Below are 287,266 nucleotides of genomic sequence, written 5' to 3'. Positions count from 1 at the left end.
AGCCACACCATCGTGCCCTCACAGCTCCCCAGGGCTGACTCTCCAGCCACCTTAGCCTTCAGAGTGGACACAGAGGATCACAGAGGGGAAGGCACTTGCTCAAGGTCACACAGCAGAAAGGGCCAGAACAGGCTTCCAGCCCAGGCCAGCCAGGGAGTGTCCTTGGGGCCTTACAGTGGCCATGTGACCCCACCCTCACACTCTTCTGCTTGGGCAGGCCATTGCCTGGAACACTGGTGAGGAAAGAGTCTGCTATGACAGACCAGGGGGCACGTGTCCAAAGCATGAGATCGGCATGTTCACTGAGAGGTGTTCCCCCAGCTCCCAGGAGACAGAGAACTGCACGACCCTCCAGCCTGCATGGCTGTGAGCTCAGCACCTGCCCACCTGGCTGCTCCCATCTCCCCCGCCCCCCACCTTGCTAGGTCAGGATTTCCGTAGGGCCACTGCACATCATCGCCACACTCCACACAGTCTCACCCCGAATCCTACCATCTCCCCCCACTGTCACAATCCTTCCCCCACTACCCTGCCCCGGGCCCAGGACAAAGGCCAGTGACAGAGCTGTGGTGGTGGACATGATTGATGGTGCATAGCTGTCGTGACCACAGCAGCCTCCCTCCCTCATGGGGCCAACAGCACAAATGCTCAGAAAGTCCTTCTGCTGAAGCTGCCAAGAAGGGACACACAGGACCTCGCTGCTGCTGCCTTCCGGCTCCGTGCCCCCCAGCTCATCACGCCGCGTGCCCTGGATTGTCCTCTTAGAGTTAGATGAATGCTAAAACCACACAGGAGACACCCCCAAAGGACAGAGGAAGGGGAACTGGGGTCTACAATGAGTTATGGGGCGATGCCACCTGCTCACCTGTCAGCTGGATCCCTGGTCCTGCTGAGCTGCCCCACCCACCTGGGGTTGGTGTGACGAAGCTGCCTGTGGCCCCTACTGCCCTGCCACCAGAGAAAGCTCCCCCTGTGGCCTTCCCTGGGGCCACCATGGTGCTACCAGGGCTGCTAGCCCCGGTTCCGGGAATGCTGGCCCTCATGTAAGTGCTGACCCGGGGCCTGTGCCCACTCCCCCACCATTCCCCCTTCCCCCAGTTTCTCCTTTATTCTGTCCTTCCTACTTTCTCCACCCTCCCCCACCCTGCTGAGTTGGAGTTCCTGAGGATAGCAGACACCAGGGTTTCTGATGACCCCGGCCTACAGTGACCTACCAAGGCCAAGTGCATAGGGTGTGCCTTTGCCACAGGACACGTCCATGCTGACCCCAGCAGCAGCTCTGAAGCCAAGGCAGCAGGCTGGGAGAGGCTGTGGTCCGAGCTCGGGACCTCATCTCCTCATCCCCTGGAGTCCCCCACCAGGTGCTCCAGCACCACATGTCCCCGCCCTGCATGGTTAGCATGGTGCCAAGAGATGCTCTGAAACCTGTGCGTGACATGTCCATCCTGCAACCCAAGCAGGCAGCTGAGGAGCTAAGGAGACAGGACCCAGGTGCCAATAACCCCTCTGCCCCCGGCACCTGAGCAAAGTGGGGGGGCTGCGCTGGACATCTCAAACACACAATTCCTCCAGCGACCACAGTGGCTTCCACGGCAGCTGAGGAATGCCTATCTGTGTGTGTGTGCATGCAGGCATGTGTGTAAATTGTGTGTGCACACGCATATGTGTGTGTGAAGACAGCGAATTGCTTGATGCAATTTTAAAGCACAGTGGGCTAATGGCTAAAATCCTCGCCTTGCATGTGCCAGGATCCCATATGGGCAATGGTTTGTGTCCTGGTGGCCCCGCTTCCCATCCAGCTCCCTACCTGTGGCCTGGGAAAGCAGCTGAGGATGCCCCAAATGCTTGAGACCCTGCACCCACATCTGAGGCCCGGAGGAGGCTCCTGGCTTCGGATCGGCTCTCAGCTCTGGTCATTGTGGTAACTTAGGGAGTGAATCAGCAGATGGAAAGCTCTTCCTCTCTGTTTCTCCTCCTGTCTGTATATCTGACTTTCCAGTTAAAAAAATAATAAATCTTTAAAATAAATAAATAAAGCATAAAAATTACGGGATTATCACAAGAGTGTGGCTCACACAGTGTCCCTTAGGGGAGGACTGGAAGTGAGAAGTGACAGCCTGGAAAGGAGGCTGGGTCATAGGGAGCCCCATGGGGAGAGGACAGAAGGGGAGAGAGAGGAGAAGCCCTGCCCACAGCAGAGACCCCAGAGAGAGAGGGGAGCTGGCTTATCTACTGAATGACTGAATCCCAATGCCATCCTTGCTTTATGAGCCAAAGCCAAGAGGCATACGAGGACCCCTGACCCTATGTGCCACAGCTAGGCAGGCAGAGGGCATGGCACACCTGCTCTCCACGGCACCGTTCTCTTCCTTAGCAGTGGTGGCCAAGCTCCTCCAGACTCGGTCTGACCAGGAAACACCCCCCCCCCCCCCAGCTCCTACCCAGCCTGTGGCCCAGCGCCAGCTGCTGCTCCACTGATGCCTCCTCTGTGGGACCTGGACCCTCCTCTGGGCACTGGCACCCTGTCTGCAGGGTGTGGCCTGGGATGCACACGGCACCAGGCTGGGTTTTGCTCAGTCCTCTCCCTGTGCCACCGTGGGTACTGTTTCACAGACACTGAATGGCATGTGGTCTGGCCACCAAGGCTGCCAATCAGCTTCCTGGGAGGCCCCATGAGGTAGGCACTACAGTTCCCTGTAGGGTTCAGAGCATGGATGGGGTACCCTCCAACAAAGAGGTGAGTCATTGGCCACCCCCTGCTCTTCCCAGATGAGCTACTGGCATGGGCATGGTCCAGGAGAAGTTGCCTGGAATCCCGGATTCATGGGGGATGGGGGCACTGCCCAGTGTCAGTCACGGGCACCAATTTAAGGTGCGCTGTCTGCCCCCCACCCTGTCAGCTATTAGAGCCCTGCCTCTTGGCCTTCCAACATGGCCCAAGACCTAGACAGAGGCCTCACTGACCCTGCCCTCAGCCCCACCCCCAGGGATCACCAGCTCTCCAGTGTGTGGGTGGTTCCCTTCCTTCCCCCAGCCAGAAGCAGTGGCTTGGGTGCCCAGCTTACCCCACATCCCCAGCTGCGAGGCCATCAACCCACCCCTGAGCTAGCCTGGGCTGTGTTCCACCTCCAGGGTACCTGGTAGGCCTCTTCCCAACACTGAGCTAGACCCACTGCCCCCAGTCCCTGGCTGCTGGTGCCAGCTCCACCCAGAGAACTTGAAGCAGAACAGGGCAGGTGGAAACTTCCCTGCCACTTTACAGACGGGTAAGTAGAGGTTCAGCTGATTGACCAAAGGTAACTGGCCAGGGACTGCTGGAGTGAGGAGGGCTCAGGGAACCCTGCTGGGCCCGCCCAACAGCTCCCTCTCCCCTGCGCTACCTTCCTTGGGCGCGTCCGCGTCCCAGACGCTCCACATCTGCACGAAGAAGAAGGGCGTCCAGCACACAATGAAGGCAAGTACGATGATGAAGGTCATCTTGACCGTGCGGATCTTGGCCTTGGAGATGAGCTTGACGCTGCTGACCCGCGCCAGAGCCGCGCGCCCTGCGCCCGCCACCGCCCCCTCGGGCTCCTGGGCCGCCGCAGCCGCCAGCGTCTTAAGGCGCAGGTTCTGCCAGATCTTGAAGCTGATGAGGCCGTAGCAGGCCGCCAGCACAATGACCGGCACGATGTACACGGCCAGCGTGATCCATGTGACGTAGGCCTTGGGACCCCAGGGCTGGATGAAGACGGCCCAGCAGTCGAAGACGCCCTCCGCCACCTCGCGCAGTGAGAAGATGTGCACCTGCGGGGCGCTGGCCACCAGGCAGCCGAGCCACGTGGCGAGCACAGCTAGGCGGTCGGTGCGGCGGCGCAGCGCGCGCAGTGGCCGGCAGATGGCCAGGCAGCGGTCCAGCGACATCAGCAGCAGCATATAGGTGGAGGCGAACATGCCGACCACCTGCAGGTACTTGACCAGGCGGCACAGCAAGTCAGGCCCGTAGAAACGGAAGGTGATGTCCCACAGCAGCTGCGGCAGCACCTGGAACACCGCCACCACCAGGTCTGCAATGCTTAGGTGCTTCATGAAGAAAAAGAGGCGTGAGTGTTTGTGGCGCGTGGTGCGCAGCGCCAGCAGCACACACGCGTTGCCACTTAGTGCCAGGAAGAGGATGAGGCACAGCACGGCCACCTCCACGCGCGCCAAGGCCTCGTTGCGCCGCGGTGGACCCGCCGTGCGGTTGCCCTCGGTCCCCGGTGGTCCCGTGCTTGCCGCCTCGGCTGCGCTCCAGTTGGCTGCCAGAATGCCCTCCATACCCGCAGCAGCCGCCTTGCACCCCCCCTCGGGCAAATCCCGGCCCTTTAAGGTGCGGTGCTGTGGGGCGGGGCCCGCCACGCAGCCCCCCACGTGCCTGGGTCGCTCAGGGCGCACTCTTGGAGACCTGGTGGCTGCCCTGTTGGATCTTGCCCTGCAACAAACCAGGAGGACTGTGAGAGGGCGGTGCGTGCATGGGCCTACCTGTCCCCCATTATCGGGCAGTCAGGGAGCAGTTGCTGTCCCCAAAGCCCACTGGGGAAGCTTCAGAGACCCGCGCCCCTTCCTTGGAGGAGTCCAGCAGCTTCCACGGGGGAGGGGATGTCTTAATCAGCTCTGGCCCCAGGGACTGGGACCCCCACTGCGACCACCTCCCCCTGCAGTCCCCAGCCCACCTCGGCTACCGCCTTTGGGACCCTCAAACCAACCGCCCTTCTGGCACACGACCTTTCCTAGCTCGAGACCTCTGGTTCCAAGACGCCCGGCCCCCATGCCCTGAACTTCCCCCAGGAGCCACCACGCTGGACCTGAAAGACCCTGGGACCCTGGCCCGCTTCCGGAAGCCCACGGAGTCCGCACAGTGGATCCGGACGCCCCGGGTGCGGTTCCTGCCTCAGAGGCAGGCAGTGGGCATACCTCTGCTGCCCGACAGCGAGGGCTCCACGTCTCGGTCCCAGAAGGTCCTCTTGAGGCACCCCGCGCACCACCACCCGCACTCCAGTCCCTGTGTGCAGGACCCAGCTACCTGCTCCGAGTCCACGGGGCTGCCCACGAGTTGGCAATGCGGGAAGTGGATGCCAAAAAGACGTGTGTGCTCCCGGCTGGGAAGGGCTGCGGGTGGTGTCGTTGCCGGTGGGCGCCGGGCACGGGGCTCCGGACCCCGCGGACTGGGCGGGAAACCCCTGGTGGTAGCCTCGCCGGCTGCCGGCTGCGGACTGTGCGCTTCTGGAGGCGCAGCACGGGGGCCAGTGGTGGTTTTAACCGGACACGGCTGCGGTGCCTCGCGGGCCCGCTAGAGGGCAGGGCCCGGCCGCGCCGACCGCACTTTCCCCGGGGCAAGCGTTTAGGGTGCCCAAGCCCCTCACCATGCCTGCGGGTACAGTAGGGGAACCGCTGGCTTCCCTGCCTGGTTCTAGCTGCAGGCGCAGTCAGGCAACCGGGGAGGCTGGGCCTGAGGAAACGTGCAGAATTCGCTCCAGCTCTTAGCCAAGGTACCCTAAATCCCAAGGGTACCGGCAGCCCTGTTTGCCCCGCGCCCTCACCAGGGTCCCGCCTGCTCCGAGACGTCCCGCCGAGGGCTCCGGGCAGCACCTGCCTGCGATCCGGAGCCGGCTCCACCAGCCTGCCATGCTCACAGATTAAAACCCTGGAGGAAGCTGTGTTCCTTTGCTGTTCTCACATCAGCTTCTTCTCCCCACTACTTGGCACTGGCTATGAAAGCAGAAAAAATAAGACAAAAATCTACCCAGGATGAAAGACTGAACAGAGCTCTTGAATGTGTATGAAGCGCCCATTTCCGCCTGCCATTTCACGTCTCCCTCTTTTGACTGTGTAGAGAGGACTGGGTGGCCCCGGCGAGCTGTGCACACAAGTGAACCTCAAGGGACAGAGCCCTGGGGTGACTGACAACAAGGGGTCCTTCCCTCTGCGCCTCAGTGTCCTGCAGGTGAAATGGGGGGGGGGGGGAATGGGCCAGCTCTGGCAACCACGCCTCTGGAAAGTCCGGGCCATTGGGAGCTTCATTCCTGTGGTAACTCACCCCTACCCCAGGAAGGAGAAACTGGCACATCCAAAACCCTGTTTGGGAAGTCAGAGAGGCTCGCAGAGGCCTGCCCACACCTCCTGCTGGCACAGCTGCCCTTGGGAGCCAGCCACCCAGGCCCCTTCTCCAGGGTCTCATCTGTGTGCAGATGCGGCTGCCTCATTCTACATCACTTGATGCAACCCTGTTGGGCTCTGACAAAAGTCCCTGGAAAAGTGCTTTCATCCGGCTGCTTCTCACTGTGTGCTGAGTCCAGGCAGGGATGAGAGGGGCTGAGTGATGGGGGCTCCCACGGGAAGGCCAGCAGTGAGTGAGACCAGCCCCTACCTGGCAGCACTCACACATCCACAGGGTGACAATGACATGCACTAGTAGGGGCGCGAGGAGTGGAGGGTGGGGCGCAAGGACAGGCTCTCCGGAAGTGAGTGTGCGCGGCACTGCAGGGCTGACACTGTGCATGGCCAGGGGCACTACGGGCGCCTGGACCTCCCCTGTCTTTTGTCTGCATTCCCCAAGTGCAGGAAGAAGTGGATACTGTCCCTGGCACCCCTCAACACTTAACGCCAGGATAGAAACAGAGTAAGAAGGGGAGGGGATCACGTTCTTTCCCATTCCACGTTGTTTTTTATTTCAGCAAGGAAAAAACATCTGATGGGACAAAGGTGACAAGGGCGGTGGTAACACAGTAGGTAAAGCCATGGTTTGCAGTGCTCACAGGCGTGGGTTTAAGCCCTGGCTATTCCACTTCCAATCCAGCTTCCTGCTGACGCATCTGGTGACACAAGAGCTTGGGTCCCCACCCCTGTGGGAGACCCAGCAGAAGCCCCTGCTTCTACCCAGCCCAGCCCCAGCCATTGGGGTCATTTGGGAAGCGTGACAGCACAACAATGGCCGAAGTTTGGGGGGACAGTAGAAGGCCCCACACTGCCCACATCGGTGCTCTCCCTAGAGCAGCCTGAGGGCCGTGGGCAGGACAGTGCTGTGGTCTACATCTGTCCCTCAAAGTCCAGAGGTTAGAAGCTTCATCCTCACACACACACACCTGTGAATCCTACCTGTGAGGGTGGTGCCCAAGGCGGCAGCAGTGGTCACTGTGCCCAACCTGCCCTGGGGCTCCTCCTTCGGAGGCTCCTGCCAGAGGTGAGCCCCCCTACCAGGCTCTTCGCCTCTGGCTCCATGGCCCAGTGAAGGGGATTTCTCAAATGCACCCTCCCTGGGGCAAGGGGTGGTGGGGGCATCTCTGAGCCAGGGCTTTGCGTATCTCCCTTTCTTAAGCAATGACATCTGGAAGGGCAGCTGTCTCTGCCAACCAGCCTGAGCTGGCCTGAACTAGGTGCCAACATCCACGGGGCAAGGACAGGGCCTGCCCCAGGTCCCACGCCCTCAGGAAACGCTGCCAATGCCCTGCCAATGAGCACTGCAAGGAGTCCTGCGGGAAGGGAGCAGAGACTTCCAGCTGTGAGCTGAGCTGGTTGCAGGGCATCGCTGGCAGCCCCGTGAGCAGCAGCCCTACATACCACAGGCAAACAAAGTTTTCCTCCCAGCCAGCCCCTTCCTATCAGGCCATCTCAGGCAACCTAAGGCAAATTCCAGCGACCTGACCGCACCAAACACAGACATGGACTCAGGCCGCAGGCAACCCCGGCTCTCCTCCCCCACCAAAGCCTTCGGCCTACACATTTTTCATTTAAAAAAAATAAAACAGCAAGTCACTTCTTCCCAGAAAGGCAGCCAGCGGAAGTCTGCCCTTCTTCCGGGACACTAGGCACATGTGACAGTGTGTGCTGTTTCATCTGTCATGTATGGCCCGTATCCAACAATACACTTAAAGCACCTACTGTGTGCACACAGGGTCCTCCCCGCCAATCACAGCACCAAGGGACAGGACCATCAGCTGAGGGTCAGTGGCGCATGGGGCCAGCCCGCACTCCCAAGGAGCTGTGAACAGCCAGGCAGAAAGCCTGTGACCATGTGACCATGCTGCAAGAGCTCCCCGCCTGTCCTGGACTCTGATTCCCCACCCCAGGCGGAGGCCGCACTAGGTCCCTGGCAGCTCTGAGTCCTGTGGTTCTCAACAGCAGCAAGCATGAGAGTTCGGGGTAGGGTTACCCCCAGGGCTGGCCATGGCAGACACGCCTTCCTTATCCCATAGGGACTCCCAAAGCGCTCTGCTGGGACGTGAGTGGAGCCAGCAGAACAGGTCATTCCCGTTGGCCTGGTGAAACTAAAAGCAGGAGTGAGCTGGGGGCCGGGTGCTCCCACACTCCACAAAGTTTTAGAAGCAGGAAAAGTGACAGCTGTAAATCCAGGCAAGCCTTTCAACACAGCAGGGGTCCCCTCTGAGGATGCAATTTACAGAAATCACTGTGCTGACTAAGCAGGGCTACAACACCTGTGCGCCTCATGTGGACTAGATCAGGGAAAAGCCAGGCTGGGCTGGCTGTTCCGACTGGTGCACCCAAAAATTACAATGGGTGAGGGTTGGTTGGGCTTTGCCGCAGCATCAGATGACAGGGGCTGGCACTGGGGGCTAAATCTGTCAAATTAAATTCCAGAACCACCTGGAGAGTGCATAATCTGGGAGTGAGACCTGGGAGGGAAATAGCGGGCTCCTCCCTCATGGGTTACCACTCCCATGGGAGGGCACGAAAACTAGGACGGGGCCGGGGTGGCTAGACAGAGAGGCACTCAACAACATCCGTGAGGGCTGGATAGTTGAGCTGGTTAGACGGAGCTAAGCTTCAATACCCATCGACATGTACGAGAGCCGAATGGGATGTGGGACAGACTGGATTAGTCAGCTACACATACTGGCAAACCAGGGTAGGGGGCGGGCTTGGTGGGGGTTATTGTGGGTCGCTCTGACTGGGCTGCAGCTCCCACTGGTTTATGTGAGGGCCTAGTATGTGCTGGGCAGAACCAGGCTGGACTGCAACACTCACTGGTTCCAGTGGAATTCGGGGCTGAAAAACAGAACCAACCCAGCAATTGCAACCACCAGCTGATCAGGGTGATGGACTGTGCCGGGCCCTGTGCTTGCTAGAACATACAAGAATCTGGTCTGGGAATACCTCAAAGTTTCTTTGGGGATCTCCCCGATCGAAATGCCGGACTCAGAACCCTAACTAAGAAAAGACAGAAGACAAAACAAGTCAATCAACCACCTCAGCTATATGTTGGCAGCAAAATACTGGGCAAACGGAGACTCTATGACGGACTATGTCAATCAGTTGATTCTTCTGCGACCTCATCATGCTTGTAGTGGCAATATTGGCAGTGATTCATAACTGGTGAACTATCAAAACCACTTGAGCAAGTATCTCAGAGCATGCCCCACATCCGGGACCTTGGGTGGGTGGGAAACTGGGTGGAGCTTCTCCCTCAATATCCCCCTTTACCTCAGATATATGAAGGGCACAATATGGAAATAATAGTCTTACCCACTTTCCTATAGCCCTTGTACCTTTTTACCCTAATTAACTATGTGAAGATTGTCAAAAATATAATAAAAAAGAAAAAAAAGAAATCACTGTGCTGTGTGATATGGGAAATCATGTATGTGCATGCACATGTTATCTGTGTGTCTGACACGGGGGAGGGAGAGGGCAAGAGAAAACCAGGAGGAAAGGGCAGAGGAGGACAGCGTGTTTAGGAAGCGCAGGCCGGAGGGCGGTCTTCAGAGGGACGGTGCTGAGCCCAGCAGCCTCGGAGGAGTCCTGTGTGCGGGGCCGCTGGGGTCTCACCTGTGATTGCGGCCGCAGCAGCAGCACTGCTCTCACACAGCAAGAAGACAAAAAGCATTTTCTGAAAGTCTCCTCGCCTCTCCAGGCTCCGTGCCCTCCCCACCTGAGCTGGGGCAGTGCCGGCCCCCAGCAGGCAGGAGAGGAGAGGGGGCTGTCACTTCGAACCTTCCCCTGTGGAGTTGACCATTGAGGCTCTGAGCCCTGGGGATGGCCGGGCAGGCAGGAGGCGCTTCTCAGCTGGGAGGGCCGAGCACAGGACATGGGCCCTGGAGCAGGCTTGATCGGAAAGACCCCAGGATTCTAGACCATCATCAGGACACAGTCACAGGTGCTCATGCGTTATGGCCTGAATCAGTTACAGCCCTCACCTCAACACTGTAAGTTAACGACACACGGGGGCGGACACTTTCTCTGAGTGAGCTGCGTAGGGAGTGGGCCTCGGGGGACCCCTGGACCACGGGGGAGACTCTCCCAGGAGGGTGGCTGACAGGAGCCTGAGTGGGCCCAGCCAATCTGTCTCCTCTGCTACTGCCACTGCCAGCCTCACCAGAGAGCAGGACCAGCGGAGTTGCCCAGTCATTGGCGCTGAACCCTGAGCCCCAGTGGGCATCCTGCTTTCAGAAGCGGCTCATTCAGTGCAAGGAGGCTAATGCAATGTCTGTTAGCCCCTCCTAGCCCGGGTCAAGGGCATGCTCTGGCTGCTGACACTGCAAGCTACCTCCAGCCAAACCTGAATACCAGCACTTGGTTGGCTCCGACTCCTCCAATTCTACTGCAGCAACCCTTCTGCGCCCCAGCCCCGTGTGTGTCCCAACCCAGGCTTGGCTCTGTGAGCGGGTCTCCCAACATGGCTGGATGTGGCCCAGCTCAGCCCACTGACCCCACTGGGAACCCTCCCTTTTCCGTCTTGCCCATTTCACAGATGGGGGACTTGAGGTCTTAGCAGTCAAGCCGCAGGGATAAGGCGGCAGTGCACTGGCTCACAAGGCTGCCCTGGGTTGGTGTCACAGTCCCTGGCTTGGACTTCACTCCTGATGCTGCCTCCTTCTCACAACCTGACCCCAAGTGACAGTACCAGGGGCCTTGCATCTCCAATAACTCAACCAACCAGCAGTGCCATGCGTTTCAGCAGCCCCAGGATGCAACACAAGTCAAGTAGCAGCACACACTGCCTCCAGGAGCTGTGGCTACAAGCTGAGACTGAGGCTGGACCCACTCCATGCCAGCCCCGGCAGCCAGGCAGCCCAGGCAGCCCCGGCCTGGGGCCGACTTGTTCTCTAGCTCTGGCTCAGTCCTGCCAGCAGACAGCATTCAAGTCTAGCTGTGCGTGGATCTCAAATGGGGCTATATGTCACAGTGTGCCTGTATCGGGGGTCCTCGGCTGCTGTAGGTGAGGGCAGCTGGACCCCTGAGGCCAGCATCCAGAGAGGCAGACAGTGTTGGAGAGACAGAGATGTGCAGAGAAGCTATGCCAGCCTTGGAGGAATGGCACGTGTGTGGCAGGGCAAGGAGCTGGAGGCGCAAGAGACTGGAAGTGGGCTGTCTTGGGAGAACACACAACCTGGCCATGTGACCAAGCTGTTCAGGGTCACCCGAGGGAAAGGGGCTAGCCCAGTGCCTGGCCCCCGTGTGCATCTGAGAAACTGTCAGTGGTCTGAGCCACATGGGCCATTAACGGTGTTGGTCTTAAAGAAAAACACAGTGTCCTCAACAAGATGTCAAGTCCTGAGCCATCAGCTCCAATGGGAACAGAAACCTCTGTGCGTGGCAGGGTCGGGGGAACACGAGGCAGCTTCCAGAAAGGGAGCCTCAGATGTGCTCTCAGGGTCAAGGCCTTGGCCTATTCTGGAGAGAGGTCTGTCGTTGCCAGTGGAGCTCCATGTTGCCTCTGCCACCTTCCAGTGTGGCCTCTGAGGCAGCCCACCCTCCGTTCCAGCCCTGCCCGACGGTATAGTCTAGGAGTCGTTCCTGAACGCCCCATGTGGCCCATGGAGAGCCACACCTGTCCAGGCAGTGCAAAGCAGCTCAGCAGTGCAGGATCCAACATGGACCCAGAACAGACCCTGGTCTAGTCCCAGCCCTACTGATCCAGGCCCTCGAGGTGGCCCCCCGACAGCAGTCACCTCCTAGAACAAGCCCAGACGCCACAGGCCACTCAGCCACAGCTTCAGCCACTGGTGGCATCTGAGGGTGCGCCTCGCAGGGAAGGCCTGAAAACACCGAAAGAAAGGTTTGCCTCGTCAGGTGCCCGGACGCCAATGCAAGGCTCCAGGGATCACAGAGATCCAGCTCAACAGCGCAGCACCAGGGGAAACTTCAGGAGTCCGTCCCACACATTCAGGACACGCAGACCCACGCACTAGCTCAGTAAGAATTCCAGCATGGCAACAATGCTTAGCAAAGAAACAAAACACAGAAGAGAATCAGACGTTTCCACTATCATACAACACTCCAGCTGCTCCAGCTCTGATGGAGCTCACTGCCGGTGCGCCTGACAGCACAGCAGGGGCTGGCCCGGCCCCGGGGAGGGGGCCAGGAGGAAGCGCCTGACTCCTGCTGCCGACCAGTCTGGCTGTGGCCACTGCAGGCGTTCAGGGAGCGAATCAGCAGAGGGAAGATCTTTCTCTGTCTCTCCTTTCTGTAACTCAGCCTTTCAAACAAAAGAAATACATCTGATTTTTAAAAAATGACTTATTTTTTATTGGAAAGGCAGATTTACAGAGAGGAGAGACCCAAAGATCTTCTGTCTGGGGATTCACTCCCCAAGTGGCTGCAACAGCTGCAGCTGAGCTGATCCAGAGCCAGGAGCCAGGAGCCTCTTCCAGGTCTCCCACGCAGGCACAGGGTCCCAAGGCTTTGGGCCGTCCTTGACTGCTTTCTCAGGCCACAGGCAGGGAGCTGGATGGGAGTGGAGCTGCTGGGATACGAATCGATATCCATGTAGGATCCCGGGGTGTGCAAGGCGAGGACTTCAGCCACTAGCCTACTGCGCCAGGTACAAAAGATAATTTTTAAAAACCAGAGCTATGAGGGTTTTTTTTAAACAAACAAAGCTAAGAAACTTTTAACTAGATTAGCAGAGAAAAATGAATGAGGACTCAAATGAAAAACAAAACAGGTAAGACAATATACCTAACAGCCCAAAATAAAGAGGTCAGAAGAGATTACTACGAATAAGTTACCATCCCAACATACTGAGTAACCTGGAAAAAATGGATAAATCCCTAAAAACAGGCAACTTACTAGGACTGAATGGCTAATAAATAGAAAATGTGAACAGAATATTCAACAAGTACCGAGAAGAAAGTGGTTACCCAACACCTCCCGGCCAAGAGAAGAGCAGCCCTCGAGGGTGTGGCAGATGAGGTCCGCCCAACCCAAGAACGAAGGCCACTCCCCCAACTCCCCCCAAAACCGTAGATGGCCACGGTTTCCTTCCTACCATAGCCAGGTAAGAACATTTCAAGAAAGGAAAGTGAGAGGCCATATTTTTAAGAAACACAGACACACAAAAAAATCATCAACAAAATCACAGCAAATGCAATTCATGACTGCATGAAGTGACTCGGATGCCACCAGGCCATGCGATTTGTCCCAGGGATACAAGTCAGTTTGTTACCTGCAAATCCATACACATGGTATAACACGTGTGTTTGTATATAGCAAAAACTACAGCATGTGAAAAACAAAGTAAGAAAATGACTCCATTCATAACGGCACCAGAAAGAATACACACTCAAGGAATGAAAGTGACCAAGGGGGCCTGGCGGCGTGGCCTAGCGGCTAAAGTCCTCGCCTTGAAAGCCCCGGATCCCATATGGGCGCCGGTTCTAATCCCGGCAGCTCCACTTCCCATCCAGCTCCCTGCTTGTGGCCTGGGAAAGCAGTCGAGGACCGCCCAAAGCTTTGGGACCCTGCACCCGCGTGGGAGACCCGGAGGAGGTTCCAGGTTCCCGGCATTGGATCGGGGCTCATCGGCCCGTTGTGGCTCACTTGGGGAGTGAATCATTGGACGGAAGATCTTTCTCTCTGTCTCTCCTCCTCTGTGTATGTCTGGCTGTAATAAAATGAATAAATCTTTAAAAAAAAAAGTGACCAAGGAGGAAAGACATCGGAATTATGCTGCTAAAAACACCCATACAACTGAAAAATAGCCTCACTGATAGATGCAAAGCAATTCTTATCAAAATTCACTGCCATTTTTTACATAAATAGAAAATCAATGTTAAAATTCAGATGCAGCAACAACAAAAAGCCAAAGCAGTTTTGAGTACAAACAAGCCTGAGGGCATCACGCCTTCTGATTTCACACTATATTACCAACCTATAATAATCAAACACACACCAGTGGACAGACATGGGGCAGAGGCCAGTGCTGTGGCAAGGGCACCACCTGAGGCGCCCACATCTTAGGCTGGAACCGTGGGCTTCCAGTCCCGGCTCCACTTCCAACCTAGCTTCCTGCTAACACACAACCTGGGAGGCAACAAAAGGTGGCTTGAGTCCTGGGGACTGTGTTATCTGTTTGGGAACTCTGAACTGAGCTGCAAGAGCTTGGCTTTCGTCCAGTCCTGGATGTTGCAGGCATTTGGGGAGTGAATCAGGGGATGAAAGATCTCTTTCTCTCTCTCTGTCTTTCAAATGTTTTAAGTTAAAAATTACAGACATAGGGCCCAGCATAGTAGCCTAGTGGCTAAAGTCCTCACCTTGAACGCACCGGAATCCCATATAGGTGCCAATTCTAATCCCGGCAGTTCTGCTTCCCATCCAGCTCCCTGCTTGTGGCCTGGGAAAGCAGTTGAGGACGGCCCAATGCATTGGGACACTGCACCCGCGTGCGAGACCCGGAAGAGGTTCCTGGTTCCCGGCATCGGATCGGTGCAGCACCGGCCAGTTGCGGCTCACTTGGGGAGTGAATCATTGGACGGAAGATCTTCCTCTCTGTCTCTCCTCCTCTCTGTATATCTGGCTCTAAAAAAACAAAACAAAACAAAAAAGAAACTGTGGCATGCATACATAAAATAAAACACTATTCAGCCATGAAAAAGACATCTTGCCAATGACATGGCTTGGACAAGCATGGAAGTGTTACACTAAGTGAAATAAGCTGAACATAGAAAGACAAATACTATGTGAAGTCACACCAAACTCACAGACGCAGAGAGTGAAGGGTAGCTCCCAGCGCCTGGTGGGGGAGTAAGGATGATGGGGAGATGCCAGGCAAAGGGTAGAGCTGTCAGTTACAAGGCAGGGCAGCTGTGGGGATCCAACAGCCAGTGCAGTGACCACAGTGAAGTACCAAGGAGCTTCCTTCACCCGCCTACTCCATCCCCGGAGCTGTCCACTTTGCTCCCTAAAAGTCATCTGTCTCCAGGTCATAGCTTCAGAGCAAAACTCTAGCTACCCACACACTTTGGCCAGCCCTGGCCACAAACACAGTGACATCCTTTCTGTTGGAAATAGTTCAGTGTCCTGCCCTGGCCCCTAAGAGGCCAATGCGTCACATCACCCACAGTACCCACAGGGTCCTTCCTATGCTGACCTGGCCAGCCTTGGTTTATACCACACTTCTCAAACTCTCAGAGCTGTGCTAATGTCCACAGCCCTGGACAGGCGACCTCCTCTGCCATTCTCACATCCCAGAAAATCCGCTACATCCTCCCAACTCCATCAGGAACTTCCGTGACAGCATGAGCAGCTCCTGGCACTCCCCACAGGAATGATTTTATCGCGCTTGCATTGGGTTTTGTTTGGTGTTCAACACCAGGGGCAGAATCCAGGTCTACCTGTCCTCACCATCCTCTCGCCATCCCTAACACAATGTGTGTGCCCAATTCATGTTTAATGAGCTGCCTGATGCACCGATGCCTGCCACCTTAACAAAAATCCCCAGACTGGCACTGCGCCTGGCTGGTCATCGGGGGAGCAGAAAAATCCTCTCCATTCTGACAAGATGAGGAAAGCTTCCTTGAATGGATGTCATGTGAATGACACAGGGCTGTGTATAAGAGAGCTATTCAAATGTGCACCCATGTTGGCAATGCCTCTCTGAAGCCTGTGGCAGGGGTCTTTCCTGGGGGGCACTTCCATCTCCCATTTCTGTTCCTAGGCATCCAGGGTTCTAGGAAACAAGTCTTCGGCTGACTTACATCTGCCATCACATAGAGGGTCCATGCAAGCTCCCTTCCTGGGGGATATGCGTTCATGGAGGGGCTTTTCCACCGGGGTGTCCCATGACAGGGGCAGGGGCCTAGCAACTCCATCCGGTCTCCCATGTCAGGGGCAGGGGCCCAGCAACTCCATCCGGTCTCCCATGTCAGGGGCAGGGGCCCAGCAACTCCATCCGGTCTCCCATGTCAAAGGCAGGGGCCCAGGAAGTTGAACCATCATCAGCTACTTCCACGGTGTGGATCAGCAGGATGTTGCAATGGGGAGTAAAACCAGAACATGGAACCACGCACTCTAATACAGGATGTGGACAGCCCACCCAGTGGCTTAATCCTGTGCCAAACATCACCACCAACAGGGTGACAATCAGTTGACAAACCTCCAGACTGTTTTCCAAAGGGGCCACACCATGTGACGTGTGTGAAGGTTCCTGCTTCTCTACGTCCTCACTGACAATTCCCTATTCCGGAAGGCCACATTGGTGATACGAAGCAGAATCTCACATATTTCTGATTTCACCAGCCCAATGGCTAATGACACCAGGCTTGACATGTGCTTGCCAGCCACTTGTGTACTTCTTTGGGGAAACAAGTGTTCAGGCTTTGCTCACATTTTAATGGGGTGATTCCATTATCAGAATGGCAAGGTTTACATTCATGACACAAGTCCTTCAGCAGGTCCATGACCTGTGAAGTGCTTTTGCTATTTTGTGAACTATCATTTCCCTTGCTTGATGGTATTCTTTGAAGCATGCGATCTTTTTCATTTTGACCAGATCCAATTCATCTGTTTCCTTTGGTTGCTTGTGCTGTTGATATTCTAGCTAAGAAATTACTGCCAAGTTCAATGTCACGAAGATATACACCTGTGCTTTCTTTCTCTTTCTTCAGTTGCTACAACTAGGTCTTCACTGGGTTAGTTTCTATACGTGGTATGAGGTAAGGGTTTGAATTCTTTCCTGTATCATTTGTTGAAAATGCTCTTCTTCAATCGACTGCTCTTGAGCCTGAACTCTCGTAGAAAACAGACTGCACTTAGGAGAGAAGGCTCGTCCCTAGGAGAGGGCCACGCTGCCTCGCCCACCGCAGCACTGCAATGAGCTGTGAACAAACAGAAGTGCTCTCCTAGGCACTTTATGTCTTATAAATTTTATAATCATCTTGCCAATTTCAGAAAAATGACTAATGGGATTTTGACAGGGTGTACATTGAACTTGTGAATCGATTTAGGAAATGTCACCATCTTATCAATCGCAAATATCCTAAGTCTTTCTATTAAGATAATCATGTTTTCTTTTCCTGTTATCCTGTTGATACAGCTACTGTAGTATTTAATTTTCTGATGTTAAATTAACAGTGAATTCCTGGGCTACGTCTCAGTCCTAATACATAATCAATTTTTATATATTTCTAAATTCACTTTACTAGTATTTTTGATCCTTTAAGAATACTGCTCAGGCCCCGTGCAGTAGCCTAGTGGCTAAAGAACTCGCCTTGCATGCAGTGGGATCCCATATAGGCGCCGGTTCATGTCCCAGCTGCACCACTTCCCTTCCAGCTCCCTGCTTATGGCCTGGGAAAGCAGTCAAGGGCGGTCCAATGCCTTGGGACCCTGTACCCATGTGGGAGACCTGAAGGAGGTTCCTGGCTCCTGGCTTCAAATTGGCCCAACTCTGGTTGTTGTGGCCACTTGGGGAGTGAACCAACAGATGGAAGATCTTTTTGTATCTTTTCACTATAAATCTTTCCAATAAAAACAAATCTTTAAAAACAGTACTATTCTACATATTTATTATGTCCTTGTTGATTTTGATATTAAAATAATGTTGGCATCATGTAGTCAATAAAAGCTCTTTTAAAAAAAATCTGTGGAAAGTTGACTTCATTCTTCTTTCAGTGTCTGGTATAATGTTTGGTTAAGGCTTCCGTATCAGCTCTCCTGTGATTTTGAAGTAGGGTTGGGCGGGAGTTGATCTGCTTTGTTTCGTTGGGCCATAGTTCAATGTCTTCACTTGCAGGTATATTCAGATGCTCTAACTTGCCTCCAGCCAATTTCAGCGGCTTTTATCTTTGTAGGAATTTCTGTAACTTAATATAGCTGTCCAGCACATTCCCTAGTCCTCAGGTCACTGTTGTTTAAGGTCACTGGTCTGAGAAGTCTTTCTGGTCTTTGGACTTTTGAGTCTCCTTTCTTCACTTGGTCAGTCCAGCCGAAGGCGTGTCACGTTTGAGGAGCTCTTCCGCTAGTTAACATTTAATTAGCATTTGCTTCCACAGATTTTCTCTGTTGTTTTTCTGTGTCCTCTATTTTGATCATCTTTATGATAACCTTTACCATTTCCTCTGCTTTGTTTTGGATCTATTCTCCTTTTTCCAGCATCGTAAGTAGAATTTCGTGCTGCTGATTTGAGACTTCCTCTGCACCTCACGCAGGCATTTGCCGCTATTTCTTTGTAGAAACTGTGTTAGTTGCATCCTCTGATTTCTGCTACATTTTGCCTTAATTTATCTCGAAGTACTTTATATTTGCCCTTGTGGTTTATTTTTGAAATGGTAGGATTTTTGAGAATAAATATTTGTGAATTTTCCAAATTTTTTTCTGCTAGTGAGTTCTAATCTCACTCTGCCGGGGGCAGAATACGCTTTGTATCATTTCCGGGCTTTTAAGTGTACTGAGACTTAGTCTAGGGACTAGCATAGTCTATCTCGGGCAATATCCCATGTGCCCTGGAGAAAAACATACATTCAAGCCAGGGGATCAAATTTCTAGATATGTCACATTGTTTTGTTTTGTTTGTTTTTACAATGGTGTGCAATTATTTCAACTCCTTATCTACTTGGCTGATCTATCATCAAGATACTTAAATCGGGCCCGGCGGCGTGGCCTAGCGGCTAAAGTCCTCACCTTGAACGTACCGGGATCCCATATGGGCGCCGGTTCTAATCCCGGCAGCTCCACTTCCCATCCAGCTCCCTGCTTGTGGCCTGGGAAAGCAGTCGAGGACGGCCCAAAGCCTTGGGACCCTGCACCCGTGTGGGAGACCTGGAAGAGATTCCTGGTTCCCGGCTTCGGATCGGCACAGCACCGGCCATTGCAGCTCACTTGGGGAGTGAATCATCGGATGGAAGATCTTCCTGTCTCTCCTCCTCTCTGTATATCCGGATTTCCAATAAAAATGAGTAAATCTTAAAAAAAAAAGATACTTAAATCACCAGCTAGTATTGTTGAATTGTTTATTTCCTCAACACTATTCACTTCGCTTCATTTATTAGGTGCACAGGTAATTGTTTTAGTTTCCTAATACCATCACTCTTTTAAAAAATGTTATTATTTCTAATGATTACATGGTTGATCAAGATGGGAATGATCAAGTTTAGGGAAAATTGAGTGAACTTCTTGTTTCCGAATTTGCAATTTCTTCTTGTTGTTCCTGGGGGAAGGGGAGAGACAAAGGGGGAAACCACTCTTGACTTTCCACACGTCCCAGTACCTGGGGATGAGGAACCACCCCTCACATCAGCCCAGGGTCTCCACGTGTACATATTCCTGGGTTCTGCCCAAGTGGCTTGGAAAGTTCTGAAATGCTGCCAATTTCACTGATTCAAGGATGAAGTCACCCTTTCAATGTCCATTGGCTGACACATTAATCCTCGAGTTCCTTTCACGGAGATTTTTTGCTGTCATTGTTTGACTGGGGTATGCAACTGTTCACTATGTCTTGACAATAGGATGCTGGACTCTCTGCCATTGTCCATACTCGCAATGACGGACATATGACTGTGTATGAAGAATTATACTATAGTAATAATATAGGGGAACTCAGTGAGGGGGAGGGAGTTGGGGAGGGGGCAAAGGAAATTATATTGAACTGTATCATAAAATAATAATAATAATAATAATAATATGTAAAATTAAAAAAAAAACAGGAGCCCTTTACACCGTTCTTAGGGACTTAAGCTGGGGTAGCATTACGGCAATCAGCAGGGAGCTCCTCAAATAATGAAAAATAGAACTGCCACATAAGCCAACAAGCCCACATCTGGGCATATATCAATGGAAATGGAACCCACGTGACACTCCAAATGTTTAACGTAGCACAATTCACAACAGTCAACATGCAGAACAAACCCAAGTGTCCCTCAACAGGAGGATGGATATGGAAAACGTGGGGTTTATGTCCGACAGAATGTCATTCGGCCATTAACACAGAAGAACAAAATTCTGCTACCTGCAACAGCAGGTGAACCAGGAGGACACAGGAAGTGAAACAATGGAGTCCAGAAAGACAACAGCTGTGTACTGCCTCATCTAAAGATGCTGGTGACTGTGGGGGAGGCCATCCGAAGCTGGGGCAGCCTAGGGCAGAGAAGATAGAGGCATGCTGGCCACAGCACACACAGATCAGGAGGCATCAGCTTTAAGAGATGTCCAGCTAGGTGGCCACAGTTACTGATAGGTGAAATCCTTGAAAGGACACAAAAGTAGTGAATGACATGTTCTCAGCAGGAAAGTGGCTGTCACATCACACACCTGTTAATTAGCTAAATCTCATCATTCCACTAGGTATACATACATGATAAAAAATACAAATATATTTATAAAACACTGGCGACGGTATGGTTCTGGGAACAATGACACAATCTACACACAGACCAAGATTGGAAGTACAAGCCCTGCTCAGGGCTGTTGCAGGCAGGGAGGGAGGGGACAGTGTGGCCCGAGGCACTGCTACAGAGGGAGTGGAAAGCAGGAGGCCCTGGCTATGCACTTGCACAAGACAGGATTGCCCACCAGGACCCATTTCCTCGTCTGTAAGATATGGTCGCTATGATCACAAAAGGGGTAAGGCCTGGAGTGCCAGCCTCATGGACAGCTGGCCTGCGGGGTGATGAACTGCAAAGTGTGGCTAATTCAGACCATCCCGATCCCACCAGGGCCGAAGCACCAGGGCAGGGCCTGGCACCGAGACACTCCGACTACCCATGACTTAGCTCCTGTCGGCTTCCTAAAAGGTTTTGAGAAGATTTATAGTAAGCGGCTCGGTTTCCTTAATGCTATTTTTTAAAAGGGTAAGAGAATAAGGGGAAGAACTTGTCTGTCTGGCTCAGTCCTTGCGTGGATGAGGCTGCTTACAGTAAACCACGTTCACCATTTGTGCTCAGACTGAATTTTCTGGAAAGTGCTCTGGTACTTGAGATGGCGCTGGCCACGCTTCCCAGAGGCCATTCTTGCTTTGCGACGGCTGGCGGGATCTGGACACCGGGGGCCGGGCAGATGGTGGGAAGAGCCCTCGGGGTTCAGCTGCTGTTGATGCTACTGCACGAGCATGTCACGTGTTTTTCCCCGCAGCATTTCACCTGCAGAAAGACAATCCTGCCAGGCGGTCTTGGGCACATTCTTCATCTCTCTGCATTTCTTCCTCACTAAACGGTTCTAGTAACTTCTCTTCGGAGGATGTGTTCACATACGTCATTGCACATCAAGCAGAGCTTAGCCCAATTAGTGCTTCAACAGTCTTTGGTATCACTGCTATTCTTAATAAATAATAATAACATGATTTTGCCCAACAGAGTGGAACACAACCTGGAGACATAATCTCATTCAGGAAAACTCAGGTCTCCAGGGTTCCAGGAGTCCAGGTGGCCCTTCCACGGCAGGGGGCAGAGCTCTCTCTCAGCTGCTCCCCGACCTGAAGAACACAGGCCATCAAGAAAACCCCAAGTCCCACTGGCATGGACGCCGCCCTGCCCTCCCTCAGGATGGCTGGTGTGGCCAAGTCCCACTGGCACTCACTGCAGACTGGCGTGGACACTGTCCTGCCTTCTCCCCCAGGGTGGTCAGGGTGGCCAAGGTCACAGGCAGCTAGAACGGTCACCAGGAGCTGACCAACGCAGAATCAAGTTGCAGCCACAAGGCTCCAGCAAGTGAAGCTGCAGAACCGCACCATAAAGTCCTTTCGTTGAAAGCTGGACAGGATTAGGAACTTGTCCAGGCTGGCATGTTCCTGACCCCTGGCCAGTGTACCTGACCACAGTTCCTTCTTGACAGACTCCAGTTGGCTACCCACCTGGTCTGCACGTCCTAGGGTGTTCTGGCCCTGCTCCTGGCACAGAGCTCCCCATTTGGTTCTGCCTCATTGCAGAGGGCCAGACTCCTCGGATAGTGGGGGTTCCAGGTGATCCAGGCCCCTCCCCTGTCGGGGTCTGCCCCACACAGAGCCTGGAGGGTCAGGCCTGACCCTCATTCTTGCAGGCTGGGCTGCCATCCATGCGGGCTTCCTGGGACTCACACCCTTGCTGTTGTCCACTGAAACCCTCAGGGTGGGCTCTGCAGATGCTGTTGCTAAGCGATGGCTCCCTGCATGCCAGGCTCCAGCGTCCCTGATACGTGTCCTTCATCGGGCTGTCTGGCTGCCATGACTGTTGAGAGTAAAGGATCCGGGCATGGCAGTTCTAGAGGAGACCAGGCGAGCTGACAAGTGGCATTTAACAGGCAGAGCCTCAGTGGCATCCATGCTGAGCAGGTGTCCTTCAGGCAGATGGAAACTGGGTTTGCTGACCTCAGCCTGGGCCCCTTGATGTTTTCCCATCTGCCCAGGGGGTTCTCAAACAGCCTAGTCCTGCTCATCCTCTTAGGTTTCCATGCCTTAGCATGGCAAGGAACTGGGTGACAGGGAGAACTGACTGATGGAAGCAGGTGGAAGAAAGAGGCAGAGTGTGGCTTGTTTCTGCAGAACCAAAGGCTTTGGGAATCATGTCTTTGTCCAAAAGAAGACAGTGAGTTGCTAACAGTGGCTGGACAGTTAAAACTTGAATGCTTAGGGGAAGTAGAGGGGGGGAGGGAGATGGGGATGGAGAGTTTGCCTCATCTAGCAAAGCAGGAAGGCCAGGCCCAAAGAAACATCTAGATCTTCACCCACACCCTGGTCCTGGTTCCTCGGGCTCCACTCTCCCTGGGTCTCCTGCATCTGCCTCTCAGCCTCCGTCCAAGGCTTTGAGTGAGTGAGCCCAGAGTCCCGAGCCTTACAGGCTGTGGTGCCAAGTCTGCAGTCTGCAGGAGCTCCTACACAGTCCATGGCGAGCGATGGGTGAGACGACCCAGTGTGTTCAGGGTGGAGCTGGCTCTCGCCAGAAACTCCACGGGGGCAGTGCTGCTGCACTCCTCCAGCCTGAAGTGTGGGCTGGTCCCATGCCCAGCACTGCCCCTTCCGGCCTTACTGTGGGGGACAGGTAACGTGGGAGCAACGCCCATACCTTCCACGGTGACCAGGGCCACCTGTCACCGGTTCAGAGGGAGATGCTACCAATGTCATACCTCTGTGCAATTGCAGGTGAGCAGGACACTCAGTACAGGAACTGCTGGTCCTGCGTAAACAGCTTAGCCTGGTGGGGGAGGGGGAGGGAGGAAGGTGGGTTTGGGAAGAAAGCAGGGTTGGCCAGTGTGTCACAGCCCTTGCCCCTGACTCTGCTGCCCTGCCCCGTCCAACCTCTTGCCATTAACTCCAGGCCCTGAGCAGGCCAGGGCTTGGAGCAGAATTTCCTCCCCATCGTCAGCCCTCCAGGACTTGCCACACTCAAAGTAATAGTAGCTTTGCAAACAGCAGGGGTTGGAACCACCACCCGGTGGTCTCTGCCTGGCTGCTCACTGTCTGCAGGGCTCAGACAAGCACCTGCCTGCCCAGAAGCTGCTGGGAGGAGCTTAGGAACAGGCAGGCAGATGCCCAGTTCAGGCACCCCCCCAGAGGATGTTCAGGAAGCATCCCAGCATAACAAGGCCAGCTCCACCTCCCAGCCAGCTGCCCTCCTGTTGTGCCTCGATTCCTGAGGCCTCTGCTCTAACAGCACTCATGGGTCCCAGGACAAAAGCAGGAGAGAGATGGGGAGGGTGCCCATAGCCAAGGCCGCACAGCGCAGCCCAACTCAGGAGGCAAAGGCAGCTGCAGTGCCTGGAGACAGAGATAGTGCTGGGCCCCAGGAGGGTGATGGGCACCAGCCGGACGCCAGGCGACAATGCTGCCCAAGCATGCTCGCGGACCCCGTGGCCTGTGAGTCACCGGGGGCTGGTGACACAGAGTCACAGAAACACTAGTTAATTGCCAAAGCAACTGCAGGCGATCAGAGACCAGGTTCATCCCAGCCAGGCCGACACAGCGCCTGGACACCGGTCAGGGCTCCCATGAGCCCTGCCCCTTCCCTGTACCACAGCAAGCTGGGGGCTGCTCACGGCCAGCAGCTGCCACCCTGCAGGCAAGGAGGGCAGGTGGTGTCGGTATTCTGAGTGGATGACGAAGACACGGCACACTGGGACAGCAAGACACCCAAAGGCAGCCCTGGACCCGGGCAGTCACCCATGTCCACTGGCACAAAGCAAGAGACAGGGCTCCATGTGCCGAGCTTCTGTGTGCGCCGGAACAAACAGCGCACAGGTGGACAGGAGCAAACACTGCTGCTCCAAGCAGGCTCCCGGGGCCAGGCCGCAGTCTCACTCACACACACACCCAGCATTGCCGAGTCCACATTTCCACCAAACCCCCAGGCAAGCCCAGGCTGAGCGTCACTGTGTTCAGACACCTCCTCACTCGTCTGTTCCAAGGTATGAAGGTTATCAACAAAAAGTACTCAGCAGGGCTAATGTCATGGTGTAAAGGTTAAGCTGCTATCTGGAGCCAGCAACCCGTATGGGCGACAATTCTGGCCTGCCATGTTCCACTTCTCATCCAGCTTCCTGCTAAGGGGCCGGGAGAGCAGCGGAAGATGACCCAAGTGCCTGGGCTCCTGTACCCAGGAGCTCCTGGCTCCTGGCTTTGGCCAGTTCCAACCACCATGCCCGTTTTGGAGTAACCAACAGATAAAAGATCTCTTTCTCTTCCCCTCTCTAACTCTACCTTTCAAATACTTATTTAAAAAAAAAAAAAACCCACATTTATCTCTTAGTCTTTGCTCAGGCTTTCCAACACAGCAGCATACTGAATCCCAGGGACGCATCTGGGAACACAAGGGACACACCAGACTCTCAGAGAATGGCCACTGCCCTGGGGAGAGGCAACAACGTTCGACATGGGTGAGGGCTGTGAAAGACCCAGTCATGCCAAGGAGTACAGGAGGCCAGGGGTAGGTGTGGGGCTGCAGAGTGAGCATGAAGGCTGAGACAGGCACATGGTGCACAAAGGGCATGGCCTGTGGGCATGCCAGGAGTGTGCCCTTTATGGTAGCTGCACAGGAAGTCGCGCATGTGGGCTCACGGGCAGGAGGGCTCCCACTGTCAGTGGTTGCCCACAATGTTTCAGTTTCATAGGGCCAGCCCACTTCTGCAGCACAGGGTGCCCATCAAGGAAGCTGACCCTAGTGGAGGAGCCAAGGCAGGTCTGGACTTCAGAGTCACTTACCGGGGATTAGCCTGTGTGTGTCCCCACTGCACACTCCCCAGCAGCATTTTAACAGGTCTCCCTGGTTGCTGGAAGGAAGAGCATGGGAAGCAGCAGGTCTCAGAGGAGAAGGTTCAGTCTGGGCCCTGGCCCTAGGCAAGGGTGCACCTGCAAGGTGAGGCAAGGGCATGGCCTGCAAGAGGCTTCTCTTGGCATCCTTTCCCAAGAAGGAGGATTGCAGGGCGCATGTGCACACTCTTGGTTTGTCTTTATCACTTTACAGAAGACCTAAGAGGCACAGTTGCCCCATAAAGGGCAAGGCAAAGTACTCATCACGCGCATTTGTAATAATCTAAGATCTGACGCAGCCTGGAAACCCAAGTCCAAGGAGGTTGGGGGCTGACTGCTGTCATGCAGCCAGGACAGTGCCTGCAGGGTCTGAGACACCTGTGACACGGCTAGAGGACAAGCCAGAGTTCCCACGGGACTGCTCAGGACACTTGGGCGCTTTCAAGACAGCCAGCCCCCCATTGCCTGCACGTCCTCACACACGCGTGGCTGTTCGTGCCTGACTTCGTGTCCACTGCGGCTGTCGGTGGCACCTGTCTTGGTCCCATGGGTACCTCCTTGGAGTGGCCCAGGCCTTGCCAGTTCTGATGGGTTCCTTGCTGACTGGGATGCATTCCAGAGCAGCTGTCTGCACATGGAGTTCTTTGGAGGACACTGTTTTTGTTTTTCAGCCTCCTGACTGGATGCTGACATGAGAGCCTTACAGGCCTGAATGACGTCATCCTGGCCTAACCGTCGCCTCAGGCCTGGCTCTGTATCACACTTTACTTCTGGTTCTGCAGGTCAGCCGTGATCACACAGATCACAAGGAGCCCTTGTGTTCTTTCACAGGCTGCCACATTTGCCCTGGTGCCACTTCGCCCCTCAGCTTTCCAGGGGACCCCCCTCCCACTCCAGAGTCAGGGAGTCATGGGTTGGTGACCTCACCTGGACTCTGTTCCCTGCAATATAAACACAGAGCACCCTGGGCTAAAGGTGCGGCCTGTGCAGGTGCACAGAGCCCTCTCTGCCCTACACAGTGTGTGCCACCCACCCCCGGGTGTCACACCTGAGGGACAATGTGACTTTCAAGACAGTCTTGGCAAGCCTGGCCCCCTCCCCCACAACCAGTCCCCACACTGCTAGATGGCAGAGCACACAGGGCCCTGTGGTAGAGGAGAAAGTGGAGTAGTTTGCTGGACACTTCTTGTCAACTGCCTGCAAACTCGCATTTTTTCCCACTTTCACACTCAAACCCAAACACTGTGTCTCAGTCCACCGGCTGCGCAACGGACTGCGCTGTGGCTTGTCTCAGGTTTCAGGCCCTCAGACATGGCCAGAAACCACTTCACTGGTTCCCTAAGCCTCCAGCCGGCCGGCTGCCCCTGCAGACATAGGGACCTGCTCAACTCCAGAGTTGTGTGCCCATTTTATACAGCCAGTACACATGTGCAGATCTTACTTGATCTGCACCTCAGGAGTACAGAATTAAGTCACCTTCTGGCAGGAAGGATCAGCTGACCCCCTCGCTCTGCCACACTCAGCAACCACCCCCACGATTGGACAAACCACCCGGCTGAGCCCAGTCTACCTGCTGCAGGGTGAGGGATGACACCTGGGTGCTGCTGTTCCCTGGGATGCGGGCGGCATGCAAGGGGGATGGCTCTTGGAGTGTTGGAGTAAAGGAGGCCGAGGTAGCTGGAGCGGACAGCACCAGGACAGGCAGGCAGAGCAGCAGAGGCAGTGGCTGGAGAGCCGGGCAGTGCACACCCTGGGCTCTGTGGGCAGCCATGCTTTAGCTGAGAGTGGAAAAGTTTTATTTGCCTCTTTTCGTCTTCTTGCTCCTACTTTGTCTTCTTGTGCGTATCTTCAAGTTTACTGGGTAAATACTGTTCGGAATTAGCGGCAAGAATTTTCCAGATAATTTGCATTGATTGTATAAGTGCAAACTGAGGTGTGTAAAAATGCAAGTTCAACCCATCATTTCCAGGTCAGAGTATCTGTACTCTTTCAGATACTCTTTTTGTGTAGGAAGCATTCTACATTTAAAGTCTCAGGCAGGAGTGGAGTACAGCAAAGCCTGGCAGCGTCATCCTACTGCAGCTTTCTCTGCCACTTGTTCAGATGCTGGGGAGGCCCAGAGGGCAGACGGCACACAGTACCTCACCCCGCCATGCCCTCATGCCGTCACAGGGCACCGAGACTACCCATCAACATCTGCCTCGTGTGTTAACTGTGTCTCAGCACAAGACAAAGGGCTGAGAAGGGGGGAGAGGTGACAAGGGTGGCTCCCTGGCAGGGAGGGGACCTTGGGAGCCAGGTGCATCTGGGGATGGATGGGGACGAGCTTGACAGGTGCGTGACTGCACTGATCACTGAGCCGCACATTTCGCTGACCACACTCTCCTGCAGCTCAACTACTGCTGGTCCCAGCTCATTCACAGCAAGGCCAGCACGGTCAGGGGCAGCCCCTGACCAAGGCCACTGTGAGGCTGTGTGCCCACAGCATCTCCCCACTGGTGACCAAAGCATGGCCGCCCAGGGTTGACTCCCGTTGCAGTCCATCACCCGTGGTACACATATACACACGTGGTGTAGGCCCAGAACACAGGCATGAGGCTATGTCACACTCCACAGAGACACGGAGGGCATGGGGAAGCAGGCTGTCAAGGAGGGTATCAGTCACTCTTAGGGGGCCCACCAAGTTCCACCTCAACTCTGGCAGGAACATGCCACGCCCACCCCAGAGGGACGCCCTAACTTCACACCCAAGGAGCTGAGGGTTCTGTTTTCCGAAGCACCACAGCAGATGGGATGTTTGCAAATCAGGTAGCTGGATGTGGAACCTGCTCCTGTAGTGCCCTTGTCATGGGCCAGCATCTGGGGGCTCCAGAGATCACCTGGACTCCAAGGATGGACATACAGGCAGGTCAGGAAGGGAGGAAAGGGACAGAGCATGATGAGCGACAGAGACCATGCGGCTGTGGACCTGTGACAGCTCTCCAGGGACCCGGGGTGGGGGTGAGGGCTCCTGGGACCCAAGCTGACACCTTGCTGCACCCCAGAAAGCAGAAGCTGGGGCGCTGACTCTGCTCAGACCCAGTCTCTGTCTTGTGACCTTTTGCACGTGGACAAACTCACCGAGTCAGTTTTCTTATTTTCAAAGTGACACCCAGCTGTGGAGTGGGAACCCAGTGTGGCGGTCACTCTCACCCCTCCTTGGAGCCCCGGGGCTCAACTCCAGCAATGAGCCCTGACTGGTACCCAGGGCTTCCCCCAACCCCTGGGTGGTCAACTCCACAGAAGCACAGGGCAAGGGAGTCAGAACATACCCCAGCCCAAGAACCCTTGTCTCCCTGGGGCCAGTGAGGCCCTCACAACCATGGCCATGGCCTCACCTGCCACCCGCATGGAGACCTCTTTCCCATTCTACATCACCGACACTCTCCTGAGTATCCTCCTCAGCCACCTGCTCCACCGATGGCCCAGCACGGCCATCACACGCATGCACGTATAACTAACTGATTCTTCCTCCCCCTGCCTCGCCCAGCTGCTCCCCCCAGGGCCTCTCCCACTGCCTTGCCTCTTCCCCAGTCCCACCGCCATCACATGCTCCACCTTCTCCAAATTCACCTGCTCTGTTCAGGCCATTCTCCACCTAGCTGTACCACACAGCACCCCCGGAAGTGGGCGCTCGGTCTCTGCTGTGGCTCACTGGGACCGAAGGCTCCACAGCGGAAGGCAGCTTGGATGCACTGCTGCCCCCATTCCATGAAGGCTTCCCATCACCAGCAGACATTAGCCCCCTTCCTCCCCCCGAGCCTAGCACCCAACCTGAGCTGTGGGCCCCAGATCATACATGCACCTGTAGGTGCCAGGCTCCGGGCACTGGCCTCCAAGCCTGGTTTCTCTTTTTGCTGCACCTCTCTGTGTTGCACTGCCCAATTCCTTCTCCCAGTTACTTCATGCTAGGACTCTCCTCTCTGCCAACCTCCACATCAGGCTTAGTAACAGCCGCCCTATGCAGCACCCTAGCATCTAACGATGCCCCCTCTCCGAAAGGGGGTGGCTTCATGGGAGGGCAGGGAGGTTAACCTACAGAACCCAGGCAGGCCCTCAACACCAGCATGGGTGGGCACAGAGAGGGGTAGAGCGAGAGCTGTCCGGGCAGACCAGGGATCAAGGGATCATGGAGGATGAGACCGTGGGGCTTTGGCAATGGCCGTGGTGGGCCAGCAGCCACGGAGGGCAGGAGGAAGCCAGAACGGATTCCCCCTTCTGCAGGGAGCTCAGCTCGGATTCTGCCCTCCAGAGGTCTAAGAAAACTCATTTCCGTTCTACTTGGTCAGATTGGCGGGACCCTACACAGGTAAACTCCACAGGTCAGAGCCCTTCCGTATGCTTCCCCAGCCCCCAGGTCTCGCTCCACCCTGTACCATGCAAAGCCGAGGTTGCACAACTGTGTGCCTAGAGTTCCCCAGCACAAGCCTGAGAGTCCGGGGTGTATCACACACGGAGCGTGAGCCAAATGGCGAGAGGCCATGGGCAGGCAACTTCACCCAGGAGCTCTCAGCAGAGCCAGAACTGACTCCTTTGCCTTAGAGCCCAGACACCAACCAAGAGCTGATTCCTGCATGCTGCAGGGAGACTAGATTCCAGAGCAAGCTCACTACCTATGCAGGGGTAAAGGTCTGAGCTCGGAGCAAAGTCAGCCCAGATGCCATGGCACCACCTGTGTGGATCGCAGACCCCAGGCCCACTCACAACTTCCTCCCTCTCCACAGGTGGGGCTGTGCAGAACTCACCTGCACGACCCCCATCTCAGGTCTCAGGACAAGCCGCTGTCGGCCCAGAGCCACTCAGTGAGTGAGTCCCCCTTCAGGTCCATGTGCAGGGCCTGGTATGGGTTCTGATACTGAACTGTGGGCCCTCTGTGAGTGCCCCGCTATCCTCTGTGAGCTCCCACCCTCCTGGGCTCCCCCTTGGGAAACTACATGGGTCCCAATCCAAGCACCATGGGCTCCTGGTCTGCTCTGGTGCCTGTGAGGTTCTGGGAAAGCGAGGACTATCCCCACAGGACCCAGCCTTGCTGCCCCTTGGCAGTCATACTTCCACCCCGAAGCGATGGCCAGTCACATCTCAGAGGCCCTGGGCACCCACACCTAGGGGTCGATAGAACAGGACAGGGGCACATAGACTGTCGCCTCAGTCATGTACCCACCAGTGAGGCCTGCAGTCACGTTCCCGGCCAAGCGTCTGGCACAACCACAGCTCAGTGCTACTTCATGCCTTCTGTCCCTCACTGCCCACCTGGGCCTTGGTCAAGGCCATGAGAGGATACAGCAGGACAGTTATCTGGGGGGTGCAATGGAAGGGACCCTCGTGGGATGATGGATCTGTCACCAGGCAGGGAGATGTGTCTTCCTCTGGGACTTGGGCTTCACACGGGCATGCAGAGCTGTGGCAGGTCTAGCTGTGTCACCCCGAGGAGGGTCCCCCGAGAGCAGCCACTCCTGTGCGGGGGGAGGCTGGACAGGGGAAGAGTCGGAGTGACAACTCCTGGGCAAGGTGCTGGCCACTGTGTGAGGCGTAGGGTGGTCACGTGGTTCTAGCCTCACAGTTCACACCCCATAACCCAGGGGCCCAGAAAGGAGCAGGAACTCAGACGCCCACAGGGAGCTGGGAGCCACACTGGCAGGAGAACCTGCTCCTGCTGCCCAAGTCCACGGCTGGGGGGGGATCATGACTCAGCGTGCTGAGTTCACTCTGACAGATCATACTTCCCCGGATTTATTTGTTTACTGGAACCAACATGTCTTTGCTGCAATCATGACAAAGCCCAGGAAGCCAGCTTGTGCCCAGCCTCCCCCATCGCTGCCCCGCCTCGGCTCTCCCCAGCCGCCAGGATTCCGGGCTGCCTGAGCTGACCCCTCGTCCAGGAGTGCTGATCACTAACTCAGTTACCTCCTCCTTTTCCCTCGGCCTCCTTCCCGTCAGACTGCAGGTGCACTGAGGACACAAACTCTGCTAGGGGCCTTGTCTAGAACAGTGCCCACCACAGAGGGCGTGGTTCCAGAAAGTGCCCACTGACAAAGCCACACCCACTCTTGGGGTGGTATACAATCACAAGGGTCACCTTGAGAAGACTTGGAGGGAGGAAGCAAAGCCTGTCGACCTTCACTAAGATCCAGACCCTGAGCGAGGTACTTAACATACATGACGTGGCCATGTAGATCTATAACAAGTTACTGCTCTTCCAAAAGCCATCAGTGAATACAGAAGGAACTTCAGGTATGGGACAGGCAGACTTTTTTTTTTTTTAAGCCAGAATCTTCCTGGTACCTCTCCTAGCCGATTTTGTGGGCAGTACTTGCACTGCCCGTCCACCAGAGGGAGCTACTGAGACACACCATTCCTAAGTCCCAATTCTGAGCCAGGGGGCAGCTCCGTACAATTTTCCCTGCAGATGTGGCTGGAAGACCCCATTATGGCCTCCCACAGATTTATGTTACTGCCTACGCAATAAGGCTTTGGGGGAATTTTAGGGACAAACCCATGTGGCTGCGTAAGGACTATAAAGAAAGAAATAAGATCCACTGAATAGCAGAGGAGAAAAAAAATGAATTTTGACCCCTTACTTCACACCATATGTGAAACCACCAGTTCCCAAGAGGGAGAGATTTTGTTACCCTTTTCCCAAGATGGCTTTTGGAAGAGCAACCGGCACCTGCTGGGTGGAAGCTAAGAGTGCTGCTAAATACCCGCCAATGTACAAGGCACGCATTTCACAGTTCAGCCAGGAAACAGGAAAAGAAGAAACTCTTCCCAACCTCACTTATGAGACCAACATCATTTTGATTCCAAGCCTGACAAAAATGTTCGAAAGTATAAGGGAGAGGCCAATGTTGGTCTTTGATAAAGATATTAAAATTGCACCCAATGTATCTGTAAAACCAACTTGGCACTATTGCGAGCACTCAGAACGGTGAAACACAGCCAAGCGCTACACCCCTGGGATGCAAGGTTGGCTCACTGCCAGAAAATCATTACGTGATAACGAACTTCGACTGTGAGATAAAAATGCCTGCTCTGCTACAGCTACTATCACTCAACACTCCCGGAGGTTCTTGCCAGAACAGAAACAGGAAGGCGAAAGATGATGGAAGAAATAGCGACGTTATCTACAGATGATGTTTTCATGGCTGAAGAATTCATATGAACCTGCAGACAAACTCGTGTAACTAACATGTGGTTAGGCACAGCTATGGCACAGCCACTGTACAAAAATCACATACATGGAAACAATGGCACGCCAACCACACATGATCAGAGAATAAGTTACAACATAACACTTACAGCAGTAACACCGAGAAACATTTATGACTGAGCGGAAATCCAAGAGCCTTTGGAACTGTATCATAAAATAAGCTAATTTAAAAAAAGAAAAAAATATATTTACTACTGACGAATTCACTGGAAAAATCAACCACAACAACATCAGAAATTCCTGGCACCAAAAACCCAAATATTGACAGAAATGAAATAAAATCTAAATAAATGGAGAGCCACACTAGGAATCTGAATTTAGAAAGCTTAATCCTGTAGACATGTCTGTTTTCCCAAGTTTGATCTACAAAAACCAGGGCATCCCAGTAAGAATTCGTAGTGTATTTAAGTTGACAAACTGATATCAACATTTACGTGTAAATGAAAACAGCCAAAGAACTCTAAAACATTCTTGATGAAGAAGGAACAAAGAATAGCTGGATAATGAAATCCATCAGACGTCCAGTCTTCACCACTGAACCTCAGTGTTTAGGGCCAAGAATGCCGGGGCACGAATAGGTGACGAGGACGCACTGGTACTGAGACATGGCAAAGGTGGCAGCTCCGGGCTGTGGGAAGACAGATGGTATTGGGTAAGCTGGCTGGTCACCTCCCCCTGCCCACCACCAGACACAAAGACCAATCCCAAGTGGGCTGTAGATGCAGAGCGGAGACAAAACAGGAAACCTCCTCCTGAGCAGTCACTGGTCACGTGCAGGTCTTAAGTTTAACTAAAGCTGAAGAAAACAGAACATTGAGCTTCTCAGCTGCAGTAGCCACACATTTCAAGTGCCCAGTAACCACAGATAGCTCCTGCTGACCAGCAAGGACAGCCCACGGAATGGACTCATGGTCACACAGAGCCATACTGTGTGGCATCGTCTTCAAGCAGGCCTCAGCAAGGTGATGCATGGGACAGATGCAACCTCAGTCATGTTTTCGTAAAAACAGACACAGCAGCTCGTTGATACACTTCAATGGCTGTTTAAGTCTGTCTCTATGGCTACCCTGACGCTTCAAGGGCAGAGTTCAGTGTGACAACATTACCTGACCCACACAATGTACAATATTTACTACCTGACCCTTTTCAGGGAGAGCTTGCATAATTCTGGTTTAGGAGATAACACAGGAGGGTTTGTTTATAGCTATTGCTTATATTAGTTTATAGCTATTGTCTATCAAGCAATTCAGAATATGAACTCATGAGACACTGAATATAGTTAGAAATGATCGGGAGATACATCAACAGAAAGGACTGGCCACAGAGTGAGAGAAAATACGTGCAACACACCAGGTACTTCAGAAAATTCATTAGGGCCGGCACGACGGTCCAACTGTCCAATCCCCCACCTCCTAGCATGGCCGGCACGACGGCCCAACTGTCCAATCCCCCACCTCCAAGCCCGGCCGGCACGACGGCCTAACTCTCCAATCCCCCACCTCCTAGCATGGCCGGCACAACGGCCCAACTGTCCATTCCCCACCTCCAAGCCCGGCAGCCCATATGTGTGTCCCAGCTACCCCAGTTCCCATCCAGATCCCTGCTTATCATCTTAGAAAGCATCGGAAACACTCGCATGGGAGAGCCGAGAGAACCTCCTGACTCCTGGCTTCAGATCGGCTCAGCTCCAGCCGTTGCGGCCACTTGGGGAGTGAACTCTGTGTCTCCTTTTCTCTGTAAATCTGCCTTTCCAATAAAAATAAACAAATCTCCAAAACAAGAAGTTCATGTAAAATAGAATTAAAGACCAGTTCGTTTTCATGCAGAAAAAGGCTGAAGCCCACATATGTGAGTTCTCTTCGGCAAGGTCACAGAAAAAATGTACATCATGAAAAAGCTACACATGGATTTCAAAACACATGTTGCACCAAAATAAACTTACCTTTACATGACACTTTTCATGAACTATTTGGAAACATTCTCATATAAGCAATAACGTTTATACCAGGAATAAAAGTGGTCAAGAGATTAGGACAAGTATCTCTCCCTCCCTAAGGCATACACACATCCAAATGACAGGCAAATCAAAAGGTGCTCACAATTGTCAAGTTCCTTCCAAATTATTTCCTAGACTCAAAGTAATCCCTGCCCCCCCAAATAAAACCATTCTGTGGTTACTTGAAAAACACTGTAAGCACGGACAAGCTAAAGATGGAGAACAGCCGATACCACACTGAAGGAAAGAACAACGGCCTGGTGTGATGGCTCTGTGGCTAAATCCTCACCTTGCAAGCATCAGGATCCCAAACGGGCTGCTCATTGTCCATCGAGCTCCTGCTTATGCCCTGGGAAAGCCATAGGCCCAAAGCCATAGGCACTTGCACCTGTGTGGGATACCTGGAGGAGACTCCTGGCTCCTGGTTTTGGATTGTCTGTTTCAGCCATTGCAGCCACTTGGGGAGTGAACCAGCAGACGGAGGATCTTTCTGTCTCTCCTCTCCATAAATCTAATTTTGCTTTTCAACAAAAACGAATCTCTTGAGAACAAAGCTGAATGATGAACACAACTTGACTTCAAACCTCACTGTAAAGATATAATAATCAAGACAATGTGACAAATCAGTGGAGCGGAATCCAGAGGCCTAGAACAGACCTCTGCAAGTGAGCCAAGAGGCACAGGTCATCCAACGGGCAAAGGACCATTTTTCAACAAAGGCCAGTGCAACCACTGAATACCCACAGGCAAACAAAGATCAGATCTAGGGACAGCCCTGAGAGCTTAAAAGACTGACCTCAACAGGGATCATAGGCCTCCATAGAAAACCTAGCAGGGAGAAGAGGAGGAAGGGAATGCCATTATCATGTTAGAACTGCATCTGTGAACTACACTGAATCTGCTACAAGCTAACAGCAAAAATTCTGCTTGATAACAACAGAAAATCTATGCTTGGAGAGTAACAACAACAAGAGCAAACACAATCCATGAGGGAAAAAAGGTCACTAAAATTGTTTTACAGATGCTATTAAGAGAATGACAAGACAGTCACAGCATGAAGAAACTCTGCAACATCCAAAGTATACAAGAACTCCAGGGTTCAACAGTAAGGAAACAACTGAATTTCACACTGGGCAAAGATCAGAACCAACCACCCATCAGTGAGGCAAGGCAGGTGGCAAGGAAGCATCTGGAGGCCATTTCACGTTGATTCACCATCAGAGAACTATAAATTCAAATGAGATCCGCTACCCACAAACCAGCATGGCTCAAGTCCAAGGGCCGAGGGTACCAAATGCTAACTAGGCTCGAAGCCACAGGCTGTCCCATTCACTGCTGTTGGCAATGCAGAATGCTCCCAGCAGGTGGGTGGATTGTAACACTGCGCCTGCTCTGCACACAGGACCCCGCAATCCCACCTCTCAGGATTTTCTCCAATGAGGTGAGCACTTCAGTCCACACAAAGCACCTGCAATGAAGGGTTACTGCAACCTTCTCCCTCATGGCTGACAAGTGGGAAAACACCCAGACGTCCTTCGGCAGGTGAGAGGATAAACAAACTACGGACAATTAATCCAAACAATGGACTGTCTGTCATTCAAGGGTAACAATAAATGTGCAATCACCCCACAGGAAGACAGGGAGGGAACCTGGTGAGAACTGGCAGGGCCAAGAGCCTCTAATCACTCCTGAGCACTCAGCCTGCCCTCCACACCTGCAAGAACTATTCGTCATGTGGCTGCTGTCTCTGTACGACCCCAGGACTTGAAATTCCAGGTGGGGGCACCTGAGTGGCCAAGCATGGGCCACAAGAGACACCTCAAGGGCCAGCGCTGGCCCTGCTATGCTGTGGCCAGAATTCCTGAAAAACTGCTGCTCCTTGCATGCTGGCAGCCCAACGCCAAGCAGGCCTGTCACCAGGGTCCGGCACAACACAGTCCATCTTGGTGCTTGGTGCTGCGTCCTGCTTTGACTCCCTCAGTTCCGTGGGAGGGTACAGAGTGACAAACAACATTTGGTTATTAGGGGACTGGGACCTGCCCTTGAGGGCACTCTGGCATATTCACAGATAGACTCTGACACTGTCCACCTCCCTGCACCTTGTGGTGGACCTGGGTGGAGGGGACCCAGGCTGCTGGCTGAGCTCCCAGGAGACAGGCCAGCACAGCTACTGCTCCCGGAGCCTCAAACAAATCCTGACCCGTGAGGGTGCAGCATCAGGGTCACAAACAGGCTGTGCTACCACGCCCTCCCAGGGGTTGGCTCCAGACCAAGCAGGCCCTGCCTGCCTGCCTGCCTCGAGCTTTTTTAACACAGCAAACACTGATATGAAACTGTCCTCCAGCAAGTCCCCAACTCATTCTAGATTCCCTCTGGGTGAGACAGGCCAGAGAGCAGGGCGGTTTCAAGCAGCGGTGCCGAATCACCAGCCCAGGCCTGTTCTGCAAGGAGCATGAGGGAGTGGGTGGAGGTCTCTGAGCTTGGAGCCAGGACCCTCTGGGACCCTGTATGCACGGCTCTACCCCACCCTAGGGCACCTGTCCATCGTTCCTACTGGCTGGTGCTGCTCGAGGTCACACAGGGACAGAGTTCTTGGCCTGCAGGCTGCATGGTCTTGGAGACAAGCCACTATCACGGCAGGAGAACCACAAGACCCAGTGGGCAAAGAGGTGTCGTGGCCCAAGAGACTTCCTGTCTGGGGCTCCCAGGGCCTGAGAGTGGCAGGATACGCAGGACTCAGAAGCACCAGCACGACAAGGTCAGGAGCTGGCTGGACGATGAAGGGGTAAGACGCATTGGATAGCGTGCTCGCAAGGCGCTTTCTTAACCCTCTCGGTAACTTCCCCCAGCTGGGCATGGTGGGCGGGGATTGAAGCCTGCAATGTCTGGTTGCAGAGCTCCAGGTGGAAGGCACTGGGTCTGGCCCTGCCCAGCATCAGCAGTGAGTTCAGGTCTGTGACAGGGAAGCCCCCAGCTACCGCCAGCAGTCCCAGCCCACAGTCCATGCCAGGGAGCCCCGCGGAAGGCAGGCTCTTCGCCGTCCTGGCTTTGATGTGCATTTCCTGACAGCCATGACCCTGAGCATCTCATGTGTTTCCTGGCCATTTGTATCTTTCTAGAGAGCTATCTGAAACTGTCTGCCCGGATCTGAACTAGACCGGCATGTGTTGGGGTTTGAGTTCCTCGTTGGCCGTCTCCTTGGCAGCACAGAAGCTTGGTCTAACGCGACTGCATTTGCTCCGTTTGGCTTCTGTGGACAGCTGTGCTTTTCAGGTCTCACTCAGTAAGTCACTGCCTTGACCCACGAACTGAAAAAGCCAGCTTCTCCTGCCCACTTTCACAATTCTCACATTCAGCTCTTTCATCTGTTGTTTTAGACTGATTTTGGTAAACAGGAAGCTGTCCAGTAACCCTAGAGGCTTCCAAATGTTGTGGATTCATGGTGTCCCCAATATCTTGGGGGTTTCCGCAGTGCCCCTAGGCCGAAAGGAGCACCTATCACTTCCATCCATTAAACAGTAATATACTAACCACTTAACAAGTATGCCTTAGCAACAAGACATAGTGAGCCGTAAAATAAGTTTTCTCATGTCATTTCGGTTTTAATTAACTGATTTATTTGGAAGGCACAGGGGAGAGATCTTTCATCTGTTGGTTCACTCCCCAAATGACCCAAATGGCCAGACTTGGGCCAGGCTGCAGCTAGGAGCCAGGAGCTTCTGGGTCTCCCACGTGGGTGCAGGGGCCCGGATACTTCGGCCATCCTCCACTGCTTTCCAGGTGCATTAGCAGGGAGCTGGATCAAAAGCAGAGCAGCAGGACTCCAACCTGGGCCCATACAGGATGCTGGCCCCTAGGCGGCAGCACTGGCCCAATACATCATTCCTAAAGAGCCACGTTAGGAGAGCCAGGCACAGATGCATGCAGCTGTTACACTGCCGCTCCACTCCAGCACACGGCCCCCACAATACCAGGCGGCAGATCTGGAAGCTGCTCCAAGGCCAGGCGACCGGCTTCGCCTTAGGCAGGTCTCTGCTGCCTGCTTTGTCTGACGCCAGGCGAGGGCAAGTGCCTGCACTCAGCGCACGCAGGCCCCTCCATCACTCTGCAACTCTCAGCACCTCCACCAGCCTCCATGCTGCCCTCAGCTTCCCATCAAGCATGAATTAACAGGCGGTACTGCAGAATTGCTCAGGGCAGAGGGCAGCTAGCTGCTGGTGCTCGGAGGGATGGCAACTGCTTCTGCATATGTGCTCCTGAAGGCAATTTCATGCCTGTCACGGACTGGGAACGAAGGGTCTGCCTTTGGTATTTCTATGTCTAGGTACACAATACAGCCGTGCTTTGCTGCACACAGCACAGGTTCTGGAAAGCGGAGTGCCTACAGCCTGAGCAGGCTTTCCCTGGGCCTGTGCTGAACCCAGAAGGGAAGGTACATCTTTAAAAGAACCTTCTCCTAGTCCGCCCAGGGCTGACAGGCTCAGATGTCTCACTGGGTGACGCGCAATGACATCTCATAATCTGTAGTATGAAACAAACAATACTTTTAATACTAAAATCAATTTCTCTTTTCATTCTATTTTCCATGGATCTTTGGAATCCCCTGGTGTGTTTCTGCATTGACATATAAGAAGTCTGCTTATGCCCTAGTCAGCTAGGCTTGTTCAGGCTTCCACGTGGAAGGAGCGCGGCTGGGAGGACAGGAGCCCATAGTTTCAGCCTGCAGCCACTTCCAAGCTCTGAGTTGGGAAGGAGCACCAGTGGCTGGCACACGGATCAGCGGGGGGGGGCTGAGGTTGAAGCCCCCATGTGACCCCAGGCAAGTGGCTGCCTATCCGTAGAAGGAGGTACCTGGGTCATGGCTGGAGGGTGGAAGGCAAAGGGGACGGGGCTTCTCTATGGCAACACCCACAGCAGTTCTTCTCTCTCCTGTTGGCCGTGGGTCCAGGAGCTGCCCCGGCCTGCCTGCACCCCCACTCCCTGCCCTTGGCAGTTCTTGTACCCACATGGACATTCCAAAGTCCTGCAGGACCCACAAGGAATGCAGGAGGGAGAGGCATGGCTTCAACAGAGGTTCCTGAGGTGAGCATGGCAGCGGGCACAGGTGGGTGAGGCGGCATGAATGCACTCACAGCTCAGAGGCTCTGGGCAAGGGAAAATTATTGACAGAACTGGTATACAAGTCAGTCCTGTGGGCCTTACACTTGGCTGCTGCTGGACCCCACGGGGGACGTGACCCTGCAGGCCCACAGCTGCATCTGCAAGCTGCATTAGAGCCCAGGGAGCGGCTCAGATGCAGCAGTGGCGGGCGGCGAGGGGAGCGGGGGATTCTTTGTTCCATTATTCCTTTTCCTTCTTGGTCTCTTGGTCCCAAGGTGCCCCTGAGTGCCCCCCTCAACCCCCACCAACAGACCCCGCCAACCTCAAGGCAACAGCATTCACACCAGTGGACTTTGGTGCCACAGGACCAGACTCAGTACAAGAGCTGGTTCCAGCAGTGTGGATGCCCCATTGCCCCCTTAGTCCCGGGGGCCCAGCCATTGGCTGTCTGCCTCTCTGTGCTGTGTAGGGAGTGGAGGGGAGGCTGAACCCTTCTATTTTACAAGTGGTTCAATAAGGATCAGCTGGAAGACGAATGAAGGAGTGAATGAACATGAATGGAAACTGGTCCGAAGTGTATGTTTGGTTCCCTTCCCAGAAATGTTGATGTCTCTGTGAGAACATTCTGGAAACCCAAAGCCCCCAAGACATGGAACTTCAGGTACCCTCCATGCTGGGCCCACACGTGGCAGACCTGGTCTCAGTATACAGCCCGGTGCTGTGTTCTGCAGAGCCTTGTCTTAGGCGACGTCATGCCATGGCCACAGCTTTCACATATTACAGATCCCAGTTAGTTTCTATCTAAAGAAAGGACTTTGCCCATGCAGCCCTGCAGGCAAGGTTCCAGCCCCCCCATTAGGGGGGATGGGTGACTAATGTAGGCTGAGGTCCCCACATCCCGTGCAGCAGTAACAACAACCAGCACTTTACAAACCAGTGTGAGCTTGGGAAGGACAAGAACGAATTGTCATTTACCTTTCTGTTTGCAGAGCCAGACAGCGCCAGGCAGCCCACAGACTGTTGCGGCTATTCTACTGAACACTCAACAGCCCTACTGTCCAAAGGCAGTAAACGCTTGAGCCGTGTCCACCGGGAAGGACAGGGTCCTCCAGGGAGTGCCCTCTTTTGAGAACATTTGTCCCCACGAGCTCCCAGCCCGGAGGACAAAATGCCCCTCAATATCTTTAGCAGCCCAGCACCTCTTGCCACCCACTCCCTGTGCCTGGCTCAGTTACACTTGTTAGCTGGTCCCCACATCCTGGCTTCCTAGGCTGCTTGTTCATCTCCAACAGGCGTGGCCCGAGGAGTTCCACAGTGACACCAGAGGCTTCCAACAGCCAGGGAGTTATCTGTGCTCAGGCCCTGCCCTGTGGCCGAGGAAACCTCAGGCAGCGCAGGGAAACCTGCAGGGTACCTAGGGGAATGAGCTTCTGTCCCAGGGTCACTGCAAGGGCCCAGTGTCAGCCTTTGCCTGCCCACAGCTGGCATCCTGGGACGTGAGGGGGCTCAGCATGGGAGTGCGGTGCCCCTCGTGACTCAGTCATCAAGTCTGTGAGCCACACCAAGGCCTCTTGGGCCTTCGCCGTGATTGATAACTGCACATAAATCTGTCCTGGTTCAGCCCGACTCATTGTAGGCACTGCCTGGGCCCCAGCACGGGCTGGCAGAATGGTCAACCCAGGCCACTGGCTGCGGCTGCCCAGGCGGGGTGTCTCAGTATGCCCTGCTTGGCAGGAGACCTGTGATGGAATCCTCTAAGACCCCACACTTTAACCTGTGAACTCCTCGCCTGTGTCACTGGCTCCTGCGGCTGGCCTGTACCCCAGGCACTGCCAACAATCCTATGTTCTGGCCACAGCGCTGCCCCAGGCCCAGCTCAGCCCTCTGCTCCGGACCCCAGCGGTGCTCCCTGGCTGAGCCCTCAGCCCTCGGCCTTCAGTTCCTGCATTTTCTGGGTCAGCTGAGAGGTCAGATGGTGATCCGAACAACAGACCCCCACTGCAGTCCCTACCCAATGCTGCTGTTGTTATAATTTGAGTACCAGCAGTAGCAAGACATGCACACTGAGCCAACATGTTTCCCTGGCATTTCCACCTGTTGGCCCACACAGGAAGAAAATGGATGCCCGGATGCAGTGGTTATCTTGAGGCAGCACCTCTGACAGACCGGGGTTCAGATGCTGGCCATTCCCATCCCAACCATGGGACTTGGATCTTTGCCCATCCACTTCGGCACTCACCTGTAGGAATCTGCACCTTGGTACGGCCAAGGTGACTTTTGCTGTCCTTGCTTTCATGTTTGTAAAATGAAAATTGTGAGAATGCAAAATGCCCTCTGCTCTGTGCCTGGCACACACTGGAATGCTGCTTCCATCACTCATGCAGCCACACGAGGAGAGCTCGCTCACTTTGCCTAGCACCAGGTCCCCAAGTTTCATCGAGCACCATGCATGGCCTCACAGCCTCTACTCAAACACCCATTCCACTGGGGTGCAGCAAGCCTGAGCTTGGGCTCTAATAGAGCTTTCCATGCTAAGCCGAGCCCGCAGTTTTGTAGCTTCTACCCACTGGTCCACTGGCTCCAGTTACAGGGTCCTAACTGCTCAGAGTACCTTCCACATGGCAAGGTACAAAGACCCAGCATGGGACCTCTATCTTCCCACCTGTGGCTCTGATTTACCTATATGCCAGAGACAACCCAAGTCTTTCCCAAATGGCAGTCATCATCAGCAAGCACCCATTTCCTCCCAAACGGGGTGGTGGGACCAAGTTTGATGGTTCCCAAACTAGATGTCACAGACAAGCCAGTCACGGTCTACTGAACAGTGGGCCCAGAAGGTCTCCAAGGGTTCTTCCAGCCCTGATATTTCCAGTCTAGGATGACAGACCTCCAACAGCATGTTTGTTTGCCCAGCTCTAGCAGTGATGAATGGAAGCCTTCTATGGATGGCTGACTTGCTGCCCAGGGAGCAGGCACCCAGCAGGCAGGGTGTGCACTGTCCATGCCTCCACATCGACAGACTTCCAAGCACTTTCACCCCATGACGCTGAGTAGAGCTTTCCAGGATAGGGGAGGACAGCTCTGGCTCACAGTTGTTATGCAGACCCATAGTCCTCTCTGTTTTCCTTTTCTCTCACCCTAAACCTCTGATTCAAAGGCACAGAGCTGGCACAATGACCTTCTGCAAGAAAAGCTTGAGGGCAGTATTTAACTTCAACACATCCAAGAGGCACTGCTGACAGCTCTGGCCTCCTAAGCTCACTTAACAGATTCACCCTGCAGATGCACACATGGTGCACATGTGTAGACACACAATATCTTTTATACATGATATTATTTCAGCCATGTTTGTAACAGATACTGGAAGTCTAAGATCCTCTTCATGGAGAACAGGTTCTTATATCACTGTTTAGTCCTACACGGCAATGCTAAACAGGCTTATGAAAGGAAACTACCACCAGACACTGGGAGAATGTGCCTGTTCCCAAGGATGGTGGCACGGTGGCAGACACTGGTGGCAGGTAGCCTTCTTCCCTTAGCTACTTGGTGGTTTAAAACTTAAATTACATAGTCAGGATATCGCTATCCCACCCATGTGCCACCAGACACTGAATACAACCCAGCTGAGGGTAACCCTAATGCCCATCTAGACTCTGTCCTGGAGAGCAGGGAGGCAGGAATTGGGCCTGTTGTTCAGGTAAGAAACAGACCTGGGCCGCTGTTCCCTGGGCCCAGATGTTAGAGATGGGTGGAGGAGGTTCTTGTCTTCATGCAGGAAAAGATTCAGACATGGCACAGGCAGACTGGTCAGCTTGGTAGAAAGGTTTTCATGGGGCAGGGCATCTGTTGTAACGGACGGTTACCTCTCTAGACAGACTCTGAGACGGTGCCCAATCATTCACACTGTAGACAGCAAGGTGGTTTAACAGACAGAGCACATCTGGCAGGCCAGGCGGCCCAGGAATAAGCTCAGCCTGTATTCAGACTGGGGATTACAACAGAATGGGATCCAGTTCTTCCACCCGTTTCTCCTTCCCCAGGACACAAGGCATGCTGGGCTTCAGTGCTCAGTGCCATCACACTGGGGGGCCCACAGAGCACGGGGCAGAGGCTGGGACCCCCTGGGCAGTGTACAGTCCTGGCCTCTTCCCAGATGAGCATCCAAGCTTCCCCAGATGCCCTGTTGTCCTTAGGCCCCTCCCACCCACAAAGGCTCATTTCCAACTTCCAACCTAACACAGATGTAGTGTCAGCTTTGCCTCTGTGTATCTCAACTGTGGCCCCGAGACTCACGCCTTCCTCTGAATTCTCAGCCATAAAATAACTGAGCCTTTAGGGCTGATTCCACCTCCAGCAGCATTTTATGACAGCTTGAATAAGATCAAGAAAGCCCAAACAGGGCCACAGGCCTCCCTCTCTCAGGATCACAGTTTGTCCTAATCCCTCAGACAGTCCCCTGGTGGGAGGGAAGCAACAGCCTCCCCAGGACAAACAAAAGCTTCCATTCTGAGAGAGGGCACCAGGGCCCAGCATTTTAATATGAAAGGATAATTAATCTCCTCAGCAAAAAGGAAAAGCTATTAACGAGGCCCTGGAAGGCCAAAGCAAGCAATGGCACGCAGCAACAGGAGCTTCTTAGTAAGTTCAGGTTCAAAGTAGGACCACAGGTGACACATCACAAATAAGAACTACTCCCCTCCCCCAGGCCCTTGTAGACCACATTCCTAACACCTTCCAATTCATTGATATGGAAACACACGCAATGCTGTGACCTGGTCAGCCTGCAGGGACGATTACCACACACCCGAGGGGGAAGGCACACTGTCCCTGAGGCTGTGGAATCCAGTAGGAAGGTCACACCAGGGAGGTAACTGGTGGAATACCAGTGGAACCAAGCATTTCCCGTCAGTGGAAGAGTACACAGAAATTGAGGCAAGGAGGAAACAGCTCTGGTTACCAACTGCCCCTACACAACTTGCAACAGAAGGACCTAAGCCTGGGGGGGGGGGGGTCCTGGCTGGCACCTGCTGCTCACTCCCACCGTCCACTGCCCACCAGGTCAGTCTGACTCTGGGGAGGGTCAGTGAGGGTCTGCAGCAGCCCTGAGCAGCCCCCCATCTCTGTATGTACACCCTCTTTCTATCCCCAGACATGCCGCTCTCCCTCACAGTGACCCACAACCTGCGTTTCAGCAGGGCCAGTCTGAAGACATCTGCATGCTGTCACATTCCCTACATGGTAACTAATGTGCGCTTGCTGTGTCATGACGCATGAACATTTTGCTGTCATGGCATAATAAATCCCAACTAGACTTTGACCACACTGGACTCCCTGCAGACTCTGTGCAAGTGCTCTGTCTCCCTGGTCCCAGGCAACCACCCTATTCACCTTTTCACAGAGCCCCTTTATTCCTGTCCACAGCACCAGCACCCCTCTGAGCCGTGATGTGTCTTCGTACTCACCAAGCACTCATCCCACTTGGACCGAAAGCTCCTGCCCTAAGCTCAGGGGCTGTGCAGAGCATGGAGCACATAAGCGGGGCCCTCTCCATCCTCCCACCCTACCCCTCCACACTGAGTCACATCAGTGGATAAAGGATCAAATTTGCAGGCTACGATGCTATGGGGAGAGGCAAGATCAAAGATGAGTTTGGAAACAGCAACCAGAAAATCAATTTAAAATTGGCAAAGGACTAGGTAAGATACTACTTTGAGGAAAACATACAAATGGCCAACAAGCATCAAAGCACTAGATGGTTGGTGCTCCTACTCTCAGAAATAGGCAAATTAAACCACACGAAGATATCATCTCCTACCTGTTACCAGAAAAGCCTGGTGGGTTCTTTCCTCAGCTTATTATAGAAATAAAAAGCCAGGAATCTGTTGAAGCCAGAAAAGTTTATTTGCAAAGGGACCAGATGAGCAGGGAAGGGGAAACCACCTCCCCAGAGAAGGCCAGGAGATGGGGTGCCTCTGGAAAGGGGAGAGAGAGACACCGAAAGGGTCTTTGGAAGGATCTTGGGGTTTTAAACCTTCCCTGACTCCTCCTCGTTGGGCAGGAGCCCACAGGTAAGATGTTCCCCATTGGTGGTCTCTTAATCAGTTAGGAAATGGGTGGGCAATGCTTGTGCCACCCACCTGAAGGTGTGGCCAAGACCTCAACAGGCCTGGTTGGTCTCACTACCCATCAGGATGGTCCAAAAAAACCCCTCAGGGAACAGGAAAAAATGTAAGACGACCAAATGACCCGCACATGCCACATCTGGGTACATGGTCAGAATCACTGAAAGAAGGATCTTAAATGCTCATACACCCATCTCACTGCAACATAAGAGCCTAGAGGTCGAGTCAGGCCAAGGATCTGTAGATGGACAGATGGCTCAAGAAAATACTGTCTTAGACATAAATCGGAACATTCCTCAGTGTTAAAAAGGGCAGTGTGCCACCTGCTGCAGTGTGGAGGGACCCTGAGGCCACTATACTAAAGGAAATCAGGAAGACACCTCAGCCTTGTCTTGTATGAGGTGTCCAAAGGGGTCAAATCCACAGATGCAAATATATGCAAATGTTCTGGCTGAAGAAGGTCAGCAAATATCCAGCTTGTGAAATAGTTCTCAAGTAGAACTTTCAGAAATTACGTTGCTCAAAATTGGTCACATAATAAATGCTTCTGACACTAGGAGGGGGCTCTTTTGGAACGAAGTTTATCAAGCGTCCCGTCGGGTCCTCCGTTTTCGGAACAGGGAGTAGGGAGCCTGCCCCTCCACTCCACTCAGCAGGAGCACGCAGCAGCTCAGCACCCATTTGCCACAGCGAGGGACACTACGCACACTGTTCAGCTCACGGGCATGGAACCCAGGGCTGCTCCATGATGCCCAGATCCTGTGTGGCCGCCAGGCTGCATGGGCACTTATGCAGGACTGGGAATGCAGGCTCAGTTCCTTAGGGGCACCAGTACTCCAGCGTTCAACGTGCAGCAGGTGGCTGGCTGCCCTGCAGATGGCTCGGATGGGGGAACAGTTCCACCTGCAGAGAAAATCCCTGGACCCTGCTGGCCTAGAAGGACAAGCCGGCTGGGTGCTTCAGCACCACAGTAAATGACAGCTGCTGTGTGGGCGGGCCTGTGATCCATTGTCCTCGGGGAGAAGAATGGATGAGGGACTCATGTCCCTCATGGGATATCAATGGATGTGTCCCTCGTGGTGAGAGCTCTTCAGGAAAGTGGTGGATGGGATCCCCGAGACCACAAAAAACCAAAGAAGTTGGCAGACAGCTGCCATGGGGAGGAAATGCCTGTGCCTTAGCTTGCCTGGGGATCTTCATGCTTCCGTGAGACACACCTTCATCAGCCAGGTCTAATGGTGCCCGTCTTGGGGCAGTGCACCCACAACCTCCAACCTGCAAATGCTCCAAACCTGACATTTCTGAGTGCAGATACGATGCCGCAGATGGACAGTTTCACACCATCACATGTTCAAGGGCAGGACTACAACAAATATTGTATAAAATCACTACCAGGCTGTGGTGTGGGGCAGCGATGAAACATAAATGTATCCTCCTCAGATACTTCCTTATAGAGATGCCAGGACTGCAAAATCTGAAATCTAAAACCCGTGTGGCCCTGACCATTTTGGGCAAGTGCTACCCAGTCTGCAACCCTGGGTGGGATGGGGTGCCCCGAGCCCTGCCTGCTGCCACCTCTCCCCACATCTTGGATAGCAAGACAGGGACAGTGGTTCACAGAGACTGTGCCTTCCTCCACGTCCACTGTGGGAAGCCAAAGACAGCAACCCCAGCCGGTGCGGGGAAAATACTTAACTGTATGTCAAGTTCAAGGGGTTTAACTTTGAATTATATGCATTTTATTTTTCTTAATGATGATTACAAAAGTCACAGACCCACAGGAATTTTTACCCATAGATAGGGGACCCACTGAATACATTTTCAAGAGATATGAGTAGATAAAACAGTTACTAATTAAACTCAAGTGTTTGCTCAGCAGCACATGACTTGGGATTTGGGCCCAAATGTGTGAATGGGTGAACCAGGGCACAATGGATGCTAACTGCGCCCCCTTGTCCACACTCTGGACAGCACATCCACCTGCTCTGTCATACTCACGCTACACTTAATTAGCTCTGGCAGCTTTCCCTAGCTCTTTCTGCAGCTTCCATGGTGCTGTTTCTTGTGATCTCCCCAAACTAGCCTGCTCACTTCCTAAAAACGGATGTGGCCCTGTCTCCCACACTGAGGTGGGTTAGCAGGGTGTTGCGGGCCTCTCTTAACTTCTGTCCTGGTCTCCTTATCTGTTCTACACAAGGCTGCTCTGATCAATCAGTGAGTCAACACGGACAGAGCCCACAGCCTGCCAGGTGCCACAGCCTGAACAAATGTTAGCCAGTGCAGGGCTGAATGCAATCAGCTGTACATTAAGGTCAGTATTGACATACTTGGGCTTATCTTGTTCTGCGCCTTCTCTGCTTCCACACTTCTCTTTAGTTGATTTTCTAACCTCTTCTGCCTCACAGTGGCCTCATCAAGTTTTTTTCAATCCCATTTTCTGGCCTGGGGAACACCACGTTGTGTGTCCCGGTTAGCAGGGACTCCCTGACGCAGGGTGTAGGGAGGCCAGTGCCCCAGAACAGCAGCAGGGCCTTCCTTTCCCACTCCCCTCCCCAACAGTTCCATTTCCGTCTCGACTCCACCACCATGATCTATGCAGATGTACAACCTGCCGGTGATCAAGAGCCTAGAATCATTTCCTTTGCTCACGACCACCTCTTGTGTCTCACTGCTCTCTCTTGGTGTTTCTGACAAGCACCCTAATGGGAAGGTCTAGATTTCTCGGCCTATTTTCCTGACGAAAGGACCAGTTCCAACACACCCGTTCCACAGTCCGGCACCACCAGATTCTACTTTGCTAGAAAAATAAAAACAGAAAAGCGCTTCCTTCTGGATGAAATTAACAGTTCCAAACGTGTGATCCTGATACGCAGCTGGACACACGGGTCAACTCTGCATTTTTGTACCCCTTTATATGGGATGCCAGCCTTGGGTTATACTATCAGAGGATCGAATCAGCCCGACTCCCCCTTCTTAAAGGTTTCAACCCGAGTAACTTAGTACCACATGCTGAAAATGAAACAAAATATGTGTCCTACGTAAAGGCCATACTTTCAGAAACATCAACAGATGGTTTGGGCAGATGGTCTTTCAGATTGAAACACCTCGTATCTGAGATTACCTGTTGAGGCTGCAACATGAGGCATGGAAAGTCATGGGAGGCAGAGGATTGAGAAAAAAAGAGAACGCGCCAATCCTGTGGTCACACCCCCAACACCTGTGACGGCAGAGATGGAGGCAGAACCTCCCGAGACCCCCTGGTAGCACTGCATATTGAACCCAAGCACATATGGGAGGTGGGCATCTTAACCACCTCACCAAAGACTGGCCCCTCAAGACTCATGGAATAAGATTCCCTCTAAAATTCAACACTTACGTGTCTACTGTTCTTTAAATCTGACCATATGTCATATTAAAAGTTGATATGTGACAGTAATTCCATTTCTGGGAACCTAATCTAAGAAAGTAGTCACACATTGGGCCCAGTGCGATAGTGGCTAAAAGTCCTCACCTTGAACACACCTGGATCCCATATGGACGCCGGTTCTAATCCTGGAGGCTCCACTTCCCATCCAGCTCCCTGCTTGTGGCCTGGGAAAGCAGTCAAGGACGGCCCAAAGCTTTGGGACCCTGCACCCGTGTGGGAGACCTGGAAGAGGCTCCTGGCTTCAGATCGGCGCAGCTCTGGCAGTTGTGGCCGCTTGTGGAATGAACCACTGGATGGAAGATCTTCCTCTGTCTCTCCTCCTCTCTGCCTTTCCAATAAAAATAAATAAAAATAAATATTTTTTAAAAAAGTAATCACAAATATGGGAAAACTTCTATGTACTGCAATGCCACTACTTCAAAATGACTTATATTAAAAAAAAAAAAAATAACTGTCCAAGAGGAAAAAACTGCACAGCGTGGCAGGTAGTCACAGCTAGGACACAGGTTACGACACCAGGGGCCCAGCTTCCGCCTTCAGACCCGCTTAGTCTCAGGTAGGCCTTTGGGAAGCAACCCAGGAGCTGAGAGGCTCCTCTTTCTGTCTCAAGCATATAACATGTGCATCTTGGACAACAAAAGCAAAACGCATCAAACGAACAGTCAATGACAGACACTTCACTCTGAGCCCAGGCACAGGCATGCCCAGGGTGGCTGCAGGCTGCTCTCAGCTCCCAGGCCGGCGCCTCACTGCTGCAGGTCACCTGATGGGAAGCAGGAAGGGAGGGCTCTGCTTCTCCCCCATGCCTTTGGGAAGGCCCTGACTGCAGCAGGGAGCCAGTCTGTGGACTCTGTGTACTGTCCCGGTGGCCGGCAGGCACCAACACTTGAACAGCCTGTGAATTGTGGGGGAGGTCATTGGATCACACACTGAGACGGGGTTGTACTGGACTCGGAGACAGCACGGTAAGTGACATCTGATGCTGGCACTACTCCACACCTCCCTCAGCTACAGCTGATGGCAAAAGCCCAACCCTGCTGGCGTGCACCTCTCCTTTGCTGCCTGTCCCAGGAAGACTCCAGGGCACCTCTGATCACTGGCTGTCTCCCCTCTGATCTACAAGTGCCACCAGGGCAGGATCTCCGTGTTGAAGGAGGGAGAGAGGAAGGGAGAAGAGGCACACTGCTGAGGGAGGCCTGGGCCCAGGTGTCCAAACACTGCCAGGCGCCGTCCCCAATTCCACCTGGAACACACATGGACTCGAGACGGCACACAGGTCAGCAGGCCCCTGGAGCAGGGCTAACATGGCCTGACAGAGAGAGGGGAGGGAGACGGCAGGCAGGAGGCTGTCGGGAGAGTAGCAAAGCGTACAGATTTGTCTCTTTTGTGAATGGCCTGAGGGCTAACAAGAGCTGGAAACATTGGGGAAGGAAGCGGAAATGGCCTGTGACATGCATGCTACCACACGTGGCCTCAGATGCTTGCTTACAGATGTGAAACATGCTGAGACCACAAGAGACGGCTGACGGAAACAGCCAGAACTTACTAGCTGTGTTTCCTCCTCCAGGGCCTGGGACTGCTCTGTCTCTGCTGGATGCTAAGCGTGGGAAGAGCTAGCCATCTGCCTTCTGCCCAGTTCTTAGGGGTGTGGGGCCCAGCTCGGCTCCACCACAGGGACTGCTGGACTGCAGTGCGACTCAAGCTGCCTTCTCATCCTGCAGGGCTGAGGGCCACATAAACAAGGGACCCTCCCCCAGCCTATCCACTGCCTCTGACACGCGGGTTGATCCCACATGACGCTTCTGCACCACCTCCAGTCACAGAGGGGCCGACTGTCTGGAGATGGGAGAGGGAAGAAGGGAGCAAACAGGCAGGAACAGTTGCAAGCTGGGTGAAGATTGCATGGTCACGGACAGCTGACTCAGACTTCAAAGCTTAGCGGCTTCAATTCAATTCTGGATCAACACACCTTAAGTTCCTTTGACAGATATAAAAATATGTTTCCTACAGCGTGAGCATTAGGGAAGGCTGAGGGCTAAGGCGGAGGGCTCAAGGTCACAATGCAGAATTGCTCAGGTGGACGACCCTGTAATCTGGCCTTCCGTCACAGCATCACTGACACCTCAGACTGGATGATTTGTTACGGGAGGGAGCTGACAGGTGCCTCTCATGGTTTTAAAGCCTCCAGCATCTCAGGATGTAGCTGTGTTTAGCAGTAGGGTTTTGAAGAGGTAATTGATGCACAGTGAGGTCACATGGGCAGATCCTGATCCAACACGAGGCTAGGCCATGGCCACGGCTGCACAGTGGCAGGGCAGCGCCTGGAGGCCATGGCCACAGCTGCACAGTGGCAGGGCAGCGCCTGGAGGCCATGGCCACGGCTGCACAGTGGCAAGGCAGCGCCTGGAGGTCAGTGACAGGCCTGCAGACCCATGAGAAAGTGCGCTTCCGCTGCGGTGAGGTCTGGGGACTGACCTGTGCACTGGGAGGGGGTCAGCAGCTCCCACCTTCTCCTGGTCCAGGTGGCACCGTCCACACTTGACCTCTGCTTAGGACGCAGCTGCTGCCTCACCCTGCCACACGACCCTGAGAGGATCAGCTTCCTTCCTGCCCATAAGAGCCACTGTGGTTGCCCGTGTGCTTGCAGGTGGCTAAGGAGATACCTGCAGAGGCCTGAGCTTAGTCCCTCCCGGATCTCACTGCCCCACAAACTCCCCGCCGGCACTTAAAGCACCCATGACTCCCTGTTTAATTTATGCCAGGCTGTACGGTGTGGATGGAACAAAGCCCCTCTTACTTTGATGTAACTTCCGGCAATGCAGGGACATTAACCTCTCTTGGTCTGACCTTGTTGGGGACACCTCCTGGCAGATCCCTTGGCTCAGCTGCCCAAGAGCTTGCCTGGAGCTTCCGTAGTGCGCTGCTCATGACTTGAAGCCTGTGACATTGGGATGACAAACACTCCTACAGCTCCTCAGCGGGGTACCCAGCCAGTGCATATCCACACATCCGAGCACCCTAGGAATGTGTGGGGTGTAGCACTCTCACTCCTAGCAAGGCCACGGACAAGCAGCTGCAGGATGCTCTTCCGGCAACCCTTCCCCTACTGCCAGGTTTAAAACAGCATCCCTGAGTGAAGAGAAGAGGGGCGGGGCGAACACACCTGCTGCTTCCACCAAAGTCTGCCTCCCATAGGCATTTCAACCAACTTCTACCCTGCCTTGTTCTCAGTAACATGCAGCCATCACCCTCTGCCCTGCCTGGGGTGCCACCCATGACACTGCAACCCCTGGCTACCCCGCCAACGGAGAAGGCAGGGACCTGCACTCCTGAATGTGTGGCGGCTACCCACCTTGCAGGGCTGTTAGAAAGCCTGGCTTTCGCTCACTTCTTGCCTCACAGTCCAGTCTCTCACGGACAGGTGGTCTCTGGTGGGCTAATTTCCCACATCAGGAAACTGATGAAGAAAACAGAAGGCTGTGATTCAGATTCAAAGGGCCAAACTTGAGTCATGGTCAGACTCCACGCACTATCAGGTACCCCAAGCACACCAAGAAGCCAGCACCAAGGGAGACACCTAAAACACTGGACCAGAACATCTGTGAGCTGGCTGTGCTAACACTGGTGTTTGGGTTGAGCACCTGACCAACCCATCCCGGCGATGTGCAGTCAGGACTTGATGACTCACTGGACACTGGTTTCAGGATGTTATCTTGTATGTCAGTACCCATGCATGCACAGAAGCGTACGGCATGAAGCAGAGAAACAGAGCTCCTACCTGCTGGTCTGTGCCTCCAAACTCCTGTTGCAGCCACAGTCAAGGTGGAAGCCAGAACGGGGAACGCAGTCCAGGACCCCTACATGGAACTCAGCCGCTGTCTCCCGCTGGCCGGAGCCAGGACCTGAGTCCGGTGCTGCACTCAGGTCCTCTGACGTGGGCATCTCAACCACTGGCCTAAACTCCTGCCACAAGGAATTATTTTCGACTGATAAAGAGACTGTTCATTTCTAAAATTCATTTATTGTATACTTCTTGTTTAGTAGCTCACATTCCACCCAAGTGAGAAAATACCAACAGCAATCTTTTTAAAGTGCCATTTCAGGACAGCCCCAATGTTTCGAAGTTTGACTTCGTGACTCTGACTTCAAACATTAATAGTAGTTTTACCAACAACCACATGAGCAGCCAAACTGTGCCAGCTGCATGGGCAGGCTGGCCACCGGCAGTGCCCACTGGACAAATGATCCCAGGTAACAGTGTTCTGTGCCAACTGCACGGGCAGACTGATCACCGGCAGTGCCCGCTGCACAAATGACCTCAGGCAACAGTGTCCTGTGTTAGCTGCATGGGCAGGCTGGCCACCGGCAGTGCCCGCTGCACAGATGACCCCGTCCTGCCTGCCCCACCACATGGGACTCATCACTCAACTATTGGGAGAGGTCAGAGAGGATCCTTTCCTGAAGCTGCACCCTCCACGGCAGAGAACAGTGCTAGAACATTCTGGAAACTGGCAACCAAACAAGCTCCTTGGCAGAGAGCTTACCACCCCTCCCCCTAACCTGTGAGGGTGAGGAGGCCAGCACGAGGAGAGGAGGAGTTCTAGAGGAAGGAAGAGACAGACCCTGGAAGATAACTGTGCAACTCATTCCAGAATGGCAGAAAAGAATGAAAAACAGTCGGCTGCAGTATTTACAATTCAGCATCTTCTCTCAGGAGTTTATAAACGTGACATCTGAGTAGGACAACAAACAGCAGCATGTTCTGCCTGGGAAGGTGTGAAAGCCACGCTAATTCCTATTACGCTTGTTCCTTGGTTCGACTTCGGCGTTCCCTGCTCCTCGTGCACGGCGACTCTGTCTGGGACTAAAGTCCATGTCTTGAAGATGGTTTCTGAAGAAATGCAGGGGGAGAAAAAAAAGACATCTTAGAAGGTGCTCACTATTCCACAGCAGCTTCCATCTGTAAGAGCTCATTGAGGATTATTCCATTAAAACGCCCCAACAGCCCCTTGTCGACTGGGGAAACAGCATTCACTCGTGGAGAAGATACCACGTCACTCCCGGATGTACACCTGGCAGCTGTGACTTCTGCTCACCTGAAGAGAGCTGGGGCCAGGCAGAGGTGGGGACCTCCCTACAGTAACAAAAAGGGAAAGGTAGCATCTACCCAAACCCAACCTTAAGAAAACACAACTCCCAGGGAAGACGGCCCTGTGAGGAGGACACGGGCGTTCTCTCTCTGGTGGAGCCTTGGTGGCACAGATGGCCGTGGCACAAGTGGGTCAGAAGCAACTGTTGAGCCTTGGTAGTTCTGAAGCTGGGCTCACCCTCAGGGCCCGACCCCACGAGGGGCTGCAGGTCCTCGTGCTCTTGCCCAGTTGCCTCCACCGGGTGCCCAAGCCTGAAGCAAAAGCTTGAAACTTCTGAGCAAAGGACCGGAGACTCCCTGGGCCAGGGCGCTGGGAGCAGAGGTCAAACGGGTCACCAGCAGCAGCACTGGCAAAGGGCAGCCCGGAAGAGCTCTGCCTGGGGGAGGGGCTGAGGACCCCAACCCCACAGCAGGCAGAGTTCTGGCAGCTCATTTGTTCACTGTGAGGGAGAAGGATAATCCGGTCAAGGGAAGAGGAGGAGGAGGAAGAGGAAGGCTGAGAGCTCCGCCTGGAAGTCCTGGGTGTCCAGGGTCTCCCTAAGACTGAAGCTGAGACGCTGAGGGCACCCAGCTGCCCCACCATGAGCCAGGCAGCCACTAACAAGCAGGAGTAGAAATGGCCAGGGACCAGCCCGGGCTGAGCAGGTGTCCCTACAGGGCAGGGCTGCAGAGACGCTGGAAGGCAGGCAGTGGCACCAGTGGGCAGAGCCCTCACTCAGAACGGGTAGAGGCAGTGGCACCAGTGGGCAGAGCCCTCACTCAGAACGGGTAGAGGCAGCGGCACCAGTGGGCAGAGCCCTCACTCAGAACGGGTAGAGGCAGCGGCACCAGTGGGCAGAGCCCTCACTCAGAACGGGTAGAGGCAGCGGCACCAGTGGGCAGAGCCCTCACTCAGAACGGGTAGAGGCAGCGGCACCAGTGGGCAGAGCCCTCACTCAGAACGGGTAGAGGCAGCGGCATCAGTGGGCAGAGCCCTCACTCAGAACGGGTAGAGGCAGCGGCACCAGTGGGCAGAGCCCTCACTCAGAACGGGTAGAGGCAGTGGCACCAGTGGGCAGAGCCCTCACTCAGAACGGGTAGAGGCAGTGCCCTGCAGAGGACGAGGGGCCACTGAGGCAGCGAGGGTCACCTCTGGAACTGCCCGGCTCAGCCGCCACACAAGTCACCTGGCTCTAAGAAGTCGGCCTGTTCACAGAGACAAACACCCCCCACCTCAGTCCCTGGGGTTCTTCACAGCATGTCCAGCATGCCACCAAAACATTCAAGAAACAAAGAGGCAAAACAAAGCAGTCAAGAGAAAAGGCAGCCGGCTGCCCTCGCACCAGGGCTGGCACCCAACAGTGATGAATACTCTCAATGCTCTCAGGGGAAGCTGCTCAATAGGCAGGAAGAGATGGAAACAAGTGACAACACCTGGCACTAACACACAGTATCAAGGATGAAAAGTGCCTGCAGGGGTCTCCCAAGTGTGATGTGCGAGGATGCTGCAAACTGCTGAACACCAAAGACAGAGGGAACAGAGACAGTGCCCAGTGCCCAGGACCAGAGCAGACCCAGCGGGCTTCTCTGCACAGCACACGAGGCTCCTCCCAGCACGGCTGGTTTCTTACCAAACAAAGAAACTATACCCCAGGAATCCCCAGGAATCCCACACCTACCGACAATGCCTCTCAAAGGTGAAAGCTAGGTCGCTCAAACCAAAGCTAGCAGAATTCAACACTAACACAAAGGGTCTTCAGAAAATTCATGGAAAATGCATTAAAAATTACACACAGCCAGCATCCATATCCTCACAAGCTCACCTCCTCCATCTGTGCCGTGCGGCTGCTGGACAGTTTCCCCAGGTGCACACCACTCCACTGGCCGATCTGGTTAGTCGGCAAAGTACACGTGTGAATCTGGTACCTGCTTGTGGAGGGACTTCCTGCGGGCAGTCACTGTAACCTATCTCACCTGTTCCCAGTAGCTGCTTGGTGGCACCTGTCCATGGCAATGGCTACAGGAATGAGGACAGGGAAGCACCTGGAGGTCATGACACCTGTTCCCACAGCAGACGCCAGGGGCTGCTGTCCCAGCAGGCTTCGTGGTTAAGGCGATGGGGAGCTGATGATGCCTAAAGAAAGCTGGAGGTGGACACTGGGCCCCACCAGCGGTCAGCGTCTCCCTCCTGCAGGCTCGCTCTGAAGGTCAGAGGTCACAGCCGCCCCTGCCTGTGCCTCCCACAATCTGAAAAATCAGTGCCTTCTCTTTAGCTGTAAAGGACCTTTTCCAGCCATTCCCTACTCTCATCTTGGCCCTGTGCCCAGAGGGGAAGGCGCCAGGGACAGGAGAGGCTCTCAACAGAAGTAAGAGAAAAAGGCAGAGACATCCTAGTTAGGACCAAGAAAGGAAAAAATGATACACTACATTTCATTCTAATTATAAATTGCTCTTTGAAAAACACGATTGAGAAAATGAAAAGGCAAATAAACCTTTCATCAAGATCAGAGTGAAAACTCGGTGAGTTCCGCACTGGGGCTTGCGTGGACACGGCCCCCGGTGAGCTCCGCACTGGCATCCACGTGGACACGGCTCCCGGTGAGCTCCGCACTGGGGCCCGCGTGGACACGGCCCCGGTGAGTTCCGCACTGGCATCCACGTGGACACGGCCCCCCGGTGAGTTCCGCACTGGGGCCCGCGTGGACACGGCCCCCCGGTGAGCTCCGCATTGGAGCCCGCGTGGACACGGCCCCCGGTGAGCTCCGCACTGGGGCCCGCGTGGACACGGCCCCGGTGAGTTCCGCACTGGCATCCACGTGGACACGGCCCCCGGTGAGTTCCGCACTGGCATCCACGTGGACACGGCCCCCGGTGAGCTCCGCACTGCGGCCCGCGTGGACACGGCCCCCGGTGAGCTCCGCACTGGGGCCCGCGTGGACACGGCCCCCGGTGAGCTCCGCACTGGGGCCCGCGTGGACACGGCCCCCGGTGGGCTCCGCACTGGCATCCACGTGGACACGGCCCCGGTGAGCTCCGCACTGGCATCCACGTGGACACGGCCCCCCGTGAGTTCCGCACTGGCATCCACGTGGACACGGCCCCCGGTGAGCTCCACACTGGGGCCCGCGTGGACACGGCCCCCGGTGAGCTCCGCACTGGGGCCCGCGTGGACATGGCCCCCGGTGAGTTCCGCACTGGGGCCCGCGTGGACACGGCCCCGGTGAGTTCCGCACTGGCATCCACGTGGACACGGCCCCCGGTGAGCTCCGCACTTGGGCCCGCGTGGACACGGCCCCCGGTGAGCTCCGCACTGGGGCCCGCGTGGACACGGCCCCCGGTGGGCTCCGCACTGGCATCCACGTGGACACGGCCCCGGTGAGCTCCGCACTGGCATCCACGTGGACACGGCCCCCGGTGAGTTCCGCACTGGCATCCACGTGGACACGGCCCCCAGTGAGCTCCACACTGGGGCCCGCGTGGACACGGCCCCCGGTGAGCTCCGCACTGGGGCCCGCGTGGACATGGCCCCCGGTGAGTTCCGCACTGGGGCCCGCGTGGACACGGCCCCGGTGAGTTCCGCACTGGCATCCACGTGGACACGGCCCCCCGGTGAGTTCCTCACTGGGGCCCGCGTGGACACAGCTCCAGCACACACCGTAACTGAAACTGGACAGACACAAGACGGCCTGCAGGGCTGTGCCAGGGCTGAGGCGGGGCCGTGCCAAGCCCCCGCCCTGCTCCAGTGGCCTCGCTGTCCATCCTGGGAACTCTGAGTCAGGCCCACGCGCCTCAGCCTCCAGGGGGATGCTACTCCTCACGATGCTTTTCATCTTTGTCTGATTTCTAAGTTCTGTTTCATTGGAACTCTGTGTATTTGGGGGATTTTACAGGTTTACAGATGTTTAAATCATTACATTGCTGCCTTCATGAAGCAGGACTGTCTTAAAATTTATTGTGCCAATATTAACAGAGCTGTCCACCAGCTCTGCCGGTTACTGTTCACCGGAGATCTCCACTCCTCTGCTTTCATCTTGTGTGAGTCTAGCTGTGTCTCTTGCAGGCAGAATACAGTCATCCTTTTTAAAAAACGATTTATTTATTTTTATTGCAAAGTCAGATACACAGAGAGGAGGAGAGACAGAGGAAGATCTTCCATCCCATGACTCACTCCCCTAGTGCCTGTAACGGCCAGAGCTGCGCCGATCTGAAGCCAGGAGCCAGGAACTTCCTCCAGGTCTCCCACATAGGTGCGGGTTCCCAAGGCTTTGGACCGTCCACGACCGCTTTGCCAGGCCACAAGCAGGGAGCTGGATGGAAGTGGGGTTGCTGAGACATGAACTGGTACCCATACGGGATCCCGGTATGTGCGAGAATTTTAGCCACCTTCTTCTCTGAAGGACAGATTTGCTGGGCACAGCATCACTGGTGAATGGGCGCTCTCTTCAAGCACTTTCAAGATGCCATTCTACCACTTTTGGCTGTCAAGATTTCTGCTGAGAAATCATCAGATTTCTTACAAAAAACTCTGTCTCCCCCCCACCTTTTAAAAAGATTTATTCATTTTTCTTGGAAAGAAAGATTTACAGAGAGAAGCAGAGACAGAGAGAAAGCTCTTCTACCCACTGGCCCACTTCCCAAGTGGCTACAACGACTAGAGCCAAGCTTCATCTGCAGGGAAGCGGAACAGCTGGGACACAGATCAGCAGCCTGTATGGGATCCTGGAGCATGCAACGCAAGGACTTTAGCCACTAGGCTACTGCGCTGGGCCCTGTCCTTTGCTTCTTTGAAGATTTCTGTTGGTTCATTACCTAAATGGCCGCAGTGGCCAGAGTTGAGCTGATCTGAAGCCAGGAACTCTTTCAGGTCTCCCACATGGGTGCAGGGCCCCAAGAACTTGAGCCATCCTCCTGCACTTTCCTAGGCCGTGAGCAGGGAGCTGGATGGAACGGCGCTGGCAGGGACATCAGCATCACAGGGGAGGGGGTGAGCGTGTGGCACTGCGCCAGCGCATTCTTCACTACTGCAAGTTTACTCATGATATGTCAAGACACAGGTATCTGCGTTTACATCATGTAGAGTATGCTAACATTCCTGATCATGCAGCTCAATACTCTTCACTAAGTAAGCTTTCATTCACTGTTTGTATCATCTTTCTGCTCTCCTTTTAGGATTCCCACCACACATACACTGCTATGCCCAACAGTGGCCCATGAGTCTCAATTCTTTTTGCTCCTGTCTGTCACACTGGCCTAGCCTCAACTCCGCCCATTCTGTGCTTCACTTGCTCAGATCTGTTGTGGAGTCCTTAGTGAACTTCTCCTTTCATTTACTTTACCTTTCAATTCCAGAAACTCTTCTAAAATGGTTTCTATTCTTACTGGTCTTCTGTACTTGGGGAGACACTGCTCACTCGTCTCTTAAATTCTCTGAATGTATATAAAATGGTTGACTTCGGATCCATTCCACTGCTTGGTAGGACCACAGCAAGCACTTCCTGCTGTGTGGCTGCCTCGCCTGCCTCACAGTGAGGATGGAGAAGATGCTCCAAACCAGGACCAGTGAACAGGGCTGCCCCATTGTTCTTTAGATAAGAAAACAAAAGAACAAAGCCCAGGGACAGCATCTCTCCTCAGTCGTGTTTCAGGTGGAGCAAGGGTCTGCTCTGAGTAAGGGCTGAAATGTGGCAAGGAAAACCAACCACACAGCACAGTGACAAAAACATCTTCACCCACATACAAGGAGCAACATCACCACACAGAAAAAAGTCCAACATCACACCGAGTCAGGCTTATTTCACAAAAGCAATCTGGATATAACATTTGTAAACTTAATTGATGCAATTCACGTTGGCAAAATAAAGAAACATCCCCTGGGCATCTCAAAAACATTGGATAAAATGTAACATCTTTTCCTGTTGAAATCAGGAACTGAAGGTCAAGAAATGAATGTTTTCTTGCCAAGATGGGCTATAAGAAAAGCCCTTCTCGGACCCGGCGGCGTGGCCTAGCGGCTAAAGTCCTTGCCTTGAACATGCCTGGATCCCATATGGGCACCAGTTCTAATCCCAGCAGCTTCACTTCCCATCCAGCTCCCTGCCTGTGGCCTGGGAAAACAGTCGAGGACGGCCCAAAGCCTTGGGATCCTGCACCCACGTGGGAGACCTGGAGGAAGTTCCTGGCTCCTGGCTCCAGATTGGCGCAGCACCGGCCCGTTGCGGCTCACTTGGGGAGTGAATCATCGGATGGAAGATCTTCCTCTCTGTCTCTCCTCCTCTCTGTATCTGACTTTGCAATAAAATTAAATAAATCTTCAAAAAAATATTTTAAAAATGATTCTAAGCATCAGAAAGTGACAGATACACAGAACTACATCCAACCAAAGATGCATATAACTTGTATGTGGCAGTAGACCACACAGTAGTAAGAAGAGTTTGCAATCCTTAACGTACCCCATTCAGAGATGTGAAGCATCTATACAAAAGAGCCCCCAGAGAACAACATGGGGACACATCCTCATGCCCCAGGAAGAAAAGTGAGACATACCAACCACAAATGACAAGAATGCTGAACCGGGTATTATAACTAACAATTCTTGCTCAAAACCATGGAGAGAGTGAAGAGCTGGCCCAGGGGCAAATGATGATGCAATAGGAACTCCTGGGACGGCACTCACCAACGACTTCTACACACAACAAGGGGTGAGGAAAGACAGCTCAAGACGGGGTACAAAGGTCTGAATGAAACAATTACCCCAAACGTGAATATGAAACTGTCATCCAGCCACACAAAAGAAAACTGCAATTGAAACCAAAATGAGATGCCATTAGACACCCACCAGAACAACTTACAAATGCCAAAAAAACCCCAAGTGCTGATACAAACCTGGAACAGTTGACTCCCACCTTTGACAAAACTTAAGTTTGCACAACAATTTTGGGCAAATGTTTGGCAGTAACTTCCAAAACTGGATGGATACATACACTCTGACAGCAACGTCATTCCTGGGAATGCGGTCAACACAAATGATCACACACGTACCAAAGGACACTTACAATTCGGTTCCTGTCAGCCTCACTCTTCAGGCCCAAAACTCTAAACCACTCACGCAGGCTTCTACCAACAGTGACTTACATAATGGAATTCTACAGACCAGTCTCAGGGGTCCCTCTCAGGGGGACTGGGACTCAAGCTGTGATGTCTGTGCTGAGAACTGCGACACGGAAAGCAAAGGCGAGATGAACCAATACACACTTTATACTAAGATTTTTGCAGGGCAAGCAGGCAGGAAAAAGTTACGAGTTAACTAAACAATAGCTTACAAGCTACTCTACTGATAGATCACAAGGGATTTGGAAAACCACCACCAGGACTCAGGCAACAGGGTAAGTCAACAGGAGTTACAGGAACTAACACCGGTAAACAAACAGATCCAACCAGAAGAGGAATCTAACAGAACTTTGTCCTTAGGTATGTTTAGGCCACCGTCACTAAACGAAGAGGAAGATGGTGAGGACGCCTCACACCTTCCCAGGCTCGCCCGCCAGCAAGGCCGCCGCAATCCCAGCAAGAAGTTTGCTTTCTGCAGCATTCTCAGTCTGCCGAGAATGTCTGAGATTCGGGGTCTTCGGGCATTTGGTGGTCTGGTGTTTTAGGGGGCAGACCTTCAACAGACTAGCATCTCTCAAACTTCAGCCAACAGCTGAATCACCTAGAGATTTAGAACAACACACTTCAGACCACACCCCTGTTTCTAACTTAGAAGGCTGAAAAGAGGTAGTTAGGAATCTGCTTTTCTAACATTTCATGTTGACATAAAAGCTGCTGATCTGGGGATGGCACTATAAGAAGCTATGAAAATAATAAACTACTGTTACAACCAGCAATGCAAAATCCTTAAACTGGTAACTGTTGCACCAAAGAATGTCAGAGAACGCACTTCTTGACTGCAGTTATCTGAAGCCCAAACGAGCCAAAATAACGCATGGTGACATGAGTCAGCACTGAGCTTAACTGCACTATCGTATGTTTTTGTTTAACTTACAAAGATTCCAGTAAGAAACAAAAAAGAAATCCCCCTTTGCAACGCAAAACTTCCTAATCAGTACAAGTTTTGATACATATAAGCAGGAATAGGATGCCTGACAACTAAAAGCAATGAGTATTTAATGATGAGTACAAGCAAAAAGACTGAAGATGTTAGTGTTCCAGTTTGCATTTTGAGATGCTGCTGGAGTACCTCACAGATGTTTCACTTCTGAGTGATGGCTTAGGAAGAAATACAACTCTTTCATGTATGTGAGGGTGCCAGAAATTTAGAATCAGGCAAATCCATCAATTCTTAAAATTTCTGAGAGTCAATTGCTAGAAATTGTTTGCCAGACATTCTAGGTGAGGTTTTGAAGCAGACATTTTTCAAGTGAAGATTAACAAAGACCAGTATGGGCTAATGATAGGACAACTGTGGATTAAGCATCGGTTTGTTCAAAACAGCTTGATGGTAGGAACTAGGTAGATGGGCCCGCCCTCATCCTGCATGTGCTGGGATCCCATATGGGCCAGCTCTAATCCCGGCAGTCCTGCTTCCCATCCAGCTTCCTGCTTGTGGCCTGGGAAAACAGTTGAGGACAGCCAAAAGCCTTGGGACCCTGCACCTGTGTGGGAGACTTGGAAGAGGCTCCTGGCTTCGTATCAGCTCGGCTCTGGCTACTGCAGCCACTTGAGGAGTGAACCAGTGGAAGGAAGATCTTCCTTTCTGTCTCTCCTTCTCTCTGTAAATCTGCCTTTCCAATAAAAACAGGTGAATCTACAAGATTTACTAACCACAGCAGGGACAGCAGTAACAAGGGAATAACGAGTAAAAAGCAGATATACCAAGAGCAAACAGGAGGAGCACATGGCAACAGTGAACAACATACAAGTCGTTTCCTGGATGGCCATACCACACTGCCCCTCTCAGAACCCAAGACTAGTTTGTAGAAAGTTTGTCTATTGCTCAGGAAAATACTTCCTCTGGAGCCACACATTGCTAATAAAACAGCTAAATCGCTCATGGATTTAGGATGAGGTGTTGGGACTGAAACAGCAGCTGCTAGGACCAACATCTGAAATATGCTACCTGTGGTGCCAGCAAAGAGCCCAGCAGTTTTCAGCTGGACACCTGCAGGAAGGGAAGGCCAAAGCCATGGAGGCGTTTCCTCATTCTGTTGAGAAAGTGACATTCAGCCCAAGGGTGTCCCAGACAGAAACCATGGTTGTCTAAGCTAACTCAGAAGCCTGGACTCTGTCCACTAACCAGCTCAGGCCTCTGGCTTGTTGGCTTCCTCTCCAGAGGCTCCCACATTTCGGGTCTGTGAGCACTGAGCAGCAGGGCTTTCTGACAGGGCTCTGACAGGTCATCCTTATCAAGGACTCAGGCTTGGGAATTCTGCGCTTCAGCTTCTCACAGCCAGGAGAGCCAGGGTTTAGTTCAGCATGAGCAGATTCAGAAGGAAGCAGCCACGGGATGGCTTCCTCTTCCAAACGTCAAAGTTAAGGAACACTTAGCCAAAACAGAAACCTTCATAAAATGCTACTGAGGCCTTCCACGCGGACACAGGCAGTCAAGCACTCGGACTACCTTCTGCTGCTTTCACAAGCACATCAGAAGCAGAGCAGATGGACTTCAGTAGATGCTCAAATGGATGCCAGCCACGCAGGTGGCGATCTAACCCCTTATAGCACAAGGCTGGCCCTAATAAAGTTTCTGTCAAGAGGATAGGAATGAGGGGGGAGAAAGAAGGCTTCAGCCTGAAGGAGGGACATCACGCTGTAGGAAGGTGACAGCATGAGGACAACAGGGCACATGCAGGCAGACTTACATGTACGGCACTGGAGCGATGGGGACCCCCACTGGACATGCACCTTCTCCAGGGTGAGCCAATGCTTAAAGGAAAACTATTATGTGCCCACAGCAACAATTTGTCCTTAGAGATAAAACAACTTCTGATAAGGAACTAGAATGATTACAGCAGGATTCCACTTCAAGCAGAAATACCTAGAACTCGGCAGTGAGTTGGAAGTCATTACTGCGAGTATGGATCACCACTTTCTTAATTCAATCAGAAACTGCCAACACTGTTTTGTAGGAAAAGCAGCTGCACAGAATCACAGTTTCTCAAAGCCCAAGTCCATCCCCGTGTGCGAGAACTCACTTATGGGCGGCTTCCCAGGCTGCTTCTTCCTCCAGCACATCTCTGATGATGTCTGAACTGGAACTGAAAGGACAGGGGCATCAGTATCGCCACCCGGGCACGGGGGTCAGTGCCACCACCCAGCAGAGACTGGTACAGGGACAGTACAGCGTGTGGGGACAGGACAGTGGGGGCGGGCCGGGAAGGGGCACCAGGAAGACACGGGTCATTGCCACCACCCAGCAGAGACTAGCACAGGGACAGTACAGCGTGTGGGGACAGGACAGTGGGGGCGGGCCGGGAAGGAGCACCAGGAAGACACGGGTCATTGCCACCACCCAGCAGAGACTAGTACAGGGACAGTACAGAGTGTGGGGACAGGAAACGGATCAGAGGACCAGTATGTGGGGACAGGGACAGAACTTCAGGGGTATACACACTTGTCAGAACTCATTAAGACACTTAACTTGGCAAAAAAAAAAAAAAAATTCCCACGACCATATATAATCAGAATAGTCTTAAGACTTCAATTTCCCACATAAAGCAAAGATCAAATCATATTTCTATTATATCAACTCTGTTTTGCTACTACGAGTCACAGGAAATAACAAATTCCTAGGAGCCCTTATACCCATAGGGAAGTAAATTTGATTATTTCAATTGTGCCAATGATGAAATTTGACACAATGCAATACAGTATAGAGCAGCTTATCTTTGGTCTATCTGGACAGGGGTGAGGGTAGAAGGTTATAGAAGACATGCATTATTTTTTTTTTAGATTTATTATTATTGGAAAGCCGGATATACAGAGAGGAGAAGAGACAGAGAGGAAGATCTTCCATCCGATGATTCACTCCCCAAGTGAGCCGCAACGGGCCGGTACGTGCTGATCCGAAGCCGGGAACCAGGAACTCTTCCAGGTCTCCCACGCGGGTGCAGGGTCCCAAAGCTTTGGGCCATCCTCGACTGTTTTCCCAGGCCACAGCAGGGAGCTGGATGGGAAGTGGAGCTGCCGGGATTAGAACCGGCGCCCATATGGGATCCCGGGCGTTCAAGGCGAGGACTTTAGCCGCTAGGCCACACCGCCAGGCCCAAGACATGCATTATTAAAGAGAAAGCTATGTTAAGGTTATCCTACTTTCCTCTTATTCAAATAAAGATGCAAACGCTTTAGAAAGGACAGGCGTACTGCAGTATGAAAACCAGCATGCCCTTGCACACCCAAGAACGTGGACTCCACGGGCACTGAAGGGCAGCTCCAGACAGATGTCACTAATGCAGGTCGACACAAAGGAACACAACCCGTCGGAAATGCTAAGAAACAACAGGTTTGCAAATGATAATTCCAGTCATATTTCTAATGACAATCTATAAATAAAAGTGCAAAGATCATGAAGATCTTAAGTGCACATGAGCCATTCTCAAATTGCACTGGAGCAATGCTGGCCTCTGACACCTACTGGTCACCAACCACCATTCCGTACCAAATGCTCAGCCAAGGACTAAAGGCCCCCCTTGCCGGGACTCAGCGTGGCACACGGTGCTCACTGCGCTGGGACTCTCAGTGTGGCACAGGGTGCTCACCGGGCCGGGACTCTCAGCGTGGCACACGGCGCTCACTGCGCTGGGACTCTCAGTGTGGCACACGGTGCTCACCGGGCCGGGACTCTCAGCATGGCACACGGCGCTCACTGCGCTGGGACTCTCAGTGTGGCACACGGCGCTCACCAAGCCGGGACTCAGCATGGCACACGGCGCTCACCAAGCCGGGACTCTCAGTGTGGCACACAGCACTCACTGCACCTGGGGCTCCCACAGAGGAATGGCCCTTCCTGTAAGCACACTGCCCACTAGCACACCCCACTCAACGGTTCCAGTGCATCTCAGAACACCGGGCCTACAAGGGACTAGAGATGTGTAAGGAAACAACATCAATAGCCGAACGCCTTCAGGTCCCTGCTCAGCCATTCCAGCGCATGTGCACACAGAGAGTAACACGTGGATTTAACAAGTCATCGTCACTCTAAGCTGGCTTCCTCCTTCCACAGCTCCCTAAAGGAAAGAAGGAAGGAGAAGCACTAGTTTCCAAAGGCATTAAAGTGATCTTGGCAAACTCTTCTGACCCAAGAGACCCACTGCAGCCCATCCCCTCTGACACCACTCTGACCCTCCCGGCCATAAGACCCCAATCCTTATGAATCTTTCCTTTGGAGATAAATAGTCCATGTACAAAAATTATCCAAAGCTGTTCTCCTATGCCAAAACCATCCATTCCTGTCCCCTTGGAAACAGCACCAAAGGCAGGGTTCTCGAGCTCTGCCCATTCTTTCAGTTTTCCTGACCCACCGTCATGAACTTTCAATAGCACAAATGCAAGGTCTGTTTATGTATCATGAAAGGAGCCAAATTTTTGTTTCCTCCTCCCAGGATGCCACTTTTGCTAGCAAGCCATGAGCTAATAAGGGCACACGCGCACTTCTCTCTCAAAGTTTTCAAACAGGAAGGATATAGAGCATCCCCACTGTTCCAGCAAAGAGAACAGGCTAGGCTGGCCAAGCCTGCCAACCAGTCCAGGAGAGTCTGCGATCAATGTACCAGAGGCTTTCAAACCAATGGCACAAATCAATGCTTTGTTAAAGGAAAATATTTGCAGTGCATTAACAACAGAAGCCTAAGAGGTTTTTGCTGTGCTGCTCACGGAGAGCAGATGGTAGAGGGGCTTTACCAAACACACATCTCACAAGCCAGCCCTCCTCCCACCCCCGCCCAGTCCACCTGAGGCCAGATGACACCACCAAATGGACCCAAGTTTAGAGTTCATCTGAAATGGATTCTCAGAAAATCAGTTAAATCCACTGTGCAACTCCAGTCACCAATAATCCTGAGAGTTAATACAAACATAACTAACACAGCAGAAAGACCTGTTAATTCCCTTTTAAAACAATGCACTTACTATAGTCTACCCTGAATCACATTTTTAAACTTAAACATACAATTTCACATATGGTATTTTACAAAGAGAATTAAACACAACAGGCAAGAGTTACTAAAATTACCTCTTAGATCTCTCCCTTGTGGATAGAAACAATATTTTTTGAAGTATTAGTCATCTACTATGCCCTGAAGATCGAAATTCCTTTACTATGCTTCCATGACATTTAAAAAAATCCTCCACAGAAGAAAATAAATTACTGACTGGTATACCTGGGTTAAGAGCATATACAAGCCTACAACTCTAGTTTTAAAGTCCAAAATAAGGAAACTACTCAGAGTAAAAATTTTAGCTTTTCTACTACTGGGGTCAGGAACATTCTGGAAGACCAAGGTTCAGAACCTGGAGAACATGAGGCCTAACGCATGGAAGTCGCAGCTCCTCTGCGGCAGAGTTCCCAGTGCCTCTGGGCTGGAGTGAAGAGCACACAGATCACATGATGCCAAGCCCTGCAGCATGCCTGTTCCGCTTCAGATACAACCAAGGCACAGTCCTGCTTCCCTCCCCTCGGTGAACTCTAAGATTCATCCTCGGTTCATCCTCGGTGAACTCTAAGATTAGGCCGTAGAACATGCAAAATGTTCAGCACGGGGCACAGCACACTGTAAGTCTTAAATCCATCCCATCTTCATACAACAGGTTCAGGTTGGAACTATCCAAGTAATTACTTCAGCACTAACCCTCAGTCTGCCTAGGAAACCAACTACCACTGGTTCTATTTTAATTCTGGATGCCCGCCGTCTCTATGACACCAGGGCACAAATTCATCCCAACTTGTTAGTTACTCAGCACAGCAGGTACACATGTGCTGTGGGGTGGAGAAGTTGAAGACATCTGCTACAAAGGTCCTGGGGACCCACAGGCACTTCTAGGTGGAATTTTCCTATCTCTTCTCCACAACCTCAGTTTTGGGCATCTTCAACTTAGCAGTATAAATAAGTGGTGCAGGACACAGCTGGGACGAGGAGGGGACGCAGAGCTCCAGACCATGGGGTCTGAATGAATGCTGCTGGCCACCACAGATCCTTGCTCCAACCCTGGCTGCGAGACTGCACTCTACAGGACCAGCCACGGCTCACGTGGCAAACACTTCAGCAGCTGACATAAGACAGCGTCAGAAAATAAACACCCTAGGAACAAAACAATTATCACTGATGACAGTGACACATGGCTATTCCTCGGAGCAACCCCCTGCACGCGCCACGGTGATGATCATTTCACACACACCTGTAACTGACAGGCAGCCAGGTTTCTCCCCATTTGTCAAAGGAATCAAACAACAGGTACAGCAGGGACTAAGCTCGTTGTCTTCCTCACCACCACTGCAGGAGAAGAACCGAATCCTACCAGCTCAATGCTATTCCCCGACACAGGTGAAATGCCCTATTACCAATGAGGGTTTGACCAGCGTAACCACCACCGAGGCTGGGATAAAGCAAGGCCAAGCATCCTTGCTCTCCACTGGATCCAGAGAGAGACGAAAAAAGCTTCAGACAAGAGGAAAATATTTAAAAATGATTTGTCAAAGAACACAAAGCAAAATCTTCAATAAGAAATGAGATGAAGCAGCAGTAACTCCGTTTATATTCAACTCATAAAGCAGTCACACGTGTCGTCACCTCATTTGCTTCGATCCCACAGGCAGGGGAGCAGGGCAGAGAGCTGAGGCAGGCCCAGCTCAGGGAGACAGCAGCACCCTCCCCGCCATCACCCCGTCAGCGATGTGAACAGGGACCTGCCAGGGACCTGTCAGGGACACGGAGCTGAGCTCCAGCAGTTTCAAGGAGGGATCTCACAGAATCTTGAGCAAAGCTGCAGTCCCCAAAACAAACGTCCAGTTAGTCCCAAACCATCCCACACAACCCCCTAGTCCTTTCAAAAACGCAAACAAACAAAACAAAAACCACAACTATCCCAAGCTTTAATATTCTTTTCTAGTAACTTGTAACAAAGTTGAAAAACACTCCAGCAGAAAAAGAATGTGATTAAAGTATAAAACTGTAACACGTATTGGCAGAAAAAGATTTTGTGGCAACATTAAATGTCATATTCTTAAGTTTTTCTTTCAAAATAATATCAGACTTTCTAATTATCAAGCCTTAAAAAAATACAGTCAGCACGTGGCCTCGCAGGTAAGCTGCCAGGTCCCCGACCAGGTTGCCTGGGTTCCACAGAGGCTCTGCTGCTGACCGTGTCTTCCTCCAACACCCCGGGCGGTAAGGAGAGCCCACGCGGCCAGGTTCTGACTCCACACGGAGTCTGCATCTCCTCGCTGCTGTGGGCAGGTGGGGTGTGGACCAACAGAGGAGTCCACGTCTCTCAACAACACACACTAGTAACAGCTCAAAAGGAGTAAGTGCTCCTTAACTTCTAGCAAGACACAGCTTCATGCCTGTAAGCTACTTTGAAATGTTTCTTTAGACAGTGCTTTCTCCTATTCTGATCAGAAACAAATACGTCCCTAGCACCTAAATTTTATTTAATATTTCCTTACATTTATGTCATGAAACCACTGATTTAAGATAAAACTGAGATAATGACTTTGCAAATTTTAACAAACTTGTACTTTAATGTTTTACATAGTTCAAAATCAAAGACATCCTATGTACACTGACGAATTTTCTGCCCCTCCCTTCCTAAAACTTCGTCCTGTCTCCAAATACAATCTTCTTCATTAGGTTATTTATTTATGAGCCTGATGTAAAAGACAAACAATGTAAGTGCATACTGCTTCCCCACTTAGAAATAGCCTGCTAAAAATGCCACAGCGAGTGCCAACCTTTTCGATTCTGAACGTCCCCTGGAAATGTCCCTGTACCAACCTGAGAGGTCTCCCCTTTGCAGTAATCACAGCCACTTTAGAGCGCTCTAGGTTAGCCAGAGCCGGTCTGCACGAGTGAATGGGAGTGGCTGGCAGTCTCATTTTATTATAAAGAAAATGGATGTTTTGTGTATGTGCGGAGTGAGGATAAAACGCCTCAGCACCTTCTCCCTCCAGGGACTCCATCAGAAGCCAGCACCCCTGCAGCGCCAGCGGTGAGGACACTGGCCAGCCTCAACATGCCAAAGACTTCAACGTGCATTTCTTTGTGGGTCAACTATGATGTCGGTCCAACTTCCCCACTGGGTATGTGGGATCCATTCAATCTCTAGATGCTCAAAAAGAATATCTATTCTTTTTTTAAAAAAAATTATTTTTATTGGAAAGGCACATATACAGAGAGGAGGAAAGACAGAAATGGAAGATCTTCCTTACGCTGGTTCACTCCCCAAGCGGCTGCAACTGCCAGAGCTGAGGTGATACAAAGCCAGGAGCCTGGAGCTGCTTCCAGGTCTCCCACGCGGGTGCGCGGTCCCAAGGCTCTGGCCTGTCCTCAACTGTTTTCCCAGGCCACAAGCAGGGAGCTGGATGGGAAGCAGGGCCATCGGGATTAGAACTGGCGACCTCATGGGACCCCAGCATGTTCAAGACAAGGACTTTACCCACTACACTATTGCGCTGGGCCCAAGAATACATATTCTTGAATATCTTTTTTTTTTTTTTAAAGATTTATTTATTTTTATTATTGGAAAGTCAGATACACAGAGAGGAGGAGAGACAGAAAGGAAGATCTTCCGTCCAATGATTTACTCCCCAAGTGACCACAACAGCCGGTGCTGCGCCAATTCAGAGCCAGGAGTCAGAAATCTCCTCCAGGTCTCCCACGTGGGTGCAGGGTTCCAAGGCTTTGGGCCGTCCTCGACTGCTTTCCCAGGCCACAGGCAGGGAGCTGGATGGGAAGTGGGGCTGCTGGATTAGAACTGGTGCCCACATGGGGTCCTGGTGCATTCAGGGCGAGGTCTTCAGCCCCTAGGCCACTGCGCCAGGCCTTATTCTTAATTATTTTTTAAAGATTTGATTCAATCTCTACAAATGCCTTGGAAAAAAAAAAAAGCCTTTACATCCCACCCTTTTTAAAAATATGTATTTATTTATTTTCTTGGAAAGGCAAATACTCAGAGAAGGAGAGACAGAAAGATCTTCCATCTGCTGGTTCATTCCCCAAGTGACTGCAACAGCCAGGGCTGAGCTGATCTGAAGCCAGGAGCCTCCTCTGGGTCTCCCACGTATAGGGTCCCAAGGCTTTGGGCCATCCTTGACTGCTTTCCCAGGTCACAATCAGGGAGCTAGAAAGTGGAGCAGCTGGGACAAGAACCAGCACCCACATGGGAGCCCAGTGGGCGCAAGCAGGAGGAGTTCACCACTGATCTGGTGTGCCAGGCCCTTACATTTCTTCTTCCACTTCTAGCGCAAGAGCTGTTTTGAGGTTTGGCAGCCCAGCTGAAACACTGACTTGAAAACTGTCAAAATCCATTCCTAAAGACCGATCTGAGAAAGTCCTCTCCCGCCACAGACCTGCCCATCCTCTTACCTGACTACCCCACAGTGTTGCTGTTCCCTGGGACTGCTTCAGGACACTGCAACCCCAACTGGGCAGCTTTGTTTCAGAGCTCAAAATTCCGCAGGGCTAAGCTGCCTACCTAGGGGCTACACAGCACTCTTACTTTGGGAAGAAAAGATTTTATATACATACATACACATATATATACTGAAAGTCTGATATTAAAAATACATCATTTTCACTTTAAAAACACGAAAACGTTCTAAAATACAGTACTGAGCTGCATTGTTGTTTCATTATGTGCCTGATCATCTAAAATTCTAACGCTGCATGAAAATAATCAACTGGGGAACTGCATAAACTTGTTGTTATGTACTTCATCTGCTTATCAATTCTACCTTGCCAAAGAAAAAACTATTACTATGGACTGAATGCCTCTGCAAGAACTAGGGAACAGAAAAACCAAGCTTGAACTCAGAAGATCCTGACAGCAGACCCTTCACCCAGTGTCTCGCCCGTCCAGGACACAGCTGCTGCCCTTCCTGCCCCAGCAGCAGTCGGAGCCTGCTGTGCACATGTCCCACCAGCTCAGCGGCCCACTGATGTGTCACCCAGCACAGACAAGTACACTAGGCCACGTAATAATGAAATCTTGGATGCTTCTATAATTGGCTTTTGCAGAATTAGCTAAAAAAATTTTTTTGAAAACAAGCCTGTACCACTTAGGCCAACCTATTTCCCCTGAACGCTTGAGTTCCTCTAAGCTACTGGAACAATCTGCACCACTTAGGTGGCAAAATCAATAAGAGAACGCTAGATCAGCAATTTATTATGTACCCATGCCCAGAACGTCTTTGTCTGGGAGAGCAGAGGTGTGCATGTTAACACCGCCTGCCCGACAGCCTGCATCGTGTGCCAGTCATCGGGACACGACGTGCAAGCAGCCTGCCTCAGCAAAGCCAGAGCACGCCTGATCCTTTCACATCTAATTAAACTCCCCTAGCCAAGGATCCAACTGCATCGCAAACGAAGCACTGACATGGGAAGACGCTGGGCTGGAAATGACTGGGTTCAGCTGCCCCTGAACTTTAGGTAACTTTAGGACTCTCTTTAGGTGGGTAAGCCACCTTCGGCACCTTTGTTTTCTTCTCTATGAAGAAAATATCTGTGACTTAAGAAAATATTTTTGCCACATTAGTGACTTGTCAGCATGCCTTCCTGCGTAGGCCCCAAAGCCCCTCTTTCCTAGATTCTGAGGGTCTCCATGGAGACTCACAACATGGTTCCTTTGATGTAAAAAAAGAGTCAAAGAAGAGAGGAAAAAACACATTCAAGATGGCTGGAACAAATTAAAACTTGACCAAGGGACTCAAAACACAAAGTTCCAGGGGGCATAATTGTGAATTACATATTAATTCACCAAATTTCAATCATTAGAACAAGGTCCAGTTCTGACTTTAAGGTTAAAGCTAGTGAAAGCTATTTGAGGGTCTGAGAATACTGAAAACAATAATTCTTGATGTGTGTTCAACATCTATAAGGGACTAGCAATTCCTTCAAGGCCTAAGGGTCAGTCTTCCCAAAGAACGCTGAAAGTACACTCTCAGCTGTTCTTTTATTTTTATTTGTTTACCAGTCCATTTATCACCATTATCAAGCCAAACATAAGCAAGAAGCACACGAAATAAAGATTCCTATAAAGTCAACTTGATGTCTGAAAAATTAAAGAGAAACACTTTTAAAAAGCCAACCTTGGGGCTGGCATGGCACAGCGTGTAAAGCTGCCACCTGCAGCGCTGGCACCCCATGCGTACCAGTTCATGTCCTGGTTGCTCCACTTCCGATCCAGCTTCCTGCTAGTGGCCTGGGAAAGCAGAAGACGACGGCCCAAGTCTTGGCCCTGCCACCCGGGCTCCTGGCTTTGATATAGCTGACCCTGGTCACTGTGACCACACGGGGAGTGAACTAGCACATGGAAGGTTTTTCCTTTTTTCTCCCTCTCTTTTTGTTACTCTGATTTTCAATGTTTTTTTCTAATAAACAATCTTACGCAAGTATCAACACATCTTATGCAAGCCAACCAAACCTTCCAACATCACAGCCACCCATGTGGTTGACGGCTTGGCACTTCCACATGGCAAAACACCGAAGGCATCATTTGGTAAGTGCAGGACCTGGAAAGAACTGCCAATTTCTAAGAACATTTGAAGATTAGTTTATTCATCTGAAAGAGTTACAGTGAAAGAGACACAGAGATCATCTCTCCACTATTTTACTGCTTAGATGGACACAACCCTGGGTTGCCGAGCCAGGGTGAAGCCAGGAGCAAGGAGCCTCATTTGGGGCTCCCACATTGGCAGCAAGGGGTCAAAACCTTAGGTCATCTTCAGCTGCTTTCCCAGGCCCATGAGTATGGAGGTAGGTTGGAAGGGACATAAACCAGTACCCCGACGCGATGCCAACATTGCAGGTACTGGCTGGACTCACTATGTCACAATGCTGGCCCCTTCTATAAACACTTAGGTGTACAAGTAACAGCTTTCTACAGCATCTCAAATCTCCAGATGGGTCGCTGTGTCAAGGCTGTTGGTGAATATGCTAAAAGCAAAAACGAGTGCTACCCGGGACTGACTTGGAAAGCTGATGAATTAAGAATTACAAAATATTCGCAAAGGCTATTATAAAGGAGCCCATCAGATTATTCAGTGAAATGCATAATTAAAAAAAGAAACACAAAAGGTACCGACATGAACTGCTTGAGATGAGAAAACAAAATGAAATGGCTTAACCACAACTATCCTTCAGCAACGGATCCTGAAAAAAAAAAAAAACACCCGCTATTGTTCCTATAGAACTACTATTCAATTCTCCCTCACAAGTACAGATTCACCAATAAAAACCTGGTAACAGAAGAGGGCACAGGACTGGTGCTGTGGCTCAGCGTGTTACGTTGCCGCCCGCACACAGGGATCACATGCATCCCAGCTCCACCACGCCATGAGTCCCGGTTCCCTCCTAATGCGCCTGGGAAAGGATCATAAGATGGCCAAGTACTTCGGCTCCTGCAACCACATGGGGGACCCAGACAGAGCTCCCGGCTGTACCCCAGCCAAGCCCTGGCCATTCCACTTGCTTGAGGAGTGAGCCAGTGGACTGAAGATCTCTCTCTGCCTCTCCCTTTCTGTAACTCTGCCTTTCAAATAAGCAAAGAAGGAAGAAAACGAGCAGCAGGAAGAGGGTGAACCAAGGGAGGCAGGTGATAGCCAGTAAACCGTGCCACCTCCTCTCGGACGCAGAGGTCATGAGGAAGGTGACAGCCAGTAAACCGTGCCACCTCCTCTCGGACGCAGAGGTCATGAGGCTCACCCTGGGAAGGGAGACTACACTGTCAAAGCAGCAGTGCAAGAAAACAAGAGTCAAAATGAGCAAGAAAATGATGTTATTCTCTATGCTGCATTTATAAATTAAACTTTACAAGGAACACTAAAGGAGGGTTTGGTAATGAATAATTGTGGCAAAATGTAATGTGTAATACTAAATGGAAAGGAAGAATAGTTTAATAATCATGAAACTTCATAGTTAAACTTGCTATAATTCAGCAGTGTCTGATTTTCTGCTAAAGAACAGATTTGGTAACTTTGGTTTTGAAATGCATTCAATACATTCTCAATATTTTCATACCAATACCGTTTGACTTATTTATTAATGCTTGTATTTGCGACAGAAAGAGAAAGAGAGAGAGAGAGAGAGCCACCCCCCAACTGCTGGTTTACTCTCCCAGCGCCCATAAGAGCTGGGGCTCAGCCAAGCACAGGCCGGCAGCTGGGACCCCAATGCAGGGGTCCCCCAAGAGTGGAGCAGCAGAAGCCCCAGTGGAGAGCGAGGACTCAGACAGGGGCACGCTGGTACGCGACGCAGGAGTCCCAAGTCACGTCTCAAAGAACACACACAATGCTACCCCAATTTAACATTTACGGAAAACTTCAAAGGCACTTCAGAAAGTTTTGCACGCTACACTCCATCCTCTCCATGACTAACATTCTGTTACTGTGAGAGATTAATTACCGCTAACAAAGCGATACAAACACATTTTCAGCACTCAAGTCTACACTGCACCCCACTTCCTCATCCCTGCTGTCCCCTCTCCCTCCCAGGTCCCCACTCGGGGTGCTCCATGCCACCAGGCCTTCAGGCTTCTCGACTCCCTCCCTTCTGAAGACGCTGGCAGCTCTGAGGAGTACTCACTGAAGTGCCGGGAGTCTGAGACCCTGAGCTGTGGGGAGGGAGACCGCAGGGGTGCAGTGTGACGCTCAGGGTCCTCGCCCAGGGCCCACACTGTGTGAGCTGGCCTTGCTGCCGACCTTGGCCAGCACCCTGTCCTTCTCAGAAATCACCTCACGGGATAGGGGTCTATGTCGTACCTCCGTGAAGGGAAAGAATTAACATGAATTACTTGAAATTCCTCTGCTCAGAAGCACTCACCCCACCCCAGGATTTAACTCTATGTATCTGAAAGGTACAGTTACAGAAAGAGACGAGACAGACACAGAATCTTCCATCTCCTAGAGTTCATTCTACAAATGGCCACACAAGCAGGACTAGGCCAGACCAAATCAATGAACTAGGAGCCTCTTTCGGGTCTTGCATGTGGGTACTTTGGGCCATCTTTGAAAGCTTTCCTGGGCACATTAATAGGGAGTTGGATGGGAAGTGAAGCAGCTGAGACGTGAACTGAGCCCTGGGGATGTCGGCACTGCAGGGGCCGGTTTTACGTGCTATGCCACAACATCAGCCCCAGAACTGTCTATTCCCCATTACATTTTTATCAGTACAAACTTAGGATTTTTTTTCCCACTTTTAAGTCAATCCAATTCAACTTCTTTTTTTTCAAAGATTTATTTATTTTTATTACAAAGTCAGATATACAGAGAGGAGGAGAGACAGAGAGGAAGATCTTCCATCCGATGATTCACTCCCCAAGTGAATGGCCAGTACTGTGCCAATCCGAAGCCGGGAACCAGGAACCTCTTCCGGGTCTCCCACGTGGGTGCAGGGTCCCAAGGCCGTGGGTCGTCCTCGACTGCTTTCCCAGGCCACAAGCAGGGAGCTGGATGGGAAGTGGAGCTGCCGGGATTAGAACCAGCGCCCATATGGGATCCCAGCGCGTTCAAGGCGGAGACTTTTAGCCGCTAGGCCATTGAGCCAGGCCCAATCCAACTTTATTTATACTATTGCTGAAATCCTTCTAGCATGAGGCACCAGGAACTCATCCTCCCTTTGATAAGTTCCAATTATTGTCCATGTGTTCCCTCCCTTTGTATTTCTTCTCCCCTCTCCCTTCCCCTATCTGCTCTTTCCTTTCTCTCCTGTTTACTTTCTGGTACTGAAAATGCTTCAGGGTCATGTTTCATGCTCCCGTGCTAGCTCCAGAATGAAAACATTTCGAAAAGGTGTGTTCACTGCTACCCTATACCCTGCTCCCTGGTCCTCCTCCAGCCGACAGGATAAGGCACAGGCATGCATATTAACTCACTGAACACCCACATGAACACACAGTTTAGACGACCACTCCAAGCCAGCTCAAGCAAAACATGAGTTCGTATTAACGTTTCCAATTCAAACCCAGTCTTAGCCTTGCTGGTGTGTAGCCTCCACCTTGAGAAACACAGCTCCCAATAAATCCCACCCACTTAAAGACACAAACATAAAACAACACAGCAGGAAAGACAGCGAGCTACAAAACAGCAACTCAAGGAAAATGCAATACTCTTCAGTGTACAGAAATAGTACAACAAGCATACTTCAAAAATACTATGTTCACATTAAGCAGAAAGTAATCATACTTAAAAAACATTAAAAATGGCTATAAAATGTGCAAAACAGAAGGCTGGCTTCCAAAAGACATCCAACAGGGTTCAAGACCTCACAACACACCTCTTGGGGTGCATTTAAAGCCTTTTCAAAGGACAAGGGCCAGCAGGCTTTGAGCCACAGCCCGCAGAGCCGATCAAAAGAGCCCTGTGCGCCCTCCTGGGGGCTGATGAACACCCCGTGCGAGGCAGGCGCAGAGCAGGAAGGGAAGGGAGGTGCCCAGACACGGGGGCTCTGGCTGCAGCACGGACGGCCCAGGTTTTATTCAGTGTGTCAATGAACTTCAGCTTGGTGACAGATGACTTTCCGCTGGAGTTTATTATCACTTAAGATGAAACCATAAACCTTTGCTCACAGCAAACACCGCGTCCCCCTTAGTTCGGGGCACATTCAGCCTGGAATTTTCGAGATTATTTGCGCTTCTGCAACACTCGCTATTATCTTACTTCTCCTGGCAGCAAAGGGCAGGTGTGCTGGGCAGACACATGCTATGTGCGGCCCATGGGCATTCCTGCATTATCCTGGGCTAGACATAGCACCCTGTAAGCAGACACAACCTGCATTTGAAACCATGCCACAGCAGATGCCCTTGGTGTCCTGCCTTCTAAGTGTCCCAGGCTGGACTTCCGGCATCAGCACCTTGGCCTAAGGGTGACCCTCACGGTAAGGCCTGTAATGTACACAGCATGGAAGGTGGGACGCACATGCACAGCCCCCAGGAATGGCTCACACAAGTAACCTTGCCCCTTGAGCGGGGGTGGGGGGAGGGGCGCTGGGTGAGTTCTAACCCAGTTCCCAGGATCCCTGGAAGATCCCACGTCAGCTGCATCCAGGGGCCCTTACCTGGACACCTGGCCCTGAAATGCTGTCTCCCCTTCACCTTCCAAATGAAGCAGCACGCCTCCCTCTCTGTGGTGGCACCACGCCACTTCAGCCATTTCAAACTGCCTGCTTCCACTCGTGCATGCTCTTGGCCACAGCAGCCTGCCAGTCAGAACATGGCCTCACCACACACGACCTGAACACCCCTAAGCCAGCCGGACTCCTCCGGCTTCCACTGCCACACCTCTACGCTGGATCTGTGCCAGGAGAAGCCACACGGCTCACTGTCTGCATGAACAGTGTTTCACTGTGTCTATCAATACAAACTCCAGGAGTCTATCAAAGTTACTGATAACCACGGCTGAGTCCAAAAGCTTCCCGGTCAACAGAAAGCATCAAGCACACGTGCTCAGGACTCGGAGCTCCTCACTCCAGCATCTGCCCCGCCATACCCACCTGGAACAAAACACCCAATGCTAACCATGATCTGCAAGAAAAAGTCGGCCTGAAATCAAACTTGAAATTCTCGGTCTCTCTTGCAACTATGCCCTCCCTGCCACGAGAGGCTTCTCTGACCAGTGCCAGTGCCAGTGCCTGCCCAGCCCGTCGCCTAGATCTCATCAAACACCTGAGGGTGCCAGTGCCCGATCCACAGTCCTTAGAGGAATGTCACCGAAGCATGTGAGCACCTCTACCACTTCCGGGGACTCAGACTTCAGGGTGCTGCACTTTAACTATCTGGCCTAGGGACTGAAATGTACCCACCTACACCGGGGTGCCCGCCCAAGGCCTGGCTCTAACACCTGGCTCCAGCTGCTCCCCCGTGAAGCCCCTGCGCTCAGTGGCAATGGCTAAGTCACTGTGTCCCTGGCGCCCACAGGATAGCTCTGGACTGCCCCCAGCCTTGACCCCAGCCCAGGCCTGGCCACTGTGGCCACATGGGTAGAACACCAGCGACGGGGCTGCTCTTCCTGCCTCTCAGTTAAAGCTGAGATGCCAAAAACGGACTTCTGCACATGCTTTGTTCTTGCTTTTCCTCTCGGTTCCTTAATAATTCTGGACAGATCTCTTAGAAATGATGGAAAGGTGAAGGAGGTCGCAGTAAACTCTATCAGCCCCATTGCCAACAGCTGCTTGGCCTGAGTGCTTCGTGTTTGTGAGCGACTTTCCACAGAGGCAGCCATCAGCTCAGTATCTGAGACGAGATGACCGCTTTTTCTAGGAACTAGGGGAAGTTCAAATATACTTGTTACACCTGAGCAGATTCGGGTTGTGTGTAACCAGCCCTGCCAGAAGCCCAGCCAGGTCAGCACTAACAAACCTGCTCACAAAGCCCTAGCTGAGCTGCTCTCAGTGCATGCTGGGCCGGCACGCTGGGCCGGCTGGGACAAGTGAGGGCTCCACTCGGCAGGCCAAGGGCAGCTCCGGCTGCTGCTTTCCGCCATTGTCACACTCTATAATAAATGGCGAGCGTAAATCTTTCCTTTCAGAAAATCTCTTAAGATGCAGGAAGTCAGCTAGCCATTCCTCTAGCTTATAAGATAAGCCAGGAGTTTCCATGATGAATGCTTCTTCAGAAATTTTTAAACTTTCAACTTCAAAACTATAGAAAATGGCCCCTTCACCCAGATTTTCCCATGGCCAACATTTTCGTATTTGCTTTCTCTCACTCTCTTGGTAATTTCTCACAGGCTGAACGTAAAACACATCACTTCTTGACGGCCCACAGGAGAGGGCGGCCAGCATCTCCTGCCCACCTGCCAGGGGGCCCTTGTTGGGAACAATCACATTCACTCACATACAATTCCCCAAAACAGGAAACTGAATATGCTGCAGTATCATCTAACCCAGAGAGCAGTGTCCTATCCCAGTCAAGCCAGGAGACAGCCTCTTTATAACTTCTTTGTCTAGACCTACAAGGCACGCCCAGGGGGAGCATGGCTGCCGTGCCTGCCCGCCAAGCTCATAAACAGAAGCACTCCTTCTTCCCGGACACCCTCAGCAAAAATGCAGGGTCTTCAGCTTGCCAAGGCACGGGAAACAAAAGCTCTCTCTTCTGGACTAAGAAAAACAATAAGCTAATTTACAGAAACTTGGACAAGGCTCTTGAACTATCGGGAACCATCTAGCGAAGAAGTCACACAAAAATTTCAAATTTTCATCAATGTGTTTGTCATTGGTCTTCAGGTTAGCTTAGAAAAAAAAAAAAAAAAAACCCACAATCCTAACACTTCAAATGCTACAGAAGGGACTTAGCTAATAGAATTAAGTCAGCAACAAAAATGGTCCACCAATATACCAGAACTGCACAGATCTACTGAATCTTAAAACAAGAGTATTATTAGTTTTCCATCTGCCGAGTCTTGTGTTTGAACATTAGTCTGAGGCGAAAGCCCTTATCCAATAGCATAAGAGCCAGTTCCATATTCTGCATTATGGCATAACTATGGGTGCCAATCCAAACTGCTACACATGTGAACATGTGCTAGATCTAAACAGCATGGCTGTTCTCTTACAGAGAAAAGGATCTGGGAGCTTGTTGTGGCAGAGCCGGTAAAGCAACCACTTGTGATACTCCATCCCATCTGGACGCAGGTTTAAATCCCAGCTGCTGCATTTCCCACGTGAAACCCTGCTCAGGGCCTGGGAAAAGCAGACTAGTGGATGACAGCTCACGTCCTTGGTCCCTGCCACCCACGCGGAAGACCTGGACAAGCTCGTGGCCCCTGGATTCAGCCTGGCCTAGTCCTGGCTGTTGCGGCAATGTGGGAAAGAAACTATCAGCTGGAAGATTTTTCTCTTTATCTCTCCCTCTCTCTTACCTGAATTTCAGATAAACGAATCACTCAAAAAACCCAAATAAAAGCATGTTTTAAATTATGTAATTATGTTCCTCTATCTGACCATCCACATATCTATCTTTGGAAGGATAAATGTATTAAAGTGTTAGCATGAAGATATTTCTGGCTGATAAAACCATGAAATTTCATTCTTTTTACTCAAATTTTCCATTTTTCACAAGAAAAGCATCTAACTATAAAAGTATCTTAGTGGCTGGCTGTGGCACAGTGAACTAAGGCTCTGCCTGTGGTGCCAGCATCCTCTGAGAGTACCAGTTCAAGGCCTGGCAGCTCCACTTCTGACCCAGCTTCCTGCTGATGCTCCTGGGCAAGCAGCAGAAGACAGTTCCAATCTCTGGGTCAAGGCACTCACAGGGGAGACCTAGCTGGAGTTCTAGGCTCTCACCTCCAGCCTGGCCCAGTCTAGCTGGTGCAGCCATGTGGGGAGTTAAGCAGCAGATGGAAGATGTCTGTTTTCCTCTGTCTCTTCCTGTATAACTCTGCCTTTTAAATACATAAATAAGCCCTTTTTGCTTGTTTGTTTTAAAGTTCTTTAGGGGTCAGCATGATGGCTCAACATGCTAATCCTCCACCTGCAAGTGCCAGCATTCCATCTGGGAACCAGTCCATGTCCTGGCTGTCCACTTCCCATTCAACTCCTTGCCTGTGGCCTGGGAAAGCAGTGGACGTGCAGTCATATAGGAGACGCACAAGAAGCCCCAGACTCCTGGCTTCGGATCGGCATAGCTCCAGCCACTGCGGCCACATGGGGAGTGAGCCAGTGGATGGAAGATCTTTGTCTCTCCTCCTCTCTGCTTTTCAAATAAAAGCAAATAAATCTTTCTCTTTTAAAGTTCTTTAAAAAAAATCAAAAGCTTTATAACAAAAACAAGAAAATTATCACACAAAAACCAAAAAACTAATGATAAAAATGAAAGGAAAAAAGACAGCCACATTTGACCATATAAGGAAGAAGATTCTACAAGGCTGATTTACAACCTGCAACAGACAAATGGTAAAGGAACAACTATTTAAAAAACAGGATTTGAGAAACCGGTTGCTGGACAAAGCTCAGCAAACTCTCTCAGCATCGTGTCCCACTCGTCTCCCTCCCCTGCCTGGGTACCACAGAAAGCAGATAAGGATCAAAGTCTCTGAGGATTTAAAGGCACTTGGCTTGGGCTGGTACCTTCCTTGATTTCTTTCCCTGAAAGCTCTGATAATAATCAGCTGGGCAGCTCTTTTCTAATTTGAGATGTATTTATTTATTTGAAAGTCAGAGAGAGCTCATCCACTCACTGGTTCACCTCCCGAGGCTGCGATGGCCGGCGCTGGGCCAGGCCGAAGCCAGGAACCTGGACTCTCACCAGGTCCCACACAGATCCAAAGGCCCAAGAACGGGGACCATCTTTTGCTGCCTTTTCAGGTGCATTAACAGGCAGCTAGCTCAGAAGTCGGGCAGCCTGGACTTGACCCAGGGCCCATATGGGCTGCCAGCACCACAGACCAAGGTTTCCACCACTGTGCCACTCACCAGCTTTTTTGCTTTGTTTCTTTTTTTTTTTTTTAAGATTTATTCATTTTATTACAGCCAGAAATACAGAGAGGAGGAGAGACAGAGAGGAAGATCTTCCGTCCAATGATTCACTCCCCAAGTGAGCCGCAACGGGCCGGTGCGCGCCGATCCGAAGCTGGGAACCTGGAACCTCTTCCGGGTCTCCCACGCGGGTGCAGTGTCCCAATGCATTGGGCCGTCCTCAACTGCTTTCCCAGGCCACAAGCAGGGAGCTGGATGGGAAGTGGAGCTGCCGGGATTAGAAGTGGCGCCCATATGGGATCCCGGGGCGTTCAAGGCGAGGACTTTTAGCCGCTAGGCCACGCCGCCGGGCCCTTTTGCTTTGTTTCTAAGACTTATTTTTATTTCAAAGGTAGATTTTACAGAGAGGAGAGACAGGGAAAGAAGGTCTTCCATCCGCTGGTTCATTCCCAGAGATTAGTTGATTTCAAGTTGAGAGCCAGAAGTTTCCTCCAGGTCTCCAATGTAGGTGCAAGGGTCCCAGGGGCAACAGCAATTCACCCTGGCTTCCCCAGGCCACAAGTAGAGAGCTAGACTGGAAGTGGAATAGCCAGGACACAAAATGACAACATCAATGGACAGACGATAAGCCCACTTAGCCACTATGCCAGCCCTGAGGGGTTTTTTTTTCTTCTTTTTCAAGATTTACTGATTTTCATTGGAGAGACAGATCTATAGAAAAAGAAGAAGTGACAGAGAGTGAGACATCTTCCATCCAGGGTTCAGTCCTCAAACAGCTGCAATACCTAGAGCTGGGCTGATCCGAAGCTGGGGGTTGGGAGCCAGGAGCTTCATGCAGGTCTCCCACACGGCTGCAGGGGTCCACGTACTTGGGCTGCTGCTTTCCCAGGTGCATCGGCAGTGAGCTGGACCAGAAATGGGGCAGCCAGGACTTGATCCAGTGCCCACATGGGATGCCAGCAGCACAGGCTATTAACCTGCTAAGCCACTACACTGGCCACCCACCAGTGTTATAACAGCCTGTGTCAAGCTACTGTTAACTAGTAAAAAGCTACAAACAAGTTTCTAACTAGATGATGAGCATCATGTTCACCATGTGAGCTATATTCTGAAAATATAAGGAATCATTTTAAAAAAATCTAAGACAACATGGACAGCAAGATGAAACATTATTTTGTGCTGAGAGAAAAAGTTGAAAACTGAGCTGCAATACACTGCCTTCCTCTTCACTGAGAATGTTGAACTTAAACATAACCAGTGTCTTCAAACTTGCTCACACATACTCTCCTCCTCTGGCATTGCTGTGTATAACTATAAAATGACAGCCCTTCGTGACTGCACTCAGCTAGCGGGCTGGTCCTCACAGCGCCCAGCCATGTGGGACGCACACGGTCCATCCAGGAGCCGCCCACTGCTGCTTCTTACCTATTGCAGGAACTAGACTCTGACGAAAGCAGAGTTGCTTCTGGGGCATCGGTGTAATGGGCAGAATCAACAGAGCCCTGCTTCCCTGGGGAGCTCAGCTTTGATGGAGAGCAACGGGCTGTCTCCAGCATTATCCCCGAGAATTTCATGTCATCAACTTCTTCTCCTAAAAAGGGGAAAAAAAAGAGGTAAGTCAGAGTGCCTTACAATCTACGCCCTCCATTCGCCCAGTGCCCTGCAAGCATTCACTGCTGCCAGCTGAATTCTACACGACACCAGCACAGCAAACAGCCTTGGCACGCCAGGCACTAGTTACACTGTCTACCCGCTGCTTTTCCCCAAGATTCATGATCTTAAAAACAAAACTTACTTTCAAAGCAGAAATGGGAAAACCCTATAATTCTACTGGGTTTTCACTTACAGAATACTAAAGAATCTTTTCCTATTTCACATATCAGAAGAAACCAACAAACATCAAGTAGGACCTCAAGACTAGGTCGGGTACAACTAACAGAATCCCAATATTAGTTATCATTATGTGTCAGTGAACTTACCTGAACATTTTTTTTTGAAAGATTTATTTATTTAAAAGGCAAAGCGACAAAAAGAAGTAGAAGGAACTGAGAATCTCCCATCCATTGCTTCTCTGCCCAAGCAGTCACACCAGCAGCACCTCGGCCAGGCCAAAATCAGAGCCAGAAACACAGGCAGGTGACCACCTTCCACCTGCCCACACACATCGGAGGGAAGCCACATTGACGCGGAGCAGCTGTGACTCCAGCCGCACGCCACTGCAGATGCCAGCACCACAAGCAGCAGCTTAACCTGCGGGGTCCCAAGGTCAGCCCCCCAACATCCTTTATCTAAACCTGCTGAGTATTACCTAGTTATTCACTACGGAGCAGGACAACTATCAGACGTGACCAATGCTTCCATCTGATCCCACGTCTCTGCACGCTGCTTGTCAGCATCTCGGCTTTTGAGGGCTAACGCTGCAAATGAGGACGAAGTGCACAGCCACAGGGGTGCGGGCAGGGTGCGCAAAGCGATGCGCAGTCAGGGCCCTGCGATCATGAGTGTGAAGAACTCCACCCGAGGGAGCCCCTCTCACAGGGCACCAGGGCTCTGGCCTAGAACCAGGAGCTGAGCAGATACTGCACCTGCTGCATTGCTGGAGAGAAACAGACAAGCGTGCCTGTCCAGCCAAGCCATCTTTCGCACAGGACACAAAAAAGGACTGGTAAGGTCTTGTTACACAGAGAAAATTCATGAAAATATCCGACAGCTTCTTCAAAAAGCCTTTCCAGAAGCCCGGTGGCCTAGCGGCTAAAGTCCTCGCCTTGCACACACCAGGATCCCATACGGGCGCCAGTTCCAATCCCATGGCCCCGCTTCCCATCCAGCTCCCTGCTTGTGGCCTGGGAAAGCAGTCGAGGACGGCCCAACGCCTTGGAACCCTGCACCCATGTGGGAGACCTGGAAGAAGTTCCTGGTTCCCGGCTTCACATCAGCGCAGTACTGGCCATTGCGCTCACTTGGGGAGTGAATCATCGGATGGAAGATCTTCCTCTCTATCTCTCCTCCTCTCTGTATATCTGACTTTGTAATAAAAATAAACAAACAAATAACAAAAGAAAGCCTTTCCAAGATCAGACAGTGCCGAAAGAGTTCTAAACTTTGGTTACAACATGAACAGAATGTCCATCCAGTGGGTGCAATTTCCCAAATAAATGTCTAATTCTGTCTGATGGGCAATAAGCTATGGTTGTCAACAGAAAAGCCCTGTGGGGTGTGCATCTGGCAAGGAGGAGGAGCAGCTACAAAGGCGACCACCAGAACCTGTGGGTCTCCTGTGCAGACACCAGCCTCAGGATTAAGTGCCAGTCACCCTGGAATCTCAGGGTTCCCGGGCTTGGAGAAAGCAATAAAGCTTGCCAGGCAGGGAACAAGGTTAAGCAAACACAAGCTTTCATTTCTGCAAATCGGCACTCTTCTTCCTGTAAGCTTCTAGAAGATAGTTCTCCTCTCTGGGACAACCCCATTCCTAGAATCCACAGGCACTGCAAGTCAGTTACCTGTCCCAGCTGTGCGTGGGCCTCAACCACAGCCCCCAGAGTGGGGCTTGGACAAGCAACAAAGCAGGTTAAGCTTTCACTCGAGAGAACACACATCTCAGCCACCTAAACACCACTCTAATGTTGATTCTAAAAAACAGCAGTCATGCAGGTTTATGGTGCACCAGAAAACCCATCTTTGCACCAGCCTGCACCTGCGTGCCCATCTTCCCCACCACCCCGCCTTCCTACGCAGAAACCTCACAGACACAATCCCCCTTAAACCCACAGAGGGCATCACTGAGGCGCCAACATACAGAAAACCACCCAGGAGCCCTCAGTCACAGAGACCCAACTAAGGAAAAACATTTTTTTTTCTGGTGGGAAATGTGAAGACAGATTTTCTCAAAAGCTAGGCAAGTTTTCAGCAATTTTGTTCAATAATTGTATGAAAACCTTCCACTTGTTCAAAGAGCAAGACGTATACACCAAGGATCCAACTACTAAAAGGCACCAATAGAGGCCAGTCAACGGCTCAACAGGCTCACTCCCCACCTGCAGGCACTGACATGCCATATGGGCACCATGTCCCAGCAGCCCTGCTTCCCATCCAGTCCCTGCTTATGGCCTGTGAAAGCAGTGGGGACGGCCCAAAGCCCTGGGATCCTGCACTCACATCTTTAAAAAATAAATAAATAAATAAAATTAAAATAAATAAAGAAAGAAGCTCCCGGCTCCAGATTAGCTCTGGCCATTGTGGTCATCTGGCGAGTGAATCAACAGTTGACTCTCATTGTCTTGTTAAATCTCCCTTTCCAATAAAAATAAATCAATCTTAAAAAAAAAAAAAAAGGACCACAATAGCATCTAAAAGAACAAATACTTATCAATAAATCTAGACAAGAAAGAGAAAAACTTACATACTGAAAACTACAAAATTTCTAAAATTGTCACGAAAAATAACATCAATAAAAACCCATATAGGACAGGCTTATGACATGGTGGGTAGGACATTTCTTGGGATTTGTGCCTCTCCCATCAGAATAACTGATTCTAATCCCACCTTCCTCCTACAAGGTAGACCCCAGCAAACCAGGAGGTCACGGCCCAAGTACTTGGTCCCTGTAACCCACATGGGAGGCCCAGAATAGCCCTAGATACAGACTTTGCCCTGGCCCAGCCGAGGACGCTGCAGGCGTATGACAGCAGACCAGACAGGTCTCTTTCTGCCTCTCTGCTTCTCAGATAAGTAAAAAGTAAAAACAAAAATTTCTTGTAGTGGCCGGCTGATGGCTCAACAGGCTAATCATCCATCTTCAAGCACTAGCATCCCATATGGGTGCCAATTCTTGTCCCAGATGCTCCACTTTTGATCCAACTCCCTGCTTGTGGCCTGGGAAAGCAGTGGAAGACGGCCTAAGTCCTTGGGCCCCTTCATCCACGTGGGAGACTCGGAAGAAGCTCCTGGCTCCTGGCTCTGGATCAGCTCAGCTCCGGCCACTGCAGCCACACGGGGAATGAACCAGCAGATGGAAGGCCTTTCCCTGTCTCTCTTTCTCTGCAAATCCGCCTTTCAAGTAATAACAAATAAATTTTTAAAAAACAAATTTTTTGAATTTAATAAAACTCTTGTAGAATGTTTTTTGAATACATAGTATATGCAAGGGGAGAAGGCAGAGAGGAAAAACATAACCACCAACATTGAAGCAATGTGCCACGGACTGCAGGCAAGAGAGCAGCTTCTGATGGCTGCAGGATGTTTCTTTCAAACACCTCTGTTCTGCAACAAAAATTATTTATTCTTTCTGCAGGATATCTCAGGAATCTCAGCAATAACTCCTAGACCCAGAAAATATCCTTAAGCCTAAACCACGAAGCTCATGTGATTTAGCATTAGCTGAAAGGACAGCTGCAGAGACAATTTCTTCAGGCTGTTCTTCCAACCCTTCTCCCAGAGCAACACAAGCCAATTTACATGCAACAGCCACAACACGAAGTTTGTATAGAAGAACTTTTTCTGGTATCAAATACCTCATAATGCCAAAACAAATGACTTTGGCTTTTTCTTTCCATAATAAAAATCCTGAGAGTCACCATTTTTCCTGCTTGTCTTCGGTCTCTTACCCACGCACGGGGACGGCGACTTTCGGGGGGACTCATCTTCTTTACTTGGTCCTTTGATTTCGGCCATCCCCACAGCCTTCTTGTATCCCTTTTTGGCCTGGTCCACCAGACGCTGGAATTCACTGTGATGTTTCTTTCCTGAAATTCAAAAGGCCTTCTCAGTAGAGCCAGGACCAGGAGTGGTCAGGTGGGCAGCGAGGGGAGCGTGCAGCGTCAGCCTCAGCCACCATTTCCAAGATGCAAGAGGGCCTGTGAAGAGCAGTGTGGTGAGAGAACACAGAAGCAGAGTCCCTGGGGAGGCCGGGCTGCAGCGGGGCACCCAGGCAGCCAGCCTCCCTGCCTCACTCCACACCTGTCAGGTTGGCAGCAGGATTCTGTACAGCCAATGGCCTTGCCCCAGGCCTACTGTACTTCTTCAATATCTCTGGACATGATTCCATTAAAACTGAGGTCACTGCCACTAATGCACACTGATTAAAAATATCCAGAACCCATGAATCAAAAATACCCAGTCATCATCTGAGTATATACTTCAGGAAATCAATCTGTGATTTTGAACCATTGTCAAATATTTCATGTATTGAGCAACCTTAAATGCTTCGGCCTTGGTTCGAAGAAGTATCACAAATTCTTTAAAACTGTTTTAGGAAGAATCATACTAGAAGCGGCTTTAAAAAAGTTCTCAGATTTTTTTTATTCAACAATCAGTAGTCTTCAAGTAAATAAAAAATGAAAAAACAGATGTAGACCACTGATAGCAATAAAAAGTAACTGTACAAGGATACTTCCAACATTTCACAGAAAATGGAATAAAAAACATTTATTTATGCAAAAACCCTTGACATCCTTACTCCATGAGGCCTTTAAAAAGCTCAGGGAAAATGTACATTATAAAAAGACTACAAAGGATTTCAAAAACTATTTACCCTTTCATTCCATCTTTCCTGGACCGTCTGAAGGGTCCTCACAGACAGACAAACCTGTCAGGGGCAGAAGGGTCACTGCCGTCCCTCCCAGACTGCCGGAGGAGCCAGTTCTGACCCTACTGGCACATTCACGTCAGTGTTCGGGACATACACCTGTTGTCAGTCTTGAGTCTCCAGTTGTCTTTGAACACCTGGGATCTAGCAGTGCCTTCCCTAAGACTGAGTTCTACAAAGCCTTTAACAAAACACATGTTGGTTTTCTGCCCAAATGAGTGCAATGATTTTGTTCAGGAAAATTATCCTTAACATAACGGAAGCAAGCACTCAATGAGGAAACGCTACAACAAGGACAGAAATTGATTTCCTGTTTAGGGAGAGTGACAGTGAGACACAGACATGGGGAGACCACACAGGTGCATGTCATGAATATGCAAACTTCCACTGAAAGAAATGGGCTGCACTGTAAAATAGAAGACTAAAGTTTCAGCTAATATAAGCTGGTCAGAAAGATTATCAGATAAAGCAGCTCATAAGAAATAGGGAGATACAAACTAGAAGACCACAGCTAGGTGCTGTGCCTCAAGCATTGTTTGTGCGCTTGAGGTTAACTGTCTTTCACTTTTTCCACTCCCTGGAACACCCACCACCATCATTAGGTAATTTCTGCCAGGCAGGGGAACCACTCTGGACCACGAAATCTATGTAAGATGTTTCCTAGTGAAGCTCCAAGCAACACCTAGTGGATTGTGGATTTAAGATACCTGACTAGGAACAGGCATTGCGGCGTAGCACGTAAAGCTGGCAGCTTATGCTGGCATCTCCAATTCTGGCTGTTCCACTTCCTATCCAGCTCCCTACTAACGTGCCTGGGAAAGCAGCAGAAGCCAGTCCCAGCGCGTGGGCCTCTGAGATCCTGAAGCCTTCCCTTCCTGCTTCTGGACAAGCCCACCTCTGGCCGCTGTGGCCATCTGGGGAGTGAACCAACACATGGAATACCTCTCTGCTGCTTCCTCTCCAATAACTCTTTCAAATAAATCAATCTTTTTTTAAAGATAATCAAATAAACTTGTTAATCATATTAATGTTAAGTCAAGACGGCTTAATGAGTTTATCATCCAGAGTAGCACAATTTTAGATTTAAGAGATTCTCTTTTTCTTTTTATAATCTACCCCACAACTAGGTTAGAATTCTAAAAAGCCCAATAATGCTGCTCAGAAAATACAGCATGTCAACTAATTATGACCAATAAAATTGTCCCCACTCATCTGTGTACGGTGCTTTGGGTCTTCCATTTGACAAGGAGTGCTCTAGCATGGTGAATCTCAATTCTGCATGTTCTATGTCCTGAACTGACCTCGTGTGAGGTTTCAGTCGCCCCGCTGGCTGTGGGCTGTAGGCTCTGGGAGCTGAGGACCAACTCCACAGTCAACCAGCTAACAATCTTCCAGAGTTTAATCCTGAATCCACCCACCCTTTCTGCCTTGTTGCATGCCAAGCAAATCCCTTCCCTCCCTGGCCAGCTTCCTCAGCTCTTCAGAACTGGTGTCTCAAGCTGGCTATGTCCCAGTGAGGCATAAGATCGAACCTAACTTCTCCCCACTCCCATGTGGCACCTGACAAATCCCAAACACACACTCAACACTTGGAACTCAACGAACCAATATACTTCCAATAAGCTGCAAATAATGTTACAAAATCACACAGGTAAAAGAGTCACTGAGGGGCTGGTGATACCAGAATCCCATGTGGGCTCCAGTTTGAGCCCCAGCTGCTTCACTCCTAATCCATTTCCCTGCAATCACCTGAGAAAACAAAGGAAGACAGTCCAAGTGCTTGGACCCCTGCCACTCATGAGACTCAGGCGGAGCTCCTGGCTTTGGTCTGGCCCAGCTGCGGCCTTTGCAGCCATCTGGGGAAAGAACCAGTGGGATGGAAGAATTCTTTCTCTGTCACTTATTCTATTTAACTTGCCTTTCAAATAAATATTTTTTCTTCAAAAAGATTTATTGAAAATACAAAACAGACCAGTGAATTTTAATGTAACAGAATACAAAACTTTATCAATGTGATGTCGAACTCAACTGTAACACATTTTCATAAAATAATACTTACCAAGTTTCACTGCAATATCAAAAAAAAAAAAAAAAGCTGATTCCTTTCCCTATACGCTAAGAGGGACAGCACATCAGTACCATGCTTAAATGCAGCAGACAACGAGACTCAACAGACACTTCAAAAAACATTCTTCCTCATTCAACTTTTAAATCAGACTTACTGAGAAATAATTTACAAATGATACAAATGATAAAATTCATAAATTTTAAGTGAGCAATTTAATTAGCTTTTAACAGCGTTCATGGTTGCATAGCTACTAGGAGAAGCACACGAGCGCCTGCCCAGCCTCGGCCGCAGTCCTGCCTAGACCCCGCCCTGGCCCCACCGCGCTGCTCCACGTCAGCACACTGCGCCTCTTACAGGTCCCGCTTCACGTTTTGTTCTGGTTCTCTTCTGAAATTCACCCATGCAGCGTCAGATGACAAACGTTCATTCTTTGTTGCTGTCAATGGTCCCACTGTGTGTGGATTCAACACACAACGACCTGTCAACATTTGGGCTAACATCACTTATTTTTTTTATTTTATTGGAAAGTTAGATACACAGAGAGGAGAGACAGAGAAAGATCACCTGTCTGCTGATCCACTCTGCAAGTGGCTGCAATGGCTGCAGCTGAGCTGACCTGAAGCTTGGAGCTTCTTTGGGGTCTCCCACACGGGTGCAGGGTCCCAAGGCTTTGGACCGTCCTCAACTGCTTTCCCAGGCCACAGGCAGCTGGATGGGAAGTGGAGCAGCAGGGACACAAACCAGCACCCACACAGGATCCCAGCATGTTCAAGAGGACTTTAGCAGTACACTAAGCTGCTGCGCCAGGCGCCACACCTAACTTTTTTTCTGCCTGCACATCTATAGAAATCCAAGCTACATAAACAAAACAAACATGTGAATTCATTTTTATGAAACAGGGTTGTCGTAAGGCTAAGAGTCTGGTCTGGCTCCAGTGTCAGGTGTGCCCTGCTGCTCTGGGGGATGCCCCAGTGTTGAGTGTGCCCTGCCCTTTGTGATGGAGCCCCAGAGGACACCCCAGAGTTGGGGATGCTAGGGGACACCCCAGGTGTGCCCGGCCGCTATGTGGCAGACCCCTGGGTAATGGAGCCCACAGCCCTCTTCCCGAGGCCCAGCAGAGTAACTACATAATCAGACTTCCAGCCTCCCAAATCATAAGCTAAACAAGCTTCTGTTTTCAATGAAGCACCCAGGCTCTGACCTATCGTGCTGGCAACAGAAAATAAGACCAGAGGACTAGTCTTCCCCTACATTAAATCCACTAGCAAGCACTACTGGCGCCACTTGAGAAGTTGGCCACAAACTGCTCCGTTTACTTCTATTTTACTATCACCTAGCTGAGGTTCTTCTCAAGAGACGCGTCACACCACCGGCTCTCCGGGGCCCTCCCTGTCCCCAAGCCTCAGGCAGCAGCTCTGTCACCTACCCTGCCTTCTGTTTCTCCAGGAGTGCACTCACTCGCTGCTCCGTTCACTCTGGGGCTCACCGTCTCATCGCCCAGTGAGAGCACTGTTTAATGAGAACCCTGCTGGACCTGCGGGCACTGAGATCAAGCACTTCCTGAGCCAAGACCCTCCGCTCCGCTTTTCTTCCAGCCTCTTGACCCTTATTCTCTGCTCAAAAGGTAAGACTTTCTAGAACGCAGTGAAGAATCTTATTATTTGTCTTCCTTATCCTTCTAGTGGCTTCTCACTACACGACCAATCCCAAAATAAAGTCTTCCCGTTACAATGACCTGGCCTCCACCTCTCGACTCGCCTTCCTCGGGCATCTTCTCTCGCCACCTTGGCCACACCTGCCCCAGGTCCCAGATTTCGGGCTCAGTCTATCTACAACACACTTCCTCTGACTCCTGGAGTAGCTGCTGCCTCTCCATTTTTACTTTCATTTTACTCAAGACTCAAACATTAACCGCTCCAAGAAAATAGTTCTGTCAATTTTGTCTAACGCTCCCTGTAAGTTCTATCAAATTATCCTGCTTATTTTCTTCATAGCATTTGTTATCGTCGTCTGCCTGGTGTTTATCTATCTGCTACTAGAATGTTCAGCAAGCTCCCTGAGCAGCAAGACGTGGACCATCTCACTCACTGCCGTACACTTGGCACACAGACCACCAGCCAGCACAATGCAGGTGCTGCATAAATGAACTAATGAATGACCTACTAAAAACAAAGGAACAAATGAAATTACAGTAAAAGGACTTGATAAGATAAAAGCTAGAGAGCTTAGGGAATGCACAGATGACTGGAGCGCCCCCTGGAGGCCTTTTCCGGCTGAACCCAAAGCCCTGTTTCACTGCGGGCAGGGGGACTTCCACTCCACTGGTCACCGCAGCAGACAGCAGTCTAGACAGGCAGGTAGAGCAACTTTCCACAAGGCTAAGATTCTGCCTCTTGCTGGAGCAATTCAGTGTGAATCAACAAGACTTACCTATAGCAACTGAAGCCAAGAGGTAACACAATGAACTTCCTGCGTCCAACCTCAGGATCAAGTACGCACCTTCGGCACGTAAAGCTCCAAATAACTGGTATCACCGCTTCCCTGCCTTACTAAAAGCAGAATTCATGAGCACACATCTACCCAAAAAAGAGCTAGAAACACCTGTTATGTCATTACAAAGCTACATACTACCAGCCTATTACAAGATTTAGTTTAGAGCACTATTAACTGGAAACCAAAGCTTACTGCCCCCTGGAAAGAGGTTCTTGACACACAAGCCACGCCCTCAGACTCAAAGCTGGGACAGGGCGGAGCTTCCAGAAAACTGCTTCTTATCTTATCTGTGTCAGCAAGTCACCAAACATTTCCAAGTCTTATATTCTTCTTCCATGAAACAGAATAATGTTCACTTTATAGAACTGCTGGGTGCTTTATTAAAATAACATGTGGGAGCGTGAGTGTTGCGGCACAGTGTGCTAAACCACTACTTGGAAAGCTCGCATCCACATCAGAGTGCCCAGCATCCAGCTTACCCCACCCACGAGCAAGCTTCCGGCTAAGGCGCATCCTGGATTTGGCCCGGGGGACTCCCACCCTGGCTGCTATGGGTATTAGATGAAAGGGCTTTCTCTTTCTTTTCTATCCGTTCTTCCAACAGGGTCACCCTGTCAGGAAATGCAGCCTCTACGGTGGTCCTAAAGTTAAAACACTATCTCTGCATGAGCTCTAGCACAATGCAACGGATACAGCTGTAAAAAGGGAAGCGAGGACACAGACACCCAGAGGACAGCACCAACAAGCCAGAAGACAGGCTGGCAGATCCTTCTCCCTGGCCCTCAGAGGGGTCAGCCGGCCGACACCGTGAGCGTGGCTTCCAGTCTCTTCAGTGACGTCAGCCACTGGTCTACAGGACGTGGCAACGGGCAGCCCAGGCCATCATGGGCAGCAGACACATAACAGGAAAGAAGAGCTTCACTGCAGGCTTAGTGACAAGCAGGGCCATCCTAACAAACTTGTCAACTTTCCTTGCCATTCCTTCCTTTTTCACTTTCCCAGGGGTACTTGAATTGCAGGAGAGTGGCGTTTTGTGTGTCTGGCAATTAACTAAGCATTCAAAACATTTGCCCCAAGGGACTGAGGCAACAGTGCACACCGAAAGATGAGACGGCCACCCTGTGCGCCCGCATGCTCCACTTCTGTGCATCCAACCAGACAGGAAGCACTGGGGGACAGCACACCTGTGCCTCTCACCATGGCATTCCCCACCACACAGGAGAAAGCCAGGTGGGCGCTCTCCTACTGGGTAAAGTGTCACAGCAACCTACAGGTGACTTAGAGGGAAGACTTACAGGTGCCCAGACTCAGGCACCATGCCACTCTATCTCAGGCAGCTGGGCATCACAGATTTGCCTGCAAACCCTGTGGGGTCCTGAGGGTCAGCTGCCTTGTTGGGGAGCTCAGAGGGGCTCCCCCAGGAGACGACGATCGAAGTTGACGCAGAGCAGGCAGCAGATGGGGCTCAGAGGCAGTGAGGAAAGGGGGCACTGAGGGAAAAGAAAGCAATGGGAAACGTGACCAAAGAGGAAAGAGATCACCAGAGGCAGGGAGGAAGAGGAAGAGGAGAGCAAGCCACAGAAGTGGGCAGGCCGGGCAGAGGGAATGGCAGAACACAGGAGCAAAGCGTCTTCAAGAATTTCCACAACCAACCAACTACATGCTGAGGCTGCACACAGGGTCTCAGAACGTACCCCTTCCACCCTCGAGGGGTTCCCAGGAAACGCATTCCAGCAGCACAGGGAAAGGCCAGAGGCAGATGGGGTCCTGGAACCGTGGGCAGCACAGGACAAGGGTGGCAGCACCCCCGGGACAGCGGCCGGGGCGGCCCACGGCAGCAGGCCTGAGAACACAGTGGGCCAGCAGACAGCGAAGGGTTACGAGGGATGGGGCACGGACAGACGCTGCTTGGGGACACTGCAGAGACACAGTAGTAAAAGGGAAAGAGAAAATTACAAAGATAAACAGAGCAATTTTCCTGAAGGAGTTAGCACCGTGGTGCGTGCTTTGCCCACCGCACGTAAGCACTGACGGGACACGCACAAGGACACTGAGGGACGCAGGAGGGCGGTGAGAAAACAGCAGGCCAGCTGTTAGCTGCAGGCAATGGGAGTGGAGGCCCAAGAGGGATGATTACATTACACACCTTGCAGAGAAGTGATCCTAAAAAAACTACGCACACAGAAAACATGAATGAAAGTGGTACTTATACTCAGTCAAAATGTACAACTACACCAGGAGGCTGAGCAGTCACGCTTTCTGAAGAACCTAAAGGGCTCTTTCATCCCAGGAAGAACACACTGATTTCTATTATAGGGCAACAAATTAATTCATCATGACCCTGTCATAAAGTGAAACTTTTCTTTGCTATCTACATGGTGGGATAAACACACACACACACACACACACACACACACACGTGTTTTCTTTACTGCATCCAATCCAAACTTATTTTTCTTTCTATGGCATAGTTACTTAGATACCTCCCTGCCAGTTATTTAAATTACTTTCTCTCAGTGAAACTTTTTTATTTTCCTCACTTTACAGGCTTAACTTTTGAAAATTCAGTGATCATTTGACATCTTCTTTTCTGTCTTTTCTCCTAAAACGTCAGGTGCCACGCTTGGCACAGCATGTAAGAGGTCACCTGACCCACCTCCATCCCGTAAGAGGTCACCTGAGTTTTGAGTCCCAGACCCTCGATTTCTTTTAAGATTGATCTGTTTATTTGAAATTTGGAGAGAGAGAAGAGGGCAGAGAGCAAGACAGGCCTGCCCACTGGCTCACTCCCCAGATGGCGGCAACAGGAAGCAGTGGGCAGGGTGAAGCAGGGGCCAGGAGCTTCGTCTGGGTCGCCCACATGGGGAGCAGGTCCAAGCACTTGTGTGGTCTTCTGCGGCTTTTCCCAGGCCATGAACAAGGAGCTGGATCAAAAGTAGAGCAGCTCGGACTCACACCGGCACCCAGAAAAGCTTATTAACCGGCTGTGCCACAACACCAGCTCCTGAAGCCCCTACTTTGTACCCAACTTCCTGCGGATGTGCGCTCTCAGAGCACTGCGTCCCTGCCTCACACGTGGGAGACTCCAACTGGCTTCTGCACGGTCTAACCCTGTCTGCGGCAGACACCTGGGGAGTCGACCACCAGATATCTCATCTCTGTCTCATTTTTCTCCCCCTCTCTCTTCCCCTGCCTTTCAAATACAAAATGAAATAATTACGTAAAAAATATAAATATCAAAAGGAAAATCACTCTGACCCCTAACAGCCAGCCGGCCATCATCCACGTCTTCGCAGCAGCAGCTGCTCAGTCCACTGTCCACGCACACGCCCGCTGGCTGCTCTGTACCACCGAAGCACAGGCCCTCCCACCTGCATCACCGTCCCTCCCTCAAACACCACTACTGCACCTGCCCCCTTTAAAATACAAACATGGGAAAAGACGAAATTCCGTTATACATCACAGGAGTATCAGGACTGGGAACAGCCACTCAACGAGCATTTATTGTTTATCAAGTTTAAACTGAAAACCAATCAAGCAACAGCCTTAAGCCAGCCCTGCAGAAGAAACAGGCGCAGGTCATTCAAAGAAAAGGAAATGATCAAACTGGGAATCTGCAAGACACCGAAGCGTTCAAAGCTGGATCAGACGTACTGGTCCTGAGCGGCCCAGACAGGGCGGCGAAGACACGCTTCCACCTTCATCTTCGCACAGCAGTGCTTTCTGAACAACTAATTAACATTCGCAAAGTGCTCAGTGCTAAGCTCAGAGCAGAGCGTCAGAAACCAAAAGCAGGCACGTAACCACCTCTCACTCTATCAGTAATATTAACAAAGGTTGCTATCAAACATTTATAAAAAAATTACTTAAAAAATTACTTATGACCAAAGAAAAAGCAACCCAAGTTCTTCACAAAAAAGTAAATGTTACAAACTTACGATATTTACTGTGGATTTCATCTATTTCCTCTTCTGTCTGGTCCTTCGTAAAAACCATTACCTAAAATATTAAAGAAAAATCTTAATAAGAATCCTCTCCCTCTGAAATAACCAAAATGGAAATTCATACTACAAATTTCAAAATCTCAAATACAAGCATTTATAACAGAGAAAAAGGATTCCTTAAGACTACTGCAGAGACCTAGAAAAGCAACTTCCGCATAATTCCCCCAAATACCATGAACAACACTTTATTCACTACTTCCATTTTTCTGAGAGATTGATTTATTTCAAAGACAGTTATAGAGAAATAAAAAGAAGAGAGAGAGAGAATTTCCATCCGCTGGTTCACCCCCCCAGACAGGAAGGCTGGGCCAGGCTGAAGCCAGGCGCTCCCCCAGTTCTGCCGTGTGGACGGCAGGGGCCTGAGCACACAGGCCATTTTTCACTGCTTTCCCAGGCACATCAAGCATGGAGTTGGATCAAAAAGGAGCAGCCGGCACTGTATGAACCAGCCCTACAGTGCTGGCCCCACTTCTGCAAACAGAAAATGGCCTCTACGCTATAAACTATGTGTAGATTGTGTGTGTGTATAGTATAAACACTGCCTCTATAATAACAGATGAACCATTACCAAAAGGATCAATGAATTCCTCTGTTTTCTGTGTTTGATTCCCCACGTTCATTAAAGCCGAAGGGACTAGTGGAAATGCGGGAATGAAGGCCCTGAGCTGATCCTCATCAGCCCTGCTTGCCTTCTCCTGTCGGCCCTGACTGTGAGGGAAACAATGCAGGACCGCAAGACTAGGTGTGCTGGGTTTCTAGTCCCACTGAATCTCAGGCTGCAAAGACCAGAAAGCAGCACTGGCATGCTGGCCTAGTGAGCTGAGCATTCCGTATTGCAGTGTCAGCTCTGCTTCTGATCCAGCTCTCTGCTGCTGCACCTCACAAGGCACAGATGATGGCCCGAGCAGCTGGGCCCTGCCATTCCTATGGGAGACCAGAATGGAGTTCTTGGCTTTTGGTTTTGTCCTGGCCCAGCCCCAGCTCTTGTAGCCATATGGGGAATAAACTGGCAGATGAAAGATCTCTCTCACTTTCTCTGTCTTCCCTCTCTCTGCCACTCTCTTTCAAATCAACAAATCTTTCAAAAAATAAAAATCCTGCTCACAGAACTTCTTACAGTTCACACAAGGCTAACAAGTCAACATAAACCTCATGTTTTACTGCTCTCTGGTTCTAAACTTACTTCCCTAAGATTGTTGTTTTTCTCATAAACACCAATGGTCTAGGGAAAAAAAAGTCTACTTGGGAGAGCCCCAAACACCTGCTCCAATGTCATGGGACACCTCTCCTGGCATTCCTTCCTCAAGCACTGAGCCATGGAGTCAGAGGAAGGCAGCAGCGAGAGCTGTCTCATCTGCACTGCCTCCCACAGCCCATCAGAACCCCCCACCCTCACAAACTTCCGACACTTAACACCTCTGCAAGGAAAATCACAGGGATATAGAATGCCAGGGCTGGAAAAGGAGGCCTCAGCGTTCAGTTCCTGGTCTTATAGACCCTCAGTGCCACAGAACTACACCAGCAGCTTACCCGCCACAGCCACCAGACAAAGGGGCTCCCTGGGAGTCTGACCCAGGCGGGCAGAAGCATTTTCTACCAGCCTCCAGCTCACAAGCAAATGCCATTCTGGGCTGTATTTGGTGCCAGGAGAGCATTTAATACGATCAGATACTGTGCCGAAGATGAGCCACAAGCAAGCCATAATCTACTAAGCGAAAATGTGTTCTGGCACACTTCCCAGGGAGCAGGCACAATCACAGTTTGCTTTAGTGTCACTAGGCTATTTAGTGCTTTTCCCCTTTCATTTCTACCCAGACACTGAAACAACCTATCAACGTACGCTTTCGTTGAGTTTACTAGCTTCCAAGCGCATCCTGGTCTTCTCCATATTTTCGAGTTCTTGAACTATTTCTGCAGCTGTTAAAATAAGAACATATAATCACTATTAATTACACCATCTGATCACTGTACAGTGACATTGGAAGACAGGGGATGCTGCATGTGAATTTTCTGTCCTACTTTTACAGCTTTTCTGCAAGTCTAATATAATTTTAAAACATAAAAATTACAAAAAAACATAAGAACATGGAGGTACAGCATGCAACTCGTGCGCATACAGCACAGGCTGTAACTAGAAAAGTCAAATCATTCGGTTCTGTCCTTTGGACAGCTAAACGCTGTCTCAATGGAACGTGAGAAGCAGTTTGCTAGTGAGCTCAGTTCTCGGAGATGTCTGCCCCGAATGTGGTGTACAAGGAAGGACACCAGCTGCTCCTCCAGAACAGAGGCCTAAGCTGCAGGGATGTGCCCTTGCCGGCAGGACTCTGCCTGCCTCTGAATGCAGACAGCACAGAAAGCCACTCCACCAAACCTACGGAACATATGACGCCAACCAAGAATGCATGATGCCTCACACACATGTGGCACATTCATTAAACAGTCCACGGAACAAGAGGTCTAAATGGTGACACAGCATGAAGACAGGGTCCCAACTGCTTCAGTTAGATAGCATGCATGTGTGGGAGGGGAATCATATATACTCTTTTCTCTACTCCTACGTATGTCTGAAACAATCACCATTTGTTTAAAATTCCACAGAACTTAAGAATGCAAATGCCTCAACCTGAAGTTTCTGTTTTCCAAGCATTCAGAGGGGCTTTGATCTCCCGAATATTGTAAAGCTGGCAGAAATAAAATAAGCAATCTCTGCGTGAGCCTGAAGAGCTGGCAGCACAGCCTTTCCACACTGACTCACAACCCTGCAACAGGAAACGGACCCTGTGTACTGCTCTCCACAAGGGCCGGAAAGGAGAGTGCAGGCAGAAGGACCAAAGGCTCAGGGACAAGACGGAACAGGGCAGACAGGGCTGAACAGGGCAGGCAGGGCTGAACAGGGCTGAGATGGAACAGGGCAGACAGGGCGGAACAGGGCCGAGATGGAACAGGGCCCTGACTGAACAACGCCAAACAAGATGGAACAGGGCTGAGCAGAACCAAACAGGGCCCTGGCTGAACAGGGCCAAGCAGCACTGAATAGAACCGAACAGGACGGAAAAAAAACAAGGCTCTGCCAAGATACAGAGAAGTCACGAAGAGTCCACAGAGCCAACTCACAGGTTTCTCTTTCGTGGCAAGGGGGACACGTACTACGTGAACAACAGAGGCTCACCAGGGGATCAGGCCTGGGCAAAGCAAGATGCACAGAGGTCAACTGCCCGCATGGGCCAGGACGCTCCGAGAGCAAAGCGGGGGTTACACGGAGGCGTCAACACTCTGCTTCTATACATGTACACACACACAGACTCACACATCACACACGCACAAACATGATGTACATGAATGCCACATACGCACTGTGTGTGACACACACATAATGATGATCTAACTAAACTGCAGGTTTGATCCGAAACTAGATCAAGGACCGAAAGGGCCACTAATGAGTCCCTAACAAAACCAGTACACAGATGAGAAGGCGGAAGCATTCAACAAGGTTGGATCGGGGCTCAGCCGGGACACCCACGACTGTCTCCACCTGCCGGCAGTGGCACAGCGCGACAGCAAGGAGCACCGCACTGTCTCCTGCCATGGCACAGCAGCGAAAGCTGAAATCTTTTCTCTCAGCCTCTCCGCCAGCTACCCTGACCATTTCCATGCTAATTAGACGTTCACATGCGTCTGTAACCCCATGACCTTTGTAATAAATATTAGAATAAAATCAAATAATTTTTTGAAAGACACAGTCCCTGTTCCACGATGACAAGATCATCACTGTCCCCACACAGCTGTGGGAGCGACAGCACATTTACGGACACAAACACTCGGAGAAGGAGTGGGGAAAGGGACTCTTCCGGCAGGTGTGAGGCCATGGGCCTGTGTGAAGTGTGTACTCACACTCCTGGGATAGTTTTTCCATCTTCTCGGAAGTATGAAATTATCTCTAGAAGTATCTTTTAAAAAGAATGCAAAACCAAGACTGTGTTCAGACCCACGATTTCTCAGGGCGCATCTATCCTGCAAGAAGCACTGGACGAGGCCATCCCGGCCCAAGAGGGGAATCCGCTCCTCCAGAAAGCAGCGAGAAGTGATCAATATGCAGGCCAACAGCCATTTTTCCCCAATTTTTCATTTTCCTTAAAAGAAAACTGACAGCCTTCAGCAGAAATACTGCATCAGATTAGCTTGAGGCTTGTGTATCAAGCACACGTGACACGCGCATCCTGTGTTCAGCCCTGAATCCCATCTCTAAGACACTGAGCAAGTGTACCAGCAAATACTCCCAAAGCTCAGAAATTCACAGTACAAAACACTTCTGGCCTGAAGCACTGCAGGTAAGAGAAAATGAAGTAACACTTCCATGCAGCCCATGATCAACAAATAAATACAACGAAAAACACACCAGTATCTGTGAATGCAGGTAAAATGATGCCTAGAGGAAAACTCAGTTTTAAATGCTGACATTGGAAGAATCTGAAATTCATTATCTCAAATGTGTCACAGTAAGTCAGAAAAAGAAGACCAAATTAAATGTGCAATAAACAGAAGAAGGGAGTAACAGAAGACTGAGATTCAATAAAACAAACAAAAAACATAAACCATGTGCTGCCAAAAAAACCCAAAACCTTCATGAGATGCTACTCTCAATTAAAACCACCCGGAGGTACTATTTCACCATCCAGAAGAGCTAAAATTCAAAAAAGATTGACAAGAATGTGGACAAGTGAATTCTCACACAACACAACATAGTTCTTTGGAAACAGTTTCTTAAGAATTTTTTCTATAGACCTAGTAACTCCACTCCTGGGTACTTATCCAAGAGAAATGAAAACACTTCCAACACACTTGTAAAGCTAATGTGCCGGGGGGAAAATAAAGAAAGAAACCAACAGCCAACGTGACAGTGTGAGGTGGTGGAGGATCCACTCTCATGGGTTAATGTCATTACCACAGGACCTAGTAATTATCAAGAATGGATCTGTTGCAGAAACAAAGCAAGGTCCATCCTGTTCCCTCACCCCTCTCTGTTACTCTTCAGCTCACTGCCAGCAGGTGGCGCAGCATAAGGATCTGGGCCAGAGGCCAGCATCTCCACCTTGCACTTGACAGCCTCCAGAACCGGATCCATGAACCAAACACCTGATTATGAACTAGCCAATCAAGGGAATTGCTGCAGCAACATAAAACACCAAGAAACCACATTCATAACTGTTTTAACTGAGACACAGTGTGGCCATCCACCAGCAGGTGACGGCAAGGCAGAGAAAAATGGCAGCCACAACAAGCCTCCTTCACAAGAGCAGAGCAGGAGGTGAGAGGCCACAGAGCCTGCGAGCACAACAGGCAGAACAGCAGCGTGGTGAAGGCCGGAGGGGAGAGCTGCCGTGCCCACGGACACAGCTCCACACCCGGTACCCTGCACAGTGCCAGGAAAAAAGCAGCTCAAGCACCTTGCTCCCAATTTATTTCTGCTTCCTCTCAAAATCATGATGAAGCAGCCTATCAGAGACACCAAGCAACTTGTGCAAGGCCACCCACCCATGACAGGACACTGGAACGTTGCACAGACTCCCTGGATTCACGCTTCACAACCACTGGCTACAACAATCCCTAAGAAAGAGGCAACAGCCACTGAGTGTCTCTGAGCAGCCTCTGGGACCGGGAGCCAGGCCGAGGAGAGGTGGCTCACTCTCCAGCCACCCTGAGAAGAAACGCTTTTACATGTCTTGTCCATTTCTAAAATGTGTCAGAACTGGTTTTGTATGATTCTATAACCTCTGAGGTACACAACACTGTACACCCCATCTTTTCTTATTTTACCTGATTTAGGGTGCAGAGCATCACACTGGGCATTGTACATATGCACAAATTCTTGGTGTCTTTTAATAAGCTGTTGTTTACTTCCTTGAATAGATAATCCATGCTGTTTCAGCTTTTTCTTCAAATCACGATCAGACAGCAAGTTGTACACAGTTTTAGGCAGCGGCTTCCTTTTGTGAACAGAACTGAAAGGGAGAAAATACATCTCTGAGTATTACTGAGAATAATCAAACGTTTTTCACATAAAACAGTGACTTCTCTTCTGACTCAGTGTCTCGGTGGCTGGAGGAACAGAAGAGCCATCAGGCGAAAAGCGGGAGGAGGAGGAGCGTGGTGCAGGTGAGGTGGGCAGCGCCTCCCAGAAGACATGTCACAGGGCACGTCAGGCAGAAGGGTCTAGGGACAGCCAGAGTGAGACACTAACTCCAGACAGGGTACAGGCCTGCAGCATGGAAGGCTTGTGGGGAAGGCATGTGGCCGCACGCGCACACACAGATCCACTCCACTCTCCACACTGCTAACGCAGAAACAAGAGTTTTTCCTTGAAGCTGCCTACGGTTCAGGCACAAAACCCCGTAGAACTCATTTGTTTCACAAGATATACTACAAATGCTGCTGAAAGCAAGGTTAAGGGCTTTCAGAGCGTCATCACAGATGGCCTCTGTAGAAAAACTCTAACCACAGGGAGAAATATCCCCCCAAATCCAGCACAGGAAGTCTGCAGAGAAGCCCTGCTGGGACGCTGGTGTTGCCTAACTCCTCACCCCAAGCAGCAGCATTTCGGGAAGCTGATGAGTAGAGAATGTGGCAGCATCCTCAAAGAACACAGCGAAATCACTGCCGAGCTCTGTTATCTCCAACTGTGACTGTTCCCGTTGGTGAATACGGTAGGGCACTTCAAGAACTGCACCAGCAAAATCACCGCCTGGCCTTTCATTTTATTTACACACTTACTGCTATGATAAAGGCTAACCCATAATTTTAAACAAAAAGCTACATGAAATTTCTTCTATCCCCCAATAAAAAGCCTTAATAAATACTGGTTCTTAAAATGAACTAGAATTCAAACTACCTAAAAGTTTCAATGACTTCAGTCAATGTTTGTCTGATGACAGCAGGATGCCCTAGTACACAGCCCAGCCCCACTTGTGGTCACAAGCAGCAGGTCTGTTTGGAAACCTAGACGTTACAAAGGCTCTGGATATCACCAGTTCATACAGGGCTGCTCCTGGGCCCCAGGACCCTCTGGTAGAGCTGGTTTGAAATGCAGATGGTTAGGCTCATGTTCACTCCACCCACCAAGCAGGATCTAAAATTGGTATTCTCCACAGGTTCCCTGGAGTTAACCGGAAGCCACTGGCTCCCAGGTGGCACTTACAGACACGTCACAGCTGAGCACCAACCATTTCCCTCCCAACCAGCAGTGCCAAGCCGTCTCAGTTCTTTTCTGCTCAACAAAGTCTAAAAGCCAGAAATAACTGCTCGACTATTAAAAGACCCGTAAGCTCTCCACAGATTACATTTTTCTGAAAAATGCTCGCCCTATAATGACAGTCCAATGAATTCTTTTTTTTTTTTTAAAGATTTATTCACTTTATTACAGTCAGATATACAGAGAGGAGGAGAGACAGAGAGAAAGATCTTCTGTCTGATGTTTCACTCCCCAAGTGAGCCGCAACGGCTGGTACGCGCCGATCCGAAGCCGGGAACCTGGAACCTCCTCCAGGTCTCCCACGCGGGTGCAGGGTCCCAAAGCTTTGGGCTGTCCTCGACTGCTTTCCCAGGCCACAAGCAGGGAGCTGGATGGGAAGTGGAGCTGCCGGGATTAGAACCGGCGCCCATATGGGATCCCGGGGCGCTCAAGGCGAGGACTTTAGCCGCTAGGCCACACCGCCGGGCCCAGTCCAATGAATTCTAAAGAGACTGATAAAATGATTGCAAAATAAACCCACGGTACACAGCAACAGCTGAACAACTCTGTAGGTATTTACGCAAACACATGGAAGAACAATTTATCAATTCTGTATCTAACTCATTTATTTCCTAAAGGAGACAAGATTAAACTTACAACCGTGAAATTCTAAAGGACTATACTATTTCCCAAAATTTACAATGAGAAATTTCCCCGAGATGAAATGTGGAGCTGTGCAAAGTGCATAGGAGGGGCTAAGAACCTGAAGGTACCTGCAGAGGGCGCACTCTGACCCAACTCCACCCACGGTCAGCAGAAAGCTTGGAAGCACGCTGTGCAGAAGGGAATGCTAAGAGAAGGTCGGGGACGCTCTTCCGTGTGAGCCAACCCAACACCAGGATATCACTACATAGAGACGAGGGTCCTGGCTCCCAGAATGTGTCTTCATGAACAATGCTTTTACAAGATTAAAGTTAGAAATATAAGTAGGGTTGGAGATCAATAAACTTAGGAATTACTGGGCTTAAACAAACAAACAAACAAAACCAAACAGAAAAGCAAAACAGGGGCCAGTACAGTGGTTCAACAGGCCGATCTTTCTCCCTGAAACACTGGCATCCTATTTGGGTGCCGTCCATGTCCTGGCTGCTCCATTTCCCTTCCAGCTCCCGCTGCGGCCTGGAAAAGCAGTGGAAGATGGCCCAAAGCCTTGGGACCCTGTACTGGCGTAGGAGATCTGAAGAGGCTCTTGGCTCCTGGCTTCGGATCAGCTCAGCTCTGGCTATTGTGGCCATTTGGGGAGTGAGCCTGAGAATGGAAGATCTTTCTCTCTCTGTCTCTCCTTCTGTCCATCAACCTGACCCACCTTTCCAATAACAAACGAAGAAAAACAAGGTTTACTTTTAGGGCAGGACTTTGCAGAGCCTGCCTCACATGAAAAGGACGATCAGCAGGTGGCGTGCCCGAGCCACACGCATGGGCAGCAGCTGGACCACAGCATTCTGTGGTGCAAGGCTTGGAATGACTTGTGGAAGGTAGTAATTTATGAAATATGTCTTTGCATTAAACCTGTTCACAAAAACATGACAGATGTATCTAAGAAAAACCAGGTCCTCATTGCTAACTCCAACCTTCATGGAGAAAACACTCAGCCTCTATATTCCCAACTCATCCTAAAGGAATAAACGCTTGGAGAAACAGCAGGCTGTCAGAGAAACAAGCCTGGGGACCATTCAGATCCGTTCATCCCAAACTCTTGCACCCAAGCCATCTGAAACCCTGCTTTCTCTTCTACACATTCACCCGCTAGGTAGGAGCGTTGTGTGTGCCAACTGTGCCAGGAAATAACATGGCAGGTGGTGTTAATTGGTTAACTTCTAGGTCACCGTGACGTGTCTCTTCTTCAGAAGCTAAAATGCATTCAAAAATCAAGCCATATCTTTCTATTTTTAATCACAAAAACAGGAAGATGGTCCTGCCATCTTTCCTACATACCATCACTTCAGCATGTTTTTTAGAAACAGCTCTTCTAAATTCAAATGAAGATGAAGAACCAGTCATCCTGCCCACGCCCACGTCCCAGACCCCATTCGTTTCTTCAGCCTCTGTCTCCTTTCTGAATCTTCTTTTCCTAGAAAGTTTTAACTCTTCTGCTGCCCTAAATGCTTCCCATTTATCATCTGCTCTTTCCCTGGGGAGAGTGGAAGGCTTAGCAAAGCTCTACTCTACAAAAACAACACCTATTTTCCCAAACATGAGTTTAGGAAGAACTGAAAATTAATTTTTAAAATTGTTCCAGCAGTGCACATTGCAGTACAGCTGATTATTCTGGCCCAGTGGGAGGGAGGAAAGAACAAGCCGACAGGGATCAGGAAGCAGCGGCAGGGTCAAAGGAGAGGGGACTGAAGAGGGCCTGGGCCAGACAAGAGGCCGAGTACAACAACTGCAGGAGACACCCAGAGAAACGGCTCAAGAGTTGCAGGAGGCTGTGTCATGACAGAGCTTCAACACCAGCATCCCACACATTCCACTCCTGAACCAGCTCTCAATTCATGCGCCTGGGAAGGCGGCAGAAGACGGCCCGAGGACTTGAGCAGATGGAGGTCCAGGCTCCTGGCGTCAGCCCAGCCCCGTCCTGGCTGTTTGTCCATCTAGGGAGTGAACCAGCAGATAGCTCCCTCTCCCTGTAACTCTGCCTTTCAAATAAAGAAATCCTGGAAGAGAGAAAACTGTGCTCAACTTCCTTACCTTCTGAGGCTCTCCTTCTTCTCTTCCCGTGATAAACAGCTGTCCAGGTGCTTATTAATGTGATTCTCTGGGATGCTAACCCCACACACAGGACAATCCACTGCATTTTCCAAAAAGAGAAAAAGACTTTATTATTTGCAGAAAGATTAAAAAAAAAATACAAGCCAGTATCTTTTTTTTTTTTTTTTAAGATTTATTTTATTTTTATTACAAAGTCAGATATACTGAGAGGAGGAGAGATAGAGAGGAAGTGGAGCTGCCGGGATTAGAACCAGCGGCCATATGGGATCAAGGCGAGGACCTTAGCCAGCAGGCCATGCTGCCGAGCCCCAAGCCAGTATCTTTTAGCAATTAGGATAAAAAGCAAAATTTCAACTTAATAGGCAATAAGAAAATTTTTAAAAAAAAGGAATCCCCCATCCAGGCACCAGGAATGAGAAACGCTCTGTTGACTCGCACGCAGCCTCCGGCCTGGTGCAAGACCGCATGTACGCTTGCTAAGTAATCAACCAGCAAATGCTTTGGTTAGTCTCCTCTATCAAGGCACAGCCGAACTACAAAGCCAATCCTAGGATTGCCCAAGCACTAGCAGGCCTCCACATGTAACACAAACACAGTGGAAGAACCCGAGCAAGACGGGCCTGGCCCACAACAGGACAGCTCAGAAGCAGCTCATTCAGGGTTTGGGGTTGGGCCCACTACTGTCCAGTTTGTCACTGGGTACAAACTGGCTACTTTAGCTTCCATCTCTAGTTCCCCTCAGAATGTCAGCATGAGCCAGCCCTCCCCCGCAGTCTCAGGGAGATGCAGGGATCTGGGCAGCTCTCTCAGGCTGTGTGGATGAAAGGTCAGGCAGAACAGCACCATGCCCAGCCCTCCACTCCCACCTCACCAAATCAGGGACAATTTCATCTACCCTATGCATGGTTTGCTGGAAGCATTCAATTAGAAAGCAGCTTTTGCTAGAGGTTAAGAAAGAAAAAAATTACCAAGCTAAAAATGCTAAGTAATAACTATCAATCCAGGAGAAGATATGCTAGAAAATCAACATGACAATTATGTATTCTTAAAGAACTGTAAACACATAACTAACAAACAAATTCCAATCCACGTTTAACAACACTGACAGAGGCCAGCACTGCGCATGGATGGCTTCACCACAATGTCCCAGACTGCTCCCAGTGTCACGGGCAGGGAAAGACACAGAGGCTGAGCAAGCTGGGCAAACAGATGCTATAAAATGCTCTCCAAGAAGGCAGGCGTTCAGAGCACGGCCTGTCACACAGAGGTCACCTGGCTGAGAAGATGACCACTGAGTAGGAAAACACCTCGTGAAAACAAGTTCCTACCTTTGGTGACTTGTTTCAGAGTGGATGTTGAGGGGGTTTCGGGGCGCCTGGCCTCAGAGGAGCTGGGCGTCATCGGCTCTGAGAAGCACGTCCCCGTGGACTCAGCCGAGCTGCCCAGATCTTTCTGCGGGGTGAGCGTGCTCTCCTTCTCGGCTGACAGAGGCTCCGGGGCGGGACTGGCGCCCTCTCTGATCAGGAAGCTGTCCATCGGCCTGCTTGCCAGCTTTGCAGGAGGCCTGGATGCCACGGAAGTGGGGGCTCTGACCGCAAGTCTCTTGGCAGAGGAGGAAACGGGAGACACGGGCGGCGACTCCAAAGCCAGCTGCAACAAACGATCCCTGGAAGCATGGACACAGTCCCAGACTTTCCACCAGATAACAAAGTACAACTTAAAACACGACAGATGATCAAGACACGGAACTGTACTTAGCAAATTAACTAACACAAGCTGTGTTCTCCCTGGGGTACAGATCTAATGCCATAATAATAACCATGCCAAAGCATTTCTTGTGGAATAAAACACAAAGTGATTCAAAAGACGGCTAATTTGTACGTAAGCAAGTGGAAGGAAGTCAGGTTCTGGTCACAGAGAAGAGCCGACGTGAAACATATTCTCTAACAATCAAAGTTGGGCAAAACAGAAAACTGGGGCCCGTCATGGTAGCCTAGTGGCTGGGGTCCTTGCCTTGCACATGTCAGTATCCTGTATGGGTGACGGTTCTAATCCCGGCTGCTCCACCTCCCATCCAGCTCCCTGCTTGTGGCCTGGGAAAGCAGTTGAGGACGGCCCAAAGCCTTGGGACCCTGCACCCGCGTGGGAGACCTGGAGGAGGCTCTTGACTCCTGGCTGCTGGCTTTGGATAGGCTCAGCTCTGGCCACTATCACTGCTTGGGGAATGAACCAGCAGATGGAAGATCTTTCTCTCTGTGTCTCTGTCTCTCTGTATATCTGCCTTTCCAATAAAAATTAATGAATCTTTAAAAGACAAAACAAAACAAACAGAAAACTGGGCTGTACTAGCACGAGGTCTGGGCCTGGGAGAACAGACACACGGATGAAGCAGCTGCACTAGTACGAGATGCGAGCACCAGGGCCTGGGCAGCTCTGTCAGCACCAGAGTCTGCTGGGGCCGAGCCCGAAGCCGAGAGAACACGGTGAACAGGAGGGACACTGAGAGGCAACGCCACAAGGCTCACACCTTACGCAAAGAACCCCACTGGGGAAAGATGAACAGGACTGAACCTGACTCAGTGAACAGCAGGTCTACTATCTTTTGTCAGAACAGAACTTCACATCTTTCAAATGAACACAATTCGCGGCTTACACATTTCAGCACACTATCTAGCAAATATTTTAAAATTACTAGACATGCAAAGAAACAAGGGGAAAAGCAGACACCAATCAAGACACAACCACCAACAGCAGCAAAGCTGAAGCAACCCAAACAGTGGAGTGAGTGGCTAAGACTTAGAAAAGATGGCAAATGGATAAAAAAGATAGTGTATTTAAAAGAGGTTGAAGCCCATGCGAATTAATCAAAGGAGTTGCAGAACGGGCTGGGTGTAGCAGAAGGTAGTATTACTAAACAAGCAGGCAAATCAGCAGAAAATAACCAAACTAAAACAAAGAAGAGGAATGGAAAAGACCAAGCAAGAAAAGCGTGACATGTACGGGGAAGAAAAAACATCTTGCTAAAAAAAGTGAAATTCATTAGTCCTTTCATAACAGGCGCCGGTTCTAATCCCGGCAGCTCCACTTCCCATCCAGCTCCCTGCTTGTGGCCTGGGAAAGCAGTCGAGGACGGCCCAAGGCTTTGGAACCTTGCACCTGTGTGGGAGACCCACAAGAGGTTTCAGGTTCCCGGCTTCGGATCAGCGCAGCACCGGCCATTGCGCTCACTTGGGGAGTGAATCATCAGATGGAAGATCTTCCTCTTTGTCTCTCTTCTCTGTATATCTGACTTTGTAATAAAAATAAATAAATCTTAAAAAAAAAAGTTCTAATTTGATTTTTGTTCCACACAACAGATTCTTAAGAACCTTAAATTAAACCGAATCAAGAAAAAAGAAAACATGGTTTTGAAAATAAAGGAAAGGTCCGAAGAAAATATACGAGCTGTATATCTGAAGTTATTTCCAACATCTTATTATCCAGCTTAAGATATTGTATTTTGGAAAAAAATCATAAAAATTACATTCGTAGTGTACACTGGCAGATGGAAAAACAAAAACAAATGAAACCAATCAAGAATGTAGGCATGTTACAGATTTTAATCCCAAGATTAAATTTCCTCCCTTGTCAATCCTAAACCAGAGTTTAGACAAGCAATACACCGGTTAGCGTGAGTTCCAGGCTCACTCCTGCGCACACGAAGTGCCACAGCAAGTCTGCCCTGCACAACAGACATCCAGGGACGGTCCCCAGGAGGACGGTGCTGGAAGCAGAGCAATCCCAAGAGAGCCAGCAAAAGGAGCACGCGTGAAGGGCTGCCGTCCAGCACACTCCCAACCACACTCAGTCCCTCCCTCGTGCAGAGAGCACGACTGTCCTCTCCACGGCCCGAAAAGTACAGACCTCCCTTGCAGCCAGGCAGGGCGATTCCTGCCTCGGCCTAGCAGGGAGGTGCTGTCTGCTTCCAGCTGGGGGAGGGGCTACAAAAAACACACTGGAGCTGGCTTAGAGAAAATCAGACTTTCTCTGGACAACAAAATCTCTCAGAAAGACATGGCCCCAAGCTCTCTCACACACTCTGAAAAGCAATGGGGGAACCGCGGGGGGACAAGACAGTGAGCTCAGTGGGCAACGTGCCAGTTACAGGCCAAGTCCTCCTGCGCCTAACCCCAGCTGCCTGCTACTACAGACGCTCGGCGCAGGAAGCTGGGTAGCTGGGCTGTGCCCCTATCAGGGAGACCTGAATTAGACTCCCAGCTTCCTGCCAGCCCCGGGTGCTGCTAGCATTTGGGAAGCAAACCAGAGGACAGGACGGTGCACACTCGCTCGCTCGCTCTCTCTCTTCTCTCTCTCTCTGTCTCCTGATCCCTTCAAACAAATAAAAATTTCATTCAAAATACCAATTAACCAGTGAAGCACTTTAAAGTAAGAAAAGCAGTCACTTTAATTATGCGAATCAGAGAATCTCGGGTTTGGTTTTTTCTTTTTTGGAGTTTCTTAATCTACACAAGCCTACCATTGCTTTAGGACCTGATCAAAGCGCTCATGAGTTCTAAACATGAGCACTAAGCTTAATCAAGTTTGGGATACAAACCACTAAAGACACACAGAATCCTACTGGAGGAAATCCACCTGTAACTTGAGGGGGAATGTGACTCCAAGAACATCCCAACAACCCTAACACTCAGAGCCCCGGAGTGTGGACGCCCAGCCATGACCTAAAACAAGTGTATCCTTAATGAAAAGCCTTTCTCAACTTCTGTGATTAAATCTCAGCACAGTTCAAGGTACTGTTACATAAAACACATCTTTCTGGCTCACTTGGCAGATCACATCACTCACTTCACACCTTCTCGCACACGGGCTAAGAAGTAAAGCCACACATCCGAGTTTCAGACAACACAAGAATCACGTGCTGCACCAGGCACATCATTTTTCACATTAAGAGTTAATGGGAGAGGCGAGCCGAGGGCTGCGGGAGAGGACGTCTAGCTCGGATCCCGAACCCAGTCCGCCATGTGCCCATGGCTCATGGCGGGCTGGGCCCGGACATGCCTGGGTGCGGCCTGCTTCCTTCTGGGGTGAGTACGCCGAGGGGGGAGGCCTCCGTGACTGGGCATGTCCGGGACCCACCCAACACCCTCATTGGGTGGTGGGTGAACGGGATTGGGGAGGGGCGCAACCTCGGGCCTGCAGGATTTAACTTCCGGCTGCCAGAGGCGAGCCGAGGGCTGCGGGAGAGGACGTCTAGCTCGGATCCCGAACCCAGTCCGCCATGTGCCCATGGCTCATGGCGGGCTGGGCCAGGGCGGCCAGTGCGCCATTTGGCGCCAGGCTGTGCCTACTGGCCGCCCGGCCGGGGAGCTCTGTGGTATTGGACATCTGAATCGCTGCTGAGATAGCTCTAGAGTGACCCCACTGTTTCTGGGATCTGAGTCAATCCTAAAGATTCCCAATGCCAGTAACTCTTCCTTTGAAGAACTTCCAATCCCTTAACAATGCTGAGCTTTGAACACCTATCAAGTAAAAGATAAGCTCCGGCTAGTGTAGCAGGCTGGCACCTAATGGTCCTCGGAGCAACCACGTGCAGGTGTGTGATTTACAGCTAGGAACGGTCCCAATCTGGGAAGCCACAGCTGGGATGAGGTTCCCACCAAGGGGTGTATGTGCTGGAATGGGGGCTGCGTTCTATCTAGGAAACAGTTGCAGTCACCCGAGGCACTAGTGTGGGCTGGGATTGGATGCACCAGGCCGGTTCAGATCCCAGCACCATCAGGTGTTATGGAGAAACAGGGTAGATGTGGGACTGACTAGGCTGGGTCTCAATCCCCTTCTGAGCCATGTGTGAGCTGTATGTGGGTATGGACGAGCCATGGCTGGGCTGAAACATCCAACAACAAGAGTCAGAATGGGGTGAAAGCCAGCCAGGAAAAGCCACTGTTCCTGCTAGGACAGGACGTGAACTGAGTAGGGTTGGCTCAAGAACCCCCTGGCAAGCGCAAAATCTGGCATTGGGAGGGGTTCTGATGGAGGAGCCTGGGCAACTCCTCTGGCAGGACACAGTCCCTGCAGGTAAGCGCGAGAAGCATGATTGGAAACAGCCCAGAATAGGCCATGGAAAGTTTCCCACTGGCATGCATTCGGCATGGGTCAGGAGCAGGCCAGGCTGAATCAGTTCATGTCATCCTCTGGCAAATCCGATCACCAGAACAGAGTGTGGAATGTGCCGGGTTTGGTTGCGACAAAACCAGTACACATTCTGGAACGCCAGGGCGTGGTTGCCTGTACTGGATATGAATGCAACACCCATCCAGCACACGTGAGATCCAGGAAGGGAGGGGCAGAGCTGGCGGGGGGGTTAAGGGGCTGGTCCCCTCGCTGGACAACCACTCCCACTGGAGAGTGTTGGCTGGGATAGAGACAGACACGACTAAGCAAGGCTACAACACCTGTGCGCTGCATGTGGACAAGATCAGGGCCACAGCATCAGCTGGCAGAAGCTGGCACTGGGGACTAATACTGTCGAGTCAAATCACAGGACCACCTAAAGAGTGCATAAACCGGGACAGAGAGACCTGGGAGGGAAAAAGTGGGTTCCCCCTTCTTGGGTCACTATTCCCGTGGGAGGGCATGAAAACTAGGACGGGGGCTGGGATGGCTAGACAGAGGCACTCAACAACATCTGTGAGGGCTGGATGGTTGAGTCGATTAGATAGAACTAAGCTTTAATACCCATTGACAAGTACCAGAGCCAAATGGGATGGGGGACAGACTGGTCTTCTGCTACACAAATTGGCAAACCAGGGTAGGGGGCAGGCTTGGTGGGGGTTATTGTGGGTCGCCCCGACTAGGCTGCAGCTCCCACTGGTTGATGTAAGGGCCGAACCAGACTGGACTGCAACACCCATTGGTTCCAGTGCAACTCGGGACTGAAAACAGAACCAACACAGCAATTGCAACCACCAGCTGATCAGGGTGATGGACTGTGCCGGGCCCTGTGCTTGCTAGAACATACAAGAATCTGGTCTGGGAATACCTCAAAGTATCTTTGGAGATCTCCCCACTTGAACTGCTGGACTCAGAATTCTAACCAAGAAAAGACAGAAGACAGAATAGGACAATCATTCATCTCAGCTACATGTTGGCAGCGAAATATGGGACAAATGGAGACTTCATGATGGACCATATCAATCAGTGGACCACCTCATCGAGCGAAACTGGCAGTGACTCATAACTGGAGAACTATTAACTCCACTTGAGCACATATCTCAGAGCATGCCCCACATATGGGACTTGGGGTGGGCGGGAAACCGGGTGGGGCTTCTCCCTCAATATCCCCTTTTACCTCAGATACATGATGGAAACAATATGGACATAATAGCATTGCCCACCTCCCTATCCCCCCGAACCTTTTTTTTTTTTTTTTTTTTTTCCTTCTCTTTCGTGATTTTCCTTCAACTATAGTTAACTATGTAAAGATTGTCAACAACAATACAATAAAATGGATTATATATAAAAAAAAAAAAAAAAAAAAAAAAAAAAAGAGTTAATGGATTAATGGACAACAGAGAGAAGCAATTACAGACATGTGTCCACGGGCCAGTGTGCCCATGTCTAACTCCACGGAGAGGCCCAGGCAGCTGCAAGCACCAGGTCCAGGTCTCCAGAAAGTTCTTCCCCAGTGGAAGGAAGCAGGGTTCCTGAGATAAACAGCTGCATCTAAGGCCAGGCCACCAGAATTACAGGCTGCCGCGGGAGCAGGGTCCCAGCACCCAATGGCAGCCGAGTCCTCCCACTGCACCTTCTCCGGTGTTCTTCACCACGGGAGAATGTCTGCTGGGTCGAGGAATAAAACAGCACATGTGCACGCACAGTACCATCACTTCCTTTCTCCTACACTCCCTGTCGGACAAGTGTACATAGAAGAGACCGAGCACCCACAACAGGAAGAGCAGTTAGAAGTTAGTCACATAATTACATCATACCGTGCAAAATTCAAGCTTTTTACCAGTTCATCTAACACACGGTTATTTTTCAGGTCCGGCTCTGTGACAGTCTAGAAAAGAAAAACAACAGACGGAGAAAGGTCAAAAGCAGTAATTTATTCATCCCAAGCATGATTCGGGTCCGAGCAGTCGCCTGCAGCGCTCCCCCAAGCCTTCCAGGAAAACCTCCAGGTAAAGCTCAGTTAGCTCGGCCTCTACGGGATCTTACAACAGTGACTCGGGATCTGCTGAAGGCTGAGAAAGGCTCCCCAAGCACTTGTTAAAGCACACATTAGTTACCTGGTGCTCAGGAAGGTAAAACCAAGTATGGGCAAGAACCTTTCTTCAAAATGCCAGCACTCGGCTTTCCAAAAACTTCTCCCAATAAACAGGAGAGTGATGCTCTGTTACGTAATAACATCGGGAGGAACTCTGAGCATTCAGAGTGTGAACACAAGCTCAGCTTTCAAGAAGGCCAAAGGAAACGGCCAACTGGAGGACTTGTGAGTGGTCCCTGGTCCCTGGCAAGCAGAGCCGGGCAGCTCTGGGGCCCGGGAGCCCCATGGCGCCATTTCTGACTCAGGGGACAGCCCTGACACGCTCAGTGACATTGCCACACAATGCTCCCCCCGAGAGGCTGAATGGGCCCACCCATCCACAGCCCCCGCACTCTCACAGGACTCTTGCTCTCACTACCCACCTCTATGTCCAAATCTCCCTTTTAATCTTCCCCTCCATGTATCGCCACTACTTAGACAGTTTGTCAAACTACAATAATAAACTGCCTGGTGTTTCCCTGACCATCTAGCCTGGCAGAGAGACTGGGGACTGGTGAGGCTGGTGACGGATCATGGCTGCACACATCTGCCTTCTGCCCAAATCCTGACCGCAACCCTTGGTAACTGCGTAATCCCGCCACCAGATTTCCCCCTAAAGCGAGAAATTAACAACAAAACTAAGGCCCATAAAATCATGTGCTATAAGAATTAAAGAGTTGGGGCTGGCATGGTGGCTTATCATGCTTATCCTCCATCTGCAGGGCCAGGATCCCATACAGGTGCCAGGTCGAGTCCCAGCTGCTACACTTCTGACCCAGCTCCTGGGAAAGCAGCTGAGAATGGCTCAGATCCTTGGGACCCTGAACCCATGTGGGAGGCCTGGAGCCCCATGTGGGAGCTCTGGCTCCTGGCTTCGGACTGCTCAACTTGGCCATCGTGGCCATTCAGGGAGTCAACCAGCAGAAGGAAGAGTGAGCTCTCTCTCTCTCTCTCTCTCTCCCATCTTCCCTCCCTCCCTCCTCTTTTCTCTCTGTAAGTCTACCTCTCAAATAATCTTTTAAAAAATAAAAATAAAGAAGTAGAGAGAGCTACATCCTTGTCTTACAATTTGTTTTTACTTCCTTAAGTACAGGTTATAAGAAAGGTCCTTCCTGAAAATGCCTTTTACAAAGTTTAATTTAGTAACTGTGTTTCTCCCCAAGGGCCACTGCACATAAATGAAGCAGAAATATCTGTGTGAATCAATAAGTCAAAAAACAACTCACCACACAACAGGTTGGACACTGAGTTTTATAAGACAGAAATTTTCTTATACATAGAGAACAATCTGCAAAAACAAAATGCAACTCGATAAATCAAACAATACTAGTAACACAGGAATGACAACAAGGCACTTGCATCATCATTTTAAAAGCTATCATGATAATCTCCCATTTCCAGCACCTTTACACCTGTGCACAGTGAGCCTGCCGGCACACACTCTCAGCACGCACCTTGCATTCTGCAAGCATCACACACACCCTCTCTGTAGTGCGGCAGCGGTGAGACCACAGCTGGTGCTGCACAAACACGCGAGGATGCTCTGCACCTTTCCAAACAAGATATTTACACACGTGAAGAAATAAGAACCCCCACGTTATCAAAGGAGGGACTTGTATGTCCTAAACCCATAGATGACAGCCATTTCTCACTCTCCACACGCAGGCCCTAAGAGCCTCAGAGCCTCAGGGCACCAGGCAGGCAGCGCAAGCCCGCACCAGTCGCACAGCAAACGTGCATGAACTAAACGTGTCACTCTGGGTGGTGTAAAACGCTCTTCCAGGCAAAGAAAACGCCCACGTGACTAAAGACAAGGGTCACCAAGCAACACTCACTAGTAGCCCCAGCTCGGCTGGGCTGAAGCTTGGTCACAGAGAAGTCACTGAGAAGACAGGATGGTGTCAGTGGCATATACCAGGAAACAAGCACGCCATGCCAGCCTCAAAGGAACCCAACAAGGATGGAACAGACGGAGGTCAAGTTCTGGGACGCAAAGACAAGAGGTGCTGACTGGGCATGTCAGGGGCTTGGAGGTCCCCAGAAACTCCAACAGCTAAAAAGCAGAGACACACAGCCCTCCCTAGACCCGTCAGACACATGGTCACAGGGTAGGCTGCTGCCCCCAAAACTGAGGGACAGGTGGACAGAGAACCACAGCGGAGCAGAGACACAGCAGGAAACCCAGCGCTGCAAGCAAAGTGCTGGCCACTCAGCGTGGACGCGCCCCACAGCCTCAACCTCCAGGCCACCCTGCCTTGGGCGGCCCTGAGCGCCAGCTCCAGCTCTCCTGCCAGGTTCTCACGGCAAACAGTGGAAAACTCCCTTGTCCACGTGGCCAGGGGAGGGGCAAAGCAACTGTGTGGCAAGAAACCATGTAAGCAGAGCCCGCCCACTGCAGGGCCGTCAGGGCCCAGGCGACGTGCAAAACTGCCACCACCCCATCCTGACGCATGTGAATTTACAGCCATAGGGCATGGCCACACAGAGCTGATCACAGCCATGGAGCATGGCCACACAGAGCTGATCACAGCATGGCCATATAGAGCTGATCACAGCCATGGGGCATGGCCACACAGAGCTGAGCACACCCCACACCCCACTGCAACTGCGGCCATCTGGAGGGTTAACAAGTGGGGAGAAGACCAGTATCTACTGCCCCCTCCACCACCACTGCTGTGGTCTGCACGCAGCTTGCCCCAGCTTGCCCCAGCCGGGTTCTGTGATGGAGGCGGACCATGGGGAGGGGAGGCCACATTCCCAGTGGCTGCATGCTGGGGGTGCTAAACCTGTCCTCATGTCAATTCTCAAAGAGCGACAGCACCTCTCTGGCTTCCGGGATGGCCAGGAGCCTTGAGGCCACACACCATGCCATGCTGCAGCCAGGGCAGCTGGGCAGCGCAAGCCCCACACCACGCTGCCTGACTCCCAACCTCCGCCACTGAGCTCAGCGAGCAACCAGCCTCGGGTGCTTCATCACAGCCATGGAAACTGAGGGATATGCAGGCCTTCAAAGAAGGGCTGAAGACTTCTTCAAACACAGCAAAATTACTTAGGTGAGAAACCCAATCTATGTAAAGGAAAAAAGAGCAAGAGCCTGGGAGAAAGCATAGTGAAAGCTAGGTGAGCATTTCATTTTCCTTATTAACCTAAGAGGGTGGGAGGAGCAGTGTTGCGGTGTAGCAGGCAAAGTCACCACCAGCAATGCCGGCATGCGGGCACGGGCTCAAGTCCCAGCTGCTCTATCTCCCAGCAGCTCTCCACCAGGGCAAGGTGGAGAGGAGGCGCCTGGCCTACTGGGGCTGCCATCACACGCCAGGTGGCCTAAAGAACAAGACTCACCTCCTCCCAGTTCTGGGGGCCGGAAGCCCAGCATCACGAAGTCACACTGTGTCCTCTAGGGGGCGAAGCCGCTCCAGGCCCTGAGGCTCATCATGATGCCCTTGAGGGCTTCCCATCCAAACCCCAGCACACCGAGGGCTGCAGACAGCATGGGGAATCAGGGGGACGGCTCGAGTCAGGCACTCCAGCCCGAAATTTATCTAGTCCTCACATGCACAAAACAGTCACCTCATACTAACAGCCCCAAAAGTCTTAGCGCCAGTGTTGAAGTCGGACATCATCTCCACAGCACCTCCATCGGATGCAGGTGAGAGTCAAGCAGGAGTCGGCCTCTGGACCATCAGTGCTGGCCTCTCCTGGGCAACACTGGACAACTGCTCCCCATCAGTCCTGGCAGACCTGCCAGTGATCATACCCACAGGGCGTGACTGCGATCCAAGGATAACCCTGCCATAACACTGCCGCCCTCCCACTGCAAAGTGAGCTGAGCCCAGCCTCAGGCCAGCGCCGCCCTCCTCTGTCCTGTGCACGTGGTGTGTGCAGAGCCTTAAGAAGGCAAGGGGAGGAAAACACTGCCATCTGCTTGGGAACGTAGGTTGCCTCTTGATTCCACAAAGGTCACTGACTGAAAACTCACACTCCACTTCTTGAAAAGATAAAATGAAATTGCTTTCCACTCTTACACAATTCTTAGTTAAGCTTTAAAAAATACTGCCTGGGCCCGGCGGCGTGGCCTAGCGGCTAAAGTCCTCGCCTTGAAAGCCCCGGGATCCCATATGGGTGCCGGTTCTAATCCCGGCAGCTTCACTTCCCATCCAGCTCCCTTCTTGTGGCCTGGGAAAGCAGTTGAGGACGGCCCAATGCATTGGGACACTGCACCCGCGTGGGAGACCTGGAAGAGGTTCCTGGTTCCTGGCTTCGGATCGGCGCGCACTGGCCCGTTGCGGCTCACTTGGGGAGTGAATCATCGGATGGAAGATCTTCCTCTCTGTCTCTCCTCCTCTCTGTATATCTGGCTGTAATAATAAAAAAAAAAAATACTGCCTGGCAACCTTTAAAAGAATGGTAACTCAATAAGTGAATAAGCCCATGATTTCATCTAAGAGCAAATATTCTGAGCATATTCCATGACAAAATAGAAAAATCGTACAAATACAAAGAAGAGTGGCACCTGAGCTTACCAGTCTTTACAAGACCACTTTCACTCACGGGCATGGCACAGACGGGAGTAAACCCACTCTGGTCCAGAACACTCTACACCACCAACTCGGAGTGGCCACCTGGCCGCTATACACCCTACAAACCTTAATGACTGCACAGTTGCAAATGGGCTGCTCAGTATTCCCATCCGAAACACTAAATCAGCAAAACAAAGCGATTTAAAATGACAATGCCTGAGACGTTTAAGATGCAGCAACTAATGGAGTGATTTCTGGGCGCCTCCAGAACACAGCAAGACGCTAAATCTGGCCTCCCCTAAAGCACAGGATCTCTATGCCATGACGTCAGCACCTCAGACCTACAGCAGAAAGGCTAACGCGCAGGTGTGGCTTCTCTATTGCTGGCATAGAATTTAAGCCAGCAATATGAAGGAAATATGACTACAAGGTAATCAATACATGATATAAAATGATACAACTTATGACATTAATAATGAAGTGTAGAAGAAAGAGGTAACACTAGCTTTCCTGAGATAGAAATTAAGCTATCAGTTTAAAGTAGACTGGGTAAATATGTTTTATAAAAACCTCATAGTAACTGTAAATAAATAAGTAAATAAATAAATGCCTAGAGAAGACACTGGGAAGGGAACAGGAAAGGAATCAAGGCCCAGAAACATCTGCCAGCACACAGGAAGACAGCCAGGGAAGCAGCGAGACAGAAGGCCACAGAGAGTCAGAAATCTGCAAAATGCCAATCATTAAGTCTTCGGTAATTACGCTAAACACAAACGGATTAAATTCCCCCAGCAAGCAGACAGTGTGGCTCTGCAGATTAAACCACCAGGACTACATTTCGCTCTGAGACTCCCTTAGATTTACGCACAGGGGAAGGGATGGAGGACAAATATCTCATGTGGCCTGAAGACAATGTCAGAGACACAAACGAGAGAACACTGTAGGGGTAAAAAGGGTCAATTCACCAAGAAGACAAGAGTTACCAACCAGAGCATCCAAGCACGTACGGCAAACAGTGACAGAACTAAGAGGTTGACTGCACAGAAATGGACACGGCGACAGCCACACACAGCGAGTGAGTCACAGGGAGCAGCAGGGAGCAGCTCATCATCAGGGAAGGACCACCTGCTGGCTCCTAACGCGCGTCTGAACAGACTGCAACGGGCAGAAATCCTCCCTGTCTTTTCCAACCACAGAGGGATGAGAGCAGAAGGAAGGGCCCAGTGCAATGTCTCAATGGACTAATCCTCCCCCTTGAAGCGCTGAGATCCCATATGGGCACCAGTTCGTGTCCTGGCTGCTCCACTTCCCATCCAGCTCCGTGCTTGTGGCCTGGGAAAGCAGTCGAGGACGGCCCAGAGCCCTGGGACCCTGCACCCACGTGGGGGACTCAGAAGAAGCTCCTGGCTCCTGATCGGCTCAGCCACAGCCACTGCTGTCATTCGGCGACTGAACCAGCAGATGCGAAAGCTTTCTCTCTGTTTCCCCTCTCTGCAAATCTGACCTGCCAACCAGAGAGCATGCGCAAAAGGAAAAGGAGACTTGCACCCACACTGGATCGCAACAGTGAGGAAGGCTGGGGGACACAGCTAGAGCAGGCTCACACCACTCAGACTCCTTAGCACTGCTAGATGGAGGCTGGAGTGGAGTCCAGGACATGTGTCTGAAGCCATCACTGTCGAGCAAACAAACAACTGGAGCTAAGAAACCAGCTGTGGAAGAACATCACTCTAATTGTGCTTTGTAAAATGTCAACAAGGGAAAGAATAGATGAGCCAACGGAAAACAAGAGGCGAGGTGCAGGGAGCAGGCGTTGGTCCTGGTGGGTGAGGCACCCACATTCCACATCCAGGGACCCGGTGCCGGGACCGCCTCTGCTCCTGACCAGGCGGCCAGCTGTGCCGACCCCGGGGCAGTGGTGACAGCCCAGGTGCCACTGCACCCCTGGCACCTGGCTCTGGGCGGCATCTGGGCAGGGAGCCAGCACTGGGAGCCCTCTGCATACATCTCGCTGTCTAACTGTGCCTCTGTTTCTGAGACGCGCCATGGATCATTTAAACTCACCCTCACTGACAATTACACCCACTTTGTGCCACAGTAGACATGTGCCTTAACTGTACTTGAAATATGGCTATCCAATCAGGGAACTGAAACCTGATTTATCTGTAATAAAATTTAATTGAAATGTAAACAGCCACCACATGTTACTAACATCTTCTGAAACAGTACAAGTCTAAATATTAAATTCCAGGGAAAAATAGATATGATTCAACAGGATTAAAGGGTAAGACACAAATACACAACGTCTATAAAAAACTAATTTAAATACAATGTCAGTTAACTTTAAAATAAGTCAAAGAGTTCAGCATGTTCAAGATACAATCAAATTTCTGTGGGCACAGCCCGAGCGATGTACATGGAGCCCAGCTGCTCTGCTTGCAAGCCAGCGTCCTGCTGCTGCTCCTGAGACGGCAGATACACAGAGGAGAAGCAGAGGGGAAGATCTGCCATCCACTGAGTCACTCCCCAAGTGGCCGCAATGCCTGGAGCTGAGCTGATCTGAAGCCAGGAGCCAGGAGCCAGCAGCTTCTTTAGAGTCTGCCAGCATGAGGATGGCTCTGGGCCATCCTCAGTTGCTTTCCCAGGATACAGCAGGGAGCTGGATGGGAAGCAGGGCCAGTCGCCCATATGGGATTCCGGAGTGTTCAAGGCGAGGACTTTAGCTGCTAGACCACCTCGCCAGGCCCTAAGATGTTAATATTTATAATAAAACTTGCTTTTTATTTTATTTTTTTATTAATATAAAGAGAACAGTTTCATGTATTTCCTAAGGCCAATTCTGATAACCATAATGCCCTCCTTCCATTTTTTTTCTTTGATTTTGCAAATACATCAATTCAGTCACTCTGTAACCGCAGGCTTACCACTACCCATGGGTAAGATGCCAACCCAGTGAACAGCCAGCAGGCTGCCTTTTACAAACTGGCAACCTGATTCCGAAACACCAAGACCTGACAAAAGCTAAAGCAACAAGGCCAAGCAACTTAACAACAAGACCTGCCAAGGTCTCACATGGCAGGTGGCCAGGACTATACAGGGTAGACAGAGAGAGCCCGACCGGACGCCAAGCGGCTCCACCAACAACTCCGAGCTGGTGAGAGCACGCGACATTTCGTGGAGACAGGCTTCAAATTCCAATCTCGGACCTCCCCAGGGTCAGCCCCACACGGTGAGGCCCTCTGGGGCTGCCAGGCTGCAGCGGCTACCCTGGAGAAGGTAAACAGCAGGCCTTTTCAGGTCCCATGTTGCTAAGCTAGGCTGCCCATGGCAGACAGCTTCAATTTCTATGGGTTTCATGGAACACAACCCCATGGAAAGGAGGGGCCTGGGCATTCCAACTGCTACAGACGGCTAACACTCAAGTTCTGTATCCGGCACTACTAATTTAACCACACATCACCCTGTCAAAAAGAACCAATCTAAAACTCAGTATCTAAAATTGCTTGGAAAATAAAGACTGGCACACTGTGACCCAAACCTTTACTGCCACAAATTACATAAAAACCATAAAACTATGCCAGGAGGAGGCTGCAGAAAATACAGGACCCCTGGTGAAAAAGCCGAAACTGAAGGAGTGGGAGATGAGAAGACCTCAAAACTTCAAGACAGAGACGAGAAAACGAGGAACAGGCATTCTTATCTTGGCATCAAGGTGAAAATTTCACTTTTTCCTGACTAATTCACAGAAAAGAACCATACTTACAGTTATGTGAACATTGAGGAATCATCATTGCAATGTTGAAGTATTCAAAGCAAATTCCACATCGCAGCAAATCATCTACTGGCTGAAATGCAAAACACACATACAGTTACATCAGAGGGACACCAAGACTAGAACACTGACCACACAACTCCATCTTCACCCTCTAGAGACATAACTCAAGAACACCTCCCGTTAGGATGCACACAACGGCTCCTCCTAAACACAGATGTGCGTGTGTGTGGGGAAGAGGGTGGGACTTTCTACACACTGGCTCACTCCCCAGATGGCTGCAACAGCCAGGGCCGGGTCAGGCTGAAGCTGGGAGCCCAAGTCCTCCAGGCCTCCCAGGCGGGAGCACCTTGGGCCGGCCGCTGCTGCTTTCCCAGGTGCACTGGCAGGAAGCTGGATCAGAAGTGGAGCAGCTGGGACTCCACCCAGTGACGTATGTGGGATGCAGGCATTGCAAGGGAAGCTCAGCTTGCTATGCCACATCAAGCCCCTCCCCCTTTTACAGTTTTATTTATTTATTTACTTGAAAGTCAAAGTTGCACAGAGAGCTCTTCCACCTGCTGGTTCATTCCCCAGATGGCCACAGAGGCAAGGGCTGGACCAGGCTGAAGCTGGCAGCTTTGGCCAGTCTCCAAGATGGTTTGCAGGGGCCCAAACAACTGGGCCATAAGCAGGGAGCTGGACTGCAGGCAAAGCAGCTGGAACTCAAACCAAGGCCTATGTGAGAAGCCCAACACTGCAAGGGGCAGCTTAATCCATTATGCAACGAAGCCGGCCTAGTCAGGCATCCTTGACAAACAGCCAACCTCCCCCATGCGCCCCCTGCACACTCAGATCTCCAGTTACAGCCTGCTCCGACACACACAGGAGGGCCCTGCACACTCTCCTGGCCTGCCAGCCCTTTGCAGTGGCTCCCCGTGCCATGGGTTACTGGTTCTCACTCTACCTCCCTGGCTTATTGTCACAGCTGGGACACTGACAAGACGACGAAGTGAAGAAGGGAATGCCTTGGGAGGTCAGAGGGATGGACACTGTCCAGCTGGGCCACCACCTAAACAGGAAAGCAGCTGTTCTCATAACCAAAAATCCCTAAACCATGTCAACAAACACTGGGCAAACACATCCTGCAAGGAGAGCTGCCCTGCAGGCTGAGGAAAGCAGGGCCAGGATCACTGAAAAATGGAAGACAACCAGGGCAAGAGGTGTGGGGCCTTCGTTAAGGAGAGAAGGCTGAACAAAAACGATCACTGTGCACGCATAAAAGGCAATTCTGGAAAGACTGGCAAGGAAGTTACAAGTAACAGTCCCTGGGGCGCTCAGCTACCTGAGCAAACCAGCCAGGGGCTGGGAGATTTTGGCTTCTGTTTGGGATTTTCTGACCCTAAATAAAAGGATTGAGTTCACCACCAGCTCAGGTGATGAAATCCTATGTAGCCACTACGGAATCTGTTTCAAAAGATAATGAACACACAAGGACACGGTCCATGCTTGATCAGGATACTTCAAGTCGGAAAAGAAACCTACACCGCCACCTAACCACCACAACCCCACGGCTTCAGCACCCTCAGCAGCAGCGCCCCAAGTTAAAGTCAAGGCCTCCGAGCTCCTAAGCAGAAACCCAGTCAACACAAACCCGGATTTCCAACACCTAAAAGCCGAAGCCACTATTACTGGCTTTCTCTGAGAGGGAAGACTGAGCAAGATTCCAGGCTCCTCTGGGATACTCTGAATTCCTATTTGTCCCGATGTGGACATATCTTCAATATGAGCCAACAACAACAAAAACAGAAAAATGTTTATTGCAGTGACACAAGGGAAACAACATTACCTTGCCGGAATCTTCCACTACCCCGCGGGAGAGCGACCTCCTACCCACCCCGCCCGGGTTCCTCTCCCTGTCTCAGTCCAGGTCCTGCCCAGAGTCCTCAGTCCCCAGTCCTTGGCTGCAAGGCTGGCGTGGGGAAGTGAGGCAGCAGAGCGAGGGTGGCCCTCATCACGCCACTGCTGGCCAGCACCGTGCGCCCCGCGTGGGCTTCAACCACAACTCCCGCCAGCAGGCGTCCCAGGCAGCTCCAGGTCACAGCAGGTGAAGGCAGGAACACTCAGCAACTACAGAAGAGGTTTCTAAGTTTACAGGACAACCAGATCCACGTAGCACAGTGGATGAAAACCACGAACCCCAGGCGCCCCCGGTTCGGAACTAGAACTCCCAAGTCTCATTTCTGTCCAGCACTGGGGTGAACGGTGGCTGGTGCCCTGTCTCTGGAGCGTGCCAAGCAAGACCCGGCTGGCAACGGGGCAGAGCTGTCACACGGCGGGTTGGAACACTAGGGGAGAACTGATCTCCCCGTGAGAAGCCGCGTGGTTCTAACACCAGCCCCGCTGGGGCCTCCTCCACCCCGGGCTGACCGCTCTGCAAACCCCAAGGGTCCGGAAACGGGCCTGGCAGCACCGGCCCCCACACCCACCCGCCGGCTGATGTAACCAACCCCACCAGCTGCACTTCCCTCTGGGGTCCCAGGGCGCCTCCGGCGGGGACAGCTCAGGTCCAGCAGGAACAAACGGGATTCCGGCGGCGTCGCCGAGCCGCGGCCGGAGCGCGGGAGGACAATGGCCGCAGGGGACGGGGAGCGGCGGAAGGCGGCAGCCCACGGCCAGGCCGCCCACGGTGGGCTCGCCAGGCCCGCGGGGCCGCCTGACAGGCGCTCACCTTCAGGACGGCGAGGCCCGGAGGCCAGCGCGGCTCGGCCACGGAGTCCATGGTCACTGCCGAGGGTGCTGGGGGTCCTCCACCCACAGGCCTCCCGCGTCCGCCGGCCACTCGAAATTCCCCGCGCTACTGAGCTTCGTCACAGACCGCGACGCGCCCTCGGCGCGCGCGGAGTCTGCCGGGAGTTGTAGTCGGCGGGCCGAGCACGGTCGAGTCGCTCGCACTGCGCGCGCGCCAGGCCTCGCCCCGCCCCTCCTCCCGCCCTTAAGGAGGAATTTCCCCGTGTGGTTGGCGGGAAGCTTCCTCCTGGCTCCCTGCTTCCAAACGGGAACGCTGCAAAGGACTCTCACGTCCCTTACGGTCCAACTCACACCGTCCTGCAATGAATGTTGAGAGATAGATGGGATGTCATCACGTAGGCTTCATTTGGATTTATGAAAAGGGAAACCACTTGCTCTCTTCTATGTTCGCTGCCATCTCACTAACGGCCACACGGGGGCGACAGAGACCGCGCTGGCAGCAGGCTCAGGTTCCGGGAGGACGCGCAGAAGGCCGGCGCCCCCTACTGGTGTCATTCTTTTATGACTCTTCTGTGCGCGGCCACCTGCGGGATCCAGACCAGGCAGCCGGAGCGTCTGGTCCTCCTCTACCGGGTCCTAGGACTTGGAAGCAAAGGTCCCGCCCGACAGCAAAGCTTAGACTTCTTATTGGCAGGGCTGGGGTGCGTAATGAGAAAACAGGAAGTGCTTACAGAGCTAAGGAAGATGAATGCAAGGATTCAGCAACCATGGAAGAGAATGACAGATAGCTGAGCTTCCAGGGCAGGCCCAGGAGAGTCCCTGCTCCTAGGTGGTTGTCATGACAACCAGGCACAACCAGCGCCAGGTCATGAACAAGCCACAGGCTGGCAACTGGCAAGAAGACAGGCAGCGGGAATTTTTGCTTGGCATCTCTGTAATAGCAGACCCTTGGGAGCTTGCACAAAGCCCCAAAGTCATTGCCTTGCGCGCTGGGCTGTGCATGGCTTAAGCACCGGAGGGCTGGGATGAGATTCAGCCTCCAGGGACCCAGCAGCTGCCCCAACACGAGGTGCACACCCACACACTCCCAGGCACCCGTGCGGGGCTGCAAGCAAGTGCCATGGTGTGAGCAGTGACGCAGTCTCACAGACGCAGTGGCAACACTGGGCAAGACCTCCGAGGGCTCGGCAGAGAGGCCAGCCTTGGGAGCCTCCTTCATTACCCCCAGCTCCGGTGGCACAGACACCCAGAAGGAAGGGCTGTGCATGGAGCTCCAGGGCAGCCTGGCTTTGGAGTGAGCCCAGTCAAGCTCAAGTCCTGGCTTCTCCATCCCTAAACTGACCTTGGTGTCCTTGTGTGCCAAGAAGGGGGATGATCATGGCTTTGACCTTCTGAGACTGTTGGCAGACTTCAACATGAACTTGCATGCCAAGGGTTTAATCAAGAGCAAGAAGCGAGTAGGAGATAAATCATTCACACACACACACATAGTTCCTGCTCCATATGTCTTGAAAATGTCACGTTTCTTTCCCAGGGCATTGGGAAAGAGGGTGCCCCGTGGCCGATGGAGACAGGCACTTCCTGCAGACATAGCTCCGAGCTGCCCATGGCCTTGACTTTGACACATCCATTTCCGGTCTTCAACCAGTAGTTGCCTTCTTCCTTGAGTTCTGACAGGAAGGGGAAAGGAAGCCCCCGGCAAACTTAGCCCTTGTCTTGGCTGGATTTGAGCTAAAGAAACTTGCAGAGGTGGTAAGCAGGGGAGGGGAGAGGCAGGCAGATAGCATGGGTTGTTTTTGCCCGCGCCCCATGCCATACCACCTCACCCCTTCACAAACCACCAACGCATATCTGAGAAAAGTTAAGCTGTTTTATTTCACAGGATAGCTCCACGTCAAACCAGCAGGCACCATCAGAATACACGACAGAGGGTCCAGTCACTCCACAGGACGGGCAATGGGTCTTCAGGTAGAGAGACACGATTTCCGGAAGAGGGTAACACTTTGTCACTTGGGGACAGGCCACCAGCAGGCTCCTGGGGCGGTTTCGGGGTGGCTATTCCCATCGCCATTTGGGGAGGAAGGATACCAAAGGAAACACAACAGATCAGCCACTCGGAAGCAACCAGAACCAACCAGAACCAAGCCAATTGCTAGACCTTGTCAACAGGCGCACTGCTGGGACTCAGGCCCGAGCAGGGCCCCAGTCAAGACCCACTCCCATCCGAGGCAGGACAGATACACCTCGACTGTCCTGGTTCAAGGAATAGCTCCATCATCTGCCAGGGTGGGGTGGGGCAGGGCAGGGAGGGGGCAGTTTACACAGGAACAGGTGTCGGCAGCCAAGGGCAGCAAGGCCCATGGGCCAGTCCCCAGGGCTGGGTCAGTGGGACTCGGGCAGCGCGCCCTCGGGAGACCCACGGCCTGGCACCAAGTCCTGCTTCTCTGCTTTCCTGGGCAGCTCTGGGCATGTGTGGAAATCCTCTGCATGGCTGCTTAGGAGAGAAGAGGACCCTGAGGACTGGGGAAGCGGACGGGAAATGTGGGCGTCAGCTCTGCATAGCAGAAAAAGGGGCCTAGCATCACCATGGCTAGCCCCTCCCCACCACCTGCACCTCTCCCAGCCCCACACCCCTGCCCACTGTGGCTGGTGTGGGGGGTCTCCCATGAGTTAGTTTCTCAGGAGAAGGCGACATTGGCTCCTCCTAGAGCTGGCTGGATGCGGGCAGTCAGGAGCAGAAAGCATGAGAGGAGGAACCATGTCAGTCCTGGGGGGTGGGGGTCTTCACGGGTCCCTGCAGATGCGCAGAGCACCAGGGCGCCACCAGGCCAGGAAGAGGCCTCTACCTCTGTGCCCGCTGTCACAGAGCAGGCGCTCCCACAAGGCACTCCGGGGGACTGCACCGCTCTGGCCACCCCCTGGGTGCCAGCCAGCAGCTGGAGGAGTTTGTAAGGCTGAGGTCTCTGCCCAGTGCCAAGTCTTGGCAGAGCAGGAGCCCCCGTCCCTGGGGCAGCCCCTTCTCTCGGGAGCACTGGCCCGGTGACCTCAGAGGAAAAGACTCCCAGGTGTCCTGCACAAACCTGCCGCTGCCTCCGCCTGTGCGTTCTGTCCGGGCATTCAGAAGGCGCTTGGAGGTGATGAATCCTTAGCACTGAAAACGAGGAAAGGCAAGAGGTGGTCCCAGAACACCGCAAGCCAGAGCAGCTCTAGAGAGGGAGGGGGGATGCGGGGAGGGAGCTCGGCTTTTGTTTTCGATTTCATCCCAGGAAGGTCTTCTTCATATGGCCGCCTCCGGGAGACCGGCCCGGGAATTCCTTGTCTTTGGTCAGTTGTAAACGCATGTCTTGCTGGTTTATTCCCAAGGTGGACTGACAGAGGCCTTGACCTCAGTGCGAGTCAAAGGTTACGGAAAAACAAATCATTCTGTGAGGCTGAATTAAAAACCAATCAAATAAAATAGCAAAATGCCTGTTTGCAACTAAACTGGTGGTGAAGAGGGAGGGAGACGTCACTTCCGGGTGGACGACTGGTTATACTGAGGACGAACTAGGCTACTATGTTTCCCCCACACTCACTGTACAGCTGGGTTTCTGGTATTTGTTTGTACACGATCTATCTACTGGGTGCGAAGATTCGGTGAGTGGCATTGGCTATAGTTTCATCGTCACCTTGGTAAACATGACAGTTGCACATGGTAACGGGTACTCTGGCGTTGAAGCAAATACAGCAATCTATAAGTGGACTAGGAACAGGCAGGAAGCAGGAGGAGAGAGCCGTGGTGGGAGTGAGTGGCGGGGAGTGTGGTGGCAGGGGAGGGGCGAGGGAATGGGGCTGCATTTTTCTACTTGGTTTTGCCTCGAGGCTCAGATTGAGAGCTGAATGGACTGGGGACACACCTGTCTTCTTGAGGTGTGCGCTTCCCTAAATATCAGCTCATCAACCATTTCTGGCGTAGGGCGGGGGTCGGGAGGGACAGATGCCTTAAAGGACTTGGTGGACACTTTGCTTCTGTGGAAATCGGGGCAAGGCAGGGCCCGCTTTCAGGAAGAGAAACCCCGGGGTGTGGCTGGCGTAAGGTCTGAGGCATGACTGAGAACAAGGACTTTTGGATTCAATCTGGGGGTCTCACTTGGGTGGCCTGCAGAGGAAGGATGCGTGGATCCCAGTGCAGCCCCTACTCGCCCGTCACCTGTCGCCTCTCTGGCAGGTGCACACAGCCCTGGCAATCACACAGCGACATCCTTATGTGCTGTCAGATACAGGCCCTGCCATGTCCAGGAGCCAAGCACAAAGGGGTAGCAGCTGCAGGCAAAACAAGACGTGGCCACGTCTGTCACCGGCTCCCCCTGCCTTTCCTGACCGTGTCCACTCCTGGCGCTGTCCTCTACCATGTGGGCTCTGGGACCAGAGCATTACAGCAGGTGGAAGAGCTGGCCACGCCCACCCGCCTGGGTGCCTTGCCCTGGGCTCTGCTCAGCCATGACAGAGGACCAGAGGGAGGGATGGGTCAGTGCTGGGACATCTCTGGGACCATGCCACAGGAATCACTTCTCAAATGCCACTGGGAGCTTTGGGGTGTAGAAGACCTGGCTCACCAAGGCCTACAGTGGGAGACCATTGTGCTGGCACAGCGTGTGCCAAGGGACACCATTGCCCATCTGTGGCTCATCTTTATCCAGTGGGGCAGAACGGGCGGCCCCACAGAGCCATGCATGACAGAGGCTGTACTCACTCTGGCTTCCAAGTGAGACAAGGGGGCGAGCAAAGCAGGAGCCTGGGAGCAATGGAGGGGAAGCCTTGGCCTGGCATGCAACCACCTCACTAGGGCCACAGGCCCTCAATCAGCCAGAGTTCTGCCAAGCAAAGAGGTGCAGGGGAGCTTACAAGGACTGCTCCACACCGCTGCAGCCGGGTGCTCCCTGCCGGGCTAGCCGCTCAGGAGGGCACAGGGCAGGGCAAGGGAAGGCGGGGACACAGGAAAGCCGCTTCTCTGCACAAACTCAACCTCCCCACAGCCCTGGCGCTGACCGTGTCACAAAGCTTGCTGGCCGGCTGCCTTCCAAATTGGACACAGCGTCGCTGGCAGGACAAGGCAAGGCAAGGAATCAGGTGTTTGGAGAATGTGAGAAGTCAGGTCTGTATGGGCAGTGCGGGTTTATTCTACAAGTGCTCCCGGGGACGGAAGGATTCCACACCAGTGGGCTTTGGGTTCCTTTCTGCCCGAGTGGGGCTGAGGCTTGAGCCATCCTGTACTCCTACCTATGACACAAGCACCTGTGCTCAGGGGCGGGAGACTCCTCATCCGTCTTCCCCTGCCATGTTGGGGCCCGGTGACCTCTGGGTGCAGAAGGGCAGGATGACGGAGGGTCCCCACGTCCAGGAGCTCAGGGTACCGCCTGCCCAGCCCCTCCCCCTCTCCCTGTAGGGGCAGGCTGCTCTGGAAGGCCACGGTGTCTGCAGTTGCTCTCTGCAGCTGAGTGGTGTATTGCTTCGTTCGCAGTTCACTGTGGGCCAAAGGGTTCTCCCAGGAAAGATCCCTGCAAATCCCACCAAATAACTCCCCTGGAGGTGTTTGGTGGCACGGGTCTGAGGTAACTCTAAGTTTCATAAAAAGAAAAAGGGGAGGTTATATACATTTAGTATGTGTGTGTCCCGACCTAGTATATGTATAGAGATGCATAAATATATATATGTACACACACCTACGCACATCCGTCCACCTGCACACGCACACTCACATACACACGTATGCAGAACGTCAGGGGAGTGGGTTCCAGTGACAACACGCACAGAAGCAGGGGAGCAGCTGCTCCGTTGCGCCCCCATGGTGTCTGCTCACACGGCACAGGCCCATAGGATTCCCACATCTGAGTGGGCCCTGCAGCTGCCGCGGGGGGGAACCCCCACTCCGGGCAGACCTCCGGGATGACACTCCCGGCGGCCACAACGGGGCCCGCCCCCTGCCCCGCCCCCGCCGCGGGTCACATGGTGCCGGACTTGTCCGTGGTGGCGGAGCTGTTGGGGAACATCTTCTCGGTGGGCGTCACGGCGGGGCTGCTGACTCCCGAGCTGCTGCTGCTGCTGGAGCGGTGCTGCACGGCGGGCCGCACGGGCCGCACAGGCGGCGGGCGCAGCTGCGCGCCGGCCAGGCGGCTGGACAGCGCCGGCTTGAAGGTGGTCATCATCTCGGTGGAGGAGCTGCTGCTGCTGCGGCGCATGGCGGCGTCGGGGTCCCGGATGACGATGGTGTGCAGTGGGCTGGCGGGCTCCGAGCTGACGGGCCCCGGAGGGTTCTTCAGAGGCTCCAGGGTGTCCAGCACCACGTCGGGCGCCTGCTTGACCGTGTTCTGCCGCTCCAGCTCCCGCAGCTCATGCAGGGCCGTGCTCATGGTCTTCTCGATGTCCTGGGGACGAGAGCATACCCTTGTCAGCCCCTGGGCGGGACGCGGGCCTGGAAGCTAGCTCCTCTTCCGTGCCAGCCACACCGGAGTCTCCCCAGGGCCAGCAGGGCTCACATGCAACCCCTAGGGCATCCTGTGCCTAGGTGGGAAGGGAAGGTGGGCACACTCCCAGGCCAGGTGCCTGGAGTCAGAGGACGCAGACAGGTGTAAACCCTGAATGTGTCCCTCACATGCTCTGTGACTTTGGGCAGGTAGCCTCATCTCTCTGGGCCCTGGAAGGTGGGGGTGAAAGTGCTGATGAATGTATGACATGATGGAACTCCTGCAAACGGCTACCCTGGTGCTTGGGCAGCACTCGGGAACATGGGTGACAGTCCCAGCAGCACCCAGCACCAGGCCAGCCCGGCATACACTCAGTCCACATGGGAGGGCTCACCAGGGCAGGGTGGCTGGGTACATGGCCTACCATCATGTGTCTAATGAGTAGCATGGCCTCTGCTTGACCCTGGCAGGCTGGCTGCACGGCCTACACTACATCTCTGTCAGTTAACTTGTTTCTTTCCCATTGAGATGGCCTGAGTCTGTCCCTATATTAGAGCGCTTCCAGCGCTCACCCTGGAATGGCAGGACTCCCAGAGTACCTGAGAAAGGAGCATGGGAAAATGGAAATGAAGAATGAAACGTTGGTGCAAAAAGTTTTCAAAATCCAGGGCTGACACTCCGAGTCTGTGAATTCTGAAGAGATCGCCTGTGGGTGACAGCAGTGACGAGGGGACGGCCAGGTCTGTGCTGTGGCTGCCTCTTGAGGTGCCTGGGCCCCTTGCCACGGCACCTTGGTTCAAATCTCAGCTGCTCCACTTCTTATTCCAGCTTTCTGCTACCGTGCATCTGAGAGGCAGCAGGCACCAGCTCAAGCAGCCGAGGCCCTGCCTTCCCTGTGGGAGGCCCAGGTTTGGTTCCTGGCTCTCACCTGCAGCCTGGTTCAGCCCGGGCTCTTGTAACTTACAGAGTAAACCAGCACATAGAAATTCTGTGTCACTGTCTCTGCTTTTTAAATTTTTTTCTAGTTTTTTTTTTTTTTTTGAGGAAGAGTTACAATGAGGAGAAACAGAGAGTGAGACAAAAAGGAAGAAAAAGAGAGAGGCCTTCCGTCGGCTATTTACTCCCCAAACACCCACAGTGGCTAGAGCTGAGCTGACCCAAAGCCAGGAGGCAGGAGCTTCTTCCAGGTGCTTTGGGCCAACCTCTGCTGCTTTCCCAGGCCATTAGCAGGGAGCTGGATTGGAAGTGGAGCAGCTGGGACTTGTACCAGCACGCACACCTGGGATGCCAGTGCCAAGGGTGGAAGCTTAGCTTGCTAGACCAAGATGCTGCCCACCCCCATTTTTTAATGGAAATCTTGAAAAATTAACAAAAATGCATGCCTGCATATATCAGTCCCAGGAAGGTGTGCTACGTGCTTATCAGCAGGAGTGACCACACAGCCAGCCCACCTGGACTCAGCACACACACCCCCCACCGGCGCAGCAGCCTGGGAAGCTGGCGAAGGGCCTGACCTTCAGCGCAGACTCCGCGGCCACCTGCAGGCCAGTCTCAGCCCCCTGCACCCCGGCCCATCCTCTGCCAAGAGCCCACAGGTGGCCTGTGAAGACGGAATGGGACTAGAGTCATGAGGAAGCCCCATTAATTGCCAGCCAGGAGCCGGGCTGCTGGGACCCCATGACCCACACGCAGGAGAGTGGCTCCTGCCCAGAACACTGCTGCGGGCGCCGGGCACAGCTCTGCCATCCTGATGAGGCTGCCCAACCTTCCCTGTCTGGGAAGCCTCCCGCCTGCCCTGACCTCATGGTGGCTGCAGCCCTGCCCTGGCAGCACCCTTGTCAGTGGGGACAACACCCTTGTTGCCCTCGCGGCTCTCTCCGTTCACTGACAGGTGAGATGCTGAGCAGCCGGCATCACTGTCACTCGGCACCCCCCACCCCTAGCAGAGGGTGAGCAGGATAGACAGAAAGCCCAGAGGAGTAGGAGGAAGAGGAGGAGCCAAGCTGTTTAGGCTGCAGCCCTGCGTTAGTCTGAGGGGATGCCGTCTCCAGAATGGGCTGCAGGGGGCGCTGGGGACGGAGGGACTGAGAGGGCAGGTGGCCACTTCCCGCAGAAGGCAGTGTGTAAGCCCCTGAGGAGCTGCTCTATGGGGGGGTAGGATGAGAATCTGAACCCTAGAGGACACCGTGGGGCTAGAGATTGGCAGGTGGCGCTGTCCATGACCTGGGACAGCTCCACAGCTCACGTGCTGCATAACGGTGACCTGATTGAGCTGTAGATTGTCCCCTCCCACACTCCCAGGCGCTGCTCGGGGCTCCAGTGTGGCTCCCAAGGGAGAAGGGAACACTTGCACCATAAGCTGCCAAAGCCGTGGGGGCAGAGGGGACCCTGGCCTGCTGCTGCAGGGAGGGAGCATGGCCATTTGTTCTTCAGGTGGAGGTCAGAGGAGTCAGGGAGCTGGCCTGGACCCTGATCTTTGCTCTGGGGATTTGCAGCACCCATGTCGACATATTTCAAGGTCCTACCAGGTCTTTCAGGGAAGCCTGCTAACTCAGACCACCTAGGATCTCCACACGTCACAGCTCAGAGAATACCTTATCTTCCCCCCCTCCTGGGTGCACCCCCTGGAAGGAGCCTGTCCAGGGGCTTAATCTCAGAAACAGAGTTCTAGATTGCATTTGCTCCTTCAGGACCAGGGCTGAGGGCCAGCTGCCGGGCAGTCTGTTCCCAGCGTGTCTGGAAGAGCCTGTCGGCAGGGGGCAGTATCTGGTACAGGCCAACTGTTAAGGATGGGGACCACCGGTGCACCTGCCTCCTCAGCAGGAGCCAGCTCAATCCCAGGGAGGGAAATACAGAAACTTCCAGAAATAGGAGGGTACTTCCAATTTTCATAGAAAGATGGCACTGTTCATAGATGGATGAATGAGTGGACAGATGACCAGGTGGATGGATGGACACATGAATGAATGCATGGATAAATGGATCATGCTATGCTGCTCCAGGGCCACAGAGAATCCCTAGCCAGCAGCTCTGCCCGACCAGCAAAGGAAGAAAATCCAGCTTGTTCTATGGGCTTCTGCTTGACCCTAAGCCTGGCACAGGCCAAGGCTTCCCCAGCGCACTGGGCAGACTCCCACTCTGCCCCTCTGGGGGTCCTGGCTAGCCCAGCCACCTTCCCACAGGCCCTTACTCTGGGGGTCCTGACCAGTCCAGTCACCTTCCCATAGGCCCTTACTTCTGCCAGGGCCTCAGCCTCCAGGGACCTGTGGTCCCCCAGGCTGCTGTGCCGCGTGGAGCCGCAGGTCGACCTCACGGAGTGCCCTTCGGACAGCGCCTTCTTGTCGGGGTAGTTGATGCTGCCAGCGCTCCCAAATGTTGCCATCCGCCGCTTCTCGGGGCTCTCGATCCTGCCCCGGGTGAGGGGGAGCTTGTGGGGGCTGCTGGGGCAGGCGGCGGCCCGGGGTGGCGTGTCTATGCTGGGGCCCAGGCCACGGGGTGGGCTATGTGTGTCGCCCCCGCTTCGGCGCCTGGGGATGGCCGCTCCATCGGATCGTAACCGCACTCTGCAAAGGAGCCAGGGGGTGGGGTGGGGTAGGAAGGGCATGGGGCAGAGGTCAACCCCGGCCAGCATTTTGGAGGTTCCCACCAGCTAGCCCCATCTGCACACCTTTCTGACTGGGGCTGCCTTCTGAAGCAGACGCTGGTGAGATGCCAGGGGGCTCCTAACAGGCCAGAGGCATCAAGACTTGATGGGCTGCACATCAGCCCCTCGTGAGCACAGAGGGCCCCCAGCACCTCAGCCTGGCAGGGTCACCCCTCCCTCTGCTCCCCAGGAAAGGGCCATTTCTGGGGGACTTCTGCAGATACCGCCACTCACAGGTCCACCCGACACCACGAGGACCATTCTGCTGTGCCCACTCAGATGGGCTGGGGCGAGGGGCAGGGCTGCTGTGTGGTGTGAATCAGGCAGGTGTCATCTTAGAGATGTATCTTACTAATCTGTGGAATGGTCCAGCTCTGCAGGAGCTTGAGAGCATCTTCAAGGACAGAGGTTCTATGCAAAGGACACTGCTGGGTTGCCTAGGAGTCATCCTGGATGCTCCGGCCCTTCCGGTGGGGGGCTGGGAAGGGGACTGGGTGTGGGAGGATTCAGGGTGGCACCGGGAGCTGACTGTTTCCAGGGATGTATTTGCACTTACACCCCATGGTGTGCCAAGCCAAGCAGGCCCCAAGCACAGCATCAGAGGGAGCCCAAGAGAGCAGGTGAGGCAGGCAGAGGGAGAGGAGAAGAGTGGAGAAGATCGGTCCTCCCAGGAGCCAGGGGATGGGGACTTGTCCATCACCCGCCCCAGCCCCCACACCTCCCATCCTTCAGGGTTCCGACGTTTACCAGCCAAGTGGGCACTGGCACTCAGTAGGAAACAAATCCATGGGTGCTGTGGCTCCGTCTGCAAATCCTGGCCCAGAAAGGGCAGCCAACGGTGCCTCTCCCGCTGAATAGGACATTCCAAAGGGCCAGCGGGCAAGGCAGGCCATATCTGCCTCGCTTCTCTTCTCTCTCTGAGTTACTTTTCTTAGGGCCACGTCTTTGCAATCAGCCCCTTGCCTTGCACAAAGGCCATGGACATGGATGCACGTCCTAGGGAGGGTGGGGGACTGGCCCACGAGCCCTCAATGAGTGGACAGAGTCAAGAGCTGTCTCTACCTCAATCACCAACACATGGTGGGGGTGAGCTTTCTGTCTGTGCCCTGTGTCCAGGGTGGGAGAGGAGCCTTCAGCTCCTGGGTGAAGCCACCCAGGCCTCCCACAGGGTCAGGAAGAGGTGAGGAACTGGAGTTTCTCTCTCTCTCTCTTTCTCTCTGTCTCTCTCTGTTGTGCTAGCTTATGTTCCCCCTCCTTTATGCCCCAGATTCAGTGGTCTCCATCTCAGCATTCTCAAGCCATTTTCTGCTCGGTGATGTCATATGTGGGGACAAGTGGCAGCAACAGCCTCCCCTGCCTGCCCCGCGTCCCTGCTCTCTCTGGCCTCCCGGGGACAACATAGTGTGAGTGGGCAGAGGTGACCCCTGTGTCTCCTACCGGCCCATTACACCACCAAAGCCATAGTCAGAGATGTGTTCTGTCGGAGACTGCAGGTCATTCTTGGAGGAGGCCTTGTCGTCCAGCAGGGGCCCGCTGCTCGCCTCGCTGTCCGCTTTCTGGCTCAGGCTGTCGGAGAAGGCATCGTCCCTGGGGAGGAGACATGCATGAGCTGGAGGTGCCCGCTGGCTGGCTGGCTCTACAGAGCCCAGGACTCTAGCACTGCCGTCGGGCTCCCGAACACCTGCCTGAGGGGCAGAACCAACACTCACTTCTCTGCCCATAGCTGCAGAGGAGCCATCTCTCCACCCCACCCCACACACAGCCCTTATGCAGTCAGCTTCTCCAACAGGTCCCACTTCTCTGCCCAAAGCCCCACTCCCACCTGCATCCCCACCCCCTCGCCCACTTGTCTCCCAGGCCACTCCAGGGAGACCTGCTAATGCCGGAGCAGTCTCCCAGCTGGGGCCCCATGCTGAAAATATGGATTTACCTAGGAGAAATATCCTCATCTCTCAGCACCATCCAATTCATGAGATAAGTGGGACAGGGCTGCACCCCCTAGGGTGCCCTGCCACAGGTCTGACCCTGCCTGGAGGGCTGGAGACTCTAATGGCAGGACAAGGGCCCTCGATTGCTGGTCTGCCTCTTAGGCTTTGCTTGGTCCCATCCAAGCACAGGCTTCGGGTCTCTCCTGGGCCACTGAGTCCATGATGGCTTTAGGCATGGATGGGCTGCCCTGAGGTTGTCTGTTATACATTTTCTTGGATGTTGAGAACCAGCCCCCCACCTCAGGCTGGCGGGGGCTGGGCCACCACTCACATGTCCTGTACCACGATATACTGGTGCGGGATGAGCCCGTCGACGCCGTTGTGCCGGCCCTCCCACCAGTCCTCGGATGCACGATGGTATAGCAGCAGCGAGGCCCCCTTCTTGAAAGACAGCTCCCGTGGGGACCGGCCCATGTAGTCAAACTTGGCAATGGCCTCAATCTGCTCCACTTCTGGAAGGAGAGTGATGGCATAAGTGTCCAGGAGGGTGGTGGCAGCGGCAGGTGGGGCGGCCCAGGAGCCTCACGTTAACCTCTCCCAGGAAACCCCAGAAGGGAGCAAGGAGAAGGTGACTTGGAGGTCGGGCGGCAGGGGGTAGCAAGAGGAGGAAGAAAGCTATTTCAAGCCTCTAGGGTGACCCTAAGGTTAAAAAGCTAAGGCGGAAACAATCATCCAAAAAAGCTACCATGACCAGGGAAGAGCAGTCAGACTGTGACCCAGGATAATGTCCTCACAGGACGCCCCATGCAGGACAAGGACGGAATACACAGGGCAAACTTGCCAGCAACAAGGGAGGAGGCGAGAGTTGACAGGTAAAAACCAGAGATTTCCACACCTCACTTCTGCTAATGCCACACCTCTTTGTTCCCAAGAGAAACAAAAAGCCAAGTATGCGCAGACACGTGGAAATGTTCATGGTAGCAGCATCCCCAGCAGGTGCCAAGCAAGCCACCCATATGCCTCTCAGCTCAGGGACGGATCAACACAGCATGGTTCAGCATGCAACCCAGAGGATGAAGGAACTCCAGACACATGGCACAGCAGAGACAAACCTTAAACATCATGCTCGGGTCATTTGCTCCGGGCCCAGGGTGGCGGGCTCATGGAGGTTTGGGGGTGTGGGCTTGCAGGAGCCCTGGAGGATGGTGCTGGCAAGGGCATGCAGGGACCTGACCTGGGGGCTCATGCCCAGGCAGGCAGAGTGAGCCTGGGGATTCCCCCATAGCTTGGTCCTGGGTGGGACATAGGTCTCACTGGTAGGCATGTGATTTAGGCATGAGTCAGAGTAAGTGCAGGCTAGTTGGGCTTTGCTGCAGAATCAGCTGGCAAGTGCCTGAACTGGGGGAGCAAATCCTGTCAAGCTAGACTGCAGAACCACCTGGAGGGTACAAGATCTGGGAATGACCCAGTAGGGAAACAGTGGACACCTCTCTGATGGGTTGCAAATATCTGGGTGAACAGAGATTCTAAAGTGGACTATGTCAGCCAACAGACCTTGGAAGGATTACCTCATCCTTGAATCAGCAAGACAACATTTCAGAACTACTGAAACCACTTAAGCAGAACCCTTGGAGCATGTTCCACATTGGGGACCCTGGGATGACATTGGGTGGCCATTCTCCATCCCCAGGTATTGAGGCAGTTGGGATGTTGTGGCTTCTTCCCTTCTTTCTCTCTACCCCCAGACATAGCAAGAAGAAAAAGAAAATTGGAAACAATGGCCTCACCCACTTTCCCCTAATCCTCAACCCTTCCCACTCCAATCAACTTTGTAAACATCAGCAAAAACAAAATAAAAATAAGTCATGCTCAGTAGAAGCCAGAGACAAAATCCACATGTCGCGATGGATCCCACACAATGTCCAAGAGAGCCCAGAGTGGCTGCTTAGGCCCAGGTGGAGACATGGGGGCGTGGCTGACGAAGGGCGCTAGCTAATACACGCAGGCTTTCCTTGTGGCACGACACTGTTCAAGAACTATGAGATGGCTGCACATAAGTATGAACACATCAAAGTTATAAACTGCACACTACCAACAGCTGAATTATCTAGTAAGCGATTAAGACCTCATAGTCGCATACGAAACGAGAGGAGGGCAGATGCCTCCTCTGGGGGCGGATCTGAGCCATGGGGTGCAGCTGGCTTGCCTTCTCTTACGAGAGGTTAGGAACAGTGGCCGAAGTGATCATAAACTGGCCACTGTTCCTGCTTTCCACCGTTCTTCATTTCCTGCAGAGAGTGCTGGGGTTTGTGCACAAACTGACAGGTGCCATTTGTCCCCTGGACCCCTCTCTTCGCATCCACAACATGGACAGATTTTGAGCACCATACAGCATGAAAGAAGACATGGCCAGAGCCTGTCTTGTGAGCCACTGTACTAGCAAATTCCAAAGCAGACAGGGAGGGGAGGAGTCGGCATAACCCTGGGATTTCTGAGAAGACACCAGCTGAGAGCTGGGGCGGCACAATTTTTAGTGGGAACTGCCGGGAGTTTCTGTACAAATGTACCCCTGATGCTGGCACTAGTGTCACCACCTGGCAACCCCATTCTCCCCCTCAACCTTCCGGTGAACAGCAGTGCCAGGGATGGCAATCCTGCATCTGTCTGGATTCTGGCAATTGGGGGTCACCAGTCCAACCACGGTTTCCTTCTGAATCTTGGATACCAACGGGCAGATGGAGGTGGAATTCCCAGGTTGGGCCCACTGTGAGCCTCTGTCCTGAGACGGAGAGGCAGTATCTCCTGCCCAGGGACCCCACATGGCTGCTCCTTGGTTGACCAGCAGCCTTCTCCTCTCTCACCCTTTCTACCCCAACTCCTGCTGCCCTGGCAGCCTTCTATCAGCCAGATGGAAGGAGCCATGGGGGGTCCAGCAGGGGGCAAGCACTGCACCAGGCACAGCATGATGGCGGGGTGGGGAGGCTGGGGCACAGCTGTCCTCTCCTGCAGCCCCTACGGCTCTCAGCTCTGAGAGGTCAGTACGGGGCTGGCAATGCAAGCCCTTTTCCCTGGGGGAAGATGGGGAGGGGAGAAGAGGCAGTGAAAGACACAAGTCTGAGAAGAATAATCAGGGCAGAGAGGTGTCTAGAAGCAAGAACAGCAACAGATGGCAAGGTCAAGAGCTGCTGTTCAGAAAGGCAGGGGGAGGGAGAGCAAGGAGCTGCGCCAAGGGCAGCGCACAGCAGCAGGTGGCACCTCACGCCGGCAAACCAAGGCTGCAGGTCAAGGGTCACTGCCACCCCAGGGATTCTGGGGGAGCTCAGCTGCACACATGATGCTTTTCCCTCCTCTGTGACCTAGGCTGGACCCATCAGCTGGGCCTCGGTGACTGGCTCATGTCTGGGTCCCATCCCAAGGCCAGCTGGCAAGCCCTCACCCCAGGACATATCCTGGAGCCAAGCACTGAGGCCCAGGACGGAGCTGGCTCAGGCCTTGCCCCGTGCAGGCCAGCTGAGAGGGGCCAGATGGACGCCAGCGGCTTCCTAACTCGGACTCCTGCCGCTGGGGTCTGTGCTGGGTCGGGCAGGCAGAATGCATGGCGTGAGCACAGGGGCTATGTCAGGGGCACGCAGCACTCAGTGCACGAGGTACCTTGTCCACCCAGATGGATGCAGTGCCCACATGCAGAGCTGCAGAGTGGGGATGCGGGGGAGGGCTGGTGTCAAGGTCAGCACAAACCAGCAGAAGCGGCCCCCCACCTCAGCCTGCAATGGCCGGCCCCTCACTCACCTTCATCACTGGTGTGCGGCTCAGTGCCGTTGTCATGGTCAACTTCGTCGATGGTGCCTGGCTCGCTGTGAGGGCTGTCACTGTAGGGAGACACCGCAGGGGAGATAACGGAGCTGCGGACCCCCACACAGTCCTCACTCCTCCAGCATCGCCCTGTCCTGGTGGTTCTCCCACCTGATCACCCGCCTCCCAGTGTGGCTGGTGCCCCACAGAGGCCGTGGGCAGGTGCTAGTGCCACGCTGCCTGGCCTTGTGGCTTCCAGAATACATCCCGGTCCCTGATCAATGACCCCATTTCAGAAGCCTATGTCAGCAACAGGAAATAGATGTAGACAGGGCTCAAGTGCTCTGGATGACGCAGAGGGCAGCTGTAAGGCCCTAGTGTCTTCCCATGGCCGCAGGGCAGCTCACAAAGAGCAGCTCCGGGGACCCTCAACCAGCTCAGCATGCTGTGAGGCAGTGCCAGCGTGGTCACAAGCAGAACCTTGCTGAGCCGAGGAAGAGGGTCTGGGCTCACACTTAGTGCTCCAGGCCTGTGACGCTGACTGACTAATATGGGAGTATGGTCTAGGTAGTCTATAGGGTTTCCTATGGAGCCCTCCACCTAGTCCTCCCTGTTGACACTCTGGCCAGTAATGGAAACACCTGTAGGCTGAGAGAGTGTCAGACAGAGAAGCAGACGAGGACAAGTGTAGAATAGTCAGGGAGGTCTTCTTGGAAGAGGTGACTTGTACAGTGCCATTTAACAGTAAATGGACTTTTATTGTAGAAACCTGGATAAGGTCTGGAACAGGCATAAGGTTTCAAGGTTTTCCATAACCTGCCATACAGGGCCTCAGGAGGCTTCACCTCTCCCTCCTCCTCCCCTCGTCACATGCTTCAGTTCACCCAGTGCTCCAGGCCTGGAATGTTCCTTGGCCCAGTCCTCATGCTGGGCCAGTTCCAGTTGACCTGGCAGTCTCAGCTCAGTCTGTACTTCCTCCAGAAAGCCCTCCCAGATTTCCCCAGCCCAGTGTGGGAAGCCTTGCTTCTGGAACACTCTTTCCCACTGCCCTGGAGCTTCCCCCGGGGTTATACTCCTGCCTTCCAGCCCCTGCCGAGGCCACAACAGATGCATAGTGACCAGCTGCTGAGGGACTGAATGGACTGCCCTGGGCTGAGACCATGGAGTCAAATCTCCCTCTATGGCTTTGAAATTTGCCCCTAAATCACCAGGAGTTAATTGTGCTTTGGCCCTGGGGTTCCATGTGGCAGGAACTCCTAATTCCCGGGAAGCGTTGCCCAGAGAAGTAAGGCACACCTCCCCGTGCCCCTCCCCCCCTGCCCCCCCGCCCCCCCGCAAGGCCCAGGAACTCTTGAGCATAAAAACAAACAAGCAAAAAACCAAAAGCGGCACACTCAGGCATTTGACGGGCATCACCACCTGCGTGGATGCTGCGCCGGTGCCGGATCAGGAGCAGGTGCCGGATCACCAGCAGCCTTCTCACAGGTCTCCCGCGGTAGCTGCCGGATTTTCTAGCTCATCACATTTTTAAAAATCCTTCCTGTTTCTGCCTTAGTCTGGTGGATCCTTCAAGAACCTTCCAGAGCCTTCCTCTTAGGCCCTGGGTAACACAGAGGCATCCCTTTGTGACTGCAGACCTAACAAGAGGCAGAATTGAGCTCACTTGGCCTGAAATGGCAGGGGGGGAGAGATTAAGGCTAGGGCGTGTCATCCCTTCTCCGCCCCCTGCCCTGCTGGTCTTGACCTTGTGTGGGGACATTCCGGAAAGCCAGGGCTGAGGACCTGGAGGGAGGGGGTTGTAGATCTGCCTCTTGCACCTGACACAAGCACCCATGCAGCAGAAAGCAGTGCCCACTGAGGAGTGTAGGCGGTGGGACTAAGTCCTAAAGATCACAGCCAAATCTCCGGATCCAGCTACACCTGAACTCATCTCCCCAGGCTTCTTACTCAAGAAAATTAGTAAAGTGCCCTCTGGCTGTGTCTCCGTCCCTTGAGGCCCGTGCACCCATCTCTCGCATACCGTTGCCACAACAAGAGAGAACGGGCTGGAAGGACAGACTGAGCCATGCGGGCTTCTTGCTGGGCCTCGCCTGCACAGCAATGGTCAGCAGTGGGAGGTGCAGCCTCTTACCAATACTCCTCGCCTCCGGCCATGCACTTCTCGTACACAGGGCCCTCCAGCTCCCGAGGGCTGGGGAAGATGGCTTCATGATGGATGATGATGGTCTTGATGACTTCGTTCACGTGGGCCTGGCAGGATACGGGGTCCTGCCCATCAGGGATGTGCATGAGAGTGGGCCCAAAGCAGATGGCCAGGTTGTAGGGGTCCATCATGTTCTCGTCACTGTACTGGGAGAGGCTGGGAGAGAGGCCAGGACAAGTAAGTCCTCCTTCCAGGATGGTTCTAGGTCCTGCTCTCATCACTATAGCACCTGGGGCCACCGCTGTGCACAGTAGGTAGACCACTGCCTGTAATACCAGTATCCCCTACCAGATCTGCTCTACTTCCCAGGGAAGGCTGTGGGAGACGGCCCCAGCGATTGAGCCCCAGCAACCCCACAACCAAGCCCCTGGAACTCCTGGAACCCAGATGGAACTCCACGCTCCTGGCTTCAATCTGGTGCAGCCCTGGCCACTGCAACCATTTGGAGAAAACTAGCAAACGGAGGGCCTCTGTCTCTATGTCTTTGAAACAAAAGTGTTTTTTTTTTTAATATGTATTCATTTATATAGGAAAGGTAGATTTACAGAAAGAAGGAGAGACAAAAGAAAAAAAAGAGAGATTTTTCATCTGCTGGTTTACACCCCAAATGGCTGCAACAGCTGGAGCTGAGATGATCCAAAACCAGGAGCCAGGAATTTTTTCTGAGTCTTTCACATAGAGGCAGGGTCCCAAGGCTTTGGGCCATGATCTGCTGCTTTCCCAGGCTGTTAGCAGAGAGTTGGATCAAAGTGAGGTGGCTGGGACATGCATTGGTGCCCATATGGGATCCTGGCTCTTGAAGATAAAGGATTAGCTTGTTGAACCACAGCATTGGCTTCTCAAATAAATTTTGAAAAGATTGTTTTAAACTCCCAGTGCCTGTAAAAGCCCCTGGTGGCTGCCGGGATCGGATACTCACTGGTTGAGGAAGGCGAAGAGGTATCTCATGACCACGATGACCACGCGGGGCAGGGTGACAAGGATCTGCTGGATCTGGTGCACCCTCTCTGCTGGGGTCTCCAGTTCTGGAACACATGGGCCCTTTTAGGGGGCTCCTCCACTCAGAGAGGGCCTGCCTCCTTGACTGCCTCTGCACAGCTAGCACCTAGGCTCAGCTAGATCTGCGAGGGAACCTGGCCTGGCCAATCAGAGCCTCCCATCCCCCCAGGGTCCATCTTTGGGACTTGGGGCTGAAGTAACCAGCAGGGAGGGGAAGTGGGTGGGGGCTGCCCGGAGGACGGCAGTGTCTGAGGGAGATGCTGGCATGCAGATGGAGCGGGACAGGTTCTTGTGAATGCCATGTTAGTGCCTCAGATTGGCCGGGCCTGAACTCCATGGGGGCATGGCAGGGCATGACTTTTGCTCACTCGTTTCAAGCAGGTGCTGGCAAGCCCAGTTGGGGACCAGGTATTATTGACCCTTTACAACACCAGTTGTGGCACAGGACCAGGCTCACAGCAAATGCCCAGGAAGCACATGCTGAACACACAGTCACATACTGGCCAAAGAGCTTGGGCATGCCTGGGGTCCACTCCTGACCCCTGCTCCCTGCTCAGCTCTCTGTGGGAGCAGTCAACAGGGCTGAGACAGGAGCTGGGCATAGCAGGGAAGGTGATGCCAAGGAGAGGGGGCACTCCAGAGCTCTGAGCTGGCCCACAGGGCTGACCTCCCACAGGGTGGCACCTCCTCGCCATGGCGCACCATCCACCTCTGCGTCCTGTGGGCTTGTCCCTTCCTGAACCCGTGACTGCTCCCCACTTCTCGCCCTCATCCCTCATGACAAACCTGCAGCCTCATGTCCCAGTTGCTGCCCTGCCCAAAGCCTCAAGAGTTAAGCTGGAGCCTCGCTTCCCAGAGGTGGTGGTGCCAATGGTCTGTGGGTGCCCGGAAGCCCATGGGGCAGCCTCTGGGTGGGCACCGGGCCGGGAGGGCACTGTTGACAACTGGTATCCAGGACCCCCAAACATGCAGGACACTACAAGAATGAATCCAGGAAAAGTGTTCCAGGAGGATGTGCAGAGATACTTACTAATAGTGGATATCAAATCCTGAAACCTTTCCTTAGGAAAGAGTGGGTTTTCCAGTCCTCGGAAATACAGTTTTAAAACGCCAGCGACAGAGTTGATATCGCGCTCGTTCTGGTCGTCCACCAGGGGGTCTTCACCTGTGGGAGCAAACCAGATCAGGAAGGAGGCAGGGAGTGTGCCCACAGCAGAAGTGATGCCCTGGACAGGGGGTGTTGACCCAAGGGAGGGCGTAACAATGACGACACGATGATGACCGACAATAACCACTCATTCCGAAGCCGTGGTGCGGCCATTGACAGCTCACACCCGCTTGTCAGCTTACTTCACAAAGGACAGAGCGTGGAAACGGAGTTTTCCACTCCACCCTCTCTACCTGCTCTTGTACCATTCAAGTCAATTGAAGGCGAGAAAATCACACCCCACCCCTCCACCCCACCCTCTCTACCTGCTCTTGTACCATTCAAGTCAATTGAAGGCAAGAAAATCACACTCCACCCCTCCAGCCTTCGCATCATTCAGAACAACTGACAGCACAGAAATTACTCCAGAGGCTCCACGCACCCACCTGGCCCTCCTGTCTCCTACAGTGCTAGATGAGGTGAACTACAGGAAAACTCCCTGCCTCCTGCATGTGGGCACTTTGTACTGCGCGGCTCTCAAGGTGAGAGCTTCAAAACCCCTGACTTTGGCGCTTGGTGCAGCGGCTCCTGGAATGTAGCGGGAGCTGCTGTCACCAAGCTTGGGAAATAAAGACTCCTCTTAACACCCTGTACTTGGGTTCAGTGTGATCTCTCTCACATTCCACAACAAAGCAACTGCTCACGCACGTCTAGCCCACAGTTCAAACACCGCCCCTCAACTGTTCCGCCATGCCTGTTCTAGCATTTCTGCAAAAGCTAAGATGGGAGTGACATGGATGTGACTCCTTCGGTGCTGATGTGGGTCGTTCTCCTGGTGTAACACAGTCTGATCCATTTTCCTGTTTTTTCAAACACTGCCTCCTTCCGGAGCGGGCAGGCCGCATGTCTTGTTGGACATTCTTCCCATTCTGCCACTGTCTGGCTGCTTCCTCACAGTTAGATATAGGTTCATTATGTTTCGGCAATAACACTCCAGATGCAGCACTGTGGACACCAGACTTGTCCCACCAGGAGGCAGAGGGTGTTGGCTGCAGTGCTATCAATGACAATAGCTGGATCACTGGGTGAAGGTGGTAGCTCCCACGTCTCTCCATTTAAAGGCATTTTTTAGGGTGAGCATTTAGCCTGGTGGCTGAGACACTGGTTAGGACGCTCATGTGCCTGGGTTCAAGTCCTGGCTCTGCTCCCAATTCCAGCTGCCTGCTAACACAGACCCTACAGGGCTTAGGGCGAAACCATGGCTGGAAGGTAGAGGCAGCCTCCGTCACCAGGGCAGCTGCCTTTGGCCAGAGGGCCACCCAGGTTTCTCAAGCTGACCACCTGACTTGGTGAGTCCCAGCTGGTCACACCCCTCCTGCTGAGGCAGCAAACAGAGCTCAGACAGGGCAGGTCTAGAGAGTGTGGGACCCTTCTCGGGGTATCTTCAGCCTCAGAACCCTACCCTGCTGCAGCCACTCCCTCCCCTGCAAGACAGACCTTACAGCATCTGTAACATTTGCTGCCCCTTTCTGTAGGGGAAGTCCCACATTCAAGGCAGCCATCGTGGGATTTGCCCGAAAAGGCTCCAGACCTTGCTTCTGTTCATGTACAAAGGCAACAGAGAGCCGAGTGGGTGAAGAGCTGGGGAGAGAAACGCAGGCATCGAAGCTCAGGGCAGCAACGAAGGACACCTTCAGGAGGGCTGCTGACAGCAGAGGCCCTGCCCTTCCATGTCCTGTCTCCCCCTCCTCTCTCTCGCAGACCTGGCCCTGACTCCTTCTGCCATTCCGGCACTGCTCCATCTCTCTCCAATCCCAGCTGGGCTGGCGGTTCTCATGCCACCCAGGGCTTCCTCCATCGTGGCCCCATCTGGCTTATCCTGCCTGCTGCCCAATGGGCTCCCTGACGGGGTAGCTGTGGTTTTCTCCTGCCACCTTTTAAGGCCCTAGGCCGACCTTGGCTCACTAGTGTCAAGGGGATGAATGAATACACAGCTGCTTGGAGCGGAGGCCAGGACCCGGGACCCCAGGACAGAGCTGAGCACCACATCTGGCTAGTCCTGCTCCAAGGTCAGTGCCTGGGGTCTGTAGGGTACAGGCTCCACTCTGGGATGGGGAGTTAGACCTCAGACTGACAGAGTCCACAGGAAGCTGAGAACCTGCTCTGAAGGCAGCCCTGCAGGAGGAGGGAGGGGACAAGGGTGCCATGCGGAAGCCAGGCACAACTGAATGTAAAGAACAGCAAGGAATCGGGGGAGGGACTGAGTCTTTCCCAGCAACCTCCAAGTCCAGCTCATTCAGAGAGTAAGGCAGGGCTAGACAGGGGACAGCCAGGTGGAAAAGAGATGCCATGGGGCTCAGTGTGGGGCACGTAGGTGGGCACTAGGTGCCCTCTCTGGGAGTGGGTGGTTTAGCCCAGTGTGTGGCCTGCTAAAAGGCCCTGCAGAAATAATGACATGTAGGGCATTCTGAAAGCTAGTGTGTTTTGGATTCTTGTAACTTATCCCAAATGCAGCACCTGTTACAGACACATGTAGAGGTTCCCAAGCTCTCTCTGAGGTTTGGTCCTAGGCAAGCACCACTTCATTTACCACAAAAAGCCACCCCCGGCTGCTGTGCTGGAAGCTGAGCAAGTTTTGCTCCAAAGTTTTGGTTACACATTTCTGATTGTTTTACCTCCAAAATTTTGGAATATGGGCCTATAAATGACAAGATACCTAGGCAATGGGGCCTAAGACTACATGTGAAATTTATTTCTGTTCCACGCACACCTTCTACATTTAATTGCTTTGTGTTACTGAGGTGACACAGGCAGCCATGCACAAGACCTCCCACCTGCAGCGTCAGGGCTCTGCTCAGCAAGTTTCAGACTTGGCAGCATCTCGGATGAGAGGCTGTACCAGGGTGGAGCATGAATTTGGGAGGGGCGGGAGGGTGCAGTGCATGCGGCCTTCTGCAGGGGTGAGTATGCCAGCCATGGGTGAAGGCCCAGGATGTGATGCTGACAGGAGAAGCACACAGCCAACTGGCCCCTGAGCCCATTAGCTCCCACCCTGGGCACTCCTGCTGTCTCCCTGCACCTACCTCTCTCAAAAGAGTTTTTGATGTCATTGACCTCGACCTGAGACCCGGGCACCCGGAAGATGCCCTGCTGCTGCAGTCCTAGAAGAGACACAGACACGGGTGGTGAGCGCCGTCCCTGCTGCCTAGGTATGCTGCTCCCTGGGCACTCAATTCAAGCCTCACCCTGTGGGAGGCCTCGCTACCCCAGCCCCAGTGCTGGCTGACCAGGGGAAAGCACAGGTCTCACAGGGTTATGCTGTCAGTCTTTCGGTTGGGCATGCTGGCGACACTGGGTGGGGTCACACCTGGATTCCCGCTACGCACAGTGGCACCTGCAATTCCGCCATGGGCCAGTGCATGTTCCATCTCTGACAACTTCGTGGCTAACACAGCTGAGATCCAGGTAGCTCACACTACCTAGAATGGAATTGGCGCTCACAGCACAGCGCACTAGGACTGGATGGGCAAGTTGGGCAGAGAGTGGTATCACTCCCCTGCACCTCATCTTTCAGCTGCCCAGCTGGTCCTGGGTCCTCCTAATACTTTCTGTTGCCCGTCCCCGCCCAGAATGCCAGGCCAGAGGCCACGGGGGCCTGGGGTAGTACTTACCATACAAGTTGATGTATCGGATGCAGCTCTCCACCACGAGCGGTATGGCTTGGCCTGAGTCCTTATAAGGGGAAAGAAACGGGGCTTTGCATCGGGTTTGGCAACCCCCACGGACAAAACCCACCACAACGCCCACGCCAGATTCAAGCCAGAGGGTTAGTGCCATCAGATTAGTAGGAAAACAAGAAACAGCTCGTCCTCAAGTCTGAACAGACAGTTACGACAGCAAGCCTTGAGTTCTGTGCACAGAAGCTGTGGCTGTGATGGCTTTAAAAAGAAATGCTCTACTTCCCCTGTGGGCCAGGGACATGGACTCATGGGGTAGGGGTTGGCACATCTCAGGGCTGAAGCCTGGGGGCTAAAGTCCAGCTTCAGAGGGGGGTCTCTGCCTCCCATGCTGTTTTCCCAGGATGCAGGGACAGAGAGGCAGGCCTCCTCCTGAGGTCTGAGGTCATCGAGGTGAGGATTCCTAAGAACCTACTATGGGGAAAGCAGGGCTGGGCCCCATGGGGACTGAGAGGTGCCAAGTAGGGATTGCCAGTCTACTTATGGTGATATAAGCTGGGCACCCAGTCACTTGCTTTGCTGAACAGCAAGGAGAAGAGCTGGCAGCAGCAAGGGTCAGCTACTGACCAAAAAGTGGCCAACCTGGGTCCGCAATGCTGAGGGAGGTGCAGGTGCATTGGGCAGTGGCCGCAGGAGTGGTGACAGCGTCCTGGGACAGTCTATGACCAGAGACGGCCAGGCAAGGGGCCATTTCCCTTTGGACTTCAGAAATGGCTGACCTCTCTGCTATTCCAATTCACTTCAATATGAAATAGGATGACTTTCTTTAAAAAAGGCCACCCTTGGTGACAAGCTCCTTGGACGGCAGGGACACTAGGTTTCTGCACACCCTGCCTGCAAACTGTGTTCTTGCACCACTGCAGCTTGGAGCCCACAGCGAGAGTGATCCCTACTTCACCCCCACTCCAATTCCCTGAGCTGTTGGCATGCTGGGCACCGCCTACTTTGGCAGTCAAATCTATAGGCATGGGGGAGGGAAGAGCTGCCGGGCCTTTCTAGTAAATACCTGGTTCCTGGTTCGAGCATTTCTTCTTCCTCTGATAGCAAAAAAAAAAAAAAAAAAAAAAAGGCAGCAGAGCAGGAGGAAAAAGAAGAAGTTACGAAGGAGGAAGATGGGTTAGAGCACATGGGTCCAGCAGAGTCCGCGAACGCGGGGATGCAATGGCAGCCAGGAGTCCTGGGGACAGTGCCCGGGACCCCCACCCCCACCCCGCACCTCAGGCCACAGGACTGCAGGAGCTGCCCCAGCCGGCCAGCCAGCCTTCCCTCCCAGCTGCTCTAGGGGCCTCTCGCTGTCCTTAGCAGCACTCTGCCTCTCCCTAAACTGAAGGGAGCCCACCCAGGGCCCCTTGTGGGGACTGTTCCTAGGCACAGCTCAGCTTACCACCTTCTCAGTCCAAAGTCTGTCAAACTCAACTTGGCCAAGTGCATGTTTACCAGGCAGTCCACCCAGGAGCAGGGTCCCACAGGACCCCACCTAGTGGCAAATTCCTCCCCAGCCTTGCCCTCCAACACCTGAGGCCTCTTCCCAGAGGTCCCTGGCTTTCCTCCGCTGTGCCCTGTTTCTTTCATCCCGCTGTGATGGCACCGAGAGCCCTGTGGCAGCAGGAGGGCCATCCTGTGATCTCAGCAACAGGACCGCAGCCTGGACTGTCCGGAAAGGCACAAGGGGACCCCACTCAGCAGCACGTCAGTCCTTCCCTGACACGTGTGTGTGTGAGAGGATGAGTGTGTATAAACTGAAAGATTGTGTGAGTGTGTGTGACAATGTGTGAGAGGGTGGGAGAGTGTATGAAAGAGAGTGTGGCTGTGTGTGTTGTCAGTGTACGTGTGACTGTGCATACCCAGGAGTGTGTTTGAATGTAAGTCACTACGTGTGAGTAGATGTGTGACTGTGTAAGAATGTGTGTCACCATGTATGGCTGTGTGTCTATATTTATGAGTGCTCATTGTCACTGTGTGGCTGTGTGGCTGTGTGGCTGTGAGTCTCTGTGTGTCTGTATGTGAATGTGTTGTTACTGTGTAGGGCTGCATGTGTGTATGTGACCGTGTTGAGTGTCTGTGTCTATGTGTGTGTGAGTGTGTGTTGTCACTGTGCATGGCTGTGTGTGTATATGACTGTGAGTGTGTGTCTGACTGCCACCCCATAGCCACATGTGGACGCCGCCCCCTCCCATCACAGACACAAGTGCACACCCTCTCCTGTCATCCCAGACTTCCAACCTGACTGACACACAGTGGAACCTCCTCCTGAGGGGGAATTAGAAGCAAACCAAGAACTTCCACAGTGCTCAGTGGGGCAGAGCCTGAGAGAAGCGTGAACGCAGCCTCAGCAGCAGGTGTCATGACTCAGGTGGGCACCCTCCTGCGCAGGCTTCAAGTCAGCACCTCTGTGGAGTGAGGCATTGGAACTGAAACGCATTCCAGAGGTGTGGCAGTCTCCCAAGGCCGCTGTGCACCCATGGAGGATATGGCCCACGGGTCCTGCCAGCACCTGGAGGCGCACACAACTCTGGCCTGTGCCTATCCTACGTGCTCCTGTGATGGGGCTCCATCCATACACAAAGGACAGTAAGCGTGGGACACTAAGGCGACAACGAGCTGCTCTTTTCTGGAGCACTCCATCTCCTACCTTCAGGCCACAGCTGTCCCGGGCAGCTGAGACTGTGGAAGGCGAGGCCGTGTGTGAGTGAGGTGGGAGGGCCAAGCTCCCAGGACACTGCCTTCTCACTCGCTGGTTGCAAGCCACTCTCAGAGTCAGGCCAGCCTAGCTCAAAGGCCTGGTGGCATGTGACCCGGTAAACAAAGACAAGACCTTAAGAAGCTCCATGCCTGCAGGGGCCACTGGGGGACATTCCTCTCCTTCCCCACAATCCTAGCTGTCCAGCTGTGGCACTGAGGGCGCCGCTTCCCTCCTGTACTCTGCAGCCGCAAGGGCGTGGCACAGCTGCCACAGAGCATCTACTCCACGCCAAGGTGTCCTTTCTCACCCATGGTTCTGGTAACACAGAGGCAAGCCAGACTACAAGCTCTACAGAGGACTGGCCAAAACGCAGCTGCCAGCCAGGGCAACAGAAGGAGAATCAGCAGATGGTTGCCAAGACGGCCACCATGGAGGGAACACACACAGGCAGGGCCGAGAAAGATGTGATGCGTGGGTCAGGAGGAATCGAGTGGATTCCTTCCGAGTCCCACAGTGTGTGGGGAGCCTCTGTGTGCACTGGCCAGCTTGTAACTGCCCAGCAACGTCAGAGGGCACTGGCTGCAGATGTAGGAAGCTGTCTAGCCAACTCTGCACAGCCCTCTGGGGGCTCCCCACCCCTGACCTGGCCTGACCCTTCTCCCCCTTGTTTTCAGCCACCTGGAAGCCTGCTGCACCCTACGGTGCAGCTCTTGGCGCTCCGCCGCCATGGGACAGTCTGGTGAGCACCTGTTCTGTGGCAACCAGGACATCCCTGGGCTCCTTCCTGACATCAGCCCCCACCACTGGAAGCACTCTCCCTGGGGTGGGACAGGCTCCCAAACATCCGCTAAAGCCTGCCCCTTGATGAGCCCCTCAGAAACGTGAAAAGTACATCTTTCCCTGCATGTTGGCGAGTGGGGGCAAAGGGGGAACACTCTCTCTGGTATAAAGCATGCTGTTCCCCCTGCACCCTTCCCCACTGGAGACCCTGGAGTGGCACGTGGCGGCATCTCCTCCCCGTGTGGGGGCGGTCCTTCCCAGGACACCCCAGAGGTACCTAAGGCTAACTGGCCCAAGGCAAAGCAGCGAGGTCAGGAATCCTCCCTGAAGCTGGCCTCAAGGTGCGGCCAGGGACCAGTTCCAAAGGGCGGTAGAAAAGGACGGGCGATGTGCTCCCCCAGTGGACACAGGCTGCCATTACATCAGGCGCGTTCGCGGAATCCACGGCTCGCCAGCAAGTACCTTAATGAACGCTTCCATACTGCCGTTAAAGAGCTTATGGCTATACACTGAGAGAGGCCTAGGTCTCCTCATTTTCTGTGGTTTAGGGGGAAGGCAGGGGGGCCTAGGGGAAAACGGAACACAAGAAATCAAGAAAGCAACCAAGGCAAACGACCGCCTGCAGCAGGTGCTCTTAGCACCCCTGCCGTAGGGGCACAGACACACAGGAGCCCCCAGTGCCCTAACACCAGCTGCAGGTACTTCACCTGATGGCCTCAGGGCATCCTGGGGGGGTCTTAGTTAACACCCCAGGTCAAGCAGGAGCGACTCAGGGCATCACAAGAGTGAGTTCTGAGTCAGAGTGGGGAGCGCTCAGAGGCCGAGTGTCTGCAAAGCTGACCAGATGCAGGGCGACCAGGCATGAAGGGTGGGATCAGGAGCCAGAGCAAGCAAGAGACTCGCAATCCTGGTTGGGAATGGAGATGGTGATTATCGTGGCTTCAACCCATCACCTGTCACACTGCCCACAGCGCCAGGGCAGCACTCTCCCTGGCATCTCCTGGCGCTTCCATGCTCTGGACCACTGCTTATTTTGTGGGTTTCAGAGCCATTCTGATGCCAGAGATGAACAAGCTGATACCACAAGAGAGGCCATGAACTCAGGTCCCAGGCTCGGGCCAGAAGTGTCTTGCCTTGCTCTGAGCTCTCTGTTGCCCGGGCTCCACTCTCGCCGACAAGAAGAGGACCACATTACAGTTTGCCAAGAGCAGGGGGAGACAGCCGCGGACGCTGGCCTGTGTCCACACTGCTCACCATGCACGTCCCTGGGCTGGCGGCTTTGCTCTTTTCACCACCCAAATGGGTCTGACTCTGGGCTTCCGCTTTCTGAGGTTAGGGGGAGGACCCCCCCTGACCCACACAGGCCCCAAATTCAGGAGACACCAATGGCCACACAGGCCCCAGGTCTCAAATGCATTTCCGTGAAGGGACACGAAATTCTATGGGCTTCACCACAGCATAGCGAGAGGAAGGTCGTGGAGCCTGCACCTGCTATGTAGGGAGCGCAGATCCACAGCTGCTAGGAACCTGAGCACTGAGCCAAAGCTGCCGGCTCCGGTACGCACATGGGCAAAGACACACGTGGACTCAGAGATCATGCCACCCAGACCACGAGACCAAAGGGACAGCACAAACCAAGAGCTGAAAGGAAACAGCAGGCAGCATGAGTTTCAGAGCACCTTGGCTCCAAGCAATTCGGTTAGCTAAGTCCGTGTCACTTCTGTTGCACAATTACTGTTTTGTTTTATTTTGTTTTGTTTTTGAGGATGTGTGTACATGGTGGTGGTTGGTGGTGGTGCTGGGAAGCAGAAGGGGAGTATTTCTGATAACAAGTCTGCTTTTGAAGTTCCAAATGCAAACTCCCAACTATAGTGCCAGGAAGGACACCAAGGGCAAGGAGTCAGCTCGAGGCTGAGAAGTCACTCGAGGCTGGCCATACAGTCATGGTCCCCTTGCTTTCCTTGTGCCACAGGCTGTTTCTGGGCATGAACAGGTCATCTACTTTTCCCACACTGCACGGCAGGCTCACAACAAGTCATTCAAATAACTGTAATATGCAAGGGCAGCTGAGCCTGGGGGAGGTGAAGAGGCCCACCCAGTGTCCCACACGTGCCATGTGACTGAGGCCGCAGGCGGAACTCTGCTCAGCCAGCTCAAGGCTCCAGTGTGAGCGTGCCACTGGGAAAATGATTTTACGAGAGAACTCCCATTACATCCTGTTATTAACTGGTCGCAGCCAGCAAGAAGGGAGACTCCTAGAGCGGGTGTAGGATATCCCGTGTAAAAAAAAAAATCAAGGGTGCTCAACCGGGGAGTTTCCTTAGAAGCACAAAGGATCTGTCTATCTATCTATCTCTCTCTCTATCTATCTATGTGTATATACACATATGTACATTATATATGTGTGTGTGTGTGTGTGTGTACATTTTAGAAAATACAGTCAAGGAATCAAGGGAAATGAGGATGTGTTTTCCCGTCTTGCCTGCCCATTCCAGATGCCACAGAACTGCTGGCACCCTGGCAGGACTGTTTGTGTGGCATGGAAGGTCTGACAAGGAAACGTAGCTATCCCAACCGTGCATGACAGCGAACCGACAACGACTTACTGCAGAGCTGGGTGGGGCACAAGGTAAGCAGCAGGGGGGCAGCTCAGCCACGGGAAGTGGGGCAGCCTAAGCCTCCCATCTCTTCTGCTGCTCGTTTGCAGAGTGGAAGGGAAAAGAGAAACAGAGAGAGAAAGACGGAGGGAGGGAAAAGGAGAGAGGCAGGGAACACAGGTGCAGACAAGGCCACAGAGAGGAAGAGAAACCAGAGACCAATGTCCCCTTTCTGCCTTTCCCGAAGGACCTGGCACAGGCAACACAGGAGCTGGCTTCAGAGTCACTCTGACAGAAAGGGTGTAGTCACACTTCTCCCCAGCGTCCCCAGGGGAGGCAGTGTCAGGCTGCATGTGGGCCACATCTGGAAGATTTTTATCTCAGATCCAGACAACAGGGCCAATCGGTGTGGGTTGGGAGAGCCAGAATTGAGTCTGGGTCACACCCATCAAACCCTACACCTGTATCTTGCTTTGCTCTTTCTATGGGATCCCGTTTTACAGGACACTCTCTCAGACTAATGGGGCAGTTGAGAGCGTGTGCTTTTCTAGAAGGTTCTGAATTATGAGAGAGAAACCATACACTGCAGCCCATGTGCAAATGCTGGTCCATCCAGCTGGAGTCAACAGAAGCATGGCCAAAAGGACATGGCCCATGGGCAAGACACTAAGGCACATTCTGGACACTTGGCCACACTACCAAATTGGCAGTGAGCTCCACAGGTTCAACAATGTTTTTGGGGCCACTCCCCAAAAAACTTTCAGCTTAATCACAGTGACCCATGACCTTGGCCAGAGGTCAGCGTGTACCCCAAGAGGCCTGTGATACAGTGCAGGGGGTTCAGTCAGTGGGGAGGGGAGTTTCCCCTGAATTTCCCAGGCCCTGGCTCAAAGAAGGAGAAGGGGGCAACACTTCAGCAAACCAGAAGCACCTCTCAACTTCTGCCCGGGGAGGACCCCGAGATGGGTTACCACCTCTTCCTCTGCTGGCGGTCTCCCACGTGAGTCCTGGGCCTTGGGAGCCTTTGCCCCACTGTGTGTTCCGCTATCAGCAGGTTGTAGGGGTTTGGGGGGAGTGGTTGCTGTAAAATGGGGCTTCTGTTGACCCAAGACTGTGCTAGCTTTCTCTTGCCCCAAAACATCACAGCAATAACAGGCTCATTGCTAGAAGGTTCTCTGAGGTTTTCTGATGGCAACCTTGCACATGTGCTGCCCTGTGTGGTGAGAGACCTTGTGTGAGTCACTCTCACGTTCCTAGACTTCTGGGGCAAACTTGTAGAACACCTTGGTCTCCCCCTGCTGGGGGCCCTAAGCTGGAATCCCCTCTCTGAGCTCCTGGGACCTCTGCCCTGCCTTCTCTGCCCCTAGGCCAGGGCAGTGCCCAGCAGTCCTCTTTGACCTCACCAAGGCAGCGGCTTCCCAGGGGTGCTAGGCCATCAGCAAGAAGTGCAAGGAAGATGAGAACTAATCCAGAAAGTGAGGCCCAAATGAACTCTGGACTGTGACCCTGGGGCCCCCACCATGTAGCTCAGGGGCCAGGGGCTGGGGGGAAGGGACTGACAACGGACAGGCTTCAGGGACCTCCCCTGAGGCTGTGAAGAAATCTATACTCTGGTAGGAAGGCAGCTGCCTGCCAGCCGGCCCCGGCCCCAGAGGAAGCTCACTGGCTCTGGTCTGCTCAGGCACAAGCACAAGGGGCAGTGTGGGACACGCTGGGGAGAAAGCAGGGCTTGCTCAGCTCCAGGGGCCCAGGGAGTGGACACCCACCAGGCCAAGCCAGGGTGCGGCAGCAGGTGGTCGGGCTCACTGTGTGCGCATGCTGGGGATCCAGAGCCCACCCACCCACGACTGCTGGCCTCTCCTGCCTGCCCAACCCCTGTCCCGGTGAGGGCCACTGCCAATGCAAGATGCCTTGCAGCCACACAGCAGCCCCCAAAGGGTGCTCCTGGCCACCCTGCCAGCTGGGATGGCTGTGGCTTTACCATTGAGTGCTGAGAGAAGCGAAGCAGGCACAAGAGCATCTGTGCCTTCCTGGGCACCCCTTGCCCTCTGGCTCCCCTGCGCTCAGCTCCCCCACCCCCAGCCCACTCCTGACAGCAGGCAGCAGGACCCAGGGTCTGGGTTCCTCCCACTCTCACCTGGTGGTGCCGCACTCTGCTCTCTCCCCTGCAAAGGAAAGTAGACATGGGAGTCACAGAGGGGTCTAAACTCATGAGCCAGAAAAGGTCACCTCCCAACACGGAGGGGCAGGCTCTCCCATTTCTGCCTCCCCTGCCCCAGAGGACCACATTTCCATCCTCTGTCCTCGGTGCCAGAGGCTCATGCCATTCTGCACCCAGCTGCCTTCCCATGATATGACACTCTTAGGGTTCACCCATGAGTCCATCATGTTTTTCTTTCCATGGCTGAGCAATATTTCACCATAAGAACAGACTCTGTTCCTCATTCACTCCCCACCTACTGTCCTGCTGGTCTCACTGAAAATCTGTGCTGCCCAGGCCTCTTTCCTTCCAAGCCCCCAAGCTGACCTCTGCCCAAGTCTTCAACCTCTTGGTAAATGGGCCACCACCCATCCACATGCCCCAGTTGGAAGTCCCAGCACCCTCCTTGGCACTTCTTCCTGCATGTCTTAAATCTGTATCCCTTCATTACAATACTGTCCCATAGCCCAGGCCTCCGTCACTTTCCTCGTAAACTCTTTCCTTATTTCCCAGCATCCACACTTACTGGAGGAGTAAAGCAAAGAGCAAGTCCACACTTTGAAGCAGCTTAGTATTTAAGGATTCCGAGAGTCCCCAGGTAGATGGGGCCAACAGTGTGGGAAACGCTGGGACAGGTACACAAGGGTGTCAGCCCTGTGAGCCCAGGTGAGTCCAGGTGAGCAGACCTGGAGGGGAGCTGCCCGGCCCCTACTCGGGGCAGTGGGCAGAGTCCATCCTAGACAGGCTAACTCCACTCTGGCCTTGGCTGGGAGATGCGCATTCCAACAACACAAACAGGAGCTAAAGGGTGATGGCCATACCCAGGCAAACTTGCCTCCAACTCAATGGCTCCCTACCGGTGCTGCTTGGCTTCGAATGGCTCCCCTCTGTCTGGACTTTGGGGACGCCACACCCTGGTGTGGGGGGGTAGATGCGTGACACTCAAATGTGACAGCCAAGACTGTGAATGTGCATCCCAACATAGTCTGAGTCTAACTGGGAGGGCTGATGTTTGTTCTGTACCTCTCGTTGTGTGCTTCAGGGTTCCAAGGCCTCCATCCCACCCAGCTCAGCACTGTGCCCCAGCCCCACCCGCCAGTGGCACCAGCAAGCTTCTCAAACAAACACCTGAGCACACATGTGCTACTCCGTGCAGAATGAGGTGCAGGAGGGAAACGAGGGGAGGCAGAGAGCCAGCCACCTGGGGTCCATCTGAACCAAAGGCACAGGTGGCAGCCAGAGGTCAGGTCATGCAGGGAGCTTGGCTGCAGCCAAGGCAGAAAGCTGGGCAGGATGACCAATTTGCTGGGCTTGAGGGATGTGCTGTCCAGGATCACTTCCTGCTCCGTCTCCTGTTGAGTCCACTCCCACAGGTTCTCCCCCACCTCTCCAGCCTCTGCCAGAGCTGCTCCCCTGCCCCACCCACACCCAGGTTCTCCTCACTGCTCAGCCTCCCAGCAGGCCTCTGTGGTCACCCTGCACACAGTGGCTCTCTCTCCCTGCCCTTCCCTACTCCCGCCATGTTCTTGCCCTTCCAAGCCACAGTCTTGTGCCCAGGACAGTCACATGCGTCGGTCAGAGCTAGAGACAGAAAGAGTGAGGGGTGGGGGACCAGCGCAGTGGCATATCAGGATAATTCTCCACATGCAATGCTGGCGTCTCCTATAGAAGCCGGTTCAAGTTCCCATTGGAAGGCAGCAAAAGATGACTCCAGTGTGTGGGCCTTTGCCCCCATGTTGCAGATCCAGAAGCTCCTGGATCTCAGCTTTGGACCAGCCTAACTCTGCCCGTTGCCACCACTTGGGGAGTGCACCAGTCAATGGAAGATCTCTCTCTTTCTGTGTAACTCTGGCTTTCAAATAAAAGAAAACATATTTTTTGAAAAGAAAAGAAACAGAGAGCTTCCACCCACTGGTTAAACCCCTAATTGCCCATAGTAGCCACAGCTATGCCAGGCAAAGCCAGAAGCCCAGGCCTAAGCTCCAGTCTCCCCCACGAGTGGCAGGGGCCCAAGCCCTTAAGCCATCCTTCATGACCTCCCAGGATGCCTTAGTAGGGAGCTGGAGCAGAAGCAGAACAGCTGGCACTAGAAGCGGCACTCCAGTGGCGGCACACAGTGGTGGCATCACCACCATGCCACAGCGCTCATGCCTAGGAAGAGCAGGCTGCTCAGTCTCTCTCTCTCTCTCTCTCTCTCTCTCTCTCTCTCTCTCACACACACACACACACACACACACCAGCCTTCACACCACCCAGCAGCTGTGATGTCAGCACAAGCACAGTCACCCAAGGATGCCCCTATTGCAGGCGGTACACGGCAGGGCTGGCCGTACCAGGTCCCCACAGCTTCCATTTCCTGTCACTCCAGTTCACAGAGGACACTGTCATCACTGGGGCGATCATTGGGACAACGGGGTGACACGTTGCGAACAGAGCACCATGGGACTCCAGTATCTGGAGATTCTATTTTCCCACTTTCTCTGGAAATAACAAAATTAAAAATTCACTTTAAAAATTCTCTAGGAGCCAGAACAGTGGCTTAACCTGCAGGCTAATCCTCCACCTGCAGGTGCTGGGATCCCATATGGGCACCAGTTAGTATCCTGGCTGCTCCACTTCCAGTCCAGATCCCTGCTTGTGCACTGGCGCGGCAGTGGAGGACGGCCTGGTTCCTTGGGACCCGAAGAAGGCTCTTGGATCCCGGTTTCAAATCAGCCCAGCTCTGGCCATTGCAGCTATTTGGGGAGTGAACCAGCTGATGGAAGATATCTCTTTCTCGCTCTATTAAAATCTGTCATCAAATAAAAATAAATCACTTTAAAAAATAAAATACATCTGGTTTCCTCAATTCAGGGTACAGGAATGCACAGGTCCAAGCAGCCGCCTCTCACAATGGCAGCCCTGCCAGCATTAGGCCTCACTCTTGTTCTGCATGCAGCTCCCCGACACCCTCAGCCCTAATCAGACACCAGGCTAAAGAGGCTGCCCAGTCCCGGACTGGGACCCTCTGAAAGCATTTGCTTCCCTCCTGAGCAGCCCGTTTGGAGCCCGCAGCAGCATGTGGTAGCTGCGCACACTCACCCTCACCCAGAGTCTGCTTGAGCAAGTCGTGCTTGGCTTGGAGCTTGGTGATGAGATTACTGCCATTCACATACTCTTTGAATTTCTGTAAGACACAAGACACAGCAAAGTCACGGACTGCCGGGGTCACGGGCTGGAACCTCTGCAGCTATAATCAATCTCTGGGTCGGGGAGTCCCATGGGGGAGAGGGGGGCAGTTCACCATTGAGGGGTGCCCAGAGAATGGGGGCCGTGAATGTTGTCAGGTGACAAAAGGCAAGGACTTCTTCCATCATCACAGCTTTCCCTGTGCCTCTGGGCTATGAGGACAGAGGGGGGACACTTGTGAGACAGTGTCAGGAGCTACACCCAGCCCTGCTGCAGGGGAGGACCTGGGTGGCACTGGAAGATCCCAGGCTGTGGCAAGTACAGGCGGTCCTTCCTGGTGTCAGTGAGGAAGACGGCACAGGGCCAGGTGAACCCACGGTCTCATGGAGGTCAGCCTGGGCAGGCCACGACATACCCTGGCCAAGCCTTGCCAAGCTCAGAGCACCCTGGGACAGAAACATTCAGAACAGAGACACAGCCCCCAGGCCTCCACCACACCTATACATGGGTGTGTCCCAGCCTTCCTCGTTACCTGGCACTCAGAGCACGACCCCCTTGGGTCCTGAGCCTGGGGGCGGCAGGATCTGTACCCACCTTCTGCCTGGCCCAGGAGCTGCACATTTCCCAGGGTCTCTGCTCTCTAGGGGCAAGATGGGGAGAGAAACAAGAACCGAACCCAGTGGATGCCATGGACAAAGATGAAACAGGGAGCCCAAGGAGGCCTGGTTGCAGAGTGGAGGCCCAGAGAGGGCAAGGGCATTGCAAGCCAAGAAGCAGAGAGAATGGGGCCAAGGAGACGGTCATGCCACAGCTGCCCATCTGCCTCTGCTGCTGTCTCAGATGGGTCTGTCTGGCTGCCTGGCCAGCACTCCCTGAGGGGCAGGAGAGGCAGCCCCGGAGGCTCTGATACCCCAATTCCCTCTGTGACCAAGGGCCTCTGCTGGGGACAGCAGCACAGCAAAGGTCTGGTGGGGGGGAGGGACTGACACGCCATGCACAGGTCACACCTGGTGGTCTCGTGCATGCCCACCTGCGGGATATGGGTGCCCTGTGACCGGGTTGGAGAGGGGCTGAGGCACCTTCCTCCAATCCTACCTGTCCACTTTGTATTGGCAGAGGACTCCACACTTCACAAACATAAGAGCTCGGGCTGCCCCAGTCTTGGCCGGCAGATTAGGAAGCAGTGTCTCAGTGCCTCTGCCCTGACGGATGTGACCCTGGGGCTGCAGCACCCACTCTGGGGCGCCAGGGATAACTGGCTATTTCTGTGTCAGCTGAGGCTGAGCCCACAGTGTGTCTGCAAGGCAGAGGACCTGGGGCCCAAAGCCAGCAGGGGGAGCTGTCTGAATGCAAATCACCGTACTATCGTCTATCTCCCACCTCGGGAGGACTACAGACATCCACAGCCGAGTCCGGCATGACGGCTCAGTAGCTAAAATCCTCACCTTGCATACACCGGGATCTCATATGAGAACCAGTTTGTATCCCAGCTGCTCCACTTTCTGTCCACCTCCCTGCCTGTGGCATGGGAAAGCAGTAGAGGATGACCCAGGGAGTTCTGGCAAGCCCTGTCACAAGCTAACACACATCTGGACTAGTTGTGTGTGTGGGTGTGTAGGGGTTTAATGACCACAGCTCGATCAGCGTTGGTCCAGATGCAGGGGTCAATGTTGGCCCAGCTGCATACTTTTACTAACTCTGTCTTCAGCCTCAGCCTCGGACTATGGCTAGTTTTCTTCTTTGAACTCAGTCTGGAAGCCACGCTCCCCCATCCGCAGAGGCCACGGTGCTGGTAGGCAGGTGAAGCTGGTTTCTGAGGGTGTGCAGCCACTAGGGGCCTCCACCATGAGAGAACCTGCCTCATGAGGAACGTGGGACCTCCCCAGCACCCATGTTCTCCAGCAGCATCCAGAGAAGAGAAGTTGGCTGATGCTCAGGAACCTTCAAAGGAACACACCTATTGAGGCTGCAAAGACCTCTGCTCTCCCCACTACCACGCCAGCCCTGTTCCTTGTCAGGGCGTTCACTCATGGCCTCTCCCAACTTCACAGCTTCTGGGAGGCGGGAGGACTGGGCCCAGAAAATGGGCCCTAGCCCCCGGGGTTAGGAGGACTGGGCTGAAATGCCAGCTCTCAGCTTCACAATGGCCAACAGGCTGAGGAGCCTGTGCCAGGGCCTGGGGACAGACAGTGGATGAGAGAATGCTCTGTGGCATTTCTCCACCTGCCCAAAACATCTTGAAGGTTAAGCAAAAGATACATTTACTTTGGTGCAGGAATCTGCACACAATTTTCTAATAATCCATAGTTTCCAGGGAGCTTTGAAGGCAAAGAGATATGAATTTAAATTTTTTTTGGTGCATTAAAATAAAATTGTTTTATAATTCCATTTTCCATGAACTTTTAAAAATACATGCTTTGATACGTTTACATGCACTTGTGGGGGGTGTGTGTGTGTGAGAGAGAGAGCTTTGAATGTTAAGTGTTTAGCAGGAGAATGGTGATAATTCTGTTCTTTTCTGAGCTGATCAGACCATCATCGGAAGCCAATCTCTCTCCTCCTTTTCAGTAAGAACATGAAGATAAAGAGGACACCTTTGCACATGGAGTGTGTTCAGGGGTGCATCCCTGGGTTGGGAGGCTGTGTACAGCCCGAGCTAGACAGGCCAGGCTAAGAGTGTGGAGGTGCTCCACCTGTGGAAGCCACACCCCAGCTCCCGGCAGCCAGGCAAGGGCTGGCGGGTGGAATCAGCCTTGCTCTGGGCCGGCCCTGATCGCAATCACCAGCCAGAAATCCTCTCGAGCGAGATGTGTGGGGCTAGCAAGGAGGAGGGAGGGAAAACCCAGCGGTGGTCATGTTGGCCAGCACCGACCCCAGCTAGGAGGCCATCCGGGAGGGAGGAAGCTGGGAGGGCACCCGGCTCTGAGAAGGGCTGTGGCTGAACGGGGTGAGCATCCGATGCATGACTGAGGCATCTGCAGCTCTGAGAGCCAGGGCTCCACAGACAGATGGTGACCCCAAGCCCCAGGCCCCTTTCTGCTCCCACTTTCCCACCTCTGGTCCAGTGGAAGATACCCGTCGGGGGTTTCTCACAAAGGGCCAGCAACTCCTAGGGAATTTTCTTGGGTTGCCAAAGGCACTGTCTCTAAAGCCCATACCCAAATTTAAGAGAATTCAAGCTCAAATCCAAAACATACTCCTAGGGTTGTTGTTTGGGGCTTGCACCTGAATCCCTTTGGCCATGTTTGCTCACCCAGCTGAGTGCAAGCTCCCTTTCTCTCTCTCTCTCTTTTCGAGCAGGAAAATCTCCTTAAGTGCCACCCAAGCTCAATGCCATTGCCACTCGCTGATAGCTTGCTTTCTGCACTTTGGAGAAACGCCATGGGGCCGAGCGCCCTCTCATAGGCTGGGGCAGGGACTCTGGCTGGTGGGTACTGGGCAGGCCATCCCTCACCGTGAAGTAGAACATCTCCGTCTCCTGCTGGTTGGCTCGCCTCTTGGCGATGTTGATCTTGCTCATGTACGTCTCAGAGGCGGCCGACTTGACGGACTCGGTGGAGCGGCTGTGCTGGAAGGCGTCGGAGACGTCGAAGTCCTCCACGGTCAACATGTCCTGCAGGGTCTGCATGGTGGCGTCCAGGGTCTTCCTCACCTGGCGAGACACCGCCCTTACTCTGCTAGCACTTGGGATGTGCCCCCTTCACACTGTCCCTGGGCACAGGCAGGACACGTGTGGCTAGTCTCACCTCACCGTTGTGAGGCCCACAGATCACCAGGCTGGCCCGAACTACCAGTCATTTTAGGGTCTTGCATCTACCAAAGAGAACCTTAGAGAAGGAGGTGTTGAACTAAGCAAGCACGTTTCTCAGTTTGCTACCTTGGCCTGGCTCCTTTGGCCCATGCTGTCTCCTCCCCCTCACCTTAGACCCAAGACCCTGGGTTCTTGGACTTCAGGAGAGAGCAGGGCAGAGCTTGGGACAGGTGGCATCCTCACTGGGCAGGGTGATTTCTGCTGACAAGTGTGGGAACCTTCCCTGGGAAGCTCAGGAAAAGTGGCAGAGGGGGGCACCAACTGCCCTAGCAGGACCCAATTCTCCTGCAGCCAGGTGGGACCCCCAAGACCACACAAGTAGGCTACAGCAACCCGACTGCCCTCCCACACAGGTCTGACTCTCCACAGCAACCTGCATGCTGGGGGTCGCTCCAGCATCTGTGTTTGTGCAAACACCAGGTCCCAAAGTCTCTTTTTCAGCCCCTCAGATCTCAGCCTCAACGTCCCCTCTTGGTGACATCAGCCTCTTCTGACATCTTAGCTTGGCGTCTACCCCTGGCTAATAGGAGAGTGCCTAGAACATTTTGCAGAAAAAAAAATGAAATTAAAAGATAAACTGATCTTGGTGAAAAATAATTTTTTTTTGAAAACCACGTACATTTTTCTCCCAGAACACTTAGTTCCCCATGTGGGAGATCTGAATGGAGCTCCTGCCTCCTGAGGGACTGGGGAGTGACGCGGTGGATAGAAGACATCGGCCTCTTCTTTTTCACACCCAGATCAACTCATCTTCAGAGTCCATTTCCTGAACCTTCTGCAGCACTCTCCCATCCCCCGCACTCAGTCACCCATTGGCTGGCTTGTCTTGATGTTTCAGTTCTTGCCTGGGACACCAACTCCACAGCAGCAGGTACTGCACTGCCAAGTTTGCCCCATTTACTCTCCATCCAGACCAGGGCTGAGACCGCAACACGGGCTCTGTAAATGCCCAGGTGGATATGACTTGACGCAACACCTGCTGGGGACACTGGTTCTTTTGAACACGGATTGACTTGGGCTCAGAGTCAGGGGTATTCCTGTCCCGTGAGTGGCCCACATGGAGAAAATGGGCTCTGCTGTTTTCTCTTCAGTCCTGGTTCTCACTTTAAACTCCATTCACATTGATATCTATGTAAGCAACCTGAAAGCCTCTGGGGGAAGAGGCGTGCAAGGACCAGCAGAGGGCTCTGTTATGTCCTGTCTCTGGCCTGGCTTGAAGCACAAGTGTGATGTGTGTCTATGGCCATTCCTGGGCTGGGCCACAGTTGCCTGCCCTCACTGCCCAGGGCTCCTCCTGAGAGCCAAAGACAGGGCCCTCCCACACGGCTGCACTTCCCCGCACCACCTTGCTACCCACAGCCCGAGCCAGCATCCCCCAGAGCCCAGTGACCTGGGGACTCTGGGAGGTTAACACCCTCTGTGGAGGGAGGTGCCCAGGCTGCAGTCAGGGGTCTCCTGGGTGGCCTCTTCAGCGCATACCAAAATGCAACAGCCACTACTATGGCTGTCATTGCCCTCTGGGGCCCCCTGCTGGGTGGGAGGCCATTGGACTGAGGAAGACACCCCCTCTTTCCAAAGTGCTAAATCCGGGTTCTCTATTCTGTGGTGTGACTTCAAACACCAGCTGCTATTACTGCCAAGGAAATGCACAGAAATGTACTGCCACAGACAAAAGCACCAAGGCATCCAGAAAAGCACCTCTAAGCCCGGAGTTCAGATTAGCACCGGGCACAGCTACCCCAGGCTCCCTCTGGGCTTGGGACCTCTGGGCACAGGCCCTGCCTCCTCCTTGGTGGGCACTTCCCCTTCCCTTAGCGTCCCCTGAGTGCTGCCCCAGGCTGTTGAGGACTCTTGGGTGTGTGACAATCAGGACAGGCCCAGCTTGGCCACTGTGGGATCCACTCACCTCCTCGTTCTCAATCCTGAGTGTGGCCAGTCTGGACTGTAGCTGGTGGTGCCGCATGAGCAATTCTGTCTGCACGGGCTGTTGGGCACTGACCTGGCACACCTGCAGAGATACAGCCACCACCTGTGCTTGCCGGGGGCCTCCTTACCTATGTGGAGCCCAGCTTGGGCTGACACCTCTTGCACAGGCAAGGCCACCAGCACTAGGCACATGGCTCATGCACATTGTCCATGCAGCCCCAAGGGAACCCCAGCACCCACGATTGTGTCTCCCAGCGGCCACATTTCACATATGGATGGCACCCAGGGATTGATAGAGAGTCCAGATGTCATCTCATGGGACAGAACTAAGTCCTAGGCTTGCAAGCACACAGCTCTGGTCAAGGGCTAAATGTTCCAAGAAACCCAGGGGAGAGAAGGCAAAAGGACCCCAGCCAGGCACTCCTGAGCCTAATTGGTGATGCAGCTGGTGGCTCGTGACCCTCCTTACCCACAGAGTCTACGCCCACAGGGCCAGCGGTACATGGACAAGACACCTGCAGGGCAAGCCATCACACATGGCCCAAACACGTGCAGACAGGCAGTTTGTGCACTTGCTATCACGACTCCCTGAACCATAGGCTGTAAAGTCTGCTCATGCAGTATATACACAATGCAAGCTGTCACAGGCCAACCAGATGTGACCTGGAGGACTGAGAGGATGTGTGGATGGGGATGGTAATGGCTTGAGCTCCTGTGGACTTTGGGGGTTCTGAACCAGCACCCTGCAGGCACTGGGAGATAGCCACTGGTCCACCTATACCATCACCCCTGGAGGGCTGGGGTGCCAGCCATGCCCCAGCAGGAACAGGGTGATGAGGGACAGGAGGTCTCTGTCAACAAAGCCCAGGGCCAGGGTGGAGGCTGAGCCCCCTGGATCCCTGAGGCAGGCCTGGGTCCCCTGCTCCCAGAGGGAGGAGCAGCCTATGAGACACATCTGGGTGACTCTGTGGTGTCCAGCAGCTGCATCAGGGCCAAGGGCAAGGGCCCGCTCTGTCTCCCTTTTTCAATTTTCAGAAAGGAGCAAGGCCCTGAGCAGAAGCCCACAGGTACCTCGGTCCTCAGTGAAGGTCAGGTAGGGATGGGGAGGCAATACCATGCCTGCAGACTGCAGAACCAGCAGCCAGTGGAATGCTGCTCTTTGTAAATCTTCCAGTCGGGGCTAAGTAAGACCCAGGTGCTTAAGGATGCAAGCGTGGGCCTAGAAGGCGAGCCAGCCACATCCCAGCGCATGGGTTTGATTTCTGGCTCTAGTCCCTAAGCCCAGCTTCCTGCTGATGCACGACTGGGGGACAAGGGTGAGACCTCAAGTCCCCAGTTCCTGCCACCTGTGAGGGAGACCCGCACTGAGTTCCCAGCTTCCAGTTCTTGGTGTGGATTTGGGGGGAGTGAACCAATGGGTAGGCACTAACTCAATTGTTCATTTACTCATGCTCTCTCTTCCTCTCACTCTCTCTCTCCCTCCTTCCCCTACAGACAAATATTTAGTTTCAATTGAGGACCAGCAAAGACATGGCCTCAAGCACTGTGCCTGCAAGACCAACCTCATCCCCCATGTGGGGCTGGAACTCGAACTTGAGCGGTGGGCAGAAAACCTGGTTGCACATGTCCATGACTGTGTGCTTGTCGCTCCGGGAGTCCAGGCTGTCCACGGCGCTCTCAATGGCATCCAGGCCCTCGTGGCGCGACGTCTCCAGGTTGTATTCCGCCGAGAGGTAGGTGCGGAAGGTGCGGGCCAGGCTGGCATGGAAGCCCAGGTCACAGCACTTGGGAAGAGGGGACAACAGGAGGATGTCCGTGAGGGCCCCAGCCACGGAGCTGACCATGCTGCAGGCCTGATGCACGCTGAACTCTGCTCCCCCAGACCCTGCCGAAGCTCTCAGAAGAGGGCTGTGAGGTGGCCTGAAGCACCAAGTTCCCCATTGCCTTTCTGACTTCGGGGTTCCACACACACATCCCCTCTGCCTGGACGCCTGGAATATTCCTTCTTCAGGATTCAGTTTGGAGGCCACTTTTTCCAGGAGGCCTTCTTTGATGTCCTCCTCACTAACAGTGACCATTGAGCTCCAGGTGTCCTCCACTGTCCACCCTGTGGCTCCTGACACTGCAGTGGCCTATGAAAGTGTGCGCCACAGGGATGAGTACCCTAAGGACTGAGCCACCAGCTCTTGCCCAAGGCAATGACTCAGCAAACATTTGGGTGGGGTAGAAAGCAGTAAAGACAGAAGTCCAGAAGCAGGTGGGGGGAGTGGCCTCAGGCAATCTGGGAGGCCACAGCCCCTTTTCTTGGGTCAGGTGTGTCTCCTGAAGGGGCAAGGCAGAGACTGACATTCCAACAGCATACCCCAGGGCTGGTGGGCACAGAGCCATCATAGCCAGCCTAGAGCACTCAGGGTAGGGGGCTGCAAGCAGGAGAGATGGAGATGCCCTCCTGGCCAAGGGCCCTGCACTCCTTCTCCAGGCCCTGCTGTCCCCAGTGTGTCCAGCATAGCCAGAACAGCTTCTCCTTCCTGGCTTAACCTGCCTGACTCCTCCCAGCTGGCCCAACTGCCCCCTGGGAGCTGCTGTGTGTCCTTGTGCAGCTCCCTACCTGCTACCACACGGACAGCCGAGCCTATCAACCCCCACCTTACCACAGGGGCCCACGCGGGACTCAGCATGCCGCACGCTTACGGGCTCCAAAGAGCTCTGGCCACCCCACATGCCTGTGCATGCAGCCTCCCTCTGCCCCAGGGCTCACGTCGATCAGGTCCGAGACATCGTGGATGTAGTACTTGCTGATGGCCGCATTGGCGGCTGCCAGGTTCAGCAGGTAGTCGTTGCGGGCTTTGGTGCACTTGAGCTTGTTCTCCGAGTACTTTGCCTGCCTCTAGAGGGCAAAAGGACGTGGACTCAGTGCCAGTCAGCTCTAGCGTGGGGACTAGCCACCCTCCTCCTGAATGCTACTCACTCCCAGGCCTGAGGCAGGCAAGCAAGCCGCCAGGTAGGTACCTAGTAACCAAGGCTCACCCCTCAGGGCACACACAGGCTAGCAACCAGAGCCCTTACCAGCAGCAGCCTTTGGATGGCCTCCCCCACCCCCACTTCCTCTGCTTGCCATGGTCCGTGAAGTGGGCCATGGACAGGCCAGGGCCTGACACTCTGGCACCCTGACCGCTGCCCAGCCTCCTCATCTATCCTTTAAGAGGTCAAGTTCTTTGCTGCCTGGCAGTCCATCCTTCCCCATGGTCCACTCCTTCCTTCCACTTAGCTGAAGTCATGTGGTCATGCTGGCCTTGTCCAAATAACCTGCTCCTTCTCCGTGCCCTGGGGAGGCCCAGGTCTTGTCTTGCAGCTGCTCTACTCTCTCTCCTCCACCTGCTGGGATTACCTGCCTTTCCCTTCCCAGTCCACTGCTGGTCACCAGTGCCCCCACCAGACAGGAGACTCCATGAAGTCAGCTGCAGCCGGCCCTGATCCCTGTGGGACTGCAGCACCCTGTGAGGCCCCATGTAGGGTGAGAGTGGGAGGTGTGGGCAGTTCCTTCTGATGGGAGGTCAGAAGGGGTGCGCAGGACAGCTGTCAGAGGAGAGGAGGGGTGGGGGCAGCAGTGGGGCCAGCCAGAGGCACCTCAGCCCCAAGCCTGAACCTGACTTCAACTTCCCTGCCTGGCTGGGAGGAGGAAGTAGAAGAGGGCAGGAGAGCCATGACTAATGAGTCCTGTGTGGAGAGGGGGTCAGGAGGTCAGCTTTCCTCAGAGTGCCCCCTAAACCTGTCTTCCAGCATGTAGAGCTCCAACTTCCTGATGGGGTCCCCCCGACCCTCCTGAGGCCCCCTGACTTCCTCCTAGGTCCTTGCACTCCGGGAACTACCAGGAGTACGTGTTCCCTGGCAGTGACCTCCTCTCTGGCTGTGCACCCACCCCACAGAGTCCTGACCCTACTGGCCCACGCTGTGGGAACCCTGTGAGTTGTACAGTCTTCACTGTCGCCAAAGGTTAGAACATTGTCATCAGCTCAGGATAACATATCATATCTGTGAGCAGCCACCACTCCTGTGAGCGGTCACCATACCCATGAATGGCCATCATGTCTGTGAGCGGCCACCACACTCGCACGCAGCCACCACTCCTGTGAGTAGCCCCCATTCCCATGAGCGGCTCCCACACCCATGACTGGCCACTCCCTTCCCTGCCTCGGCCGCTCTGAGCTCTTCCTCTGTCAGGGAACAGGTCCACCATGGAGCCTTCATCCACCTGCTATGGCATGCTGCCCCATCCTTTGGGACTATCTTCCTTCACCTGGCACATGGGGCGGAAGTCTCATCCTTGTTGTAGTCCCTGTCAGAGCCACATTCCTTTTTATAGCTGATCAACACTCAGCTGTCTGGATAGGCAGCTGGACTAGGTCCGTATCTCTTCTCCTTTGCCCAGGCGATGGACTGAAGTGTGTGTTCACAAAATTAAACAGGACTCACTTGTGAATCATAGAAATGGGCCTTCAGCAATCTGGCTGCGGAGTTAAAGCCATCTGGCTTTCCCTGGCCAGGCCAACCCAACTGCAAGCTAGAATTTTGTTGGGACAAGAGGCAAAGAGGAGTGAGTAGCCGCAGGTATGAAGGGCATGGGTTCCAGGCTGGGTGGGCTGCATCCTGAGGAATGGCACGCTGGGCCTCTTAGAACTTGGCCCAATTGCTCTGTGTCTACTTGGTTGCACAGAAGTTCCTGCTACGCCCCACTTAAAACAAAGCCAGGCCATCCGGCCGGTTTCCCAACAAACCTCACTGGCATCCAAGATGCTGCTAGCAGACCACAGCCAGCCTCAACACTCAGCTCAGCAGCCCAACCCCTTTTGCAGCCTTCCCCAAATGCCAGGCCACCTTCCCCCAGCAACTGCGGTCGGTCCCGGGGCCTCCTCCACCCACAGGTGGAGCTCTTCCTTTCCTCTACCTCCAAATCTTGATTCAGCACTGGGGATAGGGACCACGCTTCTGCCCATCCCCTCTTCACCACCCTCACTGCCCCCTCCCTGACTCTATCCACCCCAGCAGACCGCTGGCTCCATCTGGGGGCTGCCATGAATATACAGCTGGGTGGGTCTTTGCAGGGTCCTGTGTTCCACTGTCTCCAGGCACGCACCCTAGACTGGAAATGCCGAACACCACGGCTTTCTGAGCCAAGGCATTCCGAAGCAACAGACCCACGCCTCACTCTCCCAGCAGCTGCCCCACACCCTTTCAATGCACGCTGCTGTCTGCCTTTTTCAACTGTGGGTGTGAAGCAGAATCTCAGCCTGGCTCTCGTTTGTTCTTCCTTCCTCACTAACGAGGCTGGGAATCTTTTCATGTCATCGTTGGCCACATTTCTCTGGGGAAATGCCTCCTTTGCCTAGTTCTTAACTGAGTCTGTTTTTCTTGGCCTGTGTACCCTGGAGTTCCATAGTCCTTGCCTCCAGTGACTTTTCCAGCTTGTCTAGACCTAGGATTTTGTCCCCAGTCAAACTCCTCTAGCTTTTGGAGGGGGAATCTTAGTGAACATGTGAGGCCATGGTTGGCAAAGAGAGCCCAGCAAACGATTCATGATTGTGTGGAGTGGATGCACAAAGAATTCCACAACAACAAATCATAGCCTCTTCAAAAAGAAAACTTTGAAGGTCATTTAGATGAGGATGACACAAAGACAGCACATGTCCTGTCCCTGGAAGCCATCACAAGAGGATCCCAGCATCGCGAATCACTAAGCTCAGACAGCGCTTCACTTGCAGCAGCTGGCAGGAAACATGAGACTTATTTACAACTCCTGTTAGATCTGCAAACTGAGGCTGCAAGTGTTGTTGTGCTGTTGCAGCTCTTCTGACTCCAATGCTGGGAATCGTCCCCCAGCCCAGCTAGAAGATGAAGCTTCCCCAAGTGCAGCCTTCACCCATGCTTGGGCTCAGGGTTGGGGGGCTAGCACTGGGAAGGCCAAGGCTGCAGTGGAGCGTGTGGCCCTATTTCCCGGGCCCACCGTTCCCAGTCTCCGGCAGCCTAGGGCCCCCACTTGCCTTCTCCTTCATCTTCTCAATCTTCTTCACAGAGCTGCGACGCTGGGGCCGGTCCTCATGCCGCAGCAGGTTCATGCTGAGCTCTCCCGACTTGTTGAACTGCTTCTCCTCCTGCTTCTCTGCCTCCTTCAGCTTGCTCTCGGCGCTGATGCTCTCCGCGTGGTACATGTGGTAGGTCTTCATGACCTGGAGACGCAGCACGGTATGTGTCAACAGCCTCTCAGGGGTCAGGGAGGGCTCCCACCCCGGAACCCAGCCAGGCTTTCAGAGGGGCAGCAGCCAGAAAGCGACCCAAACAACCAGCAACACATGAACACACCAGCCGACATGAGACAGCTCCACAAGGGACCATCCTGTGCCATTAGGAGGAATGCTGGCTGGTGACTGGCATGGATACCCCGGGAGCTGGCTATACCCCCTAACACAGAGCCTAGGGTTCAGTCCCAGCTCCACTTATGAACCCAGATTCCTGCTAATGTGCATCCGTGAGGCAGGAGGGGATGGCCCAAGTACTTGGGTCTCTGACTGCCACACGGGAGACCTAGGCTGAGTTCACAGTTCCTGGCTTTGGCTCAGCTCAGTCCCAGGCCATTATGGTCATATGGGAATGAACCAATGAACAGAAGAGTTCTTTCTTCCTGCCTGTTTCAATTAAATGTAAACAAGTGCATACAGAAATCTGAAACAGAGAGTCTAAGACATACAACCTCTTGGGTAATCTGAAAACATTTTGCTAAGTGAATGAGCTGTGGCCGCGAGTCCCTGTTTCCATGCCCAGGAAAACTGGTAAGTCCTTCCTTAGGCAGTTACGGCACCTCTGTGGGAAACATTCTCTTTGAACCATTTTCTCAGCTAAAATGTGTCTCTGCCTCTGTCCCCGAAAGAAATAACCACAAAACTGTTTTTATACTTCTAGAATAAACTCATCCCTGTCTATAAAACAGATTTCTAATACTCTACCTCCTATATAAAAAGTTTGACACTGGGCCTGGCCTTGTAGTATAGCAGGTGACATCACAATCTGCAATGCCAGCAGGTTTGAGTCCTGGCTGCTCCACTTCAGATCCTACTGATGGTCTGGGAAAGCAGGGAGGGTCACCTACGTGCTTGGGCTCCTATGCCCACATCGGAGACCTGGATGAAGCAAGGTTCCTGGCTTTGGCCTGGCCCAGTGCTGGCCGTTGTGGCCATGTGTGGAGTGAATCACAACATGGATAATCTTTCTTCTATCTCTCCACTCTCTTTGTAATTGTGGCTTTCAAACAAATAAATATTTTAAAAACGGATATTATCATAACAAGAGAGATTTTTTTGAACCATAAAAAAAGAATCCTAGACATCATCTAATTCAGCAACCTCTATAAAAAAGGACATGGAAGCCCAGAGGGCAACATACTGGTTCAGGATCTCCAGTCCCCATGCACCTGTAACCAGTGAGGTACAGCATGTTTATCACCCTGCCCCTTAGCAGCCCGTGCCCACCCCTACTCCAGCCCCAAGCAATCAGGATGTACTTTGGATTGTCCATGTTCTAGAATCCCAAGCACATGGAATCGCCCTGGATAAACTCTTCTGTGTCTCCCTTTTTCCACTTGGCCAAAAGAGAGAGAGAGAGAGAGAGAGAGAGAGAGAGAGAGAGAGAGAGAGATTCACTCATGATGTTTTATGTGTCAGAGGTTCTTTTATTTTTACATTTAAAAAGTATTTGTTTATTTGGAAGGCAGACAGGAGAGGTCTTCCATCTGATGGTTCACTTTCCTAGATGGTCACAAGAGCCAGGGCTGGGCCAAGCTGAGCCAAGAGTCAGGATCCTTCCAGGTTTCCCACATGAGCAGCAGCAAGACCTTGGTCCATCACCTGCCGCCTCCCAGGCATAAGAACAGGGATCTAGATGGGAAGTCGAGTATCCAGGACATAAGCTGGCATCCCCATGCAAGATGCACACTGGTGGTGGCTTAACTCCGAGCACCACGTTGTCTACCCCAGAAGTTCTCTTTATGGCTGAGCTGTACTCTACCACTCAGCTGTGCCACAGCTCATCTGTGTGATCACTGACTGATAATTTCTTGGGTTGCCTTTGTTTGGGGCTATCAGGCAGCTGCGGAGGGGCAGATTCACCCACCAGGGGACATCCACCTGCCCTTTAAGTCACAGGGCAGGGCCAGTCAGCCCCACCTCCTTCCTCTTCCTTATCTGGAGGAAGGCAGCCTTCTATTCACACGAATTCTGCATCCACAGACACAACAAATCTTGAAGTGAAACTATTTGGAACAAAATACAACATCAGCATTGAATATGTGAAGATTTTGGGGGTCATTTGTCCCTGTGGAAAGCAGTGTAACAATTATTCTCTTGGTGTTTTCTTAGCATTCTCTTAGTATTTTCATGGGTTTTGGTTTCCTAGGGCCAGGGTGGAGTGGAGGCAGGGAAGGTCCTAGAACCCATCTTTGATGTACTCAGAAATGATGACCCTGTAGAGTGAGCTTACCAGGACAAAGAATTCTCCTGAGGCTGCTTGCATTGATTGCAGCATCAACCTGCTGCACGGAAAGTTCCCTCTGCCCGGATGCACTGGTGTGGCATCTCCTGCCAAGCACAGCAGGTTTAGAATTGCTACTTGGGCCCCAGCGTCTGGCTCAGTGCAGGTCCTCTGGCACACAGCAGTGTGGCCTCGGGCAAGTCACGCAACCTCTCTGACATCTGCTTCCTCATCCACATGGAAGGATGAATAACAGCACTGGTACTTCAGGTTTGATGTATACACTAAAGGTGCTAATGTTCATGGAGAGCTAAGAAGACTGCCTTGACCATAGGAAATCCATGTAAGCACTACATGCTACTGCTACCACCACCACCATTACCAATACCAACAATATCACCACCACCATCACCAACACGACTACTACCACCACCATCACTGCCAACACCACCAAAACCATCATCACCACTACAACTATCATGGCCCCCATCATTGTCATCATCACCAGCAATATCATCAGCAAGAGCGTCAATTCCACTACCATCATTATTATCACCAACACCGCCATTATCATGACCCCCACTACCATCATCATTATTATCATGGCTAACACAGCTGAGGCTTAAGAACCAAGCACCCTGATAGAGGGTGCAGGCACCCTGGGGAGCAGCTTTGTACCCAGGCTGCTCCATTTCCTATCCAGCTCCCTGTTTATGGCCTGGGAAAAACAACAGAAGACAGCCCAAGTTTTTGGCCCCACCACCCATCTGAGAGACCATGGTGAAGCTGCTGACTTCAGCCTGACCGTAAATGTGGCAGACAACCGTGGGGACGCCAGAACCTCCTGTCTGTACCGCAGTCAGCCAGTGCACCCGAGGCCCTGCATATCTACATGACCAGCCAACCACAGGAGAAAACAGCCAGCAAATGAAACCCGACTATGTGCAGGGCACAGACAGATGTGTGCCTGCCATCAGCCCCCGACCCAGCACTTGTATCATGCTGGGTGTCGGAAGCCACCCAGGGCTGGGGGGGAGGGAGCCTAAGAGGAGAGCCACGTGAGGTGCTGTCGCCTGTGGAGTTTGGTATCGTGGCAGGTGCTGGGCCCAGTCCCCAGGCACCCTGAGGGGTGATCGCACTACTGGCTATAGCGACAGAATTTGGACCCAAACATGGCACATCAGAGCTGGGGTTTGAAGCTGCCAGGCTCTCTTGCTGTCTGCATGAAACAACATCCCAGAGGTTAGCCCTGTTGCAGATTGGAGTCCGAAGTCAAGTTCCTCCATTGAGTGTGATCACAGAATGCGTGGGAATGCTTGCCCCAATTTTCCTGAGCAGCAGACTAAGGCTCAGATCCCTGGGCAGAGACCTAAGCAGAGGCTGCTGGCCCCCAGGAGGTACACAGAGAAAAAATAGTAACATTTAAGAGGGGGTGCTGGCAGTGCTTGGTGCTTTTTCCGCCTTCCCTACACCCCCGGCCCCCAATGCAAACTGTCTTCTCAGAGCCACAGCCTCGGGCCTATCCATGTTTCACAATAAGTGAGCAGCAAAAACCCATGCCTGCCCTCCCATCCCATAGCTGCCTGCACCTGGCAGCTGTCCTGTAACACCTAACATTGTAACACCTAATATTGCAGGGCCAGTTATTCTTGCCAGGCCCCAGCCCAGAGGGACAGACCTGGCAGCTGGCATGTGAGCTGCTCTATCCCATGGGGCTGACCCTCAGTGGCTCTGGTGGAGGATGCAGCATGAAGGCCCTGGGTCAGCCCAGGCCGAGCACCAAGAAGGACGTACCGTGTAGAGTTCATTGGTGACCTTCAAGAGCTCCTCATGCATCTGCAGGCCAATCTCTTTGCTCTAGAAGACAGAAGAACAAGTGTCAGGTAGGGAACTGGTTGGGCAGGAGCTGGGGTCTGGGTGGGAGAGGGGCAGGCATTGGCACTGACCATGCTGACCCGTGACTCAGACCCAAGCTGGTGAAACAATCTGCAGAGAGAAGAATTTGGCCCTGGGATCCCAAAGCCCACACCTGCCTCCCCTGACTCCTCACAGCAGCCTTCACGCGTCAGAGCCAAAGAAGCCACCCTATGTCTTCCTCTCCATTTTTAAGTTCATTTTACACCTCTGTGTGTGAATATTCCATGCACTGGCTCACTGCTCAAACGCTCACAGAAGCTAGAGCTGCACATGTTCCAAGCAGTGTCTTGACCACTGAGCCAGAAGCTCACCGTGGATCCCTAACTCTCTGTGTCCCAGGAGGCTGTGCGCCCTCTGTTCAGCACACACTGATTACTTCATAGAAGAGTGGGGGCTCCTCAGAACTCAGGCTGCAAAATGACCATGATAGTGCTTGGGTCACCAAGGACACAGCCACAGTCTGAGGTCAGTCCCCTCCATACCACCCCGCCTCCCATTGGTTCACCTTCATCCAGGCTGGGGTCCAGCAGCCTGGCCCAGGCCCTGAGAGCCTACGACACAGAGCCCTTCCGCAGCGCTTTGGACCCAAAGTGTGGTCTGCCCTCCCAGGCTGGTCTTCTCCCTGCCTGGTCCTGACATGTGGCAGGTGCACACAGATGGATGGAACAGCTTGGGGCCCCCACCTCTGCTGTGTCACCCACTGGTCATGTGATCTGGAAGAGTCACTTCTCCTTTGAGCCTCAGCCAATGTATTATAAAATAAAAATGGAAACCGTGAGAACGTTTCCCACGGCATGGCATGGCACAGCATGGCAGCCACAGGGACTTCTGGGACCACAGAAGCCAGGGGAAGCTGGATGAACTTGCAGACATGTGAGACAAGTCCTTGTCCCTCCACCTCACAGAGGATTAAGGACCTAAACCCAGGGGTTGAAACCACCAAACAACTTGAGGTAAACACCAAGGAAACTCTATAAGACACCGTCATAGGCTCAGACATCTTGGAAAAAAAAAACCCAGAAGCACAGGCAATAAAAGCAAGCAAAGACAAATGGGATGGCATCAAGCTAAGAGGCTTCTGGGCTACAAAGGAAAATTACAGAACAAAGATGCAACTGACAGAATGGGAGAAAATATTTGCAACCTGTGCGTCTGATTACAGATTAATACCCAGGGGCTATAAAAAGCCTGGGAAACTCAACAGCAACAAGATAATTGATTATGAAATGGACAAAGGGAGGGCGATGCTACAGCAGAACAGGTTAAGCTACCACCTGCAGAAGTGGCATCCCACATGGGGGTTGGTTCAAGTCCCAGTTGTTCCACTTGGGATACAGCTGAAGCCAGGAGCATCTTTTGGGTCTCCCACGTGGGTTTGGGGCCCCAATCACTTGGGCCATCTTTTGCTGTTCGTCCCAGGTTCATTAACAGGGAACTATCATCATCCTCTTCTATCAGAAGAAAACATGGGGGAGCACCAGTGCTGACCAGCCTGGCCCCACAAACTCGTCCAGCAGCCATGGGCCTGGCCTGGCAGAGCACCTTGCCTGGGAACTGACCACACCCTCAGGTTTCTCCTGGGGCTGCTAGATGAGGTCATTGGGGGTCACACACTGCCTGTTGCTGTCATGCCCATAACAGGGGAAGCACACAGCCTGGCTGTCCCAGTGTGGCTGGGATGAGATGTACCACTGGACTTTCTGGTTTACAGCACCCAGGGATGTTCTTTTTAGCCAGCCTGAACAAACACTACTGTAATCTTTGTGCTTAAGCTAGAGTGAAGATGTTAGAAGGGCCACTGAGGGAAGCAGTTCCTGCCTGAGTTCTGAGGTCTGATTTTCAAACAAGCAGCCAAGCTCCACTGTTAAGAGTGGGGAAAAAAAGTCACCCTAGAAGACCTGCACACAGCAGGGGCTCCAAGCACACTGAGGCCGCAGCCCCTGGAGTGCAGGTGCAGTGAGAGAAGGGAGTCAGAGGAACCACGCCTTGGACACTTATTTGCCAGAAATAATTTGGCAATATTGTTTTAGTTTTGCTGACTTGACACAGTTCCCGAGAGAAATCAATTCTTGGACCATGAACATCTCACCATGTATGACTCAATTTAGATGTCAACACAGAGGAAACACCCTGAGAAACCTTGCTGGAGGTACGGGGGCTTTGGAAAGCTTATTGGACAAGTCCTACTTTTGCAGAGGGTGTGTCTCCAGCCCCTTTCAGCTGTCAGGAAGAGGTCATTTCCAGCACCAGCATCGTTTTTTGTGCCTACTATAGGGTCCTGGTGTCTGTGTCCCCAACGTCCACTGAACTGTAATCTCTAAAACCACGTGCTGAGGATGTCTGGAGGGGATGAGACCCCGGGGTGGGCGCTGCTCCCCAAGCATGTGACACCCTGCACGGACTCGGGACTCCACAATGATGCTATTAACAACACCTTCACTAGATGCAACCTGTGACCTTGACCCACCCTCCCCAGGGTGGGAGCTGAATAAATCTATCCCCTATAAATTACCCATCCTGCGAGATTCAGTTAAGCAGAGGTGGGGAACACCAGGCCTGTAAAACCATTTATTCTGTGGTTCCGCCAAGACAACCACAGGTAGGACTTGAAATTCAATGAATCTACATAGTGGGCTCATTTTCGAGCTGATGATCACGTATGGCCCATGAATGATGTTACCAACATTTAAATGACCCTTGGCAGAAAAACGTTCCCCAACCCTCAGCCCCAAGTTGTATCAAGAAGAAATGGCTGAGAAACAGGCATGTCTTTGGATTCTGGGTCCCCATGGTTGGGATAAAGACCCAGGTACTGGAAGTGTGATTCCTGGGCCGAGGGGAACGGGGGAGGTCAGGGGGAGCATGTTCAGAAATGTGCAGGGGTGTGGCCTGGTTGAGCACTGAGGTCACAGGGACACGGCCCTCAGGGGTGCTTAGTGGTCCTCCTGGGATGTCAAGTTAGCGCCCATTGGAGGCATGGCCACAAAAGGACCACCTGACTCCTAAGTCCCTCTCTGGCCTCCTGCCCCTTTCTGGGATGGCTACGTCCTGCATGCTTGCTAGCCACTGTGGTGCCATCTGCCATGGAGTCTCCATGTCAGCCACATGGAGAAAGAAAGCCAGGCCGACTTCTTTTCTTGGTTGAGTTGCACAGCTCCAGGCATCCTGTTATAGTCCCTGGAACTGAACGAACCCACCTGCCCGAGGAGACCACCCTCAAGCAGCCTGTAGAGAACTTCCAGGCAGGCAGGGGCTGATCTCAGAGGCCAGCATGGAGCCTGGCCCTGCCCACCCAACCCAGCCACAGCCAGGCCTGGCTCCCTTTTTCCTGCAGCAATGTTCTTGGGTTACTCTCAGGGCCATCCCATGGTTGGCCTCATTCTGAGGTTCCAGAAAAATGATTGGAAACAAACAGGCACACAGCAGCAATGCCTGTCTTCCTCAGCCCTAATGCCACCATCCTGGCTTCTCCACGCTTTGCCTTCTTTGCTATTCTAATTGCCAAACTCAAGACCTGATGTTCCCGATTTTGCTGGCTGGTCCCCAGCCCGACTAGGTTTTCATTTCCAAAGCAAAGGCTTCAACAGCTGTCTTGGGGGAGCCAGAGTCAGTCTGTCCTGTGGTCAGCAGCTCCCTGACAGCCGTGGTACGACAGCCTAGGGCTGCCCTTCACCCATGGGACACACAGGGTGCCATGACTGGGCTGTGGGCTATGGGCTGTGTGTTTCCCTCCACCATCCCTGCCTTGGCCTGGACCCTGCCCATCCTCTGCCATTGGTCCCCACAAGGGCAGCTCTGCTGTTGCCCACTGTGGCTGCAAGCCCCCCACCTGTGTCAATCACTCCACCATCTCCTGGAGGCCTGTTGATGCCTATTGATTGTGTTTCCCAAATTGCTGATCACAACACCCTGGGGGAGCCTGAGGACACTTCCAGATAGCTACAGAGCTGACCAGTGGGTACTGCTGGGTCTCTGCTGATAACCCTCAATACTGCCCGTCACAGTAAAACCAGTCATCACAGCAATCTTGTGTACTGGTCATGATTGTCAACAACACTCAGAGTACGGGGAACAGCAGGAAGTGTGCTTGGCTCCTGATCTCAGACCTGGAGGTCTGGCCCCCGTGCAAGCCTGAGGTCACTGCAGGTAGGCATCACCACCCTCCCCACCTTCAAGACTAGGACACAGAGGACCTTGGTCACTGCAGACTTTGATACCGTGGCCGAGGCCTAAGCAGAGCAATGGGCAGACCCTGCCTGGGCCCACACTCAGGAGTCATCACTTTGGCCATCATCCTGATGCTGGCTTTTTTTGGGCAGAAATCTCTTCCAGATACAGGCTGGAGCGAGAGCCTGCTGGCCCAGGGAGCTTCCTAGGAAACCCTGGAGCTATTGTCTCCTCTCCCCACTGTCCCCCAGGTGACTGTAGATGTTGCTGGATTCAGAACATGGCTGATGGCAGCTCCGTCGCCAACTTCACCCATCAGTGGGACCTCCTGGCATGCCACGACCTGCTTCTCTGCTTGAAGGTTATGGATAGGAGGTGAAGGAGGACCATGTCAGCATTTCAAAAACATCTCCTCCCACATCTTTACCCACCAACCCACCCTCCCAGACATCAACTCATCCACCTGTCTACTCTTTCACCCAGCCAGCCATCATGCATCCAGCCCTTCATCCCTTCCCATTTCCATGTCGATCTCCCCAATCCAGGCCTCTATTTCCTTTCACCACTAACAGACATGTGCAGTTCATGAACAATTTGTTACTGTGGGAAAAAAAACTGAATAGACTTAAAATTCTTTTTTTGCACCCAAGTAACTCAGATGAACTTGTTCTAGCTTGTCTGAAGCCTTGGATAAGGCTTCAAATTGGCAAATAGTATCTATCATAGCAACACAAATTCTACCAAAACTGAACCAAGAACTGTGGGCGATCTCCCCAGGCCCCTGCCCTGCTGCCTGGCAGGCATAACCTAAAGCTTACTCCCCCATGGCCTGAGGCACAGCTTTCAGGCCTACACATGGAGTGTGAGCTCCAACATGGCTAGGAGGTCAAGGGGAGTACACGTGAAACATGAAGGATGACTGGAAGATCTAGGGAAGTAGACATGTCATACAGTCAGTCACAGTGTCTTTGGTGGACATTGGGTCTGCCAGAAGCTTCCCTCCTGCCCTCCCCCCTTCCTTGCCCTTTAAAATCTGTAACCTATGCATAATAAAGTGGATATTCCTCACCAGCTTGCCTCTGGTGGTTCTTGCAGCTGAAGGCACCAGAGTCTGCCTCACCCTTGGTGACCTCGGGGCCTGCTGGCAGGTCTAAACCCCCAAGAAAGAACCATGATTTTCTTCAGTTAGTCATATAAAAACTGACTGCTTTATATGACTAAATCCCTAGGTCATTAGGGATGGACTAACTGCTGCTCTCATCACCCACAAACATGTCTTATGCTAGGAAAGGTCTTTTACATTTCCATTTTTATCTTTGAATTTCATTTTCCAGGAGCAGTTTGAGGTCTCTTTGCATATGTAAAATAACATGAAGCTACTCTCCCTCTGTCCACTCTCACCCACGGCCCATTAAGTGAATCATCCTCCAGTCTGGCTAAACACTGACTACCCCCAGAACCTTCTCCACATCTCTAATGTCCACAATATGAAACTCACTTTCTTAGTCTCCCACCCAAGGACCTCTTGACCTGTCTCCAATCTGCCTATAACTCCCACCTTCCCATATCTAAAACACACAGAAAAAATAGAGAACAGTGGCATTGCCTAAGTCCCCAAGAGAAGACTATTCAGATTATGCCATGCTTGTTTCAAATCTACTTTTCACAGACACAGATGAGGTGCTCTCAGCCTCCTTCCTCCCTCCCCCTAAATTATTATTCCAAAGCTGGAGAGTACATTTCACACGGCCTGCATTTTGCATAACCTCACCTCAACCACCTGTCCAATAATATGAACAAGGAACAATATTATGAATCTTAGGGCAACATCACACCACAACTTATGTTCTTCTCAGCCAGCATTTTTGCTTCCAAGTGTTATCCACAGGGATAGCTGTAGATCCGATTTCTTCACCTTTACTCTTAACCATAATTATCAAACCATTCACTTTATAATGGATGCTCAGGCTATTTTTCTTTATTTCTCCTTTAAACACAACTGCAGCAAACTTCTTTATATGGAGGGGTGTGTGTGTGTGTGTGTGTGTGTGTGTGTGTGTGTTATACATATACAAATCAGCCCACCTGATCAGTCCTGAATGGTCACATCTTCGCTCCCAAGTTGGGCAGTAACAATGCCATGTACCAGGTGCCAACTTATATGTATATGTTCAAGGTATTGCTGCTGGACCCCACCCTATCCCACAGAGAAGACTGTCTAGCCTAGCTCTAGCCCTACCTGCTGTTTTGTTTTATTTGATTGTTATTAAGGGGTTTACTTATTTATTTCCAAGAGTTATGGAGAGGGAAGGAGCAACAGAGAGGTCTTCCATCCACTAGTTCACTACCCAAATGGCTGCAATGGTTGGGGCTGGGCCAGGCTGAAGCCAGGAGCCAAGAGCTTCATTCAGGTATCCCATATGAGTGCATAAGCCCAAAAACTGCCTTTTCAGGTGCATTAGCAGGGAGCCTGTGGAGCAGGTAGGACTCAAACAGTTGCCTAGAGGGACTCTCGGTGACAGCACAGGCATTGTCTTCACCTGCCACACAATAGTGCCAGCTCCTAGCACTACCTGTTTTAATGAGCAACACTTCAGAGAAAGCTGAGATACCTGATGAGGCCAATGTTCTAACAAATAGAAAGCACATCCTTTAGGCAGGCCAAATTCTCTTATGCTTACCATGCAACAGAGTAGGAAATTGAAAAATAAGCTGAGAGCTCTTTAGAAACCTTCACAACTGAGAAAACCTGATCTTGAATAATTCATGAGCCATGAATACATGGTAATGGAAAGTATGAAATATTTATAACTGAATGACAATGACAGCATCACTTCTCCAAGCTTCTGGGCTGCAGCTACTGTGTGACTGTGGCAGTGTGAGCCTTTACTCCTTCTCAGATGCACACCTAGGTGCCATTCTCTAATTGGATGAGGCTGGCTCACAGGCCTTCCCTCACTGTGGCCCAGTAACCCGGTAAGCAGCCATCTTGCTGGCTCATGCTCAGCAGGAAACACGGTCAGTCTTCATTGTCAGATTGAGTGAGTTCCCTTCTGCTCCAAATTGCTGAGAGTTTTTGTCCTGAAATGGTCAGAAGTTGGAAGCCTTCTGAAATTCAATGGTGCCTCTGCCCCTCCCTTATGCTGGGTGGTGGCTCTGGCCAGTAGAACAGGGCAGGAGAAAGCAATTGGTGATGGTCAAAGACCAGGGAGTACTCTCCGGAGTGCATGGTCTTTCATGCCACCTGTGTGCAGGTTGCCACCCCACTGCTTCTTCCCCAAGTTCTGCACTTGTCCTGGCTTACCAGGCACCATACAAGCATTTCACATTCCTTTTCCTTCCCTACAATGATCCCACAAAGGAAGGGATTACCAATTCTGCTTTGGAAGTGACACATGTCAGTGGTTTTAAGGGATTTAAGGGATTCAACATAGCTCACATGCCCTGGCTCCAACCACCAAACTCAATTGCCCATATGTTGGTGACACATGGCCAGCCTCGGCTCGCACCTGCCCTGGCTGTGGCCTGACTCCCACCCCTTGCTTTTCCTCAAAGTCTGCAAGATCAGCTGTGGACAATGACATGTGGGATCTGCACCCCGGCCATAGCAAATGCTGCCAGGAGACCAAACTCAGCTGAAGAGGTGTTAACTCAGCTCACAGCCAGTGAGTGGCTACCATCAGCTGGATGGTGTCAGAACCCAACCTCGGACAGCTCTGCAGGGTCAACGGAGGGCCATGGCCTGAATTCTCCCATTGCCAGCTTAGCTCCTTCCTTTTCTTCTGCACTGCCCTGCACTTGTGTGTACCACCCTGCACCTTGGAGAGTGTCTCAGCCAGCGCTCTGGGGTGCCTGAGCCCTGGCAGCTCTGGATCCTTCAAATCCCACATCAAATGTGCCATCACCAACCTCTCTGCCCTGGCTGCATGTACTCTCCCTGGGTGGACTATGAGATAACACCTATTCCATGCCTGCTGTAGCTTCTGCTGCCCTGGGAAGCCCCCCCGGGGGGGCACTGCAGCTGACCCATTGCTGGATCCTCAGCATGGCACCTGCCAGTGTCCCACATGTGCAAGGGTTCTAGAGTAGTGCCCGTCTCAGCTCATACCCAGGTTCCTCACCTATAAAATGGAACAATGAAGAATGAGATGTATACACAACATCTGGCCCAGGACCTGGCACACGTCGACAGCAGCTGTTTGTAGTGTCATCACAACATTAACACACAAGGAGGATCCAAAAAGCTTGCAGATAGATCTGGATTGTGGTACAAAGGGTTAAGCCACTGCCTGTGATGCTGCCATCCTATGTGAGTGACAGTTCAAGTCCTGGCTGCTCCACCACTGACCCAGCTCTCTGCTAAGCTGCCTGGGAAAGCAGGAGAGGATGGGCCAAGTGGTTGAGAGACCCAGATAGAGGAGAATGTTCTTGGCTCCTGACTTTGGCCTGACCCATCGCTGAAAGTGGTGATCATTTAGGGAATAAACCTTGCTCTCTCTAACTTTCCCTCTCTAACTCTTTCAGATAAAACAATAGATAAATCCATTAAAAAGAAGACTTACAGAAAATGGAAATAAGAGATAACGTACTTTGGTGCCAAAAATACATGAAGTCTATCCTTATTTTTTTTATAACAGCATTTTCCATGAACTTTTAAAATATCCCGCGTACACATGGATTTCATAGTTCTTTGCTCCACAATAAGCTTATCTTCCAATTCCACTCTTCACTCACATTCTGAACTCGCTCGTGTGTGTGTGTTGGCTGGGCTGGGCTGCCAATGTGCAGGGGAGGCATCCCTCCTGGTGGCATCTCCCAGGGACACAGTGGGGCCTGGGCTGCAGACTCCTCACTCCTTGGCAGCCTGCCCACTCTGCTTGCTCTGTGTCTCCACAAGGCCTTCAAGCTGGACACTCCAGCAGGCACACCCTCACCCTCTCCTGCAAACAAAAAGAATGAACCGAGCTTTGAATCCAAGGCTGAGGGTGCTTTTGATCTCTGTTGCAAAGCAAACCCATCATTGGACACAAAAGCCCTGATTTATTTATGAAATGCAATGAATATCTTCGAGGCGGGGACGAAGCAGCTCGCTCAAGACCCAGTCCTTGTTACCACACAGTGAATGGCCGCTTTCAAAAACAAGTCAGCCCTCCACCACACACCCTCTGTCCTTGGCTGAGAGCCCTTCCCCCATAACACTTCCTCCTGAAACACCATGGTTTCCCACAATCAAATTCACATCACAGCCTGGCAAGTAATTACATTCCGCAGGCATCAGAGCACAGACTGCTGGGCGCTATTGTCCAGCACAGGGAAGACAGAGCAAGGCTACAAATGGAAGGGGTTTCGTCGTCCAGTCTCAGGGGGCGGGAGGGTCAGGCAAGAGGCTGTACACAGACCCCACTGAGCCCAGCTGTTGTGCCCAGTGGGTAAGTGGACCCAGTTCGACTCCCATGTCTGACTCAGCAGGTCTCAGTTGCTCATCTGTGCCCCAAGGAGGATGGACCAACTACTGCCTGTACTGCCTCCCTTCTCTGCGGGGTAGGGGTAGGGGGCAGCTTGAGCAGCTCCTGGGGATGTGTAAGCAATGCAGACTCTACATCGCCCTACACACTGAACCAATCAGAAACCATGGGGGTGGGGCTGCCCAACTGGGATTAACACGTCCTTTAGGAGACTCTAATATAAAGCTTGATGGAGATAGTGGGGGGCGGCAGATGAGGCAGTGCTGAAACACAGGACACAAATTCAGGTGCAGACAGCATCAGGGAAGCCAAAGGGCCAAGTAGATGCAACACAAGCACTTTAAAGTTCACACAAGTGAAACAGAAGTTTGTTTTGCTGGTTTGTTTGGAGGTCATCAGAAAGCATATAATGAAAAATCTGCACAGATTTCAAACTTCTGCACCTAATAACTCATCTTTTGATTCTACTGTCTGGTTGACTTTTTGTGTGTACACACACATACACACTGGCCAACAATAGTGATGTGTAGCAGGGGAGACTATATTGCAGGTAGACCCCGCCAAGCATAAACCCAAGTGGTGGTGCCTAGCACTGTCAGAACTTCCGATCTTACAAGCGAAACACAAGGCCCCAGTGGCCCTTCACCACCCGGTACCAGGGTCCCCTGCACCTCGGGCTCCTCCTCTGCCTCGCCTGGCACCCTCACCCAGGTTGCAGTGAAGACATGACCCAAGAAGAAGGGAACGAGGATGACAGGGGAAGGAGGTCAAGCAGGCGCTTTACACACAGGCAGAAGCGGGGCCTCTTATGAAACGAACTTTCTTGATGCCGGAAAAGTCGCTTAACCAAGGCTCCTAACCCCATCTGACTGGAATCTGGCAAAGGAAGTTTTAGAGGGACAGAGTAAGAAGAAACACCAATGCACGATTCACAGGCTGGATTCAAAAACAGCTGCAGCAAAAACTCTCGGGAATGTCAGAGCAAGACAACCTTTGGAAAGGCCAATGTCTTCCCGGCCTTTGTTATTCTAAATAAAATGTCAGGGGCAGACATGTTGGCATGGCAGTTCCACTGTGTGTTGGGGTCCAAGCCCCACTTCTGCTGTCTACCCAGCTTCCCCCCAATCCCTCACACTGCCTAGGGGGCAGTAGCAACAGCTCAGTCCTTGGGTTCCTGTCATGTGGGAGACCCAGACATGGTTCTGGGTCCTGTCTTTAGTCTAACCCAGCCCTGGCTGGTGCAGGCATTTGGAGAGTGACCAACAGCTTTTCAAATAAGCATCTTTTTTTCCACTGAAGGAATGTGGCTAGATAGTCCTGCTCCCCTGTGGCTGGTCAGACCTTGCTCGAGGGCTCTGCTTGCTCCTGAATCCTGTACCCTACCAGAGAAGGCCTGGGGCAGGGCCCAGGAAGAGCTGCCATCTTGGGGCGCAGAGGCAAAGCCAAACCACAGGCAACCAGAGAGACCGTTGGCCCTCTCCAGCAGCAGAATGAAGGACCTCAGTGAGCAGCTACACCGTGTATCTTCAGCAATGGATCTGGTTTCTATGTGGACCATGTGATGCCTCTGGGCCTGTGAGCTCAGTATGGAGAGCACTGTGCTGGTCACAGCTGTCCCTGTGTGCAGTGAAAGGGCTCTCTGGAGCAGTAACGAGTGTACTGCTCTGAGGGGCATGTGGGACAGGGCAGGGGGCAGGGCGGAGGACAGAGCTGCAGAGAGAGCCCAGACAGAGAGCCCAGCGAGGTTTGAGGTTTGATTTCTCCCTCCTTTGCATGGGTCTTTTTTTTTTCCTTCTCAAGGAATTACCCCTCACCAGATCTCAGGAATCTGGTGGGGAGGCTGCAGGAGTCAGGCCTGGTCACAGAGGGACTGCAGCTCCTGGACCACAAGGGCACCTCAGCAACCCTCATGGCAACTGTGCTCAAAGACCCCATTCTCAGGAAAGGAGGTCACACAGGCAGGACAAGCAGCCTAGACTGCTGGGGGCCACTAGATCACCGCACAAGAAGGCACTGACTCACAGGAGTCAGTAAAAGAGGAAATCAGGGCAGAACGCAGAGAAACAGAGTTCTGGGCACATTCCTTGCACCCCTGAAGTCCCCACACCCAAAGCCAGGCTCCTCTCTGAAGAGCTGGCAGGTTGAGGTCCCTGCCTCACAGCAGGTGCAGCTGCATTAACGCCACCTGCGGTCACCTGTTCGCTCCAGGGGACCCTGAGTGCCAGCTGGCCACCAAAGGCCACCAGCACAGCTTCCAGAGCATGGGGTGCTGCCTTTGGCCCCCAGGGAAGACCCAACTGCAGGGCCTCAGCACCTCCCTCAGTGCAGAGCAGGCAAGCCAAGTGGATGCCCCACATCTGAATCAGAGGACAGGTGCAGGGATGACCCCAACCAGCCTGGAAACCCCTTCCACTTGCTACAGTCTCTCCTGACAACACTGTCCTCTTCCTAGGGATCAATGGCAAGCTACCATTCAAGCAACACTATCACCTGCACCTGCTCTGGCGACTCAGCCTCCAGTATTATCTTCTCTGTTTGCCAGGCAAGAACGCAGAGGTCCAGAGGGGTCCTAGCTGCCTAGGCTCTCCCTGCAGCTACACAGGGTGACTGAGGTCCTTGTGCTGACCTGAGACCACCCCCCACAGCTGGGCTGAGGTTCCCAGCAGGCCATCGGGTAACGAGGACAGGTTGCACTCTCACTGGTGCCACAGGAAGCGACTGCTGTGCCGTACTGGCCAGCCAGGCTCCGGCCAGCTCTCCTGGGGCTCCACGGGGCTAGCTAGATTCTTTGTGCACCAGCCTGGAAGAAGGCTGCAGGGAGCTCAGCTGCAGATTTTGTTTCATTATTTCCCACCCTGTTAAGCTCCATCACAGAACGGGCTACTGGCAGCTGAGATGTGGATGGGAAAGATGGATCTTGTTCATCCCAGGCTCAGTCAACCAGAAGATGAGCATCTCTCAGAGTCACGCTCACTCAGGGAGCCACAGGCACAGCAGGCAGGGAAGGCTCAGGACAAGGCACAGAGGGCATGCCTACAGCCCTGACCCAGCTCTGGGGGTCCTGCGTGGCAGCACTCAGGGACCCTTTTGTTGCCTGCGTCCGTCTACCTGGTTACGTTTGCTGAGAAACCTTGCGTGCACCAGGCACAGTGCAAGGAGCTAGAGACAGAGATACCTTGGGGGCATAACATGGGGGCATCCCCTTCACCTGTGAGCTCTGATCCCCAGGTGGGCTAACCTTTGCAGCCACAGAGAGGTACCCCTCAGGAGCCAAAAAATGAGCCCTAGTCCATGCCCTGGAGCTGAATCTGTGGCAGGCAATGCATGTGATCAAGAGAGTCACAGGAGTCCTCTGGGAGAGGAATTCAGTCAGTCGGGGTGCATCAACAGGGCAGAGGCTCCGTAAGCACTGAATGTGGCACACAGACATAGCCACCAACGTGGAACATGTCGCCATCATGTGACAGCGTGTGAGGTGACATCAGCTGGGAATAATTTCATGCATGCAGTGGGGAAAAACATGTAACACAAGCACACATAGGAACCATACTGCGTTTGCATACAGGAAGAAGTTTCTAGAGCAATAAAGTGATGATGCATGACCACAGGTGATTCCAGTGATGACATTTTTCATACGGCTGCAGGGCGTGGGCACCTCCTACCTGATCCTGAGGAGGACTCTACCCTCACAGTGGGTAGCCAAGAGGGGTGTCTTTGCAGGGCATGCCCAGGGCTGCAGCGCCCAGCTGGCTCTCGGCCCCTTGTGCCCCTTACACCTCTCAACATGCCTGCCTTCCTGTCACTGGGGGCATGACTGGCTCACCCACCTTTTTGAAGAGCCTGATGACATCCTCGCTGATCTGGGAGAGGCGGACTATGACATTGTTCATGAAGATGTCATTGAGGGTGGCATGGTCTCGGCTCTCCCGCCGGGTCTGGTGCAGGACCAGATACCAGCAGTTCACAGGTGACAGGAGGTACTGGTCCTTCCTGCAGGAAAAGACCCATCAGGTAACTTCATCGGAATGTCCACCACAATGCACGATGTCGTCACGCACCAGTGCCATCCCATGTTCAAGTTTTTTATTTGTTTGAAAGGCAGAGAAAGGGAAAAGGAGGGATAGCGGTAGAGGGAGAAGGGAAGGAGAGATTGCCAATCTGTAGGTTGACTCCCTAAATGCCCTCAGTAGCCAAGGCTGGGCCAGGCTAAAGCCAGAAGTCCAGACCTCAAGCTTGGCCAGCCCCATGGCTGGTGGCTGGTGGCTGGTGGCTGGTGGGGGACCCACACGCTGAAGCCTTCCTCTGCTGCCTCCCAGGGAGGGTTGCCCAGCTGCCTTCCTAATAGGAAGTCAGAACTGAGAGCAGAGCTGTGATTTGAATGAAGCGCAGAGATAAGTGATGCAGGCATCTCTGGCGGCAGCCTAACCACTCTGCCAAACACCCACTCCTCACTTCAGCTATTGAGACCCTTGTAGTACCTCCCCAAGATGGATTTGGTTGTCACACATCTGACGGGTGGGACAAAGACTGTGAGAGGTGGAAGGGTCCCCCCTGAAGTGGGAATCTGGGCCTCTGACTCTGAGCCCCATACCTACCACGACTTCTTGAACCAGACATCTCCTTGCAACTCTTCATCCCACTCTCTGCAGTGCTAGGAAAGACCCAATCACCTGCACTAGAAAACCCTGGGGAGGCAGGGTAAGTAGAGGCATAGCTCCCGCAGAACACCGCGCTGGCTCGTGGGAACAGCAGTCCAGGCTCGGTGCTCCTCCCACATCCTGTGTGCCAGGCCCTGGCCACGAGGATCCCCGCCCTGGGATCCCTCCGCCCTGCTCTGCCTGGACTCACGACCTCCTTCCTTCCCTTCCTGCAATCCCACACCCCTCCAAGCCCTGCCCCTGGGCCAGCAGTGCTGGCATCACTGAGGAACTTGCTGGAAAAAGCCCATCGGTTTGGCAGGGTCATGCCAGGGAGTGGTCCCAACATCCGTGGCCCAGTAAGCCTTCCAGTGTGTTGGCACACACGTTCACACCAGGGCCCCACCCCACCCTGCCCCATCCTGCCCCACCCTGCCTCCACCTGACAACCACAGGTGCTACACAAGAGACACTATGACAAAAGGCCATAGTTGTGATAGGTCTCAGAAGATGGGGAGGAGTTTTCCAAACCAAGGGAGAGTGGAAGTAGAGGCAGATGGAAGGGAGAGGCAGAGCCAGGGAAGCTGGAATTCTGAGTATATTAGTGGAGGACTGAGGGCATGAGGCCGGGTAGGAGGGTGAAGTGTCCAGGCATTGAAGACTGGGACAAGGAGCTGGGAATTTATCTTCCAGATCCCATGGTCTTCAGCCTTCCCTGAAGAGTGAAAAAACCATCTCGATCAAGGCCCCACATGACCAGTTAGAAGCCCCAAGGCTAGGGTTTAAACTATTTGTTTAAATGCTCTCTAGAAGAATCTAGCATGCACCCTGAGTCAAGGGTGCCTGTTCAAGGAAGCAGGGAGGCATGGAAGGCACTGGAACCAGGGGCGTGCTGTGACCAATGTTGGTTTTAGAAAGAATCAGGGCAGATGCACAGATGGATGGATCAACAAAGGAATGGGAAGATGGGTGAAGAAAAGCATACCTAGAAGGATGGTTGGGTGGATGGATGGATGAATGGGTAAGAGAACAGACAGGTGGGTGAGTGGATATATGGATGAGTGGGTGGGTGGATGGATTGGTGGATGGGTGAGTGGGTGGAGTGGTTGGGTGAGTAGGTGGATAGATGAGTGTATGGGTGGGTGAATGGATGAGTGGGTGGTTGCAGGGGTAGATTGGTGGTTGGGTAAGTGGGTGTGTGAATGGATAGGCAAGACAGGAAGACTTGTCACCTGTTTGCCTCACTGGCTCACTTCACTCAGGTCACCTGCACCCCATGGCTTGGCAGTTCAAACTACATCCTGACCCTTGTGGCTGGACACCCATAATGAGTTCTTGGTCATGCGACAGCATTCACTCACCCCTCACATCACTATTGTATACTCAACAGGATCTAGTCCTGGGCTTGGTCCTTGCCCCTATGGGGCACACAGCTTGGTTGGAGAGACATGTATGTGTCCCACATGGCACCCACAAGTATGAGGGCAGGTGCTGGAGAGGTGGGGAGGGGTGTGGTACAGCACCGTGGAAGCCCAGGACCTGATTCTGAGGATCACTGAAGTGACCTGAAAAAAGGGTGGAGTCTGAAGGCCTGGGCTCTGAAGAAAGAGCTGTGAGGGGGTGGGCAGCTGACCAGGAGGATGGGCAGCAGAAACGGGTTCCAGACAGAGGAGGCAGAGTAAGGGTGAGGGCTCTGCCCATCTTGGAGTTCAGCCCAATGCCTTCACACACTGTTGCCATCGGATGGCACAGGACTCGGAAAAGAGCACCTGGGCCATGCTCAGCAAAGCTAGATGCCCACCTCAGGGCACTTCCTTTCTCTTTGGTATCCCTGCCCTTTCGGATGGTGGCACGCCAAGGCCCAGGCTCCGGCTCCCCACACCATCAGCCATCCTTGCCTGAGGCAGCCTCACTATTGTTAAGATTTGTTTAATAATTAGAAAGGCAAAGTTAAAGAGAGGGAGAGATCAAGAAAGAGGTCATCCATCACTGGTTCACTCTCCCAGATGCTCAAATGGCCAGGGCTGGCTCAGCCAAAGCCACGAGCTTCTCTTGAGTCTTCCACATGAGTGCTGGGACCCAAGCACTCAGGCTGTCCTCTGCTGCTCTCCCAGATGCATTAGCAGAGAGCTGGCTCAGAAGTACAACAGCTGGGACACAAACTGGCACTCATATGAGATGCTGGCTAGGCCACAACACCAGCCCCCATTCTTCACCAGCCTCATTCTTCAAAGGTGACAAAATGGGCCAGTGCTGTCTGGCCTGAGGCACCCTGGGAGCAGCCTCTCTGTCGTCCAGCCTTGCACCCGAGCGTCTCTACACCAGGCACAAGTCGCTCAGCTCAGAGAGAATGCTGGAGCCTTCTGTGCATGTATTTCTGGTCCCCATGGCCAGAAACCAGCAGTGACTGTTGAGTCACAGCTTTCTTTCTTTGGCTTGGGGAGCTGGGGCTCAGGATCCAAACACCACAGCTCACAGAGCCAAGCCTTGCCAAGCGGCTGCATCAGGAACATGCAATCAGTACTGAGCCAACTCCGCAGCTTCTCGGCTGGGGGGCCGGAGAATTTTGCTAAGCAAACAGAACCCACTTCCAAGTGTGCAGGCCTCCTCGCTGCAGAACGAGTCTGGATCCTCGGCCTTGGGACCTGGCTTCTTCCAGCATGCAGGTGACTCCCCTGCAGCTACTCCCAGCCCTGTGCACTAGCACCTAAGCCCCAGCCCCCCTACTAATCCATTCCAGCCACACACCCTAAAGGCTCAGAATGGTGGCCTTGAACTCCCTCGGAACACCTAAGACATGTTATCTACAAGAAATGGACAGGTACAAAGACTCGTCCCTGGCTCTGGGGGTTCCTGTTGGCAGAGTCGGGGTGCAGGTGGCCCTTCAGCCATTGTTCCTGTCAGGTGTGCAGGGAACCCTCTTTGGTGCCCCCTATACGCTGGGGCAGCTACCTGGGCAGGGAAGCATGTTGCCTCCTTATTCCTGCTGAAGTCCTGAGCCCTGAAGCCTCAGAACATGACCTTGAGTGGGAGTCGTGTGTGTGTGTGTGTGTGTGTGTGTGTGTGTGTGGTGTAGGTGAGTGTGTGTGTATATGGGAGGTAAGTGTGTGTGGTATGTGTGGTGTGTGTGCATGGTGTGTGTGTATGCTGCATGTGGTATGTACATGTGTATGGTGTGAGTCTGATGAGTGTGTGATGTGTGTGAGGGTATGTGTCCGTGGTGTATGTGGGTATGGGTGAGTGTGTGTATGTGTGTGTGTGCTGTATGGGGGAGTGCTGTAAATTGGCCAAGGCTTGGCATTGCCTCAGCTGACAAGGCTGGCATCCTCACCACCAGGACCTGTGCTTTTTCCCTGCAAGCCCCTTTGCCTTGATATAGCTACCTGCAAAATGGGTGTACCACAGCAAGCATACAGCACTAAGCAGAGGTCAGAGCCCTGACCCACAGCTTCTCTGGCTAATTCTTTCACCTTTTGGCTGTGGGTCCAAAGCCTGGGCCAATCCTGGCCTGGCCTCGGATCCCTACCTGTCACACAAGGATTGGCGACACCTTTCCAGGGAACCTCTACCTCCAGAGCTCCTGGGAGGACTTGGCAGCTGCAGGCCAGGAAAAGGCAGTGCAATCAGAATGGAAGGCCTGAGCTGTCTGGGTCGTCATCTTGTTTGCTGCTGAGTAGAGTTAATGCTCACCTCGCACATCATCGGCTTGGCGTTGCACAGGAATTGGCCCGTGTATGCACGTGCCACGTGTGAGCAGATCAGACCTGGAGAAGGCTTTGGAAGTTGCTGATAAAATCGTAGAGGGTGGCCCAGGGCAACCACTAAGGAGCCACTGGAGCTTCAGGTCACACTGTAGGCCCAGCTGCCATCCCACACCTTCCTTCATTGGGCAGGGTAGCCTGATACCGCCCTCCACATCCTGAATCCCCCTTCTACAGCACTAAGTTTATTTGCAAAGGGCTGTCCCCAGCCTCGGCCCAATTCGCTACAACCAGATGGTGGATGAGAAAGCCAACTCAGGGAACAAGTGGCACCATGAGCCCCAGCACCCAGGCAGGTGCTGACACCCGAGGTCACTTCTCGGCTGGCTAGAAGGGAGCTCAAGACTCCAACAATGGCCAAGAGCACAGAAGGTGTCATCAGCAGGCCTGACTCACTGCGAGGGCCCCAGCAATGGCTCACAGCTGGCCCAGCAACGACTCCTAATAGCAGGCCTCTGTAAACTATGCCAATGTGGCCGGCAGCCCCTTCCTCCCTAGGCTGACCACACTGCCCACTTTCTCCCCAGGCTGTCCAGACTGCCAGACATTTCTCTGGGATGAGCTGAAGCCTGTTTCTCTGCAGATGCTGTCTCCATCCCAGACATCCCCTAAGTCCCCCATGCACGCCCAGGAAAAGCCCCTTCCCTATGCAGGTTCAAAGAAAGCACCAGGTCCTACCCTTCCATGTTCAGTTTGAAAATTCTGAGAGTGTGGCTATGCATCAGGGAGCTTAAGAGCCACAGAAAGACTGGGCTGGGGTGGGGGATTAGGGAGACAGGGAGGGTGAGGAGAGGGCTTGCCTTTAAATAGTTGCACACAGAAAGGAGAGAACTGGAGGGACCCTGCCCCCTAAAAAATGAACCACAAAGCATCTGGCTTTGCAGAAACAGGGAGCCTGAGGCTGTCATTTGTGGATGAGCAGGAGCAACTCCCAGAAACCCACACAGGGAGAATGGGGCCTGGGTGGGAGAAGATGCTCAGAAAGCCTCAGTGGGCTCAGAGAAATGAGGGGCTGCACCCCCAAGTTTTGCAGCTGAATGCAAGCTCAGGTTTTGGAATCCAGACATGACAAAAATTCCAGCCCCTCCATCCCAGCTGTGTCCCTCTGGGCAAATCACACAACATTTAAAATGTCCAGATGTTTACCTAAGGACAAAGCTAGCACCTGCCTTGTAAATCATGTTGGTCACACAGGTTCAAGGAGATGAGGGCATGTGAGATGTCTAGCAGAATACCTGGGACTGGGAATGGGGCAGCAAGGGCCCCTTGCAAGATCACCCGCCCTGTACAGCACAGGCACCCAACAGGCGACCGAGAGCGGTACAGCTGGCACAGCTACTGGGAAAACTTCAACTCTGGGAAGCACCAAGGCACCCCACAAAGCAAGTGGAAACACAGAATTAAAAGGTAAATTTAGGGACTGGTGTTGCGGTCCAACGAGTTCACCTGTTGCATCCCATAGGCTCAAGCCCCAGCTACACTACTTCTGATCCAGCTCTCTGCTAAGACACCTGGGAAGGCAATGGATGAGGACCTGCGGACTTAGGCCCCAGGCCCCAACCACCCATGTGAGACATCCAAATGTAGTTCCTCGTTTCTGGCTTTGGCCTGGCCCCGTCACGGCTGTTACAGATTGAGTCAATTTCTCTCTCTCATTCCCTCTCTGTCTTTTAAATAAACAAACAGACCTCTTTTTTAAGAAACATAAGCAAAGTTTATTTTGGTGCAAAATATTGTTGCCATCCGTACAACAATATACGTGGTTTCTTTTTTTTTTTTTTCAAATTAGGCATTTTCATGAACTCTTCAAAGACCCACTGAATATATGGATTTTTTTGGCACCAAAATAAATTTGTCATTCAGTTTCATTTTCTATGAATTCTGGGGAGCCCTATACTGGTCTGGACAGCCATACAAGTGAGACTCCAGCTGCAGGATTCCTTCAGCACCCCTACCCTCCAGGCCCTGAATCCCTGCAGGCTACGTGCTCCATTTATATGCCTCAGAAAGACTTCTCTGTTTAAGAATAACCTAGAAGGCGGTGTCTAAATTATAACCCCTTTTTAGAGAATCGCTGCATGTGTGAAAAAACTGTGATGATTCTTCCCCAAGAAGTGGGTTCCCTTGGAAACAGGACTGCTTGCTCTCTCCTCCCTCCCAGCTGCTCTGTGAGGCCGGGAGATGCTGGGAACCTGCCTCATGCAAGATGCTCGCATGGAATGTCATTCTCGGACCAGCTGAGCACCTCCCAGTTCTCTCCAAATTCTGACTTCCCCAAAAAAACCTTACACAGATTGGAAGACAGTTTCTTATCGCTTTCCCTCCCAGTCATTCCCCACTGCCAGAGTGGTCCCAACAGCAGTGACTCTGTGAATGGGGTGTGTACATCAGGGGCATCCTCTGGAAGCTGGCAGGCAGCACAAATCAGGAGGGAAAAGGGCAGGTGGTTGGCCCAGGAGTTAGGACGCTGCTCAGGGGAACTGCATCCCATATTGCCTGGGTTTCAGTTTCCCTTCCAATTCCAGATCCCTGTTTTTAAGATTTACTTTTATTTCAAAGTCAGAATTACAGTGAAAGAGAGAGAGCGTTCTTCTACCCACTGGTTTAATTCCCCAAATGACTCAACAACCAGGGCTAGGCTAGGCATGGATAAAAGCCCAGAATCCCTCCCAAATCTCTGATTTGAGTGCAGAGGCCCAAGCACTTGAGCCACTTTTTGCCATTTTCCCGGACACCCTAGTAGGAAGCTGGATAGGAAGTAGGGTGGCTAGCATTGTGGCACAGAGGATGCTGGCATCCCGTGTCTGAGCTCCAGGTAGGGTCCTGGCTGTTCGCTTCTGATTCAGTTCCCTGCTAACATGCCTGGGAAAGCAGCAGGTGAGGGCCCAAGTGCTTTATCTGCCTGTCACCCAGGTGGGAGACCCGGATGGAGTTTCAGGTTCCTGGATTCAGCCTGGTTCAGACCTTTCTCGTTGCAGCCACCTGGGAAGTGAATCAGGGCATGGAAGCTACCTCTTTTCTCTGCCTCTCCCAGCCACTCTGCCTTTTAAGAATGTGGATAAACACTGATTAATGATGCAAACACCAAGTGCCTGAGGCAGGGTGGGCTTACAGAATGAGGCCTCAACCCAGAGCCAAGGGAAGTCTCCAGAGGAAGTGCTGTGTGAACTTCTAGGACTGAGGCTCAAAGAACCCGCCCCAGGCCACACAGCAGTCCCACCACATCACTGCATTTTAAGCGACAGACCTGTGTCTCCTTTATTATCGTGTCTACAGTGCAGAGCCAAGCTGAACAACAAGAGCCACTCTAGGCGGTGAGATAGGAAAGCATTTCAAGCGTACCACGGACCCTGTGGCTGGATGGTAGAGACCCAGGGTTTCCAAATTCACTGTGTTCTCCAACACAGCTTGGTCTGTCTGCTGCCGGGTTCTCAGACTGCTCCCTGCATTAGCCCCAGGATGACGGGTCAGTTGGTGAGGGTGTAGAAGGGTTCTCAGGACGAAAACCACAAGCTGCAAAGCCAGGGAGCCCCACACAGTCTATACAAAGTGGAGCTTGGGGGTTCGGGGCCTTCTAGCAACTGCTGCGATAATTTCTCACTTCTAGAAGGTTCTGGGGCCTCCAGCCGAGCCTGAATGACTCCTGTGCCCTGTGGGACTCAGTCCAGGTGAGTCCTCTCACCACCTGGGCAGCTGCCCAGGTAGAAAGGGGACAATAGCTGGGCTGTGGCAGGAACAGAGCCATAGGACAAGCACTGGACATGAAGGAGGGGGATTAATTTGCTGTGAGATCTTGGGCAAAAGGACTCGCTCTGAACCAAACCCCACAGCCAGGGTGGACTTTACATAGTCCAGATTGTTCTTCTTCCTCCTTGCACGCCCCCTTCCACCCCTCGACCTCGCCTTTATGGGCTCCCCTGCAGTGAGAAAGGCCCAGCAAGAGCTGGACCTGCTCACAATGCCTGGCCGTGGGTGAAGACAGCAGGCTGGGGCTTCCAGATCATCCTGAGCTCAAAGGGCAAGTCCAGGCTGCCTGTCCCACCAGCACTAGCCTGCACCAACCTTAATTAGACCCGTACGGCATCACAGCAGCCTGTAGGACCTGAATGCCAGCTCAGGCTCCTGCTGTGTCTGAGACACTCGGTTAATGAAGTCACAAGCTGACCACACTCATGACAGGCAAGTGAGAGGAGAGCCCCAGCCTCCACCACCCCCTACTCCCCAGAAGCGACACAAACACCGCCTGAAGTGGAAGGTGGGGGTCAGGCAAGAAGGCCTTGCACAGGCCTGTCGCTACCAACAGTTCTGGATGTGGCTCAGCCAGAGCCCCAGGTTCCTGCGCCAGCCTCTGTGGCAGTGGTCTCAGGGTGGAGCCCGGCCCCCTCTCAGCCCGGGTTGGGGCAGAAGAGCTCTGGGTCTTCCCAGTGACCACTCTACATGCCGTTCCTCGGGAGCTCCGTCTCCATGCCACGCCCACCTGGCACAAGCAAGTGCTGTTACCCCACTCACAGGTCAGGGCTGCTATGACTGTTGCTAAGTGACAAATGAGCATCAGCCACGGGTGCTTCTGGACAGTGGGACGACGGGCAACACAGCACGCTCGTGTGTTTCTGTACTTTCTGGGTGTTTTCTCTATGGCTGGCAGAGGTGCAGAGTCACCCCACATACACATCAGAGACAGGGGACGGTGTGCATGGAGGGCCTAGTCCGGGTTGAGAAGACACAGCAGGAAGAAGCATCAGCAACTCGGGCTACTTCGTGTTCCTGGTGCCAAGGCGGGACACCATCCAAGGGGACGCTCAGTTCTATGCTCCAAATCGCTGAGAGGTTTGGGGAGTTTAGAGGAAGTGAAACTCCCCGGCCACATGGAACCCAAAGTCATAGAGACCTCGGACTGTGGAGGGGCGTGTCCTTCAGCTGCTGACATGGCCCCCTGACCCGACAAGGACATTCAGCCTACAGAAACAAGGAAGCCTGGGGCTGGCACTTTGCCCAGAGGCCACAATGCCCATCAAGGCATCCATATGCACCTTTATCCAGTACCCACTCCTGCTCACGCAGGCCCTAGGAGGCAGCAGTGACCAGGCCACTGGCATGGGAGACCTGGACTGAGTGTCTGGTGCCAGTCCAGTCTCAGCCAGGCCCAGTCCTGGCCATGAAGTCGGGGGGGCATTCAGGGAGCAAACCAGCAAAGGAGACTGAGAGCTTGTCATCTCTCTCTCTCTCTCTCTCTCTCTCTCTCTCAAATCAGCAAAATCAGATGGAAGGCAGTTCTCTGAGGCACTATCATGTGGATGAGCCAGTCGCTGCAGAGTTGCTAGCCATGCATCACCAGTTAGGTGAAATAGAAGCCTCACTCCTAGCCACAAAGGCAGAGTGGCAAACAGGGAAGAGAGAATGCGGGTTTGGGAGACAGATGGTGGTGGGGACACTTTCACAGTCATGTGACCACACTTAAAAGATGATCAAAGTTGTGTGCATTTCATTATAAAGTTCTTAAAGCAGAGACAGAGCGGGAAGGGGAGACCCAGGGGAGGAGAGAGGGCTGGGAGAGAGGCAACAAGTGCCCTGAGCTTCAGAGAGCTTCGAGCTGGCACGGGGTGCTGAGAAATCAGGATGTGGGCTGAGGGGTAAAGGGCAGGAGGGCTGATCGTTGGAAATAAACTAGGAGGGAGCCTGGCTGAGGCTCCTAGGGGAGTGAGGAAGAGGAGGCTTTAGGCTTCATCTCCACAGAGAGGAAGCTCTACAGTCCAGGTGCTGCCAGGCGCGGGCAGGGGGCAAGCAGGCTGACGTCCAGGGATTACACCCCTGCACAGGTTCGGTAAATCCCCAAATCAAGGAGGGGTCTGCCCGGCATGTGGGGCAGGATTGTAGTCAGAGCAAGGACAACTGAGCGAGCACTCACTGTGTGTACCAAACACCCTGCTATTGCTGCTCACTCCTTCCCTACCCACCGTGCCCCTCCAGCCTCCTCTTACAGCCTTCCTCTGCCCCACCTCACTCTGCCCACCACCATGCCCCTTCTCACTTGAACTGGTGCTCCCGGGAACTGCGGATCTTGGAGGAGAAGCGTTCGGCCAGCTTCTCCAGGCTGCGGGAGTACTCCAACTCGATCTCAGCCTTCCTGCGGAAGAACTCTTGGAGATCCTGTAGCAGCTGCAGCCGCGACTCCGACTGCTGCTCCAGGCATTTGAACTGCTCCACCAGCTGCGTGCGGATCTCTGCGGGCAGAAGCAAGGAGCATGTTAGGCTGCGGCGGCACGGCCACTACCAGGGCCCTGCAATTCAAGTGCCCACACAACACCCTGCCCTACTGCCATCACCACCTGGCCTTGCCTAGCAAAGCTTCAACACAAGGACTCTGTACCTGCCTGCCTCTCAGGCCCTAGCCTCAGTCTTCAGGATCAAAATCTGCTTTTCTGACAAGATGCCCAGTTGGACTTTTAGGCACACTAGCCAACTCATCACATAAAAAGTATTTCCCATGTTACTATTTGCTTTGTTTTGTTTTGTTTTTAGATTCACTGAACTGGTGCTGTGGCATAGCAGGTAAATTCAGCATCCCCTATGGACGCCAGTTCAAGTCTGGGATTTCTGGCCTGTGTGCAGAACGTTCACTTTGCTTTCCATGTTAAAACAAATATACCTTTTATCTGTCGGCATCCAATCCCAGTCCTGCCCATACAAGGCACTGATCTGCAGCCAGTGCCACCAGGATCCAGGCTTGCAGCAGGTGCCACAGATCGTGGTCCAGGCTCTGGCCCTGCAGGGGTACTCGCGGCTGTGACCCTGAACTGGCCGACTCCATTTCACACTGCTGCTAGGAGCCCACACAGACGTGCTGCTCCTCATGGACCATCACACACACAGAGTAACAAAGAGAGAGAGAGAGAGAGAGAGAGAGAGAGAGAGAGAGAGAGAGAGAGAAAGGGGGAACATCCCCTCCAATTCACTCCTCCACTTTTGTCTCCCACACTGCCCCAGTCCCTCGCGGAAACTCACCCATCTTCTACCATCTGCCTGGTTCTGGCTTTTCTAGAAGTCATGCAGTTGGACTCAGTCCATGCAATGTCCTTAAGACTGTCCTTCAGTCCTTCAGTCCTTCAGTCCTTCAGACTGGCCTCTGTCACTAAGCAATATGCACCACCTGGTGGTGTCTTTCTTCCTACCATCAAACAAGATCCTTCTGCATGCCTTAGTAGCTCTAATCTTTGTGTCCACAAGCAAAGGACACACCGGGTGCTCCTGGTCATTGGAAATTACACACCAATCTGTCATAGACGTCTGTGGGCAGGTTTGTGCATGGACATACGTTTTCAACTCACTGGAAAGGGGAAATACCCTTTTCATAAAAATGTTTTCATTTTTAGAGTTTAGGCTTACACTTCTAAGCAGGATATATAGGAATTTTAAAATTAGATATAAACATCTGAATATCACAAAGGTACCAGAGAAAGGTCTCTCCCATTCCCTGTCCATCGCCGCTTTGTGTCCCTTGCCAAGGCAGCCAAGATACCAAGCTCATGAACATCCTTCCAGAAACAACGACATGTAAGGATTTGCATGTGTGAGAGGGGACAGTTCAAGGGCAAGAGGTGTCTGCACCAGGATCATGAGACAGCCAGAGGGAATTGGAATCCATCGGGGTTCCCAGGAGATGACTGTGAGCGAGTTACAGGACCACGGGAAAAAAACAAACATGCTACAATTTGTTTCTTAATGGTCCTGGGTCAACGGATGGAGAGCAGACAGTTTTAAGCGAAAGAAGGACCAGCCTTGAGTTACTACAGAAAGTCAGCTGCAGGGATGGCATGGGGAAGGGGCTTATCATCCCAGTCTCTCCACTTTTGCAATATTTTAGATTTTCCACAATAAAAAAAAAAAGCGAAGGAAGAAAAAAGCAGATGAAGTCAGGAAATTGATGCCAAGCCTGCAGCCCAGCTAGACAAGTCTGACCAGTCAGGAATGCCAACACCAGAGGCCTCTGTCCCCATCCAGCAGGTGGCTTTCTTGGGTTAGAAGAAGGGTCAAAATGTGACCTTGAAAGTGATGGTCAAGGTTGCCTCCCCAGGGACTGGTACGGCCCTATAGAAGGAGGCATGCCAGGCCCTGCTAGAGAGACTCTGGGAGACTCTACTCACTTTGCACTTGTTCCTTGCCAGGAACACAGGGATAACCTGCAGAGGGCGAGAGGCGCAAGCCACACTGCCCTGCCACCTCAGCCAGAAATAGCCAACTTCCCTGTGGGTATGAGCCAATATCAACAGAGCTGCCTCCCCAACCTGCACACACCTCCAGACTCGTGAGCAGTGCTCACTGCTCTGCTCACTGCTGCATGCGTGGGGCTCTGTGGACAGCCTGCACAACTCCATGGTGGTGGCTGTCAGATCCAGGCCACCAAGTACCTGCCTCACGCTGTCTACTCCTCACCTGGTCCCTCACTCAGCTTGGGTGTGTCTAGTGTCCACCTGCACAAGTCTGGGGAGAAGGTACAGAGCAAGGCAGACCCTTCCCGAAAAGGAGATCGACCAGGAGGCACAGACGCAAGCAACTGGCATTCAGTAGGAGGCGATGGGGGCAGGGGAGCAACAGGGGGACACCAAGAGAGACCCCTGAGAACAGAGACATCCAAGTTGTCCAGGGAAGGACCTGTGGAGCCAAGTAAGGGGCCAAGGAGAACATTCCAGAAGGCAAATCCTGGCCAAAGCCTCATGAGCTCAGGGATGGTCAGGCTGGAGCCCAAGGAATGAGAATGAAGGAGAGGAAAGAGATGTCCCAGAGGGACCCAAACCTCCTCTCTGGGACTTTCCCCATTTCTTCCTTCAAGGCCAAACCAAGACTGGAAGGAAAAACAGGAGTGTTCCGCACGCACAGTGAGAAAAATGGCGTCAGAAGCCACCAGCCATTTTCAGAGAGCAGCTGGGGAGGGCCGCAGCAGATGCCCCTGCACTTGAGTCAGGGGTCCAAGTGTGAAGGTCCCTTGCCACTGGCCCAAGTCCCTCCCGTGGGGCCTGGCACAGGATGCCCAAGACGCCCAGGACACCTGCCAGAATCTTCAGCCCAACTCCAGGGCAGCCAGCCAGGGGAAAAGTGCTTCACGTCCAGGCAGAGCGGAGGGAGACAGGACACCATGGGAGAAGCAGCCAGCCATCCGTTCACTCATGTACCCAAACAACAGGGACTCCCTAACTGCCCACCTTGTCCAAGTCTCTTCTAGTCCCATTTCACAGATTCAAAAACAAAAACTGAGATAGTCCCTTTGCAGAGTTGCTCCATCACACGGGAGCATCATTAATCGTATTCTACCCTGCTCCTTCAGTGAAGACACATCAGAGAGAGAACTGTTGGTTTGAGCTGGGCAGGACTTATCAATTGTCTCAGGGGGTCATTTATTCTACTAGGAGACACTCACTTCTGGTGTTGAGGGTCTTGTAGCAAAGTAACAGCTGTGGTAGTACTGATTTGAACCTAACCCAAGTATACACATGATGGAGACAGAGAGAGAGCACAACCCAAGAAATTGGAATGGAAATGCTACCAAGATCCAGTCAGAGCACAATCCCTCAGGCATCACACTGGTGCACACACATGCGTGCACACACACACACACATACACATACACACACACACATATACACATACATGCTGCCCAGGTTCCCAGAGACACCTGCCCACACTCACCCCTGCCCGCTCATCTCACGGGGGCGTCTCGAGCCTGCCAGGCAGCCCTGCCTCCAGAGGAGCTCACAGCAAGAGCGGGCCATGCCACGGGCTCCTGACTCAGGCTGTGGCTTCCCTCAGTCACCACCCCCCACAGCCCTTCCACACATTCACATCAAAGGAATCAGGTCAGTCATGAGCCATACCAAGCTGCTATTTGCTAAACCCCAGGTCCAGGTCCTACGCCACTGTGCAATCCACAGAAAACACACCCCTGCAGCCTGCTGGGCTGCCTCCGATAAAAGGCTTGGCCTCCACAGTGCAACACCCCTTCCAGAGCCCAGTTCCTCTGACACACCCACCCAGGCAACCCCAGGGGCTCCCCTGGCCCATGTGGCCTCAACATCCCAAAGGGCTCCCTGCTTCAGGACCACAGACCCCAGGCAATGGGGTCGGACAGGAAACAGAGGGACTCAGAAGCCCAGCCACCAGCTCCCAGGGGTAAGGTGCAAGGTGCCCCTGCCCTCTGCATCCCGCCTGGTCCCCCAGACCCCACCACCCCCATTGAGTATGCCCCACAGTCATTCCCCCTGCAGGTACCCCGTACCGACTTCACGTCTGTCCCTCAGTCACATCCCAGCAGGACAACTTGGGGACACATTTCCTGAGTATGTGATAGAAACCAGAGTGCCAAGGGACATAAAGTATCACAAGTGGTAGGCTGGTATGGGTTGCATGTTACCCCCACCCTGCCCACAAATTCCCATGTAAGGCCCACAGGAAAGGGGTTCTGGCAGGGTCCACAGGAGTGGACTGAAGTCTTTCCTGCAGAAGCAGGCCCCCCACTCTCACAGTGTGGACCAGCTACCACGGACACGGGTGGCTACAGAGCAGCACCATGCTGCCTGCTGCATGTTCCGCTTCCCATGTACTTCCCACCACTCATGGAGGCAGCACAGGGCCCACAGAAGTCGAACAGCAGCTGCTGGCACCACGACCCGGGACGTGCCAGCCTCCAGGAGCTGAGCGTGAGCTCAAAGGAACTGCTTCCCTTGTATGTCGTCTAGCTCCTGGGGCTTTCATTACAGCATCAGCATGGGGGGGGCGGAGTCACACGCTCATTCAGACAAGTCACTCCTATGAGCAGGTGGCAATGAACACCACATGCACCAACTGAGAGAGTAATAGCAACTGCTATCACCTCAGTGCCCTCCATTAGCTCAGGACTTCGAGTCTCACCCTCACCTCACACAGCAGCGAGATGCAAGCCTGCCTGGGAGGCGCCTGTCCCCAGAGCTCCAGTCTGGGTCTCTCAATCATGCTGCTGGGGTAGGGGGGTCCCAGGAAGTCAAGTATGAGAACCCCAAAGGAACACGAAGCCCAGGCCAAAGGTCTGAGGATGACATGCCTCTTTTAACAGGTACACACACTGCACAAATGAACTGCAATTTCCACAGACTGGAGGGACAACTAAGGGTACAGCATAGGACGTAGACCCTACGGAAGGAGCACAGGAAGTCAGCTGGGGGGAACCCACCAAGCTGAAGTTCCAAGGGTCATGTGACCCAGAAAGTTTGACTGAGAGCAGTTTCTGAGGCTCAGGAGTGGCTCCACTTCCCATCCAGCTCTCTGCCTGTGGCCTGGGAAAGCAATAGAGGACAGCTCAAAGCCTTGGGATCCTATACCCACGTGGGAGACCCAAAAGAAGCTCCTGGCTCCTGGCTTTGGATCAGCTCAGCTCCAGCCATTGTGGCTAATTGGGGAGTGAATCAGCAGACAGAAGATCTTTCCTGTCTGTATATCTGACTTTCCAATAAAAGTAAATAAATTTTTAAATAAAATAAAATGTAGATGCAATATGAGCATCAAAATAAATCATTGTTATAGATTAAAATCCAATGAATAAAACAGCAACCTTTGAATGAACAAGTGAATGAATAAACAAACACAAGAGGTGAAACCTTCACCTTGTAAAATGCCAAACAACAAGTTACAGAAGAGTAACAAACTCACCATTCAATCCAACATGCTGCGAAACTACTGAGTGAGAGTTTGCTGAGGAAGGGAGCTTTCACAGAATCCCAAAGGACTTCCCACAAAATGCATATTAAACACTAATTAATTAATGAGAACAAAGAACTCTCGTTCATTAACTCCACAAGGGAGAAACCTCACAGGCATCATCTGCACCACCTGATGAGAGCCACTGACCCCAGCAGTGGGACAAGCCAACACCTCACAGCACCCTACACAGGCTCCTGCTCAACACTTCATTCCTGCTTCACCACCACTGGGGCTTTAACACACTGGAGTTGGGGAGGACCCTGTGACCAGGGAGGGACAGGAGCAGAACCCAGGCACAGCTCTGTCCACGTCCTTTCTGGGGCTCTGGGAGACACAGGACAGTCAGGCAGGACACAGCTGCACCACCTCCCCCTCTGACAGATGTCACACTAGCAGGGAGAGGCAAGTGAGTGGTGGGTGAATGGTGAACCTCCAGGTTGCCACTTCTGCTTTTCCATTGCATGCCAGTCCTTCCCCAACCCCCTGCGCCCGTTCACACTCACTGTGGTGTGGGGTGGGGAGTTCCCTGGAGCCATCAAACTCACAAAAACAGAAAGTAGAGGGGAGAGCTGCTCAGGGCCAGGGGGAAGGTAGAAGAGGACTCAGTGTTCCATGAGGAAGGAGGTCCAGCTGGGGAAGGGGAAGACGCTCCGGGGAGAGAGGATGCTTTTGCCACAATGAGATAAGCAGGTGACCCCTTCAGCATATGCAATGGAAGCAGCAAAACAGGCAACGGGATAAGAAGATGCTTTGTGGTCCATCTCCAGAGGTGACACCAAGAACCCCTGTCCCTGGAGAACCCACAGGTGCTACTTTCAAGTGGCTGGGAAGGTGGGGGCTGGGAGGGTACAGAGGCCCCAGAGGACTTGCAGACTTTGGGATCCTGACCGGATTCCCTTTGAGATTCTATGCTCCATGCCCCCAACCCCAGTCCCTGCTGATGCACCTAGGAAAAGCACTGGAGGATGGGCCAAGTGCTTGGGTCCCCACAACCCATGTGGGAGACCTGGAAAAAACTTCCTGGCTATAGCCTGGCCCTGCCCTGTGACCATCTGTGGACCATGTGCGGACTGAGCCAGCAGTTGGAAGATCTCTCTTTTCTCTTTCCAACTCTTTGTCTCCCTTTCTCTCTGTGTGTAACTCTGCCTTCCAAATAAATAAATATTTTTAACAAAAAAAAGTGAACTTGCTGAATAAACACCAAATGAATGACTGAATGAGACATCAGAGCCTGCCATGCTGCCTGCTTGTCACCCCAATCCTTCTTTCAAACACACACAGCTGGGAGTGACAAGAGAAGCCACCTTGGGCCCGGCGCGACAGCATAGCGGTTTAAGGTCCTCGCCTTGAACGCCCCGGGATCCCATATGGGCGCCAGTTCTAATCCCGGCAGCCCCGCTTCCCATCCAGCTCCCTGCCTGTGGCCTGGGAAAGCAGTAGAGGATGGCCCAAGGCTCTGGGACCCTGCACCCACGTGGGAGACCTGGAGGAGGCTCCTGGCTTCAGATTGGCTCAGCTCCAGCTGTTGTGGCCGCTTGGGGAGTGAACCATCAGACGGAAGATCTTCCTCTCTGTATATCCACCTTTCCAATAAAAAATAAATAAATCTCTGGAAAAAAAAAAAAGAGAAGCCACCTTGTGACCAATCACGGCAGACAATCATGACTGCCACACGGCCTCTGCAAATCACCAAGCATTCTGCTCAGAAACAGGATCTCCCAGTGCCCTCTACAACTGGCCCCCTTCTGCTGGAAGGTAAACGGAAGCACGGTGAGCTCACAAGGCACATGACAAATAGGTCAACAGGTAACAACGTAAAGTTAAGAAGAAGGGCGTAGGGTCCAAACCGCACTCTGAACTTCTCAAAATCCCACGAGAGGCTCACAGTGTGACCCCAGGCGTCCCCAGGCCCCCTTATGGGGATCTGGACAAACTCCGACATTTCATCCTAAAGTTTCCTGTTTGTCTGTGTCAGGAGCCCAACCAGCCATGGTGCGGTTACCAGCTGCACACACACAATTGCTGCAGCTGGTTTCAAACGAATCCTTTGTTTGGAGCCGTCTACGTTTTGTGACCCTTGCTCAACAACTTTCAATGCTTCCAAAGAGAACAGGAAGAATTAAAACAGAATAACACACCCCCAGAGGGGTGTTGGCAGTACAGTGGTTCATTAGGCTACCTCTTCACCTTGCTATGCTGGCCTTCTATGTGGGTGCCAGTTCTGGTCCCGGCCGCCCCATTTCCCATCCAGCTTCCTGCTTATGACCTGAGAAAGCAGTGCAGGATGGTTCAAGTCCTTGGGCTCCTATACCCATGTAGGAAACCCAGATGATGCTCCTTTTTCCTGGCTTCAGACTGGCTCAGCTCTGGCCATTATAGCCATTTGGGGAGTGGACAGTTGACGGAAGATTCTCTCTCTCTCTCTCCCTGCAACCCCTCGTCTCTCCTTCTCTCTGTAAATCTGCCATTCAAATAAAAATAAATATATATTTTAAGGAAAGAATAAGACAATGTGTAATACTGCGAGTTCCAAATGGTGACCTGTTTTGGGGCCTCTGGCACCTGTCATGAGGCAAGCCAACTAGAAGAAGTGTTGCTGAAGCCAAGTGACCTGTTGAACAACTGCCTGCTCCTGCAGATCCAAGCAATGGAGTGGGAAGGAAAGGGGAAAGGCTGGTTGACAAAAACCCTGGTCTCATTCCTGGGTGCCTGCTTCGAGCCAGACCCTGTGTACATGAGGATGCACAGTCACAGTGCCCAGAAGCTACAGTACCAGCAGTGGGGTCCTGGAGTCACCCACAGGGAGCCTGTGGGTGAGTTGGCAAGAGGCACCCCTTTGTCCGGCACTCACAGCTCTGAGCCACACGCAGAGCCAGAACTTGGCCTTACCTCTTGCCTTGAGTACCCTGGTGCTGCAGCTAGCACAATTGTGCATGTTGACATGGATTTCCATGCTGATTCCCCTGCTGGTGACTTAGACCCGGACAGCCTCTATGGGCCTGTCTGCTGACCTGGGAAACCAGGAGACGTGACTGTGTCTGAGTGTGATAGAGCATGGAATGGGCAGAAAGGCCCAGCACAGAGCCTGACTGTAAGGAAGCACTCTGTAAGGGCCATCATGGTCATCTGGGACAGGCCACACTGCTGCCCCCACAGAACTTAGAGTCCAGTGGTAAAGTATAAAACCAGAGCCTGGGGGCCAGCACCATGACATGGTGCCCCATTTGGGCACTGCTTCATGTTCCCTCCAGCTCCATGCTAGTGGCCTGGAAAAACAGCAGAGGATGACTTATTTGAAAGACAGAGAGACAGAGAGGAGAGAGACAGCTTCCATCCATTGGTTCACTCCCCAAAGGGCTGAATCCAGAAACCTGAAACTCCATCTGGGTCTTCAGAAACCTAAGCACTTGGGCCATCCTCTGCTTTTTTCCCAGGTGCATTACCAGGGAACTGGATCAGAAGTGGAACAACTAGGACACAAAGGAGTGTGCAGCTATGAGATGTCAGTGTGGCATGTGGCAGCTTAGGCTGGCCCCAGCACACAGGTGTGAAGGGGGAGTAGAATCTACCTAGCAAGAGAACAGTCTGAGTAGGGACAGGAAGGGAGAACCTCCAGGGCTCCTAAAGGGCTTACGAGAGGCAGAGGCAATATGCATCATGGCATGTTCCAGGAACAGAGTCACTGTGGTACGTTAACATCTGAGCTCAGGTGCCCAGTGAGCGAGTAACTCCGCTCCCAAGTCCTAACACGTGACCTTGACAATCAGAGCAGCTGCACATCATACTAGTGAGGACAGAGCCATCCTAAGCTCACACAGCTCAGAGCTGACACCATGCAGGCCAAGTTTCAGAACTGAAGTGCCCCCACATGCCAAGGTGGCAACTTTTGGAGCTGGCTGGGTGCTTTCAGGGAGGAGGGGGGGAGCAAAGCCAGGTGTTGGACACCTGGAGAACTTCAGTCCATCCTGCTCCTAACATGTCACCCCGCCTCCCCAGGCCTCAGGGGCCCCACCTGCAAAGCAAAGAGGTTAGGCTAGAGCCTCCTCACACCAGTGGACAGACACCCTGACTGCTCAGAGCCTGCATGCCACTGTAGCCTGATCTCAGACATCTGGGATTTTTTTAAGTCTTACATATTAGGGACAGCATCATGGCACAGCACACAAAGCTGCCACCTGCCATGCCAGCATGCCGTATGGGTATTGATTTGTGTCCTGGCTGCTCCACTTCCTATTCAGTTCCCTGTTCATGGCCTGGAAAAGCAGCAGAAGATGGCCCAAATGCTAAAGCCCCTGCCACCCACATGGGAGACCTGGACGAAGCTCCTGGCTGCTTGCAGCCATCTGGGGAGTGAGTCAGTGGATAGAAGATTCTCTCCCTGTGTGTTAGTCTGACTTTCAAATAAATAAAGAAAGAATTTTTTGTTCACTCTCCAAATGCCTACAACAGCCAGGCCTGGGCCAAGCCAAAGCCAGGAGCCACAATCTCATCTGGGTCTCCCTCGCCAGCGGTAGGGACCCAAGTAATTGAGCCGTAATCATTCATCAGTGCCTCCCAAGAAGCTCATCAGCAGGAAATGAGGTTAAAAGTGTGGACTAGCCAGGACTCGAACCAGGCATACCAAAACAGGATGTGGGTGTCTCAAGCAGCAGTTTAACCTGTGGCACCATCACGCCCCCAATCTGTGTTTAGACAACAAAACATACCTCAGTGTCTGAAAGCACCTGACCCAGGGATGCCTGAGAAGTGCTGGAAAGCAGAGGCTTCGGTCAGCGCCCTCCAGATAGGGTGGGTGCATGGACATGTTGGGCAGCAGGAAGCCCCTGCCACATGGGCTACGGCAGCCTGGTTGACTCCAGAAGCCTCAGACACAATCAGCTTGCCTTTTTGTTGGGTTTCAGTGATTTTTTTTTTCCAGAGTGAAAAATGCTCACATGACAAGCACCGATTGGCGGTGGCGAGAAGGGGTGGGGAGCAACTGCATGAAAAAACTCCAGTGATAGAAACCAGAAGAGCTCCCCCCGCCACCGAAGACGCCAAAAGCGAAGAATGTGGGTCACACCCTGACATGTCCAGAGAGGCACAGCCGCCTTTTCCTACCCAACTCTCCAGGGCTGGCTCTGCCTTTCTCACAGACCTGGGCATGCGCGGGACTCACAGCACCACGGGTGACACAGGGACTGGCACTATACACAGCTCTGCCCCTGCACTGTCCTGCACACCTCTGCTGAGCCAGGCTGGGGCTTGGGACCCACGGGACAGCTCTGCCCTCTAAAGCCTTCTGCCTGTGGGTGGGGGAGCGAGTCCTCTCCCAGCCACTTGGAGAACAGCTGTGGCCACCCCTTGGTCCACTGCAGGAGAGCAGCACCCCCGCGACGTTTGTTCCCACCTGCCATGTCCTGCTGTGGCTGACCCCAGAGTGCCACAAGAGGAGCTCCAGGATCCCCCTGGATGGGTCCCATGGGATAGGTATCCCCTTCCCCTCACTCTAGCAGAGCGAAGTTCACCTCAGGGCCTGATCAGGCTCAGCAGGCCTGGCACTGCTCCAATGAAAGCTGCAGAAGCAAGGGTGCGTTCAAATCCAACTTCACCGTCCGTGACACCTGCAGGGGACATCTGTGACCCCAGCCCTCTCCAGAGCAGGAGCACTCAGCATGTACCCTGCAAACCTGATGGCAAATAAGAAAGCCTTTCCTGAGGTCTGGCAATTTCTAGGGAGTCATAAGTGGGTGGTTGTATTTCCCGGCCCTCATGCAGCTCTACAGCAGGTGTAAGACTGTCAAAAAGTTTTATCCAAGTTTTATAAAATCTGTTAGAATCCTACTGGAAGGCTGTTGTTATTACTATTAAAATCTTTGCTCAGATGCCTTACAATAAGCTGTGTGTGTCACACCTAAACATGACACAGAGGGCCAACAGTTCATATGCACAGATCAAGCACTGACCACCTGACCTTGCACTGACCACACTCCAGGACAGGGACCCGAATGCAGCCATTACTTCCCAAGGCAGCCAATACACAGAGCCACAGACTTCCACAACAGAAGCCTTGGGCAAGGCGTGGGCATGGCTGGCCCTGGATTTTTGGCATTCCCTGGCTTCTGCCCAGCCCAGCTCTCCTGGGCACTCTATGGAGGAAGCTGGGATACAACACAACGAGTTTAATATGAAGAAGTTCACAGGAGCTGCCCTCGGAATGCAGACCATGAGAGCTCCCTGAAGACAGCATGTGGGGAGAAGTGCACCTCCAGGGGGAACCAGGAAGAGCCACAGTGTCCAGAGCTGCAGGTTCCATTCTGGGTGGCCTGGGGACGCCACAGCAGGATGGCCAGCGGGAGAAGTAAGTGGAGATGGGAGTTATGTGACAGGAAGCTGGGGAGTTTCCAAAGCAAACAGGGGTGGCAGGGGACAGGGAAGCTCCAGTCAGGGCGATGCTCCCAGGAGAAGAAGGCCTGACCACGCTTGGCCCACTCTGGCCAGGGTACTTCCTACACTCCCTGAGGGAGAGGTGGCCACAGAGCAGGGGCATTCAATAAATAGGCTTAGAGCACACCGTGACGGCCAGTCTTATGTACCACACAGACACAGCACAGCCCAGGGCTCCCTGATTGACCCCAGGGCCCTCCTGCCTGCCCCACACCCAACTCAGCCAGGATTGGTCAAAGGGGCTGACCTCTCTCAAGGAGGGGTGGGTCAAGACACACAGGGACCAGCCCCACAACAAATCAGCTGCTGTGCCCAAGCAGTTCCCCAGCCAGGAGGAGAAACCATTAGGCTAAGGGTTCTTGGAAGGCACTGGAGTAAGCGCCAAGAAGTAATCACACAGGGCGCCCCCTAGAGGACATGGCAATGTAGACATCCGATGTTTCCAAGTTTGGTGGGTGATGCTGCAGGGGTTCCAGGAAGCTATCATGTGGCACTGCCCTGAGCCCAGCCCACCCCACTCCCATCTCTCCAGCCATTTTCTGAGACCCCTTCCTCATCCCCCAGCCACTCACCTCTCCCCAGCTGGGCTCCTCACCATCATGGCATGGGCTAAAGCCGTGCATGGGGCAGCTATGAGCCAGTTGCTTTCAATCACTGCTTAAATACAAGCACCATGCTCCGCTCCCACTGTGGGACTGGCACCACACCAGACACATGAGAATACTCAGGAAGCATCTCCCAGCACACCAGGCTCACACCATCCAGCAGTGGGGAGGAAGAGGGGGGGACGCAACCCTGGGTGTCTGCTGGGAGGTGAACAGATATACAAACTACACCATCTGCAGGACGAGAGTTCAGACACAGTCTACTGCCCTAGAGAACACAGAGCGTAAAGACAGAAACTGTAACAGGGAGGCCAGGGGCAGGGTGGAGCAGTGTGGGGCAAGGGCAGGGGAGGAGGAAGAGCCACCGTTGCATGGGCAGAGCTGCAGTTTTGCCAGATGAAGGCAGTTGAGGTGAACTGTGGCAATGGCTGCACACAGGGTAGTACTCAATGCCACTGGGAACTGCCTAAGGGGCAGGTATTTGGCACATCAGATGAAACAGCGCTGAGTATACATGCATCCCAAAGCTGAGTGCCTGGCTCCATCAGATTGCTGCTTCCTGCTCATGCACAACCTGGGAAGCAGGAGCTGATGGCTCCAATCCCATCTCCTGCCTGGCCCAGCCTTAGCTGTGGCATGCATTTGGGGGTGAACCTGAAGGTGGCAGGTTTCTTTCTCTGTCTCTATCTCTTTGTGCCTCTCCTGCTGTGCAGATGAATAAAAATTCTAAAAGACATCAGAAAATGTGGTAGATTTTTGTCTTAGGTATATTTTACCACATCTAAAATGATTTTTTTCAGAAGCTGGAAGGAAAGGTCTCATAAAATGCATATGTGAGAAAGCAGAAGCGGGAGAGAGGAGAAAGGATGAGGGGAGATTCTAGGGGGAGGGGTAACACCAGCAAGCAAAGGGCATGCAGAAGCCACCGGCAGCTGCCACCCTGAGCCAGTATGCCCTCCACCCAACCAAAAACACCATCAGGAACGCCAGCAAGGGCACAGAAGCAAGAGCCAGGAGGGCAGCCCAGCCTCACCCACATGCCCAGGAACCAAGTGGAACCCTGGCAGCGTACCCCTCAACTGCTCCTAAGCCCCCACCACCACCATGGCGGGCCCTCATCGGCACCAACTCCTGCCCAGCACATCCTGTGTACACGCCTCCCTCATCCACAAAGCCACCAGGAAGAAGAGGGCACGTGATTCCCACCTGACACTGGTGGAGACAGGACAGAGATATGCAAACACACGCTGGTTCCAGGGGTTCCAGGAGGGACACAGCAACCCTGGACACCTGGAAACCTGTCCATGGGCTCGATGGATGGCAGCATGCAGGACACAGAGCAATGATGCTCTGGGTGGCTCTGACTGGCTGAGGTGGCTCAGCCCAAGGGAGCTCTGGCACCCCCTTGGGTCCCACAGGCACTCAGGGATACCTGATGCTCCCTGCCCTGCAAGCCACAAGTCCACTCTGCTATATGGCCAGGCTGGGCCCTGGAAAAGGGTTATGTCTTTGTGCACACATTCCTGGCACACCCACCAGGTCCAGGGTGTGTTCAGGAGGGATTTGTATTGTTGGGTGGGTTCCAGGCCTGCACTTGTCTATGCCAGCCCCAGTCACCTTGAACCAACCTGTCCCAAGCAGGTGTCCAATGAGGTGTGACCACGCAATCAACAGGATCAGCAGAGACAGGGCTTCTCACACGTTTGGTAACTAAGCAGCCTGGACACACAGCCCACAGCCAGTGGGTCCCAAATCCGCTGGCTAAGAGGTCGCTGGGGATCCTGACCCTCTCCCATCATGTGTTTCTCTGTCGGACGGCAAAGTGAGGACAATATTGCACAAGGCTGAACAGAGGGAACCACGAAGGACCTGGCAAGGAACCCCCAGCACCTGGTAGCACCACAGACCACACACCTGTGAGGTTACTCAGGAGTCATACCTGCTGCATCTAAGAAGGGGATGTGTGAGGCTATCTGGGACCTTCAAAACTGTCACCACGGCATGTCACCCATTGGACTCTGGCTCAGAGACATTCACAAGTCAATGGTACCCAGACCTCCCTGCACTGCAAGAGCCAACCCCTTGGTTTCCACTGTTATTCTAAGACTCGACACCAGGCTTGGAAATGGACCCCCCCAGAGGTGGATGTCATTGAAAACTCAGGGACAAGGTACTTGGTGGTACATACATGTCGTCCATCTACAGCCCTACCTCCCCCGAGCTCCAGGCCTTGTGCTGGGCACCTCAGAGTGGGGGAAGCAAACCAACTTCTTTTAGTACAGACCCTGTGTTTCTGGTGGGAGAGATGGTTCACTGGCAAATCACATGGAAAAGTTCAAACTACAGTTGGAGACCAGCACTGTGGCACAGAATGTAAAACCACCGCCTGTGACACCACCATCCCCTATGTGTGCCAGTTCGAGTCCCCACTGCTCCACTTCTGATCCAGCTCCCTGCTAACGTGCCCAAAAAGGCACCTGAAAATGGCCCAAGTGTTTGGGCCCCTACACCCACCTGGGAAATCCAGAAGTTCCTGGCTCCTGGCTGTGGTCTGACCCTGCCCTGGTCATCATGACCATCTGGGGAGTGAACCAGTCAACCAAAGATCTGTGAGTGTGTGTGTGTGTGTGTGTGTGTGTGTCCCTCCCTCTCAATAACTTTCAAATAAATTCTTTTCTAATCTAAAAAACAAAAACAAAAACCCAGCAGTTGAAATCAGGTTCAAAGAGGAGTTTGCAGTGAGAACATGTGCAGGCAGCATCTCCGCCAGAGGAAGAGCAAGTTCAAGGCTTCCCTGGGGCAAATCCAGGTACAGCAGGGAAGCCAGGATGGTCAGCTGGGGCCTGGAGGGAGCAGGGAGACCAACCCCTGCCTCAGCCACAAATCTAGGAGCCAGTCACAGCTGGGAGAGGGTCCGACATGGTCCGATGTTACAGCACGTGGGTCTCAGGACTCCCAGCCAGCACTCTAGTCTGCCCAGCAGCCCGCAGGCCTGACCTCCTCACCCCGCAGCTTCCCACGCCCTGGACAACTACTCCTCTCCCCGCCTTGGCCCGGGCAGCCCCTGCTTTTTTAACCTTGAGGCCCCAGAGCAGACAAATAATAGGCCTGCACAGTCTCTGCTCCCCATCCCTCCCACACACACACTGCTCCAACCCCAACCCCTCTCAATCCTGGCCAGAAACGCCTCTGGGCACCCACTTCCTCCATGGCTGGCCCATGAGCTGCTTGGCTTGTCCTCAGGCCGTGGCTGCGGTCAAGGCCTCCCGAGGCCCTGGCCACTTCACTGCCCTTGGCTCCCACCACTCAGACCTCTTCCTCCCCCATGACCCAGTCACCCATGCACTGCTCTGGTAAACATCAACCCTTGCCCATGGGACAAGACTCAGCCACTCAGCAACTGTAGGGGCACCAGCTGCCTGGCCACACCCATACCCCTGCAGGGCATAGGGCAGAGGTGGGATGACTGAACAGTTGTCCTCTTGGTCACTGCAGACTGTCAGGGTGAGCCGCAGGCAGAGAAGCAGGCAACCCTCAGAGGTTGCTGGTTCAGGCTCTGATGTGGCCAAGTTTCAGTCCCAGCTCTGCTACCTCCGGAAGAGAGACCTTAAAGGCTATTCATGCTGGCCAGAAAAGTGGGATTCGTGCAGCGCATCAAAGGGCTGAATTTGGCCCTTGGCCCTCGGTAAGCACCTGATAAATGTTAGCTATTAACATTGCACACATATGAGTTAGAAACCTCATATCTTATCTCGAATGCATGTCTTCTGGCTATAGCCACACATCCAGGGTGAGGAAGAAGTTGAACTTCTAAACTTCTTATTTTGTTTTGAAAGGCAAAGAGAGAGATCTCATATTTGCTGGTTTATTTCCCCAAATGCCCAAGTGAGCCAGGTCAAAACCTGGAACTTCATCCTTGTCTCCCAGGCAAGTGGCTAGGGGAGCCAAGCCCGCGAGCCATCCCCCACCGCCTCCTAGGGTACACACCAGTGGAAACCTGGAGCAGGAAGAAGAGCTGGGGCTCCAGCCCAGGCACATATGAGGGTGGAGGTGTCCTAATCCTGTCATGCCCATCCCACAAGGCCACAGAGGGGCCAGACAAGGGGCTACTACCCCCTAGCATCCCCTCTTCAGAGCCCTTCCATTTACAACCTGCCTCGGAGTGACACTTCTATGTTGGTGAACACACGGAAGCCAGGTGGTCATCCCAGCAGCCAAATGGCCAACAAGCAATGGCCAAATGACCAACCTGCGGGCTGCCAAGCTGCTGTGTACCTTTGGTCACACCCAAGGCTAGACATTCTACCAACATTTGAGCCTCTCCATGAAGCCACACTGCCCACCAGGTCAGTTGACATTCCTGGGACTCAGCACAGGGCACCCAGTGCATGGAGAAGAGCCCCTAGAGCAGTGCCTCAAGGCCCATGGGAGCTCCTGATGCCTCACAGGAGAGTTCTAGCTTGGGGAAGACGCAGGGTCCCCTGAGCCAAGCAGGGAACAAGACATGGGTCAGAGACACTCCAGGCCTGGGGAGGACAGGTGGAAAACACTCAGAAGCCCTTAACAGGTAGGACAGCTGCCTTCCAAGGACAGAGTGGATGAGGGCATTCGCCTGGCAGTATAATGCCACTTGGGATACCTCCTGACGCCTCCTGAACCAGAGTGCCAGGGTATAAATCCCAGCTCCACTCTACATTCTACTTCCCTGGTAATGTGCATCTTGGGTGGCTGCCGTGGTTGGGTCCCTGCCACCCATGTGGGAGACCTGAAGGAAACTTCTGGCTCCTGGCCCAGCCCCAGCTGCTGCAGCCATTTGGATAGTGAACCAATCGATGGGAGAGCGTTCTCTCTCTTTCTCTCTCTCTCTCTCAAACACTTTTTTTTCCATTTTTCTTAGCACAGGGCTTTAGATTCTCATCACCCACTAAGAGGTAAGGCAGCAGGAGTTGGGGGGAGGGACTGGGGCCGCACAAGAGCAGGGAAGCGCAGGAAGTGGGGCCAGCTGGGGAGTGACTCCTGGCCTGTTTCTCTTACCCTGTTTCTCCCACCTTGAACACGGCTGCAGAAGCAGGGTTGAGCCAGGGGTGGGCAGCACTTTGGGGACTGCGGGCTGCGCAAACTCCAGGGCCCAGCTGATCCCTGCCAGCAAGTTTCCCCAAAGCCACCGGAGTCGGAAGGCGTGGGTGAGACATACCCTGCAATCACACAGAAAGCTCAGATCCAGTCTTCCTCTCTGAGTCCTCACTGTTATTCAAATCCTAGCTCTGACCTTGCCTCTCCCGTGAGGCCATGCCCAGCCAGGGCAGCCCAGCCAGCTGGTTCTCATCTGCCTGCAACACTGAGATCATGGACAAGAGATTCGGCCAGTCACGGGTGCTCTGGGCCCCCACAGAGCCAGGTCCAGCCACAACTGTGTCTCAAAGAGAGATGGGTGGGGAACAAGCAAGTGGCAGAAAGCCCACCACCAGCAAGCAGGATACTGGCCTGCGTCCAGGTGTGTGAGGCCTCCAACACCTTGCAGCCTGATAGCCCAGCCTCCTCCCCTTTGAACCAGAAGCATCACTCAGGTTGGCTCCAGAGAGCATTGGAGGTAGCCACAGTGGGATTATGCCTCGGGAAATGCCTGGCACTGGCTGTGTCTCTGACTTGGGCATTTGAAGAGGCTGCTGAAAGGGAAGCAAAGGAGCTGGCACTGTGGCTTAGCAGCAAAGTTGCCGTCTGCGATGGCAGCATCCCATATGGGCTACAGTTCGAGGCTCGGATGCTCCATTTTCAATTCAGGTCCCTGCTAACAGTCTGGGAAAAGCAATGGCAGATGCCCCCCAGGGATTGGACCCCTGTGCCCACATGGGACAAGCTCTGTCCTCACAGGGCTGGACACAGGCCAGTATCCTGGCTCTGTTATGGCCATCTGGGGAGTGAACCAGCAGATGGAAGGCCTCTCCCTCTTTCTCTCTGTAATTCTGCTTTTCAAACAAATCTTTAAACAAATAACTGAATGGGAAGGAAACTGTTTGCATTTCCTCTTCCTGCTGGGACCAGTCTCCATGGATTTAGCAACTTCATGCAGTAAATGGCCATCTCACCATGCTGGGCTCAGCAGCCTGGGCTGACTCAGGCAGTTCTTCCCCTGCTTAGGTTTTCGAAGACTGGAACCCAGGAGCCAGCAGGCAGGCTAAGCTCTCAACAGAAGATTCTGGGACCATTGCAAGAGTGCCCAAATTAAGTCTCCTGTCAGGTTCCTCCCCAGTTCCTTGAAGAGCCTGGAAGTTTTCTGCCCTTTGTGATCCCGCCTTGATGGCTTGGCTGGGGGCTGTGTGGATTCTAGGCCTGACACCCAGCAGGACACCTGGCAGGTCACGTAGGCAGACCACTCCTCAGGAAGGAGGTACCTGGTGTTTGATAAGATCCACCACCCTATAGCTCATCGATTTGTACTTTTTGAAAGTCGCTAGTTTCAAACCCACCAATAGAAGCCTGCTAGATCATGACTGTATAATTAATAGCCTGAAATGTATAAAAACTGGGGAGCTTGGGCTCTCGGGGGTCTTTTCCTTTCTCTCTCTCTGGCTCACGGGCTTGCTGCGGATCCTGCAACAGCTGCCCCTCCCCCGCCCGGCCATGCTGGGCTGGGGGAGGTGGCTGGGAGACCTAGGTTAGTTCGAATAAACCACTTTTATGCCTTAGCACCGGCTTCAGACTTGATGATTATCTGGGGATTTCAGAAACCGGCACAACATTTGGAGGTTCCACCGAGATCCCCAGGTCATCAAGTCTACAACATTTTGGGGTTCACTGGGATCCCCAGATCATCAAGACTAAGGACGTGTGTGGTGAGTGTCACCTAACTTTTATTTGCCAGCTAGTTTTTTTTTTTTTTTCAACTGAATTTTGTTTTTGTGCCCAGCATGGGGGCAGGATCCCTGAATGGGTTAAGTGTTTGTGCTTGGTGAGTGGGCCGGAAGCTCTCTCCAGGTGAGGCACCTTTTTGCAAGGAGGAGCTGGTGCGTTCCCTCCCAATGTTTTTTTAATCTTTTAATAGGCTTTTTAACTGTGTGTCTGTTTTGTCGTGAAACTGTTGTATGTTTTTGTGTCTGCCGGCTATAGGATAAATGCTTGCTAGGATAGTTAAATTGGCTGCAAAAATTTGAACTATTGACTGTAAAATCTGGAACTGTGAGAACTTTAAGAGGACCTCTTACCTAAATTAAATTGAACCTATGAGTGGCGTGCCGAAGTTAAATTGAACCTGTGAGTGGCCGCCTAAATTCTAATCTGAATACAGTGAGGGAAAGTTTCTCTAGATTAATTTTCTGAGCAAGCAGGACGGCCGAGTCTCCGGAGGATAGGGAGTCAGCAGCTGACATTACAGGGTCTGGGCGGACGCGTAATTCGGCCCTGTTGGCTGGGGCTTCCTTGGTGACGACCGGGCCCCCACGGCTGACTTCCCTGGGTCCAAGTGCCTGACCTGAGGGACAGTGGACTCTCCCTGGTTCCGAGGTGGACGAACCAGCCTGGCTGGGTTCCGAGTCCGATGAGTTCGGAGGCAGCCTTCTAACTGGGCGTCAGGTTCGATAAGGCTTTCGCCTGCAGAGTCTGATGGGGAAGGCAGCCTCCTAGCTGGGTTCCGGATTCGAGGGATAGGTTGGTTATTCCAAGCTTGAGAGGGAAGAGCCAGTGTCCAGGTGCCAGGTCAGAGGGACCGGTTTGTGTATGTGTAGCCTAAGTTCCGAATCCGAGTGGTTGAAAGGTGTCCTTTCCACCTGAGTTCCGGGTTCGAGAGGCTGTTATGTCTTTGTCTTGAATTGGATGTGTCCCTGTCCTGCAGCCCTGTTCTCATTTTGGGTTTGATGACTGAAAGCTTTTTCCAGGTTTGGAGTCTGAAAACTCTCTCTGCTTCCTGGTGTTGCAGGTCGGCCTCAGCTTGGATTTTAGGCATTGATATGCATATGTAGCAGGACCTGCCCAGAGACAGCCTTTCGCCATCCAACCACCCCCCTGCTGGGGAAAGGCCTGGGATAATTTAACTCTTTATAGTCTGGCTTTAGTCCCCTGTTTTTAGAGTTCCTATGCTAAATCAAGGTGTTTTGTGTTACAGCAACTGACTTCAAGAATAAACTTTAGGGGTTTTGTAATGCTTTCTGCTCCTTTTTGATTTTGAAACTTAATGTGGCTTCTAGTGTTCCAACATTGATCAAATCTGGCTTACTTGTTAGCATGCTCAGTTAAATGTACATTTAACCAACTTATTTGAATCTCTATCTCACAATGTTATGAAGTTATGCCAAGTTGGTTGCTACTTACGTTCTATTAAAGTGATGGATATTTACATGGTTGCAGAGAATGCATATTGATGTGTATGTTTATTAGTCAAAATATTTTTTAATCATAAAATTGATTCAGGATGTAAGTTATCTGTGTTCTTATTTACAAAGTATTGTTTCTGAGACTTTGTCTTACAGGAAGACAACAAATTCCTAAAAGAATGTGTGGTGAAATTGTCTATATTGTGTAAATTTTCTAAGTGTTTAACCTTTAAAGCAACAGAACTGAAATTGAAGTTTGATGCCTAGTCAGAGAACAACAGCGTTTTAACATCTCCTTTTCAGTTATTCTCATCTTATTGATGACTAACCCTGCTAACTAGGTTCAGTAAATTCTTCTGGCAGTGGAACTGGAGTTCTTCCCTTCCCCTGACTTGAATGAAACAGAAGATAAGAAGATGCTTCAGGCCCTAAAGGGAGGGGCGTGCTTGGAGCCTGGCCTTCGACTTTGTCCCTGCCATTGTGTTGCTTATCTGCCTTAATTCAAGAAAGAGGAGGTTCCCAAGTTTGCTGGAAGGTGGTAACTGCTTCTGGTTCTAAAGTGGGTTTGCATTTTAAAATGTTTTCATGGATTGGCTATATTTGAAAGATAACTGAAGATTGCCTGAAACAATTGTGTTTAAAATCTAACCTGCTTTTATTTAGAAAATGTAGATACAGAGAATTTGCAGATGAAGGATGGTTGCAAGCCTGAGAATGTGTTCTTGGTGAGAAGGTTATAAAAGAATTATGAAAAAGAACATTGCTGTTAAAATATTTTGTCCTACAGGAGTATGGCTACCATAAGATGCAAAAGGAAAGGTGAAGCAAAATACTTACAGGTTTAAGCATGTTAGTATTTCACATTAATATCTAATGTATGCTGACATTTGAATTTGTTGCAAAATGCCTTTGAAGTGGACATCTATGGAAGTGCTCCTGAATATCTGACAATGGAAGTTTTAAGTTTAGAGGACTGTTAATGGAAACAAATTGATAACTTTGTCAATTGTCTATCCAGCCTCGTTCAATAAGCTCTGTTGTTATTCCAACCTTTGAATTTGTTAAATTCTTAGAAGTAATGTGATGATATTATACACTAATTCCTGTGTTTAAGGTTATATCTGCCTTTGGTGATTGACCAAAGAAATACACATTTCGTGTCTCAGAAAGGTAACTTAATTGTCTTTGTTAAATTCTCATGGTTTAAAAGAGCTGCATTTTTCAAGAAATATTTGTGTGGTCATTTTATAAGTGATAAAAAAAAATTCTGATCTGCTACTGTTTGAATGAATCTGATCCGTTACTGTTTGAATCAACCTGACTCTTCTGATTTTTGGAATTCCTAGCTTGGCCCCTAGGAATCTCAAAATCATAAGAATATTTGTCAAAGATTGCATCTTTTGGTTGGTAAAGATAATTGTGTAGGAAAATTTGGTTACAAAAATGACTTTAGGAAGCCTTGTCTACAAGGAGCCAAGATTAGTTGCAATCCTGCCAGGAAAGCTCCAGAAATGATTGATGTAAAAATTTACATGAGAGGAACTCCCTCATCCTAAGTTTTAGATAACAGATCAAAGAGGTACTTTCACCCCCAAGTAGGGGAACTGACAGACTAAAAAAAAAAAAAAAAAAAAATCTGCTAGAGAAACAAATTGTTTGTTGGTATACTCCCTCTTGTTATTACGTAAATTCCTCAAACCTTCCCTCCTGATGTCTAAGTGACCATTTGGTTGTGGTGTTGTCATAATGGTTAGGCTCCTAGGTCTAAAAAGTGCAAGAGTGTGCAAAATTCTACAGGTACACAGCTGGTTTCACAGTGCTATCTAAATGTGACAAGCTATGTCATCTATTTTAATTTGCTTATAGATGAAAATGCTCATGAATGAGAATTGTTAAGCTAAATCCTTTTGAAAATAATGTATGGATGCACAATTAAGCTCTTGGAGAGTCATGTCTGTTTCTGTTTTCTCAGGACCTACGAAGTCTGTTCAGCTATATAGTTCTGCATGCATTCAAATGGACTTACTGCTAAGGGCACAGTTTCAAAACACCATAGGATGCCAAATCCTCATAAACTAGGTGGTAAAATGCATGGCTATATGTATGAAAGTGTTCCATGATAACTCAGATGTCAGGTAATGTAAATGCTCCAACATGGGAAACGATTCTTACAGCAGACTCATAGACTATCTTGAGTAGCACTCAGTGGCCTCAGAATCAACCCAAAGGCATTCTGGTCTGACAGAAGAGCCAGCAAGAGAGCAAGCATATCAGGTGTGGAATGCCAGGACACTGCTGCGAAGAGTGTCCCTCCGTGAAGGACCTCTGTGGTCCATACCCCTGTGCAAAGAAGCAGCCATCGAAGATGGTTGTGCTCTTCTCTCAATGGAGGAGAGAACTTCCACTTTGTGTGTGGCCTTGTCTAATGCTTCGTGGGGTTGTTGTGGATTCAAGAAGCTTCCACAGCCTAAGCATCGTGTGTCAGGAGCCTCAGGTGATCACTGACGTCACACATAAGAGTGCTAATTTATTAAATTCATTAGAGTCACTGTGTACTGACTTCCCATGCAGGACCTGTAACTTTAGAGTTATACTAAAAAGATATATTATTAATATTCATAGATTTCTCTAAGTAGTGTCTTGTGGATCTAAAAAGCCTTATTAGCAAGAAGAGCTTGAAATACAGTGGCTACCAGTGGCCTATAAGTTAGTTGGCCTATGACTACTCAACCAGTACCACAACTAAGCCTTCCTAGGGTAGGACACCCTGAGTGCTCTGAAGCAGAACTCATGACTTCCTCACTCGCCAAACTGTTTGGAATCTGTTTGCTCTCCTACTTAAGATTCTTGTATTCTTGAATTGCAAGTACATAGCTTGTTAGACTATAACCAGTAGATTGCTTACTTCTGCCTTAAAGTGTATAAAGTTCTGTAAACTCTTGTCAGAATACTACAAGCTACTGAGTTATTGTAAATGAAAGCCTGTTTAAATCTCTTGCCATCAATAGCATGATTAGTAGGTCTTGCAACAGAATGCTTTCAGTGCTGTGCTTTATGTGTGTCATCCCGAAACTCTTAGGGCTTGCAACAATTGGTAAAGTATAATTGTTTTAGAAAAATCTAACACTTGCTTGTTCCCTACTGTTGAATTTGCCAATTTTCAGGAAAAGAACTCTGCCAAGTATATAAAGGGAATCTGAATGGCCTTTGTCTCAGGGAGCCATGGTCACAGGCTTCCCTTCCCCATGCAGCAGACAGACCTGGAGTTAAAGGCTGCGGAGGAAAATGGGCATGAAGGAGATGAGGAAGAGGCCTTTTTGGACTCTGCTTGGCATGGAAGCTGAAATGAGGGTCACCTCGACCCTTCTTTGGAGTAATACTTCAACAAAGAAGGGCCTTTCAAGTGCCAGGCTGTACATCGAACACCTGATGACTTCTGCCTTCTATCGGGAACCGTTAGATAGACCCCCCCAACTGCTGCTGTTACTCAACTGCGCCCCCCTGTCAGCAGGAAGTAGTCAAGAGCGGACGACGACGTCCCCTTTCCCTAAACTGTTGGGGTCTAGTCCTCTGTCTAGAAATATAGGAGCCAGATAGGATGATAGGCAGTTAGGGTCTCCGGTTCCTGACAGAACTGTGTTGTACACATGTAACATCTTAACACTAAAAAAATTCTTAAATGTCAGTATTTTCAACGAGGCTTGTACATTGTTAATTGTATTACTAAGTGTGTTATTGAATCAAAGATTTGATTAGTTACTAGAAAGAGGGGGGAATGAAGAGCCTGGAAGTTTTCTGCCCTTTGTGATCCCGCCTTGATGGCTTGGCTGGGGGCTGTGTGGATTCTAGGCCTGACACCCAGCAGGACACCTGGCAGGTCACGTAGGCAGACCACTCCTCAGGAAGGAGGTACCTGGTGTTTGATAAGATCCACCACCCTATAGCTCATCGATTTGTACTTTTTGAAAGTCGCTAGTTTCAAACCCACCAATAGAAGCCTGCTAGATCATGACTGTATAATTAATAGCCTGAAATGTATAAAAACTGGGGAGCTTGGGCTCTCGGGGGTCTTTTCCTTTCTCTCTCTCTGGCTCACGGGCTTGCTGCGGATCCTGCAACAGCTGCCCCTCCCCCGCCCGGCCATGCTGGGCTGGGGGAGGTGGCTGGGAGACCTAGGTTAGTTCGAATAAACCACTTTTATGCCTTAGCACCGGCTTCAGACTTGATGATTATCTGGGGATTTCAGAAACCGGCACAACACCTGACCCTCAGTTTCTCAGGCCTCTCCCCCTCTTTCACACAAGCACCCCAATACCCCAGGGATGATGCAGAGTGCTGTTCTGTGCCATAGCCCGCTGTTCTCCCCGACTCCCCGCCTGCTCCACTCTGCCACTGCCAGCCAGGCAAAGCGCCTTGGCTTTTCAGGATTCACGTGATCCAACAAGAGGCAGAGAGTATAGGCTCACCCCTGTGTGTCAGGAATGGTGTGTGTTGATTTGTGCTTCCTCACTTAAAACTAGAGAGACTGAAGTCTGAACCCTCAGAAAGTGTGACCTTAATCAGAAGGCGACTTAACCAACTGTGAAGGTCTTTTGGAGGTAAAACGTTTAAAACAAGGTACAGGTACTGTGGTTAAGCCACCACCTCCTCTGCTGCCAACCCAGCTTCCTGCTAGCGCCAAGGATGCAGCAGATGAGGGCCCAAGTACTTAGGCTCCCACCACGCCTGAGGCAGAGCTGGATGGGGCTCCTGGCTTCAGCCTGGCCTGACTTGGGCTGTACTGTGCATGACATCGGCTGGATCATAAACCAACGGCACTGGCATCTGTCCACAACAAGGGAATCATCTGGACACAGTCCCCACAGAGAAGACAGATAACATGGAGATGAGGGGAAAGAGTGGCCCTGGGACAGGAGGGAGGTGGCCACAAGCTGAGGAATGCCCAAGGCTGGCTTCTTACACTGGCGGCTAGAGGCAGCCAGGAGGGCTTCTCCATGAGAGAGCACATCCCACCCACACCTGGATTCCTGACCTACGGCCCAGAAACATGTCACGCTAAATCTCTGCTGGTATGGAGACTCACGTCACACATGGAGCCTGTGGGGAACAGCAACCCTGGGAGCCAGGGAGAGGGGACAGAGCAGCAGCAAAAACCGAGTTGTAGGCGAAGCCAAGGAGGAGGCCAATGCTTGGGCACTGGCCCTGATGCCCACTGGTACAGCTGTGCCTGCCTGGCTCATCCTCTTCCCCCACAAGACTGCAGAGAGGGAAAAACTCAACAGGGTCCAGAAAGCAAAGCCTAGTCGGTGCTTAGCAGCGAGCATGGCATACGTTTCGTCTTCCTGACACCCCAGCCATAATCACAGGTGTCTCCTGGTACCTGTGCCGGATGTGCACACACAAACACCCACAGTCCGGTCAGTGACTCCCCAGAGCAGAGGCCAAGGGCTTTCCACCTGGACCCAACATGCCTCGGGAAGAGTTGAGTTTTTAGAACAAGCATGCATCACTTTCATTATGTAAAGTTGCCCTAGATTAAAACCGCACTTCTCGAAAAACCAGTTAAACTTACTAACACACACTTTTGCAGGGCTGTGTGAATGAGGTTAAGATGCAAATTGGCTTCTCACACTGCCCGCCCTTCTCCTGTGCCCACCCCACCCAGTCCCCCAGCCCTTCCAGCTGAACCCCGCTCCCCCTGTCTTGCCTTCTTTGTGGAGCCAGATGTAGCAGCGGTAGCAACTCTCAGCCTCCCCTGGGAGCTGCATTCCCAAAGCCTCTTTGTTGCCAGGCACAATGCTTTCAGGGGGCAGCTTGAAAAGCACTCTCTGTACACATTTCCATCTGTTCACGGTGGTCCCCTCCCCAGAGGGGCTTAGAGAATCAAAGGGTACCAAGCCAGGTGTCCCAGGATTACCCCTACCTACAAACTCTCCCAAGTCAGTCCATCAGTGAATTCAGTGTAAGGAGCCTGGAAAGGTACTACACCTGCCCAGGGAACAGAAACGCGGCTGCCAAGCAGATGCAGGGCTTGTTAGCACAGCCCTGGCTGGATGCTGGATTTAAATTGTTGGCCACAGGGGTTAGGCGTGACGTTTTAGGTTAGGCTATTACTTATGACAGTGGTATCCCATATCAGATTGTCACCATTTCAAGTCCTAGCTATTCTACTTTCAATTTGGCTCCCTGATAACGCAGCTGGAAAAGTAGCAGAGGACAGCCCAAGTGCTTGGGTCCCTGTCACCCACATGGGAGACCCAGAAGAGGCTTCTGGCTCCTGGGTCCTGGCTTCAGGCTGTACCAGGAGTGGCCGTTGTGGGTATTTAGGGAATAACCTAGAGGATGGAAGATTCTCTCTCTCTCTCCCTGTTCTTATGTCATACTCTTCTTTTAAAAAAAGATTTATTTATTTTTATTACAAAGTCAGATATACAGAGGAGGAGAGACAGAGAGGAAAATCTTTCGTCCGATGGTTCACTCCCCAAGTGAGCGCAACGGCCAGTGCTGCGCCGATCCAAAGCCAGGAACCAGGAACCTCTTCCGGGTCTCCCAACACAGGTACAGGGTCCCAAAGCTTTGGGCTGTCCTTGACTGCTTTCCCAGGCCACAAGCAGGGAGCTGGATGCGAAGTGGAGCTGCCGGGATTAGAACTGGCGCCCATATGGGATCCCGGCACGTTCAAGGCGAGGACTTAAGCCACTAGGCCATGCCGCCAGGCCCATTCTTCGGTCATACTCTAAAAAAGAGAAGAAAAAGCCTTTGGAAGCAAAGGGTCCCATCAAAAACCAAAAGTTCACGAGTCACTCTATCTGGGAGCTACCGGAAGAGGTGCCTCCCAACTCCCTACACTTGAACCTATTCTCCTAGGAGCCTCTCTCCAGTTTCTGAACCGTCCCTGCAGCTTCCACAGAGTCACAGCCAAGACCCCACCTGGTTTCCAAGCCCTGGAGTGGGATCGCCTAACTGCCTGGGCCCCTTGCTCTTCCTCTCCTCTCTCTGACATACCCCCTTCCCTTGGCAGTATCCCACCCACCTGCTGAGTATCTGTGGAGTCCTGGGCGGCTCCCTGCACTCCACCCCACTGCACCTGTGCCTCCCCTGGCCCAGTGGAGCACACGGACACCGGATACCTTCTCCTTCTGCCTACCTGGCCTGGAGGAGATTCCAATCCTGCTATGGTACAAGTGAGGGCAGAAGAAGTGGCAGCTCCCTGCTGCCTGTGCCAGCCACAGGCTGAGCAGGCACACAGGCGCCTATTAGCCATGGTGGCTGCTGAGCAAATGTTGGGAAACCTCAGAGCACATGACTGTGGAAGGGAAGGTTGAGGGGGAGACTAGAGCCCTAGGTATTAAGTTTGACCTCACCCCCAAAGACTCAGGCAAGGATTTGATGGAGAAGGGGGTGGGCACGTTGTTGGGGGAACCCCACCCTGCTATCCACTTCAAACGCCTGGACACTTAGAGTCAATCACCTGGTCTGGCCCTGGTTGGGCCATATAACACCACTGACACACCTCCCAGGGCACCACGGTGCCTCCAACCCTAACCACTTCATCCACTCCTATACTTGCAGCCTTCAAGACAGGCAGGGCTTTGGTCTTTGGTCTTCAAAGTCTAACTTGGAAGCCTCTACCTCTGACAAAACCTGCTTTGTGCTCCCACAGCTGCTGGAGTGCCTGTCTATTACAATATTTACTATGCTGCCTTATGATGGATTCCTATTAGGAATCCCTGCGGCCACACTGCCTACTCCTTAATTACTAGGGTTCTATTATTGCTCAGCCTGGAACAGCACCTGGGACCCTGTGTAAATGCTGACTGGGAGTATTAACAACGCTCAGGATTTCAGATTTTGTAAAAATCCCACTTCATCATCCATAACTTGCCAGGTGACAGGTGAAATATCCACAGTCAGAGAATCTCAAGGAGATCAAAGAAGGAACCAGACAGGATAGTTCAACTCCAGCTCTCGCCAGAGCCAAGCACGTCTATGCCCAGGACTAATCATGTGGGCTCCTTGGGGGGCCTGGGGTAGGTGTTCACCTTTGGCTCCTGAGACCCAGGTCAATCGGAGCCTGTCTGTCCACAGGAAGCCCTGTCCTGGAGCAGAAACAAGAGCCTGGATACTGCCCTCTGACAGAGCAGCAGTGCCTTACTCTGACAGCCCTGAGCCCCACCAGCCTGGCTGGCTCTTTGTGCAGCCAGCAGGTGCCACCTTGTCCCTCAGGAGCAATGGCTGCTGTGGCGGGCATTCACTCAGTCGCAGAGGGGCGGGACCTCATCACTGTCCCCCAGTTACTGAGGGCAGAGGGACAGTGATTAGTGGGGAGGCACCAGCTGGTGCACAAGCTTTGTGTTTAGGGCCTCCCTCCATCCCCCCACATGTCACCTCCCTGTCACCCCTCCCAAGCAGCAGTGTTCGCCAGCCTCCTAACCACAAACCCAAGATCAGAGTGCCTGGTTTGAGTCCCCACTCCACTTTGAATCTAGCTTTCTGCTGGAAGTCAGCAGCATCGACCTAGGTAGCAGGTGCCTTCCACCCACGTGATAGACCCAGATGGAGCTCCTGGCCCAGAGTTGGCTTTTGGGGACAAGTGGGATGCTAACCAGTGGAGGGAAGATCTCTGTGTTGCTGTATCTCTGCCTTTCAAATACAAATAAATGGTAAAAAAAAAAAAAAGTATTAAAAATAAGAGCCAAGCTGCACACTTACCAAACATGAACCTTTCTGTGTGTATTGTGCCTAGACCCCAAATCAAACAAATGCTGAACATCTGGGAAAGACACAAGTAGATTAAGTGCCCTGGAGAATCAGAGCAAGACAGAGAAATATTACTCCCTTTAGTGCTGCTGAAGCCGCTGGGAGAAGACTGAGCAGAGGCTCCTGGGCTACTTTTTGACACCACCAGTGAGAAGTTTCCCAAAGCACTCCGTAGTGTGGCAGACCTAGAGGGGTCATCTTCTCCACCTGTCCGGTTCCTGGACAAGGAAGCCAAGGCTGAGAATGGGGAAGACTCCACCCCTGGCCGGCAGTCATCTGCCACCTGGACCTTCTTCACCTTCTTGCCCACTGAGATAAGGACTCGAGTGAGTGGATCAAGCCCTCCAAAGGGTTAGGAGAGCCTGTCTGGGTCTTCTGTCACTTCCTGGGTTGGGGGAAGCTCAAAAATGCATGCCCTACCAGGTACCCACATCCCACCTCCCTCTGCTGGCTGAGAGGACCAAGAGCCAGCCACTGGGTGAGTGCTGCAGCTCTGCTTCTCTCTGCAGAGTTCTGCAGGAGACAAGAGCGCTTGTTGGGAATTCTGCCACTCAAGGGCAGACATGTCACATTCTGGAAGGTCCCAGAATGTTCTCCTTGCATACCCTCAGTTGCCTTTAGCCAGCCTTTTCTGTTTTCTGCACTTCTGGCTTTCCCACTGCTGCCCCATGCCACCCCACCCACCGTTGGTGAGGTCAAATCCCATCAGCCTTTCTGAGCCCCCCCCACCCAAGCCTGCTCTCAGCCTCTGCCTTTCTTGGGGATGTCTGACCATTTCCCGGGCACATGGCAGAAGCCATGAGCACCTGCCAACAGATGCGCATCTCCCCTCTTTCCAGAAGGGCACCCCTGGACTACATTTCCCAGCTCTCCCTGCACCTGAGTTCTGTCCAATATTAGATGAATGTGGTGGGCAGGGACCCCCAGGTCTGGTGCACAGGCATTGCCATGGCTGGCTATGGTGTAGGAGTCCCCAAAGGGCTCTAGTGCTAAAATTCAGCCCCCACTGTGAGGAAGCAAGAGGGTAGCAGCTTGATCAGCCGTGGGCAGGGGCTTATGGTGGAGGTGAGAGCAGAGAGAATGCAGGGAGGAGGTATAGGTGCAAGCACACACATACACACACACACACACACACACACACTCCTATGTTTTGCCATGTGATGCCCCCAGTGGCACCTAGGGACTCCACCAGGGACACCAGAACCAGACACCTGTCCCAGCTACTTCACCATAGTACCTCCTATGGGACCAGACTTCCTCTCTCTGAATGGGACAGATGTGACAGGCTCTGAGGAAGGGCCAACCTCCCTGATGGAAAAAGCTTGGGTCCCTGGATGGCTATGTGGAGAAAACCTGCCAATTTAAAGAGAGCTTGACGTGAGGTCCCACTGTGCTGGGAATTTGAGATTTGGCATAGCCACCACTGCGCATATTGTAACCAGTGCAGGACACCATATGGGTTTCCTCTCAGGTGCTGACTCTGACCTGTGGCAGTGGCTGCCAGTGAGGGCTGTCAGACAACAGCTGAGCTTCCTAGTGAACACTGCCATGATTGATTAGTTATGTCTGCCACCAAGAGCGTTAAACAGAAACTAAACAAGGTGGCAAGGGGTTCCCACCTGAGGCTCAGCTCTGATGGTGCCAGGACAGAGCAAAAATACAAGGTGTCTTGGAAACCCCCTCTTCCGCAAACTCTAAGGCACCCATATGTGTAGCCTGGGAGTGGTCTCTCACTGGTCTCTGTGCCCCAACCTAACCTCCCTTCAAAATCACAAACTACTCCAGGACAGTCGGCAAGTCCAGCCACACCTGTGTGAAGCAAGACCTATGAGAATATGAGTTCATGGAAAAGCGAAGGCAAAACATGAGGTTATTTTAACAATTTGTGGCACCAATACAAACTCATCTATTAATTCTATTTGCCATAAATTCCAAAAGTGTCTTCAAATGCATTAATTTGATGCCAGTGCTGTGACTTATCAGGATGAGTTGCCACCTGCAATGCCAGCATCCCTGGTTCAATTCCAAGCTGCTCCACTTCTGATCCAGCTCCCTGCTAATGCATCTGGGAAAGCAGTGGAGGACAGCCCAAAGCCTTGGGACCCTGCACCCACATGGGAGAGCTCGAAGCACCTCCTGACTCCTGGCTTCAAATCAGCTCAGCTCTTAATTTAAGATGATATGATGTCAATATGAAAAACAGTATATGTAAAATGTAACATTATATCAACCTCAAACAGCCTATCTCACATGCAATTAGATATTGTGAAATAACCAATGAACCAACAATCAATGTAAGTCAGACTGCTTATGATCTACACCAAAGAACTGTAAAACCTAATATACTTTTAATACCCTATGTTATCCCATAGCTGGGAGGGACAGCAGAGAAATCTTTCATCCCCCTAGAATGTGTAAGGAAGACGTGAAATACAACCTACCAGGATCATAACTGGTAACTCATAGACAACAGACTCGAATCAGCATTAGACAATAGTTAAACTACGATGGCATATAACGGGAATTAAGAGTGGTCCTGACAACCTCTTAACAGGAGGTCATATGTACAGAGCAGGGGGGACCCCAGAGTGGAGAAGGGGGACAGGAGGAGGCTTGTATCCTAACCCTGAAGACTCATGGATTCTCACCAAGGACTATCAGTACGAGCACCAAGGACTATATCCCAACTGCCAAGGAGACCACGGGGAATTGGAGTGCCTTCGGAGGCCAAGAACTCTGAGGTCATCCACTCCCACTTGGATCCACCACATGGGATGAAAGAAATCCAAATCCTTCCTCGCAGGATCCATGAGTGTCAGAGCAACAGCCAGGAGCCCTGAGCAATCCGCAGAAACAGAAGAACAGTAAACTTCCTTGGGGACCCGGGAGGGGAGCTTTCTCTGGTTCTTGCCTGGTTCCAACTTTGGGTTCCCACCCTCTCTTGCAATGACCATTAGGATCGCTCCAGAAACCCCTCAAAGCAAACAGACAAACAATCAAAACTTTAGAATAGATAGAGAACAACAAGGAAAGCTTGGAATCAGACAGGAAACGGTCAGTGGGGATTCACTTATACCATACTAGGTGGGACAGAAAGATTTGTTACTCCTCACTAGGGTATTGAGGACTTCTCTGCACGCCCCTCCTAAAACTGTCCTGCACCTAAACTGTTGACATACGTCTTGTTAGAGTTTTAAGCCAGTCTAGACTACCTGGGAAAAAAAAAAGCCAAGTTCAGCAAAATTATGATTCAATGCTATATAATGCTAAATATTATAATGAAAATAGACACGAGACAGCTGAATAGTAATCTATAGCCATTTTAAGGTGTATAGAACCCGGTCGTGTATAAACTACAATTGAAATGTCAACGAAGGTGTCACAGGATGTGATAAAGAACTTGCATTTTTTTTAAACATGTTGGTTACTCAATTCTATGTTAATTAATTCCATAACATTGTAAATTGTTGCTGATGTTAGGTTGGGGCTTTTAATTGATGGGGATGATACTCAGCTGGCTCTACCTTCAGACCAGAGATGGTCTCTCCAACAAGCAGTTGAATTTGTCTGGACAATAAGATGCTGGAATATGCTTGCAATGAAAGAATCTCAACTGATCTTGAACTGTGGTAATGCAACAAGGTGGAGAAATCCACCATGGGGGGAGGATTTGCAGAGGGGATGGGGGAATCCCAGTACCTATAAAACTGTGTCACATAATGCAATGTAATTAATTAAAAAAAATCCACAGCCTCCATAATACTAAAAAAAAGTCAGCTCAGCTCCAGCTGTTACAGCCACTTGGGAAGTGAACCAATGGATGGAAGATCTTTCTCTCTGTAAATCTGCCTTTCCAATGAAAACAAATCTTAAAAAAAAAAACAAAAACCGCACTGTTGTTCCATAACATAAACTTCCATGAACTCTGTGAAGACCCCTCACATACATGATTTCAAAACTTTGCATCCAAATAAATGTGCTCTTTATTGCACCTTCCGTGAACACTGGCAAGGTGCCTCAGACAAAGGCAGCTGGAGCTGGAAAGAGCTTCTCCCCCACTTGGGGCCTGGCTTTGCTCCCCACCACCAGGAGGCACAATGTAACAGTGATGGGATGTGGGGAGACTGGGAGGACACGTGGACTTCCACAGCAGGCAGCCACGAGCATGCGAGCATGCGACTCTTCACCACTCTGGCAGGGTCCTGCAATCTGGGCACAAATGCCACAATGCCAAGTGTGCTGGGCTGGCCTCCCTACAGGGCCCCTTGGCTTCAATGACCCCCGAAATTCTGCAAGCTTGGTGCGAAACAGTGGCCGTGGCTTGTGCCAATCCCCAGGGCCTGCCGTTCCAGAAGGTACAGAGACTCCTGCTTGTGTGTTTCAGGCCTGGAGCTGGCACGCACCAATGCTCCCAGGCGTTTTATATTTAATGCATATCTCCCCCATCTTCAGTTGTGCTGGCTTTCCATCAGCCAGCTGCTTAAAATCTGAATAAGGGTTTCTCATGTAGCCAGAGCCAAGTGACAAGTAACACTAGCCAAGAAGCCTCACGAGCCAAGCCAAGCACAGGGCATGCCTCGTGGCTGTCGGGGGAGGCAGCCCCCTGGGGATAGCCTTGCTGGGGATTGCAGATTAGGAGCCCTGGGTACAGGGTGCCCACGCGTTGGGTTCCTGCCATGACCATGGCCTGGCAAGCGTTGTCCTTCCATACACCCCACCGCCACCCGGAGCAGACCGCCCAGATGTCGCCTTCTGTAGAGAGGTCTTTCCTGACCTCGCCCCTGCCCTCCTTGCTGTCACATGACCCAGGAGCACAGGCGCAAGCACAAGTGCAGAGCCAGGCTGTCTCACAGCCTTAGGAGGAGTTGGGTGACAGGGGGCTTCAGCCTCCCACCTGCCAGCTCATCAGGATCAGCTCACAGAAAGCCCGGAAAGCCGCTGCTGGACAGGTGCGCGCCATCCCAACTTCTTTGAGCACCGCCTTTAACCTCTCAAAGCGCAAGCGTCGTCTAATGGCACGTTCAACACGCAGCGCATTCCTGACAATGCAACACACCCACTGGACGCTGACAGAACCACGGGCTGCAGGAGGCATGGACGCTGAGGAACCAGGAGCCAAGTGAGAGCTTTTCTGGTGGATCAGGGCAAGGGCAGGGGGTGGGGTGCTAGGAAGGGGTCCAGGGAGAAGGAACAGCCCACACAAGCACATAGAGGCAGGAAGATGCCCACTCCAGGGGCTGGCTGGACTGTGCAGTAAGTTTGGCGGGCACACCCCTGGTACAGTGTCTATGCAGCATCCCGTATTAGACTGCTTGGGCTTGAGGTCCCCCCCTCTGCTTTGGATACAGCCTCCTGCTAACATGCATGGATGCGTGAGCAGATGTCAGCCACCCAGGCAGCAGAAGTGCTGTTCCTGGGCCTGCACAGCCCCTGTGGCTGGAGCCAGGCTGCAAGAGTCAGCCCAGAACAGCCAAGTTCAAAGGCAGGAGGAGACTCCAGGTGAGCCCTAAGCTACAGGCTATACCAAGATGGCCAAGACACCCTGGGGACAATACAACGCCTACAGCTGCAGCAGTGGAGGGAGGCATTACCATCACTGGACATGTTCATCACCAGCCCTCGTCACGGCCCCTCTCACCTCTGCTCAGGCTGGATGAGGCTGAGCACACAGCCAGCCTTCTCCTTCATGGGCTTCCCCAACAGTGAGCAAGGACTGAGCAGCCCAGGGGACAGCAGGTTCGGAGATTCCAAATGGGGAACCCTTTCCCCCAGAGCGAGAACCTCCTAAAAATGACTACCCAGGAAAGTGAGGGCAGCGGTGGAGAGGCTCTGGGCCTGGAAGCCCCATTCTGCCACACAGCAGTGGGCAAGGCACTTGCTGTTTTTGAGCCCTAACGATCTCCTCAGTAAAACAGGAAAAAACACTTGAGCCACAACTTCAGTAGGTTGATACACAGGGACCTTCCAGAAGTTCATGGAGAAGGTATATTATGATTAAAAACAAGCTGTGCAGATTTCCTTGGCTCTTGTGCCAAAATAAATGGACCTTTTCATTCCATTTTCCTAACAAACTTTTTGAAGTGTCTGAATATTAATCAGGCAAAGTGAGGTCTAAAATACAGCAAGTGGCTATTGTATTCATGTCTCTCTTCTAACTTTGATGTATTTATTTTCATCTATTTGAAAGGCAAAGCATTAGCTAGATGGCTAGGTAGGCAGGCAAGCAGATATGTCAATCCATGATTGATCAATCTTCTATTCTTTTATTCTCTAAATGACAGACCAAAACCCAGAACCAGGGACTTCCTCCAAGTCTCCTACATGGGTGGCAGGGGCCCAGACACTTGGGCCATCTTTCCGTGCTTTTCCCAGACCATTGGCATGGTGCTGGATCAGAAGTAGAGCAATCAAATCAGTGGCAGCTTAACTCACTATGTCACAGTGCCAGCCCCTTGGGATCCACTTCTAAAAAAACATTCTTACACAGAGCAAAGCTTAGACAAGACTATGGTGGCTAAGGAGTGGTCTTAGAAGGCGACCAGAGGAGGAATGGGACTTAAGTTTGAGAAAGAAAAACAAGAATCCACTCCAGGCAGAGGGGTATTGAGTTCAGGTGAAGCCAACAACCGCATCTGATAACATCCCCTCCTGGCTCGGAGGGTCCTTCCCCACAAGGCACAGGCCCTGGGACTACCACGCAGCTGCCCAAGGAGGAGTGTTTCCATGGCTGCAGATGAATGGACAGAGCTAAGTGCTGGTCCACTGAGACAGGCAGCTGCCTGGTCAAGACCTGAAGGTATCCTTGTTCACATGACAGACACTGAGTGTCCCTGGTCCCTGCAGCCAAGGGTCCTCTCCCGCTGACCTGCAGTCACAGGGATGACAGCTCCAGGCTCTCTCCAGGACATCTTGTTCATTCTAACAGATACATCACCTCTGCTTCTATTTTTGTTGTTGGTGGTGGTTTTACATTTTTCTTTGTTTTATTTATCCACTTGGAAGGCAGAGCAACAGAGAGAAGTGGGGGGTATGGACAGAAAAAGAGTGTGTGTGTCTGTCTGTCTGTTTCATCCTCTGGTTCACTCCTCAAATGGCCTCAGGCCAGTGCTAGGCCAGCCAAAGCCAACAGCTTCTACTTGAGCCATCTCCTACTGCTTTCCAAGACAGATTTAACAGGGAGATAGATTAGAAGTAGAGCCACTAGGACTCAAACTACGCACCCTGATATGGGACACCAGCACCAGTAAGTGGTGGCTTAACCAACTATGCCACAACGCCACCCCTACATATTTTTAATTGTGGTAAAACAGGCCTGGTCTTTCTTTGGTTTCTAAAATTACCTCTAATCTATAATAAACTGCTCACTTCATTTTTGAAATCTGTAACGTTTCCCTTTAAAATTACTTGTGTTTGGGGCTGGCGTTATGGCACAATGGGTTAAGACATCACTTGCGGACCAGGATTCTTTAATAAAGTGCCATGTTGAGTCCCAGAAGCTGTGCTTCTGATACAGCTGCTCGCTAATGCACCTGGGAAAGCAGAGGACGGTCCCAGTGCTTGGGCCCTGCCCCACATGGGGGACCAGCATGGAGCTCCTGGCTTCAGCCTAGCCAAGCCCGGTTGTTGCAAGCATCTGGGGCGTGAACCTGCAGAGGGAGGGGTCTTTGTCTCCTCCTCTCCCTCTCTGTCACTCTTTCAAATAGTTAATAAATGTTGTTCAAAAAAAAAAAAACCTTAAAGCAAAATAAATTTGTACAGAATGGATTACTTTAAACTTGGAGAAATATGCAGAAAATTATGAATGTGATACAGATGATGAAAAATAACAAGGGTGCTACACAAAAACTCTAAAGTTTGCAAACTAGGCCAATACTCTCATTTTTAATTTTCAAAAAAATTTTAATTGACAGACATTTGTACACATGAACTTCACAAGTTCATGGAAAATAGAAGTAAAAGATAAACATACTTCAGCATAAAAAATTCTGCAACCCACACACTATAGCTCTTCAGAAAACTTGTGGAAAATGCATTGTCTGAAAAAAAAATACTATGCACAGATTTTAATTTGGGGGAACCAAGTTCAACTTCTAAATCCACTTTCCCAAACTTCCTGGGATACCTCCTATTTACAGAGCATATCACAACAACGCAGCTGACACGTGACAGGATGAGGAAGGAACAGCAGGGCAAGCAGCATCTCTAGCTGCCAAGACATTCGTCCTCTGCCTTGGGAAACCTCAGGGATCTGTAAACCGCTGTAGACTGCGGGCACCCTGAGGTGACACAGAACATCGGCCCTGGTTCTAATCTTCACACAGACAGGAAGGCCCCAGAGGTGACAAAGTTGGTGACTCACAGAAGTGGGACTAGAATCCAGGCCTTCTGGGCCCTCATGCCATGTCTTCCACTCTGGTGAGCTTCCCCCTCAAGGAAGCAAGAGAAAAACAACGCATCCTCTTCCCAGGACATCGAGTCTCCCAAACTTCTGTTCCCCCAGAGGACCCTAAACAGGGACTCTGCCAGACTGCTTTCTGCTCTTGACAAGAAAAGGCCACCTTCTCTTTAAAGTCCACCTCGGGGAGGGTTTTTGGGGAGCACGGGTCTGGAGGGGACCCCAATCCTGGAGACAGCTGTCATTTCTGGATTTGTCACCCTGCTGACACTAGATGTCAGTGCTGGAGAGGAAGGCTGAGCTGGCGTTTCGGTGCCAGTGTCCGCCTCTGGCTGCTGTGCAGGATGTGCCTGTCCCAGGTCCCCTGTTTTGCAAGCGACTGCACACACTGAGCTGGCCAGACCCCATCCTTGGCCACCACATGGCTGAGGGACTCCTGTCTCCCTCCTGCATCTGTCCCGGCCTTAGGGGGCCACTCTCCAGGGCGGACCACTCACTAGATCACTGCTCCCGGCTCTGTCAGCAGCATCTCCAGCCACCGCTGAACGCTCTGCAGGAGCGCCAGCCAAGAAGATGCTTCAGACCTGGTGTCCCTGTGAGACCTGGGAAGGTGTGCAGATTAACTTCCTCAGAGGGAGCACCTTGGCCACACTTCCTGTCCCCACCCAGCACCTGCCTGTTCCTTCTAGCTCAGTCTCCAGCACCTCTCAGCTGCAGATGCCTCAAAAGTTTAATTTCCAGGAAGGATGTCCAACACCTGCAGCCTGGTAATCCTCTACATCACACCACAGCCCCTCACCCACTCACAGGGCAGCCATCTGGGGGTCCAGGGGCCATCTTACCTTCCCAGGCCCCAGGAGTGCCTGCATGTACCAGCGGGGCAGTGTGGGAGGGGGTTCCAGCATGAAGTTCTTGTGTTTCAATAACTCAAATATCCAAGCAGCAGGGGTGGCAATTAACAAAAGAAAGAGAAATGCTATTTCACACCCCTCCTCCACTGCCCATCAAACAGTTCTCAAAGTCACAAGTTCCCTTCTGTGTTTGATTTATTCCACGGCCAGCTGCCTCCAAATCTGTAAGATGGCCTTGGCCATTCCAGCCTGAGCTGCCTTCCTGCTATTGGACATGAGCACAAAAGGGGTTCTCTGAAAGGGTCATGAAAGATGCACGTTATAGGGAAAAAACTATATATAGAATTCAAAACTGATGGTGCCAAAATACACTTATCTTTTGATTTCATTTTTCTTCAGGCTTTTTAAGATCCTTTCATAGGTTCCCACATAGGAAGGAGTGCTGTCAACAAATGGCTGAGACCCTCCCAGCTCCAGGCAGGGTAGTAGGCAGCTGCTTTGCCAACAAGGTGGGCAAACTACCCACACTAACTACCACCACATGTGCCAAGCTCAGAGAAGGAAACACAAATACCTGATTCCTGTCTGCTGGAAGCCCGGCCAGAAGGCAGAGCCCCCGAGCTGTTAAACAACTGAACAGCAAGAATGAAGAAATGAGAGGCTGATGTCTCGTGGGAGATTTTAAGCACACACATTCTAGAAAAAGGTCATGTCTTCCAAATGGCCTTCTGGATTATGAAATGCAATTCCAGGTTGCAGGCCGGCTGGCAGCCAGGCAAGCAGCATCTGAACACAGCAAGGCTAGTAATACAGCAGCTGCATCTAGGGCATCTGTGTGCCTCCACGGTCAGGAGGGCATGGGGATGGAGAGCCATGAAGAGAAATCTGCCCTTTTAAAAGATGTACTTGTTTATTTGACATGAAGAGTTGAGACAGGAGAGAGGGGAGAGAGAGGGGAGAGAGAGAGGGGGGAGAAAGAGAGAGAAGAGAGGAGAGAGATAAGAAAGAGATAAGAAAGAGAGCTAGAGACTCTTCCATTGGCTGGCTCATTCTCCAAATGGCTACAATGACTGGGACTGAGGCAGGCCCAAGCCAGGAGTCTAAAACTCCATCTGAGTCTCCCATGTGAGTAGCAGGGACCCAAGCACTTGGGCCACCTTCCACTCCTTTCCTGGGCCATTAGTAGGCAGCTGGATTGGAAGTGGAGCCACCAGGACTAAAACTGGTGCCCACATGGGATGCCAGTGTCATGGACAGCAGCAAAACTGGCTATGCCACAATACTGGCCCAGTGAGTATGATGTCTTAAATGTCAACATTTTTTTAGTTAAGTTATAATATTGAAACTGTTTCAAGGTATTACTTTGATGATGTTCACTTTTAAGATAAGTTATATTACCAGCTTGTCTTATCTGGATAGTCACTGAGACCCCAGATAGAGTAAGAGTGTGCAGTTTGGAGGCTGGATCAGGATATCCTCACTCAGCCCTCCCAGAAGCCTTCACTGTGCTGGATGCACCTGCTCCTTCCAGAATGGACAGATACATGGGGAGCACGCGGGCCCTGGGTGCATCTGAGCCATGCCAGTCTTGCCCCAGAGGCCACATGGCATGCACAGAGCCAGCAGCAGAAGACAATCCTTTCTCCTCCCAGAAGGACTGCTCAAGAAAGGCCCCCCAGCCGAGGCTCCCTGATCTGGATCTTCACCATGAATGTGAGACATGACTATGTATGTCTCCATTAGCAGGAGATGTTCCCAGACCCTGGGACGACAGGGCTCCAGGTGGATGGCTGCATCACCGCAGCCCTGCTCACTCCGGATACAGACTCCTGTGCTCCTGTGTGAACCTACTGAGTCCTCAGGGCAGAGGTCAACTGTCTGCAGCCAGCCAGACATCTTGGGTCACCGTGTCACACCCTCAAGTTTAAAGTCCAGCGGCATCTGTGGGGCAGATGTCCAGTCCAACTGGACAGGTGTCTGTTCAGCCTCCTGAGTGGGGCTGCTCAGGATGGGGCTGGGCCATACATGCCCAGTGGGAGCCCAGTCACTTGCCTGCCAGGTCCTGCCATTGGGGAGCATCAAGAAGATTTAGCAGGGATCGCTCACCACGGAAAAGGCAGGCATGCCATGTATAGGTACAAGGACTGGGGTGCCACCGAGGAGGGCAGCTCCTAAGTGGGCTGCTGACCAGCAAAGAGAAAAGGAACAAGGCCCCACAGTGAGGCATTCATGGATACCCTGGGCCGTGCTGCCTCTGGCCCCCCAACTCAGACTTCTTTGCATTTCACCCTGTACCAGGCTGGGCTTTGAGTTCTCACCAGAAGTGTGCACGGCGGGTTCTGCCAGATGACGCCAGTTTTTTGCTTTGGAGGATGGGAGCGGGATGGCGTGGGGCAGGGGGAAGAAGGGCTGGGACAAAAGCTATTTGTGGGTCCATCACAAAAGATTATGCACGGATACGGTCTGCTGCCTTTGATGCTTTTGAAGATGACCAGACGGAGGCCTGACTGTATCCATGGAAACAGCAAGGGAGGGCGGGGCAGCCACATGAGCTCACCCGCCCTTGTTCTAGAGGGAGGCTGGGCTGGGAACCCTGGAGGCTCCATGTCCCTGGGCAGCCCCTCCGCCTCGCCAGGCCCCCAGCCAGTACCATGTAAAGGCACAGTTCCTCCGGCCACTTGCTTGCTTCATCCCCTTCTGAGCCCCCAGACCCAGGAGAGGGCAGAAACACCTGACCCCTGTCCTGAGGGGGGGCCTCTTCACCTTCACCACTACCTTGTTCAATGGTGGTGCCAACACAGACCCAGGACCTCCTGCATTCTCCCCAAGCTGTTCACCAATGGCATAGGCTCACACAGTTAACAGAGACCAACAAATTAGGGAATAAAACCAAGTGCTGTGAGCATTTCAAAGACTACACCCTGTGTATCCAGTTTACACTGTTCCAAAACCTCAGAGAGCTGGCTGTCACTTGACTCTCACAGTGACTGGCAGGGGAGGCAGGCCAGCATCCACTCTCCTCTTCCCAACCGACTCTACGAAACAGTGATGTCAAGACCAGGCTGCGCCACAGCCAGATGCCCCTACAGGCTGAGCCACCAACCCCCTTATAGGCTACCTCCTTTCAAGCATGAGGGAGACATCACCCCTCTTGCCCTCTGGCCAACCCTCATCCTCAGCCAGGAAGCATCAAGCCCCTTCCCGATAGTGGCTTAGACCCCAGGTCAGAGCACCCACATGGCACAAACCCCAAGGAGCAGGGCCTTATGGGACACTCAGAACAGCTGGGGGAGGCCAAAGCGCCGGAAACCAGGTGCCAGGACACGGGCAGCACTTGGGAGCAAGAATGGCAGGGAGCTGGGGGCCTGGAGATCAACCCGCCACACCCCATGCCTGCATCCCCCATCGCCCAGCTCACACTCGGACCTGAACGAGATGTGCCTTGGCTTCCACCGGCTATAGCCCTTAGCTTTATCGCTTCTGCACTGAAGGCCTCAGTGTCCTGAATGTCCTCTTGTCTGGGAGATAAAATGGGAGGAGGAGAGGGACGTGATCACAAAATCTCTCCTGCAGTAGCAGCAACATGACAACTCCCCTCTCCTCAGCCCCAGCCCTAGCAGGAAGCACTGCAGGGCTCTACCTGTCCCCAAGGTCGCTGTGCCTTTTTAAAGTCCTAAATGAATGTACCCTTCTCCCACAAGGAAACTGGGATAATACAATCAACAAGGCACGGAGGCCAAAGCTGGGAACCACCAGCCTGCCCAGCACCCAGCACCCACCTCTGGCCTCCCTGGAGCCATGCTTTGATACGAAGAAGTTTATTATGTCTGCGGAGCAGACACTAAATCACAAATTCCAGCTAAGCCATGCTGTGCCACTGGCAACTGCGTTTGTAGGAAGCTACATCCCTCTCCCACATGCCACTCTCCTCCTGATCACAAGCACTGGACCCCACTGACAGTAGTAGCCCTGCCCTGTGAATCTGGAGTGGGCTCCTTGCAGACCACAATCAGGATGAGGGGGGCCACAGAACCACGTGGGGATGCGTGGGGACCCAGCCCCACTCCACTCAGGTGATATACATGAGTGAGCTTTGAGAGGCTCATAGGAAAACCAGACCCCAGAAATATTTTTTTAAATTCCATGCACAACTTTACATCACACACATTTTTCAAGACCCCTTGTTGTAGCAAGCCACCTGGGGAATTTTAGATGTCCACATTAAAAGTAGTTGAAATTAACATGAATGTTATATTTTCTGTAACTCACCGTATCCAAATCTACTACTTTAATATACACTCATTATTAGAAAAAATTACCTGTAAGATAACTGGCCTTCATTTTGCTCCTGCACTGAGGGTCTCAGACTCTGGAAGTATGCTCCACAGCCACGACATGGCCTGTGTTGGACAGCCACATTTCAAATGTGCAATGGCCACAGGCGGCAGCTGGCTGCTGTGCTGAACCTGCAGCTGGGTCAGCTAAACATATCTGAGGGGATGCTAGCAACATCTTGCACTGTAGTCTGCAGGAGCTAAGGCTGGCCTGGAGTAAGTGAGGTGTCCCCACCCAGACCTGATGTCCATTGCCCAGTCCTGCGAGTCTCTCATGCACCCTACACTCACACAAACCAGGGTAAACATGACACAAAGCCACACCCTGAGCCACACTGTTCACTACAGCCAAGAGGTGAGGACAGCTCATATGCCCATCAACAGGTGGACAGAGCAGCAAGTGGGGTCCCTCCTCACAGCAGAACCCGACTTGGCCTTTAGGAGGAAACGCATTCTGATGCACCCAATCTCATGTGGGGACCTCCAGGACACAGGTGCTGAGTTAAGTCAGTCACAAAAGCCAATCCAGGTCCTGCGTGTGACCCTACCCTACGTGAGGCACCAAGACAGGCTGGCAGTGCTGGTAGCCAGGGCCCGTGGGGCAGGGAACTGGAAGGAAGTGTGACTCGGGGTTCAGGGATCAAGTAAATGTGAACAGAGACCAGGCTCTGGGAAGCCCCAAGCAGGCAAAGCCCAGGAGCCTTCCCTCACAAGTGACCTAGATCTCTGTTGGTCTGCAAACACAAGCAAAGCCCAACTGAGCTTCTTCTTACGGATACCTACCTTAAAGACAAACTTCTGCAACTTAGGCTCAACCCAACCAGAAGCACCCAACACACTTATGTAACCAGGGCTTTTCCAACAGTGTAGACCAAGCCCAGCAACTGGGGAACAACAGCCAATCAAACACTTACTTCACTCTGCTTCTGCCATTTGTCCTGAGAATGCCCCTTGGCCTGCCCTGTCCCACCCCACCCCCAACTCAGAGAGAAAATCATGAATCAGGTCAGAGAGCTGCCTGATTCATTGTTTTCTCCAAAAAGTCTCTATAAATAAGCAAATAAATGTGTGTGTGTGTGCGTGCGTGCATGTGTGTAGTGTCTCAACGTGCCTTTTTAAAAATTGAGTAGTCTGATTCTAGAAGACAAAGTGAGTGATGCTGATGATGTCTGCACAACCAGGCAAGCACACTGAGCTAAACACTTAAAGATGGTGAGGACAATCCATCTGACACGTTGTGAATATGACCTCAAGAAAATACAATAAAGTCAGCTGCAGGAAGTAATGGCCGACCGTGAGCTAGACCGCACGCGCAGTCGCACTGTCCTCTCATGGTGGGCCTCCTGCCATTGGCTGTGTTCCACAGGGAAAGTGACCAGGGTGTCTTAGGGGGTCCGTTCCCACCCTTCTGTTTTTCCCTGTGGCTCACAGCGCTCCTGCCTTGCCAGCTTCCTGCATCCTCCTTTAGCCTGCCAAGAACACACAGGGCTGTGGCACATGCTCTTCTTCTCACCCCAGCGTCTGCCCACACTCAGGCCCTCCCTATTCGCTCTCTAGGACAGGGTGCTCCTCAGGTCCTCTGCCCTTTGTCCTCTTCATTTGCCTTCCTGGCAACCACCCTCGCCTGGCACCATGACCGTCTGCCACCTCCCACTAACAGAAGTTCCCAGATAGTAGGGCCTTGCACTGCTGGCTCCCTTAGTGCTAAAACGGAACCTCCCACATAAGAGACACTCAACAAGTACCTGTTGATGGGTTGATCCCATCTGACCCCAGCCACAGCTTTAGTTGATCCTCACACAGAAGGTCGACTGTCACTGCTGTGGTTGGCGCTGAGAGGCAGCTTCTTAGACCTGAGGAGCTCAGGGCTGGACATAGAAAGACCCAGCTGACCAGGACCACCTGTGGGGTGGCATTCCTGTGCCCACTTTAGTTCCAGGAACAACGGGAGAGGCTCTCTCAGCAAAAGAACTCCAAGGCTCCGTCAAGCAAGCTGAGCCCTTTTCCACAAATTCATTTGCTATTCACCGTGAATCCCTGGCACAGCACAGCGCCACCCTCGCTAAAACAGCAATCCTGACTGGAGCTGGTTGGCATCACCCACGAGTGGCATTAGTATTCTGTGCACTTCTACCACAGTGCCAGACACAGGAATGGCACTCATGAGCACACAGTCTTGGCTTCTGCCAAGCCCATTCTTTCTCCTCTAATAAATTGAACTTGAATATGAGGAGCCGAGGTTGTGGGATGCAGGTGGGGGGGTCCAGAGTAAACTGGTTACTGTGGTGAGGCAGGTGAACACAGTCAATCTGCGGTGACAAGAGCAGCTAAGCTCCACCCAAAAAAGAACCCTAACATGATGCAACTCGCTTGAGTCTTCAGCTGGCCCATGAGACCCTGCTCTGTGCTTTAACTTAGCAGGGGAAGAGGACTGTTTTGGACATATACTCACCTGACATCATCTAGTATTTGTCCTTGCATGCCTGGCACTTCTCCCAATGCCCTTCGCCGCCCACATTGTGACAGGTGGCAGGATTCCAGCACTCTGGTCACTGGTCCTTCATATGCACCATTGTTCCAGATCATCCACAGGAGCCGGTTCTAGGACCGCCTCCCTGTGGATACTGAAACCCCCAGAAAACCAGGTCCCTTGTAGCATTCACAGATAACCTGTGCATTCTCCCAAACACTTCAGATTCTCTCTGGGAGCAGGACCTTGACACGGCAGCCAAGACACCCCTTGGGATGCCCACATTCCTGGTCCATGTTCTAGCCCACGTTCGTTCCAGCCACCTGCTAACACGACTAAATGGCTCAAGTACAAAGGTACCATCCATGTGGGAAATCTGGGCTGAGTCCTGGGCTCTTGGGTTTCACCTAACCCATTCCTAATTGTTGCAGACATTTGGCAAGCAAATCAGCAGATGAGATCTCTGTCTTTCTCTCCATCTCCATAAATGTCTGCCTCTTATTTTCAAATAAATTTTAAATATAAAAATTAAACCGTGCATAGATCACTTATAGCATCTAACATAACAGCAACACGGTATGAATAGCTGGCATTCTGTATCATCTAGGGAACAGTAGCATGACAGAAGTTCATACATGCTCAGAACAGACAAAAGTTTTAAAAATACTCCCAATTCCAGGCCACAGACTCCAGCTGCACATACCACATACCACGTCGGCCCTCAACCAATAGACTGGCACTTTGCATCTTGGCTGCTGTGAACAGTGAGGCAACAAGCATGGTGTGCAGGTACCTGAAGGTGGAGACTTCACTCCTTTGCCTATAGATTCAGGATCGGGTTGAGCCACCGGACTTAACAGCTCACTGTGCAGTGCATACCCAGCAACATAGAAAGGTAGAGCTGGGGGCACAGCTGGGCTCAGGCTGAACCTCTGGCCTGCCATGTAGTGATTCTAGGTGAGCCACAGCAACCCATGTGTATGCATCACAAGTGCTCAGCAACAGTGCTGTTGCTGTTGTGAGAGCACGCCACTCTAGGCCAGGTTCACAGCCCCCTGCAGGGTCTGGGTTCCTGCTGTCCTGCCTCACACATCATTGGCACCCTTCACTCTCTTCTGCAACTTTAGTCCCAGCCATGTCTGAATGTAGACTTCTTTCCCTCCCCATTTGGGACCTTGGCGGCCCCTCCCATGATGGACCTTGGCACTCCAGGCCCTGTGAGTAGCCAATGAAGCAGGGAAATAAAAGCATCCTCCCACCCACACCACAAATTCCAGGGAATGAAAGATTTGGGCCAAATCCTTTCTAGGCTTCCTATATCCCCAGTCCTATTTGGAAGACACTGCAGACCATGTCCAGTCTGGCTAATACTTGTATTTCAGCCCATGCCAGCCTCCTGAGGTTCATCCTATTCTGGGGCTCTGTTGAATTGTCCCTCAATTGGCCAGTGTGGGGCCATGAAGCAGGGCTGGAGGAAGGCCTGGCTGGGCTGGAACCCCTCCACAGTTCTCACGGGCTAGGAGGTTTTATACAAGTCACTTCCTAACCCCAGTGTGTGTTTTGCACAGGGAAATGACTGACCCTATCTCACAGAACCAGGACTGAACCAAATGGCATGCGGTGTGCATTCAATTAATGTGAGCTAACAGACTGACTACTGGCAAGGGACTAGGAGGCAAAATACATCTGGATTCGGGCCTCACACCCTCACCCCAACACATGGCAGAAGTGACAGCAAAACAGCTAAATGAGCAGTGGAAGAGCCTCTTCCTCCAGGTGTGTGTGAACGGAACGCCCAGAACAGGGCACAGCTGTCTTCCCCAACAACACGCTACCTTCCTCACCTCCTTCTGGGGATATCATACGCAGCCAAGGGACAATGATGCAAAGAGGTTCACAGGGCTGGCCTTCCTAACAGATACGATTGCCCCAAAATGTAAAACAGCTGTCTAGCGCACAGAGTTTGATGGGGGTGGAGCGGGGAAAACGGCAACTGGGGAGGAAGATATTTACAGCATATTTCACAAGCTCAGAGCCAACTTCCTAGCACACAGCTATTTCAAAGCCATTGGAGAAGAGAAACAGAACAACAGAATCATAAGAAAATAGAAAAGGAAGAGGGCGGCAGCATACAAACACCCAGCAGCCTCTCTAACTCGATGGGAGAAGTCACAGTGAGAGAGTTTTCCACCTAGAAAAGGTTAGTATTCATTTAGGCCTGCAATGGCAGATTTGCAAGGACAGTCACTCTCATGTGCAGCCATGGCTGGTAGGTACAAACCGGAGACCACTTCTGCTGGATGACAGTTGAGCCCAGCTCCTGAAATTTCTAAGGCCTAGATCTGTCGATCCAGAACGTTCCCTCCTCTAAACCTAAGTATGCATGTGAACACATGGAGAGGCATGATTTTACAACCCTAATGACACATGCCCAAGGATGCTTGATATAGGGTTATTCATGTTATTAGTAAAACCAAAAAAACCAAGTAACTGACCATTGTGAGGTTCGGCCAAGTATACCATGATATGGCCTCAACATTCAGGTTTACTCAGGCTCTTGGAGAGAACGGCAGCCGCATTCCCACAAAGAGGTATCCAAGAACAAAGCCCCCCATGGCAACAGCCCTACCATGCGCTAACTGAGGCAATGGGTTCAACCTTAAGGAGACAAGACACAGCCAGGAAAAGGAAGCAGAGGCTGGCACAGGCTATGATGAGGATGACCCTTGGGGATGTCGCACTCATGTGAGAAAGCTACAACAGAAGAATTTGCAGCACACACAGCCCTGTCTGTGCCCTGCTTCCCAAAAGCAAACTCAGAGGCAGCCAAAACCAGAGAGTGCCCAGAAACACTAAGGCCACCGAAGGCCACAGGGGGTTTTCAGGGGCTTTGGGAATGATCTACAGGGTGGGCAATGCAATGTAAAGGCTTACTAGAAAGTCACTGAATCGTACACTTAGCACAGGTGCATTTTATAGCACACATTTCATTCACTTTGGTAGACTTGTTCCTGAAAACAGAATGAAGTAAATCAATCAACCCTCCCATGCAATGATGTATGTATGAGCTATAGGGGTTTTTTTTAAAGAAGCAAAAAATAACATATTATCTGGTGGCTATAGCATCCCTAACAGTATGTACATTAGAAACATACTCTGGGGAGGCAGGGTCAAGAGACCCATCACTTCTTTTATGGTTTGTTTCTAATTTTTTTAAATTAGGTCTCATCCTATATTTGGAAATGACTCCTAATGTATGTACACACCCCCTACAAACCAACATTAAAGCGAGGAAAAGAAAGAATGGGAGCAGCTGGGGCTGGGTGCTGTGCTGACATTGCCCAGAGCCCGATACAGACCCCACATCTGGACACCGGATGTGGGGACTCAACTCCAGCTCCATTGTAGCCAGGAGCAGGGACTGGAAGGCACCAGGCCCAGCTGCATCTTCCTTGCACTCCAAGCTCCCCAAACAAACGATGACCAACTCCCAATCACCTTGCAGCTGATGGTGGTGGGCTGCCCCTGTGTTGATCAGCCTAGGGAAGTTCCAGTTTTATAATGCCATGTCTTACAGACATTTCCTCAAAGGTTGGCACACCATCTGATCATTCAGCCAAGGCACAGAGGACCCCATTAGGACACCTGATGGCCTGCCCAGCCCACCTCCCTCCCTTGAGTCCTCTGAGCTCAGAACCTAACAGGGCCTAGCAAGTAGCCTTGGCTTGCCTTTGTATGGAAGCACCAGAGGCTCATCAAACACTACACCTGTCTTCAATTGCATTTGTACAAAGGCTCTACATACTAGAGGACAAATCTTGCTCTCTTCTGGAAACCACAGTGCTACTTTTACATATGTGTGCGTTTTTCTCCTCAAAGCAGAAGTGAAGTAAGGACTTAAGCTAATAATAGTCCAAAAGCTGTGCCAGTCCCATCTCTTAAAATCTGGACCAAAGTGTATGTGTGTGTATGAGTATACTGTGTAAATATTTGTATGTGTGCTTATATATGCATGTGTATGTGTATATTTGTGTATGTAGATGTGTGTACGAGTGTGTGTCTACTCACACATGTTTGTGTATACGTGTGTATATATTGTGTATGTGTATATACATGTGTACTCTGTGTGTGTATGTATATGTGTGTTTGTATATGTGTGTATACATGTGTGTGCACTGTGTGTTCATGTACAAGTGCATGTGTATGTGTGTGGCTGTGTATGCACATGTGTGAGCATGTACATATGTTTGTGCGTTGTGGGTGAAGTTCGTGGCTTCCTCCTGGAATCAGGAGCAACATCTCCCAGCTCGGAGAGCAAGGGCTGCTATCAGCTCCCTGTGGCCCTAAGGAAGGACAGATGGAGTGATCCCTCTAGACCGTGGGGCCAGCAGTGCACGGGCAGATCTGTCCATCCACACAGACCCAGTGCTGGCATCAAAACCCAGGCTTCATGAACCCCAGTTAAGGCAAACAGTGTGCAATCACAACAGAAAAGGGAAATCAGGATGGAGGGAGGGCTGCTGCGGACCCCAGCAGCTCCCAAGGCCAAACAGGAAAAGACCAACACTTCTCCTGCCAGGCCCACCCCCAATGCAGGGCGGGTCCCAAGTAGAAATCCAAGTCCTGGGAAATCTTCCCCCTAGGGTACATAAAATACTCACTGACCAACTGTAGGAGCACACAGCCCTACACCTGGCATCAGGTTTTCCCCTGCTCCATCCAACTCCCTCTACTCCTGAGAGAGAGAACCAGATGGGAGGAAGGAGCCAGAGGAGCCCCCTTCCAACAGGACAGCTTCGACTGTGCCGGATTCATCTGCCCCCATGACCACCCAGGGCCCCACACTGGCCTCACTGCTGCCCCTTGCCCACCAACCACGTCTAGAACAAAGAGTCCCTCCAAAGCAGGGAACAGACTGCATCACCACCATGCTGCGCACAGTGCACACGTGAGCCACCCAGAGCCACGAGCCCCTCCAGGCTCCTGTCCCTGACTCATGCCACATCTGATGCACTTATGTACTTGTGGTCCCTGCCTCCCCTCTACGCTTTTTGTTGTTTGTTTGTTTTTAATTCTCCAGGCTTGGCGATCCTACCCCAGGGCTTCTGTACCTGCTCCATCTCAATCCTGGACTCACACCCAGCGTTTCACTGATGGATGTCTGGAGTCAGCCTGGAGAAGTTTTTCCTGGCATCTGGTCAAAAGCCACCCTGGCCACACTCACTCTCTATCTCCCCATTCTTTGGAATGATTACCATGATCTGAATTTAGCCTGTGCATTAGTTAGCCTCACTATTTCTTAATTATTATTTATTTACTTGAAAGGCAGGGTGGCAGAGAAAGAGAGAGAAAACTCAGGCTTACTTCTGCTGAGCTCACAGTTCCTCTCTTGCTGTTTGTATCCAACAGAGGACAAAAACGTCCCAACACTGTAGGAGGAGCAGAGGAGACACTAGCAAGATCAAGTCCAAAGGTGGCAGAAAACCCAAAACTGTGGAGCCAAAAGAAAAACCGCCAACACAGGCGGTTACACAGACAAGCCCCAGACAGACCTCCACTGGAGAAGCTGTGGGGCATGCCATGGTCCTGTCCCCTCTCCAGTCTGTGCTCAGGGATTGCCCAATTCAAACGCAGGATGACAGGGACTCTGGGGGTGGGGAAAGGAGGGGAAAATGTAGCATTCTTATCCAAAAACTGCAAAAACAAATCGTGACTAAGGAAGAAAGTGCATCGTAGGAAAGCAACCGCATGCTGCAAGAAGATCAGATTTCTCACCTTTGAGACTTAAAGCACAGGCTAGTTTCTCTATCCAAATGCAGACACAGCAGGCGTGAGCTACTTCTGGGAGGGTTACAGGGGCAGGACAAGGGAACTACCTCCTCACTCTGCATCTTTGGGGCTTTCTGGGCTCTTTGGTAACACCATGTGTCCAAGGGTGCACTGAACTGCAGCCAACTACCAAAGGGTGAGGGGATATAGGGAGCCAGTCCAGGCTGCCCGGTCATCCCAGCCCAGAGCCATGTGGTCACTCTTCATGGGTGTCTATGCCCATGAAGAGAGAGCCCAGCCCCTTGGCCCTCAGACCCGAGCGCTTTGGGCTGAGTGAGTCCCATCTTCCATGGACCTAGAGAACTGAGAGTCTTCCCAAGGGTCTTCTGGCGGCCCCACAACAGGGGCTGTCAGCTTGATGGGGCTTAGGAATACCTTAGTGTATCTGTCACCACAAGAGACCGGCATGCCAATCAGTGGCCTGTGTGAGGAGGACCCATCTCACCACTCAGCATGGGCTGACATCAGCCCCCAGCTGAGAACTGGACAGGGTAGAACAAGAAGGTTCAGAAATGGCAAGCTCCCCTTTCCCCCATCTGCCCACGCCAGGACTGGGGACACCTTCTCCTCTGCCCTGGACCCCGGAACTCTGGCTTCTGCAGCCACAGACCTGTGGCACTTGCACCAGTGACTCCCTTTCAGTGACTTCCCACGCCTTCGAACTTGGACAGAGCTACACTGCTAGCTCCTCCATTATCCAGCATGTGAAAGTAGAACTTCCCAGAACCCAGTATTGCAGGAACAGCCCCCACTCATAGGGAAGGCAGGACCACCCACCAAGGGGCTGAGAGATGTGTGTGGGCTGTACTTTTACTCATCACAATAGTTGGAGAGAGTGGGCAGGGGTTAGGGAGCCTAACACTGCCAACCTAGAACAGTCCCAGCGGTGAAGAACCACCCCACCCACAACACCTCACAGGATGCCCCCATGCATCTCCGTTGGGGGCTGCTGGGAACCCTTATTCTCCCCACCCTACTACAGGCCAGCAAAGCTCACATCTGCAGAAGAAATGCCCTGGCACACGAAGCAGAGTCATTAACAGAAAATGGACAGGTGGGAGCAGCACGCAGCAGCCTTGGTGGTCATCCACTGTCCCCACCAGCAACTCTCAAAACAGTGCTAGGAAGCAAAGGTGTTCTGATGGAATGAATGGGGAAACTAAAACAGCCAACCTAGGTTAAAACTTCACCAAGCCACAGAATACGAGTATTTCCAAAAGTTTATGGAGATAATGGAATCAAAGGTATGAGTTTACTTGTGTGCAAAAATGATTTTTAACTCCATGCAGTCTTTTTTAGAACATGCATTATCTCTCTCAAAAAAAAAAAAAAAAAAACAACTTTAGCATCAACCCAACTTTCACATCAAAATAAACCTACTCTTGATTCCCTTTAGCCACAAACTTTTTTGAGTTACTGCAGTTTCATTATTCATTAAAGCCAACATCTGGAAGCAATCCAAGTATCCATCACAATGCTACCACACCAGGGAGACTCTGACACACATCTTCCCGTGGCTGAACCAGGACACACTGGGCTGAGAGAAATCAGACACAAAGGGACAAACGAAGCCGGAGGGCTTCACTGCTGAATTCTGTCAAACATTTCAAGAACTGATTCCCATGCTTCTAAAACCATTCAAAACAATTGAAAAGGAGGGAATCTTCTCACACTCCTTCCATGAAACCAGCGTCTTCTCAACTCCAAAACCAGAAAACAAAGAGAACTACATCAATATCCCCAACAGACACAGATGCAAAAATCCTAAAATAAATAAATAACTCAACAAATCACACTAACAATATATCGGGAAGATCCTTCACCAAGATCAAGCGGGATTTATTCCAGGATTGGCTCAGCATATACAAACCAATAAATGTCCTACCTTATATCAATAAGTTGAAGAAGGAAAACTATTTGATTATCTCAATAGATGCAGAGAATGCATTTGATAAAATACAACAGGCCAGGTTACAGTACCTGCCAGCATACTTGTGGCTCAGGTCTGGGAGCAGGCGAGCCTAGGTCAGTTCTTAGCACCCACTGGCAGATATGAGAACCAGGACTGGGTGCAAGACAGGCCAGATTGAGCCACAACAGCAGCCAGTTCACATTAGGGTCAGGACTGGGGGCAGTCCAGGCTGGGCTAGGCTGTAGCACCTACCAGCATAAGCTGGAACTGAGGACAGGCTGAGCCAAGCCAGACTGCCGCACCCACTGGCATATGCCAACGTAAGGCAGGCCATGCCAGACTGGGCCATAAGACCAGGGGGAAGGAGCAAACATAAGTCCAGGGGATGGTCTTATGTGTTCTTCCTATATCCACTGGTGCAGGCATGAGCCAGAGCAAGGGCAGGCTGGTAGGACTTTGCCACAGCATCAGCTAGCAAGTGCTAGTAATGAAGACAAGTCCTGTCAAGCTAGACTGCAGAACCACCTGAGAATTGCAAGATCCAGGGCTGGGTGTGGGCCTCGTAGGGAAACTGTGGGCATCCCTCTGATGGGCTGCAACTCCCACCAGTGAGCATAAGAACCAGGGCTGGAGGTAGACCTGGTGAGGGTTACTGGAGGTCATTCTGACTAGGCTACAATTCCTGCTGGTGTACATGAGGGGGCTGAGTGTGTGGTGGACAGGTTGGACTGCAGCCTCCATTGGTTTGCATAAGAGATGGAATTGTTGACAGAACTGACCAGGTGACTGCAACCACAGCTGTGTGTAGGCTGCTGTGGGTGATGGACTGAGCCAGACTCCATACTGGCTGGTACATAAACGGGAGTCAAGTCTGAGGTCATCTCTGGTGAAGTTTCTTTGGAGACCCCCCACTGTTGGATCGCTGGTTTCAAAATTCCAACCATGAGAGAGATCACAGGATCTGTGGTCTGACCATGGAGCGCATGTGTCAGTACTGGGCCTCCTCAGTTGCTGAAAACAATACAGAGGACAGCATGCCCAGATGCACACGGGGGTTATGGCAGCTCATTGGGGCTTGCAGAAGATTTCTTGTATTATGGAGGACAGAACAAATTGAACAACTCTTCCAGCCAAGATTTGAGAGCAAGTGTCTGGGCAGGTGGAGGCTCTAAGGTGGACTATATCAGCCAATGAATCTTGGAAGGACTTCCTCATCCTTGGAGAAATAAAATCAATAGCATTTCAGAACTATAGAAACCACCTGAGCAGTACCCTTGGAGCATGCTCCAGATCAGGGACCTGGGATGACATCAGTTATCCATTCCCCATCCCCAGGTACTGATGCAGTTAGGGTGCGGCTTCTCCCCTTCTCTCCCCCTTCCTGCAGATACAGGAAGAAGAAAAAGAAAATTGGAAATAATGGTGTCAACTATTTCCACCCCACCCTAATTGGTGGTCCACTTGGGCATGTGTCCTTCCCAACTATGTAAATATTATCAAAAGTAAAAAAATTTAAAGCAGAAATTAGAAAAAAGAAAACATGATATAAATACACGATAGAATGCTACTCAGCCATTAAAAAAAGAAAGAACGAAATCCTGGGCAAGGCACAGTAACTCAATGGGTAAATCTTCACTCTGTGAACTGGGCACATTGACATCTGCTTGTTGTTTCAGCTGCTTGTTTATACTCTATTGTTGTTTACACTCCTGCAGAACTCTGGTCTTTCTGTTTTTTTCACTTGTTGAATGTTATAGTTAGTGATGCATTAAGCCTTTGATTATGAAACAGACTAAAATTATGCATTTGCAAAAATTAAATTTAAAGAGGGAAGGTAGGAGGAAGCATGGCTATCTTTGGATTGTTCCTACAGAATACATGGAATCTTTTCATATTAATAAAATGCTTTTTAATAAAAGCAGAAGAAAGGACACTGAACATATGTGCATACACACACAGGGAGGGAAGAACACAATGTGGAACAAAAGACCCAGCTAAGGGAGAATCCCTACACTGTCCTCTCATTTTCCTGTTGCTCCTAGCTGGGGAACGCTCAGGGACCCACTACCAGGCACCTTCAGGGCAGACAACTGTGGGGCCCCACGTGTGCTAGAGGCAAACCCCAGACCGAGTCACGGAGGCAGGGAGGGCACAGGAGGCGAAAAGCGCTGCAGCAGAAAGCAGGATGGGGGGCGGGCCAGACCCTGCTGAAGTCTGTCCTTTTTCCCACAGAGGGGAGGCAAGGAGGGATTGGTCACAGTGCGAGGAGGTGGCCTGGGCATCATCCGCTCACGGAGAGCCCAGGGGAAATCAGCATAGCACCACACATGGCAGTCAGGCTGAGTTGTAAGTCTCGCTGGCTCTTCCCTGGGTACCACGGCACAACAATGCTGGGCGGGCACTCCAGACTTAGGAGACACTGATCACGGAGAGGGCTCATCAGCTGATGGCAAACCCCACGGGGTCCTCCTCTGTATGGCAGGATTCCCAACAAACAGCCCTCCAGACTGGTCAAACACCCTGGGAGTGAATGACATGGGTCGAGGGGCATCTGATGAATGAAGTGTCAGAGGACATGAGATAGGGAGAGAAGAAATTGCCCAGAGTGCAATGGACAGATCCAAGCCTGGGAATGCTCAGCAGAGAATGCAAATGCTCACATACATGCATCGTCCAGAGGCAAAGGAGGACAGCACCCACTCTCCTACCAACCCAGACTCAGCCTCAGCATCCTTCTCAACAGAGTTCTCCACACCAACAGAGTCGACATTCTGCTCTGTCTTAGGAGTGTGTGAACACTGTCCTCAAACAAGGGGTCAGCAGCAAGGCGGATTCCCAGCTGGCTCCCATGGACGGAGGTGCCAGGCAGCTCTCTCGGAAGCCCCAGGGCTCCCAGGGATTCTAGCAGGTGGTGGGCACAAGGGCAACATGATTTGGAGGTGGCCTTAAGGGACAGGCAGAACACAAAGCCTGGAGCACTTTCGTGTGGCAGGGAGGGGCACATGGGTCACCAGAGGGGTGCCACGACCCCCATTAACAGGCACAGTGAGGAAGCAGAGGATCAGAACTCACAGCCGGACTATGCCACTTCATCCTGCAGGTCCTCCACCTGCCTCTCCAAGAGCCACAAACTGCCAGATACGGCCTCTCTGAAGGTCACGGGTCATCACACAGAGCCCAGGATCCACGACAGTGACGTCAGGCATAACCTGGCAGTTGCTGCCAAAAGCAAGCTCCAGTGCCTCGCCCAAGCTCCCCTGCAGGCAGGCAGCAGGTATCTTGTGTGGGTGTCAGCCCCAAATGCAGATGTCCTCCACCCAGGGGCACAGGCAGCATCTGCCATGCCGGACTTGGCAACTGTGTCCAGAAATCCACTCTGCTCTGAAAGCACCTACTCCAACACTGACACAAGGGGTGGCACTTGTGACTGCACCCATCACTGGCTCACAGCTGGCTGTGGGGTCCACAGCAAACAGGGTAGGGTACGGGTGGGGCAAAGGTGTGGCCAGAAAGCAGACGGGGTGACCCATACCCACTGCCAGCGCCGTGGCTGCCTTGCCTCGCCTGCTGGTGACAGAGGTTGATTGTATCCTCAGTGCCATGGCCAGGTGTCCTAGGCTTCCTTTTATACCACAGAGCTGGGGGTCTCCCTCTTCACTGCTCCTGACCAGGGAGCACTTTTGGTTGCCAGCCTGCTGCTGTGCACAGGGTCCTGGAGCTCCACTCCCTCTGAGGAATCTTCCAGGTGAACATGCCCACTTTGGTGCCACACCGGGGGCTAAAGCTCCTACTCTCCCCACCACTACCTCCCCCCAAAGGGAAGAAGCACTTGCCACAGAAAGCCTTTCCCTCAGCATTTATCCCAGGGAAAGGCGGTCAGCCCAGCCCAGACATCTGCACCCACCCACTCACTGTAGCCAAGATACAGAATCAACTCAAGGTCCCTCGGGGAATGATAGATGGAGAACATGTGACCTGTGCACACAGTGGAGCACCACACAATCATCAAAACTTGGAGGACCTGGTGTAAGTGAAATAAGGCGGGTGCAAAGACCACACAATCACCCCCCAAAACTCCTTCTCACTGAAGTACAGAACAAAAGACTGGTAGCAGAGGGGAGGATGGAGCAGGGAGAGACTGGCTCACAGGCAGGGAAAGCAGGATCCAGTGTTCTGCTATGCAGGGTGCCCAAGACGTCTGCTACCACAGCCTGCATCTCAAAACGCTGGCAGAGCATTTCTGAAAAGTGGAAGTTGTTCGAGGTGATGGAGGCTGTGCAAACTGCTCTGATCCGAGCCTCACACATCACACATATGCATCAAAACATCACGTGGCAGCCCAGAAGCATGAATTGCTATTTGTCAACTGTGAGTAAGATAAATTGTAAGAGGAAAATGAAAAACAAAAGCCCTCCCTGATGACATTAGCACACACAGCCACATCTCCTCCTGCCTGCAGGTCTACACTGCCAAGCTGTCCCCATCCTAGCACTGTTCTGATCACCGTTGAATGAAGCCACCTGGCCATGTCACACTGTTACCACTGACAGGCACATGTCTGACTTCCCAGTAAGTCTATCAGCATCAGGCATTAGGAGGCTTCCCCTCCACCTTACCCACTGGCACCTACTGGGCATGGCAGGACTATGGTAGCCCCTTTCACCTGGAAACTGCCTGTCCCACCTGCACAGGTGAGCCCAAACTGTGGGTCACATGACACAGGGGCAACTGAGATAGAGCCAACCAAGTTCTCCTCCCCCACATGGGTAAGTGCAAACAGCAGAAAAGGAGAAGGGAGAAGAAAAGAGACAGATCTTTCTCTGTAATTTTGTCTACTACCGAGAAACTAGGGAGCCATGAGTAACCAATGTTATGCAGTCCGAGTACCAACAACAGCCGAGGAGGAGGAAGCTGATGTGCAGACACCAAGCAGAGAATGAAGCAAGACTTCCTCACCCTCCAGCTCCAGCTCCAGGCCACCCTGGGGCCAAGAGCGTTTCCCACCTGGGTGGCACAGATCATCTGCGTCTATGCAACAAGTTCCAATCTTGCTGCCGCCCGCCTAGCTGGCTTCCATCGACTGCAGTCCAAGGCCCCAGTAACAGTGAAGGCACATCTAAGAGGTCAGTAACTCCTTGCACACCGACCAAATCTGCTTCTAATTCACCACCACCAACTGTGGTCTCCATGGCACTAGGGAATCTTCCACTTGGCTTGACTGAAATCAACATCTCTGTCTGAGTAACTTGCCTCTCAGCTGTACTCAAGCTGAATGGCACATATGTCACCCCAACACTGAGCACAAGTCACACACAAACGCCCCCACCTGCATGCATGTCACCGTGAGTGCACACAACAGGCCCTCTCCTGAGCCACACTCAGCTCTGACAGTGCTCAGTCCCTGTTCGGGATGCTCCAAACACTAAAAGTTGCATTTCCCAAAGGAGGCACTGTGGAAGGATTGTTCCAGAACAAGGACAGGTAGAACATAGTCCCCAAGTCAAAGCCGGCCCACAAGCTCGGATGTGTAAACAAAGCACTAACCATTCATGTCTTTTATTTTCCACAGCCACAGAGAGTGGAATCAGCACCATGGTCATGATCCATGACCATCTGACCCACAAAGCCCAGGACACTTCCCCTGCAGCCCTCTGCACAAGTCCTGTGTCCAGAACACCAAGAGCAAATCTGCAAGAGCCCTCTGCCCCTGCAAAGTGCAGGTGATTGTGACCACACACAACTGGGGGTGGGAGGAAGCATGCTGTGGAATCCCGCACCCCAGCCAGAATCCCCCCTGCAGCCCAGCCCCTCATTAGACATCCCCGAGGCCTCATTTCTCTGTCCCCAAGCCTCTCTTAGGATGGACAGAAACGGTTTCCAGTGGGGACTGTTTCCAAGAACCTGCAGTCTGAGGTTGCCCTGGCCTTTGCAGGAAGTCACACATGTGCTTCCTGGGCCGACCTGAGCTGAGACACCAGCTGCTTCCATTTGAGAACCCTCCCACCGTGCCCCAGTGCCATCGGCTCCCCACGGCACACGGGGGTGGTGTGGGCTCAGGGCCCTGTTCTCTAAAGGAGCAGATGCCCCCAACCCCTCCCCACTCAGCCCTGCACCAGACGACGCCTCCTGCCCCACACTTGCATCACCGCATCCTCAGCCCCTCCTACAGCTACTGGGCTGTGTCCCCAAGGGTCACTTCTCACTCATGGAGAACGAGTCCAGACAAGAGACATCTCCATTTCTGACCTGGCCCCAAAAGATCCTCAGTTCTAGCTAAGCAAGTCAGCTGGGGAGGTCCCTTCACAGATGGAATCCTGCCACTTCCTCCTCCAAAAAGCAAGTAGGGAGTGTGGGACAAAGAGGGAAGGAGGTGGCCCTATGGGGACAGCAGGTCAGGCCACACCTCCTGCCTCTGAGAAGCCAGACAAGCATGGGCATCCCAAAAGTCAGACCTTCCAGAAACTTCCACAAAGTAGCTACCCCCCACCCACCTCTGGGGAAGAAAGACCCTGGCAAGGATCTTCTTCTTTTTCAGCATGTGTAAGGGGGACTGAGGAAAGGTTAAGGAGGAATGAAAGGCCAAAGATGTAGCCGGAGAAAGCTGGGTGAGAAAGGTGCCTCCCAGGTGCAAATGGAGGAACCCACTCAGGGCGGGGCCAGCTGTGTGTGGAGCTTGAGCCAAAGGCTTTGAAGGCAGGCACTGGACCATTTTAGCCTGAACACCTAAGAGCAGACAGATGTACGTGGGGTAGCAGTTCAGCCACACCTGTCCCAAAGTGGGGAAGCCAGCCCCGGGCCTGCAGAGGGTGCTGCTCCCTTCCACTCCCAGCAGCCCACAGTGGGCCAGCAGCCCACAGTGGGCCAGCAGTCCTGGGACCTCCTGCAGGACTCTAGAGGGCTCCTCTATGGAGACAGAAACCACAACTCCACACAACTCCGGAACAGGACCCCAAGCACGCAAATGACAAAGAGGACCTGGGTCCACCTAAGGAAAGCCACAGGGAGTCATGCAAAATGACAGAGATGGGGCTGGCTGGGGGCAAAGCCACAGGGAGCCGCGGAACAGCAATAAACGCATGTGTCCCTCCGTTTGTGCCCACACCCAGCTGCCCTGCCCAGGTCAGGCTAGGGAGCCCAGCAGGGCCCAGAAGACATCCCAGACAGTCCAGGATCCTTCCTACAAGCCATCAGGCCATGGGCATCACCAGATTGCCCCCAGGCCAGCCAGTGACATGAGGGCACCAAGGGCAGTGCCAAGAAAGTGCTTAGACCCCCGTCAACACACCAGGCTGCCGCCACCAGCATGAAAAAGCCCACAGTCAGCATGGCAGACCTGCCTTTTACAAAACGTGCTGCAGAGGCCAGCTCAGAGGGGAAGTCACTTCCTTTTCACATGTTGGCCTCCGAGTCACATTTTTAAAAGGCCCAGTGTCTGCCAAACAAAGCACATCTGAGAATCGGGTTTGGCCCAAGTGTTGTCTGCATGAACTGTGCATCCAAGTTCGGTTTCAAAAACACATGACCAGTAATGTGCAAAACAGACCCCGTCCATCCCTGAGAAATAAGGTGGGGAGCTGGGGAGGGCAGGGGCAAGGACCACTGCTTCCCGTGGCACCGTCCTGGCCAGTGCATCTGCCTTCCTCCTCTCTCCATAGGCCAGGATCCCACTCTGCTCTGGAAATTTTCTCCTGAATTACAGGAAGCAAAGAAGCTGAGGGTTGGCAGAGAACTGATGCGAAGGGGCTTCGACAGAGCCCAAAGAAAGTGCATGCTATGCAGAAATTATATGTGGATTTCAAAAATTCTTTGTACCAAAATAAACTGATTTTTTATCTGAAAGGTAGAGACAGAGACAGCTCCTGTTGGTTCATGTCCCCCAAGCATCCACAATGGCTGGGACTGGGAGCCAGGAACTCGATCCAGGTGTCCCACATAGGAAGCAGGAACCCAGTTACTTGAACCATCACGTTTGCTCCCCAGGATTTGTGCCAATAGGAAGCCGGAGTCTGGAGAAGGAGGTGGGACTTTACCCCAGACCTTCAACATGAGAAACCATTCAACATCTGCTCCTAAATTTCATCTGATTCCAATGTCCACAAACATCTGGAAGAACCCCAGAACAGACTTCCCTCTGGTGCCTAAACGCCCTCTCCGATAACCTCAAACCCCTCCAGTGCCAGGGACTCTGAGCCTGCCCAAGGCTGCCTGCCTGTCCCTCCAGGACAGCATGAATCAGCAGCGAGATGGTCCTCTCTAAACATGGCCCCACAGTCTGAGCGGGACTGGCAGGTGCCCCGCAGGGACTGACTGCAGAATTCACTGTCAACAAGGACCACAAGTGCTTCTTCCAGTGTGGCTGAGAAGCACGCCTCTCTCTGGCCTGTACTCAGCCAGCTGGTGCTCCAACCGTAAGCGCAAGTCTTCACACTTCTGCCTTGTCAAGCTGTAGCCCACCTGCAGGCAGCGATGAGGTGGCCAGCAGCCCGTAGGCATGGATCTTCGAGAGTGTCCTGACTCTTCAAAGAGGTGACCCCTGCCGTCCCTGCCCCCTAGTTAGAGAGGCCAATGGCCTTCGTCACCACAGTCATCCTGAGTGACCCTCACCCTTTCCAAGCCCACCTACAAGCACTGGGAGGTCTCAAGGATAAGCCATTCCTCCAGCTCAAAAACCCCCAGGACCCACAGGCTCCGTGCAGCAACAGGCCCAGCGGGCATGGACACAGAGCCTCAACCTGCCCTGGGAAGCCAGCTGTTCACCGCTGCCTCTGAGGAGGCAGGTCAGGTGCTCCCAGACCCTACTCCTTTGCAAGAAGTCTTCAGGTTTGTGGAAGTCTTCAGATTTTTTTCTTTTTAAGAAAAAAAAAAACTCCCAATTTTCTTAAACATCAGAATTGTTCTTTGTGAAAGTTGCAAAGGTCAAATCACACAGACACACACCAGCAGGCCTGACTCTGCAAGCTGCCAGGCCTGCTGGGGATGTTCTAAATTTCACTCTTGGACAGAACTGAGCCCCTGCAAAGCTGGGTAAGAATAACAACAGGGTGCACTGACTGAGGGCAGCCCACGCCCCGGGCTGGGGGAGAAGCCAGGGAGGGAGACACAGCAGCTCACCCGCAGGAGGAAGAAGTCAGGGTTTGGAGAGGGGACGCAGTCTGTCCACAGCCAAACACTCTGCGGGAACTGAAGCTGCTATGCAGTCCTGGGTCTGACTTCACAGCTCAAAGCCCCGTCCTCAGGTCATGCCACACAGGATGGTTGCTGGCCAGCTGCTGGCCCCAAGGCTTTTAGCTGCTACAGACGCACTGCGGCGACTACCAAGGGGAGAGAGACCGGGCAGACCCACCATGCTCCCCATTCCTTCACAGCCTCTAGCAGCTTGAAGGCTCCTCCCCACAGCCGTGGAGAGTGGTGTCAGGCAAACCCCACAACACAGCTTCTTACTGGGTGTCCTGGCCTAAACTCCAACTTCAAGGCCATCCTTCACGAGAAGGGAAGAAAGCTCCACTTCCCTTCTGACATCATGGCATAGTGGATTAAGCTACTGCCTGCAGCACTAGCATCCCATATGGGTGCTGATCCGAGTCCTGGCTGCCACACTTCCCATCCAGCTCCCTGTTAATGCACTTGGGAAAGCAGTGGAAGATGGCTCAAGTGCTTGTACCTCTACACCCATGAAGGAGACCCAGATGAAGCTCCTGGTTTCAGCCAGGTTCAGCCCTGGCTGTTGCAGCCATTTGGGAAGAGAATCAGCAGGTGGAAGATCTTTCCCTTAGTCTTTCCTTCTCTCTCTTTTAAATAAAACAATCTAAAAAATAAAGTGACAGGAAGTCTCTCTCACAGGATCAGGTTTGTTCTTATCATAGGCATGTGTGACGCTGCCAGGGCACTGTCTTTGGACAACCCAATAGGAGGATTCCACGCTGAGACACAGTCCAAGTTCCTGGCCTACTCCAAAAGCAGCAAGCCCAAGGTCTGAAGACACTGGCAGGTAGGCTGAGTACAGCAGAGGTCTGAGGGAGGCCAAGGGAGGACCCAACTGTTCCTAGTCCATAGGCAAGTCTTCACCCCAGTCTCTGCCTCATCTACAGATGGTGGCTGATGCGTCACATGCTGAAGAAGGTGCCCAGGACAGCCAGGTCACCCACTTGATTTATGAGGGGGCCAGGAAGACTTCATCTTTCTATGGGGGTGCCCAACTTTGTTGTGCATCTCAAAATCTATCAGCAGCCTGCAGACCAGCCCTGGCCTGAAGCTTGGTATTGGGCCAGGGAAAATGAGAAGTTGGTTTGAAAGGTCTTCAGCACCCAGAAAAAGGGGCAGACATCAGAGAGGCAGCCTTGTAGTGCAATGTCTGGCCATGAGGCAGGCCCATCAGGGAGCAGCAAGGGGCCACGGACAGGATCTCAGAGATTACCCATCCTCTGCCTACCCCAGAGTTGCTCACACGCTGGCTGTGGAGGTCCTAGAGATCATAGCAGCCTCCTGGTCAACAAGAGAACAGAGGGACACGTCACAGCACACCACAGATGCCCTGCAATGCGCTTGGACCAAGGTTCTCCTTATACCACATAAGATTTGTGTGAGATGATGCTGTCTACCTTTGGGCAAACCTAAGTGTTGTGATCCCATTCACAGTAGGACCAATTAAGCAAGCATGTTAGTAGGCTGGGAGTGTTAAATGCATTTTCTGCTCACATATCTGTGACCATGATGGGTTCATCAGGGCTCCAAGGCAAGGAGCACCTACACTCGGCTGCCTTGCAGGTGTCCGGCCATCCTCCCACTGGACAGGCTGGCTTGAGTCCTTATCCAAACACTCAGGATGCTGAACAGGGCAGATCCGCCTAGCCAGGCACTGGGAACTTCTTCCAGGCAATGACAGCCAAGTGAAGGAAGTGACAATTGCTCAAGCAACAGCCCCTGTCAGTGGGCGCTGGCCCATGCTTAGGGAGATGGCACTGGAGAGTGGGAAATATGCAGGTTCGCTGCCATGCACAGAACAGAGGCCCAGGCTGAGACTGATAGCTCTTTGCACACAGCTGGGCTAACTCCAGGCTCCGGTCACCCGTGGCCACCCAATGAAATGACCATCATCTGGGCTTTGGGTGTCCCAAAACCCCTCACATGAGTTCCACATCATCTTTCCAGTTTGGAAAGAAATGTTTTGCTATTTTCAGGGGAAATAAAGGACTTGGTGGGCCGCAGGCTAAGATCTGGAGTACAGACCTAGTGGCCTTTGAGGGAGGATAGAGAGCAGGTAGCACTCTGGCTGCCTGGAGACGTGCACTGGGAGTACTGGGGTCTGTCTTTCCCCAACTCCTGGCACTCCTCTTGCCCACCTTGGAAATGCACGTCACTTGCTGGGCAGTAACTAGGGGACAAAACATGGCTCGGCTTCCTCAGAATTGGGGCAGTGAAATGTTCCTGAAAGAAGCTCCAAGTTTGCTCCCAGCATTTTGGTTGTGGGCCTGGAGGCAGCTTCTCTGTTCACTGTGGCAGGCTGTCAGGAAGGCCAGCCACTGCTGTCCTAGGCCTCGACTGAACAGTGTGCATATTTTTCTATCTGTGATGGCTATTCCAGAACATGCTTGGAGCCCCTCCAGTGTGGTAAGCAACCAGCCCAAAAAGCCTGGGAATGAGCTCTCAGAGTGGCAGAGGCAACACAAGCACACAGCGACAGTGATAATACATGTCCTCGCTCTCGCCCACACCACCCCGTTCAATCCTTCCGGCAGCCAGCCCTGAAGGCAGGGTGAGCAGAACCCATGAGTGAGGCTTGCTCAAAGGGACAACTCCCAGGCTACAGCCAGAGCACCAGAACGGATCCACACCCAGACAGCTGATGACTAGGCCTGATCTCCATCTCCGTCCCATCATTTAAAATCTCTAAAGCAAATGGAAAACCACTGTCCTGGCTACATGCGAAACAATCTGGTACATGAGGATATTTTGTCTCAGCAGTTACTCCCACAGCATGCCATGATCACTACAGTGAGTGAAGCGCAACTCTCTCTCTGCTACAGGTGTCTAGTGTTTGAGCTATACCCCCAACAGGAATCTCACCAAAACCCTACCCCATCGTCAGCTTGGGAAGTTCTTCAATTGGAAAAGCAGTACATGCTCACTCTAGAGGCCAACCAACCCAAGGCTTCCTCCCACTGAATGTCCCTGTAACACGTGCACACACACACACATATGTGCACACACATACCTTGGAGGGGAGTCCCCTTCTTGCCTCACTCTGTAGCAGTGTGCCTGATCATTCCTTGTTCTATTGCCCTCAAGGAGGATACACAAAATCGGTAGTTTTAATTATCCAGGGACAAATAGTTCAAGTTCACGAAACCAAGGGCACCTCTACAGTGCAGATTCCCAGAACTCCCAGGTTTGGTGAATCCGGGATAGCCCAGACTCCAAGTTCTTACACCCTCCTCCCAGGTGAAGCTGAGGCCAGTGGTCCAGGAACCATCCAGGGAGATGGGTTGCCATGAGCAAAGAAGGCATCACGCCTACCCATTACTTACTAGAATGTTCTCTGCCTACCTACTCCCACTGCCTCCACCCCTACTGCCCTCTCCAAACAGCCTCACTTGGAGACTGAGTCGCCGCCACAGCCTGAAGGCCCCTAACTGTGGAGTGACTGTGCCACTGTTTGCCAAGCACTATGCTGGGCAAGCCAACCTGTGCTATTGCATGCATGCACACACACAAACACACAGAGAACCCGAGTCTGCATGATTCCACAGCAGGGTTCCCACCTTATGGCCTTCTCTCCGCCCATCTACTTTTATAACTTTGTTTTTGTTTGGCTTGGTTTGGTTTGGGGGGGGGGGTTGTTTGTTTTCACTTAAAAAGCAGAGACGGGGTGGGGGGGGAAGGTATCCAAATTCCATTTGCTGATTCCCTCAGATATTTGCAACAGCCGGGGTTGTGCCAGGCCAAAATCAGGAGCCTGTATCTTAATCCAGGTGTACTGTGTGGGCGGCAGGGACTCAATACTTCAGCCAGCATCTACCACCTCCCAGAGTACACATTAGCAGGAAGCTGCAGTCAGAAGTGGTGCTGGGACTCAAACCAGACATTCCAAAATGGGATGTGGGTGTCCCCAGTGTCACTTAACCCCTGTCCCAAACACCTGCCCCTGACTTCAGCTTCATTCTATCCAAATTGGATTTTCACCCCCTCCCATTGATCCCCAACTTTAAAAGCAACATATCCCACAACTAGATGAAGCATCTTGAGCACAACTATTAGCAAATTCTTTCTCTAGAACAAAGCTGATATTTTCCTCTTAGCAGCACTGACCTTCCTAACCTCTTCTGACTTCTGACCCGTGGACAGACAGTGCTAAAGAGCACAGAAAACAAAGACAGTGAGATAAATGTTGCCAGCATGACTCAGCTTTGTAGATCAATGTCACAGAGCCATCGACGGTCTCTCCAGCCACCTGGACCATCTGCCTCAGGCTCTCTGGGCACCCTGCACCAGTCCTTATGTAACACCTGACACTTCTGTAACTGCAAGCTGTACAGTGACTTCCCACACATTTATACATTCTGCAAGGGCAAGGAACACAGTAGGAACTCATATGTGCTAAACTCAATCTAAGCAAACTGGAGCAGTACATTCTTAGCATTTCTTCCAAATTATTCCAGGTGACGTAATCCCATGCTTTCGGCAGAAAACAGTCAGGCCTCGGCCATTTTCAAAGCACACCATCCACGGCCATGTCGTGACAAAGTCAAGCAGTGTGGAGCTGCTCATGGAGGAGAGGGAGGCCTGACCTGGGCAGATGGGACCAAGGACAGAGTTCCAGGTTAGTTGAGAGTCAAGACATAAATGAACTCAAAATACCACAGCCAGACAAAAGCTGTGTCAGGAGGCCAGGGCCAGAAGTCAAAGAAGCATCCATTTTCGGAAGTCAGGGGCCAGGGAGTGACCTCCATTTCTGCCTCCATTTCCCCAAAGTGATACACCTTTGGAAGACCTTCCATCCAGAGAAGCCACTGATCAAAGATAAGATATTTTACTGGCCAAGACTAATGTGAATGTCCCATGAGACAGCAGGTACAGAACCTGGTTCTCAGCCACACTCTTTAACAGAAATGAAAACACACCTGCTCCTTCATGTCCTTGAAGGTGGCTAGGTATCTCATCAGTTGAGTCCTCTTCTCAAGACCAGGACCATGGAGTGGTAAGTAAAGCTGCAACCTGCAGCACCACATCCCATATGGGCGCCTGTTCAAGTCCCAGTTGCTCTAGTTCTGATCTGGCTTCCTGTTAACATGCTTTGGATGCACCAAATGCTTGGGTCCCTGTACTAGCGTAGGCGACCCAGAAGAAGCTCCTGGCTCCTGGCTCCTGGCTTTGGACTGACCCAGCTCTGACCATTGCAGCCATTTGGGGAGTGAACCAGCAAATGTAACATCTCTCTTTCCCTCCCTTTCTTTCAATCTGTAACTGTCTTTCAAATACATAAATATATCTTTAAAGAGTCCTCTACTCCTATTCCCATCGTCCATCCATCCATCTCTCTCTGTCTCTCTCTTTCTCTCCCCTAAGGCACTGTGAAGCATACAGGTCCCCCTGCCTGCATGCAGCTGCCTCATTCCACTGCAGTCAAATCTGTCAGGGAGAATAGAACCCAAGCTGCAGGAAGTCAGGCCTTTATGTTCAGGGGGCAGTCGGAAACCTTGCTCATCTGCCCTGGACAGCATATTGAAGGCACCCTCCCTGGCTGTCAGAAGTGGGAGGTCAAGCATCAGGAACCCAAAAAGTGGGCCCTGAGCAAAAAGCAGCTGCCCATGGGAGGGGGCGTTTTGTTGGGACTCAATTCTCTGCCCCAAACAAAACTCTCCCTTGAACACTTCCCACGTGTGCCTCAACAGGGAAGGGGAAGTCTGGCAGAACCCGGGGTGGACGTGGAACAAAGGAAGTCGCTGGAGGTGAGTCAAATTCTACACTTTCATGCATATCTACAGCAAAGCTGGGTCCTGGGGACCAGTGCATACCAACCGCTACAGTGGAATGCTTTCCAATAAGCCAATGGCCGTGGTCATGTGAAGGGGGCCAGTGTCGCAACAGACAGGGGGTCATGCCTGCTGACCTGCTGCCCCGGCAAGCTTGGCTCCAAGCCCCACTGTGGCCATGTTAAGCCCTGTACCTACAATAGGCCTCCAAGTAGTCACCAGTCAGCTTTATCTTCCTATAGCTGCATCAAAGTCATGGGCGCCTATTTTTGTTGTATGGAGGCATAAAAGAGATGCTGCATAGAACTCCATTTATACCTGCTGGAGTGAGGAAGTCTGGGAGGAAATACCTTACTTCTGGTAGTTATCTCAGATGGTGACGGCTCAATTCTTTAATATTCTTTCTATGTTCTTATTTTCCTGCATTTTCAAAGCCCGTTAAGGAGTAAATATCATGCCCACAATCAAAGAGGTTTCTACAAAATGGGACTCTTATGTTTCCTGTCCACAGCAGCACTGCTCTCAGTGGTCAAACAGGGCCGCTGCCCAAGTGTCCACTGCTGATGGGCAGATAATAAGTGGACTACGGTCTAGCCATGCGATGGAATGCCATTGAAGCTCGCAGGTTCGGACACACATGGCAACAGGGACGGACAATGAGGCCACCGCAAGGAGAGATATAAGCCAGCACAGAAAATAGCACCCTGTGCGATCCCACTAAGGCGAGGGGCTGAGAGGGAAAGCCAGAGAGATAGACCATGGAGTGGTGGCTGCCAGGGATGGAGGCAGAAAGGATGGGGACAGTGGCTCAGCTTGACAAGATCAAGGTCACTACGCCTGGGCAACATGACCAGGGTCAGCAACCCCCCAACTCCACACTCCAAAAATGGGTACACTGGTAAGTTTCACGCTGTGCTTACCTTTACAGAAATATAGAGGCAGGTATTTGGCACAGCAGTTCTGCTGCCACTCAGGAGACCCACATCTCAAGTGGTCCCCTCAGGACGGCCATGGCCATCGGCTTATTGGAAAGCATCTTACGGTTCCCATCCCAGCTACTCTGCTGATTGTGAGCTCTGGAAGGCAGAGGTGGTGGCTCCAGTACTCGGGTCCCTGTCCCCCACTGCGGAGGACACACTGTTTTGGCCACATCAAACCTCTCACCATGTCCCACACCGCTATTCCTGTTCTTCTGGGCTTACTGTTCTCTCTTCATGAAATGGCTTTTACTATGCGGTGAGCTCTACTCATCCTTCCAAACCCTACTCAGAAACCCTTTCTCTGTAACAACTTCTCCTGCTTCCAGCATTGTCCTGGCATCTATCGCACTGCACCATAACTGACTGGCCTGCTGTGTAACTTAACTGTCATTCTGGGAACCCTCAAGTCCCTCAAGGACAGGGAAAAGACTTCTTTTTGTCCTTTTTGGTGTTCCTGTCTCAAACGTACACTAGGAACTCTGTAAACGGAACCCTCTGGATTCCCTGCGGCATTCCTGCCTGTCCTTGTCACTCCCTTCTCAGTCATCCAGCAGGTGGTTCTGCTGGATTCCTCATCTTCCTGAGTGAGCCCCCAGCTGGGATCAGGGAAAGCCTGGATCTGCCTCCTTCTGCACCTGTTCATACACACCAACTCTATTTCAAGTTTGGCAAACACTGTGAACACCCATCACACCCTAGACCTGTCTCAATGCTAGCAAAACACAAATGCATAAGCAAACCAAAGGCCTGTTCTTCTATACCTTTCTCCCTGGTCTGCAGCCACAGGCAGGCCACTGAGGATTCAATCTGCTGGTCTACCACAGAGTGCAACCACACAGCTTCTGAGGCTGCAGGGGCAGAGGGGGTAAAACAGCTGAGAGCTGGACACCAACAAGGAGTCAGCTGAAAGACCTTCTATGGAAGGAACATTCCAGACAGTGGAATGTGAAGGCCCAAGTGTGAAGGCCCAAAGTGGGTACAGATCCAGAGAATACAAGGGGCCAGCAGGGGACAATATGGAGGGAAGACGACGAAGGGGCGTGGTCAGACCAGGGAACAAGGTGAGGGAGATCCCAGCCCTGGAAGTCCATCCAAGACCATGTCAATCAGGGCTGCACTATCTCCCAGCAATAGCAAGAAGGACAGCTGAGCTCTCCAGAACTGGGCAGGCTGAGACCCATAAAAAGCACCAGGCCAGCGGCACTGCTGAGCTGACCCTGACCTGTAGTGGCTCGGTCCCTTCCCTGCTCAAAGTACCCTCTAGAAAGAGGCAAAAACGGAGGGGACTAGCAAGAGAAGCAAGGCAAGGAGCTGGTGCAGCCCGATGTGGACCACAACAGGCTGGGGGAGCAGGCATTGGTTTCTCCTAGAACAGGGCCTATCGGAATGCACACCTGTTTTTTCCACCCGGCACATCTTTATCTCTAATTTCACAGAACACACACAGGCTAGCACCACTCCACACACAGGCTGGCACAGGGATTGACTGGGGACGGTGCCAAGGAGCCCCATCTACCAGCCCAGGTATTTCATAAGCATTGACAAGCAGTCAGCCGTGAATCACTTCATGGGGAGACTGAGCCCCAAGACCCTGCTTCCTGAGTCCCAGGCAGTCACAAGCCCCACCCCTAAAAGAGGTAGCCCTGTTCCCTTCCAGATGCCTAGAGAGACAATGGGTTACAAGAATAAGCCCAGGAGTGGGGGTCGCATTTGGCACAGCTGTTAAAACACCACTTGGGACACATGCACCCCAAACCAGAAGGCCTGGTTCAGTTCTGACTCCACTTACAACTCCAGCTCCCTGCAGAGGAACATCCTAGGAGGCCGCAGGTAATGCCTCAGGTCCTGGGGTCCGGAATGAGCCCCAGGCTGGGGCTGGTCAGGCATTAAAGAATAAAACTACAGATAAGAGATCTCTCTCTCTCTCTCTCACTCTGCTATTCAAATACATTTTTAAGACGTTAAAAAGCAGCAACCTGGCCTCTTCTCCCACGCACACAGGTCTCCTGCCCTGCTAGACGCCACTGCCTCATCTTTCAAGCCAAGGGACCACTCAGCACCACCTCCCAGGCCATTAGCACTGGGCATAGGACTCCATTCCGTCATGTTTATTGATCACCGACTGGACAGCAAGCTCTGGACTCCGGCGCAGCACCACGCAGACCACCCGCCATTCTCCTGGAGCCGGACAGACCCTGGAAGCACTGGGAAGCCAGAGGGGTTCTCTGGCATCTGTCTCCATGCCTACAAGGCTGTCACATTGCAGGATGGTGTGAGGCAACCACATCAGAGAGTGCAGGGGGCACCTATGAAAAGAGAGTGCATGGTTGTGCCACGCCCAGGGGACATCCGGTGAGGAGGGGAAGGGCTGCCTCAGCAGAGACAGAGGTCTGGGGAAGGGCAGGTGTCAAAGCTTAGGCCAACGCCCAGCCCCCATGCACCCCTTGGCCTGGGCCACTGCTGCATCTGCACCTGGCCTCCCCTCGCAGCACACAGCAGTGCCAACGATTTGATTTCTATGGACATCAGCTTTTAATCTGTGAGATGAGAATAACGACTACTGCCCAAAGCTCCAGGGGTCACAAAATGAGCCCTTGAACACACTACCAGGATGCAGCAGCCAAAGGGCTCCTGCAGGAGCCAAACGAAGTAGCTGCCTGAAGCCCAGCCCGAGTGAAGGACAAATAGAAGTTTTTGGAAAGGGAAGATTGTCCTCACATATTTTTGGTGGTTTAAAAAATAACAATACTGGGCCCGGCGGCGTGGCCTAGTGGCTAAAGTCCTCGCCTTGAACGCCCCAGGATCCCATATGGGCACCGGTTCTAATCCCGGCAGCTCCACTTCCCATCCAGCCCCCTGCTTGTGGCCTGGGAAAGCAGTTGAGGATGGCCCAAAGCTTTGGGACCCTGCACCCGCGTGGGAGACCCAGAAGAGATTCCTGGTTCCCGGCATCGGATCGGCGCTCACCAGCCCGTTGCGGCTCACTTGGGGAGTGAAACATCGGATGGAAGATCTTCCTCTCTGTCTCTCCTCTCTGTATATCCGGCTTTCCAATAATAATAAAATCTTTAAAAAAATAATAACAATACTAATAACCTTCATGGGGTCAGTGTTTGGCACAATGAGTAAAGCCTCTACCAGCAGTGCAGCATCTCATATGGGTGCTGGTTTGTGTCCCAGCTGCTCCCCTTCTGATTCAGCTCCCTGCTAAGATGCCTGGGAAAAGCAATGGAAGATGACCCAAATGCTTGAGTCCCTGCGCCCACATGGAAGACATGGAAGCTTCAGCCTGGTCCAGCACTGGCCATTGTAGCCATCTGGGGAGTGAAACAGCAGATGGAAGATCTCTCTCCAACTCTCTGCCTTTATCTCTCTCTTTCAAATAAATAAATAAATCTTCATTTTAAATTAAATGAAATGTTTAAAACTCCAGGGATGTGTTCAAATGCTCTGGTCTGGTGTGGTAAGCCCAACTTGCCTACTCCCCTCTCCGTCAATGAGTGACCATGGGCTTCTGCCTCTACAGGGTCCAATTCCTCCAGCAAGCATCTCCTCCTCCTAGGACAGATGGGGAGACTAAACAAACAACAAAGAACACATCTTTCCAAAAAAAAAAAAAATCTGCATTCCCATGAGACAGAAATAAGGGAAGACATCGTGCACTGAATATGTGCCCACCAGCACCCAGTCACCCGCCCACTCCCCCTGGTGTGATGATGTTAGGAGCGGGGGGCGGGGGGGGCTTTGGGGGTGACTGGAACAAAATGAGATTGTGAGGGCAGGCCCTTTGGCTGGGATTAGTGACCTTACGAATGGACTTCAAAATGTTTTGGGTGTTCCCACCCCCAGCACGATGGTATGCAGGCTAATCTTCCAACTTGGTATTAGCACCCCACAGGGGCACTGGTTCCACTTTCCATCCAGCTCCCTGCTTGTGGCCTGGGAAAACAGTGGAAGACGGCCCAAAGTCTTGGAACCCTGCACTCAAGTGGAAGACCTGGAAGAAACTCCTGTCTCCTGGCTTCACATCAGCCCAGCTCTACTGGTAACAGCCATCTGGGGAGTAAACCTGAGGATGGAACATTTGTCTCTCTATATATTTCTCTCTATCTGTGTGTGTGTGTGTGTGTGTGTGTGTGTGTGTGTATAAAATTCTGACTTTCAAATAAAATAAATCTTTTTTAGAAAAAAAATGAAATTAAAAGACAGATTCATTTTTGTGCCCCAAATTCCAAAATCCACACCTAAAATTTTTCCCTGCTGCATATTTTCTGTGAAATTTATGAAGCCCCCCTCCTAAGCAGGGATTTCAATTTTATGCTTTTGCACCAAAATAATCTGACCCTGGAATTGCAAGTTCCATATCGGCAGAAGGAAAGAGGAAAGGTTGAGGAAGTGCATGAGAGTGCCTGGGACAGACTGCCGGCTCTGCGCCCAATGCTGGCTTTCTGCTCATGAGCGCCCTGTGAGACATCAGTGATGGCCCAGGCCCCACCGTGCAAGCAGGAGACCCAGCCTGGGATCCAGACTCCAGCTGTCGCACGGGATGGAGGATCTGCCTCTGTTTCACTACCTTTCAAAAAACTAAAAACAAATCAGACCTTAAAAGAAGACCGAGCCCTCTCCCCCCCGCCCCCACACAACACACATGAGCTCTGGAAGGTCACAAGCACACTTCGACAGGGGCAGCTGATCCCATAGCGGAAGCAGCCCACGCCAGGAGCTAAAACTGCCAACACCTTGATCCTCAATGGCCAGGCCTCCAAGGCTGTGAGAAATAGCTGAAAAGTGCCCTGTCTGTGGCATTGTTACAGCAGCCCAAACCAACTAAGATGCATGGCAAGGAAACCAAGTGCTCAGCCAATGAAATTACCAGAGTAAACTTAGTACCTTGCCAGCTACTCTCTCAACTGGTCACATGCCAGACCTCCATCAGCATGTCTGCCCTCGAGTGCCCACAGCTGACACACATCAGTGCAACAAAGGATGGGCTCTGGAGGACAAGGGCAGCCAAGGACCTGGAGTCACCATACCCAGCAGGGGAGGCCTTGCTGCAGCTGGCTCAAGGGCCATCAGGCCTAAAAACAGGCCCTGGCTGTGCATTGGAAGCCCAACACAGGCACAAGCAGTGGGGACACTGTGAGATGGGAAGGGGGTACGGAGGATCGCATGGAAGGGCCCAGCATGACTCTAAGAGCATGGGTCCATGATGGAGACAATGATCGAACCCAAGGCAGCAGCCCCTGTCCCATCACCCAGGCTCTTTAAAGGCCTCAGCTTGAATTCAAAGGGTTGCAAACTGGGGACCCAATAGGCTCACACCACCCTATCCCACCGATGGGCTAGTATGGGCGACACAGTGTGTTGTAAAAATTGAGCCAGCATCTAAAAACCAGGAGATGGTGTTTAGAAGCCCAGATGCCCCCAAATCACTGCAAGCACTGACCATCCAGGGATGACCTCTGACAGGCAGTGACAGGCCAGAGCCATGCAGCAGCTATGCCCCAGGTGGGCCCCATAGTGGACCACAGTCCCCTCCACCCTGCTTTCCTGACCTGCCTTCTGTGCTTGGCCAGCCCTGCTTCCACCGCCCTGAGCTCCTTAAGAAGGTTTCAATCACCGAATGCCACACACACTTTCAGACTCAGGTCAGCCTGGTACCAAACTGGAGGTTGCACATGCTTGATTTCCTTCTCTTTGTTTATCATCATATTCCCAGAAAACTCTTAAAAAGCAAAATAAAGAAACTGTATCTTTCCCTTTGCATCTCTCCTAAGGCCCAGCACCAAATACAAAGTAGGTCATCGGTGTTTGCCAAATGAATGCATGAGTGAATGTGTGAGTGGATAAGTAAGTGCACGGTCCTCCAGGATGGCCCTCTGCCCCTTCCTCCCTCAGCTCAAGCCTTGCGCTATTCAGAGGACAGCCTGAACTGAATATGGATATATAACAAGAGGTCAAACATGGTGGCACAGCGGATTAAGCCACCGCCCACCTCACACACATCCTGAAGTGGAGCGCTGATTGAAGCCCTGGTTGCTCCAGTTTGTTCTAACTCACTGTTGACATACCTGGGAAAGCAGAGCACCACTGCCCAACCCAGGTGAATGTGAATGACCCAGACGGAGTTCCCTGCTCCTGGCTTCAACGTGGCCCTGGCTTGGGCACTGCAGTCAGCTAGAAAATGAGCTTCAGATGGAAGATCTCTCCCCACCCCCACCTTTTCTGTCACTTTGCCTTTCAAAAACAAATCAAGTGGATCTTACAAATATAAATATAAAAATAAAGCACTCAAGTCCACTTGTGTGTTCCTGTCACAATATTATCCTAAGATAAGATGGAACCAGGAACTCTGAACAAATGCAAACCACCACTTAGGCTGGTGGCAGGAAATACCGGAGCCCAGGAGACCCAGTGCTCACTGAGCTCTCTGAGGGCAGGGTGAGAACCAGGAAACAAATGTTCTGAATTTCAAAGCAGACAAAGCTGGCCACTTCCAGTTTGAAGAGAGTGATCTCACAGGCAAGGTTCCCAAACAGAGGGTGCAGAACCACTCAGGTGCACTCAGGGCAGGAACCTATGTCCACGGCAGCATACTCCACTCCTTTCCCTCCCAGTGACAAGGCTCCTAGCCCAGGAGATTGCAGGACTACAGCTGACAGAACACACGCAGTACAAGGAGACAGGGGGACCAGCCAAAGAGGCCAATCCGACCCCGGGGTAAGGTTAAGGGTAGCAGCACAGATGGCACAAAGGAGGTGATGGCTGTTCCTGTTCCCCAACCCTGTCAAGTACTCACACTCAGAATTCAGCGCTTTTCTCCAGGCTGGGTGCTAGTGGTACCACCCTTGAGAAGATCTTCTGGCAAGACCTCTTCAAAGACAGGAAGCTCTAACCCAGAATCCTGGCACCTGCTGGAAAGCAGGAGCCAGCTAACCCCCATTCCTAAGTGGTTTCGGGTGGTTGAGCCTAGGTTAGGGCTGCCCTTGATTCAGGACGTGGGCTTGCAGGTCTCTCGGGATCACTACCACCCTCCCCTCTCTCCACCGCCCCCACCAAGCAGGGTTCTCTGCCAAGTACCCCAAGACCCTGAAGTCTGCATGCCAGTATGTACCTGCCCCCAAGGACTTTGGAGAAAGTCCGTGTCTGAGATGACCACCTTACATCAGCAAACGAGGCTCATCGAAGTCGGGGGCTGTCACTCAGGGATCCAAGCACCCATGGGGTGGTTGTGGAAGAAGGCACACCACCATCCATGAAGTCCCAAAAGGTAGGAACCATTCAGCCAATGGGAAGGCAAGACGAACAGCACAACATATGAAAAACAGGCTTGCACAGGTCAGGACAGTGCAAAGACAGAACACACAGGGCTTGGCTGGGTGAGCACCAATCACTGGAAATGCGCCACTGCATGGCTCATGACCACCCGGCAGGTGCATGATCAGGGGGCTCTTGCATGTCTGATCATGCAAGAGAAGACATGCGTCTAAATATTTCCACAACAGAACAGAACCCTGTGGAGACACTCCCTTTGTTGGATCAGAAAATTCTCCACAGAGAAATACAAAGAAATTGAATCAACAAAGCACACAGTTCTGTTGTTAAATTTAAAATCTAAGTTCCCACCAGACTCTACAGGGTGCAAAAATCTGGTGAGGTGGGCCATTTGCTCCCACCCAACCTGGCAGCGCCCAGGGAGGAAGGTCCCAGGCACGAGGCATTATTCCTGGTTTTTGGCCCCATGGGCTTCAGAGGCCAGAGCAACAAAGGCAAAGACAGAGCTCACAGGACGAACAATGGGCCCGACTGGGAGACCACAGTCGTTGTCACAGAACCACCATCTGCCCCAGCCATCAATTTTGCAAGGGGCAGCATGGGCCAACAATGTGTGCAGGAGTGGCCGGCCTGGGAGAAGCCTGGCCTTGTGACCTTCGATGGGGTGCTCACTCTCACTGGCCTCAGTTTCCCCACCTCAATAATTAATTTCCTTGTCCACTGTGGAGGGTACTGTGGGAGTGAGCTGGGTGCACAGCGGGAAGCCACAGGCACCAGAGGGCTCCTGGTGCAGCAGTAGCCTGGGCTGCATCTAGCGCGTGCCAACTCTACAGACATGAAATCTAACTCCCTGGAACGGAACACTGAGAAATGCCAAGTCCAGGGAAAAAGTTGAGGTCAGGTCGACCCATTTCCTGACCAAATTCCTTACCTGGTAATACACGTTGATAGGTTGCTTTAAAAATAAATAAACAGATAAATAAAGATGAAAGGCATGAAGTCAAAGAATGCGCCGGAGGCATCCATGCTGAGGTTGGCCCCCAGGTAGACTTCCCTGGGCCTCTGGCAGCCACGACCCCTTCAGAAACCAGATGAACCCGACCCCCCAAACCCCAGACTGGCCCAAATGCTGCAATTCCTCCCCCAGCCTCTACTTGCACACAGCGTCACCCCAAGAGGAGCCTGAAGCAGCACCAACTTGCCACCAAGGGCATTTTCTGAGGCAGGGGCGGGGGACTGGCTTTAGGGCCATTCCTGCTGCTTGGTCAAGGGCTTGTTTCTTGGTCAGTCATCAGCAAGGCTGAGAACTAGCCAGTCACCATCACACTGCGAGCCAAGGAGGAGGGGGGGCTGGGAAGAGGAAGGTACTCAGCTCCTTAAGCCCCAGCATGCTGGTTTCCACCAGACTGATCGGCTAAAGACTGTGGACAAGACCTGGGGGGTGAGGAGCCCCGCACCCGGTGGCCACTGCCCTCACCAAGAATGCCAACAGGTAAAGTGAGCAGGGCACCATCACCACTACGGCCTGGGGCACTGAGCGACCGACCAGTGGCTGCAGCACCTGGAAGCAGGCGTGGCCACCTCAGCTCACCGGAGCCCCAGGTGTCCAGTGGTTACTGCAGGCCTGGGCCCTGACAGCCACAGAGGAGGTGCCCCGCATGCCCTCTTTCCCTCGGAGCCCACGACACGCCCTTATGCCGCACCAGGCATTGCCACAACCAGAACGCAGACAGACATGGAGGGGCAAGGGCCAAGGCTGTGCTTGCAGTATGTCCTCGGGGAAAGGGTTATCAGAGGGCAGGGTGGACAGCCCCCCAGCTGACCGAAGGCCCTGGTGAACGGGAGAAGACACCACACACACACACACACACACACACACACACACACACACACACACACACCATGCCTTCAGCTCTGCAGCTGCATCCTTCCTTTCTGCTTCCTCCTGCCTCACATGGATTTGGGGAGCTGAAACCACACCCGGAGGTCATCCCACCTTCCCGGCAGGCTTCTCCAGGGTGGAGGAGCAGAAAGCCGGGCGGCGCCTGCCAGCCCCACAGCCACACGCAGAGGTGCTTTGAATGAGAGCTGCTGACCCCGCACGCTGGTGCAGGCAGCCACGGGGCAGCACACCGTGCAAGCCAAGCTCCCTCCTTACGCCTAAATGCCTGCATTAGCCTGGATCAATATACCCCATAACCGTTAATCCATGGCCACCCAGGCCAGCAAGAGACACCGACAAAGAAGTGCCACCCAACGATGCTGCCGGCGCCTGTGCACACACTATGTGAATGCCAGAGAGAGAGGCAGACCTAAAACCACCACGACAGATAAAAATCAAATGGGGCACAGGCAGCAGCCGCCACAGGGTGGGAAGAACACACATCAGCCTTGAGGGGCCTCTGCCATGACGGTGACTGTCAAAATGGCCTGAGAGTGACATGTCAGCGCTAAGATGATGGAGTAGTCACGACACTCCCAAAGTCAGGCATAGGACCCTCCTTGCACCTGCAATGCAGAGAATGCATGCCCAGGAGAACGTTCTGATCTGCACGCCAGCCCCAGAGCTCCCCATGGCTGAAGCGGGCCAACCTGTGCTGCCGCAGCTGGGCCCTTCCACAATGTGGTTACAGATGCACAGCGGCACTGGGCGATGGCAGGGAGGGAAGCCGGGCAGGGACAGAGCTGGGGCCGAGCAAAGGGGAAGGAGGCAAAACCCCCAGCCCACGCCTCACCTTTGATTTGAGCTTCGTACTCCGCGATGATCTCTTTGTCTTTCTTGAACTTAGTTTGAGATGACATCTTCCAAAGCGGCTGAAGGCACCGACAAGCTGTTGGGTTTCTTTCTCCTTTTCTTCCTGTATCCTCTCTCTTGAGCAACGATAATCACACGGCTCTGCTTCCCCGGGTTTGGGGAGCTAACCTCTTTCCCCAGCTCTGGGTCTGTGAAGCAGGGGCCCCAATCCTCCTTCAGGGAGGAAAATGTTCTTTATTCACAGGGAAACAGCTGGAGTGAGCCTGCTCTGGTCAGCTCCTCTTGCAAAAGAAGACCCACCCTAGCAGCATGGTAACCTGCCCCAGATTTTCAAGAATTTTCTTCCAAAAAAATAATAGCTGAGAGCACTTAGGCACACACACACACACACACACACAATCACGCGTGCACACTCACCCAGACATGCATACACACAGTCGTGTGTACACACACATCTACACTCACACACACACACCCTCACACGCACACAACACACTTACTCGCTCACACACACGCACACATCCACAGAGAGGCGCGGTGCCTCCTGGGTCTTGCAGGCAGCTCCTGGCTCGCCCTCCAAGGCTCAGTGAAGGAGATGGTCAGGTTGCCAAAGGGACGGTCATCTCGCATCCTCCCTCTCCCTCCGGTGCCTCAGGTCTGACAGCCGAGTGAGGATCCAAGCCAGCAGAGCAAGCTGCAAGTTTTCCCGCTGCACTGCTCGTCTTCCGTGAAGCGGCCGACTCCTCGCTGCTCGCCCTACAGGGCTGGCGGCAGCCGAGCTCTCCCCCACCGCCTCGCCTCGTCACTAGGCTCCGCCTCCCGGATTTTATAACAACTGACACATTGTAGCCTGCAGGAGAGCAGCAGCAATCACTGCAAGGCTCACAAAGGGAAAAGGCAGCAGCAGAAAGAACTGGGTTGGCAAGGCCCGGGAGGCTCCTGCTGACTCCAACCGCGAGCCGCTGCAGGGATTTTTCTGTCAAACACCAAAGACCTCCCTTTTCTTGGCCAGGTGCAATCCAATTCAGCTTGTACGTGGAGGGCGTGCCCCGGGTTTGGAGTCCAGGGCAGGGCCTGACCCATGCGGGGAAGGGCCTGTGATTCGTTGAGCCAGTTCTTGGTGCAGGGACAATGGCCAGCATTTGGGGCTTTGCAGTTTCACAAAGTCTTTGAGACCAGCTCTGCAAAGAGGACCTGAGCCAGTGGCTTGTGGGGTTCTGGGCAAACTCAAAACTCACTGCGTCCCATTTTCCTCCTTGAGGATAGAGGAAGAACGGCTCTTCCACTTACTATTGCAGTAAATGTTTACTAAAAGCTGAATCTAGGTTTGGCACCATTGTGCACACAGGAACGGGAAAATGACACACATACACATGTACACACACACAAAACGCCTGGACTCCAGGGCCTGTGCCGGCATATCACACAGATCTGGAAGGCCACCACCATTCACAGACTGTTCTCGGCAAAGCAGCCCCAAGCGGAGCACAATTTGAATGGTGCTGCTGGAGCTGTACCAAGCAAGAGGCCCCGGGAAGAGAAGACGAGAAACCAACATAATGAGTCAATTATATAACAGGGCAGGGAACGCTACGGGCTGTGAGGAAAGAATACTGCAGGGTGGGGGGCCGTCCAGAAGGAGGGGCGCTCTTGGGACGGTGGAGGAAGAAGGCCACGATGCCGCCTGCAGTATCAGTGTCCCATGGCAAAGCACGGGTTCGAGGCTCGGCTCCTGTGCTTTGACATGGCCTCCTGCTGAGGCACTCAGGAAAGCAGTGCTAACCCTGGCACCACATGGGAAACCAGGCTGGGGTTCCTGGCTCTTGGCTTTAGCCTCACCCTGCCCTGGCTGGGTGGAAAGGAAAACAGCAGGTGGAAGATATCTCCTGTCTGTCTGTCTGTCTGTGTCTGTCTGTGTCTCTCTCTTTCTTCCCTAAATATATAAATGAATAATTTTTAAAAAGCGAGACTGCAAAGCTAAGCTTCCAATAGTAGCCAGTACAGAGAAAGTACTCAATAAATGACAGCAATTATAAGTCTCCAGCTGTGTCATCCCCATCCCCTAGGAGACAAGTCAGGTGGAACAGTCCACTGTGGGCGTATGTACTGGTCTTTTACAGTTGGACTGGAGACTTGGATCCAGCACATGACAACAGCATTGCCACCAATCTCCCACTTGCCAGGAGAGAACAAGGCTGCAAAGCTGGGGTGAAGCACCAGAGGGTGGCCAACCATGCAATGTCACCCATTCAGATGGTTAGCAACGCCTTACAGCCCCCTGATAGAAATGGTCACAAACTTCGCAAAACAGGTGTGGGCTCCTGTTAACGTGTGAATTTGCTTGGGTTCAGAGATGAATCCGATACCCAGGCCAGTCCCTAGAGGGTTCTAAGGGGAGTGCCGGCTGCTGGGGTGTCCTCAGCCAGGCCAGGTAAGGGTGAGGTGGGGATGGGTTTGACAATGGAGCATGTGGCCAAGGCCCCCAGACACAAGAGCACAGGGTGTGTTCAGAGCTAGAAGTCCAGCTGGTAAGTCTACATGGAACACAGGAGGTCACAGGGTTCACAACCTGAAGCCATGGCCCTGCAGACTCAAGGGGCCTCTGCCATTCCCCTCGGATAAGCCAAGAACAGCTGTGGTCTCTCAGAAAGTGGGCTGTGGACAGAGAGCACCAGGGCGTAACTGTGTAGATTCGTCTTCTGGCTACGCCACAGGTCTTGGACTGGGGAGCTTTCAGGCAGGTGACCCCACCCTAAAGCAGGAGCTTAGCAGACATCAGCTCTCTTCTCCATAACCAAACTTTCAAGTTCAGACATTTTGGGGGGGCCCACAGGGTGGACACTGAGCCACAGAAACACCTCGGAAGAGCCGTAGGAATGGAAGCAGATCCTGGTATAGAGGCCCACGCCAGCCAAAGGCGAGTGGGAGCTGGGTGGGAGCTCTGGCTCTGCAAGGCATGAACAGAGACTCCGAGGGCTCTCTGGGGCTCAGTTTCCTGGTCTGTCTAGTGATGACACCCTCAGCGACTGCACCAGAACTTGCATGACCACAGGTTCACCATGCCCAATACCAAGTACAACCCCCAAGCCCCCCACACAAGCTGTCACCTGCCTACCTGCTCCATCACCAGGGGCCAGGGGCCATCATCACCCCTAGAGAGATACAAGGCCAGGGTGCTGAGACTACTGACCCAGGTCACACAGCAAGCTGGAGGCTGAGCTGTGATCAGGGTGGCAGGGTCCAGGGGACTCAGTCAGGCAGTGACTTTATTCCCAGGGGGACATCGGAGGAGGAATTCCTGCCCAGAATTAACCTAATTTTGTCACTCTCTGAATTTGTTTCAAAACACTCTTCAACTCAGGAGTTTTCCATTGAAAACAGAGAATGTGGAGTTAAAAATATCACAAAAACAAGTAGCAAATGACTGGGGGTGAGGCTTGCATGAGAAACAGAGCTAAATAATAGAAAACTCACTGAACCGGTTTCATTCCTGGTACAATGCTAAAAAAAAAAAAAAAAAAAGCTTCACTTGAAGCAAGAATGACCAGAACCAGAGGAGCTTTCAGTTCAAGCATCTTTGTCTCCTCCCCCAGCCCACCATGACTAATTGGGCAACATCCTCCACAGACGGCTACCCACGATGGCATCCTTGGTTGGCTCCATGAACAACCCTGTCCTTCTGTCTCCTCTCAGCTGCCTGGGGAAGAAGGCATGGAACTCAGCTGGCAGTGCCATCACCAGCAAGCAGGGCACCTACTGAGGCATGCATCTTGCAAGCACCCTTCCAAGTTTTTCACCTTCTTAGGTGCCCACAAATTATGCCAGGGAGGTGGCGAGGGGTGAGGTGGACCACACCATTTTTTAATCCCTGTTTTACTGATAAGGAGATGAGCTAGGGAGTAGAAACTTGGGGGAATACTTGACCACCTAAACCCTATGGCTGGCCTCTCTATTTGGGTCACAGAAGCTAGAAACACCTATCAAAGTCAACTACATGACAATTTTTTTGCAAATCTGCCTGGCAAAAAAGCCCCATGGGCACAAAGATAAACAAGGACTACTTCCTCTAATACACAGTTCGAACCACGACCTGTCACACAGGTTTGCAGTGTCGACAGATGGAAATGTCCCAGATGCCCACCAACGTACAAATGGATAAAGATGTGTTCTCAGCTTACAGTGGAATATGACTTGGCCATCATAAAGGGATGATGTACTGACTGACATATGTCAGAGCGTGCGTGAGCTGTAGGGGCATCATGCCAGGGCAGGTGCATGGCACAACAGTCAGGATTCTTCCTGGTGGGGGTGGGGGGCCAGTGCTGTGTCACATTGGTATTGCCTGCATCCCACATGGGCACTGCCTCATGTCCCAGCTGCTCCACTTCCAATCCAGCTCCCTGCTAAACGGCTGGAAAAGTAGCGGAGGATGGTCCCAGTGCTTGGGCCTCTGCTACCCATATGGGAGACCTGGAGGAAGTTTCTGGCTCCAGCCTGGCCCAGCCCTGGTCACTGCAGCCATTTGGGGTGTGAACCCACAGATGGAAGTTCTTGATCTCCCCCTTTCTCACTGTTAATTCTTTCAAATAAATAAATCTGAAAATAAACAAAAAGGATGCATCTTGGGACACCCACCCCCACATCTGAGGGTTGGTCG

General features: G+C 52.4%; 3 protein-coding genes and 1 non-coding gene across 7 annotated transcripts in view; 1 reads left to right on the top strand and 3 right to left on the bottom strand.

The window, feature by feature from the left end:
- Window positions 1-4,321, bottom strand: part of OXTR (oxytocin receptor) — a 10,224-nt gene extending 5,903 nt beyond the window's left edge. Inside the window, exon 1 of the mRNA XM_004581281.2 lies at window positions 3,381-4,321. Within this exon, the coding sequence (XP_004581338.2) occupies window positions 3,381-4,296 (916 nt within the window). The 5' untranslated portion in view covers window positions 4,297-4,321. The remainder of the gene's footprint in view (window positions 1-3,380) is intronic.
- A 49,667-nt stretch (window positions 4,322-53,988) lies between these two features.
- RAD18 (RAD18 E3 ubiquitin protein ligase) lies at window positions 53,989-127,613 on the bottom strand. 2 transcript variants are annotated; one of them, XM_012925931.2, is made up of 13 exons: window positions 127,478-127,613; window positions 124,759-124,840; window positions 117,705-117,766; window positions 116,162-116,232; window positions 109,505-109,842; window positions 108,156-108,255; window positions 103,997-104,181; window positions 100,023-100,099; window positions 98,117-98,177; window positions 88,638-88,775; window positions 84,460-84,625; window positions 64,612-64,674; window positions 53,989-54,184 (listed from the first exon to the last, which is right to left on the bottom strand). In XM_012925931.2, the coding sequence occupies exons 1-13, from the start codon at window positions 127,526-127,528 to the stop codon at window positions 54,082-54,084; spliced, it is 1,497 nt and encodes a 498-aa protein (XP_012781385.2). In that variant the 5' UTR covers window positions 127,529-127,613; the 3' UTR covers window positions 53,989-54,081. The 2 variants fall into 2 exon arrangements, with proteins under 2 accessions (XP_012781385.2, XP_058534377.1); XM_058678394.1 differs by lacking the exon at window positions 88,638-88,775.
- On the top strand, window positions 62,433-62,555 carry LOC118760311 (small nucleolar RNA SNORA40). Its single transcript, XR_004996710.2, has one exon. It is a non-coding gene; the product is annotated as a small nucleolar RNA SNORA40 (small nucleolar RNA).
- Window positions 127,614-132,971: 5,358 nt separating the features above from the next.
- Window positions 132,972-284,091, bottom strand: SRGAP3 (SLIT-ROBO Rho GTPase activating protein 3). 3 transcript variants are annotated; one of them, XM_004581282.3, is made up of 22 exons: window positions 282,590-284,091; window positions 203,047-203,239; window positions 192,448-192,610; window positions 178,866-178,928; window positions 174,593-174,778; window positions 171,313-171,441; window positions 170,117-170,338; window positions 168,535-168,636; window positions 166,272-166,469; window positions 162,731-162,815; window positions 159,587-159,614; window positions 155,315-155,417; window positions 151,324-151,384; window positions 150,736-150,813; window positions 147,536-147,670; window positions 146,426-146,531; window positions 145,435-145,662; window positions 143,301-143,380; window positions 139,843-140,023; window positions 139,021-139,170; window positions 137,176-137,503; window positions 132,972-133,901 (listed from the first exon to the last, which is right to left on the bottom strand). In XM_004581282.3, exons 1-22 carry the CDS (start codon window positions 282,654-282,656, stop codon window positions 133,479-133,481), a joined length of 3,309 nt encoding a protein of 1,102 aa, XP_004581339.1. In that variant the 5' UTR covers window positions 282,657-284,091; the 3' UTR covers window positions 132,972-133,478. The 3 variants fall into 3 exon arrangements, 2 of the variants coding, with proteins under 2 accessions (XP_004581339.1, XP_058534376.1); XM_058678393.1 differs by lacking the exon at window positions 137,176-137,503 and having other exon boundaries at window positions 133,751-133,901; XR_009247314.1 differs by lacking the exons at window positions 132,972-133,901; window positions 137,176-137,503; window positions 139,021-139,170; ... (2 more) ...; window positions 145,435-145,662; window positions 155,315-155,417.
- Window positions 284,092-287,266: the final 3,175 nt, after the last annotated feature.

This window comes from Ochotona princeps, chromosome 21 (genome assembly GCF_030435755.1).
Source record: "Ochotona princeps isolate mOchPri1 chromosome 21, mOchPri1.hap1, whole genome shotgun sequence".
Classification (NCBI taxonomy): domain Eukaryota; kingdom Metazoa; phylum Chordata; class Mammalia; order Lagomorpha; family Ochotonidae; genus Ochotona; species Ochotona princeps.
This window is presented reverse-complemented; position numbering and strand designations above follow the sequence as displayed.

What these genes read in the sequence shown, in the direction of transcription:
- SRGAP3 (XM_004581282.3), bottom strand. Translation starts at nt 282,656, where the DNA reads ATGTCATCTCAAACTAAGTTCAAGAAAGACAAAGAGATCATCGCGGAG. An exon ending in TCCCGGGAGCACCAGTTCAA is followed by an intron (nt 192,611 to 203,046) that starts GTGAGAAGGGGC and finishes CTTTTCCTGCAG; the next exon opens with GAAGGACCAGTACCTCCTGT. An exon ending in GCCGGAGGCGAGGAGTATTG is followed by an intron (nt 143,381 to 145,434) that starts GTAAGAGGCTGC and finishes GTCTCCCTACAG; the next exon opens with TGACAGCCCTCACAGCGAGC.
- RAD18 (XM_012925931.2), bottom strand. Translation starts at nt 127,528, where the DNA reads ATGGACTCCGTGGCCGAGCCGCGCTGGCCTCCGGGCCTCGCCGTCCTG. An exon ending in TGAAATCCACAGTAAATATC is followed by an intron (nt 88,776 to 98,116) that starts GTAAGTTTGTAA and finishes TTTGAATTTCAG; the next exon opens with GAAAGAAACATCACAGTGAA. An exon ending in GTCGCCGTCCCCGTGCGTGG is followed by an intron (nt 84,626 to 88,637) that starts GTAAGAGACCGA and finishes TCCCCTTTTTAG; the next exon opens with GAGAAGAAGTTGATGACATG.